This window comes from Melozone crissalis, unplaced genomic scaffold (assembly GCF_028551555.1).
Source record: "Melozone crissalis strain CALT ecotype California unplaced genomic scaffold, PUWL_Pcris_2 ptg000019l_1, whole genome shotgun sequence".
Lineage (NCBI taxonomy): Eukaryota > Metazoa > Chordata > Aves > Passeriformes > Passerellidae > Melozone > Melozone crissalis.
In genome coordinates this window covers 3,570,960-3,857,937 of record NW_026535797.1, presented here as the reverse complement: position 1 = coordinate 3,857,937, position 286,978 = coordinate 3,570,960, and the positions used below count along the sequence as shown (strand labels likewise).

The 286,978-nt window shown below is 53.5% G+C and overlaps 9 protein-coding genes and 14 pseudogenes across 9 annotated transcripts; 21 read left to right on the top strand and 2 right to left on the bottom strand.

Annotated features, from left to right (window-relative positions):
* Positions 1–87,959: 87,959 nt before the first annotated feature.
* LOC128937519 (uncharacterized) lies at positions 87,960–97,991 on the top strand (the record flags this gene model as incomplete). The annotated part of the gene is given in 9 exon segments (XM_054277254.1): positions 87,960–88,123; positions 88,357–88,623; positions 88,830–88,943; positions 89,085–89,277; positions 89,280–89,504; positions 92,913–93,148; positions 93,355–93,468; positions 97,452–97,667; positions 97,874–97,991. Coding segments are annotated over 9 exon segments (1,647 nt in total), but the record flags the coding sequence as incomplete, so codon positions are not given.
* A 1,179-nt stretch (positions 97,992–99,170) lies between these two features.
* On the top strand, positions 99,171–103,079 carry LOC128937518 (PHD finger protein 7-like; annotated as a pseudogene).
* Positions 103,080–103,689: 610 nt separating this feature from the next.
* On the top strand, positions 103,690–122,510 carry LOC128937517 (uncharacterized). Its single transcript, XM_054277252.1, is given in 16 exon segments — positions 103,690–103,731; positions 105,957–106,210; positions 106,444–106,710; positions 106,917–107,030; positions 107,172–107,364; positions 107,367–107,591; positions 110,481–110,734; positions 110,968–111,234; positions 111,441–111,554; positions 111,696–111,888; positions 111,891–112,115; positions 115,516–115,751; positions 115,958–116,071; positions 118,747–118,871; positions 120,478–120,591; positions 122,374–122,510. Coding segments are annotated over 16 exon segments (2,874 nt in total).
* A 1,618-nt stretch (positions 122,511–124,128) lies between these two features.
* LOC128937516 (PHD finger protein 7-like) lies at positions 124,129–125,685 on the top strand (annotated as a pseudogene).
* Positions 125,686–129,157: 3,472 nt separating this feature from the next.
* On the top strand, positions 129,158–136,279 carry LOC128937515 (uncharacterized). Its single transcript, XM_054277251.1, is given in 9 exon segments — positions 129,158–129,312; positions 129,519–129,632; positions 132,309–132,402; positions 133,170–133,333; positions 133,567–133,833; positions 134,040–134,153; positions 134,295–134,487; positions 134,490–134,714; positions 136,175–136,279. Coding segments are annotated over 9 exon segments (1,431 nt in total).
* A 1,393-nt stretch (positions 136,280–137,672) lies between these two features.
* LOC128937513 (uncharacterized) lies at positions 137,673–149,625 on the top strand. The gene is given in 10 exon segments (XM_054277249.1): positions 137,673–137,857; positions 138,091–138,357; positions 138,564–138,677; positions 138,819–139,011; positions 139,014–139,238; positions 142,640–142,875; positions 143,082–143,195; positions 145,875–145,999; positions 147,601–147,714; positions 149,489–149,625. Coding segments are annotated over 10 exon segments (1,710 nt in total).
* Positions 149,626–151,752: 2,127 nt separating this feature from the next.
* On the top strand, positions 151,753–161,269 carry LOC128937511 (uncharacterized). The gene is given in 10 exon segments (XM_054277245.1): positions 151,753–151,907; positions 152,114–152,227; positions 154,241–154,409; positions 155,674–155,927; positions 156,161–156,427; positions 156,634–156,747; positions 156,889–157,081; positions 157,084–157,308; positions 160,710–160,945; positions 161,152–161,269. Coding segments are annotated over 10 exon segments (1,845 nt in total).
* Positions 161,270–168,498: 7,229 nt separating this feature from the next.
* Positions 168,499–189,946, top strand: LOC128937510 (uncharacterized). The gene is given in 27 exon segments (XM_054277244.1): positions 168,499–168,564; positions 169,242–169,495; positions 169,729–169,995; positions 170,202–170,315; positions 170,457–170,649; positions 170,652–170,876; positions 173,570–173,823; positions 174,057–174,323; positions 174,530–174,643; positions 174,785–174,977; positions 174,980–175,204; positions 177,898–178,151; positions 178,385–178,651; positions 178,858–178,971; positions 179,113–179,305; positions 179,308–179,532; positions 182,427–182,680; positions 182,914–183,180; positions 183,387–183,500; positions 183,642–183,834; positions 183,837–184,061; positions 186,952–187,205; positions 187,439–187,705; positions 187,912–188,025; positions 188,167–188,359; positions 188,362–188,586; positions 189,842–189,946. Coding segments are annotated over 27 exon segments (5,436 nt in total).
* Positions 189,947–191,344: 1,398 nt separating this feature from the next.
* LOC128937509 (PHD finger protein 7-like) lies at positions 191,345–194,471 on the top strand (annotated as a pseudogene).
* Positions 194,472–195,867: 1,396 nt separating this feature from the next.
* Positions 195,868–197,441, top strand: LOC128937508 (PHD finger protein 7-like; annotated as a pseudogene).
* Positions 197,442–200,390: 2,949 nt separating this feature from the next.
* LOC128937507 (PHD finger protein 7-like) lies at positions 200,391–201,964 on the top strand (annotated as a pseudogene).
* A 2,944-nt stretch (positions 201,965–204,908) lies between these two features.
* On the top strand, positions 204,909–206,482 carry LOC128937506 (PHD finger protein 7-like; annotated as a pseudogene).
* Positions 206,483–209,427: 2,945 nt separating this feature from the next.
* LOC128937505 (PHD finger protein 7-like) lies at positions 209,428–211,001 on the top strand (annotated as a pseudogene).
* Positions 211,002–213,954: 2,953 nt separating this feature from the next.
* On the top strand, positions 213,955–215,528 carry LOC128937504 (PHD finger protein 7-like; annotated as a pseudogene).
* Positions 215,529–218,477: 2,949 nt separating this feature from the next.
* On the top strand, positions 218,478–220,051 carry LOC128937503 (PHD finger protein 7-like; annotated as a pseudogene).
* A 2,953-nt stretch (positions 220,052–223,004) lies between these two features.
* On the top strand, positions 223,005–224,578 carry LOC128937502 (PHD finger protein 7-like; annotated as a pseudogene).
* Positions 224,579–227,527: 2,949 nt separating this feature from the next.
* Positions 227,528–229,101, top strand: LOC128937501 (PHD finger protein 7-like; annotated as a pseudogene).
* Positions 229,102–231,234: 2,133 nt separating this feature from the next.
* Positions 231,235–233,620, top strand: LOC128937500 (PHD finger protein 7-like; annotated as a pseudogene).
* Positions 233,621–236,565: 2,945 nt separating this feature from the next.
* On the top strand, positions 236,566–238,139 carry LOC128937499 (PHD finger protein 7-like; annotated as a pseudogene).
* Positions 238,140–238,548: 409 nt separating this feature from the next.
* LOC128937498 (PHD finger protein 7-like) lies at positions 238,549–242,086 on the top strand (the record flags this gene model as incomplete). The annotated part of the gene is made up of 6 exons (XM_054277240.1): positions 238,549–238,590; positions 240,618–240,707; positions 240,940–241,064; positions 241,298–241,564; positions 241,771–241,884; positions 242,026–242,086. Coding segments are annotated over exons 1-6 (699 nt in total), but the record flags the coding sequence as incomplete, so codon positions are not given.
* Positions 242,087–244,590: 2,504 nt separating this feature from the next.
* On the top strand, positions 244,591–246,976 carry LOC128937495 (PHD finger protein 7-like; annotated as a pseudogene).
* Positions 246,977–261,247: 14,271 nt separating this feature from the next.
* On the bottom strand, positions 261,248–272,124 carry OAT (ornithine aminotransferase). The gene is made up of 10 exons (XM_054276821.1): positions 272,013–272,124; positions 268,775–269,001; positions 268,057–268,281; positions 267,835–267,930; positions 267,156–267,283; positions 265,767–265,889; positions 264,974–265,102; positions 264,217–264,330; positions 263,296–263,440; positions 261,248–262,120 (listed from the first exon to the last, which is right to left on the bottom strand). Exons 2-10 carry the CDS (start codon positions 268,971–268,973, stop codon positions 261,960–261,962), a joined length of 1,320 nt encoding a protein of 439 aa, XP_054132796.1. The 5' UTR covers positions 268,974–269,001; positions 272,013–272,124; the 3' UTR covers positions 261,248–261,959.
* A 12,075-nt stretch (positions 272,125–284,199) lies between these two features.
* NKX1-2 (NK1 homeobox 2) lies at positions 284,200–285,660 on the bottom strand. The gene is made up of 3 exons (XM_054277235.1): positions 285,610–285,660; positions 285,272–285,509; positions 284,200–284,768 (listed from the first exon to the last, which is right to left on the bottom strand). The coding sequence occupies exons 1-3, from the start codon at positions 285,658–285,660 to the stop codon at positions 284,200–284,202; spliced, it is 858 nt and encodes a 285-aa protein (XP_054133210.1).
* Between the last annotated feature and the right edge of the window lie 1,318 nt (positions 285,661–286,978).

Sequence of the window (286,978 nt, the reverse complement as noted above, 5' to 3'; positions counted from 1 at the left end):
GAGAGCAGAGAAACATTTGAGTAGATTTTGCTGCTGTTAAAGCTGATGGTCAACCCTGTTGATGTTATCCACAGATCCCCATCCCTGGAAGTGTCCAAGACAAGGCTGGATGGAGCTCTGAGCAATCTGGTCCAGTGTCCCTGCTCATGGCAGAGGGTGGAATAAGATGATCTTTAAGTTCCCTTCCATCCCAAGCCATGCTGTGATTTTATCATTTTGTGTTTGGCCCTTTCAAGGTCAGGAATGCAAGTGTAATTTGAGCCACCAGAACATCTGCTGTGGGGTATTTCCAGACCATCCTGGAACAAGCAACACCCAAATCGTGTGAGAAAACTGATCCTCACAGAATCTTCAGGCAAAAATTGCCAATGAGCTTAGCTAAGCATGATAGCTAGAGCTGAGATGAGAGAGCCAGGGCTCTCTGCATCACCTGGCATCCTTCCACTGGAGTAAATGGAGTTCTGCTGATCTGGCTCTGCACCTGGGCACGGCTGCCAACAGACAGGCTGATGTGACATAGCAGTGTTAGAAAGGAGAGGGGAAAAAAAATCTGTTAGATACTATAAAAAATCGTGGGTTTGGTGCTTCTCAACCTTGTAAAATTCATGAGGTAATTCAAAGAGAATCACAGTGTTTATGGGTGACCCAACAGGTCCTTTCCTGGCCAAAGTGCTCAGCCAGGGCATCGCATGTGGAAAGAGCTCTTAGGTGCTCCCTGGTTTCTGGAGGGCAGTTTCTGCTCTATGCTGTTAAAAATTCTCACTTTGGCAACAAGATAGACTGGAGAGTGACACTGTGTGTGGATTGTGCTGCCCCCTCAGAGCAGAGAGAAATGCAGGGGAAAAAAAAAAACAAAACCTTAAATTCCAGTGAACTGAAATTTTCCCACATTCCTCCAGTGTTTTCTGCTGGATTTAGGTTTCAAATGGGGATGAAGCATGGTTAAATTCCAGGTCAATGGACTGGAGTTCATCTGCACCTGGGCATCAGGGCTCAGTGCACGGAATCCTAAAATGATCTGGTATGGAATGGACCTTAAATCTCATCCCATTCCAACCCCTGCCACACCTTCCACTATCCCAGATTGCTCCAAACCCCTTCACCTTGGCCTTGGATACTTCCAGGGGTGATTGTTACAAAGCCAGGAGCTATTCCAGTGGCTTTCAGGCTGGCCTTACCTCTGAGCTTGAAGGCACATTGCTGTCTGAGAATGAGAGCTGGATTTGGGGAGACTGAGCCAAAAAATATCTGTATTTGTCAAAAATCCCTCCTGTCATTTCACTTTAATCCCAGATAGTTTATCATATTTCAATTTTTTTTCTTAATATTTGATAGCAAATCTCATCCCAGACGCCTGTGCCCACATTACCTCTACACCTCATCCCTTAGACTTGATCTTTTCTGCTTGATCACTGCTTTTTCTGGAGTCTGCAGCAAATCAGAGCTGAGTCCTGAGCAGCTCATGCTGGCAGCCTGATGAAATCAAGGAAAAATGCCGCTCTTGTTTATTGAGGAAGCAAAGCTGCTTCCATAAATAAGAAAGAGACACAAAAGAAAAGCAAAGATGAAATAGCACTCTGAGAGAGGTGTTTCAATCATTTTAGAAGGATTTCAGTGCAAAATGGCAGAAATAAAAGACACATTTTATGTTTTTAGTATTCTCAAAACTCTTCAAATCTCACTGGAGAAATGATTATTACGGGCAACCTCAGCTTTAAACTAGGAGCCAGCCTCATTTCTGTGGGTATGGAATTGTTCCCAAAGGAATTATATTTTATAATAGGGGGAAAAAATGCCACACAAATTTCTGGGACAAGAATTGATCTTAGAAGCTGCTCCCAGCTCTCTGTGGCTGTACAGCACCAACTCTCAGCCACCCCTGGGTGACACAGGGCCGTGGTGACACTGTCACTGCCAGGTGACACAGGGCATCACACAAGGTGATGGAGATGCAAGTAACTTTCTCCTGCTCTTCCATGGCTCCCTTTTGTCCCTCCCTTTCTCATCAGCACCTCGACACCTTCCCACCAGCAGCCTGACAGTAAAAGCAGAGCACAAGCAGCTGTTGCAGGCACATCTTTGCTGCAGTGTGCTCAGTGGAGCACAGGAATGCTTTCATGCCTGTCCAAGCTCACTGGTGTTAAAGGAAAGGAAGGGCTGATTTTCAGTACCCAGAGATGCTTGCAAGAAAAATCACATCAGCAGAGCAGTAGGGATGAGAACTCCCAGTTTGCGTGAGCAGAGCCATGCTGGTGCATGTCAGGGATTTGATCTCCTCTCCAGGCTGCAGAAATCACCTCCTTGGCATCCAGATTTCTGGGATGAAATGCATCACAGCTCCTTAGTTAAGAAAGGTTAAATTTCATCAAAAGCATTGTTGGAGGTCTCACTTTAATATCATTTGCAAGTGTTCCAATGAACTCCTCAGCCTTGGGCAAATCGTGCTCATAATCCCATGTCATTGATTAGTTTGAGCAAGCCCCAAATGTCAAACTGTCCCACTCCCTTGGTAATGCAGGCATCTCCTTCCTCTGCTGGCTCTGAAATAACAATGAATGCAGCATCCCTAGCCTTGCCAAATGCACTTTAAGCTCATGCTTTATGTCACAAATAGGCTTTTTGGAAAAGCAGGACTCAATAGCCTGACAAAAATAGTAGAGAATTGCAGCATATCTAGAGACATTTCAGCTTAGTCCCAAAATTTGAATCTAATTTTCCTTTTTGAAGGTTTTGGAATGAGAGTTTTTGCTGAGGCACGGCCTAGCTAGAGAACTGATTGTGAACTTCAGACTAAGGGGGGAAAGAAAAAGAAAGAAACAATTATTAATCTGGCTCTCAAAAGTCAGGGCAACAACATCCACATCCACTGCTGGCATTTCCCATCCTTGAAGGAGAAAAGCTCCTTAATGGCTCTCCAAGGTCTGGGCAAGGAGCCTGGGCTGTGAATGCAGTCTGTGCCCCATTCCTGTGGAGGATCCATCACCCCCAAAGGCACCAGAAACGGCCCCAAAGGCCCAGGGAAGTGAAGGGAATTCCACCACCCCATTTGTGCCATTAGGCAAATGCATCACAGCAGCTCCATCCCCCCTGGCTCCCAAGGGACAGGGCCTTTATTGCTCCTCCAGGCTCCATCCACAGCCATTACTGCAGCAAAATAAAAAGTAATCACATTTACACGGGATTTTCAGCCCTCAGTAAGGAACCTTTCAGTCTTCACCACTTCCTCCCAGTCTGCCATCCCTCCCTGCAGCTCACTGGCACATCCTGCCCTTTGTCTGCAGCCATTCACTGAAAACTTCAAAGAAATCCTTCTGAAAAGCTCCTCCTGCCTCGCTGCTCTCCCAGGGGGGGCACAGGATAGCAGCAATTGGAGTTTCCTTCCTCTGTGCTGTGTTGGTCACCTGGCACCATCAATTTCAGCCTGGAGAAAAGGAGACTCAGGGCTGCCCCCATCACTCTCACAGCTCCTGAAAGGTGCCTGTGCTCAGCTGGGGCTGGGCTCTTTCTGCAGCAGCACTGACACAGCCAGAGCACACAGCCTCAAGGGAAATACAGGTTGGATATTAGGAAAAATAGAGTGATAAAGCTCTGGAATGGCTGCCCAGGGAGGTGGTGGAGTCCCCATCCCTGGGTGTGTTTAACAGAGCCTGGATGTGGCACTGGGGGCCAGGGTTGAGTTGAGGGGTTGGGGCTGGGTTGGACTCGATGATCTTGAAGGTCTCTTCCAACCTGGTCATTCTGTGATTCTGTAAATTCTGTGAATTCCAATCACCACTTTGGGTACCACGATGCTCTGGACCAGTACAACAGCACAGGTGGAGGATTTGTGGCTTCTGCCAGCAGTACAAATAAGGATATTTATGGTTTTGATATTGCAGAAGGATTACAGCAGCTCTGGCGCAATCATGGGCCTTTCTTCAGATGCTGAAAGCATTTACAGACTTCTCCCTCAGAGCAGGGTCATGGATGGCTGTGCATGGTTAGGCTGATGGCTGGGGAAAATCCAATACCTGCTCAAGTCCTCTCTTAGGGAGAGGCGAACAGTCTTGTCTACAAGCTCCGTGCTGTGAGGCACTGTCGGAATCTAAAATGCAAAGAAGGTTAAGCCTGTAAACCAAAGCTTAGAATTAAACACAAGATTTAATCTGAAGCCTTAGTAAAAGCTTCCAAACTTAAGCGCTAAAAGCAAAAATATAAATTTATAATTTAAAACATAAACATGTTAAACTAAATTTAAAAAATTAGAGTTTTAAAGTTTAAAAATTAAAAAATTAAAGTAACTACAAAAATGAAAAAATTAAAATAGAGTACCATAAATTTACATAAATTATATCATATATAATTTATATAAATTATAACAATTAACAAAAAACCACTACAAGTCCATAAAACAAAATATTTTAAAATTAAATTGAAAACCATAAATATCCTTATTAGCAATATTTTATTAATCAAGAACTCCTTAAAATAATCTTATAACTAAAAATCTTATAACCTTCTAAACCATACTATAACAATATAAACCAGATTCATTCTTCCTACCTATACAAAAAGTAAAAAAATAAATCACATCATCTAAAAACTCAAAAATGCCATCTCAAATTCTTTCCAAAATTCCCCACAAATAAATGATCACAGGCACAACTTGGATTTCACCCATGCATTGGTTCCACTCTTTCCATTCTCCCCCTTGTGCAGATCCCCTCATTGGGAGAACCAAACCAAGAGGATTTATAAACCCTAATTCTTAATCGACACTGTAGTGCAACAAACGAGATTTGGGGGCAGTTTAGCAGGTTTAACTGAATTTTTAATGGGATTTCACGGGGTTGGAAATGCTTCCCTCCCCCTCCCCTTTACCTGTGGACCCCCAGCTCCCTGCAGGTCCTGCCCTGTGTGGTCACTGTGTCCCCTGTGTCCCCTGTGTCCCCATGGCAGAGGCTGGGGCTGCTGCTCTGTTCCCTGGCTCTTTTCTCACATGGTGAATAATGCTAATAATGCTAATAATGAAGCTCCTTTTCACCCCAGCCTTGTGGTGTCTCTGACCTTTCCCTGCACTACAGGAACAGCCCTCGTGTTCTCCAGCCCCTGCAGAAGATGGGGCAATAAAATCTTATTTTCTCAGGAAATGGTATCGCTGGTGTATCTTAATGAGAGTGCTGTGGTTTGTTGTTTTACACCAGCTGTGAGGACCCAGATCAAAGAATTAACACAAGATTCAAGATCAGATCTAGCCCTGCAAGCAAGCCATGCAGTCTTTGTCTTTGATATGCAAACAGAGAATCCTTAAATAAATTTGATAGTATCAAGCTAATAATCAGCTTCAAATGCAGATTGAGCAGCCACTAGCTAGCTGGAGACAAACATTTTGATAAAGCATCACTAAAAATACAAATAAATTCCAACTTAAAACTTTGGAATTCATTCAAACGCAGATCAGAAAGCCTCAGCAGTTTTGTGAGTCAGTATTTTGTCTCCAGACATGTTACTTTAGGAAAATGTGGGGGTTAGGGTGAAGCTGATGAGATTATTTTCATATCAGCAACAAACTCTGTTGTTGTAGAACTATCATTATTTGTAAGTAGACAGAGCTCACCTCCATGGGCTTCATCTTAAACAGGGGGAAAGGTTTGAGACAAGTGTGCACAGCTTTCCTTTTTGTAACCCCTTGGCCTTTTGGAGGATACCTACAGAATACCACGAGCCCAGCTGATGTAGATACTTAGAAAAGAGGATTTATTGTAGGGAAAATTAAAATCTAACTCCTGCTCAGTGGCTGCAGTGTGTCAGGAGAAAAAGGAAGTTTCTCTATCAGTGAGTGAACAAAAGCTGCTTTGAGCTCCAAGTTATTTCTGCATTTCCACTTTGGAATATTACCATTGGCCGTGGATGAAAGCAAGATTGCTGGAGTACTCCTCCAAATAACTGATTGCAGCCTGCTGGTGCCAGGGATGCCTCATCCTGCACACCTCCCATCCAGAGCACCAGCAGGGCACAGCTGGAGCAGGGCACAGGGACCCACAGAGCTGTCCCCAAGCGTCCCCATCACCACCCACGAGCAGAGTTTGCACCCCAAAAGTGGGAACCCCCAGAGTTTTAAACCTTCTCCCACTCTGGAGCTTGCAGCCCCTCCAGGCAGAGCAGTTCCCAGAACAGCTGGCAGCTCTGTGGATTTAGGATCTCCTCATTCCAGAGGCGGAGCTGAACCTTCCCCCAGGCTGGTTCCAGCCCAGGGATGTGCCAGGCTCTCCTTGCATTTATTCAGCATCCCAGGAGCTCTGCCCAGCAAGCTGCAGGTACAAGGATTAGTGGATTAAAGAGCAATAGGGGCACCTTAAACCCACTCAAAGCAGGATTTTTTCCAGGGCATTTACAACAAATCAGAAGAGTTTTATATTAAGTCTCGGGAATAAAAGAGGGTTCAGATACTGCAGCCACACAGGCTGGCATGCAGTTGGGGCTGTACTCTATGGAAGTTATTATTTTTAAAGGCACAAACGAGCTTTTACTGTTTCAAAAGGGAGATATGGAGAAGAGGGAGACTGTCACCACGATGCGCCATGAGATTTTTATACACAAAAGCCACCAGAGCTCAGAGGATGATTTACCAGAGATCTGTACCTGCCTCTGTGGCTGCACCCTGCACAAAACAGAGCAGAAAAGGCGAGTTCATCCCAGGCCAGGGGCCACAGAGCACCCAGCAACTCCCCCAGCCCTGGGGTGGGACAGGCTTCAAGGACACACACAGAGGCAAAGGGCTATTTCAGAAAATCACACCCTCTGCAGCCCCCTCCCATCCAGAGCTGCTTTCCCTGGGAAGACTGAGGTATTTCTTTTTAACACAGTATTTCTTTTTAACACAGCTCTTTATTGCATGCAGTACTTAGGAGCCTCAATTGCTCCTTCTGCACAGCTGGAGAGAAAACACACATTGGTTTAGGAATACGTGCTCTGAGTGGCCCAGGAGCAGCAGGCAGAACCCAGAGCTTTGCCACCACTTTGTGTTTAACGAGCTTTAGTAAAAATATCAGTGGCAGGACCGAGGTAGATAATTCATCAAACTCAATCCAGGCAAATATACATTCATCCTCTTAGTGCAATACATTATGGGAGAGGCTGCACACTCCTTTTAATGGCCACATCATCACCAGCCCAGAATTAATGCTCATGCCAGCAGCAATAATTACCCTCCCTTTGATTTCTCTCAGGGATAAGGCCTCAGCAGCACTGAGGCCCTGCAGTCCCTCCTTACAGCACACTTTTCTCAAGCCCAGGAAAAACTGTGATAATCAATATTGATTGATCGCCACGCTCAGTCCCGCTGCTGCTTCTAAATCACAAAAAGCACTTCATCAGATAATGCATCTGTTTAAATTTACCAAAGAAGAGGCAGTTACACATCAGCTTCGGGGGCCTGACATGCAAGAGTGCACTGGCAACTCCTAAAATAGATGGAAATAATTAAATGCCTGGAAAACACAATGCAAACAGGAGTGCTGACACAGGTTTGACATTGCTGGCTGAGCAGCAGGCTGGGGAGCAGGAATTAAACTCCCTTCAAACAGCTGGACTTGTGCCTGCCCCAGCATCCATGGCCCTGAGCCAGCTCCCAGATGTAGGTGGGATGCCTCAGGTTTAGCTTTTCTATGTTTCACATTCTGTGCTGCTTTAGTGTGTGGGGCTGGGTTCACATCAGGGGATGCTGAGCTCTGTGCACAGAGCAGGGAGACAAAACAATTCCTGCTCCAGCTGGGCACCAAGGACAAATGATCCAAATCTCAGCCCAGGAGCACAAACCCCGTGGGCTGGAGAGAGAAAAACAAGCAGGGTGGGACCGCCTGGGCTAAAGCTGGAATGGGACAATGAACTGCAAGGTGCAAATGGAGCAGAACTGATCCCAGGGACAGACCCTGTGCCTGGCCGCGCATTTTGGGGCCATTTTGGTTCATCTTGGGTGCAGCCCTGGCTGGGCTCTGGTGCTGCCCAAGGTGCATCCATGGAGGAGATGCTTTGAATAAATCCCTGCTTTATTCTGTAACTCTGCCCAGCCTCTCTTCTAGGGCATCCTTCACAAGGCATCAGGGCAGAACGTGGTTGGGCTTTGGGAGGAAGAGGCAGCAGATTTGTCTTCTTGAGCTGTTAATTAGCACAGGGGTGATGTGGGTTTCAAATCATTTTCTACCTGAAACATGGCATGAATCTCTCATTCCCCACCTCCCACAGAAGGTCCCTAAACAAATAAACTTCAGGGCTGAGACAAGCCCAGGAGTCTGGATAAATATTTCAGGTGGAACAAGTGGGAGCACACCAGCTCCTGAATCCCACCTGGATTTCAGGCTCACACTCATCTGTTCAATAGTGATAAAGCTCAGCAATAGAAAATTAGATATAAAGCAGAATTTCATAATAGGAAGTAAGGCAAGCACAGGTGGGTGGGACAGGAATTAAGGAGGGCACAACCCATGGTCATGTCTTTGTGGGCATCCAACCTCAGGTGTCAGTGACACCTCAAAAAGAAAATCTAAGTTCCCCAGGCATGCACAAACTTGTAAATGTGTTGCACTTAGAGTAAAATATTTATTTATTTTGATTTCCATTGAAATCTAGCTCCAGAAACCTACCCAACCTTTGAAAATTATGGGAAAGCTGTTCTATACAAACATAGAGGTTGTGTTGTCAGGCTATTTTGAGAAAAAAAAATCCAAAATTATCCCTGAAGGCCATTTTCCAGCAATGTTGCCCTAAAATCTGCCATTCTGTATAATCAGGACGGTGGTCAAGTGTGCTGAAAAGGGGAGTCTAAATTCATAGCACCCATGTGCAATATGGGCTCATCAAAAAGTATTAAATCATTGCACAGAAAAATAGAGTTCCCAACACACATGCAAGGCCAGACTCAAAAAGTATTTTATTAACAAAATCTAAAATAGGTTAAAAGTTAAAAAAAAAATTAAGCCTTCTTATTTTCCCTTGGCTGTTTCCTCTAGATTTGATTGTAACTCTGGAAAGATAAATGGAACTTACTTCATCAGGGAACAAGCATTTTCTGTGGCTCAGCTGGGCTGCATCCATTGATCTTCCCTGAAATCTGTGGAGCCCCTCAGCCCCCAGTCCTGGGAGCTGCACTTTCAAGGGCATAAACTTGACACCACATAAATATGATGTGCTTTCCTTACACTTTTGTAGCTCAGAATTGATTCATTCTCCAGCACAGTTTCGGGGCTGAGTGGAACATAACTCATCTCCAGCTGGCATTTTCTCTGTGAATAACACACCAAGCATCCCTTCACCCAGGGCTGAAGCCTCCATGAAAATAACAACACATCTTTTTCCTGTTAGCACCACCACAGCTCTTCTTCGGATTTGCCCTCAGACTTCTTCCATCCCAAAAATGTAGATTTTACCAATTCCACACCCTTCTTCTTTTCAGTTTTATTTTCACCAGCAATTCTAACCCTAACTCAAGAATGCAGGGGATGGGTAGATATAAGTCTATATAGAATCCTCTAACCTTATGGATTCCAACAAAGAATACCATTTTTGATCATCTAAAACAAAGGTCATCTGATACCAGTCTCTGAAAGAACAGGTAAATCTTTGATAGTTTTTAATAACTGGTTGTACAGTTAAAATCTGAAATAAGAAATTTATTGTTTACCAACTGGTCAGCCTTAAAAAATAATAATAATCACTATTTGCAGCACAAAGCAGGCAAGTCCCATAAACACCACCAAGATGTCAGTAGGATGACACAACATTGCCAAGGAATTTATTCCTTTAACAGCTTTCAAATCCCATCCATGGACTCCAATAACATTCCACAGCAGCACCTCCACACAGAGGGTTTACTGCACCTCCCTGGTCTTCCACATTTGTCAGCATTTCATTGATATTGGAATTTAGCCTTTCCAAAAGCAGTGCCACCTCTTTGGGGAATATACATGCAAGAGTTTCTCAGAGCTCAGGTGTGTCCTGAAGGACGCATCCTGCTGGAAGTTGTTCTTGGATAAGTGTTGGTATTTCTCCACCAAGTGTCTCTATTTCACATTAAACCAGACTTCTAACTCTGGGTTTTAATACGTTGTTTTCAAAGTGATGCTCATCAAAACCTTTTAGATTCAGGTTTCTTATATTCACCATATTCCTAAAGGATCATTATATGTCCACACAGCTCCTGGAATTGCTTTCCTCTGATTCTTGTTTCATTTTCTTAGTTGATATCTTCCAAATCCCCACAAATCCCCCACTCCAGTGTGGGCTACCACATCTGGCAAAATGAATTTGCTGCAGGCTGTACAAGTCCTCCCCACACATAATTTCCAAGATATTTTACTGCCCTGTGTCCTCCCCACACATAATTTCCAGGATGTTTTACTTCCCTGTGTCCTCCCCACACACCTTTTCCAGGATGTTTTATTGCCCTGTGCCAAGTGGGTCCTCACACTGTGACAGAGCTGCTCACACAGAGCTATGGGAATTCCTAGATGAACTCAGTTCTAACAGCTTTTTAAAAATGCTGCATTTTATTTTGTATTACTTATGTGATGGGCAGAAGTTCTTTCTGTTTCAGGAGGGATCCTGGCCCTGAGTGTTCTCCAAGGGGCAGTGGGATAACTGTGATCCCTCATAGACTTCACAAAAGGGACTCTCTAAGAAGTTGTCTGCAACTTCTGTCTTCTTCTCCCATCCCTTTTCCCTCCTACTCCTCCATTTTCTCTGGAATAACTTCATCTTTTACCAAGAAATTTCTCCCTGGTCTTGCAGAGATTTTTAGGGAGGGAGTGCCACCTCAACGAGCCCTGAAGTAAAAGTTGCCTCCTCCACATTTAGGGATGATGGAAACTCTAAACACACTGTCAAACAGCAAAGGTCAGCCTGCTTTTAAAAATGTCATTTTTAATGCTTTAAATGAGGTATGAAATGTACAAGTTCATCTACAGATGCACAATCAAGTCCCTACTCCATAGCTACCTATATTATAAAGGTCAAAGCCTGTAGAATTTTTTTTTCCACAGTTTGGCTTTGCTTCCTCCTAAGGGATCAATAAAGTAACTCATATTTCCTTTCTATTTTAACTGTGTTGTTGAGAGTATCTTCTCCTAGGCAGTGAACTGCTGGCACTACCTTTTTTATTGGCTATAACCTTTAAAAGAATAGATAATTCAAACACCACCTTGAAAACAAGTGGTAGTAAAACGCAACACCAGAAAAACAGCACAGAGTAAAACTTCCAGCAGAGCCTCGTCTATCAAGACTCTTCATGAACTTTCTTTTTCTCTCTCCACACCAGCAAGTACAGAACGAGAACATCCTGTCCCAAACCATGACTGGTTTTGGGATCACCACTGCAGGACCTTGGTGGCACCAGCTCAGTGCACAGTGGGTTAAGCCTTTTTCTGACTTAGAGATGGGATAACTGAGAGGTGCTTTAAAAACTTTTATTCCGTTTTCAGCCTCATGTGAAGGGTGAGACAATACAGATTATATAATCCATGCCATCACAATCAGAAGCTAATTATTTCTTAATTACAATACATGATAAGTGTTTCTTGGCCTATCAGCTTTTGTCACACCATGCTGTAAATGCCTTAAAGCCAATCACCTAAAATTACCCCTCATGGGTCCTACTACAATGCAGCTTTCATAGTTCTATTTCTTCAAAATCTCTAGTGTTATTTGCAAGGCCATTCTTTGAAATTTATTTCTAGTTCTATTTCTCTCTCTACAATCTCTGTCCTATTCCATGACATTTCTAAGTCAGCATTTCTTATCTCAAGGTTTGCATACAAATGCACACTGTGTGAGCCTTCTGTCAGGCTTTGAGAATTCTCTACAAATCCATTCCCCACATTTCCCTCTCTCTCTTGAATGGAAAAACTTCTTTGATGGCCTTGTTCATCATTTGCTGTGCACAGTGAAGTACACAAGGTACTATCACTAACATTGTCACTATAACAATCAATGCATATAAACCTATTTTGTAAAGCTCTTTTAGCTAAGGTGTGAAACTCTATCCTTCAAAAAAGTTGTCTGGAGATCTGGAGAAGCCAAGAGAATCTTGTTGGAGATGATGCAGATCTCTCATCCCCAATTTCAACACAGAGGCTGCTGCAGGAATACCTTTGTGGCATTAATTTTCTCCCCTCCCTAGCTTGACTCCTCTGAGCACAGACATCAAGCAGCCAGAAAGGCAGGGGGAAAGGAGTGTCCCAAAGTACAGCCTGCTGCTGAAGCAGAAATTCACTTTAATCCCATTCCCAAGGATGACTCATGCTCTTCAGCGGTACTTGAAAGTCAAAATTCTCCCCTTTAAAGTCTTCATCTTCCTGCAGCATTAGTCTCAGTTATTTTCCATGTAAACAGGGAAGTTTTAATTACATAATGGGTGCTTCTGCTGTTTTCACAAGAATTCCTTTATTCAGAGGCAATGCTTAAAGGAAGCTGTTCATCTTCAGAGGTCAGCTTGTTGAAAAAGGTGAGTTATTGTTCAGAGCAAGTGAAGGAACGTGGAAGTACATTTTAATTAGGTACTATAATCCATAACTCCAGGAAGTGCTTGTCACACCCCCTTAACCCTGGCCAGATTCAAGATGGGACGAGGTGGTGCTTTATTGGGGTCTTAGAAAAGCCACAGATAAATCCACTCAAGAAAAGGTTTTGCAAATGAAAGGAGGCACAAGGTGCAAATTAATGGACTGTGATGGCCTAAAGAATAACTGAGGAACAGAATAAGAAATAAATCTTCTCTTGGAGTCTGGTGGAGCTGCTTCAGTCCCCTGAGATGACAGTGGACACTGAGAGCCGCCCCAATAGGAAAAAGGCATCAACATTTGTGAAGGACACTAAGTAAGGTAAGCTACCTCTAGAGAAAATCAGTGGGAGCAAGTAGACAACTAAAAAACCTGAAATTTATTGTAGAGTTCAAGGTAACCTCCCTTTATTACACAAATATTTGTTGCATGTTACTGGCTGTTCTGTTGTACAAAAAGAAAAAAAAAACTCATGTTGGCTTTGCTGTAGGCACTTAATGAAACTCCTCAGTGCCTGGCTGCATTAATAACAGAAAAAGGTGTCATACTTTAAAATGAAATCTAATCTAGCCTGACACAGTGGATTGTTTACCTCTGACCTTCCCACAGCCAAAATCCTTTTAAAGATATGAACAGGCTTTGGCTCATTAGGATGAGCAGCAGCAGCCCAGCTTAAGCTGTTTTGCTTGAGAAAGTTGATAAATTATTGTTGTCATGAAAAGTGGAGAAGAGGGAACCTGGGCAGCAGTGCCAGGTGCTGGGGAGGGTGAGTCAAACCTTTCAAGAGAGGGGATCTCCATTATTTCCCACTCCTGGGGGAGAGGATCCTTGGGCACGGTGAATCAAAGTGAGCTGAGATTTTTATCTGGCTGTTCACACCAGGTATTGAGTCCTTCTCTATTTCTGTGGGTCTAGCAAAGCTTTGGGTGCTGAGAATGGCCCCACCTGGCCCTGCTCTGCAGGGGAATGGAGTGGGAATGATCACACAGCTAAAAAAAATGGGAGCATGTGAGGAGTCTGCTCAGCCAAGAAAAGCCTGTTGGGACAGATGTTGGCAAATAGGTAAAAGCAATAGTAAAGAGGAAGGGAATAAATGTTTATGCCTAGAGGAGAAAGAGCAATAAACATAAAGGATGCAGTAAACATAAAGGATACAACAGAAGAGCCAAGTTAAGTATCAAGAAAAGTCCAATAAAAAGAATAGTTAATCACTGGGAAGGAGTTTCTCCCTGAAGATCAGATGAGGGAGCACCAGCTGAGATGTGAGGCTGCTCCTGGTGCTGCACAGGGCTGACCCAGGCTCATGGAACACTTTGGGTGGGAAAGCACCCCCAAAAATATCATTCCAACCCCCCTGAAGTGAGTAGGGACAATGCCTGCTGGCTAATGCAACCCCACAGCAAGGACAGGAACTCTCAAATTGCCATCTTGCCTGGCAACTCCATTTTTGGGACACTCTGCCCTTCACATTGTATTTAAACTCCCTCTCCACGGAGTCTCCCTGCAGAGGGCGAGCTCCCAGCTCTCCAGCTCCTCTCCCTGCACAGCCCATCCCTGATCCATCAGTTCCTCCTGTTCCCTGCACAGCCCATCCCTGATCCATCAGTTCCTCCTGTTCCCTGCACAGCCCATCCCTGATCCATCAGTTCCTCTTGTTCCCTGCACAGCCCACCCCTGATCCATCAGTTCCTCCTGTTCCCTGCCCAGCAGTGCTGGGGTGGGTGAGGGATGCCCCCAGTGTCTCACAGCCTGCCCAGAGCTGCTGCTGGCACCATCCCAGCTGCAGCAAGAGCCAGCTGCTGCCTGGCAGAGGGAGATAACTCCTGTCAGCCCCACTTCCACGCAAAAACACCCTGGCTTTTCTCCTGCAGGCAGGCAGCTGAAGGAATTTCACATCTCTCAGCTGTTGTCTGCCCAGTGATTTCACTGTCCCATCAGCCAGGGGCTCTCTGCTGATCAAAGCCCTAACCCTAAAAACCTGCAGAAGCCCAGGAATTGTGATGCAGCTGAAACCCTGACTGAAGTGGGTGCATTTCATATAGCAAAGCTAAAAAATGTTGGGATTTGAGGCTGCTCGTTGTAGGCAGCCACTAATTACAGGCTCAGGTGGTTTTCCCATCAAGTCTCTGTTAATTCCTACAATTTAAAACAACTTTAAACAATGACAAGCATTAGACTGTTTCAGGAAATAGTTGCTGCCTGGTCATTCTGTAACAAATATAATGCCCTTAATTGTAAAGCTTCAGAAAAGGTGTTTTAAATAGTGTAGGGACTGAGAGAAGACTTAGCACTCACCTCTTTTTGCCTCATGAAAACTAAGGCTATAATAAAAACATGCCACCTTTTTTAATGCTATGGCCCACTTCAGGAAACTTCAAAACCTTGGCTTTGGTCCAGCCTTTTGCTAGGATAGGTTGTGGCTTGTAGCTTCAATCATAAACAGAAGTCTAAAAAGTCTCCCAGCTGTAAAATTGTCTATTCAACACTGCAAGATTTTTCATGGCTAAGTGCCCTGAGTGAATCAAAATGCCAAATAATGCTGATTTGAACTGTGTATGCAGATCATTTTACTCCTCTTGACAGTCCCCAAACGCAAAATAAATAGCTGATGATTTCAGGGTTGTTTATACTCAGAACTTCAGTAAGCAAGATGAAAAAATACATGAGCTCTTTAGAAATCAGAATCACAGAAAGCACCTGCTCCAGAAACATGTAATCAAAGGAGGTAGAGATGCTCCTGGAAGCTTCCCACAGCACTCATGGCTCTGTCCTCATGGCTCTTGTGAGTCATTTTACAAACTTCTTCACCACATTATCCCATTCTCTGCAGGCAAAGTGTTTACTTATGTTAATTAACAACTCAGAGGGGTAAAGTTAAATATCAGCAGAGCTGTCTTCATCTTCCTGGTGGCTGAAGAGTGCTGCAGCCTGTAGACTGGAATGTTATAAATAAAATAAATAAATGTTTTTTCAGTGTGATCCACAGCCTCAGCTTCAATGCAGGTCAGAAAGAAAGGCTGTGTGTAAATCCCCCCTTCTTCTTCCATTGCAGCACCAGAGAAATCTGGAAACTTTTAATTTAGAAAGCAAGTGCTTTTCAAATTTAGAAAGCAAATGCACTTATATGTGGCATGCATTGCTTTTAGAAAAAAAATTGGGTTGTGTTGTGTGATGCTGCTTGTTTGAGAAAATTCATCTCTTGTTTGATGAAAGCTTTAGAACAGTTATTCAGAAAGCAGCTCAAGAAATGAATGTATTTAGTGTTTTTCTGCTGGTTCTGTTTGCATTGAATCAGTGGCTGACTTATAAGGAGCAACCTGGCCCAGGTATGATAATTTAATTTAATTCAGCACTGATGAAGCTTTAAGAGGATGAGAATAATGACACCACTGAGGCCTTTGGGCTGCCTGGATGATTTCCTGCACCACCTCTCCCCATCACAGGTGGCTTTTGCTGCCCACAGGTGTCACCTGTGAGTGAGGCAGAGGGAGAGGGGTCTTTCACTTATGCACCACCAATGGCATCTTTAATCTCCTTATTCCTCCTCAGTGTAGTTGTGAGACTTTCCCACACTGCAGTGAGTTACTTTGGGTGGGTCACCAATAATTCCCATGCACAATTTGGGAATTGCCTTCTGTATCAAGTGCTCAGATTAATCATTAATTTTCATTTGCAGCTGCCTCAACAAGTTCATGACATCACACTTATTATAAACAGCAAATTTCATTTCAATAGGCAGGCTCTGAAAACCAACTTTTCATTGGTATAATTGACAAAACCCTAATGCATTGTCAGCACATCTCCAAAAATTGTATAGAAATGTAGTGTACCGTTTCAGTAATTTGCATTCTAGTGTGAAATGTTTATAATGATAGATGCATGGAACATCTATATTTGCAACAAATAAAAAGCTAAAACTGAGGTGAACTGTAGTGTCCAAATCTGTAAGGGATCTGATCTGAGTTGTGGCTATTGCAGCAGGTTTTTCTATAAGAGAAAACACTTTTCCTACTAATTTCTGGAATATATTAATGGGAATTTATCACCGTCATATTTTCTGGAAAAATCCCTTCGCCAGGATTTCTCTCCTGGAAAGCTGAGAAGCCTGAGAATAAAAGGAAAACAGTATTATCTGATTTGCTTCTCCTGTGTTGTGCTGCTTTGGAATGTAGTTGGGAGATTGTTTATCCAACAGGTGCTTGTTTCATTGGTTTCATGTGAACTGTTTTAACCTAATGACCAATCACAGTCCAACTGTGTCAAGGCTCTGGAGAGGGTCACGAGTTTTCCTTATCATTCTGTAGCCTTTCTCTATTCTTTAGTATAGTTTATTATAGCATTCTTTAATATAATATAATATCATAAAATAATAAATTGGCCTTTTAAGAACATGGAGTCAGATTCACATTTTCTCCTCTGATGGGGGACCCTGAAAATACTACAGGGATTTTCTTTCCTGCTCATAAAATACAACCTCATGTTGTCAGACTTGGCTGCAGCTGATTTTGGTGTGGATTTCCTTACTCCACAGAAATGGTGCAGTTTAATCTCATCTAGACTACAGCTTTTATTTGAAGATTTTTCTTAGAGAGACTCTAAAGCCAGCTCAGTTCACAATTATTACATTGTTCCTTTTAGGACAGGGGTCCAACCAGATGTGCTGTACTCCAGCACAGGGCAGCCCTCCCCAAACCCATTAACTTCCCAATCCTTTTCCATCTGCCAACAAACTGTCTTTGCTTTTCTGCTTTGGTTTCCTGGGATTGTTTGTGTTGTCCAAATGAACGTTCGGATGCCGTTCTTGCCGGTTTTTGCATTAAAATATCAATGGAAATCCCTTTGTCTGCACGTGGCTGATTTCCCAGCACAGCTCTCCTCCAGCCTTTCCCCCAAAGGAGGTGTTTCTTTTCCACCAGCAGCCATAAACGCCAGTGGGATGAGGAGTTCCAGCTCTTTCCATTCACTGCAATAAACCATTTTAGCATCAGTGTGATGGATCTGTTCCATTATCCCCAAGGATAATGGGAAATGTGGAATTCAGGGGAAATAACATTAGACAATTTTGCAAAGTTTTCTCTGTAACATGAGTTCTCTGATGCCATTCCAATTTTTAAATATATTCCAAAGGGAGATTATATGATCTACCAAAACATGAACAATAAGTGAATCTCTTATGGCACAAATCAGGAATACTTTGATCCACTGGGCTCTGCAAGTATTTGCAGATGGTTACATCCTACTATTTGGTTTTAAATAATCATTTCAAAATATAACTTATGAAGTTAATTTCAAGAGTAGGCTGGGGTCTCAAGTTCCAGAGTGATCTAAGGAGAAAATATTTCCTAATGGCAACAGAATTCTTAGTGTGAAAATTGGAAAAAAATAAAAACGAGAGTCCTGCTTTCAGTTAGCTAGTAAGGATTTGAAAATCCATTTTGGGCTTGGCTTCTTTTCCTGAATTTCTAATTTATTTTTTGGTTTTGCATCTTGGGTGTCTTTTTTAGGCTGGCTTTGAATTCCTCATGTGTTTGACAATGATGAGTGTTTGTATCACATTTAGATTGTACAAATCTCCTGCTCCGGGGATTTTCTTGCTTATATCTAGGAGGGAAAACAAACTTTCCCCCACCTTGAGTTTTGTTTTGAGAGGGTGCTGGGAGAGCCAGACACCCCCTTCCCTGCAGAAAAGCCAGAAGAAGAGGCACAAGCTGTGCTGGAGCCCTGATATTTGAGTCTGGGGGTGGTGGAATTGCTCACCAGGACCTCTGAGCCCCTTCCTCACCCTAAACTTTGCAGGGTCACTGGTTCAGCTGCAGGGAGTTTGCAGCTCCAACAGCCCCTGGAGCTTGGAAACACTTGCTCTGAGCTGGGTTCACATTCCCTGTGCCCCTGCCTTGTAATTGTTGAGCCCTGTGAGTTCTTGGCACTCTCCGGAGAGCAAAGCCTCTGTTGGTAATTTTTCAGTGAAGCATTAAAAGATCTGTTTAAAGATCTGTTATAACCCAAGCTGTGTTTGTCCATTTTCACTTTACTGGCCAGCGGTGTGTAATAATACTTCAAGATGAAAGATGATAACTTCACAGACACAAACAAGTCGGAGCAATAAATGCATTAGTCAAGCACTTTGCTGAGGTGCACAAGGGTTTTTTCATGCTAAATCCAATGGAAAAAACTACACAGAGAGGGATCCTCCACTTGAGCTGAACCTATCAAAAGCAAAATATTTCAATGAGAGTAAAACTCTTCAGCATAAGTGGTTTGCTTCACACTGTGAGGGAGGATAAATGATAAAAAAGAGATGTTTGCATTCAAACAGAGGAAATGCAAGGAAATTCTGTGGAATAAAGAGGTCAAAATGACACAAGGTAGAAAAACCACAGCTTTGAAGGCAGCTTTTGGTAGGTTCAGAGAGAGTGGAAGTCATTAAATATACACTGGTAGCATTTAAAAAAGGGAGAAAATATGGGTGTGCAAGAAGTAACAAGGAACAATACAGAATTCGGTAAGGGGGAAGGGCTGGAATGTTTACTGAAAGCTACTAAAGACTCTAAAGAAATAACATGGAAAGTAATGACATGGAATAAAATGTAATTCCACCAGATGATGAGCAATAGGAAGTGTTTCCAACGCGAAAGTGTTGATGAAGGAGACGGTGAGCTTTTCAAGGCAAAGAAAATAATTTGTAGACAATAGACTCAGCCTATGCAAGGAAAAAAAAAATTAAATAAATTCCCTGCTTCAGTGTTCATAAAGGATATGGAACAGATGCCAAGAGCAGATGTACAGTTTCCAAAAGAAAAAAAAAGAGAAACATTGCAGAAAATCATTGCTATAACAGCTGATCGAGAAATAAAACAATCTCAGCAGTGGGGAAGAAAGCCAAAATTAAACAAAGATTCATCTCACTGTTCAGAAGACATCCAGAAAGGAAATATGAGCCTGGGTCACAAATGTTAAAACAGGGAAGCAAGGACAGACTAAAGGGATATTAAATAGGGATATTAAACTCAATGCCCCAGAGCCTCATCTTTCAACTCAGAGAGAATGAGAGGGAATGAGCCTTAACTTGTGGTTTTCTTATAAAGGGCTTGAGGTGTTACGACAATAGAAGCATCCATTTAAAAAGGAAAAAAAAAAAAGGGGGGGGAAATAAAAATTTGTTTTTGTTTATTTCCTCTGAAACATCCATTTTGTGGCTCATAACTTTCTGGATCGTGTCTTCCCTCTACAGCACTAGATGTGGATCAAATACATCATAAAATAATTGGTTTTTTCCATTCTGGCACATTCCAGCCACTGAGTATTATGTTTTCAAGATGAAGAAGGACATTTTTCCCTTGTGTTCCCGTGCTTCACAGGATTTATAACAATAAATATGAGCTGGTAGCTGAGGGGAATTGTGCTTTGCAAAGTGGCTATCACAAAAGTAAAGCATCATGCACTAAAATTAAACTTGGGGTTTGGGCTGGTTTCCAGCGGTGGGATCCAATTACTGGTGATGAAAGGAAGGCAGCAGAGTAAATCAGAACAAAGTTATTCCTGCAGCCAGAAACCAGAGCTGGGCAAAACCTTCTGCACGAGGTGGGACACAGCCTGAACATTTTGAGTTAAGAAGGGAGCTGATGCAAAGGTTCTGGGGAAAACATTTTCCTGTCAGAAACCACTCAAACTAACAGGACTTTGCACTTCAGCTGAAGTTGAGTGGATTGTTTTGAATCTCCCTGGGAAGCAGCCAAAACACTTCAAGAAGTTACAGTAAATTCATCAACTTCTCAAGAGAAAAATAAGGTGCATTGTGATATTTGCAGGGAAGGAAAATGTCAGCACATGAAAGGACTCGTGCAATTATCAAATGTTTTAAATTTATCTTTGAAAAAGAAATCAAAGGTTAAAATAGAGAATGGAGAAAATGTTGTGTCCTAGGTGCCAGGTGACATCTCTGAATACTGTGTGTTACGTGGATGTGAGAGTATGTTTTGGCTGGTGGGGGACATTGAAAATATATTTATCACTGGTTGTTATCATCCTGTTGTAATTTTGCAGTCAGAACAGCACTGGGACCATGTTCTGCAGCCATTCCTATGTAGTATGACCAAAATTACTGGCAGTTTTCTTTGTGTAGATGCATGGCACAGGTGAAACTTCCTGCATTAGTAAGAAATCTGTGAAGAAAGGATCCTCAGGAGGTCTGGGACACTTGCACTGGCTACTGATGTTTTGCCATTTTGAACAAATAATGGAGATATTTTTCCCTGTTTCAGAGGCTGAGAAGTAGAAACCATTTACTGCAGAGGAGTATCCGCCCAGAGAAAGGATAACATCATGGCCACTTCAGTAAACAAGTTTTGAAAGAAAGTTGAGAGGAATAAAAATAAGATTTAAGAGGGAGGGAGAGTTTCATCAAAGTGGGTACTACGTGGGAGGGAGTCGTGTTTGTCTTTTTGCTCAAAGTGCAATAACTCCCTATCATTTCCTGCACTTTATTAATAACTGCTCTTCTGTTTAAAAATATTTTAATCCCTTTCATAGCTGGAATGACTCACCAAGTCTTTTTTCATTGTTAAAGATGATTTCTTCCAGTCTCTCAGCCACCCGAACAGCATCCCCAGGGAATAGCATGGTGCTAAACCAACACTGTGTCTATTTTGTTCCCCCAGATCCATTCTAATTATTCTCATTAAGCTTAACAGACAGCTAAACATCTATGGTTATTAAAAATAGAAGAGTCAGGAAGCAATGCTGTACTCTGAGCTGTAAAAGAAATGTGAATCTGTCAGGAACAAGAGGATTCCTGCTGCATCACATGGAGATGTGCTGCTGTTTTATACCCCAGGAATCACAGTTTTGCCTGCTCTTGCTCTCAGTATTCATGAATAGATAATCTCAGGGAGGCTTTTCCAAGCAAGCTGTGCAGGGAGGCTCATGCTTGACCTTCTACCCTGCCATCCCAGCTGGAGCTGTGCCTCCAGCTCTGGGGTCCCCAGCACAGGAAGGACAGGGACCTGCTGGACAGGGTCCAGAGTGTGGAAACCACCAGGAGATCAGAGGGATGGAGCAGCTCTGCCATGGGGAAAGCTGGGAGAATTGGGTTTGCTCAGCCTGGAAAGGAGAAGCTTCATGGTGACCTAATTGAGGCCTTCCAGTAGCTGAAGGAGCCGACAGCAAAGATGGAGAGAGACTTTGGACAAGGGCCTGGAGTGACAGGACGAGGAAATGGCTTCACACTGACAGAGAATTGGTTTAGATGGGACATTGGGATGGAATTGTTCCTTGGGAGGGTGGGCAGGCCCTGGCACAGGGTGCCCAGAGCAGCTGTGGCTGCCCCTGGATCCCTGGCAGTGCCCAAGGCCAGGCTGGATGGGTTTGGGGCAAGCTGGGACAGTGGAAGGTATCCCTGCCATGGCTGGGGTGGAACCAGCTGATCTTTGAGGCCACTTCCAACCCAAACCATCCCAGGATTCTGTGCTGGATGGAGCCCAGCACGTTTGTTAAAGGAGAGGCCTGGTCCCAGTTCATGTTTTCACCATGGTTAGTTGGTACCCCATTGTTTTGCCCTCCTGTGAGGGTTGGGGAGCTCGAGGAGAGGCCGCAGCTCCTGCCAGAGGACAGGGAGAGCCAAAAGCCTGCAGCCATCAGGGGAAGCTGCTCACAAATGGCACTTCCCAGCCATGGAAAATGTTGCTTTTCCCCAAGCTTTAATTGCTTTATTTTCATTCTCTCTGCTGCCCTGTGTCCCGGCACAGGGCTGTGCTGTCACACGCTGTCACCACACAGAAAGGGACCAGGCCACCATGGCTCCTCCTGCTGTGAGGTCTCCCAGCCCAGCCCAGGGGAAACCTGAGATGTCACCAAGTCCCAAAGGTGGTGTGAGGACACAGCTCTGGCTGCTGGGCTCAGGCAGGGAGGCTGGGTAAGTGTACAGGGTGAGTTTATCATGCTACATCAGACAGAAATGTCTTAATTTAAAAGCAATTCTTTTTGTAGCACATTGAAGTTATTTTCCCACTTGTTGTCAATGTCAGTGCTGTATGCAGAGAAAATTAGGCCTAGGGGATGGTGGCTCACCAGTTTTTTATTTGAAGTCTATGAGAAAGGAAAATGTGGTGGAGCCTCCATTTTTTTGAGATCTGTGTTCCAATGCATCAAGACAATAACTCCCTGAGAGATAGGCTATACTTCAAGTGTGCTTTATGAGCTGAAGACAGAATTATTGACTTGGTTCCTCTAGCCTGTGTTGTGCAGGAGATCAAAGAAGGTGTTTGCAATTGTATTCTAGGAACCTGACCAACACCAGTGTCACAAGTCCAACATAAATAACCAGTGTCTGCCACCCAAGAAGTCACAAAGATGGTAGGAAAAAAAAAAAAAAGTTACACAGAGAAAAAATGGAAATAATAGGAGAAAAAAACCTGACAGCTTTCCAAGTGTGAAATTTGTTTGAGAGTAATTATGTAAGAATACTATGCATAGTTTATTCCATGCCAGATCTCCTGGTGAGTGTATAAACATATTCATGCTGGTAATGTTTCCACTCAGAAGCAAATTACCATTGCACTACTTAGAAATTTGTCAGCAGAGAGGTGAAAAAGGTGGGAATTAAGGTCCTGCAGTAGAGACAGTCCCACTATGAGCAGTGAGCCAAGCTCAGGCACAGCCCTGCAAGAAGTGTTTGAGGAAGATGTTAGCCTCAAATTGCATTTCTAACAGGAAGGAGAAACTGGAGCTACCTGTCTTCCTCTCACCCAGAACCAAAGCACTGGGAAAGCTTCTTCAGGGTATCAAACAATGCTTCAAGTTTGAACATTCCTTCTATTCAAATGTGAACACAATGGACTTTATCTTCACTGGGCTCACTGGGGCCCTCGAATGTCAGATCTGTAACCCTGCAAGGCAGATCCTCATCACTCCCCATTGTTTCCCACCAGATGAAGATCTTCCATAGAGGCTGCTTAAATAGGCCATTCATAAAAATATAAAAACATCTTGTACCAAGACAATAGCCCAACACCATCCCTGGTGAAGTTAGCAGAGTTAGACATGCAAAGAATTTCCCTCTCTCCTCCTGCTCCAGTGCAGAGTCCCAGCCACCACCATCTCTGCCTCATCTCCATTTCCATCACCACTTCATAAAAACTGGGAAGTAAAGATCAAGAGCAAAGGCTTTGGTTACCTGGAGAGCTCTTGTGCTCATGATGCAAATGGATTGTGATAATGGACAGTAAAAGAGAGTCTATTATCTTGTCCTCTCTAAGAGGACTTCTTAGGAGATTTCTTTGATGTTTGCAAATTGGACAAGTTATTGATTTTCCTATTCATGATCCCATTTCTTTTTTTTTTTTTTTTTACCCTGCTTTCCTCTATGCTCTACTTGTCCAGATGGGAAGCAAATGGAGCACCAGGACAGAAATGAGGGGTTATTTAATTTAATCCAAGAGTGGGTTTCAGCACATCAGGCTAAATAATATTTATCTGTGCTCATTTTTCCACCACGTTCATGTGGAATAAGACTCACTTGATGGGATTATTAACACTATTAAACAGTATTAAGCACTATGGTGTTTAACATTAGTATTGAATTTAAAATTTGTATTGCTTGCATGGGAACGTCCATGTGTGCTCAGCCTTCCCTCTTCCACATGTACCACTTGTATTCTGCTTTTTTGAAAAACTGAGGAAAAATTGAATTGTTCAAGGCCTATTTTCAGCCTACATTTGGTCATAGGAGAAGTTTCCTTTGGTCCTTGCTTGAAAAGAATGAAATGTGAGAAATGTAAGAAGGGTGTGGATGTAGCCTACTCTTTTACTCACACATTTCCAGGTTCTTTGCCTCTTTCTTGGACATACAATGTCTCATTTATTTATGCCACATCACTGAGAGCATCGTGGCAGCCCTCAGTGGTGATTTACTGACTGGCTACTTCTTCAGGTCAGTGTCAGCCTTTACACAAAGCAGAAATGTTCCTTCCACCTGATTAGGCACCACTCAGGAGAGCAGTGGGAGGCCAAGGATTCTCTGGTTAAAAAGCTGATTAGCCTTCCTTAAAACAAACTTAAACTGAGCCAGGGGTAAATGATCTAGAAAGTAACAAAGTGCATCTAATTGGAGTAGAAATGGAACAAACTGTGCTCTTCCTTTTTGGCTCCCTTTAATGTTTTAATGACAAGTGATAAGCACCATGTCTGATGTTATTAGAGGGCTTGAGTGGATAAGCCCCTTGTCTTGGGCCAGATGCTCTATCCTTGACACCAACATAAACAAGAATTTTCCCTGGGATGGATCCAAGGAGCAGAGGCCTGTCCTACATTGCAGCAGCCCAAGTTTGAACCTTGAAAAGCCCAGGCTTCTTTTCAGTCCTTCACATTGCAATGAGAACATCTGACCTCTCCGCTTAACCCTAAATTAAATTTGCCTTTGGTTTTTTCTGGGCAGGAGGGTCAATTTGCAAAAACATTTAGAGCTGCTTGGTTCCCACCAGCATAAAGTTCAGGGGAGGTCACCTCACAGCAGTGCCACAGAGCCCAGCCCCGCGCGTCTGCTCCTTGTCACACGTGGAGCTGCACATCAGCTGTGCTGAGGACACAATTCACATGGCTTCTCCTTGGGGCAGCTTCTCATGCTCAAAGGGCACTGAGGCTGAAGGAGGAGGCACAGGAATTCCTGCACAAGTCTCTGGCTGAGTTGAAAAGGAGGCACTGAAATGTGCTGCTGGAATAGGAATGTAGTGAGAACTGTAATATCAGCACTGGGTGCTGGTGAAATTATCCAGTTTTTTAATATCATGATGCAGATTGCTCTGCTGTCCTGTCCTGTACCCTCATATTCTTGTGGGACAGCTTAAAAGAAATAAAGGTGCGGCACCAGAGATGTTTGGAATATGATAAAAATCAGTCTCTCTTTCATCAATATCACTTAACTATGCAACTAGGGACAATTTCCAAGTGGGGGGAAAAAAAGAGGGTAGAAAGTCCTTTCCTGTGTTTAATCCTAAAATTATTTCCTGTAGATGCTGAATATTTTCCTTACAGCCCTGGAGGCGATTCAGTAAGAGCACATTTGACTGTACTTTGAAGTTCATCAAGGCCTGGCTGTCCCCTCACCAAGCACACAGCTGTACAACATCCTACACAAGGCAAGAACGAGGATCTGACTCGGATTTGCATGACTTCTTGGTCCAAACAGGAATCAGGCTGAGCCAGCTCCCTTGCCTTGGTATGTTTTAGGAAGTTGGTTGGGATTCTGTGGGGTTAAGCCAAGACTTTGTCCCTCCTAGTCTGCCCACTCTGAGTGAGAGGTAGCAGTGCCAGTTGTGTTCATAAATGCATTCAGATTTTCAGAAATAAATGCATTCAGAAAGGTGCCAGTTGTGTTCCTAAATGCACTCAGATTTTCAGGCTGAAGGTGTGGGGATAGGCCAATCATTGGTTCTCAGTTTAATTTTGTTTCCAGGGGTGCTGTGACCTCCTGCCCACGGAGGTTTGTGGACTGCGCAGCTGCGCAGGGCTGGGATGTCACCACTGCCAGGCACAGCTGCCAGCATTGCTCACAGGTCAAGCTCCCACAATTATTAGAGTCCAAGAGGGGAAGGAAGAAACCTAAAGCTTGGAAAAAGGCAGAGGAGAAGAAATGTCTGAAGCTTAAATGTTTGTGGCAGTACCTAAACTATGGTGAGAGGTGCTCCTGTCTCTGCAGTCCAGTTCAAAGCCAGGGTTCAACCAAGAGCCAGGCTGCATTCCCAACCCCACCCTCAGCTTCAGCAAGGCCAGACCAATTCTCCCAGCACTTGACAAAGCAGATCTATCCCAGGGAAGAGTTTTTCCAGCATGCTGGGACAAAAATCTGGCAGCGCCTCTGGACAGCTTTAGCGATCAAAACACTCTGGGGCCTCTCATTTGTTGGTAAGATTTTCCTATGATTCCTTGTTTGGTTTTCTTTTTATAGATTTTTGTCTTGCCTGTGAAATGACAAACCCTAAATGTGTTTGCTTTATTTCTGTCCTTTTAAAACTGTTCTTAACAAGGGTAGCAAGGAGATGCAGGAGGATGGAAGAGGCTGGGGAGGCGTCAGCTGCTGGGCCATGTCAGGGATCCAGGGCCTATGGACCACTCTGAAGCGGGGCTCCACCATTCAGGGCACAGGTGAATATTTTTTGGAGGCTGAGGGATGTTGGGGTGCCCCTTTCCTGTTCCTTCCATCCCATTTGATGCTGTCACAGCTCCATTTCACAGTGCAGGGCAGGAATTCCTGCAGAGTTTAGGAGAGCATTGAAAGATTGCTTCACGCCAATCCAGCTCCAAAAAGCAAATTTGTTCAAACAAATCTGAACAATTTGTGAGTGAGTGGTATTTTTATCTCTATGGAAATGCTCAGACCTTCCAGCACAGGCTGTATTTCTGCATTAACTCAAAGAGAATGATCTCATAGCCTTGAATTAAATCACTGGGGATGATGATGGTAAAGCTGGCTTTATATTGATAGTGTCACCTTATTGTCCCTGCTCTGTGTCTCCTCCCCTGTGTCAGCGTGGCAGTGAAAGTCCATTGTGGATGTTCCAGCATCCCTGTCACTTAATGCAACTGTCCCTGGTCTCACAGAATGGATGGCTCCATCCTAAACACATTAACTCCTTCTGAGGAGCCACACAAAGGGGATTTTTATTTTTATTTTTATTTTTATTTTTATTTTTATTTTTATTTTTATTTTTATTTTTATTTTGGATATGCATGCAAATACACAGCTGCCCAACAAGGGGACTCGTGTGCATATCAGGGAGAAAACACAGTCTGAAAAGTCTCTCCCCACACCCAAAGGCCTGCAGAGAGGAAGAGCAGGAGGAACAGCGAGAAACTGATCCCAGCCCTGGGATTGCATCAGGCTAAATAATATTTATCTGTGCTCATTTTTCCACCAGGTTCATGTGGGATAAGACACAGGTGGCTCACTTGATGGGATTACTAACACTATTAAACACTATTAAACTTCTGGAAAGCTCACAGCACTAAACTCTCACTAAAGTTTCTTTTTTATATGTACAAATTTACGACATCAAACAGCAAATTCTTGAAGACAGACTGGAGGCCTGTCCCTAGTATACAGGATGATATCACATTAATTTCTGTGCCTCAGCTCCATTTAATAACACTCAATTTTTCTAACCCGATGGCAAAAGAATTCTTCTAAACCACTAGCAAATTTATTCTATTCTCTCCTAACAAAAATTGAGATGTCCTGATTAAGGGTTTGATGCAAAAGTGAAAGGAGGTAGTGATAATCTTTCCACTGACCTCAATAAGCTTGGATAAAGACCCTGAAATAAAAGTTAATGTGTATCAGGAGAAACAGTGAGCTGGAAGTGAAACAAGATAGATAAATCTATTGCCTGAAACTGCTGCAGGAATAGCATTTGTCTGATGTTTTAGCATGGTTAGATTCTAAAATACATTCTCTATGTGGTTAGAGCAGGCATTTTCCTTAAATGAAAAAAAATGGATACAGTCAGACTTCTCTGTTTGAATGCTGATGGCATTTTTCATTTTTATGCCCTGCTCCAAAGCAGAAAAGCAGGAGATTTTGCTGAAGCGATAAGGGAATTTATACATTCACAACAGATCTGCACTATTATGACTCCAACATGTAATGCTGAGGTAATAAAATTTATGACTGTCTTCCTCAGTGCCTTAATGAGGCATTGCAAGGCTCACTGTATATTTGCAAATGTCTTAACAGATAATGATTTTAAAAAGTACTGGAGTACAGCTGCCAGCACAAATGGTCATAACACCAATTATCTTTGCAGGATTTAGTCATTATGTGGAATCAGAGGCACAGCTGAATCACAGGCCAGTTTTCTCCTCCAGTTTGAGAGGGAGGTGAAGGGAATGTGTTTCTCCAGACCCATCTCCTGTTAGCTTCCCTCTCCACTGCATAATCCTAGCAATTAAACTGAGCCTGCTGATGAGACTTATTATCTTTAATCCGGTTTGTTACGGGGCAGAAGAAGAGGTTTCACTAATCCCTTTTTGGCACTCCTGCTCTTCCAGCTCAGCCCTCCTTGTGACAGGAGCAGGGAGCTCTGGGAGCACCTGGCACAGGCTCCCTGAGGGATGAGGGGCTGATCCTGAACCCACAACCAGCTCAGGGTCGAGTGGCACCAGGGAGAGATGGGGAAGTGAGTGCATTGACAAAATCGGTTGTGGAAATGAATTCCTGGCAGGAAACTCTCCATTTCCACACATCTCTGGGGCTGGAAATGGCAACAGAATGAGTGGGATCTACACTGTTCCCTATCTCCAAGCTCTCCAAACTCCTCCATGGTTTTTGGAGTGAGTCTGTTTGGGGAGGAAATGACAAACCATTAAAACCTTCCATCCCTTCTATTTCACTGTCAAGGCACGGCCAAACCCAGCACCTTGTTTTAGGTTAGGCCAATATATGGTGGTTTGGAGTGTTCCAGAAAGGTGCAGTCGTGGAATGGTTTGGGTAGGAAAGGACCTTAAAGATCACCTAGTTCCATCCCCCTGCCACAGACAGGGATGCCACCCACGAGATCAGCTTGCTCAGGGCCCCAAACATCCTGGCCAACAACTGATGCTAATTTCACTTCCCCTAAATTCTGACTCAAACAATAGGAAGTAGCTACTTCTTTATTTCCCCTCAGAAGAAGGACATGTGTGGCCCATTGACGTCTTGAACCCCACTGTGTGTTTTCAGAGTGAAGGGAGAGCCCTTTTTGTGTCATTTTTCCCTGGTTCCTGTGAACAGGCAGGAGGGGAAGGTATCACACAAAACCTTCCCCAAATACCTTACCCTGTGCCTCTCCACCCTCAGAGGCCTCCAGGAGCAGTCTTTGGTGGAGGATTGGGTCAGCAGCTCCTGGGTTTCACAGCTCAGGCTCCTGGGGTTTGTGAGACACCCAGGGCTGCTCTGACTCAGCTCCCCACCAAGGCCAGGGGTTTACTCATAGGCCGTGATGAGCTCATTAATCCTGAATTTCCACCACGCTGGACTGCAGTTCAGGCAGCTCCCACGGCCTCAGAGTTTATCTGAGCAATTCCTCCTGGCAATGGGGAGATTTCCAGACTCTGATGTGCCCTGCACCCCTCCAGCAGCCCCAGTTTACTGCCCAGCTCTGAAGGACAAACCTTCACCCTGCTTTCTCGTCTGCTCCCACACCTGACTGGCCAGACAAGGCAGAAATCTGTTTATTAATTTAGCTTTCAGGTCAGGCATGAAAGCGAAGGATGTGATGAGCTCACTGGCCTAATGTCCTTAGCTGCTTGGGTTGATTTAAGGTATGTGTTTTGGTAAGGCCCAGAGACCAATTTTTCCTGTCTAATAAAGCAGATAAATGAAAAGGAAACATTTGCCTCAAAAAATATTTTGTGCAAATGCCCATGGTTTTTCTCTCTGAAATAAATGAGATTTTTATTTTTGTCTCATTCACTTGGATGCACTTCATAGGATCATAGAATAGTTTGCGTTGAAAGGGATCTTTAAAGGTTACCCAGTGCCACCCCTGCCATGGGCAGGGACACCTTCCTCTATCCCAGCTGCTCCAAGCCCCATCCAACCTGGCCTTGGACACTTCCAGGGATGGGACAACCACAGAATCTCTTCTATCCAGAGACAGAGCTCCATGTGAGGCTCTAAGCAGTAACAATTTGGTGATTTTCTTTAGCTGGAAAATCCTGAAGAGAAAAAAAAATGATGCTGTAGGTTGCACTTCTCCCCATTCTCATTCCATACAATTTCTTCTTAATCTTAATATTCCATAAACACATCCACCTTAGTATATGGTGCCACTGCAGGATGAAAATTGCCTTGAAATAAGTGCTGTGTAAACCATGGAAGGCAGAGAAATTCCCAATCCAACTATTAAACACGAGAGGAAATGGTGACAAAACATCCTGGCAGCTGCCTGCCCACACCTGAGAGCAAACAACACTTGTGGAAGTGAAGATCCCTCTGAAATTTTGCCCATTTTGGAGCAGCATCCCATGAGCAGGTAGAATGTGAGCATTAATTTGTGGATTGCAACATCCACCGAGGTCAGAGTGAAGACTCAGCTCTTTTATGGACTCATGTTGCTAAGAGCAAGGGTTGCTTTCATTTACCAACCCACAAATCCCATGTGTGGTATTATTTCCCTGTTTTTCAGTGCTAAGAAATGCGTCTATATAAAACCTCTCAGAAATATTGCTCTAAGGATTCTGTAATTCATTGTAACTCCCAGCCCTAATAACTACAAGGTGATTTTTCACAGATTTCTAAAATTGGCAGGCTAATATTTCTTGGATCAGTCAGAAAAAAACATACTGCCCTGTCCTTTGCTTATCCTTTCTTCATCAACAAGTGTAATTACAAAACCATATTTCCCCAGCTCAGGATTTCAGGATTCCCTGTCAGAGCCATTTTCCCATCCTCCAGGAGCCAATCTGAATCCCATTACTCCAGGGGAATGTCAACTGATTCATCTCCCATCCCTGATGGCTTTAACTTCCGTTCCTACCTATCAAATATCTGTCACAGCTGGAATGGATGAAAAGCAGAGATATTCTCACAAACCTAACACTGAAAGATATTCATACTGAGGAGAAAAAAGAGGGATACTGAGGAGAAAAAAAGAGGGATACAGAGGTTTCCATCCTCCCCAGAGAGAGTGGGACAGAGGAATCTCTGAACTCTGGGAAGGGAACAGGGCATCAGCTCCAGAATAAAAAAAAAACCAAAAAAAAAACACCTTCTGCTTATGGAGGGATCTGTCTGGGACCATTTACTGCTGTCATTTAATCAGCTCAGAGGTTTAACCTGCACTGGGAAAGAGCCACCTCTATGGAAGCCATGAGTGTGATGTGGAAGAAAAATGGGATTCCTAAGCCAAGAAGAGGAAGACCCTTTCCACACAAAGGTTATGGATGCTTTTAATTCCAAAGCTCCATGTGCCAGCGCTGCAATAATTGATGCTGGAGCTTGACAAGCTAGATCAATGATTAATGGTGGATTTGCTAGTTTTGAACCAAGAGCTGCAGCAGAAGTTAAATCCATTTGTACCATGTCATAGGAGGGGTGTGCTTTTAAAAAGACAGGCAGAAATTGGCAGGATGCTTTACAAGGAGTCTAGTGGAGAGAATGATTTTCTGCATCCTTTAATAACAGCTTAATTTCATTCAAGGCATGCCACATATTCAGGTTACCACAAGCACAGGGTGGCTTATCTGACAAGTGCTTGTGATGGATCTCCTGTATGTTAAACACTTTCCTTCAGGAAGTGTCAAAAACATGATTGATTTCCTTTTATCCCCGTGCCTTGGGGAGTTCTGTTGCAATTCCATGCACTTTGTCAGAATTAAAACAAAAATCCAGGCAGGCAGGAGTGAGCAAAATGGAATGCAGGCAGTGTGTGTCACAGCTTTTGGTGGGAAAGAGGGGGTGGAATGATTCTCACCTTTGAAAAGATCTTTGCCCCCAGGTGGAGCACCCCTTTGCCTGAATGGTAAATGGTCTCTAATTTCCAACCCTGCTCTCCAAATTGCTGGATGTGAAACCAAGATCAGCCCTGAAATGTTGCTAATCCCAGGTATAAAGCAATCAAGAGTTAATCTCCAAATTCTCACTCAGGGAAATCATCCTGTGCCAGCAGTGGGCTCCTGACTTGTGCACACAGGTCAGGATTTGTCTGATTGTGATGGTTCAGAGCAGAGATGCAGCAGTGATAAATGTGGCAAATGCTTTATGAGGAGCAGCACCGTACTGGGAAGGTGCCAATGGCATGTTCTCCTCAGGGATGGGTTTTGGGAGCCCCCTCTGCCCTCCCTGTGGGGCAGGAAGGTGCCACCATGGCAAGGCATGGCAGCTGTGTTTTAAAGCAATGACACAAAACTGTCCCATCAAGCAGGACACTGTCAGCACTCACATTTTCACCATGTGAACCCCAAGTCAAGATAATCAGAGCACAGATTCTCCTTCCCTGCAAGAATTTCAGCCTGTTGCTGAAATATTTCCAACACAGTGAAAGGTTAATGTATGCATTGCCATGCATGTGATTAACACTTCTCTTGTAGCATATCACCTTTTAAAATTAGCATTGCTTTTGTCCATTTGTGGCAGGAGCTGGCACTTCCCTTCATTTTGTTCATATCTTTAATTTGCAGCGCTGGTTTTCTGTCCTCCACATGTACCTGCAGCCAAACCTCATTTCTGAGGTCTGACTCCTCATTTCTGAGGTTCATTTATGAGCCTGAGCTGATTTCTCAGTCTGTGCCCAGCACTGGAGTGGGGCAGCCTGTGGGCAGGCAAGTGTCACTCTGATTTTTTAAGTTTTTCTAAGCTTTCTGATGTTTACATTCTTGTAACAAACTTTCTCACACACTTTCTGTAAATAACTTGCTGTTCTGCATTATTTTATGGAGGAGGAGAAATTTGATGGACTGTTGGATTGTCCAGTGTCCTTGGAGAGGTGGCACTTTCACCCTTCAATCCACTGTCACTTTTGGAAATCTGTAAATGTTGGAGTCAGAAAATAAACTTCCCTTTTTTCTTCACCTTGAGAGCAGCAGTGTGTGTGCTCGTGTTGTTTTGTGTCCTTAGTGACAGGGAAGGATGGGAAGGATGGGAAGGATGGGAGGGATGGGAAGGATGGGAAGGATGGGAAGGAAGGGAAGGTTGGGAAGGATGGGAAGGATGGGAAGGTTGGGAAGGATGGAAGGATGGAAGGATGGGAAGGATGGGAAGGAAGGGAAGGTTGGGAAGGATGGGAAGGAAGGGAAGGTTGGGAAGGATGGGAAGGTTGGGAAGGATGGGAAGGAAGGGAAGGAAGGGAAGGATGGGAAGGAAGGGAAGGTTGGGAAGGATGGGAAGGATGGGAAGGTTGGGAAGGATGGGAAGGAAGGGAAGGAAGGGAAGGATGGGAAGGAAGGGAAAGAAGGGAAGGATGGGAAGGAAGGGAAGGATGCTCTGCTCCTGTTCCCTCTGCACCCACAGCTCCCAGGGCTCCCTTCAGGCTTCCTGCCAGCCCAGTCCAGCCCATTGTCAAAGCCCTGCATCACCCAGGGACGCTTCAACCTGCCCTGTCATAGTTGAGATGGTCACAATACAAAGCAACACACTCCATTTTCAAAAGGGAGTTTTGAAACCTGTTTTTATTCTAACATGCATGCTTTTTATACATTCTTACAAAACTCATAAGTTTACACTTTACTCATTGGTCAGGAAAGACAAACCAAGAGCTCATTGGAACAGAGTTGCAGGTTTCTCTTATTTATCCTTCTCTCTTTCTTGGTTTCTGTGTCAATGACCTTGGTAGGAAATTCTTTCAGAGATAAACATGGATCCTCTGATTACACATGGATCCTCTGTTTAAACATGGATCCTCTGATCAAACATGGATCCTCTGTTCAAATATGGATCCTCTTACCAAACATGGATCCTCTGATCAAACATGGATCCTCTTATCAAACATGGATCCTCTGATCAAACTTCTCTCTGGCTCTCAGAAGTCACTGTAAAACCTCTTCCACATTTCCCCTCTGTCCCAGCTCCATCTCAGCTCCTCCTGTGACATTTTGACATTTTTGGTTCACCTGCCGAGCTGCTCCTGCTGATGGTGTGTGTCAGTGCTCCCAGGGGATGGCAGCTGATTGCTGTGCTGCAGCTTCAGCTGCTTCTGGAATGATCAAGGCTTTATTAGACCCAGACCAGGAGCTGACTCAGCTCAGGGTTGATTGAAGCGTTCAGCCCATTTAACATCTGAGAGCTCAGTGCTGGAAGTGAAGACACGTTGGGGGTTGGGGGTTTTTTTGTTGGTTTTTTTTTTTTTTAAATTACGTTTTGGGACTGAAAGTGTTTGAGATTATATTTTGTGTTTAGATTTAGATGCTTATTATTTGCATTTATATTATAGTCTTACAGGTTGTAAGTTTTGTAGTATTTTATTTATAAGTTCTAAAATGGTTTTGTATTTATCTCTGTAAGAGATTTTTTGTATTTATCTCTATAGGTTTCTCTCTATAAATATATCTATAATAAATATTTACTTATAAATATATAAAATATATATTAATATTTTATATATCTATAAATATATATTATATGATATATATATTATATATAAAATATTTATGTATCTATATTAAAATAGATCTATATATATCTGTATCTATATTTATGTATCTATTTTATAATATTTTATGTATCTATACATATTTATTCTCTATTATATCTATAATCTCTATTTATCTCTATATTTATCTCTATCTCTACCTACAACAAAATAAACACTCCTCAACATAAAACAACAATCCAAACACCTTAAAAATTTTTTAAAAACTTCTAGAAAAAACAAATCAAAAACTTAAAAAAACCCTCAAAACTCTCCATATAACTCTTCAACAAAACAATTCTACAAAAATAATAACAACAAAACTCACAAAACACCATTCCTCCTCCTGCTGTTCCCATCCCTGCATTATCCTCCACACAGAGTGATGAGTGCCCAGCTATGGGAGTTCTCTCCCTGCAGACAGGATGCATCACTCCCTTCCAAGCCCCTGAGGAGTTTCAAAGTCAAAATATTGGGAGAAAGAGCAAAGAAGAACGTCCTTTTCTATTGTAGTTTTCTAAAATATTTTTCACCATTGTAGAAAACAAACAAACAAAAAAAAAAAAACCCAAAAAAGCCCACAAACAAACAAAAAAACAATGGAGGATAAGGCTTTTAAAAGGCCAAAAGAAACAAACATCAACTGAAGTTCCTTTGCTCCAGTTGTCAGATTTGGAATTTTTAATACTTGTATCATATCCCAAATGCCTCTGGAAACCCAAAGGCCTTCTTGGGGTTTTTGTATTTCATTTCAGCTTGATGAAAAATGAGCAAAAGCCCATGTTTTTGTTTTTCCACCCTAACACAAAAGTTCTCTAAACAAGGAGGAATATCCAGGTCAACAAAGCAGGAACAGGCTGCACCATGGAAAAATAAAACATCAGCTCAGTTTCCAGAGAGGTGAAGAATCAAAGGCCTTGTCCTTGCCAGGAATTCCCGTCTCCCAGAGAAACTCAACAAACTCAAAAAGACCAGCAGAACACTCTCTAAAATGGAGTTTTATTTTTGTTCCCCATGGGAAAAGGGGATTTTACATCTCCTGCCTCTTGCAAAAACCCTACATTTTCCTAACTGAAAGCTGGATAGGTTTTCAGCGTGCCTCAGTGCTTTACAAATCCTTTTGCATTTTAGTCTCCCTGCCATAGGAAGGGCTGAATTTTTGATTTATATTTCACAGGGGTAGGTGATGATACTTTAAGTCATCTTGGAAAGCTGTTAGCGCAAGGAGTCCTGCTGGAACATAATCCTCTGCAAAAACTGCCTCTTCATGAGAGGTATTTGCAGGCTGGCTCCCACCAGCAGGGCTGGGCTGAATCACAGCCACTCATAAAACATCATTGCAAGGTCTGTTCTTTCCCTAAATTGACAATCTTAAGGCAAAAATCCTTCAGCAGGTGTTTTAGCCAGGGACTAAGGATACTTTATCCCACTTGAGCAATCCCACTCCCACTCATAAAAGTCCACATTATCTCAAAAGCAGCCCTCTGGATTTAGTTGTGCTTAGTCAGTAAAGCCCAGCCTATTTATTTTTGTTCTTCTCCTAAAAGTGTTCGATGAATTCAAACACATCATGAAAATTGCACCAAACCAAAAATATTTTTAAAAAATTCCTAATAATAAAGGGTATGTGGAAGGCTTCCAAGGATTCCTTAGGAAAATTCTTTCAAATTCAAGCGCATTTTAAAAAGCATCATTTCATTCCAGGCGCACTGACAAAAAAATGTTAGGAACTAGAGCTGGGAAAAATATTTTGGATTTGGTAAAAGGTGGAAGCTTTTTTTTTTTTACTAGTTCAGTAAGGACCAACTTGTAAAAACCATTTTCATCAACTGCAGAACAACCCTGACTGAATTACAGCACCAAAACCAGGTAAAACAGCACCTTCCTTAGGAATTTACAGTGAAAATGTCAGGCTAGTTCAGCAAACACATTTATTTACGCTCCACATTTTGTTCTAAATTTCAGCAGTGGCCAAGGTGAGCATATTTATCTGAGGAGCTGATTCTGTCACCCTTCCTTGGCTGGCATCTAAGAAATTGCACATAATTACTGGAAAATACAAGGTGGGAAGGAACCTTTCTTCCTTGGATTGAAAGCCTAAATGATGACACGTCCTTAGAGCCTTAGAATCATAAAATAGTTTGGGTTGGGAGGGACCTTAAAGATCATTTTGTTCCAATTCCCTGTTATGGGCAGGGACACCTTCCACCAATCCTGGTAGCTCCAAACACTGCCCAGCCTGGCCTGGTATTTATCACAAAAATTTATGGCTCCAAAAATGTGTTTTCCCCTTCTTTTATCCACTTTGGCTGCCCATGTCCAGATCTAAGTCCTGCTGCATCCCTCTGTAGCTGCCAAACCTCCCAAATGCATCCTCCATTGATTTCCCTCTTTTTTTGCTGGATCCTGTTTTAGCCTTTTTATGAAGCTGGCAGCTGCAATAAAATATGCAAAGTCATGAAACTCCCAGGGCTGCCTTGAGCTCATCCACTTTGGCACAAAGGCCAGCAAAGGGCAGAACCTTCTCCCTGATGGACGTACAGCAAATGCTCGTTTCCAAAGCAGGACAGCCACAAAATGGGCAGAAAATCCCTCCAGGCATCACAGGACATGGCAACTCCTCTTGTAGAGTAAAAAAAGTTGAGAGCAGCAGGATTGTAAAGGACAGGAAGATGCAGGAGGTGGGGAAGCTCCAGCCTTTTTTACATGGTCTGTAAAAATAAATTCATAAATAAAAAATTGTCTCTGGGTGACCTCATTGGCCGTGCTTTCATGTGTAGACAGTGCAAATTGGGAACAACGAGGCACTTCAGCAAATTGGAAAAGTCACTGAAATAGAAAGAAGAGTGATTCTGTTTCAGGCAGAACATTGTTATTTTTGTCAAGTGTTTACCAAAATACAAGTGGAAAAATGATTTTGAAAATCCATCTCTGACATCACTCAAGGCTCAGCGAGGGCAAGGGGATGTGGAGTAGTTTCTGTGTAGATGTGATTTACTCTGTACTAGAGATGGATGCGGACTGTCTGACTTCATCAGCTTAATTAATTATACACTAGCTCGAGTCAGCTTAGGCAATTGCATTTCTAATTGATCAGCAGTCTTACTAGGAGGTGGATGCAAGCCAGATACTTTAAAACATCCCCACTATTCCACTTGCTTCCAAATAGATGTTTTAGCTTTGAATTTGAAGTCAGAGCAGCTCCCAGCAAAGCAACAAGCACCAGTTTCAGTGTGGTGATGCCTTCTGGGCTATTTGAAGTGCAGATGCATTAACAGGATGGAACTCTGCCTCAGCAAAGAGGGGCATCACTCTGAGGTAATTATAGATACACACCTTGAATGTCAGGGACTTGCCATAACAGATCTACACTTGAGAGTGGGGTTTTTGTAAATGACATGGCACTTGGCACATCTCCCACTGCAGCAGGGAACGGGGCTGTCATGCAAACGTCCCCACGGTGCCTTGGAGGATGTGCGGAGCAGCCTGGCTGACACTGTCACGTCCTGCTTCTGGAGATGTGTTAACCAGAACTAAATTTGTTCTGATCCTATCCTGGCTTTGAAGAGCTCTGGGTCAGGAGCTGCTGCCTTATAGTTGTAACATATGGGCTCAGGCAGTGCCAGGCGTCCTCTGTGGGAAACTGGAGAAACGAGCTGTAGTGACACTGCCTGCTAAATGCTGCGAGGAGATCACTGGAATTCATTGCTATTTTCATACCTCTGTGACAGGGGAAACTAATTCAAGGCACTTTGAAATTGCAGCTGATGTGCTCTGAAGGCTGAGACAATATGGGCTGGGAGCAAAGGCCAAGAGCAAAATTCTTTCCGAGGAAGCTGAGCATGTGCTAGATATGCAGGGACCTTCTACAGCAGTGGGAAATGCAACTGCTGCAGAAACTCCCCTTGCACAGGCTCTCTCCTTTCCAGCATCCAGAGGGTTTTGAAGCTTTTCCCAACCTCAGCGTTCTCCTCCCCTCTGCGCTTCAGCTTCTCCAGCCAGCAAGAAAAAGGAAAGATTTAAATATTTTGAAAAAGGACAAAAAGAGAACTGGCAGGAACTAAGGAGATTATCAACTCAGATAGAGAGCAATCCCCTTTAAAACGTCTGTCTTTGATATGCAGCCCTCGAGGTACATTTAGGGCAGCTCCCATTGAAATTGGTGGCAATTAGGCACTTAGGTGCCTCAGCCTTCCCACTCCCCAGCAGTGAACAAAAGCATTTGAGTGCAGCCCCTGCAGGAAGAATTCGTTTGGAAAAGGGAAATGGGTTTACAAGTTGTGAACTCAGACAAGGACATTCGAACAACAAAAACCTGGCCGACTGCTTCGACTTCGTTCAGTCACAAAAGCCAACCACCATTTGGCTGAAACCTTCGGTTTTTCCACTGCAGCTCCTTAAATGAGCTTTTGGAAGGTCAATTTGTAAGAAGCAGATAAAACCAGCTGCCAGTAAGGAAATGCCATCTCATAGTGGAGGAGAAAGGATGTGCTGGGAAGTGAGTGCAGATGCTGGGGCTCTGCAGGACCAAAAAATGTCCCCACCATCAAGCAGGAGCTGAGTGAGGGTGAACATGAAGCTTCTGCAGCAACTCTTCTGTGGGGGAACCCACCCGTGCCAGGGCTGCAAAAAAGCACAACAGAACCAAAAAGTTCATTTCTAACACAAGCTTTTATTAAAGAAACAGCACAGACCACTTCTTGCTGGATGCCATCCTCTACTTCTCCTCCTTTCCCAAAAAATTCACATGGTTTGCGCTCCCTTTTTACTGCACAGCTTCTCCCCCAGACTTTCTTCCTCACCCTAAAGCCTGCTGAGGATGGAGACAGGACTTGCACAAGCAGAGGCTTTTCAAGAAAGTTTAAAGGAAAGTTCTGCATAAATGCTGAGAAGAAAGTGAATATCTGCCTGTGTCTGAAAATGGAAAGAATGGGAAGGAACTGTTCAAGGTGTTTCAGGAGGTTATAAATGAAAACAATGAGATAGATTTCAGAAAGACATGTTAAGGCTGAATATCAAGGGGAATTTTCTGACAGTGGGTGCTTCTAGTGGTTTCTTAAGGAAAAGTGAGGGATGAGTTAACACTGAAGGCATTTCTAATTGATCTAATTGATGAAATGGAGAAGGCACATCAGTCAACACTGCACCACTGGGCAGGAGTGGGCAGAGCCAGTCCTCCTCCACCTCCCCTAAGCCCTTCCTATCAACAATAATGTTACCCTAATGCAGGTCCCCAACCAGCCAGAAACAACCAGGTTTTTGTCACACGAATGCAGAAGCTTGTGGAAATCTCACTGAATGTGTGTGGTCCAAGGTGTCTGCTAATAAAGTTCCTGAATCAGGTCACAGAGCTACTCCTTTTCAGATTTCATTTATATCAGCATCTTTAGCCTCCAGTTACAAAGTACCCTATTACTCAGAAACCAGGGGGTTTTTGCATAAATTCAGCAATAAAATCACTGACCAATTTTCAACTCCAGGAATGGAGGCAGCCACAGCTTCTCTGGGCAACCTGTGCCATTTTCCTTTTAAATGTAGCCCAAGGTAGGAGGAAAAGCAGGAAAATTAAAGTTTCTGCACTTGTCACATGCTTTACACATGAGATTTATGAACTACACCATCTGCACATACACCAGCCCCAACCACATGAGAGCTGGATCCCCTCCAATAATCTGTTCCTGACTTAGCCAGTGACCTTGAAAATCATTAATCTGTGCATTAAAATCGTTATAATATTTTTTTCTTTTAGTATTTCACTATCTGTCCCCTCAAAGTTGTGATGCTGGAAATTAAATAAACTTTGTAACAGATTTGATTCTTCATCAAACAAATCATGTTAAAAGTAATGCCAGGTTCCTGAATTGGGCATGTACCTTCTCATTCAGAATTTGGGCCCTAAACTATGGACTTGAAATCAGATTTTGTCTCAGTCCTGTTAGCAGAAGGGAGAGCAGAGAGATGCAGCTCTACTTTTAGCCTCTGACACTACAGCTGGGACCTCCTATTTGTGATGCACTGTGCTACAGGATTAGATGATAAATAAGGCAGTAAAGCTTTTCTATCCCAGAAAGAGAAGACAGGTGCCCAGAGATGCTTGCAAGCATCCCTGTTCCTTATTTGAATGTTGAAACATCAGTTTCTAAATCAATAGCATTCAGCTTGTTCAGAGAAAACTGGGTGCAAAGGCAGGGCCAGGGCTGTGTGATAAAGTTGTGTCATACTGGCTCTCCAAAAGCCAAAGGCTTTTTTTTCCAAAGCTTCTTACAATTGTTCTGGGTCTTGCATCTAATCCTGAAAGATCCCAGTGATGAAACATATGAATATCAAAGGAGGGATTACATTTACTGTAACTTCAGAGTCTTTTTCCTGCTCCCTCCAGGTGGATTTAGAAATGCTTGTTTAGTTTCCATTCACTATAGGTTTTAATCTCCCCAGAAAACAAGATCATACTTAGAAATTATCCAAATGGCAAAAATATTTCTCCTCCACACTGGTCACCAGTGAAATTCTTGACATAAAAGCTGAAGAGGGAATAAGGGATTTAAGTCATTTTGCATCAACAAAATACAAGTCTGATTAACCATATACTCTCCTTTCCTCCAACAGCTAAAGAAATGTATAAAAATTCCAGTGCTGCCCAGTAAAAGCTGGGTATTGCAATGAGCTGGAATGGCTTGGCTCCACACAGAGAGTTTAATGACTTGGCTAAAGTCAAAGAGCAAATCAAAATTACTCCCAGGACAAGGACATGGACATTCACATCTGTCACTGTGTGCCCTGCCCACAGAGGTGATGGTGGAAAAGCAAATTCCTGCACCACTTCTTTCTAAAAGTGTCCTGAAAACCTCTTCATGTGTCACTGCTTAACACTTGTCCTATTAGTAAATAGGAATGTCAATGAAATGTTAATGTGACATTTTACCACAATCAGGGCATTAATTTAATTATGTAAAGATCCTCATTAATTAGATTCTCTAATTGCTAAGTTTTTTGCTTCCTGCGCCTGAAATTATTTGCAGGATCTTTGTGCAATAGTTTCCATTCCAGTATCTGTGTAAGGCCCCTGGACCTACAATGTTCTCCAAAAACCATTTAATAAAGTGAATTACTTTCACTGACATCCATGATAGTTTGGGGGTTGTCATTTAACCACTTACTTTTCATTTTAAAACCCCACCTCTTAACCAGGTAGCCTGAACTAAGGCTACTCTTTGATTTTACAGAACATCCTTATAAAGAGGATAGCTTGCACGCATGATCCAAAATACATTTGACAACAGTGTTTTTATCTCTTTCTTGCCCTAAACTACCTGCTCTGTCTGCTGGGAAGGTGGAACAGAAAATTTTGCCAGCCTGTTTATGGTAAATTTGTTAAAAACAAGTAGACGCTGGAGGGACTTCCAGGCTTGGTAGAGGACACAAAAACGTGGTTTTGTGCTTCAAATTCAGCAGTGTGGGATGTGTTTGTATACATTAATCACACCTAAAGTCCAGCAACAGAAGCTCCCATTGCCATCAGTGGCAAGGCCATTGTTTGCCTTTCCCAATAAATTCCAGGTGCCCTCTACAGCAGCCAGAAGCACCATCCCAGGATAAAATGTTATTTTTCTTTCACTTAAACAAGTAGATACCCCGGAGGGTGGAGGGCTGCTTTCCTATGTTGTCAGGAAAATTCACTTCCAGCTGATGCTGACAGGGAGCAGAGAACTGTGTGGTGATAAACCATCCATTCTCCTTGCTTTGAGGAGCTCAGCACCACCGAGGGATGAGCTGAGGGAAACTGGGCAGCATTTGGGTTTGGGGCTGGAGGGCTGAGTGTCCAGGGGCAATAGGGCACACAAACCTTCTGATCCATGGCTCCAATGCGCAGATTATCCAGCAGACAGGGAAGGGAACACCAGGAACTGCCAGCCAGAAACTCCTGTGTCTGTCTGTCTGTCCTGTGGGAGCTGAAGATGTCCATCAGCACGCTTGCAGGGAGCACTGGGATGCAGTGGGGACACCAGGATCTGCAGCAGTGGGAGCAAACATCCCTTGCATGAACAGACACAGCCCCACAGGGCAGCAGCTCTGCTCCCACCACCTCCTCCTCATTTGTTTTCCCATTTCATTCTTGTTCTTTCAGGTGGAAATGAGTAACTCCTTCCAAAGGACGCTGCTGGAGAACAGCTTATTTATGTCCCTTGCACAGCTGGCCAGAGCCTGTGCAGGAAACGCAGGTGATTTATCAGAGGCTGTCCACAAGGCTTCCTGCACAGCTCAGGGGCTCTTCCCTTCTTCCATTTCCTCTTCTTTTTCACTCTTCCCTGTTCATGAGGGTTTGCAAATTCCTCTCCAAGGGTTCCAACCATGCTGCTGTAATATTACTGATTCCTGTCATACCTAACAGCATACTCTGCCCCTTTCAATGCAATTTTTCCCTGCATCTCTGTGTTTCCTCACATCTTTCCCAGTTCACAGCCTGCAACCTTCATCAGTCACAACCACAGCTTTGAGCTAAAGGCAGTAGAAAACCACATGAACTGTGTGGTGATGAAATGAATTCAGAACACATCATAAATCTCAAAAAAAGTCCAAAAAGCATCACTCAGCACATTCTGCACATATCCATTGTCACCAGGATCTCACAATCCTGAATTTAAAGGTTTCCTTCTTGAACTGGGTGAGTGTTTTCCATCAGGTAGCACAGATGTATTTGCAGATCCCAAGGGCACTGATGATGATCCCTGATGGCACCTGCAGATGGTTCCTCAACCCATGCCATGGCACAAATCAGGGCACAAATGTCTGAGCTCACATCCAGCAGTCCTTGCCCTCCTCAGCAAAGCTCACCTTTCCCCTCACTCCCTTCTCCACCCACGTGTCCGTCCTCAGCAGCACCCTCCACTTTCTGAAACAAGGCCCACCCTCATTTTGGCATGCCCTTGAGTTGCTAAGAGGCCTGCTTCCAAAATCTCATTTTTCAGGTTCCAACAGTTCCTAGTAGTGTCACATTTCCCAGCACTAGGTGTTATCACAGAATACAGAATCATTTACCTTGGAAAAGATTTTTAAGATCATGAAGTCCAACCATTCCCAGCACTGCCAAGGCCAGCACTGTCCCATGTCCCCAAGGGCCACATCCCCACAGCTTTTAAATCCCTCCAGGGATGGGGATTCACCACTACCCTGTGGGAAGCTGTACCAGGGCTGGACAAACCTTCCTGTGAATCAATTTTAACACTTGTTTAGAAATATCTGATTTCTCTGCAGCCATACACATTTATACAACCCAGGCAGTGCTCTCTATTGTTTACATGTTCCTGGCATCCTAATAAAAAGGATGTTCATGTTTCAGGGGGACTCCTCCTGTCAGAACAATTTCCCCATGCTCTGTAGGGGTTAGGGCTGATCTGGAAGCAACAGGACTCTGATGGTGGAGAGGGAAGTGTCACGTAATTTCAGGAGCACATGGAGTGGAAGCACAATTCAAAATCTTTCTCTTATTAATATTTGATATGTTGTTTTCTTTCATCTGTGCTGGAGAAATCAGAGGAGTTAAAAGAAGCAAAATTATTTCAACCCCCACTTTGCCGTCCTGAGGGACTATAAACACCATTTTTCTTCCTTGATGTACCGAGTGAAGTGCCTGACAGGTACTGCACTAGGGAGCAGAAACACTCTGTGCTTTTCAGGCTGTGACAAAAGAAGGAAAAGCAAACCCAGGCAGGGTGTGCAGCTGGCTGGTGACAGCTCACATGTGAGCCAGGAAACAGCTGCACAGGAATGGGGCAGCGACACTTGGGCTGGTGACACTCAGCTTCAGCCCCAGCTGACTTGTTATGCTGCTCCCACGTGGTTTGGCTTTTGCACTCTCCCTTCTGGAGTTATTTGTTGTTTTTTACCAGCTTATGGCTGAGTAGATCTGTGTGGAACTGCCAAGGACACAGCCACCTTCTCTTTCACTGCTCTGCACCCCTGCCATTCCACACAGGGAAGGATCCAGGGACAAGCCTGGAGTACTCCTGGTGCTTCACATCCCACTCCATGCCCAAACCTCCTGGAACCCTGGATACTGAAAGTTTCTGTGCTGAAAAACACAAAACCCTCAAGAGAACACCACATCTGACCCAAGGCCATGAAGAAGGCTTCCAAAATTAAATACTAGAAAGAAAAAAAAAAACAAAACACATAGCCATCAAGAGAAATACACACAGTCACTCCTCTGCCATTGGAATAAGGAGTTTCTTGGATAGTGAAAGTTTTGGGCTTTCTGTGCTGAAAAACACAAACCCTCAAGAGAAGAATACATCTGACCTGAGGCCATGGAGAAGGCTTCCAAAATTAAATAATAGACAATAAAACCAACACATAGCCATCAAGAGAAATACACACAGTCACTCCTCTGCCACTGGAGTAAGGGGTTTCCACGGAGCAGCACTGGAAACAGGTCCTGCTTGCATTGACATTTCTACAGGACATCTTCCCCTCCTTGGAAAACCTGCTCAAAAACAGGCTACACACATGTAAATCTGCTGCTTGGCCGAAATTGTGAGGAAAGAAAGATGATAGGCCAAGAAACCCTTATAAAATAAACCCTTATAAAATGATAATATATTGTAATTACGAAAGAGTTGGCTTTTGATTGTAATGGTATGAACTGTAACACCTGTATTGTCTCACCCTTCACATCAGATGAAAATGGAATAAAAGTTTTTAAAACACCTCTCAGTTGCTCCACCTCTAGGTCAGAAAAAGGGCATAATTCAACAGCAAACAGAATTTTTGATGGGCTTATCACTGTAAAGTTTGAGCTTTAATTGCATTGGGCAAGTCTTTCAGCTTGTTTTGGCACCAGGGCACAAGGAAGGAGTCTAAGAAACTATGTCAGGTAGTGATGAAATGATAACAAAAGTCTCCAATGACCAGCAATGCAGAATAGTACTTTATTCTTAAGGGGAAAAAATGGAAGCTTTGTGCAAAATCATCAGTTAGGGCTTCGAATCTCACACAAATCTGTGTTCAGTGCTAAAGGGTGGGAAAGCAGCACTCCAGAGATGTGGTGGTGCTGCTGCTCCTCTTGCTGGTTATCACCTCTGCAGCTTTCCTGGCAGGGAACAGCAGAGGGGATGAGCAGAGCTCCAGAGCCTGTGCTGGAGGCATCTCTCAGGATGGGAGAAGCCTCAGAGCCCTGAGCTCCCAGACCTGCCAAGTGCCTCAGTGCTCCCCATAGGAGCCCCCTTTGCAGCACAAACCTGTAATGAATTAGGTGAAAGATGGATTGGTGCAGCTAATGAAACCTCAGCTCTGGAAATCCCAGGGCAGGCCATGGGCTGACTGCTGAATGGTTCAGTCAGATCACAGGGACTGATTCCAGAGCCACAGACAGGCACAGAATACAAGCTTCATTTCTGGCAGCAATTCTGTTAATCCAGGTAAATATTTCATAAAATGAGCAAGAGAGAATGATATTTTCTTAAATGCATTTCTCTCCTTATATGGGGGAAAAAGGATGGAGATTAAAAGGCCACCTACTAATGCTAAAATTTTACTAAGTCTTATTTTGCCTGTGGCAAAAAAACATTCATTCAGGGTGGGAAAGCACAGCAAAAGGAAGGAAATATCCAGTGCAAACAAGACACCAAACACTTCCAATTTAAATGCCCAGCTGGTTTCCGGCCATTTTTGTGGCCACAGATCAACTGCGGAAAAATATCCATGAGAAATCGGTCTCTTCTTCCTTCCTTTTCCCTACCTATGAGTGTGTTCATAACTCTGTGTTTCCAGAAACTGCTGGTGAGTTTCACAGCTGAATAAACTCAGGAGTCCCCTTAAAATGCTCTTCCCTGGGCTCAGAGGACCCCAGCTGCCATGGACATCACAGTCCCAAAGCATTTCCTATCTTTTCCCATCTCCCTTCTCTTCCATGGATCCATCTCTCTTCTAGCCACAAAAAGCCCAGTTTGCTTTGATCACCAAAACCTGGCTGAGAATCATCCAGGGACAAGGACTTGGGCTGGGAGAGTTCATCTTTTTTTGGATTATGTTGGACATGTTTTCTCTTTTCTGCCTCTGGTTCATCATTGTTCATGGGAGGGGAGTGTGTGATCCCTTTGTAGTCTTTAGATAGCCAAAGCTGGACACACAGTAGGCAATCCACCCTGGATTCACTCCCAGCCCACAGCAGGGGCTTTGCAAGCCAGTTTTATCTCAGAAAATAAGGGATTCACGCTTGACCTTCTCATGGCAGACAGAGTTCAAATATGAATCTCTCTGCAGATGAAGATAAAGACTTCCTTTAAACTGCTCTAAAGAACACATCCTCCTGCTAGAATTTTCCCAGTAGGAGCAGGGGACTTGCCAATAGAAAGTCTCCTTGCCAAGCTTCTTGTTCTTTGGTGACTGAAAAAAACAGATTTAACCATTCTCCATTAATTCAGACCAGTAATTAAAACCATGTGACTCAAGTGTGATTACAAAAACAAGGAGAACTATGCTAAGCTTTTATACTTTCTGACAGCAGATTCCTCCACTGAATCATGGGAATGACCATCCTCCTGCAAAGCTGGGAGTTAAATGGGAAGGCTTCAAAACCAGAGACAATGAGCCAACAGGATGGGTTTATTTTGGATGAGCTGTCTCTCAGTCTCTCTCCAGGAACCACCTGGAGTGATGCTGCCCAAGCTCAGGTGGTGCTGCTGGACAGACAGACAAAGGATGTGACCCCCACTGGGCTCAGCTGTCCAGCCTCTAACCCACAGAGGGAACAGAACAACTGAAAATCACCATCTTTTCCTTCAAATGAGTTTTTCTTTTGGGCAGGAAAAGTCTTCAAAGTTTTGTTTTGGCTTCCTCTTTCATTAAAAACAAAAAAAAAAAAAAAATGCAGGCAGATGGGAGCATGTGTGAGAGCATTAAAAGGGCTTTGGAAAACAGACTCTTCCAAACCTCAGACCACCCTTTCTTTAGGAATATATACTTTTTTAAAAGAGTTAATTATAGTTTTAGCTCAGAAAATAAGGGATTCTTGCCTGACCTTCTTGTGGCAGCGAGAGCACATACGTGAAGCTCTCTGAAGATTAAGACAAAGACTCAGTTTACACAGGTGGAGCCCAATGTTCAGCCTCAACCCTGCTGAACTTTCAGTGGCTCTGACACCCCCAGCCTCTCCCTGTAAATGCAAGCCTTGGGTGTCTGCCTGCACACAGGACAGGGAAGTGTGCACACAGGACAGGTGTCTGCCTGCACACAGGGCTCTTCCAGGAAATTCTGTGTTTTCATTCCTCAAAAAAAACCCCAACAACTGCCTTCAGCTGATTTTTGCCCCCTGCACCTTGGGTGCCACCACCCATGGGTGCCACTACCAGTGACAAGCGGCCACGTGCCCAGCCTTGCACTGGGGCTGCCACCTAAGCACCCAAACACATCCCCCTGACCAGGAACGACAAGAACAAACACTGGAGTGTCATTTCCCCTGCACAAAAGCTCCTGTGCCTTCTTCCTTCCCAAAAAAATGGAGCAGCCGTGACTTGTTCAAACACAGCTCTCTTCATATGCAACTGCCTTCTGGATCCTGTGGTGTGGCTTCCCACATGTGCATTTTTTCCATTGTCCTTGGCAGCTAGAGGAGTCAAATGCCAAGTGTGGAAGATATTTTCTATAGCCACAGCATCTGGCTTCCTGGCTGGTTGCTGTGTCAGTCGTGCTGTTGACTGTGGAGCTACCTCTGTTCCTGTTTGGTGTTTGAGTTGCCTCATCCCCATATGCTGTTTTCCTTTCTCACTTTTCAACTGCTTTGAACATTTTTCCAGAAATTAATATTTCCTTGCATAATTTCCACATGGGTTCAAGATAGAGATTTCCCTGGAATGGTTTTTCTCCTCATGTTGGGAAGGTTCTGGAGAAATCCTCCAAGTTCATACATGGTGACATTTATGATATTGCTGAGAGTTTTCCCATGGCTTTTTGACAGATGGTATTTGCTCTAAAAACAACCATATTTTCTGTTTGCTCAGTGCTGCTCTGTACTGGTGGTTGTCTCCTTTGGAAAATGAAAATTATGTGCCCTCCACCCCAAATCACTTTTTATCTAAAACATTTGGAGTGTTGTTTTGTAGGAAATTTATTTATTTGGTTTGTTCTGATTACCAGGGGCTACAACAGGCTGGTCCTCAATGGGAGATAATTTAAAGACAGAGTTTTCATAAAACTGTGGGACACATCCTAGACAGGAGAGATGCATAAAGCTATGGACAGTAAAACTACTTTGTTTCACTGCAGCAACCAAGGATCAATAGGATCAGACTCAGCAATTTTGGTGGGGTTTAGTTGTTAATAAGTTGTATAAAGCCAGATTCTCAGCAGATATAAATCAATATATCTTTATTGAGTCAAATGTAGCAGCCCAACCAGCCCAGAATCCAGCCAACTGCTTTCTCATCTGTTTGAAAAATATGGGAAGAAAATGCTGGGAGTAAAGAAAAGAGGGGGGAAAAGTATTTTGACAACATTGAAGTTCTGCTACCTGATGAGCAGTTCAAAGGCTGCCATTTTTTACCCATAAAGGAAAGTTGTCCTGCTGCTGCTGAGCTCAGCACTGCAGAGGGCACACAGGAAAAGCCAATTCCCCACCTGCTCCTGATTAACATGAACATTTCTGATCCTCTGCTAAAAAAGCAGCTGCACTCATGACACCAGGAGCACTGCCAAGCCAAAATATGCAGTGGAGAGGGGGAAAGATGGGCAGATAGTGACAGGACAAGGGGGAATGGCTTTAAACCAAAGGAGGAGAGATTTAGATAAGATATTGGGAAGAAATTATTCACTGTGAGGGTGGTTAGGCCCTGGCACAGGGTGCCCACAGCAGCTCTGGCTGCCCCATCCCTGAAGTCTCCATGACCTAAAAGAAATCAATAAGCAGCTGTTAGACACCACAGCTCTTCAGCAGATAGGAACAAGCACGTGTTAGCTGAGGACATTAATTAATAAAAATCGCAGTATCTTGTCAATTATGCCCTAAGCCATGTATACTCCACGAATCAGTAGCTTTACAAAGCTGCACAACTCCTCAGCATTGCAATCTTTTCTGGTTTATACTACAAAAGGCGAAATTCTTTTTTACTATTTTTTTCTTAGGTTGTCTTTTTTTTTTTTTTTTACATTATGTGGTTATGGGTTAAAATACCTAGGAAATTAAGGTTTATGCTACAATGTCAATGTTACTTCAACTATAGAGGAGAAGATTGTACAATCTCAGAAGACCATCTGGCAAGAAATTGTTTTTTCAGAGACATAAAAGCCAACAGATAGCACTGTTCATCAGCTTCACACCATCAGAAACCATCGGGTTTATCTTTGTCCAGAGACCATCCGTGTCATCAGTCACATAATTTAGAGTGAGAAATATATAAAGATTGTGTTCAGTGGCAATTACAGTTATAAAGACCAATAGAGAAATCATTTGCTGTGCTGTCAGCTCAGGGATTACAGATTTCATGCGAGGTTTTAGTGACCTTAGGGCATTAGAAGTGATATCCCTCTCAGCACAGCAGATTGAAAAGTATTGATGAGAGAGTCAAGATGAGAGAACAGCAGCTTGCAAAGACATTCCTCTGCCTCTGCCCATTTACTGCTACATTAATCTTCCCCTGATCTATTAAATTCCATTTTCTTGAACATTTATTCTGGGGACATGTAGGAAACAAAGTGAACCTATATCATCACGTCAGCTGGCACCCTAGAAGGACTCCAAAGCCATGAACCCAAAGGGACAGGAAATATGTCACTTGGCAGAGCAGGATATGAGCTTTCCACAAATAAATGAGTGAGATTGAGACTTCCTTTTCCCCCAGTGGCATTGGCATCAAGGCCCTTAACTACAACTGAAAGCATTTTCATTTTGCCAAGTTACAGAAACACACCACAAGCAATGTTATCTTCACAGCAAAAATGATCCTGCACAGCCTGCGTGAGGGGTATATTGACTTTATTGGGGTCAGGAGCCCACCTGCTTGTAGCTACTCTGTGCAATGTTTATTCACATGAAATACTGAGCAAGGCACTCCAAATCAGGTGGACTCCCCATCCCTGGAAGTGTTCCAGGCCAGAACAACCTGAGATTGTGGGAGGTGCCTCTGCCCGTGACAGGGGGTGGAATGAGATGATCTCTAAGGTCCCTTCCAACCCTCTACTCTCTGCAAGGGTGTGCTGCAAAGACCTTCAGACAGAAAGTAAAAGGTACCAAAAAAGTAAGGCAGACCATAAGCAGTGCTTTACAAACACTGAAGGAGTGGTGCCAACAGCTTCTTTCAAAGCTTTCTGGAGGAAAATCCAGGAGGGTGGTGTTCAAGCAGATGCAGAGTGTGGAGTGTGGGTTTACCTGCTCTTGCACTGTAACTCTGATGGAAAGTTAATCCACAGCTTTAGAACTGCATCTTCAATATTAACTTGTGAAGAGACATTAATTCTCGTGAAGAGATTCAGTCTGATTCAGTGGTCATGAGCTTTTACCCCTTAATGCCCCTCCAAATGTGCTGCTCAAGGCAGCGAGTCTCCTGCCTTGCTGAGATGCTGAGCAGTGACCATGGGTGCTCCCAGCAGGACTCAAGGACATTCCTTTCTGCACCTTGGGGAAGACTTTATCATGCCCCTGTCTGGAGGAACAGAAACTCCTCTTCTGCTCCTCATTACAGCCCCCAAATCCGTGTGTGAGCTGTTCAGCCTGCACAGCTGCATTTCAGAGCAGAACCACTTCTTCACCAAGCTGCAGATGAGCTTACGCTCCCTGAGTCACCAGAACTTCTGTGACAAAACATTACCAGAGGGAAAGGTGAAAATAAATACTTGAAAATGAAACAGCCTTTCAGCTCGTTAGATTCTTTGGAATTTCATATTTAACAGAATGAAAATCTTATTTAATCTCTTCTTCAGCAGTGGCCAATGCTCAGAATGGTTCATAACTTTGTTGCTCACAGACCCCACTGAATGCTAAGGGGATGGAAGGAGTGGTAGATTTGGCAATGCTGGGTTAATAGCTGGACTTCATGATTTTTAAAAGCTTCTTCCAGCCTGAATAATTCTAATTCTGTCCCTGCTGAGCTTCACTGGCCATCAGTGGCCCCATCCAACTCTCCAGCTGCACATCTGCAGCCCATTGGAGCAGCATCTTCACTCTGTGGGGCTAAGGGAAAATTGTTCTAATTCAAGCCAATGTCACTGATAAAAGGATGAAGAAAATCCCTTCTGTGTCCATAATCAAACTGGGATGACTTTGAAGGTGCTACAGGTGCAAATGGCAGCAGCCTCAAGCCCTCACCTCTGACTGCAGGTGTGCATGGAAAAGGGTGGATGGACACAGCATTTAGAGAACAAGAGGCGCCTGCACTCAGCTAAAGTACTCAGTTAACCACATTTACCTGGCTGTGCATCCAATTTATTTTTCTCCCTTTGTGCTGCCTGATTTGTATTCCCCAGAAATAGTCACTCCTTAGGATTTAGAAAATAATCTGCATGTTCTGGAGAAAATCACATTTTCTTTTTCATCTCTTTGTCTCCCTTGCTGTCAAAATCTTATTTTATGCCCTCCTCTTGCAATCCATTTTAACAATGGCAGTGGCACAGGTAATATTTCTCTGTGCTTGATGAACTGAGGGACACTTGCTTATATAACTGGGGGACAATGATTATGTCTGAGTCTTTGTGAAAGATTTGAAAGCATAAGGGGAAAATGCTGTATCCCAGCAGCATCTCACTTATCCTCACATAAAGAAAACAGCTCTGCAAACCAAAGTGTCTCATCCATATTCAAAGTTAAAATCAAATAAAACAACACCTCAACAGAGTGAGTCCAGCCTGCCAAGGCTGCCTCACCCAGGATTATCCACTCTCCAAGTGGTGCTGTACTCAATTTTCTTTATTCCAGTTAGGAAAGACAAAAAATGACTTCTCACCAGGGTGATATTGGGTTAATGGATGTCTCAAAGCCCCTGGCTGTGATTCCTCCTGATCTTTCACAACATTTTTGGTGTAACACTCATATCTGTGCCAGAAGCAGTGGGTCTAGCTGATAAAATACAATCCAAAAATGAAATGCAGTCTTTTACAATGTGACATGTACCTCAAAATCATTAAACTAAGCAACAAAAGCACATGGCCTAAATCCATTTTCCATTATTTCCACACATAACTGTGTTTATCCTCAGCAACCAGCCTGTACAATGCACCTAGCAGAAAGAAAAACAGAGAAATGTCCATCATACATCACAAATGGAAGGGAGTTTGTATTTCTACAATTTCGACTTAAAATTCTCTCACTGCAGCATTTCAGCTCACAAAGTTTTCAGCAGATTCCACCACTGGCAGCAGTCATGATGCTGAGGAAGTTCCAGGGAAAGGATATGCATAACCAGCACAATTTTTTCACTATTTACTTCATTTTTCTAAGAGCCTGAGAGAGATTCCAGGTATATTCTTGTGCAGTGAAATTACAGGGCTGGTCCTTGTTAAGGGTAGTGATGGCAGTGGTGAATGAGCACTGATTGTTGTTACCTCTTAGAATTTAAAAGATAGTTATTGCAGATGAATAATGCATGAGCTTGGAATCTCTTCCCCTGAGTTGAGATGCACAGCACAGGAACATTGCTGTGATTGCCTTCAGTGTGCTGCTTTATTGTTCTGAAACACAGCATAATGATCCCCCTTAAAACATCAGTTTATACAACCCACGCCCACCGGGATTGAGGAGGATTTGTAAAAATGAACCTCTCACAGCTCCTGTGCCCCACCAGCACCTCAGACCTCAGTCAGTGCTATCTGTTAGAACCAGGAAACAGAATTGCGGTTTTTAGACAGAAATCATGTTCCTGCATCACCTCAAAGGCTGCTGCATGTCCTCTGCTGGCTTTCCAAAGGCAATGGGTTATTGATCGCTGCTGATCAGGCAAATGTGCCTCCTGATGAATATGCAGACACAACATCAGGAGTGCTCTGAGCATCTCAATGTTTTTACAATATTAGGCTGGGCTCCTCAGCCCAATATTCTGGGCTTTTTTTAAATGGGTCTCTTTGCAATCCCAGTTAAAATGCATTAATTTATACTCCACAAAACATCCAAGAAATCACCTGAAGTTCCTCAAAAATGTCATGGCAGCCCTGAAGCCTTGCTCTGCCCCTGCTCTTCTTGCCAGATCTCTCCTTCAAAGAAGACACAAGTGAGCCTGGATGAAGCCTTATTGCAAGGGATTGGGAAATTCAGCATCCCTCCCTCTTCCTGCATGAAAACCTCTGCTGAACAGACAAAATCCAAGTGTCACCTTATTCCACTCCTAAACTTCTGGTCATGTGAGTGCTTCTCTGGACAGCTCTACCTTCTTTTCTCACTGTTTCTGATTAAGGGACAGGGTTTTCATGGCTCACAGCAGTGGCATTCAGTGATGCTTCAGACTTGTACTTGATTCTTTGGAAAGTGGCTCCTCTTTATATAATGGAGAATATTCTCTGACCTAAAATACTTTTTCCTATGGGGAAGTATCAGGGAGAACTAGGAAGAACTATGGAACTTAAAGCACAGAGTGTTTTCACTGACAGAGCCCTGAGACAGCACTCCAAACATGCTCCCTGCAGCTTGTTCAACACACAGGGAATTTTGGACAAGTAGGATTTCTGTTAGTGTCTCAATTAGGAATAGATGTAAAGTCAGGCAACATTAAAAGCAGTTTCCCAGCCATTTCAGCAAAACAATTTCTTTGTAAGTAAGGTGAATGTTATGTCAAAACAGCTGTGAAAGTGACTTTATTGAGTCACTGGGCAGATATATGTAACTTATCCTTTAATTATTCTGAAACTTTGTAGATTTTGCTAACAAACAACATGTGACAGCAGGATATTTATGGATTCCTACAGATTGCTGTGAAATTACCCTTAGAGAGCTTTGTGGTGTGTGTGTACTGTGGAATTGTTATGTCTTTATTTTGGTACTTTGCAGTCTTAAATCTCTAAGGCATCCCCTCATTCACCACCACGCCTGGCAGGCTCTTTGCATTCATGTCAAGGGAGGCTGTCAGGGAGCAGACACAAATCCTAACACGTGTCTTCCCTGAAAGAATTGACTTTTGCTGTGTTTCTTATTGCTCTTCTCCCTGAAGGGTAGTAGAAGCCTTTTAGATTGAAAACAACATCATTGTGCCATGTGTGGAGAAAGCAGAGCTGGCTTCAAAAGTGACTTCAGTGCAAACTGTGCCTCTGTTTAGGTGACAACAACAGCTTCCTTATAAGCTCTGTGTGCGAGGGACTAGAGATGAGAGTCTGATTTCCACAGCAGTTAAACTGTGCCAGTCATAGTCCAAAACAAGCAGCTCAAAGCAGCAAGGATATCACAGTCACATTTTCTGGAAAAATACCTTTGCCCTGTGTTCTTCTCCTGGGAAGCTGAGAAGCCTCAGAGAAAAAGGAAAACCATATTCTCTCATTTGCTTCTCCTGGGTTTTGCTCATGTGGAATGTGTTTGGAGATTGTTTACCCACAGATGATTGTTTCATTGGTTTCATGTGAATTGTTTTCACTCATTGGCCAATTAGTGCCAAGCTGTGTCAGGACTCTGGAAAGAGTCACAAGTTTTCATTATTATCTTTTTAGTATTCAGTAAGTATCCTTTCTGTATTCTTTAGTATAGTTTAGTTTAGTATTATTAATATAATACAATATCATAAAATAATAAATTAGCCTTCTAAGAACATGGAGTCAGATTCATCATTCTTTCCTTCGTCTGGGAACCCAAAAATACAATACAAGGACAAACCCCCTTGGTTTTGGCAGTGATATTTCGTGGGGGCACGTTCAGAAAGTCATTAAATGGTCTCAGTTCAAGGGACTTTAAAGCTCATCTCATTTCCACCCTCTGCCATGGGCAGGGACACCTTCCATTAGACCAGGTTGCTCCAAGCTTTGTCCAGGTTTTCCTGGGAAGCTCCCAAAGAGAGAGGGTGGCAGGTGAAGCCATCACTGGTTTCTGTGGCTATGCCAGGACCAAATTCCTATCCTTCCCTGGGGCGTTAGGAAAGCTCCATCTCACCACAAGCAGTGATATGAGGGTCTCAAGGACTCTGCAGGTCAACCACAGCTCTGCTGTGGCATTCACATTCTCTGAACATGATCCCTTCACCCAGGATTTTTCTCCTGGGAAGCTGAGAGGCTTCAAAAAAAAGAAAAACAATTCTTATCTCATTTGCTTCTCCTGTGTTGTGCTCATGTGGAATGTGTTTGGGGATTGTTTACCCACAGGTGGGATTCTGCTGTGAGTTGTTTTGACTCTTTGCCAATCAGGGCCAAGCTGTGTCAGGACTCTGGAAAGAGTCGCGAGTTTTCATTATTATCTTTTTAGCATTCTCTAAGTATCCTTTCTGTATTCTTTAGTATAGTATAGTATAGTATAGTATAGTATAGTATAGAATTCTTTAATATAATATAGTATGATAAAGTAATCAATTAGCCTTCTGATAAGATAAAGTCAGATGCATCAATCTCTCCCCTCATCGGGTTGCCTGCATTTACAATACTCTGCTGCTTTTAAAGAAAAGAGCTCTCCAGCATTTCTGCTCCCTGATCTGAGGGGTCATGAGACTGCTGAGCTTTATTTGTATCCGGGTCATTTTGATGTTAAGAGTTTGGAAGAGGCTGCTGTCAGTGCTCCTGGAAAAATGGGAAATATGGGGCCTTGGAGAAAAAGTAGATGGGAAGTTATTTATAAACTTGTGAGAAGATTGCAGTGTGAAAGGTATCATGTTGTTCTTTGATGGTCTGGGAACATACTGAAACTTATTAAAGAAATTTCTGTGACGAATTCTTCAGGAGCTCTTCAAAATGAAACTGTTCTTTGTTGCTGTTATTTACTTAATATTACTTTTTATTCATTTCTTAGTGTCACGGCCTCCAGTGGGAATATTTTCCATTAGAAACTTGGTATTAATTGACTGTGGATATTCTTTAACTGTTCCTAATGAGATACCCATTCACTAAAGCTTTCATGACTATCAAGCATTCAGCTAAGAGAAGAGTCCTGTGAAATGACACCAGCATTATTTAGTCAAAATAATTACTGACACTGCAGGAGAACACTGGAATGTCAGTAATTATTTGGACTAAATAAACCACACTGTGAGGCACAATGTCCTGTAATAATAAAAACATTACTCCTGATAACATGTTATTTGTTGGTCCCCTGATTGTTATCCATGATGTTTCTTTTCCAGTCAAACTAGAGACATACAGCTCCAGCTGTGGGTCAGAAAAAAAATCAGGAAAAAAGAAAGAGGAAAAAATGTCTCACCTGCTTTTTAGCTAGCTGCATGTTTCCTAGAAATCTTAAGGAAATAATTTTGATGCTGTGGTCATTCTCTTTATTTACAATGACCAGGGAAAAGAGACCAGAGGAGGCCATGAAGATTCTCCAAAGGATGAAGCATCTCTGCCACAAGGGCAGACTGGGAAGTGTTCACCTGGAAAAGGATCCAGGGACACCTCAGAGCCCCTTGCAGCACTCAGAGGGGCTCCAAGAGAGCTTCACAGGGGCTTTGGACAAGGGCTCTGAAAACTTATGTCACTGGCCTAAACCTGATCCCATCATCAGGTCACTGGCAGCAAAGATCAAACCAAGCATTTTTTAACATCTAAGTCTCTTCTTGACTGCTCACATTTTTACCTGGCCTCATCACCCATGAGCAACAATTCTGTTCACAACTGATTACACAGCTGTGCCAGCCCTGAGCAGAATGAGAGTGGGTTTTGAAGAGATCAAGCAACAATTGATAGATCAAGACTGGGAATAAATCCTCTTTTATCTAGAAAAACTGTAATGGAAATAATTGGAAAAATGTATTTTATTACTTTCCCAGAGGAGATGATTAGGAAACCTGAAGGCAAAGGCTGCCCTATGGAATGAATGATTTGAATTTTAACTGTAAATGCGGAGGCTCAAATGAAAAACCATTTTAGACAGCAGGAGAGAGTTTGCCCATTTTTTTAAGTGTTTTTATTATTTGTAGTAAATACATTTGCATAATTTGTACATCCAAAGTATCCCAACTGGGACTAATTATGCACTGTGTTAGACAACATACAAACACACAACAGAGCCAACCTCTGATCTGGGAGCCACAATCCAGTGCTCAGTTTCAGCAAACAACACTTGATAAGCCAAAGTGTTCATTCTCCTTTCTCTTTTTGCCCCCATTTATTAAAAAGGGCTCTTAGCCAAACCCTCAGTGGCCCTTTCAGAAGGCAGAAGAACAAGGAAATACTGTGCCCTGGTTAGTGCAGAGGGCTGGGCTTTGCAAATCGAAGCCAAGTCTCCATGCTCTGGAGCAGACTTCATGTGTGACAAGAAGCAGTTCAGCTCCTCTGTGCCTCCAACACCCTATTTGTAAAAGGGTATCAGCACTCTCCACCCTCTTAGGGGCAGGCTGAAAGAGAAGGCATGAACGTTTGCAGAGAAATTCCTAGAAAAATTTAAGATCTAATCTTCTAGGATTTTGTCACCCTGGGACTAGATGGGGTGGTCATTGGGTGCAGTTTTGTTTCCTCATGAAAACAAAACTTTAAAACAAAATTTAGCAGCATAATTTATGTTTTCCAGTACTAAAACTCAGGATTTGCAAGCTTGGATGTGTTTCCCCAGCCAACTTTGCTGTTCATCATAATATCCCTGTTTATAAATGCCTGCTCCTGCCTCACCATTGGGTGCACAGTGCAACTCCACTGCCTTCAACCTGACCCACCCTCATAAAACCTGGGCTGCTGCTCACATCCAACTCAACATCATAAACTGAACCATCAAGAGGAAAGTGCCAGCTGCAAAACTTGTGGAGTTCCAGCTTCTGGGAGGCTGCAGCATTCCATGTTCCAACTGCTTGTTGAGGTCAGGAATGAAAAACAAGCCAATGAGGATTTTTATCAAATGCACCACCAGTTCTCTGGAATGGATTCGTCTTCTTTACCCACAGAGGGCAAAGCCTCACTGAAGGAGCATTTTCACCCCTTTCATGGCCTCCTGTTTTCTGCTTCTTATCTGGGGATACCAATTTCATATCCTGGTTCTGAACAGACCTCCAGCACTGTAAAATGTGTCCTGTACTTCAGAACAGGGAATGGTCGCTGCCCCAAGGCTGCCACAGCTCCAGGAGGGTTTGGACACTGCTCTCAGGCACAGGGTGGGGATTCAAGAGTCCTATTCAAGAATCCTATTCAAGAGTTTATGAATGTAATAAATTAAATTTCTAGTCTGGTTGAAAATACCTACTGGAAAATGAAAGGTTATTTTTTGTGAGGTGCCCCCAAGTCAGGTGTTTTAAGGGAGGACAGAAGCCATGGATGTGCAGTATCACTGCAACATTCACCTCTGCTGTGAGGTGTTAGGGAGGGAGAACCTGCCCCCTGAATTAAGAAGGCCTTAATCACGTGTATCTGAGCTTCTGCTCCCTCCAGGCTCAGCAGGATTTGTGGCTCTGAGGGAAAGCTGACTCCTGGCAGGGCCATGTGCAGGGAGCCTGCTGTGAGAAGCCTCTCCTCTTCCTCAGGCAGGAGATGATCCCAGGGGACATCACCCAGCTCTGCCCACACACAGGCGCTGACACGTGTGGGTGTTGTTTGGGTGCTTTGGGCGCATTTTAGAAGAAGCCAAACAGACTGGACTCCAAGACACTACAGCATCAGAGCACTCAGATAATGCACAGAATGGGTGATAAACTGGGGGTGAGGGTATAAATGCTTTTATTATTAACTGAAATAACAAAAGAACTGGTCTTTTCTTATAGAAAAGCCTCAATACCAGAAACAAAAAGAACTCCTCTCCCTAACAAAAAAAAAAAAATTCTAAAAGTAGTTTACTAACTAAAATTGTAAGTTTTGTTTCTTTACATTATCAGTAAGAAAAAAGTTATAAAGAAGTGTTCTAAAAGTTTTGTTCTAATTTTTATTACTCTTAGTTACTCTTAATAAAATTTTCTTTATACCCTGTAAAGTTTTAAACCTACTTTACTTTTCTCCTAATCCTACCTCACAACAAGTAAATACACAAGAAATTAACCAACACTAGTCCCACTATACTCATTAGTACATTAACCAAAAATCTCAAAATTTACTGAAGATAAACTCTTCCCCAAAGGAACAAAACTCAGCATGGTTCCACAAACCCCCTGGGGAGAAGCTCATGTTCCCAGACACAACAATACAGGCAATGCAATAATCACCACTTTTTAATGATCCTCTTGGTATCTCTCACCTCTGCTCCATGACAGAGGTTTTTCTTCACCCAGATTTGAGTCCTTAAAAGCTCTGTTAACCCTGTTTCCTCACCTGGCAATATATCACCTGTGTTATATACACAGTGCCTCTTGATTTCTTTGGGATTCCTAAAGGAAAACAACAAACTTGAAATTGCAATTAATTTATCATGGACATATTATCTTCAGATTGCTTCACCACTGCCTCAGCAGCATTTGCAGCCCATCTTCAGCGAGGGCAAGGCTGACAGGAGCACATCAATCTCTTTTTTTGCCCTGTGGGTCTGTAAATACCAACTACTCCCAGGCAGCTGGTGAGAAAGGAGTTGCTGTGTTGAGTCAGAACCTGCAAGCCCAGGCACTGAGCAGGAATGTTATAAATGTGTGCCATTACTGAGTTATGTGTGTGTGGCTGAGGGTAGGGTGGGGTACAGCTGGTTACTGGGACTGGGGCTGTTGGATAGCACAGATTGTCTCTTTGGGAAGCAGGATGCAGAGAGAATTTGGCCAAGGCAGCTGCAGCACACAAGGATTCTGAGAGATCCAGGAAGAGCAGTGTTTAGCACCAGGTAGCACTGAGTTCATTTGGTCATTTCTTAAAACACATTTGTAACACCCCACTCCAGATACTGAATTTTTATCATAAGGTTTCCCCCAGGAAAGGAAACCAAGAGACATGAGATCTGGGAAATGATAACAGAGGGTGCAGCCACAGAGCATCCTAGGCCTGAGAGGATGCTGGGCTGAGTAATCTGTATACAAAGAAAAGAGAAAAGGTCATTTTGAGGGAAGATCTGCATGAAGGAAAAATGGTTTACAAGTAGTAGAAATAAATAGTCCTTGCAAAACACTGGAGGTGATACAAACCAGCTGGCATGAGCAGACAGTGGGAAAAAAGGCAGATTTCCCTATAGAGATCCAAGAAACCATCACCCCCTCCCTGCCACCCTATCCCAACCCTGTGATTTACACACACCTCTAGCTCAGGAAAAAAAAAATCTGCTGGGTTTTGTAAGTCTATAATAAAAGGCACATTTTTCCTACACTGAAGAAAAAGGTTTGTTTCAAAGCCTTTAAGCCTTATTATGTTGGGGTAAACTTTCCATAGGACAAGCAATTCTAATCATATTTGGAATAAATTTGGTTTAAAAGAGGGGAAGTTTGGCCTGGGGAATGTGCCAGGCAATGGAATGTGAGTCAGTGTATTGGACTGTTTCTGATGTTCTCTACCTGGCTCAGGAAAACCAACCATGTCCAACAGTTCAGTGCTTAATGACATGTCATCAGATGGCTTCAAACAGAACTTCCTAAGATAACAAAAAGGCCTGGGATATTCCTTCATCTCACGTCTTTCATAAATTTGGAAAAGCAGAAATGGAACATACAGAAATGTGCTCCTTTTGCCCTTGAGAAAGTTGGCACTGCTGAGTCTCAAGGTAGGAAATTCAATGTTCACTCAGAATTTGGGATCTCCCAAGCAGAACTGCGCCATCCCTGCTGTGCCCAGGAAAAAACCTGCCATTAATTCATCTGTAAAAGCAGTCCCTAGATGCTACCCAGACATGGAAAACACGCCCAAAACTAATCCCAGATAAACTCAAGAATGTCTGAGGTGCCTCTGCCAAGGTATTTCAGGGTATAATTAGACAGACCTTTTAGAAATTAAAGGTGATGAAGTTGTAATGAATGAAATTTTCTTTTAAGTGAGGTTTAGAGAATGTAATGGATGAGGCACAGAAAGAGTCAGGGAAGGAAAAACATTCTGGGAAAGTCCAGTTGTCCTGGAGAAAGGATAAATACAGATGAACAGCACAACATTCACTCCAAATTTTCTTACAAAAAAGATTCTTTCTTACATCTTCTTATAAAATTTGCTGTTGCCATTTGCTACACAGCAAAATGTTTTATTTATGCTCTGTATTTCCTAAAGGAAAACATTGGGAATTGCACAGAATGTCATTGGGAGGAATTATGTAATTGGATATAACATGAAGGATCACTGTTCCCATTGCTTTTACCTATGACTAAACTATTTAATCATGCCCATTACATCTGTGAAATGCAGATTTTAAAACAATTCCTGCCAACAACTCCTCAACCTTCACTATGTCTTTTTTTCCAGCCATGTAACCATGTCAGACAGACTCAAAACACATTTTTATTAATCTGTGCAAGAAAAAAACTGGTCGCATCCAAATCTGGGTATGTACTGCCAGAGTTATAAAGGCATGACTGCAAGGTGGCACATAAATCACACCACTGCATGGGAAAGCCCCCACTTTCAGCAGACCAGTAAATAGGTCAGCAGTAGTAAACAGGTCAGGAATTCAGGATTTGAGGGGAAAATGAGATTATATAGCAAAGAAGGAAAGCTTATCCCCATTCCCATGCAAATATTGGATAGTATGTCTTCTTTCCATACTGTGGTGAGTTTTTGTATTATGAAGGGATGGATGATTGTTATTTTTCTTTTATGATTTATAATAATCATTATGAATTTATTTTGTAAATACAGTGTGATTTTTTAAAATCTTTGTGAGAGTGTTTATGGGTGCTATTAGATTTTAATTATTTGGTTGAAATATATCAGAAATTACAGATATTTGAGTTAGTATTAAGTATATTTAATATTAATTGTTTTACTATGATTTGTCAGACTGTAAGTTAGTCGTAGTTATTGTTGATATACTTTATTTAAAGAATATTAGGTGTTGAACTATACTTTTTAAGTGGTACTAAGAAAACCAATATGCAAGAAACACACAGTTCGGATTTCTCTAGTTCCACGTGAAAGAGGAGTGAGGTGAGGAATGGAATAAAGAAGTTGTTTGATGGTTTCTGTGCATGTCTCTCACATCAGGTGTGTATGATGGTATTACCACTTCATGTGAATAAATCTCTTTTCTCACAGAAGCTGTGGCCAGGATATGGGTGCCATCTGGGCATACAGATGCAGCTCCCCCTGCACATCCCAGCTGCCCAAAGAGGGAACAAAGTCACCTCCTTCAGGTCTCCTGGGACTGCTGGGACAATGATACCAAGTTCCACATGTGCAGTCCCATGAGATAAAATCGTATGAAAGCCTAAGTACACAAAAATGAGGGCAAGAGTTGACCTCCAAGAGTATGAAAACTCTTCAAAAGTCTCCAAATTCAGTGTGCCTTAACAAAGTTCTTGATTGATATTAATAAATACAAGATCACTTATCAGAAAACTAACCTTTGGTAGTGACCACCACTGAGACTTGAATTTAATGCTCATCTGCTTCTTATATATTCAAAACACTGTGCTATATTTTAGCATCTCAGTACTAACCTTGTACATTTCCTGTTTGTTTCATAAATACACAAACCTGTTAACTAAGACAAGACACAAACCCTAAATGACTCCAACGCCGTTCCAAGCAATTGTCCAACAGCAAGATCCCCTCCAAGCCTCCTTTTTTTGAGGCTGAGGCCTATATCCCCCTCAGCTGCTCATCATCAAATGTCTGCTCCAGATCCTACACCAGCTCCATTCTATTCTCTGACCATGCAGAAGGACCTCAATGTCTTTCTTACTGTAAGGGGCTCAAAACTAACTCGAGAATTCAAGGTGCTTCAGCAGCCCAAGCAGAGGGGGCTGAGAACAGCCCTGCTCCTGCCGCCCACACCAGTGCTGTACAGGGCCAGCTGCCAATGGCCTCCTTGGCCACACAGGTACGTGCCACCTCACACTGAGGTGCTATCAACCACCACCGCCAGATCCTTTTCCACATATCAGCATTCCAGATGAAATTCCCCACACACACATCATGGCCTGAGACTGCTGTGGGTCGGAGCTGAGTGCCTGACAGGGCAGGACAGACACCAGGACTGGGCAGGTTTTTATGTCCTAGGAGATGAGAATTCTGATGGGACATTGAACACATTCTGGTCTGAAACTTGCTTGGATATCAGACCTCGAAGAGGACATGACAGGAAAAAGACTTGTGGCATGACACATCTTAATCAACACAACAAATCACAAGAAATCCTACAAGTGATGAAAAGGCCACTCTGGCTCACAACCAGCTGCAAAGGAGTTGCAAAAATGAGAGCAGCAGCACAAGGTTGGACTTATGCACCCAGAAGACTTCGTGTCGGCAGTGCGCTGGGATGCGGGGATCAGCTGTCCCACCTGAGTCCCCTGCCAGCAGATGTTGCCACCAGCCTGCTCCCTGGAGAGCTGGGGCTCAGCAGCACGACAGGCCGCACCACCCCTGCTCAACCATGCCTCCCACAGCCCTGGCTCACCCACATTCATTTGGTCACAAATACAAAATTTACTCCCAGCAGAAGTTAATCCCATCCCCTCCAAAGAAGCCACTACTGCAACATCACCACTTGGGATGGGCATGGCACCACCATCGCCCATCACCACACATCAGTGCTGCCCATGTCACAGTGGCCCCAGTGACATCATCACCCAGGCCAAAGGCACAAAACCTGGCTGCATATCAACACCACCCTCAGAGTCGAAGAGAGATTGCGAAGAACGAGCTTGCCTGAGGCTGCTCAGGCACCGGGGTAAGCCAGAGGCTTCTGCTGCCTCTGACACAGCTAAAACGCATCTCTCTCTTCACTCAGGCTTGGAAGACAACAGTCAGGAGGAGAAATGCCAGCAGGGCAGCGCAAGAGACGCTCCGGCCGCTTGCCAACAAACTCTCCTAGATCCAAGAGGGCACGGCCAGAAACTGTCCCCAAGGAAAAAGGTAAGAGCAGAAGCACCCCACAGCTCCCTGGCACTGGCTCAGGGCCTTCTGGGGTAGTCAGTGAGGAGCCAAGAACCAGGCCAGGCCCGGCCCAGGCAGGAGCTCCCACACTGGGTGGGGACCTGGGCACGTGATGGGGCAGCCACGCCTGACCTGCTCTGCCTTTCAGCCAGCAGAGCAAAGACTCTGCAGGGCCCTGGGGCTGATCCTGCATGGACACTTGCCCAGCCCCACAGACCTGCTCATGCCCGGGGCACTTGCTCTGTCTCTGCAGCCTGCATGCTGTGCCACCACACCCAGGACAACGAACTCTGTGGGGACAAGAGAATGAAGTTCAAGCTCTGTGTCCACACCTACTGCCAGGTGAATTCTCTTGAGACTCCCTCCAGCTTTCAGCCCACAAGGGCCCTGCCTCCCTGACCTAACAAGCTCCCGGCCTTCCCTGCCTTGCAGATCCTCGCCACTGGGCTTTACCCACGCGAGGACACTGGACACTTTCTCGTTGGGGACACCAGGCGCATCATCAGGGCAGCAGCCAAGAAGGTGGGCATGACCTGGCAGGAGGAGCAGGCAGCTTTGCACCAGGAGAGGCTTGGCCACCTCCTCCTGCTCCCCAGCAAAGAAGCCCCAGGCCTGGCACTTGCAGGGGCCTCGTGTGCACGTGGCTCTGGGGACTCTAAGCTGGCTCTGCCCACATCCCACTCAGGGTCTGGAGATGCAAACAGACCAAAAAGCTCCAGTCCTGACATTCATGGGGCTGCTGTGCTCTTTCCAGACCTGTTTCATCTGCTGCAAGATGGGGGCCACCATCACCTGCTGCCAGACGGCCTGCGACCGCACCTTCCACCTGCCCTGTGCCCCAGACGGACAATGTGTCACCCAGTACTTCGGGGCCTACAGGTAAGGGCTGCCCACCCTCGCCCTCGGAACCCCTGCATTTCTCTCCAAGCCCTTTACATTCCAGTGAATGCATAAGGCGAGAACCCATGGTTGCCAGCAACGTGCCCCACACAGGGACAGAACCCACACAGGGGCTGGGGCTCCCTCACACCTCCTGAACCCACACTGCCAGCACAGCCCAAGGGCTCTGCACTTCACCCTTCCCTCACCCATCTCCTCCATCCTCCTCACAGGTCCTTCTGCTGGGAGCACCGCCCACAGCAGGCACTGCGGCCACGTCCAAGCCAGGACAACACCTGCACCATCTGCCTGGACACGGTGGAAGACAACATCTCCTACATAACCATGGCGTGTCCCGCGTGCCAAGACGCCCGCTTCCACCGGCACTGCATCCAGAGACTGGCTCTGCACGCTGGCATTGACTTCCGATGCCCACGTTGCCTCAAACAAGAGCCGTTCATGACGGAAATGCTCACCATGGGGATCCGACTCTCTAAGAGGTTGGCTTTTCTCCTCCCAGCTCACAAGGCACCAGGCACAAGCACAGTGCCCGCCTAGGGACTGCCCTGCCAGGCCTGCCCACCCTCTGGCCTGTCCCTCTTGCCCTCAGCTCCAACCAGTCCCTGCAAATGGGACAGGCAAAGGAGCAGTGACTGCGGCCACCTGCCTCATGTGGGCTCAGCTCTTTCCCTTCCTTCTCTGGCAGACCCCCATCATGGCAGAGTGACCCAGACGTCGGACCCTCAGATCAGAGGCACGGCCGCTGCGATGCCACAAGGTGCCTTTGTCCAGGAGGCAGGGAGCACTCGCAGGCACACGGGTAAGCTGCCAAAGCAGCAATGCAGCGATCTGAGGAGGATCTGTATCCCCACAAGCACAGGGATGTAGAATTACGCACAAGGGCTCTGCCAGGCACTCCCTGCCCTGACACTTTGTCCTCACCACCTCCTTGCTCCTCCAGACCCTGGCAACTGCGCCTCTGCAGCTCCTGCGCTGCTGAGGGCATCCACCGACTCTGCTCCTCTTTGGGGAACAGCACCTGCTCCTGGGAGTGCAGCACCTGTGCTGCCACCGACACTGGTAGGCAACAAAGCTTTCAGCACTATGCAATCCACACAGGGACCACAATGGGCCTGGCACCAGGGCCCTCGGCACACAGCTTGGCTCCTGGAAAGGGCGGGATACCACAGCGGCCTCTCCTGCCTGCAGCCTGGGGACTGTCCTGACAACCTTCCTTCTGCCTGCCCCTCTTTGCAGGTTCCACTGGCAAATCAGACCTTGTGGGCCCCAAAACCTCAAGCACAGAACTGCTGACTCTGTCCCAGGACACGGTGCTCCTCAAGAGCAGCTGCTCCATCAGCCCTCAGCAGGCCTTAAAGCAGTGCCACACTGAGGAAGAAATAAAGTCAGGGGCAATGCACAGCCCTCCTGCAGAACCCTGCAGGATCCAGGATGGGCCAGCCCACAGTGCTGACACCTGCAAACCCAGCACTCCCAACCAGGCAGCACCACAGCTCTCCCAGGGCAAGTGCCTGGCCAAGACCACCAGCTCTTCCTCTTGCCCTCGGTGTGCCTTCAAACGTGGCTATCCGAAGAAAGACAGTGCCTCAGCGGTATCATACGGCCCACCCGCAAAACGCCGCAGGATTGACACTGGGCCAGCCCAGAGTGCTGACACCTGCAAACCCAGCACTTCCAGCCAGGTAGCATCACAGCTCTCCCAGGGCAAGTGTTCCGCCAACACCGCCAGCTCTTCCTCTTGCCCTCGGTGTGCCTTCAAACGTGGCTATCCAAAGAAAGACAGTGCCTCAGTGGTGTCATACGGCCCACCAGCAAAACGCCGCAGGATTGACACTGGGCCAGCCCAGAGTGCTGATGAAAGCAGCCCCAGCACTTCCACACAGGCAGCGCTGGGGCTGTCTGAGGGCACTTTGGCTGCCAACAGTCCAGCACCACGGCCACAACGTCCATACAGGCCTCCATGGATCTTCCACGGATCCACGATGGACAACCGCTCCCAGCCTGGGCCCATTCGCATGAGACACGTCTGGCAGCAACAACGGCGGGCAAAAAAACCCTACAGCCGGCCACAAATACACAGCAGCACCAAATGTCAGCCTGCCCACACCCCCATCACCCTCACCCATCAAAGACACATAATCAAATTATATAAATAGATAAAGAAAGAAAGATAGATAGATAGTTTAGATAGATAGATAGATAGATAGATAGATAGACAGATAGGTACACACATACATACATCCATACATTGATAAATAAATACATAGACAGATAGACATACACAAAAAATAAAGTTTTTTTACACTATGAGAACGCATATGTATTTCCCAGTAATTTTCTTCAAACTTCCTTCAAGCTTCTCTCACTCTAACCAACACGGATCTACGTCCCCAGGGTTGACAGCACATTCCTGTGGGAGGAGGGGAAAGGGAAGATGGGGCAGAGGCGCCCTGGGAGGATTCTACCGTATCAACATCAATCACCCCTTGTCCACTCCCTCCCTTCTGGAATATTCCCTCTTCCTCACTCCCCCACCGGACTCTGTAACCACACCACCCTCTCCCCACATCCTCATAGGTGCACCCACCATCACCCAACCTTGTCCTCTCCTCCGAGCCCTCTACCCACTGCTTGATTTGTACCTCGACCCTGCCTACACTTTCCCTTTTATAAACCCCCTGCCATCCCGCTTCGGGCCACCAGCTCACCCCTGACACCGGCTCGCTTCAACTGCACTTGTAGTCCTGATTCCCTCCCTCCTTGGACCCTCGGGCTTCCCCCAAATAAACCCAGTTGCATTTGCCCCAGTGCCTCGGGTCCTCCTTCGCCCTGGTCCCGCCATCCATATCCATCCGCGACTGTGCTCACGGTGGACGGCGAGGAGCCGCTCCTCCGGCACCCACCAAGGAGTGACCTGCCCGCACCCACACAGGAGTTCCCTTGCCGGGGGAACCATCCCGCACCCAGCAGACTTGGTGTCAGCTCTGGCCTCTCCCTGCCATCCGGGGATCTGCTGTCCCACCTGTGTCCCCTGCCAGCAGATGTTGCCACCAGCCTGCTCCCTGGAGAGCTGGGGCTCAGCAGCACGACAGGCCGCACCACCCCTGCTCAACCATGCCTCCCACAGCCCTGGCTCACCCACATTCATTTGGTCACAAATACAAAATTTACTCCCAGCAGAAGTTAATCCCATCCCCTCCAAAGAAGCCACTACTGCAACATCACCACTTGGGATGGGCATGGCACCACCATCGCCCGTCACCACACATCAGTGCTGCCCATGTCACAGTGGCCCCAGTGACATCATCACCCAGGCCAAAGGCACAAAACCTGGCTGCATATCAACACCACCCTCAGAGTCGAAGAGAGATTGCGAAGAACGAGCTTGCCTGAGGCTGCTCAGGCACCGGGGTAAGCCAGAGGCTTCTGCTGCCTCTGACACAGCTAAAACGCATCTCTCTCTTCACTCAGGCTTGGAAGACAACAGTCAGGAGGAGAAATGCCAGCAGGGCAGCGCAAGAGACGCTCCGGCCGCTTGCCAACAAACTCTCCTAGATCCAAGAGGGCACGGCCAGAAACTGTCCCCAAGGAAAAAGGTAAGAGCAGAAGCACCCCACAGCTCCCTGGCACTGGCTCAGGGCCTTCTGGGGTAGTCAGTGAGGAGCCAAGAACCAGGCCAGGCCCGGCCCAGGCAGGAGCTCCCACACTGGGTGGGGACCTGGGCACGTGATGGGGCAGCCACGCCTGACCTGCTCTGCCTTTCAGCCAGCAGAGCAAAGACTCTGCAGGGCCCTGGGGCTGATCCTGCATAGACACTTGCCCAGCCCCACAGACCTGCTCATGCCCGGGGCACTTGCTCTGTCTCTGCAGCCTGCATGCTGTGCCACCACACCCAGGACAACGAACTCTGTGGGGACAAGAGAATGAAGTTCAAGCTCTGTGTCCACACCTACTGCCAGGTGAATTCTCTTGAGACTCCCTCCAGCTTTCAGCCCACAAGGGCCCTGCCTCCCTGACCTAACAAGCTCCCGGCCTTCCCTGCCTTGCAGATCCTCGCCACTGGGCTTTACCCACGCGAGGACACTGGACACTTTCTCGTTGGGGACACCAGGCGCATCATCAGGGCAGCAGCCAAGAAGGTGGGCATGACCTGGCAGGAGGAGCAGGCAGCTTTGCACCAGGAGAGGCTTGGCCACCTCCTCCTGCTCCCCAGCAAAGAAGCCCCAGGCCTGGCACTTGCAGGGGCCTCGTGTGCACGTGGCTCTGGGGACTCTGAGCTGGCTCTGCCCACATCCCACTCAGGGTCTGGAGATGCAAACAGACCAAAAAGCTCCAGTCCTGACATTCATGGGGCTGCTGTGCTCTTTCCAGACCTGTTTCATCTGCTGCAAGATGGGGGCCACCATCACCTGCTGCCAGACGGGCTGCGACCGCACCTTCCACCTGCCCTGTGCCCCAGACGGACAATGTGTCACCCAGTACTTCGGGGCCTACAGGTAAGGGCTGCCCACCCTCGCCCTCGGAACCCCTGCATTTCTCTCCAAGCCCTTTACATTCCAGTGAATGCATAAGGCGAGAACCCATGGTTGCCAGCAACGTGCCCCACACAGGGACACAACACACACAGGGGCTGGGGCTCCCTCACACCTCCTGAACCCACACTGCCAGCACAGCCCAAGGGCTCTGCCCTTCACCCTTCCCTCACCCATCTCCTCCATCCTCCTCACAGGTCCTTCTGCTGGGAGCACCGCCCACAGCAGGCACTGCGGCCACGTCCAAGCCAGGACAACACCTGCACCATCTGCCTGGACACGGTGGAAGACAACATCTCCTACATAACCATGGCGTGTCCCGCCTGCCAAGACGCCCGCTTCCACCGGCACTGCATCCAGAGACTGGCTCTGCACGCTGGCATTGACTTCCGATGCCCGCGTTGCCTCAAACAAGAGCCGTTCATGACCGAAATGCTCACCATGGGGATCCGACTCTCTAAGAGGTTGGCTTTTCTCCTCCCAGCTCACAAGGCACCAGGCACAAGCACAGTGCCCGCCTAGGGACTGCCCTGCCAGGCCTGCCCACCCTCTGGCCTGTCCCTCTTGCCCTCAGCTCCAACCAGTCCCTGCAAATGGGACAGGCAAAGGAGCAGTGACTGCGGCCACCTGCCTCATGTGGGCTCAGCTCTTTCCCTTCCTTCTCTGGCAGACCCCCATCATGGCAGAGTGACCCAGACGTCGGACCCTCAGATCAGAGGCACTGCCGCTGCGATGCCACAAGGTGCCTTTGTCCAGGAGGCAGGGAGCACTCGCAGGCACACGGGTAAGCTGCCAAAGCAGCAATGCAGCGATCTGAGGACGATCTGTATCCCCACAAGCGCAGGGATGTAGAATTACGCACAAGGGCTCTGCCAGGCACTCCCTGCCCTGACACTTTGTCCTCACCACCACCTTGCTCCTTCAGACCCTGGCAACTGTGGCTCTGCAGCTCCTGCGCTGCTGAGGGCATCCACCGACTCTGCTCCTCTTTGGGGAACAGCACCTGCTCCTGGGAGTGCAGCACCTGTGCTGCCACCGACACTGGTAGGCAACAAAGCTTTCAGCACTATGCAATCCACACAGGGACCACAATGGGCCTGGCACCAGGGCCCTCGGCACACAGCTTGGCTCCTGGAAAGGGCGGGATACCACAGCGGCCTCTCCTGCCTGCAGCCTGGGGACTGTCCTGACAACCTTCCTTCTGCCTGCCCCTCTTTGCAGGTTCCACTGGCAAATCAGACCTTGTGGGCCCCAAAACCTCAAGCACAGAACTGCTGACTCTGTCCCAGGACACGGTGCTCCTCAAGAGCAGCTGCTCCATCAGCCCTCAGCAGGCCTTAAAGCAGTGCCACACTGAGGAAGAAATAAAGTCAGGGGCAATGCACAGCCCTCCTGCAGAACCCTGCAGGATCCAGGATGGGCCAGCCCACAGTGCTGACACCTGCAAACCCAGCACTCCCAACCAGGCAGCACCACAGCTCTCCCAGGGCAAGTGCCTGGCCAAGACCACCAGCTCTTCCTCTTGCCCTCGGTGTGCCTTCAAACGTGGCTATCCGAAGAAAGACAGTGCCTCAGCGGTATCATACGGCCCACCCGCAAAACGCCGCAGGATTGACACTGGGCCAGCCCAGAGTGCTGACACCTGCACACCCAGCACTTCCAGCCAGGTAGCATCACAGCTCTCCCAGGGCAAGTGTTCCGCCAACACCGCCAGCTCTTCCTCTTGCCCTCGGTGTGCCTTCAAACGTGGCTATCCGAAGAAAGACAGTGCCTCAGTGGTGTCATACGGCCCACCAGCAAAACGCCGCAGGATTGACACTGGGCCAGCCCAGAGTGCTGATGAAAGCAGCCCCAGCACTTCCACACAGGCAGCGCTGGGGCTGTCTGAGGGCACTTTGGCTGCCAACAGTCCAGCACCACGGCCACAACGTCCATACAGGCCTCCATGGATCTTCCACGGATCCACGATGGACAACCGCTCCCAGCCTGGGCCCATTCGCATGAGACACGTCTGGCAGCAACAACGGCGGGCAAAAAAACCCTACAGCCGGCCACAAATACACAGCAGCACCAAATGTCAGCCTGCCCACACCCCCATCACCCTCACCCATCAAAGACACATAATCAAATTATATAAATAGATAAAGAAAGAAAGATAGATAGATAGTTTAGATAGATAGATAGATAGATAGATAGATAGATAGACAGATAGGTACACACATACATACATCCATACATTGATACATAAATACATAGACAGATAGACATACACAAAAAATAAAGTTTTTTTACACTATGAGAACGCATATGTATTTCCCAGTAATTTTCTTCAAACTTCCTTCAAGCTTCTCTCACTCTAACCAACACGGATCTACGTCCCCAGGGTTGACAGCACATTCCTGTGGGAGGAGGGGAAAGGGAAGATGGGGCAGAGGCGCCCTGGGAGGGTTCTACCGTATTAACATCAATCACCCCTTGTCCACTCCCTCCCTTCTGGAATATTCCCTCTTCCTCACTCCCCCACCGGACTCTGTAACCACACCACCCTCTCCCCACATCCTCATAGGTGCACCCACCATCACCCAACCTTGTCCTCTCCTCCGAGCCCTCTACCCACTGCTTGATTTGTACCTCGACCCTGCCTACACTTTCCCCTTTATAAACCCCCTGCCATCCCGCTTCGGGCCACCAGCTCACCCCTGACACCAGCTCGCTTCAACTGCACTTGTAGTCCTGATTCCCTCCCTCCTTGGACCCTCGGGCTTCCCCCAAATAAACCCAGTTGCATTTGCCCCAGTGCCTCGGGTCCTCCTTCGCCCTGGTCGCGCCATCCATATCCATCCGCGACTGTGCTCACGGTGGACGGCGAGGAGCCGCTCCTCCGGCACCCACCAAGGAGTGACCTGCCCGCACCCACACAGGAGTTCCCTTGCCGGGGGAACCATCCCGCACCCAGCAGACTTGGTGTCAGCTCTGGCCTCTCCCTGCCATCCGGGGATCTGCTGTCCCACCTGTGTCCCCTGCCAGCAGATGTTGCCACCAGCCTGCTCCCTGGAGAGCTGGGGCTCAGCAGCACGACAGGCCGCACCACCCCTGCTCAACCATGCCTCCCACAGCCCTGGCTCACCCACATTCATTTGGTCACAAATACAAAATTTACTCCCAGCAGAAGTTAATCCCATCCCCTCCAAAGAAGCCACTACTGCAACATCACCACTTGGGATGGGCATGGCACCACCATCGCCCATCACCACACATCAGTGCTGCCCATGTCACAGTGGCCCCAGTGACATCATCACCCAGGCCAAAGGCACAAAACCTGGCTGCATATCAACACCACCCTCAGAGTCGAAGAGAGATTGCGAAGAACGAGCTTGCCTGAGGCTGCTCAGGCACCGGGGTAAGCCAGAGGCTTCTGCTGCCTCGGACACAGCTAAAACGCATCTCTCTCTTCACTCAGGCTTGGAAGACAACAGTCAGGAGGAGAAATGCCAGCAGGGCAGCGCAAGAGACGCTCCGGCCGCTTGCCAACAAACTCTCCTAGATCCAAGAGGGCACGGCCAGAAACTGTCCCCAAGGAAAAAGGTAAGAGCAGAAGCACCCCACAGCTCCCTGGCACTGGCTCAGGGCCTTCTGGGGTAGTCAGTGAGGAGCCAAGAACCAGGCCAGGCCCGGCCCAGGCAGGAGCTCCCACACTGGGTGGGGACCTGGGCACGTGATGGGGCAGCCACGCCTGACCTGCTCTGCCTTTCAGCCAGCAGAGCAAAGACTCTGCAGGGCCCTGGGGCTGATCCTGCATAGACACTTGCCCAGCCCCACAGACCTGCTCATGCCCGGGGCACTTGCTCTGTCTCTGCAGCCTGCATGCTGTGCCACCACACCCAGGACAACGAACTCTGTGGGGACAAGAGAATGAAGTTCAAGCTCTGTGTCCACACCTACTGCCAGGTGAATTCTCTTGAGACTCCCTCCAGCTTTCAGCCCACAAGGGCCCTGCCTCCCTGACCTAACAAGCTCCCGGCCTTCCCTGCCTTGCAGATCCTCGCCACTGGGCTTTACCCACGCGAGGACACTGGACACTTTCTCGTTGGGGACACCAGGCGCATCATCAGGGCAGCAGCCAAGAAGGTGGGCATGACCTGGCAGGAGGAGCAGGCAGCTTTGCACCAGGAGAGGCTTGGCCACCTCCTCCTGCTCCCCAGCAAAGAAGCCCCAGGCCTGGCACTTGCAGGGGCCTCGTGTGCACGTGGCTCTGGGGACTCTGAGCTGGCTCTGCCCACATCCCACTCAGGGTCTGGAGATGCAAACAGACCAAAAAGCTCCAGTCCTGACATTCATGGGGCTGCTGTGCTCTTTCCAGACCTGTTTCATCTGCTGCAAGATGGGGGCCACCATCACCTGCTGCCAGACGGCCTGCGACCGCACCTTCCACCTGCCCTGTGCCCCAGACGGACAATGTGTCACCCAGTACTTCGGGGCCTACAAGTAAGGGCTGCCCACCCTCGCCCTCGGAACCCCTGCATTTCTCTCCAAGCCCTTTACATTCCAGTGAATGCATAAGGCGAGAACCCATGGTTGCCAGCAACGTGCCCCACACAGGGACACAACACACACAGGGGCTGGGGCTCCCTCACACCTCCTGAACCCACACTGCCAGCACAGCCCAAGGGCTCTGCCCTTCACCCTTCCCTCACCCATCTCCTCCATCCTCCTCACAGGTCCTTCTGCTGGGAGCACCGCCCACAGCAGGCACTGCGGCCACGTCCAAGCCAGGACAACACCTGCACCATCTGCCTGGACACGGTGGAAGACAACATCTCCTACATAACCATGGCGTGTCCCGCCTGCCAAGACGCCCGCTTCCACCGGCACTGCATCCAGAGACTGGCTCTGCACGCTGGCATTGACTTCCGATGCCCGCGTTGCCTCAAACAAGAGCCGTTCATGACGGAAATGCTCACCATGGGGATCCGACTCTCTAAGAGGTTGGCTTTTCTCCTCCCAGCTCACAAGGCACCAGGCACAAGCACAGTGCCCGCCTAGGGACTGCCCTGCCAGGCCTGCCCACCCTCTGGCCTGTCCCTCTTGCCCTCAGCTCCAACCAGTCCCTGCAAATGGGACAGGCAAAGGAGCAGTGACTGCGGCCACCTGCCTCATGTGGGCTCAGCTCTTTCCCTTCCTTCTCTGGCAGACCCCCATCATGGCAGAGTGACCCAGACGTCGGACCCTCAGATCAGAGGCACTGCCGCTGCGATGCCACAAGGTGCCTTTGTCCAGGAGGCAGGGAGCACTCGCAGGCACACGGGTAAGCTGCCAAAGCAGCAATGCAGCGATCTGAGGACGATCTGTATCCCCACAAGCGCAGGGATGTAGAATTACGCACAAGGGCTCTGCCAGGCACTCCCTGCCCTGACACTTTGTCCTCACCACCTCCTTCCTCCTCCAGACCCTGGCAACTGCGGCTCTGCAGCTCCTGCGCTGCTGAGGGCATCCACCGACTCTGCTCCTCTTTGGGGAACAGCACCTGCTCCTGGGAGTGCAGCACCTGTGCTGCCACCGACACTGGTAGGCAACAAAGCTTTCAGCACTATGCAATCCACACAGGGACCACAATGGGCCTGGCACCAGGGCCCTCGGCACACAGCTTGGCTCCTGGAAAGGGCGGGATACCACAGCGGCCTCTCCTGCCTGCAGCCTGGGGACTGTCCTGACAACCTTCCTTCTGCCTGCCCCTCTTTGCAGGTTCCACTGGCAAATCAGACCTTGTGGGCCCCAAAACCTCAAGCACAGAACTGCTGACTCTGTCCCAGGACACGGTGCTCCTCAAGAGCAGCTGCTCCATCAGCCCTCAGCAGGCCTTAAAGCAGTGCCACACTGAGGAAGAAATAAAGTCAGGGGCAATGCACAGCCCTCCTGCAGAACCCTGCAGGATCCAGGATGGGCCAGCCCACAGTGCTGACACCTGCAAACCCAGCACTCCCAACCAGGCAGCACCACAGCTCTCCCAGGGCAAGTGCCTGGCCAAGACCACCAGCTCTTCCTCTTGCCCTCGGTGTGCCTTCAAACGTGGCTATCCGAAGAAAGACAGTGCCTCAGCGGTATCATACGGCCCACCCGCAAAACGCCGCAGGATTGACACTGGGCCAGCCCAGAGTGCTGACACCTGCACACCCAGCACTTCCAGCCAGGTAGCATCACAGCTCTCCCAGGGCAAGTGTTCCGCCAACACCGCCAGCTCTTCCTCTTGCCCTCGGTGTGCCTTCAAACGTGGCTATCCGAAGAAAGACAGTGCCTCAGTGGTGTCATACGGCCCACCAGCAAAACGCCGCAGGATTGACACTGGGCCAGCCCAGAGTGCTGATGAAAGCAGCCCCAGCACTTCCACACAGGCAGCGCTGGGGCTGTCTGAGGGCACTTTGGCTGCCAACAGTCCAGCACCACGGCCACAACGTCCATACAGGCCTCCATGGATCTTCCACGGATCCACGATGGACAACCGCTCCCAGCCTGGGCCCATTCGCATGAGACACGTCTGGCAGCAACAACGGCGGGCAAAAAAACCCTACAGCCGGCCACAAATACACAGCAGCACCAAATGTCAGCCTGCCCACACCCCCATCACCCTCACCCATCAAAGACACATAATCAAATTATATAAATAGATAAAGAAAGAAAGATAGATAGATAGTTTAGATAGATAGATAGATAGATAGATAGATAGATAGATAGACAGATAGGTACACACATACATACATCCATACATTGATACATAAATACATAGACAGATAGACATACACAAAAAATAAAGTTTTTTTACACTATGAGAACGCATATGTATTTCCCAGTAATTTTCTTCAAACTTCCTTCAAGCTTCTCTCACTCTAACCAACACGGATCTACGTCCCCAGGGTTGACAGCACATTCCTGTGGGAGGAGGGGAAAGGGAAGATGGGGCAGAGGCGCCCTGGGAGGGTTCTACCGTATTAACATCAATCACCCCTTGTCCACTCCCTCCCTTCTGGAATATTCCCTCTTCCTCACTCCCCCACCGGACTCTGTAACCACACCACCCTCTCCCCACATCCTCATAGGTGCACCCACCATCACCCAACCTTGTCCTCTCCTCCGAGCCCTCTACCCACTGCTTGATTTGTACCTCGACCCTGCCTACACTTTCCCCTTTATAAACCCCCTGCCATCCCGCTTCGGGCCACCAGCTCACCCCTGACACCAGCTCGCTTCAACTGCACTTGTAGTCCTGATTCCCTCCCTCCTTGGACCCTCGGGCTTCCCCCAAATAAACCCAGTTGCATTTGCCCCAGTGCCTCGGGTCCTCCTTCGCCCTGGTCGCGCCATCCATATCCATCCGCGACTGTGCTCACGGTGGACGGCGAGGAGCCGCTCCTCCGGCACCCACCAAGGAGTGACCTGCCCGCACCCACACAGGAGTTCCCTTGCCGGGGGAACCATCCCGCACCCAGCAGACTTGGTGTCAGCTCTGGCCTCTCCCTGCCATCCGGGGATCTGCTGTCCCACCTGTGTCCCCTGCCAGCAGATGTTGCCACCAGCCTGCTCCCTGGAGAGCTGGGGCTCAGCAGCACGACAGGCCGCACCACCCCTGCTCAACCATGCCTCCCACAGCCCTGGCTCACCCACATTCATTTGGTCACAAATACAAAATTTACTCCCAGCAGAAGTTAATCCCATCCCCTCCAAAGAAGCCACTACTGCAACATCACCACTTGGGATGGGCATGGCACCACCATCGCCCATCACCACACATCAGTGCTGCCCATGTCACAGTGGCCCCAGTGACATCATCACCCAGGCCAAAGGCACAAAACCTGGCTGCATATCAACACCACCCTCAGAGTCGAAGAGAGATTGCGAAGAACGAGCTTGCCTGAGGCTGCTCAGGCACCGGGGTAAGCCAGAGGCTTCTGCTGCCTCGGACACAGCTAAAACGCATCTCTCTCTTCACTCAGGCTTGGAAGACAACAGTCAGGAGGAGAAATGCCAGCAGGGCAGCGCAAGAGACGCTCCGGCCGCTTGCCAACAAACTCTCCTAGATCCAAGAGGGCACGGCCAGAAACTGTCCCCAAGGAAAAAGGTAAGAGCAGAAGCACCCCACAGCTCCCTGGCACTGGCTCAGGGCCTTCTGGGGTAGTCAGTGAGGAGCCAAGAACCAGGCCAGGCCCGGCCCAGGCAGGAGCTCCCACACTGGGTGGGGACCTGGGCACGTGATGGGGCAGCCACGCCTGACCTGCTCTGCCTTTCAGCCAGCAGAGCAAAGACTCTGCAGGGCCCTGGGGCTGATCCTGCATAGACACTTGCCCAGCCCCACAGACCTGCTCATGCCCGGGGCACTTGCTCTGTCTCTGCAGCCTGCATGCTGTGCCACCACACCCAGGACAACGAACTCTGTGGGGACAAGAGAATGAAGTTCAAGCTCTGTGTCCACACCTACTGCCAGGTGAATTCTCTTGAGACTCCCTCCAGCTTTCAGCCCACAAGGGCCCTGCCTCCCTGACCTAACAAGCTCCCGGCCTTCCCTGCCTTGCAGATCCTCGCCACTGGGCTTTACCCACGCGAGGACACTGGACACTTTCTCGTTGGGGACACCAGGCGCATCATCAGGGCAGCAGCCAAGAAGGTGGGCATGACCTGGCAGGAGGAGCAGGCAGCTTTGCACCAGGAGAGGCTTGGCCACCTCCTCCTGCTCCCCAGCAAAGAAGCCCCAGGCCTGGCACTTGCAGGGGCCTCGTGTGCACGTGGCTCTGGGGACTCTGAGCTGGCTCTGCCCACATCCCACTCAGGGTCTGGAGATGCAAACAGACCAAAAAGCTCCAGTCCTGACATTCATGGGGCTGCTGTGCTCTTTCCAGACCTGTTTCATCTGCTGCAAGATGGGGGCCACCATCACCTGCTGCCAGACGGGCTGCGACCGCACCTTCCACCTGCCCTGTGCCCCAGACGGACAATGTGTCACCCAGTACTTCGGGGCCTACAGGTAAGGGCTGCCCACCCTCGCCCTCGGAACCCCTGCATTTCTCTCCAAGCCCTTTACATTCCAGTGAATGCATAAGGCGAGAACCCATGGTTGCCAGCAACGTGCCCCACACAGGGACACAACACACACAGGGGCTGGGGCTCCCTCACACCTCCTGAACCCACACTGCCAGCACAGCCCAAGGGCTCTGCCCTTCACCCTTCCCTCACCCATCTCCTCCATCCTCCTCACAGGTCCTTCTGCTGGGAGCACCGCCCACAGCAGGCACTGCGGCCACGTCCAAGCCAGGACAACACCTGCACCATCTGCCTGGACACGGTGGAAGACAACATCTCCTACATAACCATGGCGTGTCCCGCCTGCCAAGACGCCCGCTTCCACCGGCACTGCATCCAGAGACTGGCTCTGCACGCTGGCATTGACTTCCGATGCCCGCGTTGCCTCAAACAAGAGCCGTTCATGACGGAAATGCTCACCATGGGGATACGACTCTCTAAGAGGTTGGCTTTTCTCCTCCCAGCTCACAAGGCACCAGGCACAAGCACAGTGCCCGCCTAGGGACTGCCCTGCCAGGCCTGCCCACCCTCTGGCCTGTCCCTCTTGCCCTCAGCTCCAACCAGTCCCTGCAAATGGGACAGGCAAAGGAGCAGTGACTGCGGCCACCTGCCTCATGTGGGCTCAGCTCTTTCCCTTCCTTCTCTGGCAGACCCCCATCATGGCAGAGTGACCCAGACGTCGGACCCTCAGATCAGAGGCACTGCCGCTGCGATGCCACAAGGTGCCTTTGTCCAGGAGGCAGGGAGCACTCGCAGGCACACGGGTAAGCTGCCAAAGCAGCAATGCAGCGATCTGAGGACGATCTGTATCCCCACAAGCGCAGGGATGTAGAATTACGCACAAGGGCTCTGCCAGGCACTCCCTGCCCTGACACTTTGTCCTCACCACCACCTTGCTCCTTCAGACCCTGGCAACTGTGGCTCTGCAGCTCCTGCGCTGCTGAGGGCATCCACCGACTCTGCTCCTCTTTGGGGAACAGCACCTGCTCCTGGGAGTGCAGCACCTGTGCTGCCACCGACACTGGTAGGCAACAAAGCTTTCAGCACTATGCAATCCACACAGGGACCACAATGGGCCTGGCACCAGGGCCCTCGGCACACAGCTTGGCTCCTGGAAAGGGCGGGATACCACAGCGGCCTCTCCTGCCTGCAGCCTGGGGACTGTCCTGACAACCTTCCTTCTGCCTGCCCCTCTTTGCAGGTTCCACTGGCAAATCAGACCTTGTGGGCCCCAAAACCTCAAGCACAGAACTGCTGACTCTGTCCCAGGACACGGTGCTCCTCAAGAGCAGCTGCTCCATCAGCCCTCAGCAGGCCTTAAAGCAGTGCCACACTGAGGAAGAAATAAAGTCAGGGGCAATGCACAGCCCTCCTGCAGAACCCTGCAGGATCCAGGATGGGCCAGCCCACAGTGCTGACACCTGCAAACCCAGCACTCCCAACCAGGCAGCACCACAGCTCTCCCAGGGCAAGTGCCTGGCCAAGACCACCAGCTCTTCCTCTTGCCCTCGGTGTGCCTTCAAACGTGGCTATCCGAAGAAAGACAGTGCCTCAGCGGTATCATACGGCCCACCCGCAAAACGCCGCAGGATTGACACTGGGCCAGCCCAGAGTGCTGACACCTGCACACCCAGCACTTCCAGCCAGGTAGCATCACAGCTCTCCCAGGGCAAGTGTTCCGCCAACACCGCCAGCTCTTCCTCTTGCCCTCGGTGTGCCTTCAAACGTGGCTATCCGAAGAAAGACAGTGCCTCAGTGGTGTCATACGGCCCACCAGCAAAACGCCGCAGGATTGACACTGGGCCAGCCCAGAGTGCTGATGAAAGCAGCCCCAGCACTTCCACACAGGCAGCGCTGGGGCTGTCTGAGGGCACTTTGGCTGCCAACAGTCCAGCACCACGGCCACAACGTCCATACAGGCCTCCATGGATCTTCCACGGATCCACGATGGACAACCGCTCCCAGCCTGGGCCCATTCGCATGAGACACGTCTGGCAGCAACAACGGCGGGCAAAAAAACCCTACAGCCGGCCACAAATACACAGCAGCACCAAATGTCAGCCTGCCCACACCCCCATCACCCTCACCCATCAAAGACACATAATCAAATTATATAAATAGATAAAGAAAGAAAGATAGATAGATAGTTTAGATAGATAGATAGATAGATAGATAGATAGATAGATAGACAGATAGGTACACACATACATACATCCATACATTGATACATAAATACATAGACAGATAGACATACACAAAAAATAAAGTTTTTTTACACTATGAGAACGCATATGTATTTCCCAGTAATTTTCTTCAAACTTCCTTCAAGCTTCTCTCACTCTAACCAACACGGATCTACGTCCCCAGGGTTGACAGCACATTCCTGTGGGAGGAGGGGAAAGGGAAGATGGGGCAGAGGCGCCCTGGGAGGGTTCTACCGTATTAACATCAATCACCCCTTGTCCACTCCCTCCCTTCTGGAATATTCCCTCTTCCTCACTCCCCCACCGGACTCTGTAACCACACCACCCTCTCCCCACATCCTCATAGGTGCACCCACCATCACCCAACCTTGTCCTCTCCTCCGAGCCCTCTACCCACTGCTTGATTTGTACCTCGACCCTGCCTACACTTTCCCCTTTATAAACCCCCTGCCATCCCGCTTCGGGCCACCAGCTCACCCCTGACACCAGCTCGCTTCAACTGCACTTGTAGTCCTGATTCCCTCCCTCCTTGGACCCTCGGGCTTCCCCCAAATAAACCCAGTTGCATTTGCCCCAGTGCCTCGGGTCCTCCTTCGCCCTGGTCGCGCCATCCATATCCATCCGCGACTGTGCTCACGGTGGACGGCGAGGAGCCGCTCCTCCGGCACCCACCAAGGAGTGACCTGCCCGCACCCACACAGGAGTTCCCTTGCCGGGGGAACCATCCCGCACCCAGCAGACTTGGTGTCAGCTCTGGCCTCTCCCTGCCATCCGGGGATCTGCTGTCCCACCTGTGTCCCCTGCCAGCAGATGTTGCCACCAGCCTGCTCCCTGGAGAGCTGGGGCTCAGCAGCACGACAGGCCGCACCACCCCTGCTCAACCATGCCTCCCACAGCCCTGGCTCACCCACATTCATTTGGTCACAAATACAAAATTTACTCCCAGCAGAAGTTAATCCCATCCCCTCCAAAGAAGCCACTACTGCAACATCACCACTTGGGATGGGCATGGCACCACCATCGCCCATCACCACACATCAGTGCTGCCCATGTCACAGTGGCCCCAGTGACATCATCACCCAGGCCAAAGGCACAAAACCTGGCTGCATATCAACACCACCCTCAGAGTCGAAGAGAGATTGCGAAGAACGAGCTTGCCTGAGGCTGCTCAGGCACCGGGGTAAGCCAGAGGCTTCTGCTGCCTCGGACACAGCTAAAACGCATCTCTCTCTTCACTCAGGCTTGGAAGACAACAGTCAGGAGGAGAAATGCCAGCAGGGCAGCGCAAGAGACGCTCCGGCCGCTTGCCAACAAACTCTCCTAGATCCAAGAGGGCACGGCCAGAAACTGTCCCCAAGGAAAAAGGTAAGAGCAGAAGCACCCCACAGCTCCCTGGCACTGGCTCAGGGCCTTCTGGGGTAGTCAGTGAGGAGCCAAGAACCAGGCCAGGCCCGGCCCAGGCAGGAGCTCCCACACTGGGTGGGGACCTGGGCACGTGATGGGGCAGCCACGCCTGACCTGCTCTGCCTTTCAGCCAGCAGAGCAAAGACTCTGCAGGGCCCTGGGGCTGATCCTGCATAGACACTTGCCCAGCCCCACAGACCTGCTCATGCCCGGGGCACTTGCTCTGTCTCTGCAGCCTGCATGCTGTGCCACCACACCCAGGACAACGAACTCTGTGGGGACAAGAGAATGAAGTTCAAGCTCTGTGTCCACACCTACTGCCAGGTGAATTCTCTTGAGACTCCCTCCAGCTTTCAGCCCACAAGGGCCCTGCCTCCCTGACCTAACAAGCTCCCGGCCTTCCCTGCCTTGCAGATCCTCGCCACTGGGCTTTACCCACGCGAGGACACTGGACACTTTCTCGTTGGGGACACCAGGCGCATCATCAGGGCAGCAGCCAAGAAGGTGGGCATGACCTGGCAGGAGGAGCAGGCAGCTTTGCACCAGGAGAGGCTTGGCCACCTCCTCCTGCTCCCCAGCAAAGAAGCCCCAGGCCTGGCACTTGCAGGGGCCTCGTGTGCACGTGGCTCTGGGGACTCTGAGCTGGCTCTGCCCACATCCCACTCAGGGTCTGGAGATGCAAACAGACCAAAAAGCTCCAGTCCTGACATTCATGGGGCTGCTGTGCTCTTTCCAGACCTGTTTCATCTGCTGCAAGATGGGGGCCACCATCACCTGCTGCCAGACGGGCTGCGACCGCACCTTCCACCTGCCCTGTGCCCCAGACGGACAATGTGTCACCCAGTACTTCGGGGCCTACAGGTAAGGGCTGCCCACCCTCGCCCTCGGAACCCCTGCATTTCTCTCCAAGCCCTTTACATTCCAGTGAATGCATAAGGCGAGAACCCATGGTTGCCAGCAACGTGCCCCACACAGGGACACAACACACACAGGGGCTGGGGCTCCCTCACACCTCCTGAACCCACACTGCCAGCACAGCCCAAGGGCTCTGCCCTTCACCCTTCCCTCACCCATCTCCTCCATCCTCCTCACAGGTCCTTCTGCTGGGAGCACCGCCCACAGCAGGCACTGCGGCCACGTCCAAGCCAGGACAACACCTGCACCATCTGCCTGGACACGGTGGAAGACAACATCTCCTACATAACCATGGCGTGTCCCGCCTGCCAAGACGCCCGCTTCCACCGGCACTGCATCCAGAGACTGGCTCTGCACGCTGGCATTGACTTCCGATGCCCGCGTTGCCTCAAACAAGAGCCGTTCATGACGGAAATGCTCACCATGGGGATCCGACTCTCTAAGAGGTTGGCTTTTCTCCTCCCAGCTCACAAGGCACCAGGCACAAGCACAGTGCCCGCCTAGGGACTGCCCTGCCAGGCCTGCCCACCCTCTGGCCTGTCCCTCTTGCCCTCAGCTCCAACCAGTCCCTGCAAATGGGACAGGCAAAGGAGCAGTGACTGCGGCCACCTGCCTCATGTGGGCTCAGCTCTTTCCCTTCCTTCTCTGGCAGACCCCCATCATGGCAGAGTGACCCAGACGTCGGACCCTCAGATCAGAGGCACTGCCGCTGCGATGCCACAAGGTGCCTTTGTCCAGGAGGCAGGGAGCACTCGCAGGCACACGGGTAAGCTGCCAAAGCAGCAATGCAGCGATCTGAGGACGATCTGTATCCCCACAAGCGCAGGGATGTAGAATTACGCACAAGGGCTCTGCCAGGCACTCCCTGCCCTGACACTTTGTCCTCACCACCACCTTGCTCCTTCAGACCCTGGCAACTGTGGCTCTGCAGCTCCTGCGCTGCTGAGGGCATCCACCGACTCTGCTCCTCTTTGGGGAACAGCACCTGCTCCTGGGAGTGCAGCACCTGTGCTGCCACCGACACTGGTAGGCAACAAAGCTTTCAGCACTATGCAATCCACACAGGGACCACAATGGGCCTGGCACCAGGGCCCTCGGCACACAGCTTGGCTCCTGGAAAGGGCGGGATACCACAGCGGCCTCTCCTGCCTGCAGCCTGGGGACTGTCCTGACAACCTTCCTTCTGCCTGCCCCTCTTTGCAGGTTCCACTGGCAAATCAGACCTTGTGGGCCCCAAAACCTCAAGCACAGAACTGCTGACTCTGTCCCAGGACACGGTGCTCCTCAAGAGCAGCTGCTCCATCAGCCCTCAGCAGGCCTTAAAGCAGTGCCACACTGAGGAAGAAATAAAGTCAGGGGCAATGCACAGCCCTCCTGCAGAACCCTGCAGGATCCAGGATGGGCCAGCCCACAGTGCTGACACCTGCAAACCCAGCACTCCCAACCAGGCAGCACCACAGCTCTCCCAGGGCAAGTGCCTGGCCAAGACCACCAGCTCTTCCTCTTGCCCTCGGTGTGCCTTCAAACGTGGCTATCCGAAGAAAGACAGTGCCTCAGCGGTATCATACGGCCCACCCGCAAAACGCCGCAGGATTGACACTGGGCCAGCCCAGAGTGCTGACACCTGCACACCCAGCACTTCCAGCCAGGTAGCATCACAGCTCTCCCAGGGCAAGTGTTCCGCCAACACCGCCAGCTCTTCCTCTTGCCCTCGGTGTGCCTTCAAACGTGGCTATCCGAAGAAAGACAGTGCCTCAGTGGTGTCATACGGCCCACCAGCAAAACGCCGCAGGATTGACACTGGGCCAGCCCAGAGTGCTGATGAAAGCAGCCCCAGCACTTCCACACAGGCAGCGCTGGGGCTGTCTGAGGGCACTTTGGCTGCCAACAGTCCAGCACCACGGCCACAACGTCCATACAGGCCTCCATGGATCTTCCACGGATCCACGATGGACAACCGCTCCCAGCCTGGGCCCATTCGCATGAGACACGTCTGGCAGCAACAACGGCGGGCAAAAAAACCCTACAGCCGGCCACAATTACACAGCAGCACCAAATGTCAGCCTGCCCACACCCCCATCACCCTCACCCATCAAAGACACATAATCAAATTATATAAATAGATAAAGAAAGAAAGATAGATAGATAGTTTAGATAGATAGATAGATAGATAGATAGATAGATAGATAGATAGACAGATAGGTACACACATACATACATCCATACATTGATACATAAATACATAGACAGATAGACATACACAAAAAATAAAGTTTTTTTACACTATGAGAACGCATATGTATTTCCCAGTAATTTTCTTCAAACTTCCTTCAAGCTTCTCTCACTCTAACCAACACGGATCTACGTCCCCAGGGTTGACAGCACATTCCTGTGGGAGGAGGGGAAAGGGAAGATGGGGCAGAGGCGCCCTGGGAGGGTTCTACCGTATTAACATCAATCACCCCTTGTCCACTCCCTCCCTTCTGGAATATTCCCTCTTCCTCACTCCCCCACCGGACTCTGTAACCACACCACCCTCTCCCCACATCCTCATAGGTGCACCCACCATCACCCAACCTTGTCCTCTCCTCCGAGCCCTCTACCCACTGCTTGATTTGTACCTCGACCCTGCCTACACTTTCCCCTTTATAAACCCCCTGCCATCCCGCTTCGGGCCACCAGCTCACCCCTGACACCAGCTCGCTTCAACTGCACTTGTAGTCCTGATTCCCTCCCTCCTTGGACCCTCGGGCTTCCCCCAAATAAACCCAGTTGCATTTGCCCCAGTGCCTCGGGTCCTCCTTCGCCCTGGTCGCGCCATCCATATCCATCCGCGACTGTGCTCACGGTGGACGGCGAGGAGCCGCTCCTCCGGCACCCACCAAGGAGTGACCTGCCCGCACCCACACAGGAGTTCCCTTGCCGGGGGAACCATCCCGCACCCAGCAGACTTGGTGTCAGCTCTGGCCTCTCCCTGCCATCCGGGGATCTGCTGTCCCACCTGTGTCCCCTGCCAGCAGATGTTGCCACCAGCCTGCTCCCTGGAGAGCTGGGGCTCAGCAGCACGACAGGCCGCACCACCCCTGCTCAACCATGCCTCCCACAGCCCTGGCTCACCCACATTCATTTGGTCACAAATACAAAATTTACTCCCAGCAGAAGTTAATCCCATCCCCTCCAAAGAAGCCACTACTGCAACATCACCACTTGGGATGGGCATGGCACCACCATCGCCCATCACCACACATCAGTGCTGCCCATGTCACAGTGGCCCCAGTGACATCATCACCCAGGCCAAAGGCACAAAACCTGGCTGCATATCAACACCACCCTCAGAGTCGAAGAGAGATTGCGAAGAACGAGCTTGCCTGAGGCTGCTCAGGCACCGGGGTAAGCCAGAGGCTTCTGCTGCCTCGGACACAGCTAAAACGCATCTCTCTCTTCACTCAGGCTTGGAAGACAACAGTCAGGAGGAGAAATGCCAGCAGGGCAGCGCAAGAGACGCTCCGGCCGCTTGCCAACAAACTCTCCTAGATCCAAGAGGGCACGGCCAGAAACTGTCCCCAAGGAAAAAGGTAAGAGCAGAAGCACCCCACAGCTCCCTGGCACTGGCTCAGGGCCTTCTGGGGTAGTCAGTGAGGAGCCAAGAACCAGGCCAGGCCCGGCCCAGGCAGGAGCTCCCACACTGGGTGGGGACCTGGGCACGTGATGGGGCAGCCACGCCTGACCTGCTCTGCCTTTCAGCCAGCAGAGCAAAGACTCTGCAGGGCCCTGGGGCTGATCCTGCATAGACACTTGCCCAGCCCCACAGACCTGCTCATGCCCGGGGCACTTGCTCTGTCTCTGCAGCCTGCATGCTGTGCCACCACACCCAGGACAACGAACTCTGTGGGGACAAGAGAATGAAGTTCAAGCTCTGTGTCCACACCTACTGCCAGGTGAATTCTCTTGAGACTCCCTCCAGCTTTCAGCCCACAAGGGCCCTGCCTCCCTGACCTAACAAGCTCCCGGCCTTCCCTGCCTTGCAGATCCTCGCCACTGGGCTTTACCCACGCGAGGACACTGGACACTTTCTCGTTGGGGACACCAGGCGCATCATCAGGGCAGCAGCCAAGAAGGTGGGCATGACCTGGCAGGAGGAGCAGGCAGCTTTGCACCAGGAGAGGCTTGGCCACCTCCTCCTGCTCCCCAGCAAAGAAGCCCCAGGCCTGGCACTTGCAGGGGCCTCGTGCGCACGTGGCTCTGGGGACTCTGAGCTGGCTCTGCCCACATCCCACTCAGGGTCTGGAGATGCAAACAGACCAAAAAGCTCCAGTCCTGACATTCATGGGGCTGCTGTGCTCTTTCCAGACCTGTTTCATCTGCTGCAAGATGGGGGCCACCATCACCTGCTGCCAGACGGCCTGCGACCGCACCTTCCACCTGCCCTGTGCCCCAGACGGACAATGTGTCACCCAGTACTTCGGGGCCTACAGGTAAGGGCTGCCCACCCTCGCCCTCGGAACCCCTGCATTTCTCTCCAAGCCCTTTACATTCCAGTGAATGCATAAGGCGAGAACCCATGGTTGCCAGCAACGTGCCCCACACAGGGACAGAACCCACACAGGGGCTGGGGCTCCCTCACACCTCCTGAACCCACACTGCCAGCACAGCCCAAGGGCTCTGCACTTCACCCTTCCCTCACCCATCTCCTCCATCCTCCTCACAGGTCCTTCTGCTGGGAGCACCGCCCACAGCAGGCACTGCGGCCACGTCCAAGCCAGGACAACACCTGCACCATCTGCCTGGACACGGTGGAAGACAACATCTCCTACATAACCATGGCGTGTCCCGCGTGCCAAGACGCCCGCTTCCACCGGCACTGCATCCAGAGACTGGCTCTGCACGCTGGCATTGACTTCCGATGCCCGCGTTGCCTCAAACAAGAGCCGTTCATGACGGAAATGCTCACCATGGGGATCCGACTCTCTAAGAGGTTGGCTTTTCTCCTCCCAGCTCACAAGGCACCAGGCACAAGCACAGTGCCCGCCTAGGGACTGCCCTGCCAGGCCTGCCCACCCTCTGGCCTGTCCCTCTTGCCCTCAGCTCCAACCAGTCCCTGCAAATGGGACAGGCAAAGGAGCAGTGACTGCGGCCACCTGCCTCATGTGGGCTCAGCTCTTTCCCTTCCTTCTCTGGCAGACCCCCATCATGGCAGAGTGACCCAGACGTCGGACCCTCAGATCAGAGGCACGGCCGCTGCGATGCCACAAGGTGCCTTTGTCCAGGAGGCAGGGAGCACTCGCAGGCACACGGGTAAGCTGCCAAAGCAGCAATGCAGCGATCTGAGGAGGATCTGTATCCCCACAAGCACAGGGATGTAGAATTACGCACAAGGGCTCTGCCAGGCACTCCCTGCCCTGACACTTTGTCCTCACCACCTCCTTGCTCCTCCAGACCCTGGCAACTGCGCCTCTGCAGCTCCTGCGCTGCTGAGGGCATCCACCGACTCTGCTCCTCTTTGGGGAACAGCACCTGCTCCTGGGAGTGCAGCACCTGTGCTGCCACCGACACTGGTAGGCAACAAAGCTTTCAGCACTATGCAATCCACACAGGGACCACAATGGGCCTGGCACCAGGGCCCTCGGCACACAGCTTGGCTCCTGGAAAGGGCGGGATACCACAGCGGCCTCTCCTGCCTGCAGCCTGCGGACTGTCCTGACAACCTTCCTTCTGCCTGCCCCTCTTTGCAGGTTCCACTGGCAAATCAGACCTTGTGGGCCCCAAAACCTCAAGCACAGAACTGCTGACTCTGTCCCAGGACACGGTGCTCCTCAAGAGCAGCTGCTCCATCAGCCCTCAGCAGGCCTTAAAGCAGTGCCACACTGAGGAAGAAATAAAGTCAGGGGCAATGCACAGCCCTCCTGCAGAACCCTGCAGGATCCAGGATGGGCCAGCCCACAGTGCTGACACCTGCAAACCCAGCACTCCCAACCAGGCAGCACCACAGCTCTCCCAGGGCAAGTGCCTGGCCAAGACCACCAGCTCTTCCTCTTGCCCTCGGTGTGCCTTCAAACGTGGCTATCCGAAGAAAGACAGTGCCTCAGCGGTATCATACGGCCCACCCGCAAAACGCCGCAGGATTGACACTGGGCCAGCCCAGAGTGCTGACACCTGCAAACCCAGCACTTCCAGCCAGGTAGCATCACAGCTCTCCCAGGGCAAGTGTTCCGCCAACACCGCCAGCTCTTCCTCTTGCCCTCGGTGTGCCTTCAAACGTGGCTATCCAAAGAAAGACAGTGCCTCAGTGGTGTCATACGGCCCACCAGCAAAACGCCGCAGGATTGACACTGGGCCAGCCCAGAGTGCTGATGAAAGCAGCCCCAGCACTTCCACACAGGCAGCGCTGGGGCTGTCTGAGGGCACTTTGGCTGCCAACAGTCCAGCACCACGGCCACAACGTCCATACAGGCCTCCATGGATCTTCCACGGATCCACGATGGACAACCGCTCCCAGCCTGGGCCCATTCGCATGAGACACGTCTGGCAGCAACAACGGCGGGCAAAAAAACCCTACAGCCGGCCACAAATACACAGCAGCACCAAATGTCAGCCTGCCCACACCCCCATCACCCTCACCCATCAAAGACACATAATCAAATTATATAAATAGATAAAGAAAGAAAGATAGATAGATAGTTTAGATAGATAGATAGATAGATAGATAGATAGATAGATAGACAGATAGGTACACACATACATACATCCATACATTGATACATAAATACATAGACAGATAGACATACACAAAAAATAAAGTTTTTTTACACTATGAGAACGCATATGTATTTCCCAGTAATTTTCTTCAAACTTCCTTCAAGCTTCTCTCACTCTAACCAACACGGATCTACGTCCCCAGGGTTGACAGCACATTCCTGTGGGAGGAGGGGAAAGGGAAGATGGGGCAGAGGCGCCCTGGGAGGGTTCTACCGTATTAACATCAATCACCCCTTGTCCACTCCCTCCCTTCTGGAATATTCCCTCTTCCTCACTCCCCCACCGGACTCTGTAACCACACCACCCTCTCCCCACATCCTCATAGGTGCACCCACCATCACCCAACCTTGTCCTCTCCTCCGAGCCCTCTACCCACTGCTTGATTTGTACCTCGACCCTGCCTACACTTTCCCCTTTATAAACCCCCTGCCATCCCGCTTCGGGCCACCAGCTCACCCCTGACACCAGCTCGCTTCAACTGCACTTGTAGTCCTGATTCCCTCCCTCCTTGGACCCTCGGGCTTCCCCCAAATAAACCCAGTTGCATTTGCCCCAGTGCCTCGGGTCCTCCTTCGCCCTGGTCGCGCCATCCATATCCATCCGCGACTGTGCTCACGGTGGACGGCGAGGAGCCGCTCCTCCGGCACCCACCAAGGAGTGACCTGCCCGCACCCACACAGGAGTTCCCTTGCCGGGGGAACCATCCCGCACCCAGCAGACTTGGTGTCAGCTCTGGCCTCTCCCTGCCATCCGGGGATCTGCTGTCCCACCTGTGTCCCCTGCCAGCAGATGTTGCCACCAGCCTGCTCCCTGGAGAGCTGGGGCTCAGCAGCACGACAGGCCGCACCACCCCTGCTCAACCATGCCTCCCACAGCCCTGGCTCACCCACATTCATTTGGTCACAAATACAAAATTTACTCCCAGCAGAAGTTAATCCCATCCCCTCCAAAGAAGCCACTACTGCAACATCACCACTTGGGATGGGCATGGCACCACCATCGCCCATCACCACACATCAGTGCTGCCCATGTCACAGTGGCCCCAGTGACATCATCACCCAGGCCAAAGGCACAAAACCTGGCTGCATATCAACACCACCCTCAGAGTCGAAGAGAGATTGCGAAGAACGAGCTTGCCTGAGGCTGCTCAGGCACCGGGGTAAGCCAGAGGCTTCTGCTGCCTCGGACACAGCTAAAACGCATCTCTCTCTTCACTCAGGCTTGGAAGACAACAGTCAGGAGGAGAAATGCCAGCAGGGCAGCGCAAGAGACGCTCCGGCCGCTTGCCAACAAACTCTCCTAGATCCAAGAGGGCACGGCCAGAAACTGTCCCCAAGGAAAAAGGTAAGAGCAGAAGCACCCCACAGCTCCCTGGCACTGGCTCAGGGCCTTCTGGGGTAGTCAGTGAGGAGCCAAGAACCAGGCCAGGCCCGGCCCAGGCAGGAGCTCCCACACTGGGTGGGGACCTGGGCACGTGATGGGGCAGCCACGCCTGACCTGCTCTGCCTTTCAGCCAGCAGAGCAAAGACTCTGCAGGGCCCTGGGGCTGATCCTGCATAGACACTTGCCCAGCCCCACAGACCTGCTCATGCCCGGGGCACTTGCTCTGTCTCTGCAGCCTGCATGCTGTGCCACCACACCCAGGACAACGAACTCTGTGGGGACAAGAGAATGAAGTTCAAGCTCTGTGTCCACACCTACTGCCAGGTGAATTCTCTTGAGACTCCCTCCAGCTTTCAGCCCACAAGGGCCCTGCCTCCCTGACCTAACAAGCTCCCGGCCTTCCCTGCCTTGCAGATCCTCGCCACTGGGCTTTACCCACGCGAGGACACTGGACACTTTCTCGTTGGGGACACCAGGCGCATCATCAGGGCAGCAGCCAAGAAGGTGGGCATGACCTGGCAGGAGGAGCAGGCAGCTTTGCACCAGGAGAGGCTTGGCCACCTCCTCCTGCTCCCCAGCAAAGAAGCCCCAGGCCTGGCACTTGCAGGGGCCTCGTGCGCACGTGGCTCTGGGGACTCTGAGCTGGCTCTGCCCACATCCCACTCAGGGTCTGGAGATGCAAACAGACCAAAAAGCTCCAGTCCTGACATTCATGGGGCTGCTGTGCTCTTTCCAGACCTGTTTCATCTGCTGCAAGATGGGGGCCACCATCACCTGCTGCCAGACGGGCTGCGACCGCACCTTCCACCTGCCCTGTGCCCCAGACGGACAATGTGTCACCCAGTACTTCGGGGCCTACAGGTAAGGGCTGCCCACCCTCGCCCTCGGAACCCCTGCATTTCTCTCCAAGCCCTTTACATTCCAGTGAATGCATAAGGCGAGAACCCATGGTTGCCAGCAACGTGCCCCACACAGGGACAGAACCCACACAGGGGCTGGGGCTCCCTCACACCTCCTGAACCCACACTGCCAGCACAGCCCAAGGGCTCTGCACTTCACCCTTCCCTCACCCATCTCCTCCATCCTCCTCACAGGTCCTTCTGCTGGGAGCACCGCCCACAGCAGGCACTGCGGCCACGTCCAAGCCAGGACAACACCTGCACCATCTGCCTGGACACGGTGGAAGACAACATCTCCTACATAACCATGGCGTGTCCCGCGTGCCAAGACGCCCGCTTCCACCGGCACTGCATCCAGAGACTGGCTCTGCACGCTGGCATTGACTTCCGATGCCCGCGTTGCCTCAAACAAGAGCCGTTCATGACGGAAATGCTCACCATGGGGATCCGACTCTCTAAGAGGTTGGCTTTTCTCCTCCCAGCTCACAAGGCACCAGGCACAAGCACAGTGCCCGCCTAGGGACTGCCCTGCCAGGCCTGCCCACCCTCTGGCCTGTCCCTCTTGCCCTCAGCTCCAACCAGTCCCTGCAAATGGGACAGGCAAAGGAGCAGTGACTGCGGCCACCTGCCTCATGTGGGCTCAGCTCTTTCCCTTCCTTCTCTGGCAGACCCCCATCATGGCAGAGTGACCCAGACGTCGGACCCTCAGATCAGAGGCACGGCCGCTGCGATGCCACAAGGTGCCTTTGTCCAGGAGGCAGGGAGCACTCGCAGGCACACGGGTAAGCTGCCAAAGCAGCAATGCAGCGATCTGAGGAGGATCTGTATCCCCACAAGCACAGGGATGTAGAATTACGCACAAGGGCTCTGCCAGGCACTCCCTGCCCTGACACTTTGTCCTCACCACCTCCTTGCTCCTCCAGACCCTGGCAACTGCGCCTCTGCAGCTCCTGCGCTGCTGAGGGCATCCACCGACTCTGCTCCTCTTTGGGGAACAGCACCTGCTCCTGGGAGTGCAGCACCTGTGCTGCCACCGACACTGGTAGGCAACAAAGCTTTCAGCACTATGCAATCCACACAGGGACCACAATGGGCCTGGCACCAGGGCCCTCGGCACACAGCTTGGCTCCTGGAAAGGGCGGGATACCACAGCGGCCTCTCCTGCCTGCAGCCTGGGGACTGTCCTGACAACCTTCCTTCTGCCTGCCCCTCTTTGCAGGTTCCACTGGCAAATCAGACCTTGTGGGCCCCAAAACCTCAAGCACAGAACTGCTGACTCTGTCCCAGGACACGGTGCTCCTCAAGAGCAGCTGCTCCATCAGCCCTCAGCAGGCCTTAAAGCAGTGCCACACTGAGGAAGAAATAAAGTCAGGGGCAATGCACAGCCCTCCTGCAGAACCCTGCAGGATCCAGGATGGGCCAGCCCACAGTGCTGACACCTGCAAACCCAGCACTCCCAACCAGGCAGCACCACAGCTCTCCCAGGGCAAGTGCCTGGCCAAGACCACCAGCTCTTCCTCTTGCCCTCGGTGTGCCTTCAAACGTGGCTATCCGAAGAAAGACAGTGCCTCAGCGGTATCATACGGCCCACCCGCAAAACGCCGCAGGATTGACACTGGGCCAGCCCAGAGTGCTGACACCTGCAAACCCAGCACTTCCAGCCAGGTAGCATCACAGCTCTCCCAGGGCAAGTGTTCCGCCAACACCGCCAGCTCTTCCTCTTGCCCTCGGTGTGCCTTCAAACGTGGCTATCCAAAGAAAGACAGTGCCTCAGTGGTGTCATACGGCCCACCAGCAAAACGCCGCAGGATTGACACTGGGCCAGCCCAGAGTGCTGATGAAAGCAGCCCCAGCACTTCCACACAGGCAGCGCTGGGGCTGTCTGAGGGCACTTTGGCTGCCAACAGTCCAGCACCACGGCCACAACGTCCATACAGGCCTCCATGGATCTTCCACGGATCCACGATGGACAACCGCTCCCAGCCTGGGCCCATTCGCATGAGACACGTCTGGCAGCAACAACGGCGGGCAAAAAAACCCTACAGCCGGCCACAAATACACAGCAGCACCAAATGTCAGCCTGCCCACACCCCCATCACCCTCACCCATCAAAGACACATAATCAAATTATATAAATAGATAAAGAAAGAAATATAGGTAGATAGTTTAAATAGATAGATAGATAGATAGATAGATAGATAGATAGACAGATAGGTACACACATACATACATCCATACATTGATACATAAATACATAGACAGATAGACATACACAAAAAATAAAGTTTTTTTACACTATGAGAACGCATATGTATTTCCCAGTAATTTTCTTCAAACTTCCTTCAAGCTTCTCTCACTCTAACCAACACGGATCTACGTCCCCAGGGTTGACAGCACATTCCTGTGGGAGGAGGGGAAAGGGAAGATGGGGCAGAGGCGCCCTGGGAGGATTCTACCGTATCAACATCAATCACCTCTTGTCCACTCCCTCCCTTCTGGAATATTCCCTCTTCCTCACTCCCCCACCGGACTCTGTAACCACACCACCCTCTCCCCACATCCTCATAGGTGCACCCACCATCACCCAACCTTGTCCTCTCCTCCGAGCCCTCTACCCACTGCTTGATTTGTACCTCGACCCTGCCTACACTTTCCCCTTTATAAACCCCCTGCCATCCCGCTTCGGGCCACCAGCTCACCCCTGACACCGGCTCGCTTCAACTGCACTTGTAGTCCTGATTCCCTCCCTCCTTGGACCCTCGGGCTTCCCCCAAATAAACCCAGTTGCATTTGCCCCAGTGCCTCGGGTCCTCCTTCGCCCTGGTCCCGCCATCCATATCCATCCGCGACTGTGCTCACGGTGGACGGCGAGGAGCCGCTCCTCCGGCACCCACCAAGGAGTGACCTGCCCGCACCCACACAGGAGTTCCCTTGCCGGGGGAACCATCCCGCACCCAGCAGACTTGGTGTCAGCTCTGGCCTCTCCCTGCCATCCGGGGATCTGCTGTCCCACCTGTGTCCCCTGCCAGCAGATGTTGCCACCAGCCTGCTCCCTGGAGAGCTGGGGCTCAGCAGCACGACAGGCCGCACCACCCCTGCTCAACCATGCCTCCCACAGCCCTGGCTCACCCACATTCATTTGGTCACAAATACAAAATTTACTCCCAGCAGAAGTTAATCCCATCCCCTCCAAAGAAGCCACTACTGCAACATCACCACTTGGGATGGGCATGGCACCACCATCGCCCATCACCACACATCAGTGCTGCCCATGTCACAGTGGCCCCAGTGACATCATCACCCAGGCCAAAGGCACAAAACCTGGCTGCATATCAACACCACCCTCAGAGTCGAAGAGAGATTGCGAAGAACGAGCTTGCCTGAGGCTGCTCAGGCACCGGGGTAAGCCAGAGGCTTCTGCTGCCTCGGACACAGCTAAAACACATCTCTCTCTTCACTCAGGCTTGGAAGACAACAGTCAGGAGGAGAAATGCCAGCAGGGCAGCGCAAGAGACGCTCCGGCCGCTTGCCAACAAACTCTCCTAGATCCAAGAGGGCACGGCCAGAAACTGTCCCCAAGGAAAAAGGTAAGAGCAGAAGCACCCCACAGCTCCCTGGCACTGGCTCAGGGCCTTCTGGGGTAGTCAGTGAGGAGCCAAGAACCAGGCCCGGCCCAGGCAAGAGCTCCCACACTGGGTGGGGACCTGGGCACGTGATGGGGCAGCCACGCCTGACCTGCTCTGCCTTTCAGCCAGCAGAGCAAAGACTCTGCAGGGCCCTGGGGCTGATCCTGCATGGACACTTGCCCAGCCCCACAGACCTGCTCATGCCCGGGGCACTTGCTCTGTCTCTGCAGCCTGCATGCTGTGCCACCACACCCAGGACAACGAACTCTGTGGGGACAAGAGAATGAAGTTCAAGCTCTGTGTCCACACCTACTGCCAGGTGAATTCTCTTGAGACTCCCTCCAGCTTTCAGCCCACAAGGGCCCTGCCTCCCTGACCTAACAAGCTCCCGGCCTTCCCTGCCTTGCAGATCCTCGCCACTGGGCTTTACCCACGCGAGGACACTGGACACTTTCTCGTTGGGGACACCAGGCGCATCATCAGGGCAGCAGCCAAGAAGGTGGGCATGACCTGGCAGGAGGAGCAGGCAGCTTTGCACCAGGAGAGGCTTGGCCACCTCCTCCTGCTCCCAGCAAAGAAGCCCCAGGCCTGGCACTTGCAGGGGCCTCGTGCGCACGTGGCTCTGGGGACTCTGAGCTGGCTCTGCCCACATCCCACTCACTGTCTGGAGATGCAAACAGACCAAAAAGCTCCAGTCCTGACATTCATGGGGCTGCTGTGCTCTTTCCAGAGCTGTTTCATCTGCTGCAAGATGGGGGCCACCATCACCTGCTGCCAGACGGGCTGCGACCGCACCTTCCACCTGTCCTGTGCCCCAGACGGACAATGTGTCACCCAGTACTTCGGGGCCTACAGGTAAGGGCTGCCCACCCTCACCCTCGGAACCCCTGCATTTCTCTCCAAGCCCTTTACATTCCAGTGAATGCATAAGGCGAGAACCCATGGTTGCCAGCAACGTGCCCCACACAGGGACAGAACCCACACAGGGGCTGGGGCTCCCTCACACCTCCTGAACCCACACTGCCAGCACAGCCCAAGGGCTCTGCCCTTCACCCTTCCCTCACCCATCTCCTCCATCTTCCTCACAGGTCCTTCTGCTGGGAGCACTGCCCACAGCAGGCACTGCGGCCACGTCCAAGCCAGGACAACACCTGCACCATCTGCCTGGACACGGTGGAAGACAACATCTCCTACATAACCATGGCGTGTCCCGCGTGCCAAGACGCCCGCTTCCACCGGCACTGCATCCAGAGACTGGCTCTGCACGCTGGCATTGACTTCCGATGCCCGCGTTGCCTCAAACAAGAGCCGTTCATGACAGAAATGCTCACCATGGGGATCCGACTCTCTAAGAGGTTGGCTTTTCTCCTCCCAGCTCACAAGGCACCAGGCACAAGCACAGTGCCCGCCTAGGGACTGCCCTGCCAGGCCTGCCCACCCTCTGGCCTGTCCCTCTTGCCCTCAGCTCCAACCAGTCCCTGCAAATGGGACAGGCAAAGGAGCAGTGACTGCGGCCACCTGCCTCATGTGGGCTCAGCTCTTTCCCTCCCTTCTCTGGCAGACCCCCATCATGGCAGAGTGACCCAGACGTCGGACCCTCAGATCAGAGGCACGGCCGCTGCGATGCCACAAGGTGCCTTTGTCCAGGAGGCAGGGAGCACTCGCAGGCACACGGGTAAGCTGCCAAAGCAGCAATGCAGCGATCTGAGGAGGATCTGTATCCCCACAAGCACAGGGATGTAGAATTACGCACAAGGGCTCTGCCAGGCACTCCCTGCCCTGACACTTTGTCCTCACCACCTCCTTGCTCCTCCAGACCCTGGCAACTGCGCCTCTGCAGCTCCTGCGCTGCTGAGGGCATCCACCGACTCTGCTCCTCTTTGGGGAACAGCACCTGCTCCTGGGAGTGCAGCACCTGTGCTGCCACCGACACTGGTAGGCAACAAAGCTTTCAGCACTATGCAATCCACACAGGGACCACAATGGGCCTGGCACCAGGGCCCTCGGCACACAGCTTGGCTCCTGGAAAGGGCGGGATACCACAGCGGCCTCTCCTGCCTGCCGCCTGGGGACTGTCCTGACAACCTTCCTTCTGCCTGCCCCTCTTTGCAGGTTCCACTGGCAAATCAGACCTTGTGGGCCCCAAAACCTCAAGCACAGAACTGCTGACTCTGTCCCAGGACACGGTGCTCCTCAAGAGCAGCTGCTCCATCAGCCCTCAGCAGGCCTTCAAGCAGTGCCACACTGAGGAAGAAATACAGTCAGGGGCAATGCACAGCCCTCCTGCAGAACCCTGCAGGATCCAGGATGGGCCAGCCCACAGTGCTGACACCTGCACACCCAGCACTCCCAACCAGGCAGCACCACAGCTCTCCCAGGGCAAGTGCCTGGCCAAGACCACCAGCTCTTCCTCTTGCCCTCGGTGTGCCTTCAAACGTGGCTATCCGAAGAAAGACAGTGCCTCAGCGGTATCATACGGCCCACCCGCAAAACGCCGCAGGATTGACACTGGGCCAGCCCACAGTGCTGACACCTGCAAGCCCAGCACTTCCAGCCAGGTAGCATCACAGCTCTCCCAGGGCAAGTGTTCCACCAACACCGCCAGCTCTTCCTCTTGCCCTCGGTGTGCCTTCAAACGTGGCTATCCGAAGAAAGACAGTGCCTCAGTGGTGTCATACGGCCCACCAGCAAAACGCCGCAGGATTGACACTGGGCCAGCCCAGAGTGCTGATGAAAGCAGCCCCAGCACTTCCACACAGGCAGCGCTGGGGCTGTCTGAGGGCACTTTGGCTGCCAACAGTCCAGCACCACGGCCACAACGTCCATACAGGCCTCCATGGATCTTCCACGGATCCACGATGGACAACCGCTCCCAGCCTGGGCCCATTCGCATGAGACACGTCTGGCAGCAACAACGGCGGGCAAAAAAACCCTACAGCCGGCCACAAATACACAGCAGCACCAAATGTCAGCCTGCCCACACCCCCATCACCCTCACCCATCAAAGACACATAATCAAATAATATAAATAGATAAAGAAAGAAAGATAGATAGGTAGTTTAGATAGATAGATAGATAGATAGATAGATAGATAGATAGACAGATAGGTACACACATACATACATCCATACATTGATACATAAATACATAGACAGATAGACATACACAAAAAATAAAGTTTTTTTACACTATGAGAACGCATATGTATTTCCCAGTAATTTTCTTCAAACTTCCTTCAAGCTTCTCTCACTCTAACGAACACGGATCTACGTCCCCAGGGTTGACAGCACATTCCTGTGGGAGGAGGGGAAAGGGAAGATGGGGCAGAGGCGCCCTGGGAGGATTCTACCGTATCAACATCAATCACCTCTTGTCCACTCCCTCCCTTCTGGAATATTCCCTCTTCCTCACTCCCCCACCGGACTCTGTAACCACACCACCCTCTCCCCACATCCTCATAGGTGCACCCACCATCACCCAACCTTGTCCTCTCCTCCGAGCCCTCTACCCACTGCTTGATTTGTACCTCGACCCTGCCTACACTTTCCCCTTTATAAACCCCCTGCCATCCCGCTTCGGGCCACCAGCTCACCCCTGACACCGGCTCGCTTCAACTGCACTTGTAGTCCTGATTCCCTCCCTCCTTGGACCCTCGGGTTTCCCCCAAATAAACCCAGTTGCATTTGCCCCAGTGCCTCGGGTCCTCCTTCGCCCTGGTCGCGCCATCCATATCCATCCGCGACTGTGCTCACGGTGGACGGCGAGGAGCCGCTCCTCCGGCACCCACCAAGGAGTGACCTGCCCGCACCCACACAGGAGTTCCCTTGCCGGGGGAACCATCCCGCACCCAGCAGACTTGGTGTCAGCTCTGGCCTCTCCCAGCCATCCGGGGATCAGCTGTCCCACCTGTGTCCCCTGCCAGCAGATGTTGCCACCAGCCTGCTCCCTGGAGAGCTGGGGCTCAGCAGCACGACAGGCCGCACCACCCCTGCTCAACCATGCCTCCCACAGCCCTGGCTCACCCACATTCATTTGGTCACAAATACAAAATTTACTCCCAGCAGAAGTTAATCCCATCCCCTCCAAAGAAGCCACTACTGCAACATCACCACTTGGGATGGGCATGGCACCACCATCGCCCATCACCACACATCAGTGCTGCCCATGTCACAGTGGCCCCAGTGACATCATCACCCAGGCCAAAGGCACAAAACCTGGCTGCATATCAACACCACCCTCAGAGTCGAAGAGAGATTGCGAAGAACGAGCTTGCCTGAGGCTGCTCAGGCACCGGGGTAAGCCAGAGGCTTCTGCTGCCTCTGACACAGCTAAAACGCATCTCTCTCTTCACTCAGGCTTGGAAGACAACAGTCAGGAGGAGAAATGCCAGCAGGGCAGCGCAAGAGACGCTCCGGCCGCTTGCCAACAAACTCTCCTAGATCCAAGAGGGCACGGCCAGAAACTGTCCCCAAGGAAAAAGGTAAGAGCAGAAGCACCCCACAGCTCCCTGGCACTGGCTCAGGGCCTTCTGGGGTAGTCAGTGAGGAGCCAAGAACCAGGCCCGGCCCAGGCAAGAGCTCCCACACTGGGTGGGGACCTGGGCACGTGATGGGGCAGCCACGCCTGACCTGCTCTGCCTTTCAGCCAGCAGAGCAAAGACTCTGCAGGGCCCTGGGGCTGATCCTGCATGGACACTTGCCCAGCCCCACAGACCTGCTCATGCCCGGGGCACTTGCTCTGTCTCTGCAGCCTGCATGCTGTGCCACCACACCCAGGACAACGAACTCTGTGGGGACAAGAGAATGAAGTTCAAGCTCTGTGTCCACACCTACTGCCAGGTGAATTCTCTTGAGACTCCCTCCAGCTTTCAGCCCACAAGGGCCCTGCCTCCCTGACCTAACAAGCTCCCGGCCTTCCCTGCCTTGCAGATCCTCGCCACTGGACTTTACCCACGCGAGGACACTGGACACTTTCTCGTTGGGGACACCAGGCGCATCATCAGGGCAGCAGCCAAGAAGGTGGGCATGACCTGGCAGGAGGAGCAGGCAGCTTTGCACCAGGAGAGGCTTGGCCACCTCCTCCTGCTCCCAGCAAAGAAGCCCCAGGCCTGGCACTTGCAGGGGCCTCGTGTGCACGTGGCTCTGGGGACTCTGAGCTGGCTCTGCCCACATCCCACTCACTGTCTGGAGATGCAAACAGACCAAAAAGCTCCAGTCCTGACATTCATGGGGCTGCTGTGCTCTTTCCAGAGCTGTTTCATCTGCTGCAAGATGGGGGCCACCATCACCTGCTGCCAGACGGCCTGCGACCGCACCTTCCACCTGCCCTGTGCCCCAGACGGACAATGTGTCACCCAGTACTTCGGGGCCTACAGGTAAGGGCTGCCCACCCTCACCCTCGGAACCCCTGCATTTCTCTCCAAGCCCTTTACATTCCAGTGAATGCATAAGGCGAGAACCCATGGTTGCCAGCAACGTGCCCCACACAGGGACAGAACCCACACAGGGGCTGGGGCTCCCTCACACCTCCTGAACCCACACTGCCAGCACAGCCCAAGGGCTCTGCCCTTCACCCTTCCCTCACCCATCTCCTCCATCCTCCTCACAGGTCCTTCTGCTGGGAGCACCGCCCACAGCAGGCACTGCGGCCACGTCCAAGCCAGGACAACACCTGCACCATCTGCCTGGACACGGTGGAAGACAACATCTCCTACATAACCATGGCGTGTCCCGCGTGCCAAGACGCCCGCTTCCACCGGCACTGCATCCAGAGACTGGCTCTGCACGCTGGCATTGACTTCCGATGCCCGCGTTGCCTCAAACAAGAGCCGTTCATGACGGAAATGCTCACCATGGGGATCCGACTCTCTAAGAGGTTGGCTTTTCTCCTCCCAGCTCACAAGGCACCAGGCACAAGCACAGTGCCCGCCTAGGGACTGCCCTGCCAGGCCTGCCCACCCTCTGGCCTGTCCCTCTTGCCCTCAGCTCCAACCAGTCCCTGCAAATGGGACAGGCAAAGGAGCAGTGACTGCGGCCACCTGCCTCATGTGGGCTCAGCTCTTTCCCTCCCTTCTCTGGCAGACCCCCATCATGGCAGAGTGACCCAGACGTCGGACCCTCAGATCAGAGGCACGGCCGCTGCGATGCCACAAGGTGCCTTTGTCCAGGAGGCAGGGAGCACTCGCAGGCACACGGGTAAGCTGCCAAAGCAGCAATGCAGCGATCTGAGGAGGATCTGTATCCCCACAAGCACAGGGATGTAGAATTACGCACAAGGGCTCTGCCAGGCACTCCCTGCCCTGACACTTTGTCCTCACCACCTCCTTGCTCCTCCAGACCCTGGCAACTGCGCCTCTGCAGCTCCTGCGCTGCTGAGGGCATCCACCGACTCTGCTCCTCTTTGGGGAACAGCACCTGCTCCTGGGAGTGCAGCACCTGTGCTGCCACCGACACTGGTAGGCAACAAAGCTTTCAGCACTATGCAATCCACACAGGGACCACAATGGGCCTGGCACCAGGGCCCTCGGCACACAGCTTGGCTCCTGGAAAGGGCGGGATACCACAGCGGCCTCTCCTGCCTGCCGCCTGGGGACTGTCCTGACAACCTTCCTTCTGCCTGCCCCTCTTTGCAGGTTCCACTGGCAAATCAGACCTTGTGGGCCCCAAAACCTCAAGCACAGAACTGCTGACTCTGTCCCAGGACACGGTGCTCCTCAAGAGCAGCTGCTCCATCAGCCCTCAGCAGGCCTTCAAGCAGTGCCACACTGAGGAAGAAATACAGTCAGGGGCAATGCACAGCCCTCCTGCAGAACCCTGCAGGATCCAGGATGGGCCAGCCCACAGTGCTGACACCTGCACACCCAGCACTCCCAACCAGGCAGCACCACAGCTCTCCCAGGGCAAGTGCCTGGCCAAGACCACCAGCTCTTCCTCTTGCCCTCGGTGTGCCTTCAAACGTGGCTATCCGAAGAAAGACAGTGCCTCAGCGGTATCATACGGCCCACCCGCAAAACGCCGCAGGATTGACACTGGGCCAGCCCAGAGTGCTGACACCTGCAAGCCCAGCACTTCCAGCCAGGTAGCATCACAGCTCTCCCAGGGCAAGTGTTCCACCAACACCGCCAGCTCTTCCTCTTGCCCTCGGTGTGCCTTCAAACGTGGCTATCCGAAGAAAGACAGTGCCTCAGTGGTGTCATACGGCCCACCAGCAAAACGCCGCAGGATTGACACTGGGCCAGCCCAGAGTGCTGATGAAAGCAGCCCCAGCACTTCCACACAGGCAGCGCTGGGGCTGTCTGAGGGCACTTTGGCTGCCAACAGTCCAGCACCACGGCCACAACGTCCATACAGGCCTCCATGGATCTTCCACGGATCCACGATGGACAACCGCTCCCAGCCTGGGCCCATTCGCATGAGACACGTCTGGCAGCAACAACGGCGGGCAAAAAAACCCTACAGCCGGCCACAAATACACAGCAGCACCAAATGTCAGCCTGCCCACACCCCCATCACCCTCACCCATCAAAGACACATAATCAAATAATATAAATAGATAAAGAAAGAAAGATAGATAGGTAGTTTAGATAGATAGATAGATAGATAGATAGATAGATAGATAGACAGATAGGTACACACATACATACATCCATACATTGATACATAAATACATAGACAGATAGACATACACAAAAAATAAAGTTTTTTTACACTATGAGAACGCATATGTATTTCCCAGTAATTTTCTTCAAACTTCCTTCAAGCTTCTCTCACTCTAACGAACACGGATCTACGTCCCCAGGGTTGACAGCACATTCCTGTGGGAGGAGGGGAAAGGGAAGATGGGGCAGAGGCGCCCTGGGAGGATTCTACCGTATCAACATCAATCACCTCTTGTCCACTCCCTCCCTTCTGGAATATTCCCTCTTCCTCACTCCCCCACCGGACTCTGTAACCACACCACCCTCTCCCCACATCCTCATAGGTGCACCCACCATCACCCAACCTTGTCCTCTCCTCCGAGCCCTCTACCCACTGCTTGATTTGTACCTCGACCCTGCCTACACTTTCCCCTTTATAAACCCCCTGCCATCCCGCTTCGGCCCACCAGCTCACCCCTGACACCGGCTCGCTTCAACTGCACTTGTAGTCCTGATTCCCTCCCTCCTTGGACCCTCGGGTTTCCCCCAAATAAACCCAGTTGCATTTGCCCCAGTGCCTCGGGTCCTCCTTCGCCCTGGTCGCGCCATCCATATCCATCCGCGACTGTGCTCACGGTGGACGGCGAGGAGCCGCTCCTCCGGCACCCACCAAGGAGTGACCTGCCCGCACCCACACAGGAGTTCCCTTGCCGGGGGAACCATCCCGCACCCAGCAGACTTGGTGTCAGCTCTGGCCTCTCCCTGCCATCCGGGGATCTGCTGTCCCACCTGTGTCCCCTGCCAGCAGATGTTGCCACCAGCCTGCTCCCTGGAGAGCTGGGGCTCAGCAGCACGACAGGCCGCACCACCCCTGCTCAACCATGCCTCCCACAGCCCTGGCTCACCCACATTCATTTGGTCACAAATACAAAATTTACTCCCAGCAGAAGTTAATCCCATCCCCTCCAAAGAAGCCACTACTGCAACATCACCACTTGGGATGGGCATGGCACCACCATCGCCCATCACCACACATCAGTGCTGCCCATGTCACAGTGGCCCCAGTGACATCATCACCCAGGCCAAAGGCACAAAACCTGGCTGCATATCAACACCACCCTCAGAGTCGAAGAGAGATTGCGAAGAACGAGCTTGCCTGAGGCTGCTCAGGCACCGGGGTAAGCCAGAGGCTTCTGCTGCCTCTGACACAGCTAAAACGCATCTCTCTCTTCACTCAGGCTTGGAAGACAACAGTCAGGAGGAGAAATGCCAGCAGGGCAGCGCAAGAGACGCTCCGGCCGCTTGCCAACAAACTCTCCTAGATCCAAGAGGGCACGGCCAGAAACTGTCCCCAAGGAAAAAGGTAAGAGCAGAAGCACCCCACAGCTCCCTGGCACTGGCTCAGGGCCTTCTGGGGTAGTCAGTGAGGAGCCAAGAACCAGGCCAGGCCCGGCCCAGGCAAGAGCTCCCACACTGGGTGGGGACCTGGGCACGTGATGGGGCAGCCACGCCTGACCTGCTCTGCCTTTCAGCCAGCAGAGCAAAGACTCTGCAGGGCCCTGGGGCTGATCCTGCATGGACACTTGCCCAGCCCCACAGACCTGCTCATGCCCGGGGCACTTGCTCTGTCTCTGCAGCCTGCATGCTGTGCCACCACACCCAGGACAACGAACTCTGTGGGGACAAGAGAATGAAGTTCAAGCTCTGTGTCCACACCTACTGCCAGGTGAATTCTCTTGAGACTCCCTCCAGCTTTCAGCCCACAAGGGCCCTGCCTCCCTGACCTAACAAGCTCCCGGCCTTCCCTGCCTTGCAGATCCTCGCCACTGGACTTTACCCACGCGAGGACACTGGACACTTTCTCGTTGGGGACACCAGGCGCATCATCAGGGCAGCAGCCAAGAAGGTGGGCATGACCTGGCAGGAGGAGCAGGCAGCTTTGCACCAGGAGAGGCTTGGCCACCTCCTCCTGCTCCCAGCAAAGAAGCCCCAGGCCTGGCACTTGCAGGGGCCTCGTGTGCACGTGGCTCTGGGGACTCTGAGCTGGCTCTGCCCACATCCCACTCACTGTCTGGAGATGCAAACAGACCAAAAAGCTCCAGTCCTGACATTCATGGGGCTGCTGTGCTCTTTCCAGAGCTGTTTCATCTGCTGCAAGATGGGGGCCACCATCACCTGCTGCCAGACGGCCTGCGACCGCACCTTCCACCTGCCCTGTGCCCCAGACGGACAATGTGTCACCCAGTACTTCGGGGCCTACAGGTAAGGGCTGCCCACCCTCACCCTCGGAACCCCTGCATTTCTCTCCAAGCCCTTTACATTCCAGTGAATGCATAAGGCGAGAACCCATGGTTGCCAGCAACGTGCCCCACACAGGGACAGAACCCACACAGGGGCTGGGGCTCCCTCACACCTCCTGAACCCACACTGCCAGCACAGCCCAAGGGCTCTGCCCTTCACCCTTCCCTCACCCATCTCCTCCATCCTCCTCACAGGTCCTTCTGCTGGGAGCACCGCCCACAGCAGGCACTGCGGCCACGTCCAAGCCAGGACAACACCTGCACCATCTGCCTGGACACGGTGGAAGACAACATCTCCTACATAACCATGGCGTGTCCCGCGTGCCAAGACGCCCGCTTCCACCGGCACTGCATCCAGAGACTGGCTCTGCATGCTGGCATTGACTTCCGATGCCCGCGTTGCCTCAAACAAGAGCCGTTCATGACAGAAATGCTCACCATGGGGATCCGACTCTCTAAGAGGTTGGCTTTTCTCCTCCCAGCTCACAAGGCACCAGGCACAAGCACAGTGCCCGCCTAGGGACTGCCCTGCCAGGCCTGCCCACCCTCTGGCCTGTCCCTCTTGCCCTCAGCTCCAACCAGTCCCTGCAAATGGGACAGGCAAAGGAGCAGTGACTGCGGCCACCTGCCTCATGTGGGCTCAGCTCTTTCCCTTCCTTCTCTGGCAGACCCCCATCATGGCAGAGTGACCCAGACGTCGGACCCTCAGATCAGAGGCACGGCCGCTGCGATGCCACAATGTGCCTTTGTCCGGGAGGCAGGGAGCACTCGCAGGCACACGGGTAAGCTGCCAAAGCAGCAATGCAGCGATCTGAGGAGGATCTGTATCCCCACAAGCACAGGGATGTAGAATTACGCACAAGGGCTCTGCCAGGCACTCCCTGCCCTGACACTTTGTCCTCACCACCTCCTTGCTCCTCCAGACCCTGGCAACTGCGGCTCTGCAGCTCCTGCGCTGCTGAGGGCATCCACCGACTCTGCTCCTCTTTGGGGAACAGCACCTGCTCCTGGGAGTGCAGCACCTGTGCTGCCACCGACACTGGTAGGCAACAAAGCTTTCAGCACTATGCAATCCACACAGGGACCACAATGGGCCTGGCACCAGGGCCCTCGGCACACAGCTTGGCTCCTGGAAAGGGCGGGATACCACAGCGGCCTCTCCTGCCTGCAGCCTGGGGACTGTCCTGACAACCTTCCTTCTGCCTGCCCCTCTTTGCAGGTTCCACTGGCAAATCAGACCTTGTGGGCCCCAAAACCTCAAGCACAGAACTGCTGACTCTGTCCCAGGACACGGTGCTCCTCAAGAGCAGCTGCTCCATCAGCCCTCAGCAGGCCTTCAAGCAGTGCCACACTGAGGAAGAAATAAAGTCAGGGGCAATGCACAGCCCTCCTGCAGAACCCTGCAGGATCCAGGATGGGCCAGCCCACAGTGCTGACACCTGCACACCCAGCACTCCCAACCAGGCAGCACCACAGCTCTCCCAGGGCAAGTGCCTGGCCAAGACCACCAGCTCTTCCTCTTGCCCTCGGTGTGCCTTCAAACGTGGCTATCCGAAGAAAGACAGTGCCTCAGCGGTATCATACGGCCCACCCGCAAAACGCCGCAGGATTGACACTGGGCCAGCCCAGAGTGCTGACACCTGCAAGCCCAGCACTTCCAGCCAGGTAGCATCACAGCTCTCCCAGGGCAAGTGTTCCACCAACACCGCCAGCTCTTCCTCTTGCCCTCGGTGTGCCTTCAAACGTGGCTATCCGAAGAAAGACAGTGCCTCAGTGGTGTCATACGGCCCACCAGCAAAACGCCGCAGGATTGACACTGGGCCAGCCCAGAGTGCTGATGAAAGCAGCCCCAGCACTTCCACACAGGCAGCGCTGGGGCTGTCTGAGGGCACTTTGGCTGCCAACAGTCCAGCACCACGGCCACAACGTCCATACAGGCCTCCATGGATCTTCCACGGATCCACGATGGACAACCGCTCCCAGCCTGGGCCCATTCGCATGAGACACGTCTGGCAGCAACAACGGCGGGCAAAAAAACCCTACAGCCGGCCACAAATACACAGCAGCACCAAATGTCAGCCTGCCCACACCCCCATCACCCTCACCCATCAAAGACACATAATCAAATAATATAAATAGATAAAGAAAGAAAGATAGATAGGTAGTTTAGATAGATAGATAGATAGATAGATAGATAGATAGATAGACAGATAGGTACACACATACATACATCCATACATTGATACATAAATACATAGACAGATAGACATACACAAAAAATAAAGTTTTTTTACACTATGAGAACGCATATGTATTTCCCAGTAATTTTCTTCAAACTTCCTTCAAGCTTCTCTCACTCTAACGAACACGGATCTACGTCCCCAGGGTTGACAGCACATTCCTGTGGGAGGAGGGGAAAGGGAAGATGGGGCAGAGGCGCCCTGGGAGGATTCTACCGTATCAACATCAATCACCTCTTGTCCACTCCCTCCCTTCTGGAATATTCCCTCTTCCTCACTCCCCCACCGGACTCTGTAACCACACCACCCTCTCCCCACATCCTCATAGGTGCACCCACCATCACCCAACCTTGTCCTCTCCTCCGAGCCCTCTACCCACTGCTTGATTTGTACCTCGACCCTGCCTACACTTTCCCCTTTATAAACCCCCTGCCATCCCGCTTCGGCCCACCAGCTCACCCCTGACACCGGCTCGCTTCAACTGCACTTGTAGTCCTGATTCCCTCCCTCCTTGGACCCTCGGGTTTCCCCCAAATAAACCCAGTTGCATTTGCCCCAGTGCCTCGGGTCCTCCTTCGCCCTGGTCGCGCCATCCATATCCATCCGCGACTGTGCTCACGGTGGACGGCGAGGAGCCGCTCCTCCGGCACCCACCAAGGAGTGACCTGCCCGCACCCACACAGGAGTTCCCTTGCCGGGGGAACCATCCCGCACCCAGCAGACTTGGTGTCAGCTCTGGCCTCTCCCTGCCATCCGGGGATCTGCTGTCCCACCTGTGTCCCCTGCCAGCAGATGTTGCCACCAGCCTGCTCCCTGGAGAGCTGGGGCTCAGCAGCACGACAGGCCGCACCACCCCTGCTCAACCATGCCTCCCACAGCCCTGGCTCACCCACATTCATTTGGTCACAAATACAAAATTTACTCCCAGCAGAAGTTAATCCCATCCCCTCCAAAGAAGCCACTACTGCAACATCACCACTTGGGATGGGCATGGCACCACCATCGCCCATCACCACACATCAGTGCTGCCCATGTCACAGTGGCCCCAGTGACATCATCACCCAGGCCAAAGGCACAAAACCTGGCTGCATATCAACACCACCCTCAGAGTCGAAGAGAGATTGCGAAGAACGAGCTTGCCTGAGGCTGCTCAGGCACCGGGGTAAGCCAGAGGCTTCTGCTGCCTCTGACACAGCTAAAACGCATCTCTCTCTTCACTCAGGCTTGGAAGACAACAGTCAGGAGGAGAAATGCCAGCAGGGCAGCGCAAGAGACGCTCCGGCCGCTTGCCAACAAACTCTCCTAGATCCAAGAGGGCACGGCCAGAAACTGTCCCCAAGGAAAAAGGTAAGAGCAGAAGCACCCCACAGCTCCCTGGCACTGGCTCAGGGCCTTCTGGGGTAGTCAGTGAGGAGCCAAGAACCAGGCCAGGCCCGGCCCAGGCAAGAGCTCCCACACTGGGTGGGGACCTGGGCACGTGATGGGGCAGCCACGCCTGACCTGCTCTGCCTTTCAGCCAGCAGAGCAAAGACTCTGCAGGGCCCTGGGGCTGATCCTGCATGGACACTTGCCCAGCCCCACAGACCTGCTCATGCCCGGGGCACTTGCTCTGTCTCTGCAGCCTGCATGCTGTGCCACCACACCCAGGACAACGAACTCTGTGGGGACAAGAGAATGAAGTTCAAGCTCTGTGTCCACACCTACTGCCAGGTGAATTCTCTTGAGACTCCCTCCAGCTTTCAGCCCACAAGGGCCCTGCCTCCCTGACCTAACAAGCTCCCGGCCTTCCCTGCCTTGCAGATCCTCGCCACTGGACTTTACCCACGCGAGGACACTGGACACTTTCTCGTTGGGGACACCAGGCGCATCATCAGGGCAGCAGCCAAGAAGGTGGGCATGACCTGGCAGGAGGAGCAGGCAGCTTTGCACCAGGAGAGGCTTGGCCACCTCCTCCTGCTCCCAGCAAAGAAGCCCCAGGCCTGGCACTTGCAGGGGCCTCGTGTGCACGTGGCTCTGGGGACTCTGAGCTGGCTCTGCCCACATCCCACTCACTGTCTGGAGATGCAAACAGACCAAAAAGCTCCAGTCCTGACATTCATGGGGCTGCTGTGCTCTTTCCAGAGCTGTTTCATCTGCTGCAAGATGGGGGCCACCATCACCTGCTGCCAGACGGCCTGCGACCGCACCTTCCACCTGCCCTGTGCCCCAGACGGACAATGTGTCACCCAGTACTTCGGGGCCTACAGGTAAGGGCTGCCCACCCTCACCCTCGGAACCCCTGCATTTCTCTCCAAGCCCTTTACATTCCAGTGAATGCATAAGGCGAGAACCCATGGTTGCCAGCAACGTGCCCCACACAGGGACAGAACCCACACAGGGGCTGGGGCTCCCTCACACCTCCTGAACCCACACTGCCAGCACAGCCCAAGGGCTCTGCCCTTCACCCTTCCCTCACCCATCTCCTCCATCCTCCTCACAGGTCCTTCTGCTGGGAGCACCGCCCACAGCAGGCACTGCGGCCACGTCCAAGCCAGGACAACACCTGCACCATCTGCCTGGACACGGTGGAAGACAACATCTCCTACATAACCATGGCGTGTCCCGCGTGCCAAGACGCCCGCTTCCACCGGCACTGCATCCAGAGACTGGCTCTGCATGCTGGCATTGACTTCCGATGCCCGCGTTGCCTCAAACAAGAGCCGTTCATGACAGAAATGCTCACCATGGGGATCCGACTCTCTAAGAGGTTGGCTTTTCTCCTCCCAGCTCACAAGGCACCAGGCACAAGCACAGTGCCCGCCTAGGGACTGCCCTGCCAGGCCTGCCCACCCTCTGGCCTGTCCCTCTTGCCCTCAGCTCCAACCAGTCCCTGCAAATGGGACAGGCAAAGGAGCAGTGACTGCGGCCACCTGCCTCATGTGGGCTCAGCTCTTTCCCTTCCTTCTCTGGCAGACCCCCATCATGGCAGAGTGACCCAGACGTCGGACCCTCAGATCAGAGGCACGGCCGCTGCGATGCCACAATGTGCCTTTGTCCGGGAGGCAGGGAGCACTCGCAGGCACACGGGTAAGCTGCCAAAGCAGCAATGCAGCGATCTGAGGAGGATCTGTATCCCCACAAGCACAGGGATGTAGAATTACGCACAAGGGCTCTGCCAGGCACTCCCTGCCCTGACACTTTGTCCTCACCACCTCCTTGCTCCTCCAGACCCTGGCAACTGCGGCTCTGCAGCTCCTGCGCTGCTGAGGGCATCCACCGACTCTGCTCCTCTTTGGGGAACAGCACCTGCTCCTGGGAGTGCAGCACCTGTGCTGCCACCGACACTGGTAGGCAACAAAGCTTTCAGCACTATGCAATCCACACAGGGACCACAATGGGCCTGGCACCAGGGCCCTCGGCACACAGCTTGGCTCCTGGAAAGGGCGGGATACCACAGCGGCCTCTCCTGCCTGCAGCCTGGGGACTGTCCTGACAACCTTCCTTCTGCCTGCCCCTCTTTGCAGGTTCCACTGGCAAATCAGACCTTGTGGGCCCCAAAACCTCAAGCACAGAACTGCTGACTCTGTCCCAGGACACGGTGCTCCTCAAGAGCAGCTGCTCCATCAGCCCTCAGCAGGCCTTCAAGCAGTGCCACACTGAGGAAGAAATAAAGTCAGGGGCAATGCACAGCCCTCCTGCAGAACCCTGCAGGATCCAGGATGGGCCAGCCCACAGTGCTGACACCTGCACACCCAGCACTCCCAACCAGGCAGCACCACAGCTCTCCCAGGGCAAGTGCCTGGCCAAGACCACCAGCTCTTCCTCTTGCCCTCGGTGTGCCTTCAAACGTGGCTATCCGAAGAAAGACAGTGCCTCAGCGGTATCATACGGCCCACCCGCAAAACGCCGCAGGATTGACACTGGGCCAGCCCAGAGTGCTGACACCTGCAAGCCCAGCACTTCCAGCCAGGTAGCATCACAGCTCTCCCAGGGCAAGTGTTCCACCAACACCGCCAGCTCTTCCTCTTGCCCTCGGTGTGCCTTCAAACGTGGCTATCCGAAGAAAGACAGTGCCTCAGTGGTGTCATACGGCCCACCAGCAAAACGCCGCAGGATTGACACTGGGCCAGCCCAGAGTGCTGATGAAAGCAGCCCCAGCACTTCCACACAGGCAGCGCTGGGGCTGTCTGAGGGCACTTTGGCTGCCAACAGTCCAGCACCACGGCCACAACGTCCATACAGGCCTCCATGGATCTTCCACGGATCCACGATGGACAACCGCTCCCAGCCTGGGCCCATTCGCATGAGACACGTCTGGCAGCAACAACGGCGGGCAAAAAAACCCTACAGCCGGCCACAAATACACAGCAGCACCAAATGTCAGCCTGCCCACACCCCCATCACCCTCACCCATCAAAGACACATAATCAAATAATATAAATAGATAAAGAAAGAAAGATAGATAGGTAGTTTAGATAGATAGATAGATAGATAGATAGATAGATAGATAGACAGATAGGTACACACATACATACATCCATACATTGATACATAAATACATAGACAGATAGACATACACAAAAAATAAAGTTTTTTTACACTATGAGAACGCATATGTATTTCCCAGTAATTTTCTTCAAACTTCCTTCAAGCTTCTCTCACTCTAACGAACACGGATCTACGTCCCCAGGGTTGACAGCACATTCCTGTGGGAGGAGGGGAAAGGGAAGATGGGGCAGAGGCGCCCTGGGAGGATTCTACCGTATCAACATCAATCACCTCTTGTCCACTCCCTCCCTTCTGGAATATTCCCTCTTCCTCACTCCTCCACCGGACTCTGTAACCACACCACCCTCTCCCCACATCCTCATAGGTGCACCCACCATCACCCAACCTTGTCCTCTCCTCCGAGCCCTCTACCCACTGCTTGATTTGTACCTCGACCCTGCCTACACTTTCCCCTTTATAAACCCCCTGCCATCCCGCTTCGGGCCACCAGCTCACCCCTGACACCGGCTCGCTTCAACTGCACTTGTAGTCCTGATTCCCTCCCTCCTTGGACCCTCGGGCTTCCCCCAAATAAACCCAGTTGCATTTGCCCCAGTGCCTCGGGTCCTCCTTCGCCCTGGTCCCGCCATCCATATCCATCTGCGACTGTGCTCACGGTGGACGGCGAGGAGCCGCTCCTCCGGCACCCACCAAGGAGTGACCTGCCCGCACCCACGCAGGAGTTCCCTTGCCGGGGGAACCATCCCGCACCCAGCAGACTTGGTGTCAGCTCTGGCCTCTCCCAGCCATCCGGGGATCTGCTGTCCCACCTGTGTCCCCTGCCAGCAGATGTTGCCACCAGCCTGCTCCCTGGAGAGCTGGGGCTCAGCAGCACGACAGGCCGCACCACCCCTGCTCAACCATGCCTCCCACAGCCCTGGCTCACCCACATTCATTTGGTCACAAATACAAAATTTACTCCCAGCAGAAGTTAATCCCATCCCCTCCAAAGAAGCCACTACTGCAACATCACCACTTGGGATGGGCATGGCACCACCATCGCCCATCACCACACATCAGTGCTGCCCATGTCACAGTGGCCCCAGTGACATCATCACCAGGCCAAAGGCAAAAAACCTGGCTGCATATCAACACCACCCTCAGAGTCGAAGAGAGATTGCGAAGAACGAGCTTGCCTGAGGCTGCTCAGGCACCGGGGTAAGCCAGAGGCTTCTGCTGCCTCTGACACAGCTAAAACGCATCTCTCTCTTCACTCAGGCTTGGAAGACAACAGTCAGGAGGAGAAATGCCAGCAGGGCAGCGCAAGAGACGCTCCGGCCGCTTGCCAACAAACTCTCCTAGATCCAAGAGGGCACGGCCAGAAACTGTCCCCAAGGAAAAAGGTAAGAGCAGAAGCACCCCACAGCTCCCTGGCACTGGCTCAGGGCCTTCTGGGGTAGTCAGTGAGGAGCCAAGAACCAGGCCCGGCCCAGGCAAGAGCTCCCACACTGGGTGGGGACCTGGGCACGTGATGGGGCAGCCACGCCTGACCTGCTCTGCCTTTCAGCCAGCAGAGCAAAGACTCTGCAGGGCCCTGGGGCTGATCCTGCATGGACACTTGCCCAGCCCCACAGACCTGCTCATGCCCGGGGCACTTGCTCTGTCTCTGCAGCCTGCATGCTGTGCCACCACACCCAGGACAACGAACTCTGTGGGGACAAGAGAATGAAGTTCAAGCTCTGTGTCCACACCTACTGCCAGGTGAATTCTCTTGAGACTCCCTCCAGCTTTCAGCCCACAAGGGCCCTGCCTCCCTGACCTAACAAGCTCCCGCCTTCCCTGCCTTGCAGATCCTCGCCACTGGGCTTTACCCACGCGAGGACACTGGACACTTTCTCGTTGGGGACACCAGGCGCATCATCAGGGCAGCAGCCAAGAAGGTGGGCATGACCTGGCAGGAGGAGCAGGCAGCTTTGCACCAGGAGAGGCTTGGCCACCTCCTCCTGCTCCCAGCAAAGAAGCCCCAGGCCTGGCACTTGCAGGGGCCTCGTGCGCACGTGGCTCTGGGGACTCTGAGCTGGCTCTGCCCACATCCCACTCACTGTCTGGAGATGCAAACAGACCAAAAAGCTCCAGTCCTGACATTCATGGGGCTGCTGTGCTCTTTCCAGACCTGTTTCATCTGCTGCAAGATGGGGGCCACCATCACCTGCTGCCAGACGGGCTGCGACCGCACCTTCCACCTGCCCTGTGCCCCAGACGGACAATGTGTCACCCAGTACTTCGGGGCCTACAGGTAAGGGCTGCCCACCCTCACCCTCGGAACCCCTGCATTTCTCTCCAAGCCCTTTACATTCCAGTGAATGCATAAGGCGAGAACCCATGGTTGCCAGCAACGTGCCCCACACAGGGACAGAACCCACACAGGGGCTGGGGCTCCCTCACACCTCCTGAACCCACACTGCTAGCACAGCCCAAGGGCTCTGCCCTTCACCCTTCCCTCACCCATCTCCTCCATCCTCCTCACAGGTCCTTCTGCTGGGAGCACCGCCCACAGCAGGCACTGCGGCCACGTCCAAGCCAGGACAACACCTGCACCATCTGCCTGGACACGGTGGAAGACAACATCTCCTACATAACCATGGCGTGTCCCGCGTGCCAAGACGCCCGCTTCCACCGGCACTGCATCCAGAGACTGGCTCTGCACGCTGGCATTGACTTCCGATGCCCGCGTTGCCTCAAACAAGAGCCGTTCATGACGGAAATGCTCACCATGGGGATCCGACTCTCTAAGAGGTTGGCTTTTCTCCTCCCAGCTCACAAGGCACCAGGCACAAGCACAGTGCCCGCCTAGGGACTGCCCTGCCAGGCCTGCCCACCCTCTGGCCTGTCCCTCTTGCCCTCAGCTCCAACCAGTCCCTGCAAATGGGACAGGCAAAGGAGCAGTGACTGCGGCCACCTGCCTCATGTGGGCTCAGCTCTTTCCCTTCCTTCTCTGGCAGACCCCCATCATGGCAGAGTGACCCAGAGGTCGGACCCTCAGATCAGAGGCACGGCCGCTGCGATGCCACAAGGTGCCTTTGTCCAGGAGGCAGGGAGCACTCGCAGGCACACGGGTAAGCTGCCAAAGCAGCAATGCAGCGATCTGAGGAGGATCTGTATCCCCACAAGCACAGGGATGTAGAATTACGCACAAGGGCTCTGCCAGGCACTCCCTGCCCTGACACTTTGTCCTCACCACCTCCTTGCTCCTCCAGACCCTGGCAACTGCGCCTCTGCAGCTCCTGCGCTGCTGAGGGCATCCACCGACTCTGCTCCTCTTTGGGGAACAGCACCTGCTCCTGGGAGTGCAGCACCTGTGCTGCCACCGACACTGGTAGGCAACAAAGCTTTCAGCACTATGCAATCCACACAGGGACCACAATGGGCCTGGCACCAGGGCCCTCGGCACACAGCTTGGCTCCTGGAAAGGGCGGGATACCACAGCGGCCTCTCCTGCCTGCAGCCTGGGGACTGTCCTGACAACCTTCCTTCTGCCTGCCCCTCTTTGCAGGTTCCACTGGCAAATCAGACCTTGTGGGCCCCAAAACCTCAAGCACAGAACTGCTGACTCTGTCCCAGGACACGGTGCTCCTCAAGAGCAGCTGCTCCATCAGCCCTCAGCAGGCCTTCAAGCAGTGCCACACTGAGGAAGAAATACAGTCAGGGGCAATGCACAGCCCTCCTGCAGAACCCTGCAGGATCCAGGATGGGCCAGCCCACAGTGCTGACACCTGCACACCCAGCACTCCCAACCAGGCAGCACCACAGCTCTCCCAGGGCAAGTGCCTGGCCAAGACCACCAGCTCTTCCTCTTGCCCTCGGTGTGCCTTCAAACGTGGCTATCCGAAGAAAGACAGTGCCTCAGCGGTATCATACGGCCCACCCGCAAAACGCCGCAGGATTGACACTGGGCCAGCCCACAGTGCTGACACCTGCAAGCCCAGCACTTCCAGCCAGGTAGCATCACAGCTCTCCCAGGGCAAGTGTTCCACCAACACCGCCAGCTCTTCCTCTTGCCCTCGGTGTGCCTTCAAACGTGGCTATCCGAAGAAAGACAGTGCCTCAGTGGTGTCATACGGCCCACCAGCAAAACGCCGCAGGATTGACACTGGGCCAGCCCAGAGTGCTGATGAAAGCAGCCCCAGCACTTCCACACAGGCAGCGCTGGGGCTGTCTGAGGGCACTTTGGCTGCCAACAGTCCAGCACCACGGCCACAACGTCCATACAGGCCTCCATGGATCTTCCACGGATCCACGATGGACAACCGCTCCCAGCCTGGGCCCATTCGCATGAGACACGTCTGGCAGCAACAACGGCGGGCAAAAAAACCCTACAGCCGGCCACAAATACACAGCAGCACCAAATGTCAGCCTGCCCACACCCCCATCACCCTCACCCATCAAAGACACATAATCAAATAATATAAATAGATAAAGAAAGAAAGATAGATAGGTAGTTTAGATAGATAGATAGATAGATAGATAGATAGATAGACAGATAGGTACACACATACATACATCCATACATTGATACATAAATACATAGACAGATAGACATACACAAAAAATAAAGTTTTTTTACACTATGAGAACGCATATGTATTTCCCAGTAATTTTCTTCAAACTTCCTTCAAGCTTCTCTCACTCTAACGAACACGGATCTACGTCCCCAGGGTTGACAGCACATTCCTGTGGGAGGAGGGGAAAGGGAAGATGGGGCAGAGGCGCCCTGGGAGGATTCTACCGTATCAACATCAATCACCTCTTGTCCACTCCCTCCCTTCTGGAATATTCCCTCTTCCTCACTCCCCCACCGGACTCTGTAACCACACCACCCTCTCCCCACATCCTCATAGGTGCACCCACCATCACCCAACCTTGTCCTCTCCTCCGAGCCCTCTACCCACTGCTTGATTTGTACCTCGACCCTGCCTACACTTTCCCCTTTATAAACCCCCTGCCATCCCGCTTTGGGCCACCAGCTCACCCCTGACACCGGCTCGCTTCAACTGCACTTGTAGTCCTGATTCCCTCCCTCCTTGGACCCTCGGGCTTCCCCCAAATAAACCCAGTTGCATTTGCCCCAGTGCCTCGGGTCCTCCTTCGCCCTGGTCCCGCCATCCATATCCATCCGCGACTGTGCTCACGGTGGACGGCGAGGAGCCGCTCCTCCGGCACCCACCAAGGAGTGACCTGCCCGCACCCACGCAGGAGTTCCCTTGCCGGGGGAACCATCCCGCACCCAGCAGACTTGGTGTCAGCTCTGGCCTCTCCCTGCCATCCGGGGATCTGCTGTCCCACCTGTGTCCCCTGCCAGCAGATGTTGCCACCAGCCTGCTCCCTGGAGAGCTGGGGCTCAGCAGCACGACAGGCCGCACCACCCCTGCTCAACCATGCCTCCCACAGCCCTGGCTCACCCACATTCATTTGGTCACAAATACAAAATTTACTCCCAGCAGAAGTTAATCCCATCCCCTCCAAAGAAGCCACTACTGCAACATCACCACTTGGGATGGGCATGGCACCACCATCGCCCATCACCACACATCAGTGCTGCCCATGTCACAGTGGCCCCAGTGACATCATCACCAGGCCAAAGGCACAAAACCTGGCTGCATATCAACACCACCCTCAGAGTCGAAGAGAGATTGCGAAGAACGAGCTTGCCTGAGGCTGCTCAGGCACCGGGGTAAGCCAGAGGCTTCTGCTGCCTCTGACACAGCTAAAACGCATCTCTCTCTTCACTCAGGCTTGGAAGACAACAGTCAGGAGGAGAAATGCCAGCAGGGCAGCGCAAGAGACGCTCCGGCCGCTTGCCAACAAACTCTCCTAGATCCAAGAGGGCACGGCCAGAAACTGTCCCCAAGGAAAAAGGTAAGAGCAGAAGCACCCCACAGCTCCCTGGCACTGGCTCAGGGCCTTCTGGGGTAGTCAGTGAGGAGCCAAGAACCAGGCCAGGCCCGGCCCAGGCAAGAGCTCCCACACTGGGTGGGGACCTGGGCACGTGATGGGGCAGCCACGCCTGACCTGCTCTGCCTTTCAGCCAGCAGAGCAAAGACTCTGCAGGGCCCTGGGGCTGATCCTGCATGGACACTTGCCCAGCCCCACAGACCTGCTCATGCCCGGGGCACTTGCTCTGTCTCTGCAGCCTGCATGCTGTGCCACCACACCCAGGACAACGAACTCTGTGGGGACAAGAGAATGAAGTTCAAGCTCTGTGTCCACACCTACTGCCAGGTGAATTCTCTTGAGACTCCCTCCAGCTTTCAGCCCACAAGGGCCCTGCCTCCCTGACCTAACAAGCTCTCGGCCTTCCCTGCCTTGCAGATCCTCGCCACTGGGCTTTACCCACGCGAGGACACTGGACACTTTCTCGTTGGGGACACCAGGCGCATCATCAGGGCAGCAGCCAAGAAGGTGGGCATGACCTGGCAGGAGGAGCAGGCAGCTTTGCACCAGGAGAGGCTTGGCCACCTCCTCCTGCTCCCCAGCAAAGAAGCCCCAGGCCTGGCACTTGCAGGGGCCTCGTGTGCACGTGGCTCTGGGGACTCTGAGCTGGCTCTGCCCACATCCCACTCACTGTCTGGAGATGCAAACAGACCAAAAAGCTCCAGTCCTGACATTCATGGGGCTGCTGTGCTCTTTCCAGACCTGTTTCATCTGCTGCAAGATGGGGGCCACCATCACCTGCTGCCAGACGGGCTGCGACCGCACCTTCCACCTGCCCTGTGCCCCAGACGGACAATGTGTCACCCAGTACTTCGGGGCCTACAGGTAAGGGCTGCCCACCCTCACCCTCGGAACCCCTGCATTTCTCTCCAAGCCCTTTACATTCCAGTGAATGCATAAGGCGAGAACCCATGGTTGCCAGCAACGTGCCCCACACAGGGACAGAACCCACACAGGGGCTGGGGCTCCCTCACACCTCCTGAACCCACACTGCCAGCACAGCCCAAGGGCTCTGCCCTTCACCCTTCCCTCACCCATCTCCTCCATCCTCCTCACAGGTCCTTCTGCTGGGAGCACCGCCCACAGCAGGCACTGCGGCCACGTCCAAGCCAGGACAACACCTGCACCATCTGCCTGGACACGGTGGAAGACAACATCTCCTACATAACCATGGCGTGTCCCGCGTGCCAAGACGCCCGCTTCCACCGGCACTGCATCCAGAGACTGGCTCTGCACGCTGGCATTGACTTCCGATGCCCGCGTTGCCTCAAACAAGAGCCGTTCATGACGGAAATGCTCACCATGGGGATACGACTCTCTAAGAGGTTGGCTTTTCTCCTCCCAGCTCACAAGGCACCAGGCACAAGCACAGTGCCCGCCTAGGGACTGCCCTGCCAGGCCTGCCCACCCTCTGGCCTGTCCCTCTTGCCCTCAGCTCCAACCAGTCCCTGCAAATGGGACAGGCAAAGGAGCAGTGACTGCGGCCACCTGCCTCATGTGGGCTCAGCTCTTTCCCTTCCTTCTCTGGCAGACCCCCATCATGGCAGAGTGACCCAGACGTCGGACCCTCAGATCAGAGGCACGGCCGCTGCGATGCCACAAGGTGCCTTTGTCCAGGAGGCAGGGAGCACTCGCAGGCACACGGGTAAGCTGCCAAAGCAGCAATGCAGCGATCTGAGGAGGATCTGTATCCCCACAAGCACAGGGATGTAGAATTACGCACAAGGGCTCTGCCAGGCACTCCCTGCCCTGACACTTTGTCCTCACCACCTCCTTCCTCCTCCAGACCCTGGCAACTGCGGCTCTGCAGCTCCTGCGCTGCTGAGGGCATCCACCGACTCTGCTCCTCTTTGGGGAACAGCACCTGCTCCTGGGAGTGCAGCACCTGTGCTGCCACCGACACTGGTAGGCAACAAAGCTTTCAGCACTATGCAATCCACACAGGGACCACAATGGGCCTGGCACCAGGGCCCTCGGCACACAGCTTGGCTCCTGGAAAGGGCGGGATACCACAGCGGCCTCTCCTGCCTGCAGCCTGGGGACTGTCCTGACAACCTTCCTTCTGCCTGCCCCTCTTTGCAGGTTCCACTGGCAAATCAGACCTTGTGGGCCCCAAAACCTCAAGCACAGAACTGCTGACTCTGTCCCAGGACACGGTGCTCCTCAAGAGCAGCTGCTCCATCAGCCCTCAGCAGGCCTTCAAGCAGTGCCACACTGAGGAAGAAATAAAGTCAGGGGCAATGCACAGCCCTCCTGCAGAACCCTGCAGGATCCAGGATGGGCCAGCCCACAGTGCTGACACCTGCAAACCCAGCACTCCCAACCAGGCAGCACCACAGCTCTCCCAGGGCAAGTGCCTGGCCAAGACCACCAGCTCTTCCTCTTGCCCTCGGTGTGCCTTCAAACGTGGCTATCCGAAGAAAGACAGTGCCTCAGCGGTATCATACGGCCCACCCGCAAAACGCCGCAGGATTGACACTGGGCCAGCCCACAGTGCTGACACCTGCAAGCCCAGCACTTCCAGCCAGGTAGCATCACAGCTCTCCCAGGGCAAGTGTTCCGCCAACACCGCCAGCTCTTCCTCTTGCCCTCGGTGTGCCTTCAAACGTGGCTATCCAAAGAAAGACAGTGCCTCAGTGGTGTCATACGGCCCACCAGCAAAACGCCGCAGGATTGACACTGGGCCAGCCCAGAGTGCTGATGAAAGCAGCCCCAGCACTTCCACACAGGCAGCGCTGGGGCTGTCTGAGGGCACTTTGGCTGCCAACAGTCCAGCACCACGGCCACAACGTCCATACAGGCCTCCATGGATCTTCCACGGATCCACGATGGACAACCGCTCCCAGCCTGGGCCCATTCGCATGAGACACGTCTGGCAGCAACAACGGCGGGCAAAAAAACCCTACAGCCGGCCACAAATACACAGCAGCACCAAATGTCAGCCTGCCCACACCCCCATCACCCTCACCCATCAAAGACACATAATCAAATAATATAAATAGATAAAGAAAGAAAGATAGATAGGTAGTTTAGATAGATAGATAGATAGATAGATAGATAGATAGATAGACAGATAGGTACACACATACATCCATACATTGATACATAAATACATAGACAGATAGACATACACAAAAAATAAAGTTTTTTTACACTATGAGAACGCATATGTATTTCCCAGTAATTTTCTTCAAACTTCCTTCAAGCTTCTCTCACTCTAACGAACACGGATCTACATCCCCAGGGTTGACAGCACATTCCTGTGGGAGGAGGGGAAAGGGAAGATGGGGCAGAGGCGCCCTGGGAGGATTCTACCGTATCAACATCAATCACCTCTTGTCCACTCCCTCCCTTCTGGAATATTCCCTCTTCCTCACTCCCCCACCGGACTCTGTAAGCACACCACCCTCTCCCCACATCCTCATAGGTGCACCCACCATCACCCAACCTTGTCCTCTCCTCCAAGCCCTCTACCCACTGCTTGATTTGTACCTCGACCCTGCCTACACTTTCCCCTTTATAAACCCCCTGCCATCCCGCTTCGGCCCACCAGCTCACCCCTGACACCGGCTCGCTTCAACTGCACTTGTAGTCCTGATTCCCTCCCTCCTTGGACCCTCGGGTTTCCCCCAAATAAACCCAGTTGCATTTGCCCCAGTGCCTCGGGTCCTCCTTCGCCCTGGTCGCGCCATCCATATCCATCCGCGACTGTGCTCACGGTGGACGGCGAGGAGCCGCTCCTCCGGCACCCACCAAGGAGTGACCTGCCCGCACCCACACAGGAGTTCCCTTGCCGGGGGAACCATCCCGCACCCAGCAGACTTGGTGTCAGCTCTGGCCTCTCCCTGCCATCCGGGGATCTGCTGTCCCACCTGTGTCCCCTGCCAGCAGATGTTGCCACCAGCCTGCTCCCTGGAGAGCTGGGGCTCAGCAGCACGACAGGCCGCACCACCCCTGCTCAACCATGCCTCCCACAGCCCTGGCTCACCCACATTCATTTGGTCACAAATACAAAATTTACTCCCAGCAGAAGTTAATCCCATCCCCTCCAAAGAAGCCACTACTGCAACATCACCACTTGGGATGGGCATGGCACCACCATCGCCCATCACCACACATCAGTGCTGCCCATGTCACAGTGGCCCCAGTGACATCATCACCCAGGCCAAAGGCACAAAACCTGGCTGCATATCAACACCACCCTCAGAGTCGAAGAGAGATTGCGAAGAACGAGCTTGCCTGAGGCTGCTCAGGCACCGGGGTAAGCCAGAGGCTTCTGCTGCCTCTGACACAGCTAAAACGCATCTCTCTCTTCACTCAGGCTTGGAAGACAGCAGTCAGGAGGAGAAATGCCAGCAGGGCAGCGCAAGAGACGCTCCGGCCGCTTGCCAACAAACTCTCCTAGATCCAAGAGGGCACGGCCAGAAACTGTCCCCAAGGAAAAAGGTAAGAGCAGAAGCACCCCACAGCTCCCTGGCACTGGCTCAGGGCCTTCTGGGGTAGTCAGTGAGGAGCCAAGAACCAGGCCAGGCCCGGCCCAGGCAGGAGCTCCCACACTGGGTGGGGACCTGGGCACGTGATGGGGCAGCCACGCCTGACCTGCTCTGCCTTTCAGCCAGCAGAGCAAAGACTCTGCAGGGCCCTGGGGCTGATCCTGCATGGACACTTGCCCAGCCCCACAGACCTGCTCATGCCCGGGGCACTTGCTCTGTCTCTGCAGCCTGCATGCTGTGCCACCACACCCAGGACAACGAACTCTGTGGGGACAAGAGAATGAAGTTCAAGCTCTGTGTCCACACCTACTGCCAGGTGAATTCTCTTGAGACTCCCTCCAGCTTTCAGCCCACAAGGGCCCTGCCTCCCTGACCTAACAAGCTCCCGGCCTTCCCTGCCTTGCAGATCCTCGCCACTGGGCTTTACCCACGCGAGGACACTGGACACTTTCTCGTTGGGGACACCAGGCGCATCATCAGGGCAGCAGCCAAGAAGGTGGGCATGACCTGGCAGGAGGAGCAGGCAGCTTTGCACCAGGAGAGGCTTGGCCACCTCCTCCTGCTCCCCAGCAAAGAAGCCCCAGGCCTGGCACTTGCAGGGGCCTCGTGCGCACGTGGCTCTGGGGACTCTGAGCTGGCTCTGCCCACATCCCACTCACTGTCTGGAGATGCAAACAGACCAAAAAGCTCCAGTCCTGACATTCATGGGGCTGCTGTGCTCTTTCCAGACCTGTTTCATCTGCTGCAAGATGGGGGCCACCATCACCTGCTGCCAGACGGCCTGCGACCGCACCTTCCACCTGCCCTGTGCCCCAGACGGACAATGTGTCACCCAGTACTTCGGGGCCTACAGGTAAGGGCTGCCCACCCTCACCCTCGGAACCCCTGCATTTCTCTCCAAGCCCTTTACATTCCAGTGAATGCATAAGGCGAGAACCCATGGTTGCCAGCAACGTGCCCCACACAGGGACAGAACCCACACAGGGGCTGGGGCTCCCTCACACCTCCTGAACCCACACTGCCAGCACAGCCCAAGGGCTCTGCCCTTCACCCTTCCCTCACCCATCTCCTCCATCCTCCTCACAGGTCCTTCTGCTGGGAGCACCGCCCACAGCAGGCACTGCGGCCACGTCCAAGCCAGGACAACACCTGCACCATCTGCCTGGACACGGTGGAAGACAACATCTCCTACATAACCATGGCGTGTCCCGCGTGCCAAGACGCCCGCTTCCACCGGCACTGCATCCAGAGACTGGCTCTGCACGCTGGCATTGACTTCCGATGCCCGCGTTGCCTCAAACAAGAGCCGTTCATGACGGAAATGCTCACCATGGGGATCCGACTCTCTAAGAGGTTGGCTTTTCTCCTCCCAGCTCACAAGGCACCAGGCACAAGCACAGTGCCCGCCTAGGGACTGCCCTGCCAGGCCTGCCCACCCTCTGGCCTGTCCCTCTTGCCCTCAGCTCCAACCAGTCCCTGCAAATGGGACAGGCAAAGGAGCAGTGACTGCGGCCACCTGCCTCATGTGGGCTCAGCTCTTTCCCTTCCTTCTCTGGCAGACCCCCATCATGGCAGAGTGACCCAGACGTCGGACCCTCAGATCAGAGGCACGGCCGCTGCGATGCCACAACGTGCCTTTGTCCAGGAGGCAGGGAGCACTCGCAGGCACACGGGTAAGCTGCCAAAGCAGCAATGCAGCGATCTGAGGAGGATCTGTATCCCCACAAGCACAGGGATGTAGAATTACGCACAAGGGCTCTGCCAGGCACTCCCTGCCCTGACACTTTGTCCTCACCACCTCCTTGCTCCTCCAGACCCTGGCAACTGCGCCTCTGCAGCTCCTGCGCTGCTGAGGGCATCCACCGACTCTGCTCCTCTTTGGGGAACAGCACCTGCTCCTGGGAGTGCAGCACCTGTGCTGCCACCGACACTGGTAGGCAACAAAGCTTTCAGCACTATGCAATCCACACAGGGACCACAATGGGCCTGGCACCAGGGCCCTCGGCACACAGCTTGGCTCCTGGAAAGGGCGGGATACCACAGCGGCCTCTCCTGCCTGCAGCCTGCGGACTGTCCTGACAACCTTCCTTCTGCCTGCCCCTCTTTGCAGGTTCCACTGGCAAATCAGACCTTGTGGGCCCCAAAACCTCAAGCACAGAACTGCTGACTCTGTCCCAGGACACGGTGCTCCTCAAGAGCAGCTGCTCCATCAGCCCTCAGCAGGCCTTCAAGCAGTGCCACACTGAGGAAGAAATACAGTCAGGGGCAATGCACAGCCCTCCTGCAGAACCCTGCAGGATCCAGGATGGGCCAGCCCACAGTGCTGACACCTGCACACCCAGCACTCCCAACCAGGCAGCACCACAGCTCTCCCAGGGCAAGTGCCTGGCCAAGACCACCAGCTCTTCCTCTTGCCCTCGGTGTGCCTTCAAACGTGGCTATCCGAAGAAAGACAGTGCCTCAGCGGTATCATACGGCCCACCCGCAAAACGCCGCAGGATTGACACTGGGCCAGCCCACAGTGCTGACACCTGCAAGCCCAGCACTTCCAGCCAGGTAGCATCACAGCTCTCCCAGGGCAAGTGTTCCACCAACACCGCCAGCTCTTCCTCTTGCCCTCGGTGTGCCTTCAAACGTGGCTATCCGAAGAAAGACAGTGCCTCAGTGGTGTCATACGGCCCACCAGCAAAACGCCGCAGGATTGACACTGGGCCAGCCCAGAGTGCTGATGAAAGCAGCCCCAGCACTTCCACACAGGCAGCGCTGGGGCTGTCTGAGGGCACTTTGGCTGCCAACAGTCCAGCACCACGGCCACAACGTCCATACAGGCCTCCATGGATCTTCCACGGATCCACGATGGACAACCGCTCCCAGCCTGGGCCCATTCGCATGAGACACGTCTGGCAGCAACAACGGCGGGCAAAAAAACCCTACAGCCGGCCACAAATACACAGCAGCACCAAATGTCAGCCTGCCCACACCCCCATCACCCTCACCCATCAAAGACACATAATCAAATAATATAAATAGATAAAGAAAGAAAGATAGATAGGTAGTTTAGATAGATAGATAGATAGATAGATAGATAGATAGACAGATAGGTACACACATACATACATCCATACATTGATACATAAATACATAGACAGATAGACATACACAAAAAATAAAGTTTTTTTACACTATGAGAACGCATATGTATTTCCCAGTAATTTTCTTCAAACTTCCTTCAAGCTTCTCTCACTCTAACGAACACGGATCTACGTCCCCAGGGTTGACAGCACATTCCTGTGGGAGGAGGGGAAAGGGAAGATGGGGCAGAGGCGCCCTGGGAGGATTCTACCGTATCCACATCAATCACCTCTTGTCCACTCCCTCCCTTCTGGAATATTCCCTCTTCCTCACTCCCCCACCGGACTCTGTAACCACACCACCCTCTCCCCACATCCTCATAGGTGCACCCACCATCACCCAACCTTGTCCTCTCCTCCGAGCCCTCTACCCACTGCTTGATTTGTACCTCGACCCTGCCTACACTTTCCCCTTTATAAACCCCCTGCCATCCCGCTTTGGGCCACCAGCTCACCCCTGACACCGGCTCGCTTCAACTGCACTTGTAGTCCTGATTCCCTCCCTCCTTGGACCCTCGGGCTTCCCCCAAATAAACCCAGTTGCATTTGCCCCAGTGCCTCGGGTCCTCCTTCGCCCTGGTCCCGCCATCCATATCCATCCGCGACTGTGCTCACGGTGGACGGCGAGGAGCCGCTCCTCCGGCACCCACCAAGGAGTGACCTGCCCGCACCCACGCAGGAGTTCCCTTGCCGGGGGAACCATCCCGCACCCAGCAGACTTGGTGTCAGCTCTGGCCTCTCCCTGCCATCCGGGGATCTGCTGTCCCACCTGTGTCCCCTGCCAGCAGATGTTGCCACCAGCCTGCTCCCTGGAGAGCTGGGGCTCAGCAGCACGACAGGCCGCACCACCCCTGCTCAACCATGCCTCCCACAGCCCTGGCTCACCCACATTCATTTGGTCACAAATACAAAATTTACTCCCAGCAGAAGTTAATCCCATCCCCTCCAAAGAAGCCACTACTGCAACATCACCACTTGGGATGGGCATGGCACCACCATCGCCCATCACCACACATCAGTGCTGCCCATGTCACAGTGGCCCCAGTGACATCATCACCAGGCCAAAGGCACAAAACCTGGCTGCATATCAACACCACCCTCAGAGTCGAAGAGAGATTGCGAAGAACGAGCTTGCCTGAGGCTGCTCAGGCACCGGGGTAAGCCAGAGGCTTCTGCTGCCTCTGACACAGCTAAAACGCATCTCTCTCTTCACTCAGGCTTGGAAGACAACAGTCAGGAGGAGAAATGCCAGCAGGGCAGCGCAAGAGACGCTCCGGCCGCTTGCCAACAAACTCTCCTAGATCCAAGAGGGCACGGCCAGAAACTGTCCCCAAGGAAAAAGGTAAGAGCAGAAGCACCCCACAGCTCCCTGGCACTGGCTCAGGGCCTTCTGGGGTAGTCAGTGAGGAGCCAAGAACCAGGCCAGGCCCGGCCCAGGCAAGAGCTCCCACACTGGGTGGGGACCTGGGCACGTGATGGGGCAGCCACGCCTGACCTGCTCTGCCTTTCAGCCAGCAGAGCAAAGACTCTGCAGGGCCCTGGGGCTGATCCTGCATGGACACTTGCCCAGCCCCACAGACCTGCTCATGCCCGGGGCACTTGCTCTGTCTCTGCAGCCTGCATGCTGTGCCACCACACCCAGGACAACGAACTCTGTGGGGACAAGAGAATGAAGTTCAAGCTCTGTGTCCACACCTACTGCCAGGTGAATTCTCTTGAGACTCCCTCCAGCTTTCAGCCCACAAGGGCCCTGCCTCCCTGACCTAACAAGCTCTCGGCCTTCCCTGCCTTGCAGATCCTCGCCACTGGGCTTTACCCACGCGAGGACACTGGACACTTTCTCGTTGGGGACACCAGGCGCATCATCAGGGCAGCAGCCAAGAAGGTGGGCATGACCTGGCAGGAGGAGCAGGCAGCTTTGCACCAGGAGAGGCTTGGCCACCTCCTCCTGCTCCCCAGCAAAGAAGCCCCAGGCCTGGCACTTGCAGGGGCCTCGTGTGCACGTGGCTCTGGGGACTCTGAGCTGGCTCTGCCCACATCCCACTCACTGTCTGGAGATGCAAACAGACCAAAAAGCTCCAGTCCTGACATTCATGGGGCTGCTGTGCTCTTTCCAGACCTGTTTCATCTGCTGCAAGATGGGGGCCACCATCACCTGCTGCCAGACGGGCTGCGACCGCACCTTCCACCTGCCCTGTGCCCCAGACGGACAATGTGTCACCCAGTACTTCGGGGCCTACAGGTAAGGGCTGCCCACCCTCACCCTCGGAACCCCTGCATTTCTCTCCAAGCCCTTTACATTCCAGTGAATGCATAAGGCGAGAACCCATGGTTGCCAGCAACGTGCCCCACACAGGGACAGAACCCACACAGGGGCTGGGGCTCCCTCACACCTCCTGAACCCACACTGCCAGCACAGCCCAAGGGCTCTGCCCTTCACCCTTCCCTCACCCATCTCCTCCATCCTCCTCACAGGTCCTTCTGCTGGGAGCACCGCCCACAGCAGGCACTGCGGCCACGTCCAAGCCAGGACAACACCTGCACCATCTGCCTGGACACGGTGGAAGACAACATCTCCTACATAACCATGGCGTGTCCCGCGTGCCAAGACGCCCGCTTCCACCGGCACTGCATCCAGAGACTGGCTCTGCACGCTGGCATTGACTTCCGATGCCCGCGTTGCCTCAAACAAGAGCCGTTCATGACGGAAATGCTCACCATGGGGATACGACTCTCTAAGAGGTTGGCTTTTCTCCTCCCAGCTCACAAGGCACCAGGCACAAGCACAGTGCCCGCCTAGGGACTGCCCTGCCAGGCCTGCCCACCCTCTGGCCTGTCCCTCTTGCCCTCAGCTCCAACCAGTCCCTGCAAATGGGACAGGCAAAGGAGCAGTGACTGCGGCCACCTGCCTCATGTGGGCTCAGCTCTTTCCCTTCCTTCTCTGGCAGACCCCCATCATGGCAGAGTGACCCAGACGTCGGACCCTCAGATCAGAGGCACGGCCGCTGCGATGCCACAAGGTGCCTTTGTCCAGGAGGCAGGGAGCACTCGCAGGCACACGGGTAAGCTGCCAAAGCAGCAATGCAGCGATCTGAGGAGGATCTGTATCCCCACAAGCACAGGGATGTAGAATTACGCACAAGGGCTCTGCCAGGCACTCCCTGCCCTGACACTTTGTCCTCACCACCTCCTTCCTCCTCCAGACCCTGGCAACTGCGGCTCTGCAGCTCCTGCGCTGCTGAGGGCATCCACCGACTCTGCTCCTCTTTGGGGAACAGCACCTGCTCCTGGGAGTGCAGCACCTGTGCTGCCACCGACACTGGTAGGCAACAAAGCTTTCAGCACTATGCAATCCACACAGGGACCACAATGGGCCTGGCACCAGGGCCCTCGGCACACAGCTTGGCTCCTGGAAAGGGCGGGATACCACAGCGGCCTCTCCTGCCTGCAGCCTGGGGACTGTCCTGACAACCTTCCTTCTGCCTGCCCCTCTTTGCAGGTTCCACTGGCAAATCAGACCTTGTGGGCCCCAAAACCTCAAGCACAGAACTGCTGACTCTGTCCCAGGACACGGTGCTCCTCAAGAGCAGCTGCTCCATCAGCCCTCAGCAGGCCTTCAAGCAGTGCCACACTGAGGAAGAAATAAAGTCAGGGGCAATGCACAGCCCTCCTGCAGAACCCTGCAGGATCCAGGATGGGCCAGCCCACAGTGCTGACACCTGCAAACCCAGCACTCCCAACCAGGCAGCACCACAGCTCTCCCAGGGCAAGTGCCTGGCCAAGACCACCAGCTCTTCCTCTTGCCCTCGGTGTGCCTTCAAACGTGGCTATCCGAAGAAAGACAGTGCCTCAGCGGTATCATACGGCCCACCCGCAAAACGCCGCAGGATTGACACTGGGCCAGCCCACAGTGCTGACACCTGCAAGCCCAGCACTTCCAGCCAGGTAGCATCACAGCTCTCCCAGGGCAAGTGTTCCGCCAACACCGCCAGCTCTTCCTCTTGCCCTCGGTGTGCCTTCAAACGTGGCTATCCAAAGAAAGACAGTGCCTCAGTGGTGTCATACGGCCCACCAGCAAAACGCCGCAGGATTGACACTGGGCCAGCCCAGAGTGCTGATGAAAGCAGCCCCAGCACTTCCACACAGGCAGCGCTGGGGCTGTCTGAGGGCACTTTGGCTGCCAACAGTCCAGCACCACGGCCACAACGTCCATACAGGCCTCCATGGATCTTCCACGGATCCACGATGGACAACCGCTCCCAGCCTGGGCCCATTCGCATGAGACACGTCTGGCAGCAACAACGGCGGGCAAAAAAACCCTACAGCCGGCCACAAATACACAGCAGCACCAAATGTCAGCCTGCCCACACCCCCATCACCCTCACCCATCAAAGACACATAATCAAATAATATAAATAGATAAAGAAAGAAAGATAGATAGGTAGTTTAGATAGATAGATAGATAGATAGATAGATAGATAGATAGACAGATAGGTACACACATACATCCATACATTGATACATAAATACATAGACAGATAGACATACACAAAAAATAAAGTTTTTTTACACTATGAGAACGCATATGTATTTCCCAGTAATTTTCTTCAAACTTCCTTCAAGCTTCTCTCACTCTAACGAACACGGATCTACATCCCCAGGGTTGACAGCACATTCCTGTGGGAGGAGGGGAAAGGGAAGATGGGGCAGAGGCGCCCTGGGAGGATTCTACCGTATCAACATCAATCACCTCTTGTCCACTCCCTCCCTTCTGGAATATTCCCTCTTCCTCACTCCCCCACCGGACTCTGTAAGCACACCACCCTCTCCCCACATCCTCATAGGTGCACCCACCATCACCCAACCTTGTCCTCTCCTCCAAGCCCTCTACCCACTGCTTGATTTGTACCTCGACCCTGCCTACACTTTCCCCTTTATAAACCCCCTGCCATCCCGCTTCGGCCCACCAGCTCACCCCTGACACCGGCTCGCTTCAACTGCACTTGTAGTCCTGATTCCCTCCCTCCTTGGACCCTCGGGTTTCCCCCAAATAAACCCAGTTGCATTTGCCCCAGTGCCTCGGGTCCTCCTTCGCCCTGGTCGCGCCATCCATATCCATCCGCGACTGTGCTCACGGTGGACGGCGAGGAGCCGCTCCTCCGGCACCCACCAAGGAGTGACCTGCCCGCACCCACACAGGAGTTCCCTTGCCGGGGGAACCATCCCGCACCCAGCAGACTTGGTGTCAGCTCTGGCCTCTCCCTGCCATCCGGGGATCTGCTGTCCCACCTGTGTCCCCTGCCAGCAGATGTTGCCACCAGCCTGCTCCCTGGAGAGCTGGGGCTCAGCAGCACGACAGGCCGCACCACCCCTGCTCAACCATGCCTCCCACAGCCCTGGCTCACCCACATTCATTTGGTCACAAATACAAAATTTACTCCCAGCAGAAGTTAATCCCATCCCCTCCAAAGAAGCCACTACTGCAACATCACCACTTGGGATGGGCATGGCACCACCATCGCCCATCACCACACATCAGTGCTGCCCATGTCACAGTGGCCCCAGTGACATCATCACCCAGGCCAAAGGCACAAAACCTGGCTGCATATCAACACCACCCTCAGAGTCGAAGAGAGATTGCGAAGAACGAGCTTGCCTGAGGCTGCTCAGGCACCGGGGTAAGCCAGAGGCTTCTGCTGCCTCTGACACAGCTAAAACGCATCTCTCTCTTCACTCAGGCTTGGAAGACAGCAGTCAGGAGGAGAAATGCCAGCAGGGCAGCGCAAGAGACGCTCCGGCCGCTTGCCAACAAACTCTCCTAGATCCAAGAGGGCACGGCCAGAAACTGTCCCCAAGGAAAAAGGTAAGAGCAGAAGCACCCCACAGCTCCCTGGCACTGGCTCAGGGCCTTCTGGGGTAGTCAGTGAGGAGCCAAGAACCAGGCCAGGCCCGGCCCAGGCAGGAGCTCCCACACTGGGTGGGGACCTGGGCACGTGATGGGGCAGCCACGCCTGACCTGCTCTGCCTTTCAGCCAGCAGAGCAAAGACTCTGCAGGGCCCTGGGGCTGATCCTGCATGGACACTTGCCCAGCCCCACAGACCTGCTCATGCCCGGGGCACTTGCTCTGTCTCTGCAGCCTGCATGCTGTGCCACCACACCCAGGACAACGAACTCTGTGGGGACAAGAGAATGAAGTTCAAGCTCTGTGTCCACACCTACTGCCAGGTGAATTCTCTTGAGACTCCCTCCAGCTTTCAGCCCACAAGGGCCCTGCCTCCCTGACCTAACAAGCTCCCGGCCTTCCCTGCCTTGCAGATCCTCGCCACTGGGCTTTACCCACGCGAGGACACTGGACACTTTCTCGTTGGGGACACCAGGCGCATCATCAGGGCAGCAGCCAAGAAGGTGGGCATGACCTGGCAGGAGGAGCAGGCAGCTTTGCACCAGGAGAGGCTTGGCCACCTCCTCCTGCTCCCCAGCAAAGAAGCCCCAGGCCTGGCACTTGCAGGGGCCTCGTGCGCACGTGGCTCTGGGGACTCTGAGCTGGCTCTGCCCACATCCCACTCACTGTCTGGAGATGCAAACAGACCAAAAAGCTCCAGTCCTGACATTCATGGGGCTGCTGTGCTCTTTCCAGACCTGTTTCATCTGCTGCAAGATGGGGGCCACCATCACCTGCTGCCAGACGGCCTGCGACCGCACCTTCCACCTGCCCTGTGCCCCAGACGGACAATGTGTCACCCAGTACTTCGGGGCCTACAGGTAAGGGCTGCCCACCCTCACCCTCGGAACCCCTGCATTTCTCTCCAAGCCCTTTACATTCCAGTGAATGCATAAGGCGAGAACCCATGGTTGCCAGCAACGTGCCCCACACAGGGACAGAACCCACACAGGGGCTGGGGCTCCCTCACACCTCCTGAACCCACACTGCCAGCACAGCCCAAGGGCTCTGCCCTTCACCCTTCCCTCACCCATCTCCTCCATCCTCCTCACAGGTCCTTCTGCTGGGAGCACCGCCCACAGCAGGCACTGCGGCCACGTCCAAGCCAGGACAACACCTGCACCATCTGCCTGGACACGGTGGAAGACAACATCTCCTACATAACCATGGCGTGTCCCGCGTGCCAAGACGCCCGCTTCCACCGGCACTGCATCCAGAGACTGGCTCTGCACGCTGGCATTGACTTCCGATGCCCGCGTTGCCTCAAACAAGAGCCGTTCATGACGGAAATGCTCACCATGGGGATCCGACTCTCTAAGAGGTTGGCTTTTCTCCTCCCAGCTCACAAGGCACCAGGCACAAGCACAGTGCCCGCCTAGGGACTGCCCTGCCAGGCCTGCCCACCCTCTGGCCTGTCCCTCTTGCCCTCAGCTCCAACCAGTCCCTGCAAATGGGACAGGCAAAGGAGCAGTGACTGCGGCCACCTGCCTCATGTGGGCTCAGCTCTTTCCCTTCCTTCTCTGGCAGACCCCCATCATGGCAGAGTGACCCAGACGTCGGACCCTCAGATCAGAGGCACGGCCGCTGCGATGCCACAACGTGCCTTTGTCCAGGAGGCAGGGAGCACTCGCAGGCACACGGGTAAGCTGCCAAAGCAGCAATGCAGCGATCTGAGGAGGATCTGTATCCCCACAAGCACAGGGATGTAGAATTACGCACAAGGGCTCTGCCAGGCACTCCCTGCCCTGACACTTTGTCCTCACCACCTCCTTGCTCCTCCAGACCCTGGCAACTGCGCCTCTGCAGCTCCTGCGCTGCTGAGGGCATCCACCGACTCTGCTCCTCTTTGGGGAACAGCACCTGCTCCTGGGAGTGCAGCACCTGTGCTGCCACCGACACTGGTAGGCAACAAAGCTTTCAGCACTATGCAATCCACACAGGGACCACAATGGGCCTGGCACCAGGGCCCTCGGCACACAGCTTGGCTCCTGGAAAGGGCGGGATACCACAGCGGCCTCTCCTGCCTGCAGCCTGCGGACTGTCCTGACAACCTTCCTTCTGCCTGCCCCTCTTTGCAGGTTCCACTGGCAAATCAGACCTTGTGGGCCCCAAAACCTCAAGCACAGAACTGCTGACTCTGTCCCAGGACACGGTGCTCCTCAAGAGCAGCTGCTCCATCAGCCCTCAGCAGGCCTTCAAGCAGTGCCACACTGAGGAAGAAATAAAGTCAGGGGCAATGCACAGCCCTCCTGCAGAACCCTGCAGGATCCAGGATGGGCCAGCCCACAGTGCTGACACCTGCAAACCCAGCACTCCCAACCAGGCAGCACCACAGCTCTCCCAGGGCAAGTGCCTGGCCAAGACCACCAGCTCTTCCTCTTGCCCTCGGTGTGCCTTCAAACGTGGCTATCCGAAGAAAGACAGTGCCTCAGCGGTATCATACGGCCCACCCGCAAAACGCCGCAGGATTGACACTGGGCCAGCCCAGAGTGCTGACACCTGCAAGCCCAGCACTTCCAGCCAGGTAGCATCACAGCTCTCCCAGGGCAAGTGTTCCACCAACACCGCCAGCTCTTCCTCTTGCCCTCGGTGTGCCTTCAAACGTGGCTATCCGAAGAAAGACAGTGCCTCAGTGGTGTCATACGGCCCACCAGCAAAACGCCGCAGGATTGACACTGGGCCAGCCCAGAGTGCTGATGAAAGCAGCCCCAGCACTTCCACACAGGCAGCGCTGGGGCTGTCTGAGGGCACTTTGGCTGCCAACAGTCCAGCACCACGGCCACAACGTCCATACAGGCCTCCATGGATCTTCCACGGATCCACGATGGACAACCGCTCCCAGCCTGGGCCCATTCGCATGAGACACGTCTGGCAGCAACAACGGCGGGCAAAAAAACCCTACAGCCGGCCACAATTACACAGCAGCACCAAATGTCAGCCTGCCCACACCCCCATCACCCTCACCCATCAAAGACACATAATCAAATAATATAAATAGATAAAGAAAGAAAGATAGATAGGTAGTTTAGATAGATAGATAGATAGATAGATAGATAGATAGATAGATAGACAGATAGGTACACACATACATACATCCATACATTGATACATAAATACATAGACAGATAGACATACACAAAAAATAAAGTTTTTTTACACTATGAGAACGCATATGTATTTCCCAGTAATTTTCTTCAAACTTCCTTCAAGCTTCTCTCACTCTAACGAACACGGATCTACGTCCCCAGGGTTGACAGCACATTCCTGTGGGAGGAGGGGAAAGGGAAGATGGGGCAGAGGCGCCCTGGGAGGATTCTACCGTATCAACATCAATCACCTCTTGTCCACTCCCTCCCTTCTGGAATATTCCCTCTTCCTCACTCCCCCACCGGACTCTGTAACCACACCACCCTCTCCCCACATCCTCATAGGTGCACCCACCATCACCCAACCTTGTCCTCTCCTCCGAGCCCTCTACCCACTGCTTGATTTGTACCTCGACCCTGCCTACACTTTCCCCTTTATAAACCCCCTGCCATCCCGCTTCGGGCCACCAGCTCACCCCTGACACCGGCTCGCTTCAACTGCACTTGTAGTCCTGATTCCCTCCCTCCTTGGACCCTCGGGCTTCCCCCAAATAAACCCAGTTGCATTTGCCCCAGTGCCTCGGGTCCTCCTTCGCCCTGGTCGCGCCATCCATATCCATCCGCGACTGTGCTCACGGTGGACGGCGAGGAGCCGCTCCTCCGGCACCCACCAAGGAGTGACCTGCCCGCACCCACGCAGGAGTTCCCTTGCCGGGGGAACCATCCCGCACCCAGCAGACTTGGTGTCAGCTCTGGCCTCTCCCAGCCATCCGGGGATCAGCTGTCCCACCTGTGTCCCCTGCCAGCAGATGTTGCCACCAGCCTGCTCCCTGGAGAGCTGGGGCTCAGCAGCACGACAGGCCGCACCACCCCTGCTCAACCATGCCTCCCACAGCCCTGGCTCACCCACATTCATTTGGTCACAAATACAAAATTTACTCCCAGCAGAAGTTAATCCCATCCCCTCCAAAGAAGCCACTACTGCAACATCACCACTTGGGATGGGCATGGCACCACCATCGCCCATCACCACACATCAGTGCTGCCCATGTCACAGTGGCCCCAGTGACATCATCACCCAGGCCAAAGGCACAAAACCTGGCTGCATATCAACACCACCCTCAGAGTCGAAGAGAGATTGCGAAGAACGAGCTTGCCTGAGGCTGCTCAGGCACCGGGGTAAGCCAGAGGCTTCTGCTGCCTCTGACACAGCTAAAACGCATCTCTCTCTTCACTCAGGCTTGGAAGACAACAGTCAGGAGGAGAAATGCCAGCAGGGCAGCGCAAGAGACGCTCCGGCCGCTTGCCAACAAACTCTCCTAGATCCAAGAGGGCACGGCCAGAAACTGTCCCCAAGGAAAAAGGTAAGAGCAGAAGCACCCCACAGCTCCCTGGCACTGGCTCAGGGCCTTCTGGGGTAGTCAGTGAGGAGCCAAGAACCAGGCCCGGCCCAGGCAAGAGCTCCCACACTGGGTGGGGACCTGGGCATGTGATGGGGCAGCCACGCCTGACCTGCTCTGCCTTTCAGCCAGCAGAGCAAAGACTCTGCAGGGCCCTGGGGCTGATCCTGCATGGACACTTGCCCAGCCCCACAGACCTGCTCATGCCCGGGGCACTTGCTCTGTCTCTGCAGCCTGCATGCTGTGCCACCACACCCAGGACAACGAACTCTGTGGGGACAAGAGAATGAAGTTCAAGCTCTGTGTCCACACCTACTGCCAGGTGAATTCTCTTGAGACTCCCTCCAGCTTTCAGCCCACAAGGGCCCTGCCTCCCTGACCTAACAAGCTCCCGGCCTTCCCTGCCTTGCAGATCCTCGCCACTGGACTTTACCCACGCGAGGACACTGGACACTTTCTCGTTGGGGACACCAGGCGCATCATCAGGGCAGCAGCCAAGAAGGTGGGCATGACCTGGCAGGAGGAGCAGGCAGCTTTGCACCAGGAGAGGCTTGGCCACCTCCTCCTGCTCCCCAGCAAAGAAGCCCCAGGCCTGGCTCTTGCAGGGGCCTCGTGCGCACGTGGCTCTGGGGACTCTGACCTGGCTCTGCCCACATCCCACTCACTGTCTGGAGATGCAAACAGACCAAAAAGCTCCAGTCCTGACATTCATGGGGCTGCTGTGCTCTTTCCAGAGCTGTTTCATCTGCTGCAAGATGGGGGCCACCATCACCTGCTGCCAGACGGCCTGCGACCGCACCTTCCACCTGCCCTGTGCCCCAGACGGACAATGTGTCACCCAGTACTTCGGGGCCTACAGGTAAGGGCTGCCCACCCTCACCCTCGGAACCCCTGCATTTCTCTCCAAGCCCTTTACATTCCAGTGAATGCATAAGGCGAGAACCCATGGTTGCCAGCAACGTGCCCCACACAGGGACAGAACCCACACAGGGGCTGGGGCTCCCTCACACCTCCTGAACCCACACTGCCAGCACAGCCCAAGGGCTCTGCCCTTCACCCTTCCCTCACCCATCTCCTCCATCCTCCTCACAGGTCCTTCTGCTGGGAGCACCGCCCACAGCAGGCACTGCGGCCACGTCCAAGCCAGGACAACACCTGCACCATCTGCCTGGACACGGTGGAAGACAACATCTCCTACATAACCATGGCATGTCCCGCGTGCCAAGACGCCCGCTTCCACCGGCACTGCATCCAGAGACTGGCTCTGCACGCTGGCATTGACTTCCGATGCCCGCGTTGCCTCAAACAAGAGCCGTTCATGACGGAAATGCTCACCATGGGGATCCGACTCTCTAAGAGGTTGGCTTTTCTCCTCCCAGCTCACAAGGCACCAGGCACAAGCACAGTGCCCGCCTAGGGACTGCCCTGCCAGGCCTGCCCACCCTCTGGCCTGTCCCTCTTGCCCTCAGCTCCAACCAGTCCCTGCAAATGGGACAGGCAAAGGAGCAGTGACTGCGGCCACCTGCCTCATGTGGGCTCAGCTCTTTCCCTTCCTTCTCTGGCAGACCCCCATCATGGCAGAGTGACCCAGACGTCGGACCCTCAGATCAGAGGCACGGCCGCTGCGATGCCACAACGTGCCTTTGTCCAGGAGGCAGGGAGCACTCGCAGGCACACGGGTAAGCTGCCAAAGCAGCAATGCAGCGATCTGAGGAGGATCTGTATCCCCACAAGCACAGGGATGTAGAATTACGCACAAGGGCTCTGCCAGGCACTCCCTGCCCTGACACTTTGTCCTCACCACCTCCTTGCTCCTCCAGACCCTGGCAACTGCGGCTCTGCAGCTCCTGCGCTGCTGAGGGCATCCACCGACTCTGCTCCTCTTTGGGGAACAGCACCTGCTCCTGGGAGTGCAGCACCTGTGCTGCCACCGACACTGGTAGGCAACAAAGCTTTCAGCACTATGCAATCCACACAGGGACCACAATGGGCCTGGCACCAGGGCCCTCGGCACACAGCTTGGCTCCTGGAAAGGGCGGGATACCACAGCGGCCTCTCCTGCCTGCAGCCTGGGGACTGTCCTGACAACCTTCCTTCTGCCTGCCCCTCTTTGCAGGTTCCACTGGCAAATCAGACCTTGTGGGCCCCAAAACCTCAAGCACAGAACTGCTGACTCTGTCCCAGGACACGGTGCTCCTCAAGAGCAGCTGCTCCATCAGCCCTCAGCAGGCCTTCAAGCAGTGCCACACTGAGGAAGAAATAAAGTCAGGGGCAATGCACAGCCCTCCTGCAGAACCCTGCAGGATCCAGGATGGGCCAGCCCACAGTGCTGACACCTGCAAACCCAGCACTCCCAACCAGGCAGCACCACAGCTCTCCCAGGGCAAGTGCCTGGCCAAGACCACCAGCTCTTCCTCTTGCCCTCGGTGTGCCTTCAAACGTGGCTATCCGAAGAAAGACAGTGCCTCAGCGGTATCATACGGCCCACCCGCAAAACGCCGCAGGATTGACACTGGGCCAGCCCACAGTGCTGACACCTGCAAGCCCAGCACTTCCAGCCAGGTAGCATCACAGCTCTCCCAGGGCAAGTGTTCCACCAACACCGCCAGCTCTTCCTCTTGCCCTCGGTGTGCCTTCAAACGTGGCTATCCGAAGAAAGACAGTGCCTCAGTGGTGTCATACGGCCCACCAGCAAAACGGCGCAGGATTGACACTGGGCCAGCCCAGAGTGCTGATGAAAGCAGCCCCAGCACTTCCACACAGGCAGCGCTGGGGCTGTCTGAGGGCACTTTGGCTGCCAACAGTCCAGCACCACGGCCACAACGTCCATACAGGCCTCCATGGATCTTCCACGGATCCACGATGGACAACCGCTCCCAGCCTGGGCCCATTCGCATGAGACACGTCTGGCAGCAACAACGGCGGGCAAAAAAACCCTACAGCCGGCCACAAATACACAGCAGCACCAAATGTCAGCCTGCCCACACCCCCATCACCCTCACCCATCAAAGACACATAATCAAATAATATAAATAGATAAAGAAAGAAAGATAGATAGGTAGTTTAGATAGATAGATAGATAGATAGATAGATAGATAGATAGACAGATAGGTACACACATACATACATCCATACATTGATACATAAATACATAGACAGATAGACATACACAAAAAATAAAGTTTTTTTACACTATGAGAACGCATATGTATTTCCCAGTAATTTTCTTCAAACTTCCTTCAAGCTTCTCTCACTCTAACGAACACGGATCTACGTCCCCAGGGTTGACAGCACATTCCTGTGGGAGGAGGGGAAAGGGAAGATGGGGCAGAGGCGCCCTGGGAGGATTCTACCGTATCAACATCAATCACCTCTTGTCCACTCCCTCCCTTCTGGAATATTCCCTCTTCCTCACTCCTCCACCGGACTCTGTAAGCACACCACCCTCTCCCCACATCCTCATAGGTGCACCCACCATCACCCAACCTTGTCCTCTCCTCCGAGCCCTCTACCCACTGCTTGATTTGTACCTCGACCCTGCCTACACTTTCCCCTTTATAAACCCCCTGCCATCCCGCTTCGGGCCACCAGCTCACCCCTGACACCGGCTCGCTTCAACTGCACTTGTAGTCCTGATTCCCTCCCTCCTTGGACCCTCGGGCTTCCCCCAAATAAACCCAGTTGCATTTGCCCCAGTGCCTCGGGTCCTCCTTCGCCCTGGTCGCGCCATCCATATCCATCCGCGACTGTGCTCACGGTGGACGGCGAGGAGCCGCTCCTCCGGCACCCACCAAGGAGTGACCTGCCCGCACCCACACAGGAGTTCCCTTGCCGGGGGAACCATCCCGCACCCAGCAGACTTGGTGTCAGCTCTGGCCTCTCCCTGCCATCCGGGGATCTGCTGTCCCACCTGTGTCCCCTGCCAGCAGATGTTGCCACCAGCCTGCTCCCTGGAGAGCTGGGGCTCAGCAGCACGACAGGCCGCACCACCCCTGCTCAACCATGCCTCCCACAGCCCTGGCTCACCCACATTCATTTGGTCACAAATACAAAATTTACTCCCAGCAGAAGTTAATCCCATCCCCTCCAAAGAAGCCACTACTGCAACATCACCACTTGGGATGGGCATGGCACCACCATCGCCCATCACCACACATCAGTGCTGCCCATGTCACAGTGGCCCCAGTGACATCATCACCAGGCCAAAGGCACAAAACCTGGCTGCATATCAACACCACCCTCAGAGTCGAAGAGAGATTGCGAAGAACGAGCTTGCCTGAGGCTGCTCAGGCACCGGGGTAAGCCAGAGGCTTCTGCTGCCTCTGACACAGCTAAAACGCATCTCTCTCTTCACTCAGGCTTGGAAGACAACAGTCAGGAGGAGAAATGCCAGCAGGGCAGCGCAAGAGACGCTCCGGCCGCTTGCCAACAAACTCTCCTAGATCCAAGAGGGCACGGCCAGAAACTGTCCCCAAGGAAAAAGGTAAGAGCAGAAGCACCCCACAGCTCCCTGGCACTGGCTCAGGGCCTTCTGGGGTAGTCAGTGAGGAGCCAAGAACCAGGCCAGGCCCAGGCAAGAGCTCCCACACTGGGTGGGGACCTGGGCACGTGATGGGGCAGCCACGCCTGACCTGCTCTGCCTTTCAGCCAGCAGAGCAAAGACTCTGCAGGGCCCTGGGGCTGATCCTGCATGGACACTTGCCCAGCCCCACAGACCTGCTCATGCCCGGGGCACTTGCTCTGTCTCTGCAGCCTGCATGCTGTGCCACCACACCCAGGACAACGAACTCTGTGGGGACAAGAGAATGAAGTTCAAGCTCTGTGTCCACACCTACTGCCAGGTGAATTCTCTTGAGACTCCCTCCAGCTTTCAGCCCACAAGGGCCCTGCCTCCCTGACCTAACAAGCTCCCGGCCTTCCCTGCCTTGCAGATCCTCGCCACTGGGCTTTACCCACGCGAGGACACTGGACACTTTCTCGTTGGGGACACCAGGCGCATCATCAGGGCAGCAGCCAAGAAGGTGGGCATGACCTGGCAGGAGGAGCAGGCAGCTTTGCACCAGGAGAGGCTTGGCCACCTCCTCCTGCTCCCAGCAAAGAAGCCCCAGGCCTGGCACTTGCAGGGGCCTCGTGCGCACGTGGCTCTGGGGACTCTGAGCTGGCTCTGCCCACATCCCACTCACTGTCTGGAGATGCAAACAGACCAAAAAGCTCCAGTCCTGACATTCATGGGGCTGCTGTGCTCTTTCCAGACCTGTTTCATCTGCTGCAAGATGGGGGCCACCATCACCTGCTGCCAGACGGGCTGCGACCGCACCTTCCACCTGCCCTGTGCCCCAGACGGACAATGTGTCACCCAGTACTTCGGGGCCTACAGGTAAGGGCTGCCCACCCTCACCCTCGGAACCCCTGCATTTCTCTCCAAGCCCTTTACATTCCAGTGAATGCATAAGGCGAGAACCCATGGTTGCCAGCAACGTGCCCCACACAGGGACAGAACCCACACAGGGGCTGGGGCTCCCTCACACCTCCTGAACCCACACTGCCAGCACAGCCCAAGGGCTCTGCCCTTCACCCTTCCCTCACCCATCTCCTCCATCCTCCTCACAGGTCCTTCTGCTGGGAGCACCGCCCACAGCAGGCACTGCGGCCACGTCCAAGCCAGGACAACACCTGCACCATCTGCCTGGACACGGTGGAAGACAACATCTCCTACATAACCATGGCGTGTCCCGCGTGCCAAGATGCCCGCTTCCACCGGCACTGCATCCAGAGACTGGCTCTGCACGCTGGCATTGACTTCCGATGCCCGCGTTGCCTCAAACAAGAGCCGTTCATGACGGAAATGCTCACCATGGGGATCCGACTCTCTAAGAGGTTGGCTTTTCTCCTCCCAGCTCACAAGGCACCAGGCACAAGCACAGTGCCCGCCTAGGGACTGCCCTGCCAGGCCTGCCCACCCTCTGGCCTGTCCCTCTTGCCCTCAGCTCCAACCAGTCCCTGCAAATGGGACAGGCAAAGGAGCAGTGACTGCGGCCACCTGCCTCATGTGGGCTCAGCTCTTTCCCTCCCTTCTCTGGCAGACCCCCATCATGGCAGAGTGACCCAGACGTCGGACCCTCAGATCAGAGGCACGGCCGCTGCGATGCCACAAGGTGCCTTTGTCCAGGAGGCAGGGAGCACTCGCAGGCACACGGGTAAGCTGCCAAAGCAGCAATGCAGCGATCTGAGGAGGATCTGTATCCCCACAAGCACAGGGATGTAGAATTACGCACAAGGGCTCTGCCAGGCACTCCCTGCCCTGACACTTTGTCCTCACCACCTCCTTGCTCCTCCAGACCCTGGCAACTGCGCCTCTGCAGCTCCTGCGCTGCTGAGGGCATCCACCGACTCTGCTCCTCTTTGGGGAACAGCACCTGCTCCTGGGAGTGCAGCACCTGTGCTGCCACCGACACTGGTAGGCAACAAAGCTTTCAGCACTATGCAATCCACACAGGGACCACAATGGGCCTGGCACCAGGGCCCTCGGCACACAGCTTGGCTCCTGGAAAGGGCGGGATACCACAGCGGCCTCTCCTGCCTGCAGCCTGCGGACTGTCCTGACAACCTTCCTTCTGCCTGCCCCTCTTTGCAGGTTCCACTGGCAAATCAGACCTTGTGGGCCCCAAAACCTCAAGCACAGAACTGCTGACTCTGTCCCAGGACACGGTGCTCCTCAAGAGCAGCTGCTCCATCAGCCCTCAGCAGGCCTTCAAGCAGTGCCACACTGAGGAAGAAATAAAGTCAGGGGCAATGCACAGCCCTCCTGCAGAACCCTGCAGGATCCAGGATGGGCCAGCCCACAGTGCTGACACCTGCAAACCCAGCACTCCCAACCAGGCAGCACCACAGCTCTCCCAGGGCAAGTGCCTGGCCAAGACCACCAGCTCTTCCTCTTGCCCTCGGTGTGCCTTCAAACGTGGCTATCCAAAGAAAGACAGTGCCTCAGCGGTATCATACGGCCCACCCGCAAAACGCCGCAGGATTGACACTGGGCCAGCCCAGAGTGCTGACAACTGCAAGCCCAGCACTTCCAGCCAGGTAGCATCACAGCTCTCCCAGGGCAAGTGTTCCGCCAACACCGCCAGCTCTTCCTCTTGCCCTCGGTGTGCCTTCAAACGTGGCTATCCGAAGAAAGACAGTGCCTCAGTGGTGTCATACGGCCCACCAGCAAAACGCCGCAGGATTGACACTGGGCCAGCCCAGAGTGCTGATGAAAGCAGCCCCAGCACTTCCACACAGGCAGCGCTGGGGCTGTCTGAGGGCACTTTGGCTGCCAACAGTCCAGCACCACGGCCACAACGTCCATACAGGCCTCCATGGATCTTCCACGGATCCACGATGGACAACCGCTCCCAGCCTGGGCCCATTCGCATGAGACACGTCTGGCAGCAACAACGGCGGGCAAAAAAACCCTACAGCCGGCCACAAATACACAGCAGCACCAAATGTCAGCCTGCCCACACCCCCATCACCCTCACCCATCAAAGACACATAATCAAATAATATAAATAGATAAAGAAAGAAAGATAGATAGGTAGTTTAGATAGATAGATAGATAGATAGATAGATAGATAGATAGACAGATAGGTACACACATACATACATCCATACATTGATACATAAATACATAGACAGATAGACATACACAAAAAATAAAGTTTTTTTACACTATGAGAACGCATATGTATTTCCCAGTAATTTTCTTCAAACTTCCTTCAAGCTTCTCTCACTCTAACGAACACGGATCTACGTCCCCAGGGTTGACAGCACATTCCTGTGGGAGGAGGGGAAAGGGAAGATGGGGCAGAGGCGCCCTGGGAGGATTCTACCGTATCCACATCAATCACCTCTTGTCCACTCCCTCCCTTCTGGAATATTCCCTCTTCCTCACTCCCCCACCGGACTCTGTAACCACACCACCCTCTCCCCACATCCTCATAGGTGCACCCACCATCACCCAACCTTGTCCTCTCCTCCGAGCCCTCTACCCACTGCTTGATTTGTACCTCGACCCTGCCTACACTTTCCCCTTTATAAACCCCCTGCCATCCCGCTTCGGGCCACCAGCTCACCCCTGACACCGGCTCGCTTCAACTGCACTTGTAGTCCTGATTCCCTCCCTCCTTGGACCCTCGGGCTTCCCCCAAATAAACCCAGTTGCATTTGCCCCAGTGCCTCGGGTCCTCCTTCGCCCTGGTCGCGCCATCCATATCCATCCGCGACTGTGCTCGCGGTGGACGGCGAGGAGCCGCTCCTCCGGCACCCACCAAGGAGTGACCTGCCCGCACCCACGCAGGAGTTCCCTTGCCGGGGGAACCATCCCGCACCCAGCAGACTTGGTGTCAGCTCTGGCCTCTCCCTGCCATCCGGGGATCTGCTGTCCCACCTGTGTCCCCTGCCAGCAGATGTTGCCACCAGCCTGCTCCCTGGAGAGCTGGGGCTCAGCAGCACGACAGGCCGCACCACCCCTGCTCAACCATGCCTCCCACAGCCCTGGCTCACCCACATTCATTTGGTCACAAATACAAAATTTACTCCCAGCAGAAGTTAATCCCATCCCCTCCAAAGAAGCCACTACTGCAACATCACCACTTGGGATGGGCATGGCACCACCATCGCCCATCACCACACATCAGTGCTGCCCATGTCACAGTGGCCCCAGTGACATCATCACCAGGCCAAAGGCACAAAACCTGGCTGCATATCAACACCACCCTCAGAGTCGAAGAGAGATTGCGAAGAACGAGCTTGCCTGAGGCTGCTCAGGCACCGGGGTAAGCCAGAGGCTTCTGCTGCCTCTGACACAGCTAAAACGCATCTCTCTCTTCACTCAGGCTTGGAAGACAACAGTCAGGAGGAGAAATGCCAGCAGGGCAGCGCAAGAGACGCTCCGGCCGCTTGCCAACAAACTCTCCTAGATCCAAGAGGGCACGGCCAGAAACTGTCCCCAAGGAAAAAGGTAAGAGCAGAAGCACCCCACAGCTCCCTGGCACTGGCTCAGGGCCTTCTGGGGTAGTCAGTGAGGAGCCAAGAACCAGGCCCGGCCCAGGCAAGAGCTCCCACACTGGGTGGGGACCTGGGCACGTGATGGGGCAGCCACGCCTGACCTGCTCTGCCTTTCAGCCAGCAGAGCAAAGACTCTGCAGGGCCCTGGGGCTGATCCTGCATGGACACTTGCCCAGCCCCACAGACCTGCTCATGCCCGGGGCACTTGCTCTGTCTCTGCAGCCTGCATGCTGTGCCACCACACCCAGGACAACGAACTCTGTGGGGACAAGAGAATGAAGTTCAAGCTCTGTGTCCACACCTACTGCCAGGTGAATTCTCTTGAGACTCCCTCCAGCTTTCAGCCCACAAGGGCCCTGCCTCCCTGACCTAACAAGCTCTCGGCCTTCCCTGCCTTGCAGATCCTCGCCACTGGGCTTTACCCACGCGAGGACACTGGACACTTTCTCGTTGGGGACACCAGGCGCATCATCAGGGCAGCAGCCAAGAAGGTGGGCATGACCTGGCAGGAGGAGCAGGCAGCTTTGCACCAGGAGAGGCTTGGCCACCTCCTCCTGCTCCCCAGCAAAGAAGCCCCAGGCCTGGCACTTGCAGGGGCCTCGTGTGCACGTGGCTCTGGGGACTCTGAGCTGGCTCTGCCCACATCCCACTCACTGTCTGGAGATGCAAACAGACCAAAAAGCTCCAGTCCTGACATTCATGGGGCTGCTGTGCTCTTTCCAGACCTGTTTCATCTGCTGCAAGATGGGGGCCACCATCACCTGCTGCCAGACGGGCTGCGACCGCACCTTCCACCTGCCCTGTGCCCCAGACGGACAATGTGTCACCCAGTACTTCGGGGCCTACAGGTAAGGGCTGCCCACCCTCACCCTCGGAACCCCTGCATTTCTCTCCAAGCCCTTTACATTCCAGTGAATGCATAAGGCGAGAACCCATGGTTGCCAGCAACGTGCCCCACACAGGGACAGAACCCACACAGGGGCTGGGGCTCCCTCACACCTCCTGAACCCACACTGCCAGCACAGCCCAAGGGCTCTGCCCTTCACCCTTCCCTCACCCATCTCCTCCATCCTCCTCACAGGTCCTTCTGCTGGGAGCACCGCCCACAGCAGGCACTGCGGCCACGTCCAAGCCAGGACAACACCTGCACCATCTGCCTGGACACGGTGGAAGACAACATCTCCTACATAACCATGGCGTGTCCCGCGTGCCAAGACGCCCGCTTCCACCGGCACTGCATCCAGAGACTGGCTCTGCACGCTGGCATTGACTTCCGATGCCCGCGTTGCCTCAAACAAGAGCCGTTCATGACGGAAATGCTCACCATGGGGATACGACTCTCTAAGAGGTTGGCTTTTCTCCTCCCAGCTCACAAGGCACCAGGCACAAGCACAGTGCCCGCCTAGGGACTGCCCTGCCAGGCCTGCCCACCCTCTGGCCTGTCCCTCTTGCCCTCAGCTCCAACCAGTCCCTGCAAATGGGACAGGCAAAGGAGCAGTGACTGCGGCCACCTGCCTCATGTGGGCTCAGCTCTTTCCCTTCCTTCTCTGGCAGACCCCCATCATGGCAGAGTGACCCAGAGGTCGGACCCTCAGATCAGAGGCACGGCCGCTGCGATGCCACAAGGTGCCTTTGTCCAGGAGGCAGGGAGCACTCACAGGCACACGGGTAAGCTGCCAAAGCAGCAATGCAGCGATCTGAGGAGGATCTGTATCCCCACAAGCACAGGGATGTAGAATTACGCACAAGGGCTCTGCCAGGCACTCCCTGCCCTGACACTTTGTCCTCACCACCTCCTTCCTCCTCCAGACCCTGGCAACTGCGGCTCTGCAGCTCCTGCGCTGCTGAGGGCATCCACCGACTCTGCTCCTCTTTGGGGAACAGCACCTGCTCCTGGGAGTGCAGCACCTGTGCTGCCACCGACACTGGTAGGCAACAAAGCTTTCAGCACTATGCAATCCACACAGGGACCACAATGGGCCTGGCACCAGGGCCCTCGGCACACAGCTTGGCTCCTGGAAAGGGCGGGATACCACAGCGGCCTCTCCTGCCTGCAGCCTGGGGACTGTCCTGACAACCTTCCTTCTGCCTGCCCCTCTTTGCAGGTTCCACTGGCAAATCAGACCTTGTGGGCCCCAAAACCTCAAGCACAGAACTGCTGACTCTGTCCCAGGACACGGTGCTCCTCAAGAGCAGCTGCTCCATCAGCCCTCAGCAGGCCTTCAAGCAGTGCCACACTGAGGAAGAAATAAAGTCAGGGGCAATGCACAGCCCTCCTGCAGAACCCTGCAGGATCCAGGATGGGCCAGCCCACAGTGCTGACACCTGCAAACCCAGCACTCCCAACCAGGCAGCACCACAGCTCTACCAGGGCAAGTGCCTGGCCAAGACCACCAGCTCTTCCTCTTGCCCTCGGTGTGCCTTCAAACGTGGCTATCCGAAGAAAGACAGTGCCTCAGCGGTATCATACGGCCCACCCGCAAAACGCCGCAGGATTGACACTGGGCCAGCCCACAGTGCTGACACCTGCAAGCCCAGCACTTCCAGCCAGGTAGCATCACAGCTCTCCCAGGGCAAGTGTTCCGCCAACACCGCCAGCTCTTCCTCTTGCCCTCGGTGTGCCTTCAAACGTGGCTATCCAAAGAAAGACAGTGCCTCAGTGGTGTCATACGGCCCACCAGCAAAACGCCGCAGGATTGACACTGGGCCAGCCCAGAGTGCTGATGAAAGCAGCCCCAGCACTTCCACACAGGCAGCGCTGGGGCTGTCTGAGGGCACTTTGGCTGCCAACAGTCCAGCACCACGGCCACAACGTCCATACAGGCCTCCATGGATCTTCCACGGATCCACGATGGACAACCGCTCCCAGCCTGGGCCCATTCGCATGAGACACGTCTGGCAGCAACAACGGCGGGCAAAAAAACCCTACAGCCGGCCACAATTACACAGCAGCACCAAATGTCAGCCTGCCCACACCCCCATCACCCTCACCCATCAAAGACACATAATCAAATAATATAAATAGATAAAGAAAGAAAGATAGATAGGTAGTTTAGATAGATAGATAGATAGATAGATAGATAGACAGATAGGTACACACATACATCCATACATTGATACATAAATACATAGACAGATAGACATACACAAAAAATAAAGTTTTTTTACACTATGAGAACGCATATGTATTTCCCAGTAATTTTCTTCAAACTTCCTTCAAGCTTCTCTCACTCTAACGAACACGGATCTACATCCCCAGGGTTGACAGCACATTCCTGTGGGAGGAGGGGAAAGGGAAGATGGGGCAGAGGCGCCCTGGGAGGATTCTACCGTATCAACATCAATCACCTCTTGTCCACTCCCTCCCTTCTGGAATATTCCCTCTTCCTCACTCCCCCACCGGACTCTGTAAGCACACCACCCTCTCCCCACATCCTCATAGGTGCACCCACCATCACCCAACCTTGTCCTCTCCTCCAAGCCCTCTACCCACTGCTTGATTTGTACCTCGACCCTGCCTACACTTTCCCCTTTATAAACCCCCTGCCATCCCGCTTCGGCCCACCAGCTCACCCCTGACACCGGCTCGCTTCAACTGCACTTGTAGTCCTGATTCCCTCCCTCCTTGGACCCTCGGGTTTCCCCCAAATAAACCCAGTTGCATTTGCCCCAGTGCCTCGGGTCCTCCTTCGCCCTGGTCCCGCCATCCATATCCATCCGCGACTGTGCTCACGGTGGACGGCGAGGAGCCGCTCCTCCGGCACCCACCAAGGAGTGACCTGCCCGCACCCACACAGGAGTTCCCTTGCCGGGGGAACCATCCCGCACCCAGCAGACTTGGTGTCAGCTCTGGCCTCTCCCTGCCATCCGGGGATCTGCTGTCCCACCTGTGTCCCCTGCCAGCAGATGTTGCCACCAGCCTGCTCCCTGGAGAGCTGGGGCTCAGCAGCACGACAGGCCGCACCACCCCTGCTCAACCATGCCTCCCACAGCCCTGGCTCACCCACATTCATTTGGTCACAAATACAAAATTTACTCCCAGCAGAAGTTAATCCCATCCCCTCCAAAGAAGCCACTACTGCAACATCACCACTTGGGATGGGCATGGCACCACCATCGCCCATCACCACACATCAGTGCTGCCCATGTCACAGTGGCCCCAGTGACATCATCACCCAGGCCAAAGGCACAAAACCTGGCTGCATATCAACACCACCCTCAGAGTCGAAGAGAGATTGCGAAGAACGAGCTTGCCTGAGGCTGCTCAGGCACCGGGGTAAGCCAGAGGCTTCTGCTGCCTCTGACACAGCTAAAACGCATCTCTCTCTTCACTCAGGCTTGGAAGACAGCAGTCAGGAGGAGAAATGCCAGCAGGGCAGCGCAAGAGACGCTCCGGCCGCTTGCCAACAAACTCTCCTAGATCCAAGAGGGCACGGCCAGAAACTGTCCCCAAGGAAAAAGGTAAGAGCAGAAGCACCCCACAGCTCCCTGGCACTGGCTCAGGGCCTTCTGGGGTAGTCAGTGAGGAGCCAAGAACCAGGCCAGGCCCGGCCCAGGCAGGAGCTCCCACACTGGGTGGGGACCTGGGCACGTGATGGGGCAGCCACGCCTGACCTGCTCTGCCTTTCAGCCAGCAGAGCAAAGACTCTGCAGGGCCCTGGGGCTGATCCTGCATGGACACTTGCCCAGCCCCACAGACCTGCTCATGCCCGGGGCACTTGCTCTGTCTCTGCAGCCTGCATGCTGTGCCACCACACCCAGGACAACGAACTCTGTGGGGACAAGAGAATGAAGTTCAAGCTCTGTGTCCACACCTACTGCCAGGTGAATTCTCTTGAGACTCCCTCCAGCTTTCAGCCCACAAGGGCCCTGCCTCCCTGACCTAACAAGCTCCCGGCCTTCCCTGCCTTGCAGATCCTCGCCACTGGGCTTTACCCACGCGAGAACACTGGACACTTTCTCGTTGGGGACACCAGGCGCATCATCAGGGCAGCAGCCAAGAAGGTGGGCATGACCTGGCAGGAGGAGCAGGCAGCTTTGCACCAGGAGAGGCTTGGCCACCTCCTCCTGCTCCCCAGCAAAGAAGCCCCAGGCCTGGCACTTGCAGGGGCCTCGTGCGCACGTGGCTCTGGGGACTCTGAGCTGGCTCTGCCCACATCCCACTCACTGTCTGGAGATGCAAACAGACCAAAAAGCTCCAGTCCTGACATTCATGGGGCTGCTGTGCTCTTTCCAGACCTGTTTCATCTGCTGCAAGATGGGGGCCACCATCACCTGCTGCCAGACGGGCTGCGACCGCACCTTCCACCTGCCCTGTGCCCCAGACGGACAATGTGTCACCCAGTACTTCGGGGCCTACAGGTAAGGGCTGCCCACCCTCACCCTCGGAACCCCTGCATTTCTCTCCAAGCCCTTTACATTCCAGTGAATGCATAAGGCGAGAACCCATGGTTGCCAGCAACGTGCCCCACACAGGGACAGAACCCACACAGGGGCTGGGGCTCCCTCACACCTCCTGAACCCACACTGCCAGCACAGCCCAAGGGCTCTGCCCTTCACCCTTCCCTCACCCATCTCCTCCATCCTCCTCACAGGTCCTTCTGCTGGGAGCACCGCCCACAGCAGGCACTGCGGCCACGTCCAAGCCAGGACAACACCTGCACCATCTGCCTGGACACGGTGGAAGACAACATCTCCTACATAACCATGGCGTGTCCCGCGTGCCAAGACGCCCGCTTCCACCGGCACTGCATCCAGAGACTGGCTCTGCACGCTGGCATTGACTTCCGATGCCCGCGTTGCCTCAAACAAGAGCCGTTCATGACGGAAATGCTCACCATGGGGATCCGACTCTCTAAGAGGTTGGCTTTTCTCCTCCCAGCTCACAAGGCACCAGGCACAAGCACAGTGCCCGCCTAGGGACTGCCCTGCCAGGCCTGCCCACCCTCTGGCCTGTCCCTCTTGCCCTCAGCTCCAACCAGTCCCTGCAAATGGGACAGGCAAAGGAGCAGTGACTGCGGCCACCTGCCTCATGTGGGCTCAGCTCTTTCCCTTCCTTCTCTGGCAGACCCCCATCATGGCAGAGTGACCCAGACGTCGGACCCTCAGATCAGAGGCACGGCCGCTGCGATGCCACAACGTGCCTTTGTCCAGGAGGCAGGGAGCACTCGCAGGCACACGGGTAAGCTGCCAAAGCAGCAATGCAGCGATCTGAGGAGGATCTGTATCCCCACAAGCACAGGGATGTAGAATTACGCACAAGGGCTCTGCCAGGCACTCCCTGCCCTGACACTTTGTCCTCACCACCTCCTTGCTCCTCCAGACCCTGGCAACTGCGGCTCTGCAGCTCCTGCGCTGCTGAGGGCATCCACCGACTCTGCTCCTCTTTGGGGAACAGCACCTGCTCCTGGGAGTGCAGCACCTGTGCTGCCACCGACACTGGTAGGCAACAAAGCTTTCAGCACTATGCAATCCACACAGGGACCACAATGGGCCTGGCACCAGGGCCCTCGGCACACAGCTTGGCTCCTGGAAAGGGCGGGATACCACAGCGGCCTCTCCTGCCTGCCGCCTGGGGACTGTCCTGACAACCTTCCTTCTGCCTGCCCCTCTTTGCAGGTTCCACTGGCAAATCAGACCTTGTGGGCCCCAAAACCTCAAGCACAGAACTGCTGACTCTGTCCCAGGACACGGTGCTCCTCAAGAGCAGCTGCTCCATCAGCCCTCAGCAGGCCTTAAAGCAGTGCCACACTGAGGAAGAAATACAGTCAGGGGCAATGCACAGCCCTCCTGCAGAACCCTGCAGGATCCAGGATGGGCCAGCCCACAGTGCTGACACCTGCAAACCCAGCACTCCCAACCAGGCAGCACCACAGCTCTCCCAGGGCAAGTGCCTGGCCAAGACCACCAGCTCTTCCTCTTGCCCTCGGTGTGCCTTCAAACGTGGCTATCCGAAGAAAGACAGTGCCTCAGCGGTATCATACGGCCCACCCGCAAAACGCCGCAGGATTGACACTGGGCCAGCCCACAGTGCTGACACCTGCAAGCCCAGCACTTCCAGCCAGGTAGCATCACAGCTCTCCCAGGGCAAGTGTTCCACCAACACCGCCAGCTCTTCCTCTTGCCCTCGGTGTGCCTTCAAACGTGGCTATCCGAAGAAAGACAGTGCCTCAGTGGTGTCATACGGCCCACCAGCAAAACGCCGCAGGATTGACACTGGGCCAGCCCAGAGTGCTGATGAAAGCAGCCCCAGCACTTCCACACAGGCAGCGCTGGGGCTGTCTGAGGGCACTTTGGCTGCCAACAGTCCAGCACCACGGCCACAACGTCCATACAGGCCTCCATGGATCTTCCACGGATCCACGATGGACAACCGCTCCCAGCCTGGGCCCATTCGCATGAGACACGTCTGGCAGCAACAACGGCGGGCAAAAAAACCCTACAGCCGGCCACAAATACACAGCAGCACCAAATGTCAGCCTGCCCACACCCCCATCACCCTCACCCATCAAAGACACATAATCAAATAATATAAATAGATAAAGAAAGAAAGATAGATAGGTAGTTTAGATAGATAGATAGATAGATAGATAGATAGATAGACAGATAGGTACACACATACATACATCCATACATTGATACATAAATACATAGACAGATAGACATACACAAAAAATAAAGTTTTTTTACACTATGAGAACGCATATGTATTTCCCAGTAATTTTCTTCAAACTTCCTTCAAGCTTCTCTCACTCTAACGAACACGGATCTACGTCCCCAGGGTTGACAGCACATTCCTGTGGGAGGAGGGGAAAGGGAAGATGGGGCAGAGGCGCCCTGGGAGGATTCTACCGTATCAACATCAATCACCTCTTGTCCACTCCCTCCCTTCTGGAATATTCCCTCTTCCTCACTCCCCCACCGGACTCTGTAACCACACCACCCTCTCCCCACATCCTCATAGGTGCACCCACCATCACCCAACCTTGTCCTCTCCTCCGAGCCCTCTACCCACTGCTTGATTTGTACCTCGACCCTGCCTACACTTTCCCCTTTATAAACCCCCTGCCATCCCGCTTCGGGCCACCAGCTCACCCCTGACACCGGCTCGCTTCAACTGCACTTGTAGTCCTGATTCCCTCCCTCCTTGGACCCTCGGGCTTCCCCCAAATAAACCCAGTTGCATTTGCCCCAGTGCCTCGGGTCCTCCTTCGCCCTGGTCGCGCCATCCATATCCATCCGCGACTGTGCTCACGGTGGACGGCGAGGAGCCGCTCCTCCGGCACCCACCAAGGAGTGACCTGCCCGCACCCACGCAGGAGTTCCCTTGCCGGGGGAACCATCCCGCACCCAGCAGACTTGGTGTCAGCTCTGGCCTCTCCCAGCCATCCGGGGATCAGCTGTCCCACCTGTGTCCCCTGCCAGCAGATGTTGCCACCAGCCTGCTCCCTGGAGAGCTGGGGCTCAGCAGCACGACAGGCCGCACCACCCCTGCTCAACCATGCCTCCCACAGCCCTGGCTCACCCACATTCATTTGGTCACAAATACAAAATTTACTCCCAGCAGAAGTTAATCCCATCCCCTCCAAAGAAGCCACTACTGCAACATCACCACTTGGGATGGGCATGGCACCACCATCGCCCATCACCACACATCAGTGCTGCCCATGTCACAGTGGCCCCAGTGACATCATCACCCAGGCCAAAGGCACAAAACCTGGCTGCATATCAACACCACCCTCAGAGTCGAAGAGAGATTGCGAAGAACGAGCTTGCCTGAGGCTGCTCAGGCACCGGGGTAAGCCAGAGGCTTCTGCTGCCTCTGACACAGCTAAAACGCATCTCTCTCTTCACTCAGGCTTGGAAGACAACAGTCAGGAGGAGAAATGCCAGCAGGGCAGCGCAAGAGACGCTCCGGCCGCTTGCCAACAAACTCTCCTAGATCCAAGAGGGCACGGCCAGAAACTGTCCCCAAGGAAAAAGGTAAGAGCAGAAGCACCCCACAGCTCCCTGGCACTGGCTCAGGGCCTTCTGGGGTAGTCAGTGAGGAGCCAAGAACCAGGCCAGGCCCGGCCCAGGCAAGAGCTCCCACACTGGGTGGGGACCTGGGCATGTGATGGGGCAGCCACGCCTGACCTGCTCTGCCTTTCAGCCAGCAGAGCAAAGACTCTGCAGGGCCCTGGGGCTGATCCTGCATGGACACTTGCCCAGCCCCACAGACCTGCTCATGCCCGGGGCACTTGCTCTGTCTCTGCAGCCTGCATGCTGTGCCACCACACCCAGGACAACGAACTCTGTGGGGACAAGAGAATGAAGTTCAAGCTCTGTGTCCACACCTACTGCCAGGTGAATTCTCTTGAGACTCCCTCCAGCTTTCAGCCCACAAGGGCCCTGCCTCCCTGACCTAACAAGCTCCCGGCCTTCCCTGCCTTGCAGATCCTCGCCACTGGACTTTACCCACGCGAGGACACTGGACACTTTCTCGTTGGGGACACCAGGCGCATCATCAGGGCAGCAGCCAAGAAGGTGGGCATGACCTGGCAGGAGGAGCAGGCAGCTTTGCACCAGGAGAGGCTTGGCCACCTCCTCCTGCTCCCAGCAAAGAAGCCCCAGGCCTGGCACTTGCAGGGGCCTCGTGTGCACGTGGCTCTGGGGACTCTGAGCTGGCTCTGCCCACATCCCACTCACTGTCTGGAGATGCAAACAGACCAAAAAGCTCCAGTCCTGACATTCATGGGGCTGCTGTGCTCTTTCCAGAGCTGTTTCATCTGCTGCAAGATGGGGGCCACCATCACCTGCTGCCAGACGGCCTGCGACCGCACCTTCCACCTGCCCTGTGCCCCAGACGGACAATGTGTCACCCAGTACTTCGGGGCCTACAGGTAAGGGCTGCCCACCCTCACCCTCGGAACCCCTGCATTTCTCTCCAAGCCCTTTACATTCCAGTGAATGCATAAGGCGAGAACCCATGGTTGCCAGCAACGTGCCCCACACAGGGACAGAACCCACACAGGGGCTGGGGCTCCCTCACACCTCCTGAACCCACACTGCCAGCACAGCCCAAGGGCTCTGCCCTTCACCCTTCCCTCACCCATCTCCTCCATCCTCCTCACAGGTCCTTCTGCTGGGAGCACCGCCCACAGCAGGCACTGCGGCCACGTCCAAGCCAGGACAACACCTGCACCATCTGCCTGGACACGGTGGAAGACAACATCTCCTACATAACCATGGCATGTCCCGCGTGCCAAGACGCCCGCTTCCACCGGCACTGCATCCAGAGACTGGCTCTGCACGCTGGCATTGACTTCCGATGCCCGCGTTGCCTCAAACAAGAGCCGTTCATGACGGAAATGCTCACCATGGGGATCCGACTCTCTAAGAGGTTGGCTTTTCTCCTCCCAGCTCACAAGGCACCAGGCACAAGCACAGTGCCCGCCTAGGGACTGCCCTGCCAGGCCTGCCCACCCTCTGGCCTGTCCCTCTTGCCCTCAGCTCCAACCAGTCCCTGCAAATGGGACAGGCAAAGGAGCAGTGACTGCGGCCACCTGCCTCATGTGGGCTCAGCTCTTTCCCTTCCTTCTCTGGCAGACCCCCATCATGGCAGAGTGACCCAGACGTCGGACCCTCAGATCAGAGGCACGGCCGCTGCGATGCCACAACGTGCCTTTGTCCAGGAGGCAGGGAGCACTCGCAGGCACACGGGTAAGCTGCCAAAGCAGCAATGCAGCGATCTGAGGAGGATCTGTATCCCCACAAGCACAGGGATGTAGAATTACGCACAAGGGCTCTGCCAGGCACTCCCTGCCCTGACACTTTGTCCTCACCACCTCCTTGCTCCTCCAGACCCTGGCAACTGCGCCTCTGCAGCTCCTGCGCTGCTGAGGGCATCCACCGACTCTGCTCCTCTTTGGGGAACAGCACCTGCTCCTGGGAGTGCAGCACCTGTGCTGCCACCGACACTGGTAGGCAACAAAGCTTTCAGCACTATGCAATCCACACAGGGACCACAATGGGCCTGGCACCAGGGCCCTCGGCACACAGCTTGGCTCCTGGAAAGGGCGGGATACCACAGCGGCCTCTCCTGCCTGCAGCCTGGGGACTGTCCTGACAACCTTCCTTCTGCCTGCCCCTCTTTGCAGGTTCCACTGGCAAATCAGACCTTGTGGGCCCCAAAACCTCAAGCACAGAACTGCTGACTCTGTCCCAGGACACGGTGCTCCTCAAGAGCAGCTGCTCCATCAGCCCTCAGCAGGCCTTCAAGCAGTGCCACACTGAGGAAGAAATAAAGTCAGGGGCAATGCACAGCCCTCCTGCAGAACCCTGCAGGATCCAGGATGGGCCAGCCCACAGTGCTGACACCTGCAAACCCAGCACTCCCAACCAGGCAGCACCACAGCTCTCCCAGGGCAAGTGCCTGGCCAAGACCACCAGCTCTTCCTCTTGCCCTCGGTGTGCCTTCAAACGTGGCTATCCGAAGAAAGACAGTGCCTCAGCGGTATCATACGGCCCACCCGCAAAACGCCGCAGGATTGACACTGGGCCAGCCCACAGTGCTGACACCTGCAAGCCCAGCACTTCCAGCCAGGTAGCATCACAGCTCTCCCAGGGCAAGTGTTCCACCAACACCGCCAGCTCTTCCTCTTGCCCTCGGTGTGCCTTCAAACGTGGCTATCCGAAGAAAGACAGTGCCTCAGTGGTGTCATACGGCCCACCAGCAAAACGGCGCAGGATTGACACTGGGCCAGCCCAGAGTGCTGATGAAAGCAGCCCCAGCACTTCCACACAGGCAGCGCTGGGGCTGTCTGAGGGCACTTTGGCTGCCAACAGTCCAGCACCACGGCCACAACGTCCATACAGGCCTCCATGGATCTTCCACGGATCCACGATGGACAACCGCTCCCAGCCTGGGCCCATTCGCATGAGACACGTCTGGCAGCAACAACGGCGGGCAAAAAAACCCTACAGCCGGCCACAAATACACAGCAGCACCAAATGTCAGCCTGCCCACACCCCCATCACCCTCACCCATCAAAGACACATAATCAAATAATATAAATAGATAAAGAAAGAAAGATAGATAGGTAGTTTAGATAGATAGATAGATAGATAGATAGATAGATAGATAGACAGATAGGTACACACATACATACATCCATACATTGATACATAAATACATAGACAGATAGACATACACAAAAAATAAAGTTTTTTTACACTATGAGAACGCATATGTATTTCCCAGTAATTTTCTTCAAACTTCCTTCAAGCTTCTCTCACTCTAACGAACACGGATCTACGTCCCCAGGGTTGACAGCACATTCCTGTGGGAGGAGGGGAAAGGGAAGATGGGGCAGAGGCGCCCTGGGAGGATTCTACCGTATCAACATCAATCACCTCTTGTCCACTCCCTCCCTTCTGGAATATTCCCTCTTCCTCACTCCTCCACCGGACTCTGTAACCACACCACCCTCTCCCCACATCCTCATAGGTGCACCCACCATCACCCAACCTTGTCCTCTCCTCCGAGCCCTCTCCCCACTGCTTGATTTGTACCTCGACCCTGCCTACACTTTCCCCTTTATAAACCCCCTGCCATCCCGCTTCGGGCCACCAGCTCACCCCTGACACCGGCTCGCTTCAACTGCACTTGTAGTCCTGATTCCCTCCCTCCTTGGACCCTCGGGTTTCCCCCAAATAAACCCAGTTGCATTTGCCCCAGTGCCTCGGGTCCTCCTTCGCCCTGGTCGCGCCATCCATATCCATCCGCGACTGTGCTCACGGTGGACGGCGAGGAGCCGCTCCTCCGGCACCCACCAAGGAGTGACCTGCCCGCACCCACACAGGAGTTCCCTTGCCGGGGGAACCATCCCGCACCCAGCAGACTTGGTGTCAGCTCTGGCCTCTCCCTGCCATCCGGGGATCTGCTGTCCCACCTGTGTCCCCTGCCAGCAGATGTTGCCACCAGCCTGCTCCCTGGAGAGCTGGGGCTCAGCAGCACGACAGGCCGCACCACCCCTGCTCAACCATGCCTCCCACAGCCCTGGCTCACCCACATTCATTTGGTCACAAATACAAAATTTACTCCCAGCAGAAGTTAATCCCATCCCCTCCAAAGAAGCCACTACTGCAACATCACCACTTGGGATGGGCATGGCACCACCATCGCCCATCACCACACATCAGTGCTGCCCATGTCACAGTGGCCCCAGTGACATCATCACCAGGCCAAAGGCACAAAACCTGGCTGCATATCAACACCACCCTCAGAGTCGAAGAGAGATTGCGAAGAACGAGCTTGCCTGAGGCTGCTCAGGCACCGGGGTAAGCCAGAGGCTTCTGCTGCCTCTGACACAGCTAAAACGCATCTCTCTCTTCACTCAGGCTTGGAAGACAACAGTCAGGAGGAGAAATGCCAGCAGGGCAGCGCAAGAGACGCTCCGGCCGCTTGCCAACAAACTCTCCTAGATCCAAGAGGGCACGGCCAGAAACTGTCCCCAAGGAAAAAGGTAAGAGCAGAAGCACCCCACAGCTCCCTGGCACTGGCTCAGGGCCTTCTGGGGTAGTCAGTGAGGAGCCAAGAACCAGGCCCGGCCCAGGCAAGAGCTCCCACACTGGGTGGGGACCTGGGCACGTGATGGGGCAGCCACGCCTGACCTGCTCTGCCTTTCAGCCAGCAGAGCAAAGACTCTGCAGGGCCCTGGGGCTGATCCTGCATGGACACTTGCCCAGCCCCACAGACCTGCTCATGCCCGGGGCACTTGCTCTGTCTCTGCAGCCTGCATGCTGTGCCACCACACCCAGGACAACGAACTCTGTGGGGACAAGAGAATGAAGTTCAAGCTCTGTGTCCACACCTACTGCCAGGTGAATTCTCTTGAGACTCCCTCCAGCTTTCAGCCCACAAGGGCCCTGCCTCCCTGACCTAACAAGCTCCCGGCCTTCCCTGCCTTGCAGATCCTCGCCACTGGGCTTTACCCACGCGAGGACACTGGACACTTTCTCGTTGGGGACACCAGGCGCATCATCAGGGCAGCAGCCAAGAAGGTGGGCATGACCTGGCAGGAGGAGCAGGCAGCTTTGCACCAGGAGAGGCTTGGCCACCTCCTCCTGCTCCCAGCAAAGAAGCCCCAGGCCTGGCACTTGCAGGGGCCTCGTGCGCACGTGGCTCTGGGGACTCTGAGCTGGCTCTGCCCACATCCCACTCACTGTCTGGAGATGCAAACAGACCAAAAAGCTCCAGTCCTGACATTCATGGGGCTGCTGTGCTCTTTCCAGACCTGTTTCATCTGCTGCAAGATGGGGGCCACCATCACCTGCTGCCAGACGGGCTGCGACCGCACCTTCCACCTGCCCTGTGCCCCAGACGGACAATGTGTCACCCAGTACTTCGGGGCCTACAGGTAAGGGCTGCCCACCCTCACCCTCGGAACCCCTGCATTTCTCTCCAAGCCCTTTACATTCCAGTGAATGCATAAGGCGAGAACCCATGGTTGCCAGCAACGTGCCCCACACAGGGACAGAACCCACACAGGGGCTGGGGCTCCCTCACACCTCCTGAACCCACACTGCCAGCACAGCCCAAGGGCTCTGCCCTTCACCCTTCCCTCACCCATCTCCTCCATCCTCCTCACAGGTCCTTCTGCTGGGAGCACCGCCCACAGCAGGCACTGCGGCCACGTCCAAGCCAGGACAACACCTGCACCATCTGCCTGGACACGGTGGAAGACAACATCTCCTACATAACCATGGCGTGTCCCGCGTGCCAAGACGCCCGCTTCCACCGGCACTGCATCCAGAGACTGGCTCTGCACGCTGGCATTGACTTCCGATGCCCGCGTTGCCTCAAACAAGAGCCGTTCATGACGGAAATGCTCACCATGGGGATCCGACTCTCTAAGAGGTTGGCTTTTCTCCTCCCAGCTCACAAGGCACCAGGCACAAGCACAGTGCCCGCCTAGGGACTGCCCTGCCAGGCCTGCCCACCCTCTGGCCTGTCCCTCTTGCCCTCAGCTCCAACCAGTCCCTGCAAATGGGACAGGCAAAGGAGCAGTGACTGCGGCCACCTGCCTCATGTGGGCTCAGCTCTTTCCCTCCCTTCTCTGGCAGACCCCCATCATGGCAGAGTGACCCAGACGTCGGACCCTCAGATCAGAGGCACGGCCGCTGCGATGCCACAAGGTGCCTTTGTCCAGGAGGCAGGGAGCACTCGCAGGCACACGGGTAAGCTGCCAAAGCAGCAATGCAGCGATCTGAGGAGGATCTGTATCCCCACAAGCACAGGGATGTAGAATTACGCACAAGGGCTCTGCCAGGCACTCCCTGCCCTGACACTTTGTCCTCACCACCTCCTTGCTCCTCCAGACCCTGGCAACTGCGCCTCTGCAGCTCCTGCGCTGCTGAGGGCATCCACCGACTCTGCTCCTCTTTGGGGAACAGCACCTGCTCCTGGGAGTGCAGCACCTGTGCTGCCACCGACACTGGTAGGCAACAAAGCTTTCAGCACTATGCAATCCACACAGGGACCACAATGGGCCTGGCACCAGGGCCCTCGGCACACAGCTTGGCTCCTGGAAAGGGCGGGATACCACAGCGGCCTCTCCTGCCTGCAGCCTGGGGACTGTCCTGACAACCTTCCTTCTGCCTGCCCCTCTTTGCAGGTTCCACTGGCAAATCAGACCTTGTGGGCCCCAAAACCTCAAGCACAGAACTGCTGACTCTGTCCCAGGACACGGTGCTCCTCAAGAGCAGCTGCTCCATCAGCCCTCAGCAGGCCTTCAAGCAGTGCCACACTGAGGAAGAAATAAAGTCAGGGGCAATGCACAGCCCTCCTGCAGAACCCTGCAGGATCCAGGATGGGCCAGCCCACAGTGCTGACACCTGCAAACCCAGCACTCCCAACCAGGCAGCACCACAGCTCTCCCAGGGCAAGTGCCTGGCCAAGACCACCAGCTCTTCCTCTTGCCCTCGGTGTGCCTTCAAACGTGGCTATCCGAAGAAAGACAGTGCCTCAGCGGTATCATACGGCCCACCCGCAAAACGCCGCAGGATTGACACTGGGCCAGCCCAGAGTGCTGACAACTGCAAGCCCAGCACTTCCAGCCAGGTAGCATCACAGCTCTCCCAGGGCAAGTGTTCCACCAACACCGCCAGCTCTTCCTCTTGCCCTCGGTGTGCCTTCAAACGTGGCTATCCGAAGAAAGACAGTGCCTCAGTGGTGTCATACGGCCCACCAGCAAAACGCCGCAGGATTGACACTGGGCCAGCCCAGAGTGCTGATGAAAGCAGCCCCAGCACTTCCACACAGGCAGCGCTGGGGCTGTCTGAGGGCACTTTGGCTGCCAACAGTCCAGCACCACGGCCACAACGTCCATACAGGCCTCCATGGATCTTCCACGGATCCACGATGGACAACCGCTCCCAGCCTGGGCCCATTCGCATGAGACACGTCTGGCAGCAACAACGGCGGGCAAAAAAACCCTACAGCCGGCCACAAATACACAGCAGCACCAAATGTCAGCCTGCCCACACCCCCATCACCCTCACCCATCAAAGACACATAATCAAATAATATAAATAGATAAAGAAAGAAAGATAGATAGGTAGTTTAGATAGATAGATAGATAGATAGATAGATAGATAGATAGATAGATAGACAGATAGGTACACACATACATACATCCATACATTGATACATAAATACATAGACAGATAGACATACACAAAAAATAAAGTTTTTTTACACTATGAGAACGCATATGTATTTCCCAGTAATTTTCTTCAAACTTCCTTCAAGCTTCTCTCACTCTAACGAACACGGATCTACGTCCCCAGGGTTGACAGCACATTCCTGTGGGAGGAGGGGAAAGGGAAGATGGGGCAGAGGCGCCCTGGGAGGATTCTACCGTATCCACATCAATCACCTCTTGTCCACTCCCTCCCTTCTGGAATATTCCCTCTTCCTCACTCCTCCACCGGACTCTGTAACCACACCACCCTCTCCCCACATCCTCATAGGTGCACCCACCATCACCCAACCTTGTCCTCTCCTCCGAGCCCTCTAACCACTGCTTGATTTGTACCTCGACCCTGCCTACACTTTCCCCTTTATAAACCCCCTGCCATCCCGCTTCGGCCCACCAGCTCACCCCTGACACCGGCTCGCTTCAACTGCACTTGTAGTCCTGATTCCCTCCCTCCTTGGACCCTCGGGCTTCCCCCAAATAAACCCAGTTGCATTTGCCCCAGTGCCTCGGGTCCTCCTTCGCCCTGGTCCCGCCATCCATATCCATCCGCGACTGTGCTCACGGTGGACGGCGAGGAGCCGCTCCTCCGGCACCCACCAAGGAGTGACCTGCCCGCACCCACGCAGGAGTTCCCTTGCCGGGGGAACCATCCCGCACCCAGCAGACTTGGTGTCAGCTCTGGCCTCTCCCAGCCATCCGGGGATCTGCTGTCCCACCTGTGTCCCCTGCCAGCAGATGTTGCCACCAGCCTGCTCCCTGGAGAGCTGGGGCTCAGCAGCACGACAGGCCGCACCACCCCTGCTCAACCATGCCTCCCACAGCCCTGGCTCACCCACATTCATTTGGTCACAAATACAAAATTTACTCCCAGCAGAAGTTAATCCCATCCCCTCCAAAGAAGCCACTACTGCAACATCACCACTTGGGATGGGCATGGCACCACCATCGCCCATCACCACACATCAGTGCTGCCCATGTCACAGTGGCCCCAGTGACATCATCACCAGGCCAAAGGCAAAAAACCTGGCTGCATATCAACACCACCCTCAGAGTCGAAGAGAGATTGCGAAGAACGAGCTTGCCTGAGGCTGCTCAGGCACCGGGGTAAGCCAGAGGCTTCTGCTGCCTCTGACACAGCTAAAACGCATCTCTCTCTTCACTCAGGCTTGGAAGACAACAGTCAGGAGGAGAAATGCCAGCAGGGCAGCGCAAGAGACGCTCCGGCCGCTTGCCAACAAACTCTCCTAGATCCAAGAGGGCACGGCCAGAAACTGTCCCCAAGGAAAAAGGTAAGAGCAGAAGCACCCCACAGCTCCCTGGCACTGGCTCAGGGCCTTCTGGGGTAGTCAGTGAGGAGCCAAGAACCAGGCCCGGCCCAGGCAAGAGCTCCCACACTGGGTGGGGACCTGGGCACGTGATGGGGCAGCCACGCCTGACCTGCTCTGCCTTTCAGCCAGCAGAGCAAAGACTCTGCAGGGCCCTGGGGCTGATCCTGCATGGACACTTGCCCAGCCCCACAGACCTGCTCATGCCCGGGGCACTTGCTCTGTCTCTGCAGCCTGCATGCTGTGCCACCACACCCAGGACAACGAACTCTGTGGGGACAAGAGAATGAAGTTCAAGCTCTGTGTCCACACCTACTGCCAGGTGAATTCTCTTGAGACTCCCTCCAGCTTTCAGCCCACAAGGGCCCTGCCTCCCTGACCTAACAAGCTCCCGGCCTTCCCTGCCTTGCAGATCCTCGCCACTGGGCTTTACCCACGCGAGGACACTGGACACTTTCTCGTTGGGGACACCAGGCGCATCATCAGGGCAGCAGCCAAGAAGGTGGGCATGACCTGGCAGGAGGAGCAGGCAGCTTTGCACCAGGAGAGGCTTGGCCACCTCCTCCTGCTCCCAGCAAAGAAGCCCCAGGCCTGGCACTTGCAGGGGCCTCGTGCGCACGTGGCTCTGGGGACTCTGAGCTGGCTCTGCCCACATCCCACTCACTGTCTGGAGATGCAAACAGACCAAAAAGCTCCAGTCCTGACATTCATGGGGCTGCTGTGCTCTTTCCAGACCTGTTTCATCTGCTGCAAGATGGGGGCCACCATCACCTGCTGCCAGACGGGCTGCGACCGCACCTTCCACCTGCCCTGTGCCCCAGACGGACAATGTGTCACCCAGTACTTCGGGGCCTACAGGTAAGGGCTGCCCACCCTCACCCTCGGAACCCCTGCATTTCTCTCCAAGCCCTTTACATTCCAGTGAATGCATAAGGCGAGAACCCATGGTTGCCAGCAACGTGCCCCACACAGGGACAGAACCCACACAGGGGCTGGGGCTCCCTCACACCTCCTGAACCCACACTGCCAGCACAGCCCAAGGGCTCTGCCCTTCACCCTTCCCTCACCCATCTCCTCCATCCTCCTCACAGGTCCTTCTGCTGGGAGCACCGCCCACAGCAGGCACTGCGGCCACGTCCAAGCCAGGACAACACCTGCACCATCTGCCTGGACACGGTGGAAGACAACATCTCCTACATAACCATGGCGTGTCCCGCGTGCCAAGACGCCCGCTTCCACCGGCACTGCATCCAGAGACTGGCTCTGCACGCTGGCATTGACTTCCGATGCCCGCGTTGCCTCAAACAAGAGCCGTTCATGACGGAAATGCTCACCATGGGGATCCGACTCTCTAAGAGGTTGGCTTTTCTCCTCCCAGCTCACAAGGCACCAGGCACAAGCACAGTGCCCGCCTAGGGACTGCCCTGCCAGGCCTGCCCACCCTCTGGCCTGTCCCTCTTGCCCTCAGCTCCAACCAGTCCCTGCAAATGGGACAGGCAAAGGAGCAGTGACTGCGGCCACCTGCCTCATGTGGGCTCAGCTCTTTCCCTTCCTTCTCTGGCAGACCCCCATCATGGCAGAGTGACCCAGACGTCGGACCCTCAGATCAGAGGCACGGCCGCTGCGATGCCACAACGTGCCTTTGTCCAGGAGGCAGGGAGCACTCGCAGGCACACGGGTAAGCTGCCAAAGCAGCAATGCAGCGATCTGAGGAGGATCTGTATCCCCACAAGCACAGGGATGTAGAATTACGCACAAGGGCTCTGCCAGGCACTCCCTGCCCTGACACTTTGTCCTCACCACCTCCTTGCTCCTCCAGACCCTGGCAACTGCGCCTCTGCAGCTCCTGCGCTGCTGAGGGCATCCACCGACTCTGCTCCTCTTTGGGGAACAGCACCTGCTCCTGGGAGTGCAGCACCTGTGCTGCCACCGACACTGGTAGGCAACAAAGCTTTCAGCACTATGCAATCCACACAGGGACCACAATGGGCCTGGCACCAGGGCCCTCGGCACACAGCTTGGCTCCTGGAAAGGGCGGGATACCACAGCGGCCTCTCCTGCCTGCAGCCTGGGGACTGTCCTGACAACCTTCCTTCTGCCTGCCCCTCTTTGCAGGTTCCACTGGCAAATCAGACCTTGTGGGCCCCAAAACCTCAAGCACAGAACTGCTGACTCTGTCCCAGGACACGGTGCTCCTCAAGAGCAGCTGCTCCATCAGCCCTCAGCAGGCCTTCAAGCAGTGCCACACTGAGGAAGAAATAAAGTCAGGGGCAATGCACAGCCCTCCTGCAGAACCCTGCAGGATCCAGGATGGGCCAGCCCACAGTGCTGACACCTGCAAACCCAGCACTCCCAACCAGGCAGCACCACAGCTCTCCCAGGGCAAGTGCCTGGCCAAGACCACCAGCTCTTCCTCTTGCCCTCGGTGTGCCTTCAAACGTGGCTATCCGAAGAAAGACAGTGCCTCAGCGGTATCATACGGCCCACCCGCAAAACGCCGCAGGATTGACACTGGGCCAGCCCACAGTGCTGACACCTGCAAGCCCAGCACTTCCAGCCAGGTAGCATCACAGCTCTCCCAGGGCAAGTGTTCCACCAACACCGCCAGCTCTTCCTCTTGCCCTCGGTGTGCCTTCAAACGTGGCTATCCGAAGAAAGACAGTGCCTCAGTGGTGTCATACGGCCCACCAGCAAAACGCCGCAGGATTGACACTGGGCCAGCCCAGAGTGCTGATGAAAGCAGCCCCAGCACTTCCACACAGGCAGCGCTGGGGCTGTCTGAGGGCACTTTGGCTGCCAACAGTCCAGCACCACGGCCACAACGTCCATACAGGCCTCCATGGATCTTCCACGGATCCACGATGGACAACCGCTCCCAGCCTGGGCCCATTCGCATGAGACACGTCTGGCAGCAACAACGGCGGGCAAAAAAACCCTACAGCCGGCCACAATTACACAGCAGCACCAAATGTCAGCCTGCCCACACCCCCATCACCCTCACCCATCAAAGACACATAATCAAATAATATAAATAGATAAAGAAAGAAAGATAGATAGGTAGTTTAGATAGATAGATAGATAGATAGATAGATAGATAGATAGACAGATAGGTACACACATACATACATCCATACATTGATACATAAATACATAGACAGATAGACATACACAAAAAATAAAGTTTTTTTACACTATGAGAACGCATATGTATTTCCCAGTAATTTTCTTCAAACTTCCTTCAAGCTTCTCTCACTCTAACGAACACGGATCTACGTCCCCAGGGTTGACAGCACATTCCTGTGGGAGGAGGGGAAAGGGAAGATGGGGCAGAGGCGCCCTGGGAGGATTCTACCGTATCCACATCAATCACCTCTTGTCCACTCCCTCCCTTCTGGAATATTCCCTCTTCCTCACTCCCCCACCGGACTCTGTAACCACACCACCCTCTCCCCACATCCTCATAGGTGCACCCACCATCACCCAACCTTGTCCTCTCCTCCGAGCCCTCTACCCACTGCTTGATTTGTACCTCGACCCTGCCTACACTTTCCCCTTTATAAACCCCCTGCCATCCCGCTTCGGGCCACCAGCTCACCCCTGACACCGGCTCGCTTCAACTGCACTTGTAGTCCTGATTCCCTCCCTCCTTGGACCCTCGGGCTTCCCCCAAATAAACCCAGTTGCATTTGCCCCAGTGCCTCGGGTCCTCCTTCGCCCTGGTCCCGCCATCCATATCCATCCGCGACTGTGCTCACGGTGGACGGCGAGGAGCCGCTCCTCCGGCACCCACCAAGGAGTGACCTGCCCGCACCCACGCAGGAGTTCCCTTGCCGGGGGAACCATCCCGCACCCAGCAGACTTGGTGTCAGCTCTGGCCTCTCCCAGCCATCCGGGGATCTGCTGTCCCACCTGTGTCCCCTGCCAGCAGATGTTGCCACCAGCCTGCTCCCTGGAGAGCTGGGGCTCAGCAGCACGACAGGCCGCACCACCCCTGCTCAACCATGCCTCCCACAGCCCTGGCTCACCCACATTCATTTGGTCACAAATACAAAATTTACTCCCAGCAGAAGTTAATCCCATCCCCTCCAAAGAAGCCACTACTGCAACATCACCACTTGGGATGGGCATGGCACCACCATCGCCCATCACCACACATCAGTGCTGCCCATGTCACAGTGGCCCCAGTGACATCATCACCAGGCCAAAGGCAAAAAACCTGGCTGCATATCAACACCACCCTCAGAGTCGAAGAGAGATTGCGAAGAACGAGCTTGCCTGAGGCTGCTCAGGCACCGGGGTAAGCCAGAGGCTTCTGCTGCCTCTGACACAGCTAAAACGCATCTCTCTCTTCACTCAGGCTTGGAAGACAACAGTCAGGAGGAGAAATGCCAGCAGGGCAGCGCAAGAGACGCTCCGGCCGCTTGCCAACAAACTCTCCTAGATCCAAGAGGGCACGGCCAGAAACTGTCCCCAAGGAAAAAGGTAAGAGCAGAAGCACCCCACAGCTCCCTGGCACTGGCTCAGGGCCTTCTGGGGTAGTCAGTGAGGAGCCAAGAACCAGGCCAGGCCCGGCCCAGGCAGGAGCTCCCACACTGGGTGGGGACCTGGGCACGTGATGGGGCAGCCACGCCTGACCTGCTCTGCCCTTCAGCCAGCAGAGCAAAGACTCTGCAGGGCCCTGGGGCTGATCCTGCATGGACACTTGCCCAGCCCCACAGACCTGCTCATGCCCGGGGCACTTGCTCTGTCTCTGCAGCCTGCATGCTGTGCCACCACACCCAGGACAACGAACTCTGTGGGGACAAGAGAATGAAGTTCAAGCTCTGTGTCCACACCTACTGCCAGGTGAATTCTCTTGAGACTCCCTCCAGCTTTCAGCCCACAAGGGCCCTGCCTCCCTGACCTAACAAGCTCCCGGCCTTCCCTGCCTTGCAGATCCTCGCCACTGGGCTTTACCCACGCGAGGACACTGGACACTTTCTCGTTGGGGACACCAGGCGCATCATCAGGGCAGCAGCCAAGAAGGTGGGCATGACCTGGCAGGAGGAGCAGGCAGCTTTGCACCAGGAGAGGCTTGGCCACCTCCTCCTGCTCCCCAGCAAAGAAGCCCCAGGCCTGGCACTTGCAGGGGCCTCGTGTGCACGTGGCTCTGGGGACTCTGAGCTGGCTCTGCCCACATCCCACTCACTGTCTGGAGATGCAAACAGACCAAAAAGCTCCAGTCCTGACATTCATGGGGCTGCTGTGCTCTTTCCAGAGCTGTTTCATCTGCTGCAAGATGGGGGCCACCATCACCTGCTGCCAGACGGCCTGCGACCGCACCTTCCACCTGCCCTGTGCCCCAGACGGACAATGTGTCACCCAGTACTTCGGGGCCTACAGGTAAGGGCTGCCCACCCTCACCCTCGGAACCCCTGCATTTCTCTCCAAGCCCTTTACATTCCAGTGAATGCATAAGGCGAGAACCCATGGTTGCCAGCAACGTGCCCCACACAGGGACAGAACCCACACAGGGGCTGGGGCTCCCTCACACCTCCTGAACCCACACTGCCAGCACAGCCCAAGGGCTCTGCCCTTCACCCTTCCCTCACCCATCTCCTCCATCCTCCTCACAGGTCCTTCTGCTGGGAGCACCGCCCACAGCAGGCACTGCGGCCACGTCCAAGCCAGGACAACACCTGCACCATCTGCCTGGACACGGTGGAAGACAACATCTCCTACATAACCATGGCGTGTCCCGCGTGCCAAGACGCCCGCTTCCACCGGCACTGCATCCAGAGACTGGCTCTGCACGCTGGCATTGACTTCCGATGCCCGCGTTGCCTCAAACAAGAGCCGTTCATGACGGAAATGCTCACCATGGGGATCCGACTCTCTAAGAGGTTGGCTTTTCTCCTCCCAGCTCACAAGGCACCAGGCACAAGCACAGTGCCCGCCTAGGGACTGCCCTGCCAGGCCTGCCCACCCTCTGGCCTGTCCCTCTTGCCCTCAGCTCCAACCAGTCCCTGCAAATGGGACAGGCAAAGGAGCAGTGACTGCGGCCACCTGCCTCATGTGGGCTCAGCTCTTTCCCTTCCTTCTCTGGCAGACCCCCATCATGGCAGAGTGACCCAGACGTCGGACCCTCAGATCAGAGGCACGGCCGCTGCGATGCCACAAGGTGCCTTTGTCCAGGAGGCAGGGAGCACTCGCAGGCACACGGGTAAGCTGCCAAAGCAGCAATGCAGCGATCTGAGGAGGATCTGTATCCCCACAAGCACAGGGATGTAGAATTACGCACAAGGGCTCTGCCAGGCACTCCCTGCCCTGACACTTTGTCCTCACTACCTCCTTGCTCCTCCAGACCTTGGCAACTGCGCCTCTGCAGCTCCTGCGCTGCTGAGGGCATCCACCGACTCTGCTCCTCTTTGGGGAACAGCACCTGCTCCTGGGAGTGCAGCACCTGTGCTGCCACCGACACTGGTAGGCAACAAAGCTTTCAGCACTATGCAATCCACACAGGGACCACAATGGGCCTGGCACCAGGGCCCTCGGCACACAGCTTGGCTCCTGGAAAGGGCGGGATACCACAGCGGCCTCTCCTGCCTGCAGCCTGGGGACTGTCCTGACAACCTTCCTTCTGCCTGCCCCTCTTTGCAGGTTCCACTGGCAAATCAGACCTTGTGGGCCCCAAAACCTCAAGCACAGAACTGCTGACTCTGTCCCAGGACACGGTGCTCCTCAAGAGCAGCTGCTCCATCAGCCCTCAGCAGGCCTTCAAGCAGTGCCACACTGAGGAAGAAATAAAGTCAGGGGCAATGCACAGCCCTCCTGCAGAACCCTGCAGGATCCAGGATGGGCCAGCCCACAGTGCTGACACCTGCAAACCCAGCACTCCCAACCAGGCAGCACCACAGCTCTCCCAGGGCAAGTGCCTGGCCAAGACCACCAGCTCTTCCTCTTGCCCTCGGTGTGCCTTCAAACGTGGCTATCCAAAGAAAGACAGTGCCTCAGTGGTGTCATACGGCCCACCAGCAAAACGCCGCAGGATTGACACTGGGCCAGCCCAGAGTGCTGATGAAAGCAGCCCCAGCACTTCCACACAGGCAGCGCTGGGGCTGTCTGAGGGCACTTTGGCTGCCAACAGTCCAGCACCACGGCCACAACGTCCATACAGGCCTCCATGGATCTTCCACGGATCCACGATGGACAACCGCTCCCAGCCTGGGCCCATTCGCATGAGACACGTCTGGCAGCAACAACGGCGGGCAAAAAAACCCTACAGCCGGCCACAAATACACAGCAGCACCAAATGTCAGCCTGCCCACACCCCCATCACCCTCACCCATCAAAGACACATAATCAAATAATATAAATAGATAAAGAAAGAAAGATAGATAGGTAGTTTAGATAGATAGATAGATAGATAGATAGATAGATAGATAGATAGACAGATAGGTACACACATACATACATCCATACATTGATACATAAATACATAGACAGATAGACATACACAAAAAATAAAGTTTTTTTACACTATGAGAACGCATATGTATTTCCCAGTGATTTTCTTCAAACTTCCTTCAAGCTTCTCTCACTCTAACGAACACGGATCTACGTCCCCAGGGTTGACAGCACATTCCTGTGGGAGGAGGGGAAAGGGAAGATGGGGCAGAGGCGCCCTGGGAGGATTCTACCGTATCAACATCAATCACCTCTTGTCCACTCCCTCCCTTCTGGAATATTCCCTCTTCCTCACTCCCCCACCGGACTCTGTAAGCACACCACCCTCTCCCCACATCCTCATAGGTGCACCCACCATCACCCAACCTTGTCCTCTCCTCCGAGCCCTCTACCCACTGCTTGATTTGTACCTCGACCCTGCCTACACTTTCCCCTTTATAAACCCCCTGCCATCCCGCTTCGGCCCACCAGCTCACCCCTGACACCAGCTCGCTTCAACTGCACTTGTAGTCCTGATTCCCTCCCTCCTTGGACCCTCGGGCTTCCCCCAAATAAACCCAGTTGGATTTGCCCCAGTGCCTCGGGTCCTCCTTCGCCCTGGTCGCGCCATCCATATCCATCCGCGACTGTGCTCGCGGTGGACGGCGAGGAGCCGCTCCTCCGGCACCCACCAAGGAGTGACCTGCCCGCACCCACACAGGAGTTCCCTTGCCGGGGGAACCATCCCGCACCCAGCAGACTTGGTGTCAGCTCTGGCCTCTCCCTGCCATCCGGGGATCTGCTGTCCCACCTGAGTCCCCTGCCAGCAGATGTTGCCACCAGCCTGCTCCCTGGAGAGCTGGGGCTCAGCAGCACGACAGGCCGCACCACCCCTGCTCAACCATGCCTCCCACAGCCCTGGCTCACCCACATTCATTTGGTCACAAATACAAAATTTACTCCCAGCAGAAGTTAATCCCATCCCCTCCAAAGAAGCCACTACTGCAACATCACCACTTGGGATGGGCATGGCACCACCATCGCCCATCACCACACATCAGTGCTGCCCATGTCACAGTGGCCCCAGTGACATCATCACCCAGGCCAAAGGCACAAAACCTGGCTGCATATCAACACCACCCTCAGAGTCGAAGAGAGATTGCGAAGAACGAGCTTGCCTGAGGCTGCTCAGGCACCGGGGTAAGCCAGAGGCTTCTGCTGCCTCTGACACAGCTAAAACGCATCTCTCTCTTCACTCAGGCTTGGAAGACAACAGTCAGGAGGAGAAATGCCAGCAGGGCAGCGCAAGAGACGCTCCGGCCGCTTGCCAACAAACTCTCCTAGATCCAAGAGGGCACGGCCAGAAACTGTCCCCAAGGAAAAAGGTAAGAGCAGAAGCACCCCACAGCTCCCTGGCACTGGCTCAGGGCCTTCTGGGGTAGTCAGTGAGGAGCCAAGAACCAGGCCAGGCCCGGCCCAGGCAGGAGCTCCCACACTGGGTGGGGACCTGGGCACGTGATGGGGCAGCCACGCCTGACCTGCTCTGCCCTTCAGCCAGCAGAGCAAAGACTCTGCAGGGCCCTGGGGCTGATCCTGCATGGACACTTGCCCAGCCCCACAGACCTGCTCATGCCCGGGGCACTTGCTCTGTCTCTGCAGCCTGCATGCTGTGCCACCACACCCAGGACAACGAACTCTGTGGGGACAAGAGAATGAAGTTCAAGCTCTGTGTCCACACCTACTGCCAGGTGAATTCTCTTGAGACTCCCTCCAGCTTTCAGCCCACAAGGGCCCTGCCTCCCTGACCTAACAAGCTCCCGGCCTTCCCTGCCTTGCAGATCCTCGCCACTGGGCTTTACCCACGCGAGGACACTGGACACTTTCTCGTTGGGGACACCAGGCGCATCATCAGGGCAGCAGCCAAGAAGGTGGGCATGACCTGGCAGGAGGAGCAGGCAGCTTTGCACCAGGAGAGGCTTGGCCACCTCCTCCTGCTCCCCAGCAAAGAAGCCCCAGGCCTGGCACTTGCAGGGGCCTCGTGTGCACGTGGCTCTGGGGACTCTGAGCTGGCTCTGCCCACATCCCACTCACTGTCTGGAGATGCAAACAGACCAAAAAGCTCCAGTCCTGACATTCATGGGGCTGCTGTGCTCTTTCCAGAGCTGTTTCATCTGCTGCAAGATGGGGGCCACCATCACCTGCTGCCAGACGGCCTGCGACCGCACCTTCCACCTGCCCTGTGCCCCAGACGGACAATGTGTCACCCAGTACTTCGGGGCCTACAGGTAAGGGCTGCCCACCCTCACCCTCGGAACCCCTGCATTTCTCTCCAAGCCCTTTACATTCCAGTGAATGCATAAGGCGAGAACCCATGGTTGCCAGCAACGTGCCCCACACAGGGACAGAACCCACACAGGGGCTGGGGCTCCCTCACACCTCCTGAACCCACACTGCCAGCACAGCCCAAGGGCTCTGCCCTTCACCCTTCCCTCACCCATCTCCTCCATCCTCCTCACAGGTCCTTCTGCTGGGAGCACCGCCCACAGCAGGCACTGCGGCCACGTCCAAGCCAGGACAACACCTGCACCATCTGCCTGGACACGGTGGAAGACAACATCTCCTACATAACCATGGCGTGTCCCGCGTGCCAAGACGCCCGCTTCCACCGGCACTGCATCCAGAGACTGGCTCTGCACGCTGGCATTGACTTCCGATGCCCGCGTTGCCTCAAACAAGAGCCGTTCATGACGGAAATGCTCACCATGGGGATCCGACTCTCTAAGAGGTTGGCTTTTCTCCTCCCAGCTCACAAGGCACCAGGCACAAGCACAGTGCCCGCCTAGGGACTGCCCTGCCAGGCCTGCCCACCCTCTGGCCTGTCCCTCTTGCCCTCAGCTCCAACCAGTCCCTGCAAATGGGACAGGCAAAGGAGCAGTGACTGCGGCCACCTGCCTCATGTGGGCTCAGCTCTTTCCCTTCCTTCTCTGGCAGACCCCCATCATGGCAGAGTGACCCAGACGTCGGACCCTCAGATCAGAGGCACGGCCGCTGCGATGCCACAAGGTGCCTTTGTCCAGGAGGCAGGGAGCACTCGCAGGCACACGGGTAAGCTGCCAAAGCAGCAATGCAGCGATCTGAGGAGGATCTGTATCCCCACAAGCACAGGGATGTAGAATTACGCACAAGGGCTCTGCCAGGCACTCCCTGCCCTGACACTTTGTCCTCACTACCTCCTTGCTCCTCCAGACCTTGGCAACTGCGCCTCTGCAGCTCCTGCGCTGCTGAGGGCATCCACCGACTCTGCTCCTCTTTGGGGAACAGCACCTGCTCCTGGGAGTGCAGCACCTGTGCTGCCACCGACACTGGTAGGCAACAAAGCTTTCAGCACTATGCAATCCACACAGGGACCACAATGGGCCTGGCACCAGGGCCCTCGGCACACAGCTTGGCTCCTGGAAAGGGCGGGATACCACAGCGGCCTCTCCTGCCTGCAGCCTGGGGACTGTCCTGACAACCTTCCTTCTGCCTGCCCCTCTTTGCAGGTTCCACTGGCAAATCAGACCTTGTGGGCCCCAAAACCTCAAGCACAGAACTGCTGACTCTGTCCCAGGACACGGTGCTCCTCAAGAGCAGCTGCTCCATCAGCCCTCAGCAGGCCTTCAAGCAGTGCCACACTGAGGAAGAAATAAAGTCAGGGGCAATGCACAGCCCTCCTGCAGAACCCTGCAGGATCCAGGATGGGCCAGCCCACAGTGCTGACACCTGCAAACCCAGCACTCCCAACCAGGCAGCACCACAGCTCTCCCAGGGCAAGTGCCTGGCCAAGACCACCAGCTCTTCCTCTTGCCCTCGGTGTGCCTTCAAACGTGGCTATCCAAAGAAAGACAGTGCCTCAGTGGTGTCATACGGCCCACCAGCAAAACGCCGCAGGATTGACACTGGGCCAGCCCAGAGTGCTGATGAAAGCAGCCCCAGCACTTCCACACAGGCAGCGCTGGGGCTGTCTGAGGGCACTTTGGCTGCCAACAGTCCAGCACCACGGCCACAACGTCCATACAGGCCTCCATGGATCTTCCACGGATCCACGATGGACAACCGCTCCCAGCCTGGGCCCATTCGCATGAGACACGTCTGGCAGCAACAACGGCGGGCAAAAAAACCCTACAGCCGGCCACAAATACACAGCAGCACCAAATGTCAGCCTGCCCACACCCCCATCACCCTCACCCATCAAAGACACATAATCAAATAATATAAATAGATAAAGAAAGAAAGATAGATAGGTAGTTTAGATAGATAGATAGATAGATAGATAGATAGATAGATAGATAGACAGATAGGTACACACATACATACATCCATACATTGATACATAAATACATAGACAGATAGACATACACAAAAAATAAAGTTTTTTTACACTATGAGAACGCATATGTATTTCCCAGTGATTTTCTTCAAACTTCCTTCAAGCTTCTCTCACTCTAACGAACACGGATCTACGTCCCCAGGGTTGACAGCACATTCCTGTGGGAGGAGGGGAAAGGGAAGATGGGGCAGAGGCGCCCTGGGAGGATTCTACCGTATCAACATCAATCACCTCTTGTCCACTCCCTCCCTTCTGGAATATTCCCTCTTCCTCACTCCCCCACCGGACTCTGTAAGCACACCACCCTCTCCCCACATCCTCATAGGTGCACCCACCATCACCCAACCTTGTCCTCTCCTCCGAGCCCTCTACCCACTGCTTGATTTGTACCTCGACCCTGCCTACACTTTCCCCTTTATAAACCCCCTGCCATCCCGCTTCGGCCCACCAGCTCACCCCTGACACCAGCTCGCTTCAACTGCACTTGTAGTCCTGATTCCCTCCCTCCTTGGACCCTCGGGCTTCCCCCAAATAAACCCAGTTGGATTTGCCCCAGTGCCTCGGGTCCTCCTTCGCCCTGGTCGCGCCATCCATATCCATCCGCGACTGTGCTCGCGGTGGACGGCGAGGAGCCGCTCCTCCGGCACCCACCAAGGAGTGACCTGCCCGCACCCACACAGGAGTTCCCTTGCCGGGGGAACCATCCCGCACCCAGCAGACTTGGTGTCAGCTCTGGCCTCTCCCTGCCATCCGGGGATCTGCTGTCCCACCTGAGTCCCCTGCCAGCAGATGTTGCCACCAGCCTGCTCCCTGGAGAGCTGGGGCTCAGCAGCACGACAGGCCGCACCACCCCTGCTCAACCATGCCTCCCACAGCCCTGGCTCACCCACATTCATTTGGTCACAAATACAAAATTTACTCCCAGCAGAAGTTAATCCCATCCCCTCCAAAGAAGCCACTACTGCAACATCACCACTTGGGATGGGCATGGCACCACCATCGCCCATCACCACACATCAGTGCTGCCCATGTCACAGTGGCCCCAGTGACATCATCACCCAGGCCAAAGGCACAAAACCTGGCTGCATATCAACACCACCCTCAGAGTCGAAGAGAGATTGCGAAGAACGAGCTTGCCTGAGGCTGCTCAGGCACCGGGGTAAGCCAGAGGCTTCTGCTGCCTCTGACACAGCTAAAACGCATCTCTCTCTTCACTCAGGCTTGGAAGACAACAGTCAGGAGGAGAAATGCCAGCAGGGCAGCGCAAGAGACGCTCCGGCCGCTTGCCAACAAACTCTCCTAGATCCAAGAGGGCACGGCCAGAAACTGTCCCCAAGGAAAAAGGTAAGAGCAGAAGCACCCCACAGCTCCCTGGCACTGGCTCAGGGCCTTCTGGGGTAGTCAGTGAGGAGCCAAGAACCAGGCCAGGCCCGGCCCAGGCAGGAGCTCCCACACTGGGTGGGGACCTGGGCACGTGATGGGGCAGCCACGCCTGACCTGCTCTGCCCTTCAGCCAGCAGAGCAAAGACTCTGCAGGGCCCTGGGGCTGATCCTGCATGGACACTTGCCCAGCCCCACAGACCTGCTCATGCCCGGGGCACTTGCTCTGTCTCTGCAGCCTGCATGCTGTGCCACCACACCCAGGACAACGAACTCTGTGGGGACAAGAGAATGAAGTTCAAGCTCTGTGTCCACACCTACTGCCAGGTGAATTCTCTTGAGACTCCCTCCAGCTTTCAGCCCACAAGGGCCCTGCCTCCCTGACCTAACAAGCTCCCGGCCTTCCCTGCCTTGCAGATCCTCGCCACTGGGCTTTACCCACGCGAGGACACTGGACACTTTCTCGTTGGGGACACCAGGCGCATCATCAGGGCAGCAGCCAAGAAGGTGGGCATGACCTGGCAGGAGGAGCAGGCAGCTTTGCACCAGGAGAGGCTTGGCCACCTCCTCCTGCTCCCCAGCAAAGAAGCCCCAGGCCTGGCACTTGCAGGGGCCTCGTGTGCACGTGGCTCTGGGGACTCTGAGCTGGCTCTGCCCACATCCCACTCACTGTCTGGAGATGCAAACAGACCAAAAAGCTCCAGTCCTGACATTCATGGGGCTGCTGTGCTCTTTCCAGAGCTGTTTCATCTGCTGCAAGATGGGGGCCACCATCACCTGCTGCCAGACGGCCTGCGACCGCACCTTCCACCTGCCCTGTGCCCCAGACGGACAATGTGTCACCCAGTACTTCGGGGCCTACAGGTAAGGGCTGCCCACCCTCACCCTCGGAACCCCTGCATTTCTCTCCAAGCCCTTTACATTCCAGTGAATGCATAAGGCGAGAACCCATGGTTGCCAGCAACGTGCCCCACACAGGGACAGAACCCACACAGGGGCTGGGGCTCCCTCACACCTCCTGAACCCACACTGCCAGCACAGCCCAAGGGCTCTGCCCTTCACCCTTCCCTCACCCATCTCCTCCATCCTCCTCACAGGTCCTTCTGCTGGGAGCACCGCCCACAGCAGGCACTGCGGCCACGTCCAAGCCAGGACAACACCTGCACCATCTGCCTGGACACGGTGGAAGACAACATCTCCTACATAACCATGGCGTGTCCCGCGTGCCAAGACGCCCGCTTCCACCGGCACTGCATCCAGAGACTGGCTCTGCACGCTGGCATTGACTTCCGATGCCCGCGTTGCCTCAAACAAGAGCCGTTCATGACGGAAATGCTCACCATGGGGATCCGACTCTCTAAGAGGTTGGCTTTTCTCCTCCCAGCTCACAAGGCACCAGGCACAAGCACAGTGCCCGCCTAGGGACTGCCCTGCCAGGCCTGCCCACCCTCTGGCCTGTCCCTCTTGCCCTCAGCTCCAACCAGTCCCTGCAAATGGGACAGGCAAAGGAGCAGTGACTGCGGCCACCTGCCTCATGTGGGCTCAGCTCTTTCCCTTCCTTCTCTGGCAGACCCCCATCATGGCAGAGTGACCCAGACGTCGGACCCTCAGATCAGAGGCACGGCCGCTGCGATGCCACAAGGTGCCTTTGTCCAGGAGGCAGGGAGCACTCGCAGGCACACGGGTAAGCTGCCAAAGCAGCAATGCAGCGATCTGAGGAGGATCTGTATCCCCACAAGCACAGGGATGTAGAATTACGCACAAGGGCTCTGCCAGGCACTCCCTGCCCTGACACTTTGTCCTCACCACCTCCTTGCTCCTCCAGACCCTGGCAACTGCGGCTCTGCAGCTCCTGCGCTGCTGAGGGCATCCACCGACTCTGCTCCTCTTTGGGGAACAGCACCTGCTCCTGGGAGTGCAGCACCTGTGCTGCCACCGACACTGGTAGGCAACAAAGCTTTCAGCACTATGCAATCCACACAGGGACCACAATGGGCCTGGCACCAGGGCCCTCGGCACACAGCTTGGCTCCTGGAAAGGGCGGGATACCACAGCGGCCTCTCCTGCCTGCAGCCTGGGGACTGTCCTGACAACCTTCCTTCTGCCTGCCCCTCTTTGCAGGTTCCACTGGCAAATCAGACCTTGTGGGCCCCAAAACCTCAAGCACAGAACTGCTGACTCTGTCCCAGGACACGGTGCTCCTCAAGAGCAGCTGCTCCATCAGCCCTCAGCAGGCCTTCAAGCAGTGCCACACTGAGGAAGAAATAAAGTCAGGGGCAATGCACAGCCCTCCTGCAGAACCCTGCAGGATCCAGGATGGGCCAGCCCACAGTGCTGACACCTGCAAACCCAGCACTCCCAACCAGGCAGCACCACAGCTCTCCCAGGGCAAGTGCCTGGCCAAGACCACCAGCTCTTCCTCTTGCCCTCGGTGTGCCTTCAAACGTGGCTATCCGAAGAAAGACAGTGCCTCAGCGGTATCATACGGCCCACCCGCAAAACGCCGCAGGATTGACACTGGGCCAGCCCACAGTGCTGACACCTGCAAGCCCAGCACTTCCAGCCAGGTAGCATCACAGCTCTCCCAGGGCAAGTGTTCCGCCAACACCGCCAGCTCTTCCTCTTGCCCTCGGTGTGCCTTCAAACGTGGCTATCCAAAGAAAGACAGTGCCTCAGTGGTGTCATACGGCCCACCAGCAAAACGCCGCAGGATTGACACTGGGCCAGCCCAGAGTGCTGATGAAAGCAGCCCCAGCACTTCCACACAGGCAGCGCTGGGGCTGTCTGAGGGCACTTTGGCTGCCAACAGTCCAGCACCACGGCCACAACGTCCATACAGGCCTCCATGGATCTTCCACGGATCCACGATGGACAACCGCTCCCAGCCTGGGCCCATTCGCATGAGACACGTCTGGCAGCAACAACGGCGGGCAAAAAAACCCTACAGCCGGCCACAAATACACAGCAGCACCAAATGTCAGCCTGCCCACACCCCCATCACCCTCACCCATCAAAGACACATAATCAAATAATATAAATAGATAAAGAAAGAAAGATAGATAGGTAGTTTAGATAGATAGATAGATAGATAGATAGATAGATAGATAGATAGACAGATAGGTACACACATACATACATCCATACATTGATACATAAATACATAGACAGATAGACATACACAAAAAATAAAGTTTTTTTACACTATGAGAACGCATATGTATTTCCCAGTGATTTTCTTCAAACTTCCTTCAAGCTTCTCTCACTCTAACGAACACGGATCTACGTCCCCAGGGTTGACAGCACATTCCTGTGGGAGGAGGGGAAAGGGAAGATGGGGCAGAGGCGCCCTGGGAGGATTCTACCGTATCAACATCAATCACCTCTTGTCCACTCCCTCCCTTCTGGAATATTCCCTCTTCCTCACTCCCCCACCGGACTCTGTAAGCACACCACCCTCTCCCCACATCCTCATAGGTGCACCCACCATCACCCAACCTTGTCCTCTCCTCCGAGCCCTCTACCCACTGCTTGATTTGTACCTCGACCCTGCCTACACTTTCCCCTTTATAAACCCCCTGCCATCCCGCTTCGGCCCACCAGCTCACCCCTGACACCAGCTCGCTTCAACTGCACTTGTAGTCCTGATTCCCTCCCTCCTTGGACCCTCGGGCTTCCCCCAAATAAACCCAGTTGCATTTGCCCCAGTGCCTCGGGTCCTCCTTCGCCCTGGTCCCGCCATCCATATCCATCCGCGACTGTGCTCACGGTGGACGGCGAGGAGCCGCTCCTCCGGCACCCACCAAGGAGTGACCTGCCCGCACCCACACAGGAGTTCCCTTGCCGGGGGAACCATCCCGCACCCAGCAGACTTGGTGTCAGCTCTGGCCTCTCCCTGCCATCCGGGGATCTGCTGTCCCACCTGAGTCCCCTGCCAGCAGATGTTGCCACCAGCCTGCTCCCTGGAGAGCTGGGGCTCAGCAGCACGACAGGCCGCACCACCCCTGCTCAACCATGCCTCCCACAGCCCTGGCTCACCCACATTCATTTGGTCACAAATACAAAATTTACTCCCAGCAGAAGTTAATCCCATCCCCTCCAAAGAAGCCACTACTGCAACATCACCACTTGGGATGGGCATGGCACCACCATCGCCCATCACCACACATCAGTGCTGCCCATGTCACAGTGGCCCCAGTGACATCATCACCCAGGCCAAAGGCACAAAACCTGGCTGCATATCAACACCACCCTCAGAGTCGAAGAGAGATTGCGAAGAACGAGCTTGCCTGAGGCTGCTCAGGCACCGGGGTAAGCCAGAGGCTTCTGCTGCCTCTGACACAGCTAAAACGCATCTCTCTCTTCACTCAGGCTTGGAAGACAACAGTCAGGAGGAGAAATGCCAGCAGGGCAGCGCAAGAGACGCTCCGGCCGCTTGCCAACAAACTCTCCTAGATCCAAGAGGGCACGGCCAGAAACTGTCCCCAAGGAAAAAGGTAAGAGCAGAAGCACCCCACAGCTCCCTGGCACTGGCTCAGGGCCTTCTGGGGTAGTCAGTGAGGAGCCAAGAACCAGGCCAGGCCCGGCCCAGGCAGGAGCTCCCACACTGGGTGGGGACCTGGGCACGTGATGGGGCAGCCACGCCTGACCTGCTCTGCCCTTCAGCCAGCAGAGCAAAGACTCTGCAGGGCCCTGGGGCTGATCCTGCATGGACACTTGCCCAGCCCCACAGACCTGCTCATGCCCGGGGCACTTGCTCTGTCTCTGCAGCCTGCATGCTGTGCCACCACACCCAGGACAACGAACTCTGTGGGGACAAGAGAATGAAGTTCAAGCTCTGTGTCCACACCTACTGCCAGGTGAATTCTCTTGAGACTCCCTCCAGCTTTCAGCCCACAAGGGCCCTGCCTCCCTGACCTAACAAGCTCCCGGCCTTCCCTGCCTTGCAGATCCTCGCCACTGGGCTTTACCCACGCGAGGACACTGGACACTTTCTCGTTGGGGACACCAGGCGCATCATCAGGGCAGCAGCCAAGAAGGTGGGCATGACCTGGCAGGAGGAGCAGGCAGCTTTGCACCAGGAGAGGCTTGGCCACCTCCTCCTGCTCCCCAGCAAAGAAGCCCCAGGCCTGGCACTTGCAGGGGCCTCGTGTGCACGTGGCTCTGGGGACTCTGAGCTGGCTCTGCCCACATCCCACTCACTGTCTGGAGATGCAAACAGACCAAAAAGCTCCAGTCCTGACATTCATGGGGCTGCTGTGCTCTTTCCAGAGCTGTTTCATCTGCTGCAAGATGGGGGCCACCATCACCTGCTGCCAGACGGCCTGCGACCGCACCTTCCACCTGCCCTGTGCCCCAGACGGACAATGTGTCACCCAGTACTTCGGGGCCTACAGGTAAGGGCTGCCCACCCTCACCCTCGGAACCCCTGCATTTCTCTCCAAGCCCTTTACATTCCAGTGAATGCATAAGGCGAGAACCCATGGTTGCCAGCAACGTGCCCCACACAGGGACAGAACCCACACAGGGGCTGGGGCTCCCTCACACCTCCTGAACCCACACTGCCAGCACAGCCCAAGGGCTCTGCCCTTCACCCTTCCCTCACCCATCTCCTCCATCCTCCTCACAGGTCCTTCTGCTGGGAGCACCGCCCACAGCAGGCACTGCGGCCACGTCCAAGCCAGGACAACACCTGCACCATCTGCCTGGACACGGTGGAAGACAACATCTCCTACATAACCATGGCGTGTCCCGCGTGCCAAGACGCCCGCTTCCACCGGCACTGCATCCAGAGACTGGCTCTGCACGCTGGCATTGACTTCCGATGCCCGCGTTGCCTCAAACAAGAGCCGTTCATGACGGAAATGCTCACCATGGGGATCCGACTCTCTAAGAGGTTGGCTTTTCTCCTCCCAGCTCACAAGGCACCAGGCACAAGCACAGTGCCCGCCTAGGGACTGCCCTGCCAGGCCTGCCCACCCTCTGGCCTGTCCCTCTTGCCCTCAGCTCCAACCAGTCCCTGCAAATGGGACAGGCAAAGGAGCAGTGACTGCGGCCACCTGCCTCATGTGGGCTCAGCTCTTTCCCTTCCTTCTCTGGCAGACCCCCATCATGGCAGAGTGACCCAGACGTCGGACCCTCAGATCAGAGGCACGGCCGCTGCGATGCCACAAGGTGCCTTTGTCCAGGAGGCAGGGAGCACTCGCAGGCACACGGGTAAGCTGCCAAAGCAGCAATGCAGCGATCTGAGGAGGATCTGTATCCCCACAAGCACAGGGATGTAGAATTACGCACAAGGGCTCTGCCAGGCACTCCCTGCCCTGACACTTTGTCCTCACCACCTCCTTGCTCCTCCAGACCTTGGCAACTGCGCCTCTGCAGCTCCTGCGCTGCTGAGGGCATCCACCGACTCTGCTCCTCTTTGGGGAACAGCACCTGCTCCTGGGAGTGCAGCACCTGTGCTGCCACCGACACTGGTAGGCAACAAAGCTTTCAGCACTATGCAATCCACACAGGGACCACAATGGGCCTGGCACCAGGGCCCTCGGCACACAGCTTGGCTCCTGGAAAGGGCGGGATACCACAGCGGCCTCTCCTGCCTGCAGCCTGGGGACTGTCCTGACAACCTTCCTTCTGCCTGCCCCTCTTTGCAGGTTCCACTGGCAAATCAGACCTTGTGGGCCCCAAAACCTCAAGCACAGAACTGCTGACTCTGTCCCAGGACACGGTGCTCCTCAAGAGCAGCTGCTCCATCAGCCCTCAGCAGGCCTTCAAGCAGTGCCACACTGAGGAAGAAATAAAGTCAGGGGCAATGCACAGCCCTCCTGCAGAACCCTGCAGGATCCAGGATGGGCCAGCCCACAGTGCTGACACCTGCACACCCAGCACTCCCAACCAGGCAGCACCACAGCTCTCCCAGGGCAAGTGCCTGGCCAAGACCACCAGCTCTTCCTCTTGCCCTCGGTGTGCCTTCAAACGTGGCTATCCGAAGAAAGACAGTGCCTCAGCGGTATCATACGGCCCACCCGCAAAACGCCGCAGGATTGACACTGGGCCAGCCCACAGTGCTGACACCTGCAAGCCCAGCACTTCCAGCCAGGTAGCATCACAGCTCTCCCAGGGCAAGTGTTCCGCCAACACCGCCAGCTCTTCCTCTTGCCCTCGGTGTGCCTTCAAACGTGGCTATCCAAAGAAAGACAGTGCCTCAGTGGTGTCATACGGCCCACCAGCAAAACGCCGCAGGATTGACACTGGGCCAGCCCAGAGTGCTGATGAAAGCAGCCCCAGCACTTCCACACAGGCAGCGCTGGGGCTGTCTGAGGGCACTTTGGCTGCCAACAGTCCAGCACCACGGCCACAACGTCCATACAGGCCTCCATGGATCTTCCACGGATCCACGATGGACAACCGCTCCCAGCCTGGGCCCATTCGCATGAGACACGTCTGGCAGCAACAACGGCGGACAAAAAAACCCTACAGCCGGCCACAAATACACAGCAGCACCAAATGTCAGCCTGCCCACACCCCCATCACCCTCACCCATCAAAGACACATAATCAAATAATATAAATAGATAAAGAAAGAAAGATAGATAGGTAGTTTAGATAGATAGATAGATAGATAGATAGATAGATAGATAGACAGATAGGTACACACATACATACATCCATACATTGATACATAAATACATAGACAGATAGACATACACAAAAAATAAAGTTTTTTTACACTATGAGAACGCATATGTATTTCCCAGTGATTTTCTTCAAACTTCCTTCAAGCTTCTCTCACTCTAACGAACACGGATCTACGTCCCCAGGGTTGACAGCACATTCCTGTGGGAGGAGGGGAAAGGGAAGATGGGGCAGAGGCGCCCTGGGAGGATTCTACCGTATCAACATCAATCACCTCTTGTCCACTCCCTCCCTTCTGGAATATTCCCTCTTCCTCACTCCCCCACCGGACTCTGTAAGCACACCACCCTCTCCCCACATCCTCATAGGTGCACCCACCATCACCCAACCTTGTCCTCTCCTCCGAGCCCTCTACCCACTGCTTGATTTGTACCTCGACCCTGCCTACACTTTCCCCTTTATAAACCCCCTGCCATCCCGCTTCGGCCCACCAGCTCACCCCTGACACCAGCTCGCTTCAACTGCACTTGTAGTCCTGATTCCCTCCCTCCTTGGACCCTCGGGCTTCCCCCAAATAAACCCAGTTGCATTTGCCCCAGTGCCTCGGGTCCTCCTTCGCCCTGGTCGCGCCATCCATATCCATCCGCGACTGTGCTCACGGTGGACGGCGAGGAGCCGCTCCTCCGGCACCCACCAAGGAGTGACCTGCCCGCACCCACACAGGAGTTCCCTTGCCGGGGGAACCATCCCGCACCCAGCAGACTTGGTGTCAGCTCTGGCCTCTCCCTGCCATCCGGGGATCTGCTGTCCCACCTGAGTCCCCTGCCAGCAGATGTTGCCACCAGCCTGCTCCCTGGAGAGCTGGGGCTCAGCAGCACGACAGGCCGCACCACCCCTGCTCAACCATGCCTCCCACAGCCCTGGCTCACCCACATTCATTTGGTCACAAATACAAAATTTACTCCCAGCAGAAGTTAATCCCATCCCCTCCAAAGAAGCCACTACTGCAACATCACCACTTGGGATGGGCATGGCACCACCATCGCCCATCACCACACATCAGTGCTGCCCATGTCACAGTGGCCCCAGTGACATCATCACCCAGGCCAAAGGCACAAAACCTGGCTGCATATCAACACCACCCTCAGAGTCGAAGAGAGATTGCGAAGAACGAGCTTGCCTGAGGCTGCTCAGGCACCGGGGTAAGCCAGAGGCTTCTGCTGCCTCTGACACAGCTAAAACGCATCTCTCTCTTCACTCAGGCTTGGAAGACAACAGTCAGGAGGAGAAATGCCAGCAGGGCAGCGCAAGAGACGCTCCGGCCGCTTGCCAACAAACTCTCCTAGATCCAAGAGGGCACGGCCAGAAACTGTCCCCAAGGAAAAAGGTAAGAGCAGAAGCACCCCACAGCTCCCTGGCACTGGCTCAGGGCCTTCTGGGGTAGTCAGTGAGGAGCCAAGAACCAGGCCAGGCCCGGCCCAGGCAGGAGCTCCCACACTGGGTGGGGACCTGGGCACGTGATGGGGCAGCCACGCCTGACCTGCTCTGCCCTTCAGCCAGCAGAGCAAAGACTCTGCAGGGCCCTGGGGCTGATCCTGCATGGACACTTGCCCAGCCCCACAGACCTGCTCATGCCCGGGGCACTTGCTCTGTCTCTGCAGCCTGCATGCTGTGCCACCACACCCAGGACAACGAACTCTGTGGGGACAAGAGAATGAAGTTCAAGCTCTGTGTCCACACCTACTGCCAGGTGAATTCTCTTGAGACTCCCTCCAGCTTTCAGCCCACAAGGGCCCTGCCTCCCTGACCTAACAAGCTCCCGGCCTTCCCTGCCTTGCAGATCCTCGCCACTGGGCTTTACCCACGCGAGGACACTGGACACTTTCTCGTTGGGGACACCAGGCGCATCATCAGGGCAGCAGCCAAGAAGGTGGGCATGACCTGGCAGGAGGAGCAGGCAGCTTTGCACCAGGAGAGGCTTGGCCACCTCCTCCTGCTCCCCAGCAAAGAAGCCCCAGGCCTGGCACTTGCAGGGGCCTCGTGTGCACGTGGCTCTGGGGACTCTGAGCTGGCTCTGCCCACATCCCACTCACTGTCTGGAGATGCAAACAGACCAAAAAGCTCCAGTCCTGACATTCATGGGGCTGCTGTGCTCTTTCCAGAGCTGTTTCATCTGCTGCAAGATGGGGGCCACCATCACCTGCTGCCAGACGGCCTGCGACCGCACCTTCCACCTGCCCTGTGCCCCAGACGGACAATGTGTCACCCAGTACTTCGGGGCCTACAGGTAAGGGCTGCCCACCCTCACCCTCGGAACCCCTGCATTTCTCTCCAAGCCCTTTACATTCCAGTGAATGCATAAGGCGAGAACCCATGGTTGCCAGCAACGTGCCCCACACAGGGACAGAACCCACACAGGGGCTGGGGCTCCCTCACACCTCCTGAACCCACACTGCCAGCACAGCCCAAGGGCTCTGCCCTTCACCCTTCCCTCACCCATCTCCTCCATCCTCCTCACAGGTCCTTCTGCTGGGAGCACCGCCCACAGCAGGCACTGCGGCCACGTCCAAGCCAGGACAACACCTGCACCATCTGCCTGGACACGGTGGAAGACAACATCTCCTACATAACCATGGCGTGTCCCGCGTGCCAAGACGCCCGCTTCCACCGGCACTGCATCCAGAGACTGGCTCTGCACGCTGGCATTGACTTCCGATGCCCGCGTTGCCTCAAACAAGAGCCGTTCATGACGGAAATGCTCACCATGGGGATCCGACTCTCTAAGAGGTTGGCTTTTCTCCTCCCAGCTCACAAGGCACCAGGCACAAGCACAGTGCCCGCCTAGGGACTGCCCTGCCAGGCCTGCCCACCCTCTGGCCTGTCCCTCTTGCCCTCAGCTCCAACCAGTCCCTGCAAATGGGACAGGCAAAGGAGCAGTGACTGCGGCCACCTGCCTCATGTGGGCTCAGCTCTTTCCCTTCCTTCTCTGGCAGACCCCCATCATGGCAGAGTGACCCAGACGTCGGACCCTCAGATCAGAGGCACGGCCGCTGCGATGCCACAACGTGCCTTTGTCCAGGAGGCAGGGAGCACTCGCAGGCACACGGGTAAGCTGCCAAAGCAGCAATGCAGCGATCTGAGGAGGATCTGTATCCCCACAAGCACAGGGATGTAGAATTACGCACAAGGGCTCTGCCAGGCACTCCCTGCCCTGACACTTTGTCCTCACCACCTCCTTGCTCCTCCAGACCCTGGCAACTGCGGCTCTGCAGCTCCTGCGCTGCTGAGGGCATCCACCGACTCTGCTCCTCTTTGGGGAACAGCACCTGCTCCTGGGAGTGCAGCACCTGTGCTGCCACCGACACTGGTAGGCAACAAAGCTTTCAGCACTATGCAATCCACACAGGGACCACAATGGGCCTGGCACCAGGGCCCTCGGCACACAGCTTGGCTCCTGGAAAGGGCGGGATACCACAGCGGCCTCTCCTGCCTGCAGCCTGGGGACTGTCCTGACAACCTTCCTTCTGCCTGCCCCTCTTTGCAGGTTCCACTGGCAAATCAGACCTTGTGGGCCCCAAAACCTCAAGCACAGAACTGCTGACTCTGTCCCAGGACACGGTGCTCCTCAAGAGCAGCTGCTCCATCAGCCCTCAGCAGGCCTTCAAGCAGTGCCACACTGAGGAAGAAATAAAGTCAGGGGCAATGCACAGCCCTCCTGCAGAACCCTGCAGGATCCAGGATGGGCCAGCCCACAGTGCTGACACCTGCAAACCCAGCACTCCCAACCAGGCAGCACCACAGCTCTCCCAGGGCAAGTGTTCCACCAACACCGCCAGCTCTTCCTCTTGCCCTCGGTGTGCCTTCAAACGTGGCTATCCGAAGAAAGACAGTGCCTCAGTGGTGTCATACGGCCCACCAGCAAAACGCCGCAGGATTGACACTGGGCCAGCCCAGAGTGCTGATGAAAGCAGCCCCAGCACTTCCACACAGGCAGCGCTGGGGCTGTCTGAGGGCACTTTGGCTGCCAACAGTCCAGCACCACGGCCACAACGTCCATACAGGCCTCCATGGATCTTCCACGGATCCACGATGGACAACCGCTCCCAGCCTGGGCCCATTCGCATGAGACACGTCTGGCAGCAACAACGGCGGGCAAAAAAACCCTACAGCCGGCCACAAATACACAGCAGCACCAAATGTCAGCCTGCCCACACCCCCATCACCCTCACCCATCAAAGACACATAATCAAATAATATAAATAGATAAAGAAAGAAAGATAGATAGGTAGTTTAGATAGATAGATAGATAGATAGATAGATAGATAGATAGACAGATAGGTACACACATACATACATCCATACATTGATACATAAATACATAGACAGATAGACATACACAAAAAATAAAGTTTTTTTACACTATGAGAACGCATATGTATTTCCCAGTGATTTTCTTCAAACTTCCTTCAAGCTTCTCTCACTCTAACGAACACGGATCTACGTCCCCAGGGTTGACAGCACATTCCTGTGGGAGGAGGGGAAAGGGAAGATGGGGCAGAGGCGCCCTGGGAGGATTCTACCGTATCAACATCAATCACCTCTTGTCCACTCCCTCCCTTCTGGAATATTCCCTCTTCCTCACTCCCCCACCGGACTCTGTAAGCACACCACCCTCTCCCCACATCCTCATAGGTGCACCCACCATCACCCAACCTTGTCCTCTCCTCCGAGCCCTCTACCCACTGCTTGATTTGTACCTCGACCCTGCCTACACTTTCCCCTTTATAAACCCCCTGCCATCCCGCTTCGGCCCACCAGCTCACCCCTGACACCGGCTCGCTTCAACTGCACTTGTAGTCCTGATTCCCTCCCTCCTTGGACCCTCGGGTTTCCCCCAAATAAACCCAGTTGGATTTGCCCCAGTGCCTCGGGTCCTCCTTCGCCCTGGTCCCGCCATCCATATCCATCCGCGACTGTGCTCACGGTGGACGGCGAGGAGCCGCTCCTCCGGCACCCACCAAGGAGTGACCTGCCCGCACCCACACAGGAGTTCCCTTGCCGGGGGAACCATCCCGCACCCAGCAGACTTGGTGTCAGCTCTGGCCTCTCCCTGCCATCCGGGGATCTGCTGTCCCACCTGTGTCCCCTGCCAGCAGATGTTGCCACCAGCCTGCTCCCTGGAGAGCTGGGGCTCAGCAGCACGACAGGCCGCACCACCCCTGCTCAACCATGCCTCCCACAGCCCTGGCTCACCCACATTCATTTGGTCACAAATACAAAATTTACTCCCAGCAGAAGTTAATCCCATCCCCTCCAAAGAAGCCACTACTGCAACATCACCACTTGGGATGGGCATGGCACCACCATCGCCCATCACCACACATCAGTGCTGCCCATGTCACAGTGGCCCCAGTGACATCATCACCCAGGCCAAAGGCACAAAACCTGGCTGCATATCAACACCACCCTCAGAGTCGAAGAGAGATTGCGAAGAACGAGCTTGCCTGAGGCTGCTCAGGCACCGGGGTAAGCCAGAGGCTTCTGCTGCCTCTGACACAGCTAAAACGCATCTCTCTCTTCACTCAGGCTTGGAAGACAACAGTCAGGAGGAGAAATGCCAGCAGGGCAGCGCAAGAGACGCTCCGGCCGCTTGCCAACAAACTCTCCTAGATCCAAGAGGGCACGGCCAGAAACTGTCCCCAAGGAAAAAGGTAAGAGCAGAAGCACCCCACAGCTCCCTGGCACTGGCTCAGGGCCTTCTGGGGTAGTCAGTGAGGAGCCAAGAACCAGGCCAGGCCCGGCCCAGGCAGGAGCTCCCACACTGGGTGGGGACCTGGGCACGTGATGGGGCAGCCACGCCTGACCTGCTCTGCCTTTCAGCCAGCAGAGCAAAGACTCTGCAGGGCCCTGGGGCTGATCCTGCATGGACACTTGCCCAGCCCCACAGACCTGCTCATGCCCGGGGCACTTGCTCTGTCTCTGCAGCCTGCATGCTGTGCCACCACACCCAGGACAACGAACTCTGTGGGGACAAGAGAATGAAGTTCAAGCTCTGTGTCCACACCTACTGCCAGGTGAATTCTCTTGAGACTCCCTCCAGCTTTCAGCCCACAAGGGCCCTGCCTCCCTGACCTAACAAGCTCCCGGCCTTCCCTGCCTTGCAGATCCTCGCCACTGGGCTTTACCCACGCGAGGACACTGGACACTTTCTCGTTGGGGACACCAGGCGCATCATCAGGGCAGCAGCCAAGAAGGTGGGCATGACCTGGCAGGAGGAGCAGGCAGCTTTGCACCAGGAGAGGCTTGGCCACCTCCTCCTGCTCCCCAGCAAAGAAGCCCCAGGCCTGGCACTTGCAGGGGCCTCGTGCGCACGTGGCTCTGGGGACTCTGACCTGGCTCTGCCCACATCCCACTCACTGTCTGGAGATGCAAACAGACCAAAAAGCTCCAGTCCTGACATTCATGGGGCTGCTGTGCTCTTTCCAGAGCTGTTTCATCTGCTGCAAGATGGGGGCCACCATCACCTGCTGCCAGACGGGCTGCGACCGCACCTTCCACCTGCCCTGTGCCCCAGACGGACAATGTGTCACCCAGTACTTCGGGGCCTACAGGTAAGGGCTGCCCACCCTCGCCCTCGGAACCCCTGCATTTCTCTCCAAGCCCTTTACATTCCAGTGAATGCATAAGGCGAGAACCCATGGTTGCCAGCAACGTGCCCCACACAGGGACAGAACCCATACAGGGGCTGGGGCTCCCTCACACCTCCTGAACCCACACTGCCAGCACAGCCCAAGGGCTCTGCCCTTCACCCTTCCCTCACCCATCTCCTCCATCCTCCTCACAGGTCCTTCTGCTGGGAGCACCGCCCACAGCAGGCACTGCGGCCACGTCCAAGCCAGGACAACACCTGCACCATCTGCCTGGACACGGTGGAAGACAACATCTCCTACATAACCATGGCGTGTCCCGCGTGCCAAGACGCCCGCTTCCACCGGCACTGCATCCAGAGACTGGCTCTGCACGCTGGCATTGACTTCCGATGCCCGCGTTGCCTCAAACAAGAGCCGTTCATGACGGAAATGCTCACCATGGGGATCCGACTCTCTAAGAGGTTGGCTTTTCTCCTCCCAGCTCACAAGGCACCAGGCACAAGCACAGTGCCCGCCTAGGGACTGCCCTGCCAGGCCTGCCCACCCTCTGGCCTGTCCCTCTTGCCCTCAGCTCCAACCAGTCCCTGCAAATGGGACAGGCAAAGGAGCAGTGACTGCGGCCACCTGCCTCATGTGGGCTCAGCTCTTTCCCTTCCTTCTCTGGCAGACCCCCATCATGGCAGAGTGACCCAGACGTCGGACCCTCAGATCAGAGGCACGGCCGCTGCGATGCCACAACGTGCCTTTGTCCAGGAGGCAGGGAGCACTCGCAGGCACACGGGTAAGCTGCCAAAGCAGCAATGCAGCGATCTGAGGAGGATCTGTATCCCCACAAGCACAGGGATGTAGAATTACGCACAAGGGCTCTGCCAGGCACTCCCTGCCCTGACACTTTCTCCTCACCACCTCCTTGCTCCTCCAGACCCTGGCAACTGCGGCTCTGCAGCTCCTGCGCTGCTGAGGGCATCCACCGACTCTGCTCCTCTTTGGGGAACAGCACCTGCTCCTGGGAGTGCAGCACCTGTGCTGCCACCGACACTGGTAGGCAACAAAGCTTTCAGCACTATGCAATCCACACAGGGACCACAATGGGCCTGGCACCAGGGCCCTCGGCACACAGCTTGGCTCCTGGAAAGGGCGGGATACCACAGCGGCCTCTCCTGCCTGCCGCCTGGGGACTGTCCTGACAACCTTCCTTCTGCCTGCCCCTCTTTGCAGGTTCCACTGGCAAATCAGACCTTGTGGGCCCCAAAACCTCAAGCACAGAACTGCTGACTCTGTCCCAGGACACGGTGCTCCTCAAGAGCAGCTGCTCCATCAGCCCTCAGCAGGCCTTAAAGCAGTGCCACACTGAGGAAGAAATAAAGTCAGGGGCAATGCACAGCCCTCCTGCAGAACCCTGCAGGATCCAGGATGGGCCAGCCCACAGTGCTGACACCTGCAAACCCAGCACTCCCAACCAGGCAGCACCACAGCTCTCCCAGGGCAAGTGCCTGGCCAAGACCACCAGCTCTTCCTCTTGCCCTCGGTGTGCCTTCAAACGTGGCTATCCGAAGAAAGACAGTGCCTCAGCGGTATCATACGGCCCACCCGCAAAACGCCGCAGGATTGACACTGGGCCAGCCCACAGTGCTGACACCTGCAAGCCCAGCACTTCCAGCCAGGTAGCATCACAGCTCTCCCAGGGCAAGTGTTCCGCCAACACCGCCAGCTCTTCCTCTTGCCCTCGGTGTGCCTTCAAACGTGGCTATCCAAAGAAAGACAGTGCCTCAGTGGTGTCATACGGCCCACCAGCAAAACGGCGCAGGATTGACACTGGGCCAGCCCAGAGTGCTGATGAAAGCAGCCCCAGCACTTCCACACAGGCAGCGCTGGGGCTGTCTGAGGGCACTTTGGCTGCCAACAGTCCAGCACCACGGCCACAACGTCCATACAGGCCTCCATGGATCTTCCACGGATCCACGATGGACATCCGCTCCCAGCCTGGGCCCATTCGCATGAGACACGTCTGGCAGCAACAACGGCGGGCAAAAAAACCCTACAGCCGGCCACAATTACACAGCAGCACCAAATGTCAGCCTGCCCACACCCCCATCACCCTCACCCATCAAAGACACATAATCAAATAATATAAATAGATAAAGAAAGAAAGATAGATAGATAGTTTAGATAGATAGATAGATAGATAGATAGATAGATAGATAGACAGATAGGTCCATACATACATACATCCATACATTGATACATAAATACATAGACGGATAGACATACACAAAAAATAAAGTTTTTTTACACTATGAGAACGCATATGTATTTCCCAGTAATTTTCTTCAAACTTCCTTCAAGCTTCTCTCACTCTAACGAACACAGATCTACGTCCCCAGGGTTGACAGCACATTCCTGTGGGAGGAGGGGAAAGGGAAGATGGGGCAGAGGCGCCCTGGGAGGATTCTACCGTATCAACATCAATCACCTCTTGTCCACTCCCTCCCTTCTGGAATATTCCCTCTTCCTCACTCCCCCACCGGACTCTGTAAGCACACCACCCTCTCCCCACATCCTCATAGGTGCACCCACCATCACCCAACCTTGTCCTCTCCTCCGAGCCCTCTACCCACTGCTTGATTTGTACCTCGACCCTGCCTACACTTTCCCCTTTATAAACCCCCTGCCATCCCGCTTCGGCCCACCAGCTCACCCCTGACACCAGCTCGCTTCAACTGCACTTGTAGTCCTGATTCCCTCCCTCCTTGGACCCTCGGGCTTCCCCCAAATAAACCCAGTTGCATTTGCCCCAGTGCCTCGGGTCCTCCTTCGCCCTGGTCCCGCCATCCATATCCATCCGCGACTGTGCTCACGGTGGACGGCGAGGAGCCGCTCCTCCAGCACCCACCAAGGAGTGACCTGCCCGCACCCACACAGGAGTTCCCTTGCCGGGGGAACCATCCCGCACCCAGCAGACTTGGTGTCAGCTCTGGCCTCTCCCTGCCATCCGGGGATCTGCTGTCCCACCTGTGTCCCCTGCCAGCAGATGTTGCCACCAGCCTGCTCCCTGGAGAGCTGGGGCTCAGCAGCACGACAGGCCGCACCACCCCTGCTCAACCATGCCTCCCACAGCCCTGGCTCACCCACATTCATTTGGTCACAAATACAAAATTTACTCCCAGCAGAAGTTAATCCCATCCCTTCCAAAGAAGCCACTACTGCAACATCACCACTTGGGATGGGCACGGCACCACCATCGCCCATCACCACACATCAGTGCTGCCCATGTCACAGTGGCCCAGTGACATCATCACCCTGGCCTAAGCCACAAATAACGCCTGCACATCAACACCACCCTCAGAGTCGAGGAGAGGTCGTGGAGAAGGAGCTTGCCTGAGGCTGCTCAGGCACCAGGGTAAGTCAGAGGCTTCTGCTGCCTCTGACACAGCTCACACACATCTCTCCCCTGACTTAGGAGTAGTGCAGCGTGTGAAGAGGAGAAATGCCAGCAGGCCAGCGCAAGAGACGCTCCGGCCGCTCACCATCAACCTCCTCAGGATCCAAGAGGGCACGGCCAGAAACTCTCCCCAAGGAAAAAGGTAAGAGCAGAAGCCTCCCTCCCCACAGCTCCCTGGCACTGGCACAGGGCGTTGCAAGGAAGTCAGTGAGGAGCCAAGAACCAGGCCAGGCCCAGGCAGGAGCTCCCACACTGGGCTGAGCTCTGGGCACTTGCTGGGGCAGCCACGCCTGACCTGCTCTGCCCTTCAGCCAGCAGAGCAAAGACTCTGCAGGGCCCTGGGGCTGATCCTGCATGGACACTTGCCCAGCCCCACAGACCTGCTCATGCCCGGGGCACTTGCTCTGTCTCTGCAGCCTGCATGCTGTGCCACCACACCCAGGACAACGAACTCTGTGGGGACAAGAGAATGAAGTTCAAGCTCTGTGTCCACACCTACTGCCAGGTGAATTCTCTTGAGACTCCCTCCAGCTTTCAGCCCACAAGGGCCCTGCCTCCCTGACCTAACAAGCTCTCGGCCTTCCCTGCCTTGCAGATCCTCGCCACTGGGCTTTACCCACGCGAGGACACTGGACACTTTCTCGTTGGGGACACCAGGCGCATCATCAGGGCAGCAGCCAAGAAGGTGGGCATGACCTGGCAGGAGGAGCAGGCAGCTTTGCACCAGGAGAGGCTTGGCCACCTCCTCCTGCTCCCCAGCAAAGAAGCCCCAGGCCTGGCTCTTGCAGGGGCCTCGTGCGCACGTGGCTCTGGGGACTCTGACCTGGCTCTGCCCACATCCCACTCACTGTCTGGAGATGCAAACAGACCAAAAAGCTCCAGTCCTGACATTCATGGGGCTGCTGTGCTCTTTCCAGACCTGTTTCATCTGCTGCAAGATGGGGGCCACCATCACCTGCTGCCAGACGGGCTGCGACCGCACCTTCCACCTGCCCTGTGCCCCAGACGGACAATGTGTCACCCAGTACTTCGGGGCCTACAGGTAAGGGCTGCCCACCCTCACCCTCAGAACCCCTGCATTTCTCTCCAAGCCCTTTACATTTGATTGAAAGCAAAAGGCGGGAACCCATGGTTGCCAGCAACATGCCACACACAGGGACAGAACCCACACAGGGGCTGGGGCTCCCTCACACCTCCTGAACCCACACTGCCAGCACAGCCCAAGGGCTCTGCACTTCACCCTTCCCTCACCCATCTCCTCCATCTTCCTCACAGGTCCTTCTGCTGGGAGCACCGCCCACAGCAGGCACTGCGGCCACGTTCAAGCCAGGACAACACCTGCACCATCTGCCTGGACACGGTGGAAGACAACATCTCCTACATAACCATGGCGTGTCCCGCGTGCCAAGACGCCCGCTTCCACCGGCACTGCATCCAGAGACTGGCTCTGCACGCTGGCATTGACTTCCGATGCCCGCGTTGCCTCAAACAAGAGCCGTTCATGACGGAAATGCTCACCATGGGGATCCGACTCTCTAAGAGGTTGGCTTTTCTCCTCCCAGCTCACAAGGCACCAGGCACAAGCACAGTGCCCGCCTAGGGACTGCCCTGCCGGGCCTGCCCACCCTCTGGCCTGTCCCTCTTGCCCTCAGCTCCAACCAGTCCCTGCAAATGGGACAGGCAAAGGAGCAGTGACTGCGGCCACCTGCCTCATGTGGGCTCAGCTCTTTCCCTCCCTTCTCTGGCAGACCCCCATCATGGCAGAGTGACCCAGAGGTCGGACCCTCAGATCAGAGGCACGGCCGCTGCGATGCCACAAGGTGCCTTTGTCCAGGAGGCAGGGAGCACTCGCAGGCACACGGGTAAGCTGCCAAAGCAGCAATGCAGCGATCTGAGGGGGATCTGGCTCCCCACAAGCACAGGGATGTAGAATTACGCACAAGGGCTCTGCCAGGCACTCCCTGCCCTGACACTTTGTCCTCACCACCTCCTTCCTCCTCCAGACCCTGGCAACTGCGCCTCTGCAGCTCCTGTGCTGCTGAGGGCATCCACCGACTCTGCTCCTCTTTGGGGAACAGCACCTGCTCCTGGGAGTGCAGCACCTGTGCTGCCACCAACACTGGTAGGCAACAAAGCTTTCAGCACTATGCAATCCACACAGGGACTACAACGGGCCTGGCACCAGGGCCTTTGTCACACGGCTTGGCTCCTGGAAAGGGCGGGATACCACAGCGGCCTCTCCTGCCTGCAGCCTGGGGACTGTCCTTACAACCTTGCTGCTGCCCCTCTTTGCAGGTTCCACTGGCAAATCAGACCTTGTGGGCCCCAAAACCTCAAGCACAGAACTGCTGACTCTGTCCCAGGACACGGTGCTCCTCAAGAGCAGCTGCTCCATCAGCCCTCAGCAGGCCTTAAAGCAGTGCCACACTGAGGAAGAAATACAGTCAGGGGCAACGCACAGCCCTCCTGCAGAAGCCTGCAGGATCCAGGATGGGCCAGCCCACAGTGCTGACACCTGCACACCCAGCACTCCCAACCAGGCAGCACCACAGCTCTACCAGGGCAAGTGCCTGGCCAAGACCACCGGCTCTTCCTCTTGCCCTCGGTGTGCCTTCAAACGTGGCTATCCGAAGAAAGACAGTGCCTCAGTGGTGTCATACGGCCCACCCGCAAAACGCCGCAGGATTGACACTGGGCCAGCCCAGAGTGCTGACACCTGCACACCCAGCACTTCCAGCCAGGTAGCATCACAGCTCTCCCAGGGCAAGTGCCTGGCCAAGACCACCAGCTCTTCCTCTTGCCCTCGGTGTGCCTTCAAACGTGGCTATCCAAAGAAAGACAGTGCCTCAGTGGTGTCATACGGCCCACCAGCAAAACGCCGCAGGATTGACACTGGGCCAGCCCAGAGTGCTGATGAAAGCAGCCCCAGCACTTCCACACAGGCAGCGCTGGGGCTGTCTGAGGGCACTTTGGCTGCCAACAGTCCAGCACCACGGCCACAACGTCCATACAGGCCTCCATGGATCTTCCACGGATCCACGATGGACAACCGCTCCCAGCCTGGGCCCATTCGCATGAGACACGTCTGGCAGCAACAACGGCGGGCAAAAAAACCCTACAGCCGGCCACAATTACACAGCAGCACCAAATGTCAGCCTGCCCACACCCCCATCACCCTCACCCATCAAAGACACATAATCAAATAATATAAATAGATAAAGAAAGAAAGATAGATAGATAGTTTAGATAGATAGATAGATAGATAGATAGATAGATAGATAGATAGACAGATAGGTCCATACATACATACATCCATACATTGATACATAAATACATAGACGGATAGACATACACAAAAAATAAAGTTTTTTTACACTATGAGAACGCATATGTATTTCCCAGTAATTTTCTTCAAACTTCCTTCAAGCTTCTCTCACTCTAACCAACACGGATCTACGTCCCCAGGGTTGACAGCACATTCCTGTGGGAGGAGGGGAAAGGGAAGATGGGGCAGAGGCGCCCTGGGAGGATTCTACCGTATCAACATCAATCACCTCTTGTCCACTCCCTCCCTTCTGGAATATTCCCTCTTCCTCACTCCCCCACCGGACTCTGTAAGCACACCACCCTCTCCCCACATCCTCATAGGTGCACCCACCATCACCCAACCTTGTCCTCTCCTCCGAGCCCTCTACCCACTGCTTGATTTGTACCTCGACCCTGCCTACACTTTCCCCTTTATAAACCCCCTGCCATCCCGCTTCGGCCCACCAGCTCACCCCTGACACCAGCTCGCTTCAACTGCACTTGTAGTCCTGATTCCCTCCCTCCTTGGACCCTCGGGCTTCCCCCAAATAAACCCAGTTGCATTTGCCCCAGTGCCTCGGGTCCTCCTTCGCCCTGGTCCCGCCATCCATATCCATCCGCGACTGTGCTCACGGTGGACGGCGAGGAGCCGCTCCTCCAGCACCCACCAAGGAGTGACCTGCCCGCACCCACACAGGAGTTCCCTTGCCGGGGGAACCATCCCGCACCCAGCAGACTTGGTGTCAGCTCTGGCCTCTCCCTGCCATCCGGGGATCTGCTGTCCCACCTGTGTCCCCTGCCAGCAGATGTTGCCACCAGCCTGCTCCCTGGAGAGCTGGGGCTCAGCAGCACGACAGGCCGCACCACCCCTGCTCAACCATGCCTCCCACAGCCCTGGCTCACCCACATTCATTTGGTCACAAATACAAAATTTACTCCCAGCAGAAGTTAATCCCATCCCTTCCAAAGAAGCCACTACTGCAACATCACCACTTGGGATGGGCACGGCACCACCATCGCCCATCACCACACATCAGTGCTGCCCATGTCACAGTGGCCCAGTGACATCATCACCCTGGCCTAAGCCACAAATAACGCCTGCACATCAACACCACCCTCAGAGTCGAGGAGAGGTCGTGGAGAAGGAGCTTGCCTGAGGCTGCTCAGGCACCAGGGTAAGTCAGAGGCTTCTGCTGCCTCTGACACAGCTCACACACATCTCTCCCCTGACTTAGGAGTAGTGCAGCGTGTGAAGAGGAGAAATGCCAGCAGGCCAGCGCAAGAGACGCTCCGGCCGCTCACCATCAACCTCCTCAGGATCCAAGAGGGCACGGCCAGAAACTCTCCCCAAGGAAAAAGGTAAGAGCAGAAGCCTCCCTCCCCACAGCTCCCTGGCATTGGCACAGGGCGTTGCAAGGAAGTCAGTGAGGAGCCAAGAACCAGGCCAGGCCCAGGCAGGAGCTCCCACACTGGGCTGAGCTCTGGGCACTTGCTGGGGCAGCCACGCCTGACCTGCTCTGCCCTTCAGCCAGCAGAGCAAAGACTCTGCAGGGCCCTGGGGCTGATCCTGCATGGACACTTGCCCAGCCCCACAGACCTGCTCATGCCCGGGGCACTTGCTCTGTCTCTGCAGCCTGCATGCTGTGCCACCACACCCAGGACAACGAACTCTGTGGGGACAAGAGAATGAAGTTCAAGCTCTGTGTCCACACCTACTGCCAGGTGAATTCTCTTGAGACTCCCTCCAGCTTTCAGCCCACAAGGGCCCTGCCTCCCTGACCTAACAAGCTCTCGGCCTTCCCTGCCTTGCAGATCCTCGCCACTGGGCTTTACCCACGCGAGGACACTGGACACTTTCTCGCTGGGGACACCAGGCGCATCATCAGGGCAGCAGCCAAGAAGGTGGGCATGACCTGGACGGAGGAGCAGGCAGCTTTGCACCAGGAGAGGCTTGGCCACCTCCTCCTGCTCCCCAGCAAAGAAGCCCCAGGCCTGGCTCTTGCAGGGGCCTCGTGCGCACGTGGCTCTGGGGACTCTGACCTGGCTCTGCCCACATCCCACTCACTGTCTGGAGATGCAAACAGACCAAAAAGCTCCAGTCCTGACATTCATGGGGCTGCTGTGCTCTTTCCAGACCTGTTTCATCTGCTGCAAGATGGGGGCCACCATCACCTGCTGCCAGACGGGCTGCGACCGCACCTTCCACCTGCCCTGTGCCCCAGACGGACAATGTGTCACCCAGTACTTCGGGGCCTACAGGTAAGGGCTGCCCACCCTCACCCTCAGAACCCCTGCATTTCTCTCCAAGCCCTTTACATTTGATTGAAAGCAAAAGGCGGGAACCCATGGTTGCCAGCAACATGCCACACACAGGGACAGAACCCACACAGGGGCTGGGGCTCCCTCACACCTCCTGAACCCACACTGCCAGCACAGCCCAAGGGCTCTGCACTTCACCCTTCCCTCACCCATCTCCTCCATCTTCCTCACAGGTCCTTCTGCTGGGAGCACCGCCCACAGCAGGCACTGCGGCCACGTTCAAGCCAGGACAACACCTGCACCATCTGCCTGGACACGGTGGAAGACAACATCTCCTACATAACCATGGCGTGTCCCGCGTGCCAAGACGCCCGCTTCCACCGGCACTGCATCCAGAGACTGGCTCTGCACGCTGGCATTGACTTCCGATGCCCGCGTTGCCTCAAACAAGAGCCGTTCATGACGGAAATGCTCACCATGGGGATCCGACTCTCTAAGAGGTTGGCTTTTCTCCTCCCAGCTCACAAGGCACCAGGCACAAGCACAGTGCCCGCCTAGGGACTGCCCTGCCAGGCCTACCCACCCTCTGGCCTGTCCCTCTTGCCCTCAGCTCCAACCAGTCCCTGCAAATGGGACAGGCAAAGGAGCAGTGACTGCGGCCACCTGCCTGATGTGGGCTCAGCTCTTTCCCTCCCTTCTCTGGCAGACCCCCATCATGGCAGAGTGACCCAGACGTCGGACCCTCAGATCAGAGGCACGGCCGCTGCGATGCCACAACGTGCCTTTGTCCAGGAGGCAGGGAGCACTCGCAGGCACACGGGTAAGCTGCCAAAGCAGCAATGCAGCGATCTGAGGGGGATCTGGCTCCCCACAAGCACAGGGATGTAGAATTACGCACAAGGGCTCTGCCAGGCACTCCCTGCCCTGACACTTTCTCCTCACCACCTCCTTGCTCCTCCAGACCCTGGCAACTGCGCCTCTGCAGCTCCTGTGCTGCTGAGGGCATCCACCGACTCTGCTCCTCTTTGGGGAACAGCACCTGCTCCTGGGAGTGCAGCACCTGTGCTGCCACCAACACTGGTAGGCAACAAAGCTTTCAGCACTATGCAATCCACACAGGGACTACAACGGGCCTAGCACCAGGGCCTTTGTCACACGGCTTGGCTCCTGGAAAGGGCGGGATACCACAGCGGCCTCTCCTGCCTGCAGCCTGGGGACTGTCCTTACAACCTTGCTGCTGCCCCTCTTTGCAGGTTCCACTGGCAAATCAGACCTTGTGGGCCCCAAAACCTCAAGCACAGAACTGCTGACTCTGTCCCAGGACACGGTGCTCACCAAGAGCAGCTGCTCCATCAGCCCTCAGCAGGCCTTAAAGCAGTGCCACACTGAGGAAGAAATACAGTCAGGGGCAACGCACAGCCCTCCTGCAGAAGCCTGCAGGATCCAGGATGGGCCAGCCCACAGTGCTGACACCTGCACACCCAGCACTCCCAACCAGGCAGCACCACAGCTCTACCAGGGCAAGTGCCTGGCCAAGACCACCGGCTCTTCCTCTTGCCCTCGGTGTGCCTTCAAACGTGGCTATCCGAAGAAAGACAGTGCCTCAGTGGTGTCATACGGCCCACCAGCAAAACGCCGCAGGATTGACACTGGGCCAGCCCAGAGTGCTGACACCTGCACACCCAGCACTTCCAGCCAGGTAGCATCACAGCTCTCCCAGGGCAAGTGCCTGGCCAAGACCACCAGCTCTTCCTCTTGCCCTCGGTGTGCCTTCAAACGTGGCTATCCAAAGAAAGACAGTGCCTCAGTGGTGTCATACGGCCCACCAGCAAAACGCCGCAGGATTGACACTGGGCCAGCCCAGAGTGCTGATGAAAGCAGCCCCAGCACTTCCACACAGGCAGCGCTGGGGCTGTCTGAGGGCACTTTGGCTGCCAACAGTCCAGCACCACGGCCACAACGTCCATACAGGCCTCCATGGATCTTCCACGGATCCACGATGGACATCCGCTCCCAGCCTGGGCCGATTCGCATGAGACACGTCTGGCAGCAACAACGGCGGGCAAAAAAACCCTACAGCCGGCCACAATTACACAGCAGCACCAAATGTCAGCCTGCCCACACCCCCATCACCCTCACCCATCAAAGACACATAATCAAATAATATAAATAGATAAAGAAAGAAAGATAGATAGATAGTTTAGATAGATAGATAGATAGATAGATAGATAGATAGATAGATAGACAGATAGGTCCATACATACATACATCCATACATTGATACATAAATACATAGACGGATAGACATACACAAAAAATAAAGTTTTTTTACACTATGAGAACGCATATGTATTTCCCAGTAATTTTCTTCAAACTTCCTTCAAGCTTCTCTCACTCTAACGAACACAGATCTACGTCCCCAGGGTTGACAGCACATTCCTGTGGGAGGAGGGGAAAGGGAAGATGGGGCAGAGGCGCCCTGGGAGGATTCTACCGTATCAACATCAATCACCTCTTGTCCACTCCCTCCCTTCTGGAATATTCCCTCTTCCTCACTCCCCCACCGGACTCTGTAACCACACCACCCTCTCCCCACATCCTCATAGGTGCACCCACCATCACCCAACCTTGTCCTCTCCTCCGAGCCCTCTACCCACTGCTTGATTTGTACCTCGACCCTGCCTACACTTTCCCCTTTATAAACCCCCTGCCATCCCGCTTCGGCCCACCAGCTCACCCCTGACACCAGCTCGCTTCAACTGCACTTGTAGTCCTGATTCCCTCCCTCCTTGGACCCTCGGGCTTCCCCCAAATAAACCCAGTTGCATTTGCCCCAGTGCCTCGGGTCCTCCTTCGCCCTGGTCCCGCCATCCATATCCATCCGCGACTGTGCTCACGGTGGACGGCGAGGAGCCGCTCCTCCGGCACCCACCAAGGAGTGACCTGCCCGCACCCACACAGGAGTTCCCTTGCCGGGGGAACCATCCCGCACCCAGCAGACTTGGTGTCAGCTCTGGCCTCTCCCTGCCATCCGGGGATCTGCTGTCCCACCTGTGTCCCCTGCCAGCAGATGTTGCCACCAGCCTGCTCCCTGGAGAGCTGGGGCTCAGCAGCACGACAGGCCGCACCACCCCTGCTCAACCATGCCTCCCACAGCCCTGGCTCACCCACATTCATTTGGTCACAAATACAAAATTTACTCCCAGCAGAAGTTAATCCCATCCCTTCCAAAGAAGCCACTACTGCAACATCACCACTTGGGATGGGCACGGCACCACCATCGCCCATCACCACACATCAGTGCTGCCCATGTCACAGTGGCCCAGTGACATCATCACCCTGGCCTAAGCCACAAATAACGCCTGCACATCAACACCACCCTCAGAGTCGAGGAGAGGTCGTGGAGAAGGAGCTTGCCTGAGGCTGCTCAGGCACCAGGGTAAGTCAGAGGCTTCTGCTGCCTCTGACACAGCTCACACACATCTCTCCCCTGACTTAGGAGTAGTGCAGCGTGTGAAGAGGAGAAATGCCAGCAGGCCAGCGCAAGAGACGCTCCGGCCGCTCACCATCAACCTCCTCAGGATCCAAGAGGGCACGGCCAGAAACTCTCCCCAAGGAAAAAGGTAAGAGCAGAAGCACCCCACAGCTCCCTGGCACTGGCACAGGGCGTTGCAAGGAAGTCAGTGAGGAGCCAAGAACCAGGCCAGGCCCAGGCAGGAGCTCCCACACTGGGCTGAGCTCTGGGCACTTGCTGGGGCAGCCACGCCTGACCTGCTCTGCCCTTCAGCCAGCAGAGCAAAGACTCTGCAGGGCCCTGGGGCTGATCCTGCATGGACACTTGCCCAGCCCCACAGACCTGCTCATGCCCGGGGCACTTGCTCTGTCTCTGCAGCCTGCATGCTGTGCCACCACACCCAGGACAACGAACTCTGTGGGGACAAGAGAATGAAGTTCAAGCTCTGTGTCCACACCTACTGCCAGGTGAATTCTCTTGAGACTCCCTCCAGCTTTCAGCCCACAAGGGCCCTGCCTCCCTGACCTAACAAGCTCTCGGCCTTCCCTGCCTTGCAGATCCTCGCCACTGGGCTTTACCCACGCGAGGACACTGGACACTTTCTCGCTGGGGACACCAGGCGCATCATCAGGGCAGCAGCCAAGAAGGTGGGCATGACCTGGCAGGAGGAGCAGGCAGCTTTGCACCAGGAGAGGCTTGGCCACCTCCTCCTGCTCCCCAGCAAAGAAGCCCCAGGCCTGGCTCTTGCAGGGGCCTCGTGCGCACGTGGCTCTGGGGACTCTGACCTGGCTCTGCCCACATCCCACTCACTGTCTGGAGATGCAAACAGACCAAAAAGCTCCAGTCCTGACATTCATGGGGCTGCTGTGCTCTTTCCAGACCTGTTTCATCTGCTGCAAGATGGGGGCCACCATCACCTGCTGCCAGACGGGCTGCGACCGCACCTTCCACCTGCCCTGTGCCCCAGACGGACAATGTGTCACCCAGTACTTCGGGGCCTACAGGTAAGGGCTGCCCACCCTCACCCTCAGAACCCCTGCATTTCTCTCCAAGCCCTTTACATTTGATTGAAAGCAAAAGGCGGGAACCCATGGTTGCCAGCAACATGCCACACACAGGGACAGAACCCACACAGGGGCTGGGGCTCCCTCACACCTCCTGAACCCACACTGCCAGCACAGCCCAAGGGCTCTGCACTTCACCCTTCCCTCACCCATCTCCTCCATCTTCCTCACAGGTCCTTCTGCTGGGAGCACCGCCCACAGCAGGCACTGCGGCCACGTTCAAGCCAGGACAACACCTGCACCATCTGCCTGGACACGGTGGAAGACAACATCTCCTACATAACCATGGCGTGTCCCGCGTGCCAAGACGCCCGCTTCCACCGGCACTGCATCCAGAGACTGGCTCTGCACGCTGGCATTGACTTCCGATGCCCGCGTTGCCTCAAACAAGAGCCGTTCATGACGGAAATGCTCACCATGGGGATCCGACTCTCTAAGAGGTTGGCTTTTCTCCTCCCAGCTCACAAGGCACCAGGCACAAGCACAGTGCCCGCCTAGGGACTGCCCTGCCAGGCCTACCCACCCTCTGGCCTGTCCCTCTTGCCCTCAGCTCCAACCAGTCCCTGCAAATGGGACAGGCAAAGGAGCAGTGACTGCGGCCACCTGCCTGATGTGGGCTCAGCTCTTTCCCTCCCTTCTCTGGCAGACCCCCATCATGGCAGAGTGACCCAGAGGTCGGACCCTCAGATCAGAGGCACGGCCGCTGCGATGCCACAAGGTGCCTTTGTCCAGGAGGCAGGGAGCACTCGCAGGCACACGGGTAAGCTGCCAAAGCAGCAATGCAGCGATCTGAGGGGGATCTGGCTCCCCACAAGCACAGGGATGTAGAATTACGCACAAGGGCTCTGCCAGGCACTCCCTGCCCTGACACTTTGTCCTCACCACCTCCTTCCTCCTCCAGACCCTGGCAACTGCGGCTCTGCAGCTCCTGTGCTGCTGAGGGCATCCACCGACTCTGCTCCTCTTTGGGGAACAGCACCTGCTCCTGGGAGTGCAGCACCTGTGCTGCCACCAACACTGGTAGGCAACAAAACTTTCAGCACTATGCAATCCACACAGGGACTACAACGGGCCTAGCACCAGGGCCTTTGTCACACGGCTTGGCTCCTGGAAAGGGCGGGATACCACAGCGGCCTCTCCTGCCTGCAGCCTGGGGACTGTCCTTACAACCTTGCTGCTGCCCCTCTTTGCAGGTTCCACTGGCAAATCAGACCTTGTGGGCCCCAAAACCTCAAGCACAGAACTGCTGACTCTGTCCCAGGACACGGTGCTCACCAAGAGCAGCTGCTCCATCAGCCCTCAGCAGGCCTTAAAGCAGTGCCACACTGAGGAAGAAATACAGTCAGGGGCAACGCACAGCCCTCCTGCAGAAGCCTGCAGGATCCAGGATGGGCCAGCCCACAGTGCTGACACCTGCACACCCAGCACTCCCAACCAGGCAGCACCACAGCTCTACCAGGGCAAGTGCCTGGCCAAGACCACCGGCTCTTCCTCTTGCCCTCGGTGTGCCTTCAAACGTGGCTATCCGAAGAAAGACAGTGCCTCAGTGGTGTCATACGGCCCACCCGCAAAACGCCGCAGGATTGACACTGGGCCAGCCCAGAGTGCTGACACCTGCAAGCCCAGCACTTCCAGCCAGGTAGCATCACAGCTCTCCCAGGGCAAGTGCCTGGCCAAGACCACCAGCTCTTCCTCTTGCCCTCGGTGTGCCTTCAAACGTGGCTATCCAAAGAAAGACAGTGCCTCAGTGGTGTCATACGGCCCACCAGCAAAACGCCGCAGGATTGACACTGGGCCAGCCCAGAGTGCTGATGAAAGCAGCCCCAGCACTTCCACACAGGCAGCGCTGGGGCTGTCTGAGGGCACTTTGGCTGCCAACAGTCCAGCACCACGGCCACAACGTCCATACAGGCCTCCATGGATCTTCCACGGATCCACGATGGACATCCGCTCCCAGCCTGGGCCGATTCGCATGAGACACGTCTGGCAGCAACAACGGCGGGCAAAAAAACCCTACAGCCGGCCACAATTACACAGCAGCACCAAATGTCAGCCTGCCCACACCCCCATCACCCTCACCCATCAAAGACACATAATCAAATAATATAAATAGATAAAGAAAGAAAGATAGATAGATAGTTTAGATAGATAGATAGATAGATAGATAGATAGATAGATAGACAGATAGGTCCATACATACATACATCCATACATTGATACATAAATACATAGACGGATAGACATACACAAAAAATAAAGTTTTTTTACACTATGAGAACGCATATGTATTTCCCAGTAATTTTCTTCAAACTTCCTTCAAGCTTCTCTCACTCTAACGAACACAGATCTACGTCCCCAGGGTTGACAGCACATTCCTGTGGGAGGAGGGGAAAGGGAAGATGGGGCAGAGGCGCCCTGGGAGGATTCTACCGTATCAACATCAATCACCTCTTGTCCACTCCCTCCCTTCTGGAATATTCCCTCTTCCTCACTCCCCCACCGGACTCTGTAAGCACACCACCCTCTCCCCACATCCTCATAGGTGCACCCACCATCACCCAACCTTGTCCTCTCCTCCGAGCCCTCTACCCACTGCTTGATTTGTACCTCGACCCTGCCTACACTTTCCCCTTTATAAACCCCCTGCCATCCCGCTTCGGCCCACCAGCTCACCCCTGACACCGGCTCGCTTCAACTGCACTTGTAGTCCTGATTCCCTCCCTCCTTGGACCCTCGGGCTTCCCCCAAATAAACCCAGTTGGATTTGCCCCAGTGCCTCGGGTCCTCCTTCGCCCTGGTCCCGCCATCCATATCCATCCGCGACTGTGCTCACGGTGGACGGCGAGGAGCCGCTCCTCCGGCACCCACCAAGGAGTGACCTGCCCGCACCCACACAGGAGTTCCCTTGCCGGGGGAACCATCCCGCACCCAGCAGACTTGGTGTCAGCTCTGGCCTCTCCCTGCCATCCGGGAATCTGCTGTCCCACCTGTGTCCCCTGCCAGCAGATGTTGCCACCAGCCTGCTCCCTGGAGAGCTGGGGCTCAGCAGCACGACAGGCCGCACCACCCCTGCTCAACCATGCCTCCCACAGCCCTGGCTCACCCACATTCATTTGGTCACAAATACAAAATTTACTCCCAGCAGAAGTTAATCCCATCCCTTCCAAAGAAGCCACTACTGCAACATCACCACTTGGGATGGGCACGGCACCACCATCGCCCATCACCACACATCAGTGCTGCCCATGTCACAGTGGCCCAGTGACATCATCACCCTGGCCTAAGCCACAAATAACGCCTGCACATCAACACCACCCTCAGAGTCGAGGAGAGGTCGTGGAGAAGGAGCTTGCCTGAGGCTGCTCAGGCACCAGGGTAAGTCAGAGGCTTCTGCTGCCTCTGACACAGCTCACACACATCTCTCCCCTGACTTAGGAGTAGTGCAGCGTGTGAAGAGGAGAAATGCCAGCAGGCCAGCGCAAGAGACGCTCCGGCCGCTCACCATCAACCTCCTCAGGATCCAAGAGGGCACGGCCAGAAACTCTCCCCAAGGAAAAAGGTAAGAGCAGAAGCCTCCCTCCCCACAGCTCCCTGGCACTGGCACAGGGCGTTGCAAGGAAGTCAGTGAGGAGCCAAGAACCAGGCCAGGCCCAGGCAGGAGCTCCCACACTGGGCTGAGCTCTGGGCACTTGCTGGGGCAGCCACGCCTGACCTGCTCTGCCCTTCAGCCAGCAGAGCAAAGACTCTGCAGGGCCCTGGGGCTGATCCTGCATGGACACTTGCCCAGCCCCACAGACCTGCTCATGCCCGGGGCACTTGCTCTGTCTCTGCAGCCTGCATGCTGTGCCACCACACCCAGGACAACGAACTCTGTGGGGACAAGAGAATGAAGTTCAAGCTCTGTGTCCACACCTACTGCCAGGTGAATTCTCTTGAGACTCCCTCCAGCTTTCAGCCCACAAGGGCCCTGCCTCCCTGACCTAACAAGCTCTCGGCCTTCCCTGCCTTGCAGATCCTCGCCACTGGGCTTTACCCACGCGAGGACACTGGACACTTTCTCGCTGGGGACACCAGGCGCATCATCAGGGCAGCAGCCAAGAAGGTGGGCATGACCTGGCAGGAGGAGCAGGCAGCTTTGCACCAGGAGAGGCTTGGCCACCTCCTCCTGCTCCCCAGCAAAGAAGCCCCAGGCCTGACTCTTGCAGGGGCCTCGTGCGCACGTGGCTCTGGGGACTCTGACCTGGCTCTGCCCACATCCCACTCACTGTCTGGAGATGCAAACAGACCAAAAAGCTCCAGTCCTGACATTCATGGGGCTGCTGTGCTCTTTCCAGACCTGTTTCATCTGCTGCAAGATGGGGGCCACCATCACCTGCTGCCAGACGGGCTGCGACCGCACCTTCCACCTGCCCTGTGCCCCAGACGGACAATGTGTCACCCAGTACTTCGGGGCCTACAGGTAAGGGCTGCCCACCCTCACCCTCAGAACCCCTGCATTTCTCTCCAAGCCCTTTACATTTGATTGAAAGCAAAAGGCGGGAACCCATGGTTGCCAGCAACATGCCACACACAGGGACAGAACCCACACAGGGGCTGGGGCTCCCTCACACCTCCTGAACCCACACTGCCAGCACAGCCCAAGGGCTCTGCACTTCACCCTTCCCTCACCCATCTCCTCCATCTTCCTCACAGGTCCTTCTGCTGGGAGCACCGCCCACAGCAGGCACTGCGGCCACGTTCAAGCCAGGACAACACCTGCACCATCTGCCTGGACACGGTGGAAGACAACATCTCCTACATAACCATGGCGTGTCCCGCGTGCCAAGACGCCCGCTTCCACCGGCACTGCATCCAGAGACTGGCTCTGCACGCTGGCATTGACTTCCGATGCCCGCGTTGCCTCAAACAAGAGCCGTTCATGACGGAAATGCTCACCATGGGGATCCGACTCTCTAAGAGGTTGGCTTTTCTCCTCCCAGCTCACAAGGCACCAGGCACAAGCACAGTGCCCGCCTAGGGACTGCCCTGCCGGGCCTGCCCACCCTCTGGCCTGTCCCTCTTGCCCTCAGCTCCAACCAGTCCCTGCAAATGGGACAGGCAAAGGAGCAGTGACTGCGGCCACCTGCCTGATGTGGGCTCAGCTCTTTCCCTCCCTTCTCTGGCAGACCCCCATCATGGCAGAGTGACCCAGAGGTCGGACCCTCAGATCAGAGGCACGGCCGCTGCGATGCCACAACGTGCCTTTGTCCAGGAGGCAGGGAGCACTCGCAGGCACACGGGTAAGCTGCCAAAGCAGCAATGCAGCGATCTGAGGGGGATCTGGCTCCCCACAAGCACAGGGATGTAGAATTACGCACAAGGGCTCTGCCAGGCACTCCCTGCCCTGACACTTTCTCCTCACCACCTCCTTGCTCCTCCAGACCCTGGCAACTGCGCCTCTGCAGCTCCTGTGCTGCTGAGGGCATCCACCGACTCTGCTCCTCTTTGGGGAACAGCACCTGCTCCTGGGAGTGCAGCACCTGTGCTGCCACCAACACTGGTAGGCAACAAAGCTTTCAGCACTATGCAATCCACACAGGGACTACAACGGGCCTAGCACCAGGGCCTTTGTCACACGGCTTGGCTCCTGGAAAGGGCGGGATACCACAGCGGCCTCTCCTGCCTGCAGCCTGGGGACTGTCCTTACAACCTTGCTGCTGCCCCTCTTTGCAGGTTCCACTGGCAAATCAGACCTTGTGGGCCCCAAAACCTCAAGCACAGAACTGCTGACTCTGTCCCAGGACACGGTGCTCACCAAGAGCAGCTGCTCCATCAGCCCTCAGCAGGCCTTAAAGCAGTGCCACACTGAGGAAGAAATACAGTCAGGGGCAACGCACAGCCCTCCTGCAGAAGCCTGCAGGATCCAGGATGGGCCAGCCCACAGTGCTGACACCTGCACACCCAGCACTCCCAACCAGGCAGCACCACAGCTCTACCAGGGCAAGTGCCTGGCCAAGACCACCGGCTCTTCCTCTTGCCCTCGGTGTGCCTTCAAACGTGGCTATCCGAAGAAAGACAGTGCCTCAGTGGTGTCATACGGCCCACCAGCAAAACGCCGCAGGATTGACACTGGGCCAGCCCAGAGTGCTGACACCTGCACACCCAGCACTTCCAGCCAGGTAGCATCACAGCTCTCCCAGGGCAAGTGCCTGGCCAAGACCACCAGCTCTTCCTCTTGCCCTCGGTGTGCCTTCAAACGTGGCTATCCAAAGAAAGACAGTGCCTCAGTGGTGTCATACGGCCCACCAGCAAAACGCCGCAGGATTGACACTGGGCCAGCCCAGAGTGCTGATGAAAGCAGCCCCAGCACTTCCACACAGGCAGCGCTGGGGCTGTCTGAGGGCACTTTGGCTGCCAACAGTCCAGCACCACGGCCACAACGTCCATACAGGCCTCCATGGATCTTCCACGGATCCACGATGGACATCCGCTCCCAGCCTGGGCCGATTCGCATGAGACACGTCTGGCAGCAACAACGGCGGGCAAAAAAACCCTACAGCCGGCCACAATTACACAGCAGCACCAAATGTCAGCCTGCCCACACCCCCATCACCCTCACCCATCAAAGACACATAATCAAATAATATAAATAGATAAAGAAAGAAAGATAGATAGATAGTTTAGATAGATAGATAGATAGATAGATAGATAGATAGATAGATAGATAGACAGATAGGTCCATACATACATACATCCATACATTGATACATAAATACATAGACGGATAGACATACACAAAAAATAAAGTTTTTTTACACTATGAGAACGCATATGTATTTCCCAGTAATTTTCTTCAAACTTCCTTCAAGCTTCTCTCACTCTAACGAACACAGATCTACGTCCCCAGGGTTGACAGCACATTCCTGTGGGAGGAGGGGAAAGGGAAGATGGGGCAGAGGCGCCCTGGGAGGATTCTACCGTATCAACATCAATCACCTCTTGTCCACTCCCTCCCTTCTGGAATATTCCCTCTTCCTCACTCCCCCACCGGACTCTGTAACCACACCACCCTCTCCCCACATCCTCATAGGTGCACCCACCATCACCCAACCTTGTCCTCTCCTCCGAGCCCTCTACCCACTGCTTGATTTGTACCTCGACCCTGCCTACACTTTCCCCTTTATAAACCCCCTGCCATCCCGCTTCGGCCCACCAGCTCACCCCTGACACCAGCTCGCTTCAACTGCACTTGTAGTCCTGATTCCCTCCCTCCTTGGACCCTCGGGCTTCCCCCAAATAAACCCAGTTGCATTTGCCCCAGTGCCTCGGGTCCTCCTTCGCCCTGGTCCCGCCATCCATATCCATCCGCGACTGTGCTCACGGTGGACGGCGAGGAGCCGCTCCTCCAGCACCCACCAAGGAGTGACCTGCCCGCACCCACACAGGAGTTCCCTTGCCGGGGGAACCATCCCGCACCCAGCAGACTTGGTGTCAGCTCTGGCCTCTCCCTGCCATCCGGGGATCTGCTGTCCCACCTGTGTCCCCTGCCAGCAGATGTTGCCACCAGCCTGCTCCCTGGAGAGCTGGGGCTCAGCAGCACGACAGGCCGCACCACCCCTGCTCAACCATGCCTCCCACAGCCCTGGCTCACCCACATTCATTTGGTCACAAATACAAAATTTACTCCCAGCAGAAGTTAATCCCATCCCTTCCAAAGAAGCCACTACTGCAACATCACCACTTGGGATGGGCACGGCACCACCATCGCCCATCACCACACATCAGTGCTGCCCATGTCACAGTGGCCCAGTGACATCATCACCCTGGCCTAAGCCACAAATAACGCCTGCACATCAACACCACCCTCAGAGTCGAGGAGAGGTCGTGGAGAAGGAGCTTGCCTGAGGCTGCTCAGGCACCAGGGTAAGTCAGAGGCTTCTGCTGCCTCTGACACAGCTCACACACATCTCTCCCCTGACTTAGGAGTAGTGCAGCGTGTGAAGAGGAGAAATGCCAGCAGGCCAGCGCAAGAGACGCTCCGGCCGCTCACCATCAACCTCCTCAGGATCCAAGAGGGCACGGCCAGAAACTCTCCCCAAGGAAAAAGGTAAGAGCAGAAGCCTCCCTCCCCACAGCTCCCTGGCACTGGCACAGGGCATTGCAAGGAAGTCAGTGAGGAGCCAAGAACCAGGCCAGGCCCAGGCAGGAGCTCCCACACTGGGCTGAGCTCTGGGCACTTGCTGGGGCAGCCACGCCTGACCTGCTCTGCCCTTCAGCCAGCAGAGCAAAGACTCTGCAGGGCCCTGGGGCTGATCCTGCATGGACACTTGCCCAGCCCCACAGACCTGCTCATGCCCGGGGCACTTGCTCTGTCTCTGCAGCCTGCATGCTGTGCCACCACACCCAGGACAACGAACTCTGTGGGGACAAGAGAATGAAGTTCAAGCTCTGTGTCCACACCTACTGCCAGGTGAATTCTCTTGAGACTCCCTCCAGCTTTCAGCCCACAAGGGCCCTGCCTCCCTGACCTAACAAGCTCTCGGCCTTCCCTGCCTTGCAGATCCTCGCCACTGGGCTTTACCCACGCGAGGACACTGGACACTTTCTCGCTGGGGACACCAGGCGCATCATCAGGGCAGCAGCCAAGAAGGTGGGCATGACCTGGCAGGAGGAGCAGGCAGCTTTGCACCAGGAGAGGCTTGGCCACCTCCTCCTGCTCCCCAGCAAAGAAGCCCCAGGCCTGACTCTTGCAGGGGCCTCGTGCGCACGTGGCTCTGGGGACTCTGACCTGGCTCTGCCCACATCCCACTCACTGTCTGGAGATGCAAACAGACCAAAAAGCTCCAGTCCTGACATTCATGGGGCTGCTGTGCTCTTTCCAGACCTGTTTCATCTGCTGCAAGATGGGGGCCACCATCACCTGCTGCCAGACGGGCTGCGACCGCACCTTCCACCTGCCCTGTGCCCCAGACGGACAATGTGTCACCCAGTACTTCGGGGCCTACAGGTAAGGGCTGCCCACCCTCACCCTCAGAACCCCTGCATTTCTCTCCAAGCCCTTTACATTTGATTGAAAGCAAAAGGCGGGAACCCATGGTTGCCAGCAACATGCCACACACAGGGACAGAACCCACACAGGGGCTGGGGCTCCCTCACACCTCCTGAACCCACACTGCCAGCACAGCCCAAGGGCTCTGCACTTCACCCTTCCCTCACCCATCTCCTCCATCTTCCTCACAGGTCCTTCTGCTGGGAGCACCGCCCACAGCAGGCACTGCGGCCACGTTCAAGCCAGGACAACACCTGCACCATCTGCCTGGACACGGTGGAAGACAACATCTCCTACATAACCATGGCGTGTCCCGCGTGCCAAGACGCCCGCTTCCACCGGCACTGCATCCAGAGACTGGCTCTGCACGCTGGCATTGACTTCCGATGCCCGCGTTGCCTCAAACAAGAGCCGTTCATGACGGAAATGCTCACCATGGGGATCCGACTCTCTAAGAGGTTGGCTTTTCTCCTCCCAGCTCACAAGGCACCAGGCACAAGCACAGTGCCCGCCTAGGGACTGCCCTGCCGGGCCTGCCCACCCTCTGGCCTGTCCCTCTTGCCCTCAGCTCCAACCAGTCCCTGCAAATGGGACAGGCAAAGGAGCAGTGACTGCGGCCACCTGCCTGATGTGGGCTCAGCTCTTTCCCTCCCTTCTCTGGCAGACCCCCATCATGGCAGAGTGACCCAGAGGTCGGACCCTCAGATCAGAGGCACGGCCGCTGCGATGCCACAACGTGCCTTTGTCCAGGAGGCAGGGAGCACTCGCAGGCACACGGGTAAGCTGCCAAAGCAGCAATGCAGCGATCTGAGGGGGATCTGGCTCCCCACAAGCACAGGGATGTAGAATTACGCACAAGGGCTCTGCCAGGCACTCCCTGCCCTGACACTTTCTCCTCACCACCTCCTTGCTCCTCCAGACCCTGGCAACTGCGCCTCTGCAGCTCCTGTGCTGCTGAGGGCATCCACCGACTCTGCTCCTCTTTGGGGAACAGCACCTGCTCCTGGGAGTGCAGCACCTGTGCTGCCACCAACACTGGTAGGCAACAAAGCTTTCAGCACTATGCAATCCACACAGGGACTACAACGGGCCTAGCACCAGGGCCTTTGTCACACGGCTTGGCTCCTGGAAAGGGCGGGATACCACAGCGGCCTCTCCTGCCTGCAGCCTGGGGACTGTCCTTACAACCTTGCTGCTGCCCCTCTTTGCAGGTTCCACTGGCAAATCAGACCTTGTGGGCCCCAAAACCTCAAGCACAGAACTGCTGACTCTGTCCCAGGACACGGTGCTCACCAAGAGCAGCTGCTCCATCAGCCCTCAGCAGGCCTTAAAGCAGTGCCACACTGAGGAAGAAATACAGTCAGGGGCAACGCACAGCCCTCCTGCAGAAGCCTGCAGGATCCAGGATGGGCCAGCCCACAGTGCTGACACCTGCACACCCAGCACTCCCAACCAGGCAGCACCACAGCTCTACCAGGGCAAGTGCCTGGCCAAGACCACCGGCTCTTCCTCTTGCCCTCGGTGTGCCTTCAAACGTGGCTATCCGAAGAAAGACAGTGCCTCAGTGGTGTCATACGGCCCACCAGCAAAACGCCGCAGGATTGACACTGGGCCAGCCCAGAGTGCTGACACCTGCACACCCAGCACTTCCAGCCAGGTAGCATCACAGCTCTCCCAGGGCAAGTGCCTGGCCAAGACCACCAGCTCTTCCTCTTGCCCTCGGTGTGCCTTCAAACGTGGCTATCCAAAGAAAGACAGTGCCTCAGTGGTGTCATACGGCCCACCAGCAAAACGCCGCAGGATTGACACTGGGCCAGCCCAGAGTGCTGATGAAAGCAGCCCCAGCACTTCCACACAGGCAGCGCTGGGGCTGTCTGAGGGCACTTTGGCTGCCAACAGTCCAGCACCACGGCCACAACGTCCATACAGGCCTCCATGGATCTTCCACGGATCCACGATGGACATCCGCTCCCAGCCTGGGCCGATTCGCATGAGACACGTCTGGCAGCAACAACGGCGGGCAAAAAAACCCTACAGCCGGCCACAATTACACAGCAGCACCAAATGTCAGCCTGCCCACACCCCCATCACCCTCACCCATCAAAGACACATAATCAAATAATATAAATAGATAAAGAAAGAAAGATAGATAGATAGTTTAGATAGATAGATAGATAGATAGATAGATAGATAGATAGATAGACAGATAGGTCCATACATACATACATCCATACATTGATACATAAATACATAGACGGATAGACATACACAAAAAATAAAGTTTTTTTACACTATGAGAACGCATATGTATTTCCCAGTAATTTTCTTCAAACTTCCTTCAAGCTTCTCTCACTCTAACGAACACAGATCTACGTCCCCAGGGTTGACAGCACATTCCTGTGGGAGGAGGGGAAAGGGAAGATGGGGCAGAGGCGCCCTGGGAGGATTCTACCGTATCAACATCAATCACCTCTTGTCCACTCCCTCCCTTCTGGAATATTCCCTCTTCCTCACTCCCCCACCGGACTCTGTAAGCACACCACCCTCTCCCCACATCCTCATAGGTGCACCCACCATCACCCAACCTTGTCCTCTCCTCCGAGCCCTCTACCCACTGCTTGATTTGTACCTCGACCCTGCCTACACTTTCCCCTTTATAAACCCCCTGCCATCCCGCTTCGGCCCACCAGCTCACCCCTGACACCAGCTCGCTTCAACTGCACTTGTAGTCCTGATTCCCTCCCTCCTTGGACCCTCGGGCTTCCCCCAAATAAACCCAGTTGCATTTGCCCCAGTGCCTCGGGTCCTCCTTCGCCCTGGTCCCGCCATCCATATCCATCCGCGACTGTGCTCACGGTGGACGGCGAGGAGCCGCTCCTCCAGCACCCACCAAGGAGTGACCTGCCCGCACCCACACAGGAGTTCCCTTGCCGGGGGAACCATCCCGCACCCAGCAGACTTGGTGTCAGCTCTGGCCTCTCCCTGCCATCCGGGGATCTGCTGTCCCACCTGTGTCCCCTGCCAGCAGATGTTGCCACCAGCCTGCTCCCTGGAGAGCTGGGGCTCAGCAGCACGACAGGCCGCACCACCCCTGCTCAACCATGCCTCCCACAGCCCTGGCTCACCCACATTCATTTGGTCACAAATACAAAATTTACTCCCAGCAGAAGTTAATCCCATCCCTTCCAAAGAAGCCACTACTGCAACATCACCACTTGGGATGGGCACGGCACCACCATCGCCCATCACCACACATCAGTGCTGCCCATGTCACAGTGGCCCAGTGACATCATCACCCTGGCCTAAGCCACAAATAACGCCTGCACATCAACACCACCCTCAGAGTCGAGGAGAGGTCGTGGAGAAGGAGCTTGCCTGAGGCTGCTCAGGCACCAGGGTAAGTCAGAGGCTTCTGCTGCCTCTGACACAGCTCACACACATCTCTCCCCTGACTTAGGAGTAGTGCAGCGTGTGAAGAGGAGAAATGCCAGCAGGCCAGCGCAAGAGACGCTCCGGCCGCTCACCATCAACCTCCTCAGGATCCAAGAGGGCACGGCCAGAAACTCTCCCCAAGGAAAAAGGTAAGAGCAGAAGCCTCCCTCCCCACAGCTCCCTGGCACTGGCACAGGGCATTGCAAGGAAGTCAGTGAGGAGCCAAGAACCAGGCCAGGCCCAGGCAGGAGCTCCCACACTGGGCTGAGCTCTGGGCACTTGCTGGGGCAGCCACGCCTGACCTGCTCTGCCCTTCAGCCAGCAGAGCAAAGACTCTGCAGGGCCCTGGGGCTGATCCTGCATGGACACTTGCCCAGCCCCACAGACCTGCTCATGCCCGGGGCACTTGCTCTGTCTCTGCAGCCTGCATGCTGTGCCACCACACCCAGGACAACGAACTCTGTGGGGACAAGAGAATGAAGTTCAAGCTCTGTGTCCACACCTACTGCCAGGTGAATTCTCTTGAGACTCCCTCCAGCTTTCAGCCCACAAGGGCCCTGCCTCCCTGACCTAACAAGCTCTCGGCCTTCCCTGCCTTGCAGATCCTCGCCACTGGGCTTTACCCACGCGAGGACACTGGACACTTTCTCGTTGGGGACACCAGGCGCATCATCAGGGCAGCAGCCAAGAAGGTGGGCATGACCTGGCAGGAGGAGCAGGCAGCTTTGCACCAGGAGAGGCTTGGCCACCTCCTCCTGCTCCCCAGCAAAGAAGCCCCAGGCCTGGCTCTTGCAGGGGCCTCGTGCGCACGTGGCTCTGGGGACTCTGACCTGGCTCTGCCCACATCCCACTCACTGTCTGGAGATGCAAACAGACCAAAAAGCTCCAGTCCTGACATTCATGGGGCTGCTGTGCTCTTTCCAGACCTGTTTCATCTGCTGCAAGATGGGGGCCACCATCACCTGCTGCCAGACGGGCTGCGACCGCACCTTCCACCTGCCCTGTGCCCCAGACGGACAATGTGTCACCCAGTACTTCGGGGCCTACAGGTAAGGGCTGCCCACCCTCACCCTCAGAACCCCTGCATTTCTCTCCAAGCCCTTTACATTTGATTGAAAGCAAAAGGCGGGAACCCATGGTTGCCAGCAACATGCCACACACAGGGACAGAACCCACACAGGGGCTGGGGCTCCCTCACACCTCCTGAACCCACACTGCCAGCACAGCCCAAGGGCTCTGCACTTCACCCTTCCCTCACCCATCTCCTCCATCTTCCTCACAGGTCCTTCTGCTGGGAGCACCGCCCACAGCAGGCACTGCGGCCACGTTCAAGCCAGGACAACACCTGCACCATCTGCCTGGACACGGTGGAAGACAACATCTCCTACATAACCATGGCGTGTCCCGCGTGCCAAGACGCCCGCTTCCACCGGCACTGCATCCAGAGACTGGCTCTGCACGCTGGCATTGACTTCCGATGCCCGCGTTGCCTCAAACAAGAGCCGTTCATGACGGAAATGCTCACCATGGGGATCCGACTCTCTAAGAGGTTGGCTTTTCTCCTCCCAGCTCACAAGGCACCAGGCACAAGCACAGTGCCCGCCTAGGGACTGCCCTGCCGGGCCTGCCCACCCTCTGGCCTGTCCCTCTTGCCCTCAGCTCCAACCAGTCCCTGCAAATGGGACAGGCAAAGGAGCAGTGACTGCGGCCACCTGCCTGATGTGGGCTCAGCTCTTTCCCTCCCTTCTCTGGCAGACCCCCATCATGGCAGAGTGACCCAGAGGTCGGACCCTCAGATCAGAGGCACGGCCGCTGCGATGCCACAACGTGCCTTTGTCCAGGAGGCAGGGAGCACTCGCAGGCACACGGGTAAGCTGCCAAAGCAGCAATGCAGCGATCTGAGGGGGATCTGGCTCCCCACAAGCACAGGGATGTAGAATTACGCACAAGGGCTCTGCCAGGCACTCCCTGCCCTGACACTTTCTCCTCACCACCTCCTTGCTCCTCCAGACCCTGGCAACTGCGCCTCTGCAGCTCCTGTGCTGCTGAGGGCATCCACCGACTCTGCTCCTCTTTGGGGAACAGCACCTGCTCCTGGGAGTGCAGCACCTGTGCTGCCACCAACACTGGTAGGCAACAAAGCTTTCAGCACTATGCAATCCACACAGGGACTACAACGGGCCTAGCACCAGGGCCTTTGTCACACGGCTTGGCTCCTGGAAAGGGCGGGATACCACAGCGGCCTCTCCTGCCTGCAGCCTGGGGACTGTCCTTACAACCTTGCTGCTGCCCCTCTTTGCAGGTTCCACTGGCAAATCAGACCTTGTGGGCCCCAAAACCTCAAGCACAGAACTGCTGACTCTGTCCCAGGACACGGTGCTCACCAAGAGCAGCTGCTCCATCAGCCCTCAGCAGGCCTTAAAGCAGTGCCACACTGAGGAAGAAATACAGTCAGGGGCAACGCACAGCCCTCCTGCAGAAGCCTGCAGGATCCAGGATGGGCCAGCCCACAGTGCTGACACCTGCACACCCAGCACTCCCAACCAGGCAGCACCACAGCTCTACCAGGGCAAGTGCCTGGCCAAGACCACCGGCTCTTCCTCTTGCCCTCGGTGTGCCTTCAAACGTGGCTATCCGAAGAAAGACAGTGCCTCAGTGGTGTCATACGGCCCACCAGCAAAACGCCGCAGGATTGACACTGGGCCAGCCCAGAGTGCTGACACCTGCACACCCAGCACTTCCAGCCAGGTAGCATCACAGCTCTCCCAGGGCAAGTGCCTGGCCAAGACCACCAGCTCTTCCTCTTGCCCTCGGTGTGCCTTCAAACGTGGCTATCCAAAGAAAGACAGTGCCTCAGTGGTGTCATACGGCCCACCAGCAAAACGCCGCAGGATTGACACTGGGCCAGCCCAGAGTGCTGATGAAAGCAGCCCCAGCACTTCCACACAGGCAGCGCTGGGGCTGTCTGAGGGCACTTTGGCTGCCAACAGTCCAGCACCACGGCCACAACGTCCATACAGGCCTCCATGGATCTTCCACGGATCCACGATGGACATCCGCTCCCAGCCTGGGCCGATTCGCATGAGACACGTCTGGCAGCAACAACGGCGGGCAAAAAAACCCTACAGCCGGCCACAATTACACAGCAGCACCAAATGTCAGCCTGCCCACACCCCCATCACCCTCACCCATCAAAGACACATAATCAAATAATATAAATAGATAAAGAAAGAAAGATAGATAGATAGTTTAGATAGATAGATAGATAGATAGATAGATAGATAGATAGATAGATAGACAGATAGGTCCATACATACATACATCCATACATTGATACATAAATACATAGACGGATAGACATACACAAAAAATAAAGTTTTTTTACACTATGAGAACGCATATGTATTTCCCAGTAATTTTCTTCAAACTTCCTTCAAGCTTCTCTCACTCTAACGAACACAGATCTACGTCCCCAGGGTTGACAGCACATTCCTGTGGGAGGAGGGGAAAGGGAAGATGGGGCAGAGGCGCCCTGGGAGGATTCTACCGTATCAACATCAATCACCTCTTGTCCACTCCCTCCCTTCTGGAATATTCCCTCTTCCTCACTCCCCCACCGGACTCTGTAACCACACCACCCTCTCCCCACATCCTCATAGGTGCACCCACCATCACCCAACCTTGTCCTCTCCTCCGAGCCCTCTACCCACTGCTTGATTTGTACCTCGACCCTGCCTACACTTTCCCCTTTATAAACCCCCTGCCATCCCGCTTCGGCCCACCAGCTCACCCCTGACACCAGCTCGCTTCAACTGCACTTGTAGTCCTGATTCCCTCCCTCCTTGGACCCTCGGGCTTCCCCCAAATAAACCCAGTTGCATTTGCCCCAGTGCCTCGGGTCCTCCTTCGCCCTGGTCCCGCCATCCATATCCATCCGCGACTGTGCTCACGGTGGACGGCGAGGAGCCGCTCCTCCAGCACCCACCAAGGAGTGACCTGCCCGCACCCACACAGGAGTTCCCTTGCCGGGGGAACCATCCCGCACCCAGCAGACTTGGTGTCAGCTCTGGCCTCTCCCTGCCATCCGGGGATCTGCTGTCCCACCTGTGTCCCCTGCCAGCAGATGTTGCCACCAGCCTGCTCCCTGGAGAGCTGGGGCTCAGCAGCACGACAGGCCGCACCACCCCTGCTCAACCATGCCTCCCACAGCCCTGGCTCACCCACATTCATTTGGTCACAAATACAAAATTTACTCCCAGCAGAAGTTAATCCCATCCCTTCCAAAGAAGCCACTACTGCAACATCACCACTTGGGATGGGCACGGCACCACCATCGCCCATCACCACACATCAGTGCTGCCCATGTCACAGTGGCCCAGTGACATCATCACCCTGGCCTAAGCCACAAATAACGCCTGCACATCAACACCACCCTCAGAGTCGAGGAGAGGTCGTGGAGAAGGAGCTTGCCTGAGGCTGCTCAGGCACCAGGGTAAGTCAGAGGCTTCTGCTGCCTCTGACACAGCTCACACACATCTCTCCCCTGACTTAGGAGTAGTGCAGCGTGTGAAGAGGAGAAATGCCAGCAGGCCAGCGCAAGAGACGCTCCGGCCGCTCACCATCAACCTCCTCAGGATCCAAGAGGGCACGGCCAGAAACTCTCCCCAAGGAAAAAGGTAAGAGCAGAAGCCTCCCTCCCCACAGCTCCCTGGCACTGGCACAGGGCATTGCAAGGAAGTCAGTGAGGAGCCAAGAACCAGGCCAGGCCCAGGCAGGAGCTCCCACACTGGGCTGAGCTCTGGGCACTTGCTGGGGCAGCCACGCCTGACCTGCTCTGCCCTTCAGCCAGCAGAGCAAAGACTCTGCAGGGCCCTGGGGCTGATCCTGCATGGACACTTGCCCAGCCCCACAGACCTGCTCATGCCCGGGGCACTTGCTCTGTCTCTGCAGCCTGCATGCTGTGCCACCACACCCAGGACAACGAACTCTGTGGGGACAAGAGAATGAAGTTCAAGCTCTGTGTCCACACCTACTGCCAGGTGAATTCTCTTGAGACTCCCTCCAGCTTTCAGCCCACAAGGGCCCTGCCTCCCTGACCTAACAAGCTCTCGGCCTTCCCTGCCTTGCAGATCCTCGCCACTGGGCTTTACCCACGCGAGGACACTGGACACTTTCTCGTTGGGGACACCAGGCGCATCATCAGGGCAGCAGCCAAGAAGGTGGGCATGACCTGGCAGGAGGAGCAGGCAGCTTTGCACCAGGAGAGGCTTGGCCACCTCCTCCTGCTCCCCAGCAAAGAAGCCCCAGGCCTGGCTCTTGCAGGGGCCTCGTGCGCACGTGGCTCTGGGGACTCTGACCTGGCTCTGCCCACATCCCACTCACTGTCTGGAGATGCAAACAGACCAAAAAGCTCCAGTCCTGACATTCATGGGGCTGCTGTGCTCTTTCCAGACCTGTTTCATCTGCTGCAAGATGGGGGCCACCATCACCTGCTGCCAGACGGGCTGCGACCGCACCTTCCACCTGCCCTGTGCCCCAGACGGACAATGTGTCACCCAGTACTTCGGGGCCTACAGGTAAGGGCTGCCCACCCTCACCCTCAGAACCCCTGCATTTCTCTCCAAGCCCTTTACATTTGATTGAAAGCAAAAGGCGGGAACCCATGGTTGCCAGCAACATGCCACACACAGGGACAGAACCCACACAGGGGCTGGGGCTCCCTCACACCTCCTGAACCCACACTGCCAGCACAGCCCAAGGGCTCTGCACTTCACCCTTCCCTCACCCATCTCCTCCATCTTCCTCACAGGTCCTTCTGCTGGGAGCACCGCCCACAGCAGGCACTGCGGCCACGTTCAAGCCAGGACAACACCTGCACCATCTGCCTGGACACGGTGGAAGACAACATCTCCTACATAACCATGGCGTGTCCCGCGTGCCAAGACGCCCGCTTCCACCGGCACTGCATCCAGAGACTGGCTCTGCACGCTGGCATTGACTTCCGATGCCCGCGTTGCCTCAAACAAGAGCCGTTCATGACGGAAATGCTCACCATGGGGATCCGACTCTCTAAGAGGTTGGCTTTTCTCCTCCCAGCTCACAAGGCACCAGGCACAAGCACAGTGCCCGCCTAGGGACTGCCCTGCCGGGCCTGCCCACCCTCTGGCCTGTCCCTCTTGCCCTCAGCTCCAACCAGTCCCTGCAAATGGGACAGGCAAAGGAGCAGTGACTGCGGCCACCTGCCTGATGTGGGCTCAGCTCTTTCCCTCCCTTCTCTGGCAGACCCCCATCATGGCAGAGTGACCCAGAGGTCGGACCCTCAGATCAGAGGCACGGCCGCTGCGATGCCACAACGTGCCTTTGTCCAGGAGGCAGGGAGCACTCGCAGGCACACGGGTAAGCTGCCAAAGCAGCAATGCAGCGATCTGAGGGGGATCTGGCTCCCCACAAGCACAGGGATGTAGAATTACGCACAAGGGCTCTGCCAGGCACTCCCTGCCCTGACACTTTCTCCTCACCACCTCCTTGCTCCTCCAGACCCTGGCAACTGCGCCTCTGCAGCTCCTGTGCTGCTGAGGGCATCCACCGACTCTGCTCCTCTTTGGGGAACAGCACCTGCTCCTGGGAGTGCAGCACCTGTGCTGCCACCAACACTGGTAGGCAACAAAGCTTTCAGCACTATGCAATCCACACAGGGACTACAACGGGCCTAGCACCAGGGCCTTTGTCACACGGCTTGGCTCCTGGAAAGGGCGGGATACCACAGCGGCCTCTCCTGCCTGCAGCCTGGGGACTGTCCTTACAACCTTGCTGCTGCCCCTCTTTGCAGGTTCCACTGGCAAATCAGACCTTGTGGGCCCCAAAACCTCAAGCACAGAACTGCTGACTCTGTCCCAGGACACGGTGCTCACCAAGAGCAGCTGCTCCATCAGCCCTCAGCAGGCCTTAAAGCAGTGCCACACTGAGGAAGAAATACAGTCAGGGGCAACGCACAGCCCTCCTGCAGAAGCCTGCAGGATCCAGGATGGGCCAGCCCACAGTGCTGACACCTGCACACCCAGCACTCCCAACCAGGCAGCACCACAGCTCTACCAGGGCAAGTGCCTGGCCAAGACCACCGGCTCTTCCTCTTGCCCTCGGTGTGCCTTCAAACGTGGCTATCCGAAGAAAGACAGTGCCTCAGTGGTGTCATACGGCCCACCAGCAAAACGCCGCAGGATTGACACTGGGCCAGCCCAGAGTGCTGACACCTGCACACCCAGCACTTCCAGCCAGGTAGCATCACAGCTCTCCCAGGGCAAGTGCCTGGCCAAGACCACCAGCTCTTCCTCTTGCCCTCGGTGTGCCTTCAAACGTGGCTATCCAAAGAAAGACAGTGCCTCAGTGGTGTCATACGGCCCACCAGCAAAACGCCGCAGGATTGACACTGGGCCAGCCCAGAGTGCTGATGAAAGCAGCCCCAGCACTTCCACACAGGCAGCGCTGGGGCTGTCTGAGGGCACTTTGGCTGCCAACAGTCCAGCACCACGGCCACAACGTCCATACAGGCCTCCATGGATCTTCCACGGATCCACGATGGACATCCGCTCCCAGCCTGGGCCGATTCGCATGAGACACGTCTGGCAGCAACAACGGCGGGCAAAAAAACCCTACAGCCGGCCACAATTACACAGCAGCACCAAATGTCAGCCTGCCCACACCCCCATCACCCTCACCCATCAAAGACACATAATCAAATAATATAAATAGATAAAGAAAGAAAGATAGATAGATAGTTTAGATAGATAGATAGATAGATAGATAGATAGATAGATAGATAGACAGATAGGTCCATACATACATACATCCATACATTGATACATAAATACATAGACGGATAGACATACACAAAAAATAAAGTTTTTTTACACTATGAGAACGCATATGTATTTCCCAGTAATTTTCTTCAAACTTCCTTCAAGCTTCTCTCACTCTAACGAACACAGATCTACGTCCCCAGGGTTGACAGCACATTCCTGTGGGAGGAGGGGAAAGGGAAGATGGGGCAGAGGCGCCCTGGGAGGATTCTACCGTATCAACATCAATCACCTCTTGTCCACTCCCTCCCTTCTGGAATATTCCCTCTTCCTCACTCCCCCACCGGACTCTGTAAGCACACCACCCTCTCCCCACATCCTCATAGGTGCACCCACCATCACCCAACCTTGTCCTCTCCTCCGAGCCCTCTACCCACTGCTTGATTTGTACCTCGACCCTGCCTACACTTTCCCCTTTATAAACCCCCTGCCATCCCGCTTCGGCCCACCAGCTCACCCCTGACACCAGCTCGCTTCAACTGCACTTGTAGTCCTGATTCCCTCCCTCCTTGGACCCTCGGGCTTCCCCCAAATAAACCCAGTTGCATTTGCCCCAGTGCCTCGGGTCCTCCTTCGCCCTGGTCCCGCCATCCATATCCATCCGCGACTGTGCTCACGGTGGACGGCGAGGAGCCGCTCCTCCAGCACCCACCAAGGAGTGACCTGCCCGCACCCACACAGGAGTTCCCTTGCCGGGGGAACCATCCCGCACCCAGCAGACTTGGTGTCAGCTCTGGCCTCTCCCTGCCATCCGGGGATCTGCTGTCCCACCTGTGTCCCCTGCCAGCAGATGTTGCCACCAGCCTGCTCCCTGGAGAGCTGGGGCTCAGCAGCACGACAGGCCGCACCACCCCTGCTCAACCATGCCTCCCACAGCCCTGGCTCACCCACATTCATTTGGTCACAAATACAAAATTTACTCCCAGCAGAAGTTAATCCCATCCCTTCCAAAGAAGCCACTACTGCAACATCACCACTTGGGATGGGCACGGCACCACCATCGCCCATCACCACACATCAGTGCTGCCCATGTCACAGTGGCCCAGTGACATCATCACCCTGGCCTAAGCCACAAATAACGCCTGCACATCAACACCACCCTCAGAGTCGAGGAGAGGTCGTGGAGAAGGAGCTTGCCTGAGGCTGCTCAGGCACCAGGGTAAGTCAGAGGCTTCTGCTGCCTCTGACACAGCTCACACACATCTCTCCCCTGACTTAGGAGTAGTGCAGCGTGTGAAGAGGAGAAATGCCAGCAGGCCAGCGCAAGAGACGCTCCGGCCGCTCACCATCAACCTCCTCAGGATCCAAGAGGGCACGGCCAGAAACTCTCCCCAAGGAAAAAGGTAAGAGCAGAAGCCTCCCTCCCCACAGCTCCCTGGCACTGGCACAGGGCATTGCAAGGAAGTCAGTGAGGAGCCAAGAACCAGGCCAGGCCCAGGCAGGAGCTCCCACACTGGGCTGAGCTCTGGGCACTTGCTGGGGCAGCCACGCCTGACCTGCTCTGCCCTTCAGCCAGCAGAGCAAAGACTCTGCAGGGCCCTGGGGCTGATCCTGCATGGACACTTGCCCAGCCCCACAGACCTGCTCATGCCCGGGGCACTTGCTCTGTCTCTGCAGCCTGCATGCTGTGCCACCACACCCAGGACAACGAACTCTGTGGGGACAAGAGAATGAAGTTCAAGCTCTGTGTCCACACCTACTGCCAGGTGAATTCTCTTGAGACTCCCTCCAGCTTTCAGCCCACAAGGGCCCTGCCTCCCTGACCTAACAAGCTCTCGGCCTTCCCTGCCTTGCAGATCCTCGCCACTGGGCTTTACCCACGCGAGGACACTGGACACTTTCTCGTTGGGGACACCAGGCGCATCATCAGGGCAGCAGCCAAGAAGGTGGGCATGACCTGGCAGGAGGAGCAGGCAGCTTTGCACCAGGAGAGGCTTGGCCACCTCCTCCTGCTCCCCAGCAAAGAAGCCCCAGGCCTGGCTCTTGCAGGGGCCTCGTGCGCACGTGGCTCTGGGGACTCTGACCTGGCTCTGCCCACATTCCACTCACTGTCTGGAGATGCAAACAGACCAAAAAGCTCCAGTCCTGACATTCATGGGGCTGCTGTGCTCTTTCCAGACCTGTTTCATCTGCTGCAAGATGGGGGCCACCATCACCTGCTGCCAGACGGGCTGCGACCGCACCTTCCACCTGCCCTGTGCCCCAGACGGACAATGTGTCACCCAGTACTTCGGGGCCTACAGGTAAGGGCTGCCCACCCTCACCCTCAGAACCCCTGCATTTCTCTCCAAGCCCTTTACATTTGATTGAAAGCAAAAGGCGGGAACCCATGGTTGCCAGCAACATGCCACACACAGGGACAGAACCCACACAGGGGCTGGGGCTCCCTCACACCTCCTGAACCCACACTGCCAGCACAGCCCAAGGGCTCTGCACTTCACCCTTCCCTCACCCATCTCCTCCATCTTCCTCACAGGTCCTTCTGCTGGGAGCACCGCCCACAGCAGGCACTGCGGCCACGTTCAAGCCAGGACAACACCTGCACCATCTGCCTGGACACGGTGGAAGACAACATCTCCTACATAACCATGGCGTGTCCCGCGTGCCAAGACGCCCGCTTCCACCGGCACTGCATCCAGAGACTGGCTCTGCACGCTGGCATTGACTTCCGATGCCCGCGTTGCCTCAAACAAGAGCCGTTCATGACGGAAATGCTCACCATGGGGATCCGACTCTCTAAGAGGTTGGCTTTTCTCCTCCCAGCTCACAAGGCACCAGGCACAAGCACAGTGCCCGCCTAGGGACTGCCCTGCCGGGCCTGCCCACCCTCTGGCCTGTCCCTCTTGCCCTCAGCTCCAACCAGTCCCTGCAAATGGGACAGGCAAAGGAGCAGTGACTGCGGCCACCTGCCTGATGTGGGCTCAGCTCTTTCCCTCCCTTCTCTGGCAGACCCCCATCATGGCAGAGTGACCCAGAGGTCGGACCCTCAGATCAGAGGCACGGCCGCTGCGATGCCACAACGTGCCTTTGTCCAGGAGGCAGGGAGCACTCGCAGGCACACGGGTAAGCTGCCAAAGCAGCAATGCAGCGATCTGAGGGGGATCTGGCTCCCCACAAGCACAGGGATGTAGAATTACGCACAAGGGCTCTGCCAGGCACTCCCTGCCCTGACACTTTCTCCTCACCACCTCCTTGCTCCTCCAGACCCTGGCAACTGCGCCTCTGCAGCTCCTGTGCTGCTGAGGGCATCCACCGACTCTGCTCCTCTTTGGGGAACAGCACCTGCTCCTGGGAGTGCAGCACCTGTGCTGCCACCAACACTGGTAGGCAACAAAGCTTTCAGCACTATGCAATCCACACAGGGACTACAACGGGCCTAGCACCAGGGCCTTTGTCACACGGCTTGGCTCCTGGAAAGGGCGGGATACCACAGCGGCCTCTCCTGCCTGCAGCCTGGGGACTGTCCTTACAACCTTGCTGCTGCCCCTCTTTGCAGGTTCCACTGGCAAATCAGACCTTGTGGGCCCCAAAACCTCAAGCACAGAACTGCTGACTCTGTCCCAGGACACGGTGCTCACCAAGAGCAGCTGCTCCATCAGCCCTCAGCAGGCCTTAAAGCAGTGCCACACTGAGGAAGAAATACAGTCAGGGGCAACGCACAGCCCTCCTGCAGAAGCCTGCAGGATCCAGGATGGGCCAGCCCACAGTGCTGACACCTGCACACCCAGCACTCCCAACCAGGCAGCACCACAGCTCTACCAGGGCAAGTGCCTGGCCAAGACCACCGGCTCTTCCTCTTGCCCTCGGTGTGCCTTCAAACGTGGCTATCCGAAGAAAGACAGTGCCTCAGTGGTGTCATACGGCCCACCAGCAAAACGCCGCAGGATTGACACTGGGCCAGCCCAGAGTGCTGACACCTGCACACCCAGCACTTCCAGCCAGGTAGCATCACAGCTCTCCCAGGGCAAGTGCCTGGCCAAGACCACCAGCTCTTCCTCTTGCCCTCGGTGTGCCTTCAAACGTGGCTATCCAAAGAAAGACAGTGCCTCAGTGGTGTCATACGGCCCACCAGCAAAACGCCGCAGGATTGACACTGGGCCAGCCCAGAGTGCTGATGAAAGCAGCCCCAGCACTTCCACACAGGCAGCGCTGGGGCTGTCTGAGGGCACTTTGGCTGCCAACAGTCCAGCACCACGGCCACAACGTCCATACAGGCCTCCATGGATCTTCCACGGATCCACGATGGACATCCGCTCCCAGCCTGGGCCGATTCGCATGAGACACGTCTGGCAGCAACAACGGCGGGCAAAAAAACCCTACAGCCGGCCACAATTACACAGCAGCACCAAATGTCAGCCTGCCCACACCCCCATCACCCTCACCCATCAAAGACACATAATCAAATAATATAAATAGATAAAGAAAGAAAGATAGATAGATAGTTTAGATAGATAGATAGATAGATAGATAGATAGATAGATAGACAGATAGGTCCATACATACATACATCCATACATTGATACATAAATACATAGACGGATAGACATACACAAAAAATAAAGTTTTTTTACACTATGAGAACGCATATGTATTTCCCAGTAATTTTCTTCAAACTTCCTTCAAGCTTCTCTCACTCTAACGAACACAGATCTACGTCCCCAGGGTTGACAGCACATTCCTGTGGGAGGAGGGGAAAGGGAAGATGGGGCAGAGGCGCCCTGGGAGGATTCTACCGTATCAACATCAATCACCTCTTGTCCACTCCCTCCCTTCTGGAATATTCCCTCTTCCTCACTCCCCCACCGGACTCTGTAACCACACCACCCTCTCCCCACATCCTCATAGGTGCACCCACCATCACCCAACCTTGTCCTCTCCTCCGAGCCCTCTACCCACTGCTTGATTTGTACCTCGACCCTGCCTACACTTTCCCCTTTATAAACCCCCTGCCATCCCGCTTCGGCCCACCAGCTCACCCCTGACACCAGCTCGCTTCAACTGCACTTGTAGTCCTGATTCCCTCCCTCCTTGGACCCTCGGGCTTCCCCCAAATAAACCCAGTTGGATTTGCCCCAGTGCCTCGGGTCCTCCTTCGCCCTGGTCCCGCCATCCATATCCATCCGCGACTGTGCTCACGGTGGACGGCGAGGAGCCGCTCCTCCGGCACCCACCAAGGAGTGACCTGCCCGCACCCACACAGGAGTTCCCTTGCCGGGGGAACCATCCCGCACCCAGCAGACTTGGTGTCAGCTCTGGCCTCTCCCTGCCATCCGGGGATCTGCTGTCCCACCTGTGTCCCCTGCCAGCAGATGTTGCCACCAGCCTGCTCCCTGGAGAGCTGGGGCTCAGCAGCACGACAGGCCGCACCACCCCTGCTCAACCATGCCTCCCACAGCCCTGGCTCACCCACATTCATTTGGTCACAAATACAAAATTTACTCCCAGCAGAAGTTAATCCCATCCCTTCCAAAGAAGCCACTACTGCAACATCACCACTTGGGATGGGCACGGCACCACCATCGCCCATCACCACACATCAGTGCTGCCCATGTCACAGTGGCCCAGTGACATCATCACCCTGGCCTAAGCCACAAATAACGCCTGCACATCAACACCACCCTCAGAGTCGAGGAGAGGTCGTGGAGAAGGAGCTTGCCTGAGGCTGCTCAGGCACCAGGGTAAGTCAGAGGCTTCTGCTGCCTCTGACACAGCTCACACACATCTCTCCCCTGACTTAGGAGTAGTGCAGCGTGTGAAGAGGAGAAATGCCAGCAGGCCAGCGCAAGAGACGCTCCGGCCGCTCACCATCAACCTCCTCAGGATCCAAGAGGGCACGGCCAGAAACTCTCCCCAAGGAAAAAGGTAAGAGCAGAAGCCTCCCTCCCCACAGCTCCCTGGCACTGGCACAGGGCGTTGCAAGGAAGTCAGTGAGGAGCCAAGAACCAGGCCAGGCCCAGGCAGGAGCTCCCACACTGGGCTGAGCTCTGGGCACTTGCTGGGGCAGCCACGCCTGACCTGCTCTGCCCTTCAGCCAGCAGAGCAAAGACTCTGCAGGGCCCTGGGGCTGATCCTGCATGGACACTTGCCCAGCCCCACAGACCTGCTCATGCCCGGGGCACTTGCTCTGTCTCTGCAGCCTGCATGCTGTGCCACCACACCCAGGACAACGAACTCTGTGGGGACAAGAGAATGAAGTTCAAGCTCTGTGTCCACACCTACTGCCAGGTGAATTCTCTTGAGACTCCCTCCAGCTTTCAACCCACAAGGGCCCTGCCTCCCTGACCTAACAAGCTCTCGGCCTTCCCTGCCTTGCAGATCCTCGCCACTGGGCTTTACCCACGCGAGGACACTGGACACTTTCTCGCTGGGGACACCAGGCGCATCATCAGGGCAGCAGCCAAGAAGGTGGGCATGACCTGGCAGGAGGAGCAGGCAGCTTTGCACCAGGAGAGGCTTGGCCACCTCCTCCTGCTCCCCAGCAAAGAAGCCCCAGGCCTGGCTCTTGCAGGGGCCTCGTGCGCACGTGGCTCTGGGGACTCTGACCTGGCTCTGCCCACATCCCACTCACTGTCTGGAGATGCAAACAGACCAAAAAGCTCCAGTCCTGACATTCATGGGGCTGCTGTGCTCTTTCCAGACCTGTTTCATCTGCTGCAAGATGGGGGCCACCATCACCTGCTGCCAGACGGGCTGCGACCGCACCTTCCACCTGCCCTGTGCCCCAGACGGACAATGTGTCACCCAGTACTTCGGGGCCTACAGGTAAGGGCTGCCCACCCTCACCCTCAGAACCCCTGCATTTCTCTCCAAGCCCTTTACATTTGATTGAAAGCAAAAGGCGGGAACCCATGGTTGCCAGCAACATGCCACACACAGGGACAGAACCCACACAGGGGCTGGGGCTCCCTCACACCTCCTGAACCCACACTGCCAGCACAGCCCAAGGGCTCTGCACTTCACCCTTCCCTCACCCATCTCCTCCATCTTCCTCACAGGTCCTTCTGCTGGGAGCACCGCCCACAGCAGGCACTGCGGCCACGTTCAAGCCAGGACAACACCTGCACCATCTGCCTGGACACGGTGGAAGACAACATCTCCTACATAACCATGGCGTGTCCCGCGTGCCAAGACGCCCGCTTCCACCGGCACTGCATCCAGAGACTGGCTCTGCACGCTGGCATTGACTTCCGATGCCCGCGTTGCCTCAAACAAGAGCCGTTCATGACGGAAATGCTCACCATGGGGATCCGACTCTCTAAGAGGTTGGCTTTTCTCCTCCCAGCTCACAAGGCACCAGGCACAAGCACAGTGCCCGCCTAGGGACTGCCCTGCCGGGCCTGCCCACCCTCTGGCCTGTCCCTCTTGCCCTCAGCTCCAACCAGTCCCTGCAAATGGGACAGGCAAAGGAGCAGTGACTGCGGCCACCTGCCTGATGTGGGCTCAGCTCTTTCCCTCCCTTCTCTGGCAGACCCCCATCATGGCAGAGTGACCCAGAGGTCGGACCCTCAGATCAGAGGCACGGCCGCTGCGATGCCACAACGTGCCTTTGTCCAGGAGGCAGGGAGCACTCGCAGGCACACGGGTAAGCTGCCAAAGCAGCAATGCAGCGATCTGAGGGGGATCTGGCTCCCCACAAGCACAGGGATGTAGAATTACGCACAAGGGCTCTGCCAGGCACTCCCTGCCCTGACACTTTCTCCTCACCACCTCCTTGCTCCTCCAGACCCTGGCAACTGCGCCTCTGCAGCTCCTGTGCTGCTGAGGGCATCCACCGACTCTGCTCCTCTTTGGGGAACAGCACCTGCTCCTGGGAGTGCAGCACCTGTGCTGCCACCAACACTGGTAGGCAACAAAGCTTTCAGCACTATGCAATCCACACAGGGACTACAACGGGCCTAGCACCAGGGCCTTTGTCACACGGCTTGGCTCCTGGAAAGGGCGGGATACCACAGCGGCCTCTCCTGCCTGCAGCCTGGGGACTGTCCTTACAACCTTGCTGCTGCCCCTCTTTGCAGGTTCCACTGGCAAATCAGACCTTGTGGGCCCCAAAACCTCAAGCACAGAACTGCTGACTCTGTCCCAGGACACGGTGCTCACCAAGAGCAGCTGCTCCATCAGCCCTCAGCAGGCCTTAAAGCAGTGCCACACTGAGGAAGAAATACAGTCAGGGGCAACGCACAGCCCTCCTGCAGAAGCCTGCAGGATCCAGGATGGGCCAGCCCACAGTGCTGACACCTGCACACCCAGCACTCCCAACCAGGCAGCACCACAGCTCTACCAGGGCAAGTGCCTGGCCAAGACCACCGGCTCTTCCTCTTGCCCTCGGTGTGCCTTCAAACGTGGCTATCCGAAGAAAGACAGTGCCTCAGTGGTGTCATACGGCCCACCAGCAAAACGCCGCAGGATTGACACTGGGCCAGCCCAGAGTGCTGACACCTGCACACCCAGCACTTCCAGCCAGGTAGCATCACAGCTCTCCCAGGGCAAGTGCCTGGCCAAGACCACCAGCTCTTCCTCTTGCCCTCGGTGTGCCTTCAAACGTGGCTATCCAAAGAAAGACAGTGCCTCAGTGGTGTCATACGGCCCACCAGCAAAACGCCGCAGGATTGACACTGGGCCAGCCCAGAGTGCTGATGAAAGCAGCCCCAGCACTTCCACACAGGCAGCGCTGGGGCTGTCTGAGGGCACTTTGGCTGCCAACAGTCCAGCACCACGGCCACAACGTCCATACAGGCCTCCATGGATCTTCCACGGATCCACGATGGACATCCGCTCCCAGCCTGGGCCGATTCGCATGAGACACGTCTGGCAGCAACAACGGCGGGCAAAAAAACCCTACAGCCGGCCACAATTACACAGCAGCACCAAATGTCAGCCTGCCCACACCCCCATCACCCTCACCCATCAAAGACACATAATCAAATAATATAAATAGATAAAGAAAGAAAGATAGATAGATAGTTTAGATAGATAGATAGATAGATAGATAGATAGATAGATAGACAGATAGGTCCATACATACATACATCCATACATTGACACATAAATACATAGACGGATAGACATACACAAAAAATAAAGTTTTTTTACACTATGAGAACGCATATGTATTTCCCAGTAATTTTCTTCAAACTTCCTTCAAGCTTCTCTCACTCTAACGAACACAGATCTACGTCCCCAGGGTTGACAGCACATTCCTGTGGGAGGAGGGGAAAGGGAAGATGGGGCAGAGGCGCCCTGGGAGGATTCTACCGTATCAACATCAATCACCTCTTGTCCACTCCCTCCCTTCTGGAATATTCCCTCTTCCTCACTCCCCCACCGGACTCTGTAAGCACACCACCCTCTCCCCACATCCTCATAGGTGCACCCACCATCACCCAACCTTGTCCTCTCCTCCGAGCCCTCTACCCACTGCTTGATTTGTACCTCGACCCTGCCTACACTTTCCCCTTTATAAACCCCCTGCCATCCCGCTTCGGCCCACCAGCTCACCCCTGACACCAGCTCGCTTCAACTGCACTTGTAGTCCTGATTCCCTCCCTCCTTGGACCCTCGGGCTTCCCCCAAATAAACCCAGTTGCATTTGCCCCAGTGCCTCGGGTCCTCCTTCGCCCTGGTCCCGCCATCCATATCCATCCGCGACTGTGCTCACGGTGGACGGCGAGGAGCCGCTCCTCCGGCACCCACCAAGGAGTGACCTGCCCGCACCCACACAGGAGTTCCCTTGCTGGGGGAACCATCCCGCACCCAGCAGACTTGGTGTCAGCTCTGGCCTCTCCCTGCCATCCGGGGATCTGCTGTCCCACCTGTGTCCCCTGCCAGCAGATGTTGCCACCAGCCTGCTCCCTGGAGAGCTGGGGCTCAGCAGCACGACAGGCCGCACCACCCCTGCTCAACCATGCCTCCCACAGCCCTGGCTCACCCACATTCATTTGGTCACAAATACAAAATTTACTCCCAGCAGAAGTTAATCCCATCCCTTCCAAAGAAGCCACTACTGCAACATCACCACTTGGGATGGGCACGGCACCACCATCGCCCATCACCACACATCAGTGCTGCCCATGTCACAGTGGCCCAGTGACATCATCACCCTGGCCTAAGCCACAAATAACGCCTGCACATCAACACCACCCTCAGAGTCGAGGAGAGGTCGTGGAGAAGGAGCTTGCCTGAGGCTGCTCAGGCACCAGGGTAAGTCAGAGGCTTCTGCTGCCTCTGACACAGCTCACACACATCTCTCCCCTGACTTAGGAGTAGTGCAGCGTGTGAAGAGGAGAAATGCCAGCAGGCCAGCGCAAGAGACGCTCCGGCCGCTCACCATCAACCTCCTCAGGATCCAAGAGGGCACGGCCAGAAACTCTCCCCAAGGAAAAAGGTAAGAGCAGAAGCCTCCCTCCCCACAGCTCCCTGGCACTGGCACAGGGCGTTGCAAGGAAGTCAGTGAGGAGCCAAGAACCAGGCCAGGCCCAGGCAGGAGCTCCCACACTGGGCTGAGCTCTGGGCACTTGCTGGGGCAGCCACGCCTGACCTGCTCTGCCCTTCAGCCAGCAGAGCAAAGACTCTGCAGGGCCCTGGGGCTGATCCTGCATGGACACTTGCCCAGCCCCACAGACCTGCTCATGCCCGGGGCACTTGCTCTGTCTCTGCAGCCTGCATGCTGTGCCACCACACCCAGGACAACGAACTCTGTGGGGACAAGAGAATGAAGTTCAAGCTCTGTGTCCACACCTACTGCCAGGTGAATTCTCTTGAGACTCCCTCCAGCTTTCAGCCCACAAGGGCCCTGCCTCCCTGACCTAACAAGCTCTCGGCCTTCCCTGCCTTGCAGATCCTCGCCACTGGGCTTTACCCACGCGAGGACACTGGACACTTTCTCGCTGGGGACACCAGGCGCATCATCAGGGCAGCAGCCAAGAAGGTGGGCATGACCTGGCAGGAGGAGCAGGCAGCTTTGCACCAGGAGAGGCTTGGCCACCTCCTCCTGCTCCCCAGCAAAGAAGCCCCAGGCCTGGCTCTTGCAGGGGCCTCGTGCGCACGTGGCTCTGGGGACTCTGACCTGGCTCTGCCCACATCCCACTCACTGTCTGGAGATGCAAACAGACCAAAAAGCTCCAGTCCTGACATTCATGGGGCTGCTGTGCTCTTTCCAGACCTGTTTCATCTGCTGCAAGATGGGGGCCACCATCACCTGCTGCCAGACGGGCTGCGACCGCACCTTCCACCTGCCCTGTGCCCCAGACGGACAATGTGTCACCCAGTACTTCGGGGCCTACAGGTAAGGGCTGCCCACCCTCACCCTCAGAACCCCTGCATTTCTCTCCAAGCCCTTTACATTTGATTGAAAGCAAAAGGCGGGAACCCATGGTTGCCAGCAACATGCCACACACAGGGACAGAACCCACACAGGGGCTGGGGCTCCCTCACACCTCCTGAACCCACACTGCCAGCACAGCCCAAGGGCTCTGCACTTCACCCTTCCCTCACCCATCTCCTCCATCTTCCTCACAGGTCCTTCTGCTGGGAGCACCGCCCACAGCAGGCACTGCGGCCACGTTCAAGCCAGGACAACACCTGCACCATCTGCCTGGACACGGTGGAAGACAACATCTCCTACATAACCATGGCGTGTCCCGCGTGCCAAGACGCCCGCTTCCACCGGCACTGCATCCAGAGACTGGCTCTGCACGCTGGCATTGACTTCCGATGCCCGCGTTGCCTCAAACAAGAGCCGTTCATGACGGAAATGCTCACCATGGGGATCCGACTCTCTAAGAGGTTGGCTTTTCTCCTCCCAGCTCACAAGGCACCAGGCACAAGCACAGTGCCCGCCTAGGGACTGCCCTGCCGGGCCTGCCCACCCTCTGGCCTGTCCCTCTTGCCCTCAGCTCCAACCAGTCCCTGCAAATGGGACAGGCAAAGGAGCAGTGACTGCGGCCACCTGCCTGATGTGGGCTCAGCTCTTTCCCTCCCTTCTCTGGTAGACCCCCATCATGGCAGAGTGACCCAGAGGTCGGACCCTCAGATCAGAGGCACGGCCGCTGCGATGCCACAACGTGCCTTTGTCCAGGAGGCAGGGAGCACTCGCAGGCACACGGGTAAGCTGCCAAAGCAGCAATGCAGCGATCTGAGGGGGATCTGGCTCCCCACAAGCACAGGGATGTAGAATTACGCACAAGGGCTCTGCCAGGCACTCCCTGCCCTGACACTTTCTCCTCACCACCTCCTTGCTCCTCCAGACCCTGACAACTGCGCCTCTGCAGCTCCTGTGCTGCTGAGGGCATCCACCGACTCTGCTCCTCTTTGGGGAACAGCACCTGCTCCTGGGAGTGCAGCACCTGTGCTGCCACCAACACTGGTAGGCAACAAAGCTTTCAGCACTATGCAATCCACACAGGGACTACAACGGGCCTAGCACCAGGGCCTTTGTCACACGGCTTGGCTCCTGGAAAGGGCGGGATACCACAGCGGCCTCTCCTGCCTGCAGCCTGGGGACTGTCCTTACAACCTTGCTGCTGCCCCTCTTTGCAGGTTCCACTGGCAAATCAGACCTTGTGGGCCCCAAAACCTCAAGCACAGAACTGCTGACTCTGTCCCAGGACACGGTGCTCACCAAGAGCAGCTGCTCCATCAGCCCTCAGCAGGCCTTAAAGCAGTGCCACACTGAGGAAGAAATACAGTCAGGGGCAACGCACAGCCCTCCTGCAGAAGCCTGCAGGATCCAGGATGGGCCAGCCCACAGTGCTGACACCTGCACACCCAGCACTCCCAACCAGGCAGCACCACAGCTCTACCAGGGCAAGTGCCTGGCCAAGACCACCGGCTCTTCCTCTTGCCCTCGGTGTGCCTTCAAACGTGGCTATCCGAAGAAAGACAGTGCCTCAGTGGTGTCATACGGCCCACCAGCAAAACGCCGCAGGATTGACACTGGGCCAGCCCAGAGTGCTGATGAAAGCAGCCCCAGCACTTCCACACAGGCAGCGCTGGGGCTGTCTGAGGGCACTTTGGCTGCCAACAGTCCAGCACCACGGCCACAACGTCCATACAGGCCTCCATGGATCTTCCACGGATCCACGATGGACAACCGCTCCCAGCCTGGGCCCATTCGCATGAGACACGTCTGGCAGCAACAACGGCGGGCAAAAAAACCCTACAGCCGGCCACAATTACACAGCAGCACCAAATGTCAGCCTGCCCACACCCCCATCACCCTCACCCATCAAAGACACATAATCAAATAATATAAATAGATAAAGAAAGAAAGATAGATAGATAGTTTAGATAGATAGATAGATAGATAGATAGATAGATAGACAGATAGGTCCATACATACATACATCCATACATTGACACATAAATACATAGACGGATAGACATACACAAAAAATAAAGTTTTTTTACACTATGAGAACGCATATGTATTTCCCAGTAATTTTCTTCAAACTTCCTTCAAGCTTCTCTCACTCTAACGAACACAGATCTACGTCCCCAGGGTTGACAGCACATTCCTGTGGGAGGAGGGGAAAGGGAAGATGGGGCAGAGGCGCCCTGGGAGGATTCTACCGTATCAACATCAATCACCTCTTGTCCACTCCCTCCCTTCTGGAATATTCCCTCTTCCTCACTCCCCCACCGGACTCTGTAACCACACCACCCTCTCCCCACATCCTCATAGGTGCACCCACCATCACCCAACCTTGTCCTCTCCTCCGAGCCCTCTACCCACTGCTTGATTTGTACCTCGACCCTGCCTACACTTTCCCCTTTATAAACCCCCTGCCATCCCGCTTCGGCCCACCAGCTCACCCCTGACACCAGCTCGCTTCAACTGCACTTGTAGTCCTGATTCCCTCCCTCCTTGGACCCTCGGGCTTCCCCCAAATAAACCCAGTTGCATTTGCCCCAGTGCCTCGGGTCCTCCTTCGCCCTGGTCCCGCCATCCATATCCATCCGCGACTGTGCTCACGGTGGACGGCGAGGAGCCGCTCCTCCAGCACCCACCAAGGAGTGACATGCCCGCACCCACACAGGAGTTCCCTTGCTGGGGGAACCATCCCGCACCCAGCAGACTTGGTGTCAGCTCTGGCCTCTCCCTGCCATCCGGGGATCTGCTGTCCCACCTGTGTCCCCTGCCAGCAGATGTTGCCACCAGCCTGCTCCCTGGAGAGCTGGGGCTCAGCAGCACGACAGGCCGCACCACCCCTGCTCAACCATGCCTCCCACAGCCCTGGCTCACCCACATTCATTTGGTCACAAATACAAAATTTACTCCCAGCAGAAGTTAATCCCATCCCTTCCAAAGAAGCCACTACTGCAACATCACCACTTGGGATGGGCACGGCACCACCATCGCCCATCACCACACATCAGTGCTGCCCATGTCACAGTGGCCCAGTGACATCATCACCCTGGCCTAAGCCACAAATAACGCCTGCACATCAACACCACCCTCAGAGTCGAGGAGAGGTCGTGGAGAAGGAGCTTGCCTGAGGCTGCTCAGGCACCAGGGTAAGTCAGAGGCTTCTGCTGCCTCTGACACAGCTCACACACATCTCTCCCCTGACTTAGGAGTAGTGCAGCGTGTGAAGAGGAGAAATGCCAGCAGGCCAGCGCAAGAGACGCTCCGGCCGCTCACCATCAACCTCCTCAGGATCCAAGAGGGCACGGCCAGAAACTCTCCCCAAGGAAAAAGGTAAGAGCAGAAGCCTCCCTCCCCACAGCTCCCTGGCACTGGCACAGGGCGTTGCAAGGAAGTCAGTGAGGAGCCAAGAACCAGGCCAGGCCCAGGCAGGAGCTCCCACACTGGGCTGAGCTCTGGGCACTTGCTGGGGCAGCCACGCCTGACCTGCTCTGCCCTTCAGCCAGCAGAGCAAAGACTCTGCAGGGCCCTGGGGCTGATCCTGCATGGACACTTGCCCAGCCCCACAGACCTGCTCATGCCCGGGGCACTTGCTCTGTCTCTGCAGCCTGCATGCTGTGCCACCACACCCAGGACAACGAACTCTGTGGGGACAAGAGAATGAAGTTCAAGCTCTGTGTCCACACCTACTGCCAGGTGAATTCTCTTGAGACTCCCTCCAGCTTTCAGCCCACAAGGGCCCTGCCTCCCTGACCTAACAAGCTCTCGGCCTTCCCTGCCTTGCAGATCCTCGCCACTGGGCTTTACCCACGCGAGGACACTGGACACTTTCTCGCTGGGGACACCAGGCGCATCATCAGGGCAGCAGCCAAGAAGGTGGGCATGACCTGGCAGGAGGAGCAGGCAGCTTTGCACCAGGAGAGGCTTGGCCACCTCCTCCTGCTCCCCAGCAAAGAAGCCCCAGGCCTGGCTCTTGCAGGGGCCTCGTGCGCACGTGGCTCTGGGGACTCTGACCTGGCTCTGCCCACATCCCACTCACTGTCTGGAGATGCAAACAGACCAAAAAGCTCCAGTCCTGACATTCATGGGGCTGCTGTGCTCTTTCCAGACCTGTTTCATCTGCTGCAAGATGGGGGCCACCATCACTTGCTGCCAGACGGGCTGCGACCGCACCTTCCACCTGCCCTGTGCCCCAGACGGACAATGTGTCACCCAGTACTTCGGGGCCTACAGGTAAGGGCTGCCCACCCTCACCCTCGGAACCCCTGCATTTCTCTCCAAGCCCTTTACATTCCAGTGAATGCATAAGGCGAGAACCCATGGTTGCCAGCAACGTGCCACACACAGGGACAGAACCCACACAGGGGCTGGGGCTCCCTCACACCTCCTGAAACCACACTGCCAGCACAGCCCAAGGGCTCTGCACTTCACCCTTCCCTCACCCATCTCCTCCATCTTCCTCACAGGTCCTTCTGCTGGGAGCACCGCCCACAGCAGGCACTGCGGCCACATTCAAGCCAGGACAACACCTGCACCATCTGCCTGGACACGGTGGAAGACAACATCTCCTACATAACCATGGCGTGTCCCGCGTGCCAAGACGCCCGCTTCCACCGGCACTGCATCCAGAGACTGGCTCTGCACGCTGGCATTGACTTCCGATGCCCGCGTTGCCTCAAACAAGAGCCGTTCATGACGGAAATGCTCACCATGGGGATCCGACTCTCTAAGAGGTTGGCTTTTCTCCTCCCAGCTCACAAGGCACCAGGCACAAGCACAGTGCCCGCCTAGGGACTGCCCTGCCGGGCCTACCCACCCTCTGCCCTGTCCCTCTTGCCCTCAGCTCCAACCAGTCCCTGCAAATGGGACAGGCAAAGGAGCAGTGACTGCGGCCACCTGCCTGATGTGGGCTCAGCTCTTTCCCTCCCTTCTCTGGCAGACCCCCATCATGGCAGAGTGACCCAGAGGTCGGACCCTCAGATCAGAGGCACGGCCGCTGCGATGCCACAACGTGCCTTTGTCCAGGAGGCAGGGAGCACTCGCAGGCACACGGGTAAGCTGCCAAAGCAGCAATGCAGCGATCTGAGGGGGATCTGGCTCCCCACAAGCACAGGGATGTAGAATTACGCACAAGGGCTCTGCCAGGCACTCCCTGCCCTGACACTTTCTCCTCACCACCTCCTTGCTCCTCCAGACCCTGGCAACTGCGGCTCTGCAGCTCCTGTGCTGCTGAGGGCATCCACCGACTCTGCTCCTCTTTGGGGAACAGCACCTGCTCCTGGGAGTGCAGCACCTGTGCTGCCACCAACACTGGTAGGCAACAAAGCTTTCAGCACTATGCAATCCACACAGGGACTACAACGGGCCTGGCACCAGGGCCCTCGGCACACAGCTTGGCTCCTGGAAAGGGCGGGATACCACAGCGGCCTCTCCTGCCTGCAGCCTGGGGACTGTCCTTACAACCTTGCTGCTGCCCCTCTTTGCAGGTTCCACTGGCAAATCAGACCTTGTGGGCCCCAAAACCTCAAGCACAGAACTGCTGACTCTGTCCCAGGACACGGTGCTCACCAAAAGCAGCTGCTCCATCAGCCCTCAGCAGGCCTTAAAGCAGTGCCACACTGAGGAAGAAATACAGTCAGGGGCAATGCACAGCCCTCCTGCAGAAGCCTGCAGGATCCAGGATGGGCCAGCCCACAGTGCTGACACCTGCACACCCAGCACTCCCAACCAGGCAGCACCACAGCTCTACCAGGGCAAGTGCCTGGCCAAGACCACCGGCTCTTCCTCTTGCCCTCGGTGTGCCTTCAAACGTGGCTATCCGAAGAAAGACAGTGCCTCAGTGGTGTCATACGGCCCACCAGCAAAACGCCGCAGGATTGACACTGGGCCAGCCCAGAGTGCTGACACCTGCACACCCAGCACTTCCAGCCAGGTAGCATCACAGCTCTCCCAGGGCAAGTGCCTGGCCAAGACCACCAGCTCTTCCTCTTGCCCTCGGTGTGCCTTCAAACGTGGCTATCCAAAGAAAGACAGTGCCTCAGTGGTGTCATACGGCCCACCAGCAAAACGCCGCAGGATTGACACTGGGCCAGCCCAGAGTGCTGATGAAAGCAGCCCCAGCACTTCCACACAGGCAGCGCTGGGGCTGTCTGAGGGCACTTTGGCTGCCAACAGTCCAGCACCACGGCCACAACGTCCATACAGGCCTCCATGGATCTTCCACGGATCCACGATGGACAACCGCTCCCAGCCTGGGCCCATTCGCATGAGACACGTCTGGCAGCAACAACGGCGGGCAAAAAAACCCTACAGCCGGCCACAATTACACAGCAGCACCAAATGTCAGCCTGCCCACACCCCCATCACCCTCACCCATCAAAGACACATAATCAAATAATATAAATAGATAAAGAAAGAAAGATAGATAGATAGTTTAGATAGATAGATAGATAGATAGATAGATAGATAGATAGATAGACAGATAGGTCCATACATACATACATCCATACATTGATACATAAATACATAGACGGATAGACATACACAAAAAATAAAGTTTTTTTACACTATGAGAACGCATATGTATTTCCCAGTAATTTTCTTCAAACTTCCTTCAAGCTTCTCTCACTCTAACGAACACAGATCTACGTCCCCAGGGTTGACAGCACATTCCTGTGGGAGGAGGGGAAAGGGAAGATGGGGCAGAGGCGCCCTGGGAGGATTCTACCGTATCAACATCAATCACCTCTTGTCCACTCCCTCCCTTCTGGAATATTCCCTCTTCCTCACTCCCCCACCGGACTCTGTAAGCACACCACCCTCTCCCCACATCCTCATAGGTGCACCCACCATCACCCAACCTTGTCCTCTCCTCCGAGCCCTCTACCCACTGCTTGATTTGTACCTCGACCCTGCCTACACTTTCCCCTTTATAAACCCCCTGCCATCCCGCTTCGGCCCACCAGCTCACCCCTGACACCAGCTCGCTTCAACTGCACTTGTAGTCCTGATTCCCTCCCTCCTTGGACCCTCGGGCTTCCCCCAAATAAACCCAGTTGCATTTGCCCCAGTGCCTCGGGTCCTCCTTCGCCCTGGTCCCGCCATCCATATCCATCCGCGACTGTGCTCACGGTGGACGGCGAGGAGCCGCTCCTCCAGCACCCACCAAGGAGTGACCTGCCCGCACCCACACAGGAGTTCCCTTGCCGGGGGAACCATCCCGCACCCAGCAGACTTGGTGTCAGCTCTGGCCTCTCCCTGCCATCCGGGGATCTGCTGTCCCACCTGTGTCCCCTGCCAGCAGATGTTGCCACCAGCCTGCTCCCTGGAGAGCTGGGGCTCAGCAGCACGACAGGCCGCACCACCCCTGCTCAACCATGCCTCCCACAGCCCTGGCTCACCCACATTCATTTGGTCACAAATACAAAATTTACTCCCAGCAGAAGTTAATCCCATCCCTTCCAAAGAAGCCACTACTGCAACATCACCACTTGGGATGGGCACGGCACCACCATCGCCCATCACCACACATCAGTGCTGCCCATGTCACAGTGGCCCAGTGACATCATCACCCTGGCCTAAGCCACAAATAACGCCTGCACATCAACACCACCCTCAGAGTCGAGGAGAGGTCGTGGAGAAGGAGCTTGCCTGAGGCTGCTCAGGCACCAGGGTAAGTCAGAGGCTTCTGCTGCCTCTGACACAGCTCACACACATCTCTCCCCTGACTTAGGAGTAGTGCAGCGTGTGAAGAGGAGAAATGCCAGCAGGCCAGCGCAAGAGACGCTCCGGCCGCTCACCATCAACCTCCTCAGGATCCAAGAGGGCACGGCCAGAAACTCTCCCCAAGGAAAAAGGTAAGAGCAGAAGCCTCCCTCCCCACAGCTCCCTGGCACTGGCACAGGGCGTTGCAAGGAAGTCAGTGAGGAGCCAAGAACCAGGCCAGGCCCAGGCAGGAGCTCCCACACTGGGCTGAGCTCTGGGCACTTGCTGGGGCAGCCACGCCTGACCTGCTCTGCCCTTCAGCCAGCAGAGCAAAGACTCTGCAGGGCCCTGGGGCTGATCCTGCATGGACACTTGCCCAGCCCCACAGACCTGCTCATGCCCGGGGCACTTGCTCTGTCTCTGCAGCCTGCATGCTGTGCCACCACACCCAGGACAACGAACTCTGTGGGGACAAGAGAATGAAGTTCAAGCTCTGTGTCCACACCTACTGCCAGGTGAATTCTCTTGAGACTCCCTCAAGCTTTCAACCCACAAGGGCCCTGCCTCCCTGACCTAACAAGCTCTCGGCCTTCCCTGCCTTGCAGATCCTCGCCACTGGGCTTTACCCACGCGAGGACACTGGACACTTTCTCGTTGGGGACACCAGGCGCATCATCAGGGCAGCAGCCAAGAAGGTGGGCATGACCTGGCAGGAGGAGCAGGCAGCTTTGCACCAGGAGAGGCTTGGCCACCTCCTCCTGCTCCCCAGCAAAGAAGCCCCAGGCCTGGCTCTTGCAGGGGCCTCGTGCGCACGTGGCTCTGGGGACTCTGACCTGGCTCTGCCCACATCCCACTCAGTGTCTGGAGATGCAAACAGACCAAAAAGCTCCATTCCTGACATTCATGGGGCTGCTGTGCTCTTTCCAGAGCTGTTTCATCTGCTGCAAGATGGGGGCCACCATCACCTGCTGCCAGACGGGCTGCGACCGCACCTTCCACCTGCCCTGTGCCCCAGACGGACAATGTGTCACCCAGTACTTCGGGGCCTACAGGTAAGGGCTGCCCACCCTCACCCTCAGAACCCCTGCATTTCTCTCCAAGCCCTTTGCATTTGATTGAAAGCAAAAGGCGGGAACCCATGGTTGCCAGCAACATGCCACACACAGGGACAGAACCCACACAGGGGCTGGGGCTCCCTCACACCTCCTGAAACCACACTGCCAGCACATCCCAAGGGCTCTGCACTTCACCCTTCCCTCACCCATCTCCTCCATCTTCCTCACAGGTCCTTCTGCTGGGAGCACCGCCCACAGCAGGCACTGCGGCCACGTCCAAGCCAGGACAACACCTGCACCATCTGCCTGGACACGGTGGAAGACAACATCTCCTACATAACCATGGCGTGTCCCGCGTGCCAAGACGCCCGCTTCCACCGGCACTGCATCCAGAGACTGGCTCTGCACGCTGGCATTGACTTCCGATGCCCGCGTTGCCTCAAACAAGAGCCGTTCATGACGGAAATGCTCACCATGGGGATCCGACTCTCTAAGAGGTTGGCTTTTCTCCTCCCAGCTCACAAGGCACCAGGCACAAGCACAGTGCCCGCCTAGGGACTGCCCTGCCAGGCCTGCCCACCCTCTGGCCTGTCCCTCTTGCCCTCAGCTCCAACCAGTCCCTGCAAATGGGACAGGCAAAGGAGCAGTGACTGCGGCCACCTGCCTCATGTGGGCTCAGCTCTTTCCCTCCCTTCTCTGGCAGACCCCCATCATGGCAGAGTGACCCAGACGTCGGACCCTCAGATCAGAGGCACGGCCGCTGCGATGCCACAACGTGCCTTTGTCCAGGAGGCAGGGAGCACTCGCAGGCACACGGGTAAGCTGCCAAAGCAGCAATGCAGCGATCTGAGGGGGATCTGGCTCCCCACAAGCACAGGGATGTAGAATTACGCACAAGGGCTCTGCCAGGCACTCCCTGCCCTGACACTTTCTCCTCACCACCTCCTTGCTCCTCCAGACCCTGGCAACTGCGGCTCTGCAGCTCCTGTGCTGCTGAGGGCATCCACCGACTCTGCTCCTCTTTGGGGAACAGCACCTGCTCCTGGGAGTGCAGCACCTGTGCTGCCACCAACACTGGTAGGCAACAAAGCTTTCAGCACTATGCAATCCACACAGGGACTACAACGGGCCTGGCACCAGGGCCCTCGGCACACAGCTTGGCTCCTGGAAAGGGCGGGATACCACAGCGGCCTCTCCTGCCTGCAGCCTGGGGACTGTCCTTACAACCTTGCTGCTGCCCCTCTTTGCAGGTTCCACTGGCAAATCAGACCTTGTGGGCCCCAAAACCTCAAGCACAGAACTGCTGACTCTGTCCCAGGACACGGTGCTCACCAAAAGCAGCTGCTCCATCAGCCCTCAGCAGGCCTTAAAGCAGTGCCACACTGAGGAAGAAATACAGTCAGGGGCAATGCACAGCCCTCCTGCAGAAGCCTGCAGGATCCAGGATGGGCCAGCCCACAGTGCTGACACCTGCACACCCAGCACTCCCAACCAGGCAGCACCACAGCTCTACCAGGGCAAGTGCCTGGCCAAGACCACCGGCTCTTCCTCTTGCCCTCGGTGTGCCTTCAAACGTGGCTATCCGAAGAAAGACAGTGCCTCAGTGGTGTCATACGGCCCACCAGCAAAACGCCGCAGGATTGACACTGGGCCAGCCCAGAGTGCTGACACCTGCACACCCAGCACTTCCAGCCAGGTAGCATCACAGCTCTCCCAGGGCAAGTGCCTGGCCAAGACCACCAGCTCTTCCTCTTGCCCTCGGTGTGCCTTCAAACGTGGCTATCCAAAGAAAGACAGTGCCTCAGTGGTGTCATACGGCCCACCAGCAAAACGCCGCAGGATTGACACTGGGCCAGCCCAGAGTGCTGATGAAAGCAGCCCCAGCACTTCCACACAGGCAGCGCTGGGGCTGTCTGAGGGCACTTTGGCTGCCAACAGTCCAGCACCACGGCCACAACGTCCATACAGGCCTCCATGGATCTTCCACGGATCCACGATGGACAACCGCTCCCAGCCTGGGCCCATTCGCATGAGACACGTCTGGCAGCAACAACGGCGGGCAAAAAAACCCTACAGCCGGCCACAATTACACAGCAGCACCAAATGTCAGCCTGCCCACACCCCCATCACCCTCACCCATCAAAGACACATAATCAAATAATATAAATAGATAAAGAAAGAAAGATAGATAGATAGTTTAGATAGATAGATAGATAGATAGATAGATAGATAGATAGACAGATAGGTCCATACATACATACATCCATACATTGATACATAAATACATAGACGGATAGACATACACAAAAAATAAAGTTTTTTTACACTATGAGAACGCATATGTATTTCCCAGTAATTTTCTTCAAACTTCCTTCAAGCTTCTCTCACTCTAACGAACACAGATCTACGTCCCCAGGGTTGACAGCACATTCCTGTGGGAGGAGGGGAAAGGGAAGATGGGGCAGAGGCGCCCTGGGAGGATTCTACCGTATCAACATCAATCACCTCTTGTCCACTCCCTCCCTTCTGGAATATTCCCTCTTCCTCACTCCCCCACCGGACTCTGTAAGCACACCACCCTCTCCCCACATCCTCATAGGTGCACCCACCATCACCCAACCTTGTCCTCTCCTCCGAGCCCTCTACCCACTGCTTGATTTGTACCTCGACCCTGCCTACACTTTCCCCTTTATAAACCCCCTGCCATCCCGCTTCGGCCCACCAGCTCACCCCTGACACCAGCTCGCTTCAACTGCACTTGTAGTCCTGATTCCCTCCCTCCTTGGACCCTCGGGCTTCCCCCAAATAAACCCAGTTGCATTTGCCCCAGTGCCTCGGGTCCTCCTTCGCCCTGGTCCCGCCATCCATATCCATCCGCGACTGTGCTCACGGTGGACGGCGAGGAGCCGCTCCTCCAGCACCCACCAAGGAGTGACCTGCCCGCACCCACACAGGAGTTCCCTTGCCGGGGGAACCATCCCGCACCCAGCAGACTTGGTGTCAGCTCTGGCCTCTCCCTGCCATCCGGGGATCTGCTGTCCCACCTGTGTCCCCTGCCAGCAGATGTTGCCACCAGCCTGCTCCCTGGAGAGCTGGGGCTCAGCAGCACGACAGGCCGCACCACCCCTGCTCAACCATGCCTCCCACAGCCCTGGCTCACCCACATTCATTTGGTCACAAATACAAAATTTACTCCCAGCAGAAGTTAATCCCATCCCTTCCAAAGAAGCCACTACTGCAACATCACCACTTGGGATGGGCACGGCACCACCATCGCCCATCACCACACATCAGTGCTGCCCATGTCACAGTGGCCCAGTGACATCATCACCCTGGCCTAAGCCACAAATAACGCCTGCACATCAACACCACCCTCAGAGTCGAGGAGAGGTCGTGGAGAAGGAGCTTGCCTGAGGCTGCTCAGGCACCAGGGTAAGTCAGAGGCTTCTGCTGCCTCTGACACAGCTCACACACATCTCTCCCCTGACTTAGGAGTAGTGCAGCGTGTGAAGAGGAGAAATGCCAGCAGGCCAGCGCAAGAGACGCTCCGGCCGCTCACCATCAACCTCCTCAGGATCCAAGAGGGCACGGCCAGAAACTCTCCCCAAGGAAAAAGGTAAGAGCAGAAGCCTCCCTCCCCACAGCTCCCTGGCACTGGCACAGGGCGTTGCAAGGAAGTCAGTGAGGAGCCAAGAACCAGGCCAGGCCCAGGCAGGAGCTCCCACACTGGGCTGAGCTCTGGGCACTTGCTGGGGCAGCCACGCCTGACCTGCTCTGCCCTTCAGCCAGCAGAGCAAAGACTCTGCAGGGCCCTGGGGCTGATCCTGCATGGACACTTGCCCAGCCCCACAGACCTGCTCATGCCCGGGGCACTTGCTCTGTCTCTGCAGCCTGCATGCTGTGCCACCACACCCAGGACAACGAACTCTGTGGGGACAAGAGAATGAAGTTCAAGCTCTGTGTCCACACCTACTGCCAGGTGAATTCTCTTGAGACTCCCTCCAGCTTTCAACCCACAAGGGCCCTGCCTCCCTGACCTAACAAGCTCTCGGCCTTCCCTGCCTTGCAGATCCTCGCCACTGGGCTTTACCCACGCGAGGACACTGGACACTTTCTCGTTGGGGACACCAGGCGCATCATCAGGGCAGCAGCCAAGAAGGTGGGCATGACCTGGCAGGAGGAGCAGGCAGCTTTGCACCAGGAGAGGCTTGGCCACCTCCTCCTGCTCCCCAGCAAAGAAGCCCCAGGCCTGGCTCTTGCAGGGGCCTCGTGCGCACGTGGCTCTGGGGACTCTGACCTGGCTCTGCCCACATCCCACTCAGTGTCTGGAGATGCAAACAGACCAAAAAGCTCCATTCCTGACATTCATGGGGCTGCTGTGCTCTTTCCAGAGCTGTTTCATCTGCTGCAAGATGGGGGCCACCATCACCTGCTGCCAGACGGGCTGCGACCGCACCTTCCACCTGCCCTGTGCCCCAGACGGACAATGTGTCACCCAGTACTTCGGGGCCTACAGGTAAGGGCTGCCCACCCTCACCCTCAGAACCCCTGCATTTCTCTCCAAGCCCTTTGCATTTGATTGAAAGCAAAAGGCGGGAACCCATGGTTGCCAGCAACATGCCACACACAGGGACAGAACCCACACAGGGGCTGGGGCTCCCTCACACCTCCTGAAACCACACTGCCAGCACATCCCAAGGGCTCTGCACTTCACCCTTCCCTCACCCATCTCCTCCATCTTCCTCACAGGTCCTTCTGCTGGGAGCACCGCCCACAGCAGGCACTGCGGCCACGTCCAAGCCAGGACAACACCTGCACCATCTGCCTGGACACGGTGGAAGACAACATCTCCTACATAACCATGGCGTGTCCCGCGTGCCAAGACGCCCGCTTCCACCGGCACTGCATCCAGAGACTGGCTCTGCACGCTGGCATTGACTTCCGATGCCCGCGTTGCCTCAAACAAGAGCCGTTCATGACGGAAATGCTCACCATGGGGATCCGACTCTCTAAGAGGTTGGCTTTTCTCCTCCCAGCTCACAAGGCACCAGGCACAAGCACAGTGCCCGCCTAGGGACTGCCCTGCCAGGCCTGCCCACCCTCTGGCCTGTCCCTCTTGCCCTCAGCTCCAACCAGTCCCTGCAAATGGGACAGGCAAAGGAGCAGTGACTGCGGCCACCTGCCTCATGTGGGCTCAGCTCTTTCCCTCCCTTCTCTGGCAGACCCCCATCATGGCAGAGTGACCCAGACGTCGGACCCTCAGATCAGAGGCACGGCCGCTGCGATGCCACAATGTGCCTTTGTCCAGGAGGCAGGGAGCACTCGCAGGCACACGGGTAAGCTGCCAAAGCAGCAATGCAGCGATCTGAGGGGGATCTGGCTCCCCACAAGCACAGGGATGTAGAATTACGCACAAGGGCTCTGCCAGGCACTCCCTGCCCTGACACTTTTTCCTCACCACCTCCTTGCTCCTCCAGACCCTGGCAACTGCGCCTCTGCAGCTCCTGTGCTGCTGAGGGCATCCATCGACTCTGCTCCTCTTTGGGGAACAGCACCTGCTCCTGGGAGTGCAGCACCTGTGCTGCCACCAACACTGGTAGGCAACAAAGCTTTCAGCACTATGCAATCCACACAGGGACTACAACGGGCCTAGCACCAGGGCCTTTGTCACACGGCTTGGCTCCTGGAAAGGGCGGGATACCACAGCGGCCTCTCCTGCCTGCAGCCTGGGGACTGTCCTGACAACCTTCCTTCTGCCTGCCCCTCTTTGCAGGTTCCACTGGCAAATCAGACCTTGTGGGCCCCAAAACCTCAAGCACAGAACTGCTGACTCTGTCCCAGGACACGGTGCTCCTCAAGAGCAGCTGCTCCATCAGCCCTCAGCAGGCCTTAAAGCAGTGCCACACTGAGGAAGAAATACAGTCAGGGGCAACGCACAGCCCTCCTGCAGAAGCCTGCAGGATCCAGGATGGGCCAGCCCACAGTGCTGACACCTGCACACCCAGCACTCCCAACCAGGCAGCACCACAGCTCTACCAGGGCAAGTGCCTGGCCAAGACCACCAGCTCTTCCTCTTGCCCTCGGTGTGCCTTCAAACGTGGCTATCCGAAGAAAGACAGTGCCTCAGCGGTATCATACGGCCCACCAGCAAAACGCCGCAGGATTGACACTGGGCCAGCCCAGAGTGCTGATGAAAGCAGCCCCAGCACTTCCACACAGGCAGCGCTGGGGCTGTCTGAGGGCACTTTGGCTGCCAACAGTCCAGCACCACGGCCACAACGTCCATACAGGCCTCCATGGATCTTCCACGGATCCACGATGGACATCCGCTCCCAGCCTGGGCCGATTCGCATGAGACACATCTGGCAGCAACAACGGCGGGCAAAAAAACCCTACAGCCGGCCACAGATACACAGCAGCACCAAATGTCAGCCTGACCACACCCCCATCACCCTTGCCCATTTGGACCCATAATCATAGACATAGATCGATAAATACATACATATCTATAGATATCTAGATAGATAGATATATAGAAATAGATGAGATAGATACATAGATGATAGATAAATACATAGATACACAGAGATGTATACACAAGAAATGAAGTTTTTTTAAACTAGAATCTACATGCCTTTTCCAGTAATTTTCTTTAGACTTTCTCCCAGCTTCCCTTAATAACCAACACAGATCTACGACCCCAGAGTAGGCAGCACATTTTCCGTGTATAGCTGCCCTTCACATCCGCCCAGCACCATGGCCATGCTGTTCAGGGCTTGCTGGCCCTGAGAAGCTGCTCTCAGTGGCCCTGCAGTTCAGTGTTCTGCTCCTCAGGTGTGTTCACACCCCTGAGCCCAGCTGCCCCTCAGCCTCTGCCTTGCCAGCAAGCCCTGACCAGGCTCCAGCACCCGGCATGTCTCACGGACCAGCAGCACCACAGCCACTTTTTATATGAAAAAAAATAATATACTAGAACTGTACTAAAGCAAGATTAAGGAGACATCAGGGAGGCCAGCAAAGAATGAGCAACAAAAACCTGTGGCTGACCAGAGTCTGACCCAGCTGAACTAGGATTGGTCATTAAGTAAAAACAATTCACTGCTGGGTAAACAATTCTCCAAATCACATTCCAGAGCAACAAAACACAGAGGAGCTGAGGCTTTTCATATTCCCAGGAGAAAAAATCCTGGCAAAGGGATTTTTCAGAAAATAAACAATGTGTTACCCAGTACTTCAGGGCCTACAGGTAAGGACTGCCAACCCTCACCTTGGAGCCCCTGTGTTTGTCTCCAAGTCCATTCCCACCCCAGTGAACACTCAAGGGAGGTGCCCATGGTTGCCAGTAACCTGCCACACACAGGGACAGAACTCACACAGGGGTTGGAGCTCCCTCACAGCTCCTGCACCCACACAGCCAGCACAGCCACACCATTGTTTTCTAGCTGTTCAGTAACTAAGGTACCTCAAAGCTTTCTTCCATTTCAATCTTGCTTATAGTTTCCATATTCTCAAAATCTTTTGCCAGGCAATCATATTTATAAGGCTTTCCTTTTTCATCTTCCCCAATGAGCCCTTTTCTTTTAATTGTCTTGCTATTGGTGTAGCATGTGACCACCCACCAGTCTGCTAAACAACAGCATAAACAGAGGAACTAGATTAAACCAAACCATTCCTTCTCACACCCATGTTGTGTTTATTACAAAGTGGTGACTTTCAGCTCAGAAAAAGCCACCCCCGTCCAGGTCTGAGGACCCTGCATTCGTTCCCGGGCCTCCCACTCCCCATGAGGAGCCTGACAGCACAAGCAGCCCTCCCTGCCAAGGGTGAAGTGCATCCAGGTTGCCTCATGACAAACTGTACCTCACATCTGTGGACATAAATAGAGGTACCAATCCTCAGACCTGTTACATGACCCCAGTTCATCTCCCCAAGGCCACAAAGAGAAAGGTCATCCAAAATTATTTTCTTTCAGTAGCTCCTTCACTAGCAAGAAGCAGCTGTGCTTGGAGAGGCCACTCTGTTGTCACCTGATGTGTGTAATGATGTAGGTATGGTCTGCTCTGAATCCAATGGCTGCACAGGAACACCCACCCCACTTGGATTTAATCTTGTTTTCATTTTTGTGCTTTCCAAAGCTAACTTCAGAGCTGGGAGCTCAAACCCGAGCTCTTCAGCTGAGATTGCACTGCATGCAAATGCCAGTCCCTTTCTTACACTGCCTTTACGCTTGATGTGAAGCAATTATTCCTGTAGATCAGAGAGAAGAATCAAGGACTGTATCAGCAAGTCCACAGCTGGGTTTGTACAGCAACTGCCTGGCATTTACTGCAGTCCAGACAGTACAACACGTCCCAGTTACATGACTCTGGTCCATACACACACAGAGTCTCCTCTGGAAGAAGCCAGCCTCGTACAGGGGCACAAACGCACTCATTTTCCCTGTCCTCTTTGACTTTTCCCTTACAACATTCTGCTACGTAGAAGTTTCCAACCCTTTATGTGCATGGGGTATCAGGGTCTACCCCATGAAGAATTGCTTAGAGGTCAGAGGAGGAATCAGGGTCCTGTCATGGCAGGCACGGGGCACCTCTAAAGGAAGGGACACTCTTAGTGTTAGGTTGGACATGACATACACACGTGATCAGAGTTTAAGAAGATAAAGTTTTTTATTCTTTGTGTTCTCCAGCCAGCTTATATACCCTTAACACAGCCTAACCTTAAGTCATTAACTATACCACAATAACTTATCATACTGGTGCAAAACAATCAGCGCCAATATAATTGGCTAAAGTTTAACAGAAATTTAGTAAACCACGTATACACATCTACTTATGCATGTACTCTAGCTTACATAAATTTTCATGTATTGTTTCTAATATGTTTCCATGCTGACAGCTTTGCCTTCCTCCTTGCTATAGATACACTCAAAAATCATCAATTATCACTCCTTCTATTAACTCAGCTTTGCTTGCAAGCCAGCTGTGAAACCCCTCCACAGCATACTTATAGTATAGGTGGCCTTTGACTCCTAGTGAAATATCTGTATTATACTTGAATATCAGCATATATACTTTGTCCTGGTAAATTCCGGTTGTTCTTGATGGGCTGCAGCTGTGGCTGGTGAAGATAACTGGAATAAAAGAGGGTGGGTTGGCCAGTCAGGGAGAGCCTTGAAGGAGCCCTGGCTAAAAAGGAACAATGCACAGAAGAAGGGAGTCTGAGCTGTGAAGATCTGCAGCCCTAAGAAAACACTGAGAAGGTATGGGACTCTAGAAATATAATAACAGCACACACTGGTGTCTCAAGAACTTCTAGTTTATCACATGTGATGGCAGAACAAATGCAGGTGAATTATCCTTGTTCTGCAGAAGGGGAAGGTGCTGGGCTCAGCAGCAGAGCAGTGGCATCTGTCCTGCATGGAGCTGGGTGACTGTCTACAAATCACTGCAGCTCCTCAAGCAGCAGCTCCCCAGGAGTGACATGGGACTGGCTCACCACTCCCTTCCTGGAGCAGCTGAAAAAATGAAAATGGCTCTGTGAAACTGAGCATTGACTGGTTAACACTACTCCTCTTCTCAGGCCAAACTGAGCAGCCCAAACTCACTATCTACAGGTTTTTTGTCTGAAAACCAAGTGGGAACAAGTGCCCCTCCAGTGGCTTCCTAACGCATCCCACCAGAGCCTGCGCTGGCTCTTAGAACTCCAGGGCTGTGCCCGCAGTGGGGAACTACCTTGGTATGGGATTTACAGAGGCACAACCTTTAGAGTCACTTGCTCTGCAGGGCCAGACACCGTCCACAACAGGGACCAGACAGAGAAGGAAAGCAGAGATTCTCCATCTTCGGAGTTCCACACGAAAGGGCTCACTCCAACAGACAACAACAAAATGAAACCTCAACCCCCAACTCCCTTGTCCAACAGGTTTTATAGAGCTACAAGTCAGGGGGTGGATACAAACAGCAAACCAATAGGGAACCCTCAGGGGAGGAGTGAGGGGATTCCATCAAGTGTCTGGGGCCTATTGGGGTAGGAGGGTGGGGAGGATGCCTCACATGGGCCAATGGGGCCTCCAGGAACAGGGGAACTCCAAAGGGGTGTTGCAGTCAGGGATTGGCCCGAGGTGAGAGTGGCAGGGAAGGTTCTGGAACAAAAGGGGCTTGGTTGCCTTGACAGGCAGGGGGAGAGCTGGAACAAGGGGGTGGGGAATTGCATGAGGGACAGCTCTGAGGGAGGGTAAAATACAGGAGTAAACTGCCTCAGGGAGAACATGGGGGTACAGCAGAACAAACTTAACAAGGCTTTAATAAAATGAATTCGAATCACAACAGCTTCCTGACCCTGCAAACAATATTACCCCAAATAAAGGATACTTCTCAAACCACCTGCTCCAACAAGGCTTCCCACACACAAAATGTACAGTTACACATCTATGACGCAATACAACTCGAAATGTTCTGCTAAATCTAAGTCCTGACCAAAGTTTGTGTATTAAACATACTGAAATACATGTAAAAGTGTGGATTTTTTTTCCCCTGAGTCTCTATGGTTGCTGCTGCTGACACCTGTGATGACAAAGCTGGCTTGTCCCTTTGGGACTCGCCTTACCCTCATCATTCAAAAAGAGGAGTTTTTATCCTCAGAGAAGGCAGGAGCTGCCACAGCACTGGTGGCAGAAGGTGTGGAGCACAGGATAATCACTGAAGCCTTCATGGGCTTTGTGATTTCTTCAGCTTTCCTACCTCCATCAGGGTGGAAATTAATGTTTGTGTTCTACTAACACATTATTCAGAAATGCTTTCAAAAGACCAAGTAATTCGTATTTAATGATTTCTGACTGTTAAGGATAAAAGATTCAAAACTACTAAGGAATACTGGAAAATAGATCCTCTTGTCCCAACACCAGTGCATGTAGGGAAGCACTCCTGGGGATCTTCTCTTTTAATGGTCTTAGGATGACTTCTGAAGGAAAATTATTTTTAAACTCCCACCACATCCATGTGAGTCCAAGTCCTTCAGCACAGCCCTCCCTGCCAAATACTTCACTGACCAGGCATTGGCCATCTTGCCAACAAGAGCCAGATGGAATGTGCACCACTATCATTCCTCCCAGGACAGCCAATTTGAGCCAATTATTCCTTCCACAAAACTAGGCTCTAGCACAGCTCATCTGAGACAGGGCAGCCTGGTATTCCTGCTGGAAATACCTATGGCAGACAGGGAACTCAGTGTTTAGAGGGTAATTACTCCCTTTTCTCATTTCACAGCTCTTCCAAATGACTGTATTAATTTGAGGATTAGGTATCCCATGTGTCAGACCCGGAGAAGGTCTGGGAGTTCATCCAAGGTCCAGGCCTTTGTTTGGATTGCACATTGTGCCAAGGGTCACTACTCTTGAGGGGCTTTCTCTGCAGCCTAAATCGTAGCAGATTATTAGGATTGTATACAGGAACGAGTAGGAGTTGCTTTCTACCAGTATTTTGGACTAGAGCCGATAGCAGCCTGGGGATTTTCCAGACAGCACCATCTCTGCTCGGATTTCTCCAAGCAAGCCCGAGTAGAGGGACAGAAAGCTTTGAGGGCAACAACAGCTGAAGAAGATTCCTGATGGTCACCTCTTACATGCAGCACGGTATATTCACCATGCTGGGCTGCCTCAAGAATGAAATCCAAAGCTCAACAACTTCAACTGGAAATTAAAAACCAAGGAGCATTCCAAACTGTGGCCTAAGTCAGCTGGTCTTCCTTGAGCCATGAGCAATCAGACTGCTGTAACTCCGTCTGTTTGACAGGCAAAGCTGAAAGGTTGGACTTGATGATCTTAGAGGTCTTTTACAACCTTAATAATTCCATGAAATCTTACCACTTCCAAGCATTTGGTGAGCCTCAGGACCCCTTACAAGTGATCCTCAACACAGAAGCTTCATGAGCTTTCCCCCAGGGTATTACAAGGGGATTTTAATCCAGTAATGTTTTTTCCCTTGCTTTTCCTGCTGAGAGAACGTTCAGCAAAACACCTCTTTTCACTGCAAAAATGCAGCAACTCCAACTAGTTAAGGATGGAAACATGACAGGGAGGTCTAGGGAAAGCAGTTCACAAGTTTTAAGATCTACTTAAAATTTTGTCTCAAATCTCCACCTTCTCATTTCTCGACTTCAGTGATGTGAGAAGGAAAGCCTCTTTTTTCCTCTCTCAGCTGTCCCCACATCCCTATCAGTCGGAATTTGCCACACTGGAGGTACAGGAACTCTTCTAACAATCCCTTCACTCAAGATCAGCCACAGGAGCACACAGCACAAGTTATGCACTGAGAGAGCACCCAGAGCCAGACCGAAGCTTGTGTCACACCTTGGTGTTGATAAAGCACAAAAGCAAGCCCCCAGGAGTTCCCAAATTCCAAAAACTCTCCACCCAGCAGTACACTCTTAGTTTAAAGCAAAGCTTCTGGCTCCACCTGCTGCTGGAAGGGTGGAAAAGATGAAGAAGCAGCTGCAGACAAACAAAACAAAACAAAAATTAAAAAGAACAAAGAAATAACTAAGACCTGCCTTTCTACTTAGCTCATCCTCCCAACATTGTTGTTAGAAGACAAAACAGACATTGTTTCATCATGGAAAATTCTAACAGGTTCAAGATGTGAAGCTCTTTACCCGGTCATGACCACCAGGCTCTTGGGTCCTATTAAAAATTACCAAAATAGATTACTTAACTTTAGTAAATACTGCCAGATGACACAAATTCATGGGGTTTGTAGCTGAAAAGAGCCCAGGTCAAGGACAATGTCATAAGCATGATTCGTAAGATTGCCAACAGGAAGGAGGAAAAAGAAAGAAGGAAACCCTGCATTGTATGTTTTCCCTCTCCCCTGTTCAGTGTGTGGCACTTGCCTCTCAGTGTTTCATAGTCCCCTTAAATCTTGGTTTACATTTACCCACAGCGTAATTTTTTCTTTTTATGCCAATATATATATTTAACGATTTTATGCCAAAACCCACATGCTTTTCCCTTGCCAAAGCGCACAGGTGCCAGCACAATTGAGCATTATTTCCACAAACAAAGCTCCCAGTGAAGCCAAGGGCTGCCCTGGGTGCCTCAGGAATGCTGGCTTGGCTCTGGGGTGCTTGGATTACCTCGCGTGTTTGCCCAGCACTGAAGGCAGGGTCACTATTCATTTAGAAAAGCATTTCATATACCTGATTTAAAGAAACATCACAAGCTACTTCACAAAAATATGTGCAAGTGATATGATGGAGACAGATTAGGCCTTTTCAGCCAAATTCTTACAGCAACATTTTGCAGATACATATTTGTGCCTTTAAAAAGTTTTATTGCTGTGCAGCTCTTGCTAAAGAAAACTAAACTCTCTGCATAGGCAATACAGAGCTCTTTCAAGTGCCATTTTAAAAATAAATTTCAATTACAGCAGAAAAAAAGTAATGCCATTTCCACACTTGCATCTCTACCTAATGCAAACTTAAAAAAAAATACACTAGGAAGGTTCAGAAAGGGAATTCTCTGAGATTGCACTTCTCAATTTTCAACTACCTTACAATGCAAAAATCAAACTCATTTCATGAAACATACATTTTTCTCTGCACATTCCAGAGTGTGTATTACAGTAATTTGTAAATTATTTTCAGTTTTGCCTCTTTCAAGTTAAAATTTGCTCAACACCAGCCTTTGGCTGAGCTACCTCCACTTGAGCAATCAGTGGAACAAGTTCAAACCCCAGAGCACTGATTTCTGGCACTCAGCGGGTAAAGGCACTTTAGTTGTCTACATTTTTTTGGGAATAAAAGCCCTGAAGAAATTTTCTAAGGCTAATTAAGATCCCAGACAACAAAAGCACAGGCAGGTTTTACAAGCACATTAGTTATACAAGCTGCAGAATTTGAGTTTGAGAGGTTCAGGCGGTGTCACTGAGAACTGGCCAAATCCCAGTTTAGGATTGCCAGAAGGCACAAAAACCACTTTCCATGATACAGCAAACCCCCAAAACAGACACATCATGCCAAAAGCTTTCTGATAGCCTATCATTTTATCACTTTGCACAGAAAAAGGAGCTTTGACATTTCCTTTGACCATCCAGCTCCACCTCCTAACTCACAAACTTCTGCCAATGTGGTTTTTGTTATTCCTGGAGTGGAAGGTTAGCTGGTGACAGGCTTATTTCCTTGGAAGAAATGTCCAGTATGTCTTCACTTCTGAAAAAATACATGTAATTTTGTACTTGTTCTGGCATTGAACTGTAATAAACCAAACCATCAAAACCCTCTGTCTGCTCTAGCTCTGGTTCCAGACACACACCCTGGACCTTGATTACTTAAGAGAGCCAAAGAGCTCTCAGGTTAAAAGAGAAAACTCAATTACCCCATCATTAAACAAGGGCAATTTAGGATGACTTGTCTTGGGAATTCTCATAAGCTTGCAAAAAAATTGGACTCATGAAGCAACTAAAAGACAAATTAAGATCTCAGAGATTCAACAATGGTGTGCTGGAGAAAAAGAAAAAATTCTCAAGTTCTGAAAAGTCTCGGCCTATTAAAACTGCAACCAGAAAGTGGGTTGGGTAAAATCTGAGCTCAAATTGATCATCAGCAGACAGAGAAATATTCTCAGAGAATACAAATTAGTAAAGCATGTTACAGAGCTTCACATGCAATTCTTGTTTATTACACAAATAAAAAAACCAAGGGGGAAGAGCTTGAAAGCTGTTCTTCAAAACAGTTTAAACAACAAAAAAAAATCCTCCACAATAGTGGGCATGAACTACAGGACAGCACCCAAATCATGTGAACTGGACTGGCTCTTCCCAGCTTTAGTGAGGGACTGGGGGAGCAGGGAACTGCAGAACAGCAAGTGCTCTGGAAAATGGCACCTCTGGAGGAAAAAAATAAAAGAGAATTTTAACCAGAAAAGGGGTAAGAACTGAAATAAGAACAACCACAAACTTTAGGTACATGGATGGCTGTTGCACAGAAGGAAAATATAATGCTCTGTGGCCTGAGGGGCACAATGTCAGCATGACACACTCATGGCAGGAATATTGCTGAGAGTGAGGACAGGGAAGCACCAAAACACAGACTGGAACCTTCCACCCTGCAGCCCCTTCTGGCAATTAGGCAAACAGTGCCTGAGCTGGGGCAGGAACAAGTCTGAGCATATCCTTCATCCTTGCCAGCCTTGTAACTCTAAAAAAAGTCAACTTTTGTGCTGCCAGGAGTTTTGGAACTTTACCTGTTGGGGCTCTGAAAGGTCTCCAGCAAGTGCTGTTTACCCCGTGGGTTCTCTCAGGTATCTCCCTCCTTGCCCATAAGCCCAGTGTTCAAAAACATCAAACTTCCTCACTCACACCTCCCTGCATTTTTTATCTTATTCCTAACATGTTACTTTACCCACAGCTGCCACATCACCCAAGGCAAGGAAGGGAGAATGTTCTGGCACCCCACTGGGTCACTGCCATGAACTAAGGTGCCTTCCAAATCCCAGAGCGTGTGACTGTATTTAACCCCTATGCTCAGCAAAGGGAACATTTTGCACGGTGTGATTAATTGGGGTTTAGTTCAACTAAAACCAGCTAAGAAAAATTTAAAATTCCAAGTTTCTATGAGGTTTTGTCTGTTTGAAGACTCAGAGTATTTTCATTGCACGTCAACCTATTTTTTTAATGCAAAATGTGCTTTAATATAAACATCCAGATGATAGAAAGTTTTGTAACAGTAAAAACAGATCTAAATGTTCAGATTTATTTTACAAGATTGCAAAGCCAAACACTGAGGCCAGGCTTGAAAACAGCATCTCTTGTCATACAATCAAAATATTGTACACACAGAACACAGCTCGATGCTTCTCAAGTCCACCAGCATAACACCCAGTTTGTCAAACCTTCAGCATTAGAAATTTTTTTCAAGCTGCACATGAAAAACAGAAATTCACCCACAATGATAAGTGCTTCCATCCTACAGACATCTTGCTGAGAGGCAAAAATTGCCAAATGCCATGTTTTGGAGAGTGATATGAGAGTGCAAGGCAACCTAAAATATATATATATCTATATCACACTTTAAACTTTGGGCAAGACTTATAACAATTAAGCAGATTTCTATAGGTATCTCCCTCAAATATTCCAACTTAGTTGTTCAGTACATGCAGAACTTTATTTCCAAGTGTTTCAAGACTGGAAATTCTTTAAAATCATTCTGTATTTTCTACAGAGCCATTATAACTTAAAGATCCAGCTATGTTTTAATAGTCAAGTCCTCTTAGATAAAAAGGAATGAGAGATGCTTGCTTCAAGAGCAGGCCTTCATCACACACATGTGAACACACCCCGTTGGGCCCGTCAGCAGCCAGGCTGTAAGGGCCATGCTCTCAGAAGGACAGGATGGTTTTGTGGATGATTTCGATGGACTCTCGGATCTCGTCCTCCTTGATGACGAGGGGCGGGGCCAGGCGGATGATGTCGCCGTGCGTGGGCTTGGCCAGCAGCCCGTTGTCGCGGAGCCGCAGACACACCTTCCAGGCGTCGTAGTCTGCAACGGGAGGGAGGGAGAACATCAGCAGGACTGTCGTGGGAAGGGGACCAGGACACCAGATGGTTCATCACAGGTCCAATTTATTAAAGAAAGTATCAAACACTTATACAGCAAATAATAAGCTTATGAATATTCTGTAAGCCAAGCAATCTATTGGTTAAACTATACCATGAACTCTTCCTCATTCCTTAGGGGTTACATCTCTTTTTTCTCATATCTCTTTCACTATTTGTTATCCTACTACAGCTAGGCCCAAGGACACGCTATCTCACAGGTGCAGGATTTGGAATTAGCCACGGCTTTGTATTTTTCCAGTCTCTAGTCACCTAAATTTCCCAACACAGGACATTGAGGACATTCCCAGCACAGCAGAGCAGGTGCCACACCTGCAGCACCTGGTGCTGTGTGCCAGCGGGCAGAGGGGTGATCACAAAGGAGAGGTCACTCTCTGGAATCTGCACAGCGACACTGCTGCAGAGCTGTCCTTTGCCTCAGCACACACAGTTCTGCTCCTTCACAGCTCACTGCTTGTCTGGCACTCAGACTTTAAAGTAAATTTTAAAAGGGGAAGCACGTGAGGAGGAGGTAAGGGAACATGTGGACAGGACTTCAGATAAGGTTATGTTTATGTAATCTGAGTTTCAGTGCATCATTGTGGAAAATGACACCACTTCCTGCAGCACTGTATCCTTTCATCAAGTACCTTGATATTCAGATTTCTGCTATAATTCAATATTATTCTGATATAATTTCTTCTCCATCATTAATTTTTTTCTACTTTATACCCTCCTGTATTCATTGTACACTTCTAACTCTTCTGAAAACACCTAATCCCAGCCCATGCTCCCATAATCTGGCAGGAACTGGTGTTCTAGCTGTAGACAGTGTTTTCCCAAAGAGGAGAGATAAAGTCATTTGTTGGGAGGCAGATTCACCATCAGGTTTGAACATTATCAAATCGTAAGAGTTCAATTAATTTAAAAACAACTGTTCTTAATTAAAACCCCTATTTTTAACAGCACACAGTAATTTAAATTAATTTTCAGTGGTAATACAGTACTGTAGCCATGTTCTGAACACAAACATCATGTCTACATGCATCCCCTACCTACAATTAAAGTTGAAAAGTACTTCTCCATGCTGTGTTTGTGCAGTTGGTTTTATTTCCTCACCTTTGGTTTCCCGAATTACGATTGCATTCAAGAGCCCTTTTCCTCTTACAGCAGTCACAATATTAGATGGAGTCTTCATGAGCTCACTTCTTAGCAGATTACCCATTATTTCTGCATTTTTTGCCAGATTTTCTTCTTCAATTACCTAAAGAGAAGTCAGATCTACAGTCAGCTGAAGGGCAGTGCATTTGTTTTGTTTACCATGGGGCAGGATGGATAATGACACTGAACCTGCTGATTCACAAAGGCTGTTGCAGCCACAGTGTCCCTGCACAGGCTGCAAGTCCCAGCAGGTTGGTACTGAGCCTTTACTCATTCATGCCTACAAGAAACAGTAATGTCTTTGAAATTTTATTCTAAATAAACTGCTCTTTGTTTGCTGTTATTTGCAAGTAAACAGCAAACCTCTGAAGGCACTGAATCTCTCCAAGTATGAGTCCTGGGTAGTGATGAGGTTTTTTGTGTGACCTGCATCAATGCAGTCAATTTAGCAATTACCAAATAATGGAATTGCACCTTCTGGATGTGACATTGTAGTTTCCATTTGAGATCCATACCTGTTCTCGAGCTCACAGAGCAACAGCTTCTGCTGATATAGTAAAATAGGCCAATTTCAAAATGCCTTCATGAAATTAATGAAGGTATTTGGCCAAATTTACATCATTGCCTTGAAACTTCCTCTAGATGGATTTTATTTTGACATTTAAGACATTAAGATCATAAGAACACAGGAAGTGGGCCACATTTCCAATAAAAAAATTGAAATTTGTTTTATGATCTACAGATAACCACTACCAATTTTCCATACTTATTTAAAGCTAGATTTCTACTGATAGCATAAAAAATAATCCCATTTATTTAAGCAAAGATCATGAGGCCCTTTTTAATTTGGATTCCAGAGCTCTCTCCCCACACACAAACCTCCAGTGCTGCCATTGCCACACGGCAGGCCAATGGATTTCCTCCATATGTGGATCCGTGTTCACCAGGTTTAATGGTCAGCATGACTTCATCATCACACAGCACTGCTGACACCTAAAATGGGAAGGACAGCAAATTCACATACTTACAACAGGAAACTTTAATATATCTAAAGCAAACCTTCCCTCAGAGCTCAGGAAGTTTTCAGCCTATGGTGATAAATTTCATTTACATTCCCAGCAGATCTGACAATCCCATAATTAATCCCTTAAATGCACTTAGCTATAGTGGTAACACGACTTTCAATCCCAGTGAGGGGAATTTCTCCAAACTGAATATTATTTCAAGAGTTTAAGCTTCAATACTTGGTTTAACAACTCAGAAATCCTGTCAGTTGGCCAACATAGTTCAAGGCATTGTAATTTCCAGCCTAATCAGCAGGAATTTAAGCCACTCCAAGAGGATAAAATCAGCCATGCAGGCATGCCAGACAAATGAAATAATGCCAGTTGTTCAGCTATAAAGGTAGTATTTGGTATTCCATTATTTTATTTTGTCTCTCTCAAGCTGGACTGTCTGGTCATAAATCATAGTTAGTCTTGCAAACAACAATTTCCAAGTACAACAAACATCAGATTTATTGTTCTTCCAACTGGCAGATTTTCAGTGTTGATGACTAAGAAAAAAAAAGATTATTCAACAAATGTTTGGGTAATTTTATGTTACTTTAAATTATTGGTATTTCTTTAGTACTCACAGGGTATAAGCCACCAGAAAGGGCCTTTCCAAGAAGAATTATATCAGGTCTCACATTTTCATGGTCAACAGCCAGCATTTTCCCTGTTCTGGCTAAACCAGTCTGTATTTCATCAGCAATAAACAGAACCTGTAAAGAGAAGAAAAATCCAAACAGAACAGGGAATTACTTTCACTGTCATTCCTAACCCAATCCTAATACAATTTTTTGAGGTATCACAGCAATAATGAAGACAACTTTATTAATAATATGTCAATGTCTTTCTTTGAAAATATGAAAATAATTATGACTAGCACTTACAAATTAGGAATCTGAATTCTACTGGAACAGAGAGACCACTGATTTTTAAATCAGAGATCACTGATAACCATTTTTCTCAGTGTTTCATTCAGTGACCCATTATTGTAACTGATTCTTGGTTGCAGTTATATATGTCAGCAACAAAGGTCTTGGATAGCCATGGTAATTGGAAACTTATATTGTGGAAAAGAAATTAGAAGTTAAGTGAATCTAAAATAAATCCTGTTGAAGAATATTAACTAGAAACTTAAATCAGTGACAATAGTAAGAAATAGTGAATAACGTGCACTGCTAAGAAGTACTTTTTAGTGAGATATTACCAGGAAACACAAAAGGTATGCTTGCATTGTTCCACTGAAAGAAGAGGGAATTATTAAATTGCATATAAAGTTGTACACCTTGCATAGAAGGGTGACCTTACAAGTTACACCAGTAAACACAGTATATAGTGTTAAGTGTTGAATGTTTAATGCTACAGTGAATTCTCTCTCACATTGTGCTTTGTGCAGAGGTCCCTCACTCCTGTGAGATAGCCTTTGTCAGGAACGATCACACCTGCTTCCCCTTGAATTGGCTCCACCATGAAAGCTGCCACGTTGGGGTCTTGAAGGGCCCGCTGCAACATGGGGCACAGGGAGAGGAGACAAAAAGAAAAAGCTTTTACTCAGCTCAAATACAGAAAATACATGTAACAGAACCTGATTCTAGCCCTGGTGTTCTTCCTCAAAGGATGAAAACAGCATTGCTGTCAGGCAGCTCTCTCTGAGTGCCACTTCAGTTCCAGTGCTGTGTCACTGTTGGCAGTGTGAAATCAGCTGCTGTGCTGCCTTGGGAAGTACAAACCTTGCAAACTGCAAACCCAGCTTTAAACTGCAAAGCACTTTATCAGATGAGTTCATAAATCACCTCAGAAATACCCTCAGTTTCATATTGCCCCATACAATACAAACAATTGCTCAACTCTCCCCTTAAACAAAAAAACAGAATTGAGCCCCTCCAGACAATTTTACCTTAAAGCAAAGTCCACAGGTACATTCTGCACTATCAAGTTCAAAAAGGTTTAGAAGTCCACGAGGCACAAGAGATCTAATGATTCCCAGCATGAATTCAGTACAGCTTTTCTCAGCTTTGCCCCATGAGCAGAGTGAATCCAGCTCTAATGAAGGCATTAAATACTTGCAGGCCTCTCACCATGGGCAGCCTGCTGTAGGTTCAGAGCTGAACAAGCCTTTCCACAGCCCACTGAGAGACCTTTGTGTCCCCTAAGCCAAGTCCAAGGAGAAAAGCAGCTCTGTCCTATAATCCCTCAATCTCCAAAGCCCATTCACTTGTATGGAGCAGCCCCAACAGGTACAGAGGTTTTTACTCACAGAAATTGTACCCCTCCCCAGGTGCTTGACAGGATTAACCTCAGAAAACACAGGGAAATACTGGGAATCACTGGCATTTCAGGAGCTTGTGGAACAGCAGCCTGGCATGGTTTTAAGGATGTAAAACTGGAAATGAATATTTGCAACTGCAGTGAATTCTAGTGATAGAATCACAGGATGGTTTGGGTGGGAAGGGACCTTAAAGCTCATCCCATCCCACTTCTTGCCATGGGCAGGGACATTTCCACTAGACCAGGTGGCTGGGAAATTAAACAGATCATGTAGTTTTTCTTTCAAATCCTAAAGCCTAACTGAAAATCAAACCCAAAGCAGAATTTACCCACATTTCCTATCCATAATTATAACAAGCACGCTCCTTTTATACATCTACTTACAGATATCTTAATGTCAAAGCACATGTTTCAAAGTACAAACTTCTGATCTTCCTGGCTATTTACCAAAGAGAAATTGTAAAATGATTCCATATAAAAGAACAAAAAATTGTCAAATACCTCAAGAGCTGGCAGATCATTGTATGGGATCAGTTCAAATCCTGGCATGAAGGGCCCAAAGCCATCATAGCTGGATGGGTCAGTAGAACTGGAGATGGCAGACATTGTCCTGCCCCAGAAGTTGCCAGCTGGAGAAAAAAAAAGTGGGGAAATTGTTACAAAACTGACCAAGAGCCAGAACACTTTAAAGGACATCACACTTTCCACGGTTATCTAACAAGATATTAGGATCCCCTTCCTAATGGTTAGCATTTTGTATTGATGGCATAAATACACCCTGTTGCTACATCAAAAACCAAAAGAAAATTATACTCTAAGACCTGACAAGTTTACACAATAATTTCCTTAAGTTTTGTTAGTAGTGTGGAAAATTGAAAATAACTCTGATAATGCCAGTTTCTGGAAGACCTGGAAAATACAGGACAAAAGCCCTGGTGAGTGAAGCCAAGAGGGCAGTTTAACCCTATTGAGCAATCTGTGAGAGGTGTGGCACAAATCTGAGGAGTTAACCCACAAAAAAGTTATGCAGGAACTCAGGAATAAAAAGTACTGCACTTTAAGTGATTAAAAGAGCATGGAGGACTGGATGTTCTTTCTTTCCCTGTGACTTCAGGCTGCCTCCCAGTAACCCAGTGTCCAGATCCTCAAGTCCTCAACTCATACCACACACTTAACATACCTGCAAAAATGATTTTAGCTTTGTATTTTGGAATTCCTTTCACAGTGTAGGCCCATTTCCGCGCCAGTTTGCAGGCAGTTTCTCCAGCTTCCACTCCTAAAACACAAAGCAGCACCATTATCACTCTTGCACATGAAACACGCCATCAGTGCAGCAGAAAATGTTACACAACCAGTGAATCTCAGAGACAAGAACTAAAATGGAAACAAAGTATTTCTTTACCTGTGTTCATTGGAAGAACTTTGTTGTAATTAAACATTTTGGTGACCAGCTCCTCATATTCCCCAAGGACATCATTGTAGAATGCTCTGGATGTCAGGGTCAGTTTTTCAGACTGGGATTTCAGAGCATCCACAATCTTTGGGTGACAGTGGCCTTGGTTGACTGCACTGTAAGCACTCAGAAAGTCAAAATACTTCCTGCCTTCAACATCCCACACATAAACACCTGGGAAAACAAACCTGTGGTCAGCGCACAAAATAAAAAGACACAGGACCAAAAAAGCTCCTCATACATGATTAAAGAGCAAATTTAAATTAAGTGATAATATATGAACAGCCCACAAGGACTTAGATAGGGTACCAATGCACCTTTTCCTGCTCACATTAACATTAAACCTCTCCACACAAGGTAACAGAAGAAATTAAGTTGCATTAAAAATTACTTGCTGGGTTATTCTGGAAATTATCAATCCTTTAAAACGTTTTAGAGACAGCACAATTTTTTCAGGTGCCCTTATGCATAATAATGCAGCTCTCTAATCAACAATCTGATGATTTTATTTCATCAATGATTTCAATTTCACCCAAAAAGAACCCAACAAAGATTCAGAAATCAGTCAGGTCAAAATCAGTCTGGTCAAAATCATTCTGCCATGTTCTCATTCACCTCCACAGACCCACAACACCTTCAACCTCCAGGAAAAACCTAAACAAAATACCTTTTCCTCTTTCCAGAGCAACAGGCAGTGGGTGATAGTTGTGAGCACCATATTTGGCCTCACGTTCAAAGATTAAATCTGAGGAGAGAGGCCTCTGGAGGGTTTTTTTGGGAGCCACTGAGGTAGCAGAGCTCAGGGAGGAATGGAAACCCCGGCAGAGAACAGCGAGGGGCTGGCAGCGGGTGAGCTTGGAAAGCATGATGGGCTTCAGGAATTCCGATACAGGCCTGGAGGGGAAAAAAATAAAGAAAGTTAATAATTAGCAGTAAGAAGTCTTCAGAAGAAATGTCTGAACGATTGAAGTGGTTTTACTGCCAGGATTACAGGTTCCTCAACTATTTTGCAATTCAGCCAAGAAAGCTTATATGAAGTATAAATTAACGTGGGATTAACATCAAACAAGTCATTTTTTCTATTCTCTACACTTACAGAAACAGAAAGAAAACTGTGTGTGTGACTCAGCAAGCCTGTGAAGTAGTTACATCATTTTTCCTGTAAGTGTTCCTTTTTCACTTCCCCTTAAATTCTGATTTACTAACATAAACTACAGCAAGAAAGTTAAGTTCATCAAATTTCTTGTTCTATTGAAATGCCCAATTTCTGATTTTCATCAGACAAATCATGTCACAAACTTCCACAATATTGGCTGTCCCTGGAAGTGTCCATGGCCAGGTTGGATGGGGATATGGAAGGTGTCCCTTGCCCATGGCACTGGATGAGCTTTAAGGTCTCTTCCAACCCAAACCATTCTGGGATTCTATGATCAAAAAATAGATGTAAAGTAATAATATGTCAGATATTAATGATCATTAGAGCACTCTGTATTTTCCCAGCAATTTCCCCTGAATACATAACCTTGTATTTTCAGCATTTAGGGATGGGGAAATCCTAACCTGTGGGTAGGATTTCATCAGGAAAATGCACTTTGATTTCTTCTCTGTGCCTGCTCCTCAATCACTATAAAGATACTTCCAGAGAAGAGGATGTGAGCTGGCACTTGAAAAGCTGTTTGAGGAAGCTCTTCCCACAGCAGGGAACAGCAGAGAGCCAAGAGTCCCCAAAGCTCAGGATTCTGGTCTCACAGAACATCCCACTGACAAACTGGCAAAAGGTTTAACCCCAGAGCAGGATCACAGATCACAACAAGTGCTCTGCTTATCAAATGCAGCCTCCCTGTGACACTGCAGGGTGAAGAGCTGGACACTGCTGCCCCCCCTAACAGCAGCAAAACCTCCCCTAAATACCAACACCAGGATGCAAGGATGGCTTACACAAGGGTGCTGTTATTTCAGGCTGCTTGGAGAAGACAGAAGTAGTAAGTCATGGATTTATCCCTAATTTATTTTGGAAAAAATCCACCCCCTGAATGTGCTGCCTTGAACAGAGAGGCATTTCTTTCAGCAGACTCCCCAGGTATTACATTTCTGCTCCTCACTTCTAACCAAAGCCAAAAGACTTTTCTCCATCTCCTAAAACCCAAGTGTTGAGGAAGAGTCAGCATTCTCCATTCCAGCAAGAGGTGAATCCTACACAACTCTGGGCATGTCTCCAGCTGTTAAAGATTAGCCCTTTGTGTTAATACTTTTCAAGATTATTATTCAAGGATTTCTCAAACAAAAAGGACAAATACTTCTCTGTGCAAGAAAAAATTTTGATGACTCAAAACTTCAACCTGATCAACCCCTAAAATGATCTGTGACATCCTGGCCCCTGGAACACCTCCATGGCAGAGTAGCTAATCCTATCACAAGCTTCTAGATTTTGGAGATTTTCCAGACATTCCTGAAATGAAAGGTACAAAGAAGTTAAACTCTTATCTGCCCTGTATCAGAGGTACCTCTCTGCATGAAGGATCACAGATCCTCAGTTTGAGGTTCTTGCTTTACTTCTTGCATATTAGAAAATATTCATCAGATTTTTTTTAAAGGGCTTTTTCCTCCATGAAGGGAATTGCCCTGCACACTGTGCTAGTGAGGCCACAGCACTTTAGCCAAGTGGGGAAGATTACATGGAGAAGAGCTGAGTAAAGCTGAGAATTACAGATGAATCTGGAGTTAAAAGGAGAGGGGAAATTTGGGGTTGATGATCAGCAGGACAAGGTGAACAGAAATTTCAGGAAAGAAGGGGGGCATAATAAGGAGAAAAACCCAAGCAAATAAAATGAAATAAAATCAAACTCATTACTAAGAGTGAGGAATATGATCATGCACTGGAGCAGGCAGTACAGGAATCAGAAACCAGAATTACACCAACTGGAAAAGGTCTTGCATCAGAACAGAAAACCACTCAAAACACAGCTGTAAAACACTCGAACAGCTTTGCTCAGCTATTGAGCAAGATTATCCAGACAGGAGCCTGCAGACTGCACAGGTAAATTGAATGGTTATATGAACCTGACAATGAAAAACACCCCAAGGTAACTGGGGGGTGTTGTCAAGCACATGAAAACACTCAGGTTCATGTTGACAGAGCAGAGAGGAATTGGTGTCATGCTGCAGCTGAGACAAAGCAGTGAACCCTCGAGGGGACAAGCAGGGGGACATCAGTGCGGACATGCCAAGCTGCCTGTGCAGACCAGCACCACAGCAGGAACTGCTCAGGACCTGGGCTGGCAGACAAGAACTGCAGAGTCACTGAGGCTGGAAAAGACCTCTGAGATCACCGAGTCCAACCTGTACCCAATCCCCACCTTGTCCCCAGGCCAGAGCCCTGAGTGCCACATCCAGCCCTTCCTTGGACACCTCCAGGGATGGGCACTCCAAACCTCCCTGGGCAGCCCCCGCCAATGTCAAATCACCCTATCAGGGAAGAATTTCCTCCTGATGTCCAACCTGAACCTCCTCTGGCACAGCTTGAGCCCATTTCCTCTCATCCTGTCATTGTCACCTGGCAGAAGAGCCCGATTCCTGCCTGGCTTTTCAGGGAGTTATAGAAAGGATAGAGTCCCCTCTGAGCCTTCTTTTCTCCAGCAAACCGAATTTAAAAAAAAATAATAAAGAAAAGCAATAAACCCAGCGGTGAAATACCAGATCCCGCTGGCCACGGTCACAGACAGTGCAGAGGCAGGGATGTGGCATCGCGAAGCGGGGCTGGCTCAGGCACTGTCACCTCCCCCGCTCCCCGCGCAGTGACAGCGCTCCCGGGGCCTTGCCGACGGGCCGGCTGCGGCGGGACAGAACCGGGGCACGGTGGCCCGGAGAGAGGCAGAGATGGCCCCCGAGGGCCGGACGGGCCGTACCTGGTGCTGCTGGAGGTGCCGGAGCTGCTGCCGGTGCCGGAGCTGCTGCCGGTGCCGGGGCCCGTGAATAAGAGGCGGATGCGGCCGCGGGCCACTGTCACCGATCCTCGCCCCACCCCTCCCACCTGACGTCACTAAAATTGCGCCCGCGATTGGCTAACGGAGCTGATTGGCAGCCACCGCCCCCGCGCTGCGGCACCTCCCATTGGCGCGGGGGCTCCCCATTGGCGGGCGCGCGCGATCCAGCGCCCCGCCCATCCCCGGTCCTCAGGGGCGGTGCCCCCGGCCCTCGCACCGGCACCCCCGGCCCTCTGAGCGAGGGCTGCGTTCCCCCTTCCCTCACCGCCTTCCCCTATCCTTCATACCGGCACCCAGGCCCTCTGAGCGAGGGCTCCGCTCCCCATTCCGTCACCGCCTTCCTCCATCCCTCACACCGGCACCCTCGTCCCTCAGGCTGGCGGCTCGTCTCCTCTCTGCCGAACTAGCCTTGGGAGCAATCTTTGTAGCCACGGAACCCCACACACGGAACCCGTCCACCCCCGCACCCTCCCGCCGCTGTCACCGCTCATCTGCACTTGTGCCCTCGAGGAAGTTACTGTAGAAAAGGGCGAGCACTGACAAAAAATTTAGAGGAATCGGGAAAATATTCCTGGGAATAGGAAGTGTGTGGGATGGTGGTGGTACCTCCGCTGGTGGCTGCAGGTTCCCCAGGGATGTGATGACAAGTGCTCTGTGTGTGTGCTCAACTCTGAGCTTTCTCTTCCCAATATATGAACATGAGCTTTTCCCCAATCTTTTAATATATGGCTAACAGAAAATAATTCAGAATAACAGCCAGGGATTCACAGAGGTTGCTAAGGAATTGCTCATGGAGCTCCTGTGCCAGGTGTTTTTGCCTGCACGCACCAATCTCCTCCCCAGTCTGTCACGGTCCGTCCATTGTCCCCATGCCCTGCCCTTCTCCTCACAGAAGGGCATTGATGGAACCCTGAACTTCAGGCTCTGCTGCCTTGGGAGAGAGGGAGGGAATGTGGGGACAGTGAGGTCCAGGAGGGCCCGGTGTGCTCTGAGCCAAGCTTTGAGCCGGGACCAGCAGGTGAGCAGGACAGGCTGCAACGAGCCAGCGCAACCCTGACCTTTCCCCGGGCTAAATTACACCTGGAGAGCATTTTGTAACCAGAAGATCTGGGCATTTAAGGGGAACTGTGAGGTGTGCTTCATAAATACATTCTGGTTTTATAAAAAAAAAAAATCATAGACTGGTTTGGGTTGGAAAGGACCTTAAAATTCAGCCAGTTCCATCTGCAGCCATGGGCAGGGACACCTTCCACTATCCCAGGGTGCTCCAAACCCTGTCCAACCTGGCCTTGGACACTTCCAGGGATCCAGGGGCAGCCACAGCTGCTCTGGGCACCCTGTGCCAAGGCTTCAACACCCTCACAGGGAACAATTCCTTCCCAATATCCCATCTAACCCTGCCCTCTGGCAGTGAGAAGCCATTCCCTGTGTCCTGTCCCTCCATTCCCTTGTCCCAAGAACCTCTCCAGCTCACTGAGAGCTCCTTTAGGCCCTGGTAGGAGCTCTGAGGTCTCCTTGGATCTTTCTCTTCTCCCGGCTGAATAATTCAAATTCTCTCAACCTTTACTCATAGGTTTTCCATCCTGCTGTGCCCTCCTCTGGGCCTGCTCCAGCAATCCAGGTGGGATCTCACAAGAGCAGAGTACAGAAGAAAACAAACAATATTTCACTTTTTATCATATCCACCTCATTAGGAAGAGCAACAAAGAAACAACCCCCCAGGAAAAAAAAAAGGCAAACCAAAAACCCCCTTATTCTTAGCAGTGGTAACTTCTTAGTGCCTCTTGCTCTTTGTTCATAAATCGCCCTGACAAATTTATCAATGCTGGAAAACAATTTATTTCTTCCACAAAGAAAGCACAATATCCTAGTTGACACACAGAGAATTTGCATAGCTTCCCCTCACTAAAGCAAGCAATTTGAAAATATTCCTGAACCTTGTCATATCTTCTAAGCAAATTGCTCAAACCTTGGATGTCAGGGAGCAGCACTGCTTATGCCTTTGGAGAACAACGCCCTCGGAGGAAATTTTCCCAATGTGCAGTCAGCCTGATGCAGCGAGGGCTGGGAGGAGAGCAGATGATAAACACACAGAAAGTAAGGCTCAATTTGCTAATATGTTTGTGTCTCCTACTAGCCCAATTCTGCCAGCAAACAGTGCCCTGCATCTGCTGCCAAAGATGAGTTCATAAAGCACCAAAAGGTTGTGCCTTAGGTGCTAAATTGCAAAATACATTTCAGAGTCATGACTGCTGAATGAATACACAGTTGTATTGTGACCAGTTCTTTAAGTCCAGAGGCAGTTATTGTCTAGGAGCTATTGAAACCCTTTATTTCTAGTTGAAGTTATGACTTTTGGTGAAAAGCCTAACATTTTAAGGCTGAAAATAAGCAATGACCTCTCTGCTTTGAGTATTACACATTGTCCCAGTTCATTCTGCCTGTCTACTACACTGGTGAGATCCCACCTGGAGTTCTGCATCCAGCTTTAGGGTCCCCAGCATGGGAAAGACAAGAACCTGCTGGAACAAGTCCAGAGGATGTCACCAAGTTGATCAGAGGGATGGAGCAGCTCTGCTGTGGGGAAAGGTTGAGAGAATTGGGATTGCTCAGCCTGGAGAAGTTTTGGGGTGACCTGACTGAGGCCTTCCTTCAGCTCCTGAAGGGAGCTGACAAGAAAGATGGAGAGAGACTTTGGACAAGGGCCTGGAGTGGCTTCCTAGTGCCAGAGAGTCGCTCTAGACTGGATATTAGGAAAAAATTCCTCCCTATGAGTGTGGTGAGGCCCTGGGACAGGGTGCCCAGAGCAGCTGTGGCTGCCCCTGGATCCCTGGCAGTGCCCAAGGCCAGGCTGGACAGGGCTTGGAGCACCTGGGATGGTGGAAGGTGTCCCTGCCCATGGCAGGGGAGTTTGGAACTGGGTGATCTTTAATGTCCCTTCCAACTGAAACCATGACTCTACAATCTCTGGTGTGAGGGAAAAAATCACATAATTTTATTTGTTGCTTCCTCATGTTTCTTAAATAGCCTTATAGGACATGGTCCAGGATTTGCAATCCATGAGATCAATGGGATTTTCCCAGGTAAGAAATGCTGGTTTAAGGTTGGATTGTTTTTTACTTTGACATTTCATTAGCATGGCATTTCATTAACATAGATCTGTTTTCTCAGGTGATGCTAATGATGCCTTCTACCTATTTAGCCACAAAAATAACATGCTGGGAGCTACATCCCTTTCATCTTTCAGAGACTCAACTCAAGAGCTGCCTTTTACCTGCCTTTAAATGCTCTTATTCTTAAGCTCACCTCCAAATTGATTTAGATTCCTCCAACCATGTTCTTTTTACAATAACCAGAAAAATATAGAAAGAACAAAACTTGTCCAAAGGATTAAGTAGCACCCATCACATAAGGGAAATGCACATCTGGAAATGTAAAGAATGCAAACTAAAGACAACAAGATCAATTGAAGTGCTGAATCTTGGGCTCAGCTCTGCCTCATGGGGCTGGAGGCAAACTGCCCCAAGAGGTGAATTCAGAAGCCAGACATGCAGGAAAACAGCAGATTCCTGTCTGGAAGGTGGAGATTCAAAAACAAGCAAATAAGCAAACAAGCAAACCTCAAGCAAGAAAAGGCTTGCTTGCTTTTGGATTCTGTAACATCTGAAATAAGAAATAAAGACATAATGTGGAATGCACAGATACTATATGTAAATGTGGGGTTTTTAGCTGATATGAACTGTTTCTGAGATTTAAAAATTATAAATATGAAATAACTCTCAAACTGGAATGTGGTTAATCAAGACCTGAGAGAAAGTGCTTTCAAAGCTCTGTTTAATTTAAACCTGATCAGTTTTATGTAGGATCAGTGTCATGGTTCACTTTCTTTCCTCCTTTGTTTTTGGTATTTATTATCAAGGCACAGAATATATCCACTTTTCTTCTTTAAACACTATCAAACTGGAATTCTAAACCATTCACATTGTGCACAGTAGCAGCTACTACTGTAGATCTTGGAGGAATTGCTCTCAGCTAGATGAGGTATTTTATGTGAATAAAAAAGGGAAAGCAGAAGCTTAATGTGTACTATTTAGTTACCTGTAGATACCTAAAAGACTACACATGACAGTAACCAAAATATGGAAAAGAGAATCCATGAAATGTTCACATTTTACAGTAATTTGCCCTGCAGAAAAGAGGAAAACTCTGACCTACTTGAAGAAAGAGGGTTATTATATTCATTCTGCTAATCCAGAAAATACAATTTGACATGTAAGTAAACCATAAAGTTACAAGAAGGAACAAGTTAAGTCATGCCAGTTGTTAGGAGTAATTCCACAGCCCTGTCTCTGGCAGAAATGCTCACTGAAGTTGTTGGGAATTAGGCATGTGAGGAGACTGAGGAATAGCATCCCCCTTATTGTGGTTGTTTAGGGGCAGAGTAAATAACAGGGAATTGTGTGTTGGTTTGGCTGCACAGGCTCAGCGTGTGTCAGGGATTCACATGCTGCCCGTGGGAGCAGCTCAAGCACTGGGGCCAAGGCAGGACTGCAGGACCCTCACTGAAGTTTAAACTGTCTTAGGAACACTGCAGAAAACATCCAGCATTCCCCAAGAGCTGATGTTTTGCCCCTTGGCACCAGTGTTCAGTTCCTCAGTGGCATGGGACAGTTCCTCACCTCTGAGCTCAGGCTGGATATGGAGTTCACCAAGCCAGGAGTTCAAGGTGCAAGTTCATCATTACATAAAAGCAGCACGAGGACAGTTCCACCTCTCTTCCCACCCGTAACAAAGCCACAAGGACAGGTTTTACCCTTTCTCCTTCTGTTGAAACTCTGCTGCCACTCAGCAAAAATGAAAAATATGCAGTTTTCCTGAGCCAAAGGCAGGTTTGAAGGCAAACCTCACAGTTGACATTGCTGGGGAACTCAACCTGCAATCCCAGTTGACAGTGGAGGATATCAAGCTACTGGAAAGTGACCAAAGGAAGCTACAAAGATGGTGAAGGGTCTGGAGGGGAACCCATACAAGTGGCAGCTGAGTTCACTTGGTTTGTTCAGTCTGGAGAAGAAAGGACTGAGGGGAGACCTCATAGCACCCTGCAGGTTCCTCACGATGGGCAGAGCAGAAGTGATCCCTGCTCTCTGGGATGGGAGTGAGGGACTGGCTGGGCTGTGTCAGGGGAAGTTTGCTCTTCAGGAGAAGGTTCCTCCCCCAGAGGGTGGCTGGGCCCTGAACAGGCCCCAGGACAGTGGGCAGAGCCCCAGCCTGACAGAGCTCCAGGAGTGTTTGGACAATGCTCTGAGGCACAGGGTGGGATTATTGGATTGTCTATAGTGCCTTATATAGAAAAATGGCTTTCCATGGCCCATGATTGTGTTATTCTGCGTGTTTACTGATAGTAGAACTCTACATTAAGACATATCTTGTAGGACAAGAAAGCTTTGCCTTTCCTGCAGCGCAGCTAGAATATTTCACAGTGCAGTGTGTCAGAACAGGGCAGCAACAAATTGTAATGCATGCAAAGCAAATCTGCCTCTCTAGTCCACTTAGACATTTCTCTTTTAGTTCATATCTTTCAAGATATTTTGGCAAAGCATAGCACAGCCCCCTCAGAATAATGCTGTTTTATTGGATGGGTGTTTGTTAACCCAGCATAAAGCACCACAAAAAACCCTTAGAGCTGATATTCCTTTTGAAATATAAACCTTGAGCTACAGCTCATACTTATCCTCCCTGATTTGTATGTTGGCTAATTTTACAAAGATTTCCATGATACTCTGTTAGATGACAGCATGGATAACTGAATTACAGAAACAAAGGAATTTAAATTGCTGTCTTCTCCCAGGCAGTGTTCCCCATGTTTGAACTTACACTGTCATTTTCCTCTGCAGCTCAGCAATTCCTACATCCAGAGCCTTCCACAAATGAGGTGAGATGTTTTATTTCTGTGTGGAACCTAAAGGTGATATATAAGCTCTTTCATTTCTTGGACTTGTAATTAACTTAATGAGCCTTTCTACACACATTTCTGATGAGCATCACATTCTTTGGATATCATACTAGCAAAAAGACAAATTGGAGAGAGCTTGGGAAAAACATTATTTTTTTTGCTTTCCCAAGACAGATTAAAAGAGCTTTATAAATGGCATTTTGTAGCATAAAACTCACAAATGTTAAAATAAAGTCCAAGGAAAATTGGAATGAGAGTTGGTTTAAATTTCAGGTTTCCGAGTGCCTTGGATGTGACTTTGCTCCTTCCTTGAATGAGTGTATTTTGATTTGGATCCTGAGGACCTTCCTAACTCACAATCTTCATTCTTGGATTTCATCAGGACAATGATTTCTAGAAAACTCCTTTACATGCTCTCCTGACTTTGAAAATCTGACCCAGATGGCAGCTCTGAGAGCACACAGAAAACAAACATAAATACTTCTAACTGGGTAATAAGGATAAATACCTTGTCAATTTGGTTAATCTCAGGACCGAGCACTGAACATCTGGATATGCTTTATCTCAGGAGCTGGGAAACTTCTCAGAATTGCAGAGTGACACATTCCCACCAGCCCTGCTGTTGCAGAGTGTGACATTGCTGCCACCAGGATTGCCAGCCTTGCTAAATGGTGAGCACTCAGCTCTGACCTCAGGGCTGCTGTGGTCACACACTGGGCAGGTTACATAATGCACCAGGTCAGGTTTAACTGGGCATCACTGAGGTGAGAGATCAGCAGGGTGACCGATTGCATCACCTGTCACTCGTCATTGCCCCAGACCTCCTGCACTTCCCCAGGCAGGACTTCAAACAATCCCTAGATTTTTCTAGAATATTAGATAATTGAGAAAGGTAAAGGTTTTCTTGATACATCTTAAGACAAAGGAAGTTGCTTTCAATCTGTTGTTTCAAGACAATTTCTTTCATCATAATTGTTTTCAAAAATCACACACCTTGAGATATGGAAGCATGGAAAGCATAGAAAAGGAAGGAATCTTCAGAAAGACCTTGACAGAAATTGTCTACTCTTCAACTATCAAGTGCCTGTTCCTTAGAAGGGACAAATAAACTGGTAAAGAATTTAATTCATTCTTTTCTCTCTGTAGCTTGTCTATGAGAGCTCCCTGCCCATGACAGGGGTGTTGGAACTAGATGGTCTTTAAGATCCTTTCACACCCAAACTGTTCTAGGACTCATCAGTTGCTCTTCTGGAGCAATTCCAGTGAAATGCAGCAAATCCTGAATTCAGCAATGCTTGTGCTTTGCAGGGTAATTCCATGGAAGGGACTGGGTGATAAGGGAACCTGTCAGTCCAATTGGTACCCACAAACACCACGAGAGGCATCAGATGTTGGGACATCATCACAGAACTGCCCTCACCTGACAGGACAAGGTTTCAACTGACCTGATGCTGAGTTTGTTGTGTCAGGTTCCTAAAGACCCACAGATAAAAAACCTGACAGCTCTGAAGGTTCCCATTTTGCAAAGGTGATGTAATTTCATATATTATCTCTTATTTAAAATTAATGTTTACAGTGTTCTTCTTTAAACTGTAATAAATCAGCATGTGTGGAAAGGAGAAAAATCTTTTATTTGTATTGATCTTGTACATAGATCTGGTATTACTCAAAGTGTTTTCAATCTGTCAGAGGCTGCTCAGTGGAAAAGCACAGGTCTTGAATACTGCTAAAATCCCTCTGCAGTGTTGCAGCCTGCCTAAGCCCCATGGAATGCCACATTTCTAATTACATTTTTCCTGTGGCATTACAAAGAACACAGGAAAAGCAATAATCAGCTGGAGAAAGAAGCCAGTTTGGGAACTCTTCAATGTTTGAAGGGGAAAGTCTAAGAGAAATGGAGTTTAATATCAGTGCTACAGTAGAAAGCAGTGGTAGTGTTGCTACAGGCTGCATGAATCATGGACACCACAGAAGAGCTCCTGTGAACAACATGGTAAAGATGCCAGCTAAGAGGATAAAGCAAACTTGTAACAAGCAGCTCATAAATTAGTTGTACACATCATTATCTTCCCAGAAACTTTTTCTGAGTGCACTACCAGAAATGGAGCCCACAACATGAGTTTGCCATGACAACAAAGCGCTGTAAAGATCAGGGTGACTTCAGCTGATACAGGGTCATACCGGAAAACAAAAATGGTTCAGGCCTAGTGATGCAAGAACATAATTATCAATTTTTCTTCAGCAGGATCTCACCCACCAAATATTTTGCTAGACATCTCGTCTGCCTGTGAGTTGTAAAGCTGCTGAAAATCAGACTTTGCTCCCATTCCTGAGAGGTGTTTGGGAGCACAGCCACACTTCTCATGCGTTCCTGAGTCACCAGAGAACGCTGCCAGCACCTCTCAACCTCTGCTGCCTCCAGCAGGTGAGACTCGCATGCTCCACGGTGACCACAAAAAACAGTGATCACATCTCTCCTGAAGGAGCTTCTCTTTGCCAGAAACAGGGAGAGTAGGAAACCTCTGAGCTCTCTCTGCTCCTTGTCTTGGGTCATCTCTGGCTCTCTCATGGTCCTACTTGATCTCAGTGAGGAAAAATCCGCAGGTGGAAAACAGGAGTCTGTTCTCACCTCAAGAGCCTGTGTGTAGGCAGCACAAATCTTTTTACACATGTTCTAATAATAATAATGAGAGAGAACAAGAGAGAGATTGCCAGGAAGGAAATAGGCTTTAGTTTAATTTTCCAGTCATGTATTACACAACAAATCCCATTGATTTCATTCAAGAAAAATGCTTGGTCAATGACATGCCAATAAATATATTTTATCTTTTGTTTCCCCATTTATTTAATTTTTCATTGTATTCTTCCAACTTTGCAAACTCAACTGCATGAATTGTTGTGGATATTTTTTCCTAAGTACAGTTCTGAAATTCTGGTTAGATTGACATTTCTAACATTTCCCTAACTGTGATGTCACAGTGTGCCTCCTGTACTTGTTTCATTATCAGGTTAAATGAAGTCTGTTTCCAAAGTGATTTTGTGGTTCTTGGACTCAGAATTGGCAGTAGTTTGGGCAGTCTGACCCCCAGCTGCTGCTGCCTGCTCACTGCAGACACTGTCAGGTGCTGAATCACAGAACTGTTTGGGTTGGAAGGGATCTTAAAGATCACCAAGTTCCAACACCCCACCATGGGCAGAGATGCCACCCACTAGATCAGGTTGCCCAGGAATGAGAGAGGCTCCTAACTTTCCTGTTCTCTCTGGAGCATTTGAATTCAAAGCTCTTTTAATTTAATATAGATGCATTTTTGCTTTTTACACTTAGGACTTACTCGTGATTCCTTTTAACATCTATATTCAGCTGTGAGTAGAGTCAGTTTCTGTCTGTGCCTGAAAATATTGCACAAATCTTTATTCAGAATTGTTAGAGATAATGGATACTCAGTGGGGCATTTCTAGAAGTGTTACCAGTGCAAATGGCCTCATCTGGGCAAGGCAAAGTTTGACTGCAATTGCTGTTCCCAGGACTGCTTGGAATAAGTGCCCAGCCATGACATCCCTAACGAGAATCATCCACCCAAGCACCTCCACTCAACAAAGCAGTGAAGGAAGGCTCTGTCCAAAGGGATTGGAAGAATTCAGCCAGGAGAACTTTGGTGGCCTGGGGTCAGAGCCACAAATCTGCATTCCCACTGACGTGCATCCCCCTTCCAGTGCCATGCAGAGGTGCAAGTCATGCAAAGTGGGGACCATGACTGCTACATTCTCTGGAAATAACTGTGAAACATCTTTTGGGAATCTGGGCTAGAAGTGACTAAACAGAGTGATAAGGAAAAAGAAAGGCTAGAGCGTCTTGCATAGGAATCAATATTTCCTCTAAAGTGAATACAGTTTTGGCAAAGGGTAAAATTGCTGGCAAAGCAGAGCCTTGAAAGGTTTATGAACAGCAAAAAAACACATCTTGAAGGAAGAGACAATTTGTACTATTTATTTTGACTTGTAACATTCCCTGCTTTTTTGCTGTGATTTACATTTCTCAAGGAGAAGAAGTAACCATATGACCATAGCAGGGCACAAGCCTGTCTTGTACCAGGGATGTGGGGACACTGTGGGTAACCAGCCCTGTCATGCTCTGGGAACCTCTTAGAGTGACAGCAAGGTGACATCAAGACCTGTTTTTTGCATGGACAGTGATGACAATCACAAGTAGGAGGCCATGAATAGTCAAGAGGATTTAGGTCTAGTTAGTCCCAGCCTGAGGCAGAGAAGATGGACTAGGCCAGCCTGCAGGAATGCCTTTCCCACCCTGCAGGACTTGAACTTTTAACTGCCATGGGTGGCCAGAAGTGGACACACAGTTTGTCAGCAGTGGTGGCACCTGATGGCTCAGGCATTTGGGACTGCTGATTGCCTGGTCAGAAAGGCAGGCAGCTCTGGATGCTCCCCAAGCAGCTGAAATGCCCCTGTCTTTTGTAACTCTAATTTAAATTAGGGCTTAAAAGTTACTTTAATTAACCTCCAAGTAAAGGCATTCACACAGCAGCCATGACTTCCAAGCCCGTGACCCGAGGTGAATTTTGTGTTCTGTTAACAGCTCTGCAAAGCACCGAGGAGACACTGGGTACCTCCTCTGTGGAACCTCAGGTCCTTTCAGCTGGCCCAAGCTTAGGCTTGTGGCTCTCACACCCTTGATCCCTGCAAAGCTGGCAGTCAGGAGGGTGACTTTGGCAAGAGAGGGCTGTCCCACCACCCATCTCCTCACAGCCACCCGGAGGAGATGGGGTATCACCCTCAGTCACTGACATGCAACACAGGGACCATCAAGAGCCCCACCAGGTGGGCAAATAGTCCACAAAGCAGACAGTGCCTCATCCCAGTAAAATTAAAAACAATTAAACAGGGAACAATTTAAAAACCCTTTTTATTTAGACCAACACAAGAGCTAGATAGGATTTATTAGCTAAGTGTTTTGGTTGGAAAGCCAGTGTGTACTTTAAAGCATTGTCAGAGACAGAGAGGATACAGTCTGGAATACTGTGTTGTAATAATTTGTAAAACTGCATGAGACAGATTTTTTTAAACCAATTACTTCCCATCCATTCAGGGACAGATGAGCCCCCAGCTAAAATTCCTTTTCATTCTGATGCTTGTAACGATGAAGATGAAATGTGATTTTCCTTCTAACAAATGCTCCAAAAAGCAAAACCAGAAAAAGCATGTGTTTCTCTGTTATGGAAAGTAGGTCTCTCAGCATGCTGGAAATTCTGTGTTTTACTTACTTTCTACCACAAATGCCCCATTTTTAAAGAAATGAATAATGTAATAATTTTCTCTGATTTATGTTTTCATTTCTGCCTCATTTGGCACTAATGCTGTGTTATTACAAGAACTGGTCTCTGCAAAAAGAATGATCTTTAGATTTCTTATCCAAAACCTGTGAAGTCATTGGGACTGAACTGAACTGCAGAGGAAGGCAGAGAAGCCATGGACATGAGCAGCAGTTGAACACTTTCCCACTGACCAGGCAGATTTTTCCTTCTTGTCTCCCAATGACACAGAGCTGCATTTTCCTGCACCTTCCCAAGCTCTCCTCCAGGTAGGGTGTCAAGAACGTGACTGGCAGTTTTGAGGAACGATAACGAAACGTGGGTCAAACAGGGCTCAGCAGAGTCCCACGAGCACAGTCAGGGCCTGGGGACGTCTTCACTGCCGAGCATCCCTGGGATTCGACACGGCCGCCTGCACCCTCATCAGCATCGGGATCGCAGCGCTGCTAACGAGTGCCACAGCTCCCGAGCCCCCGAGGCTTCAGACGTGTGCTGGCAAGCCGAACAGCAGCGAGAAGCCTCTTAACAATGAACTTGGAGAAGAATCTGCAGGGAATTAGTGTCAGGCATGTGTAAAGAGGGTTACTTTTCCCATCTCCAACACCTATAATTACATCTCAAAGGTGCTAATAAAATCCAGTGGTTACAGTGGGGTTTTTTTTCTTCTCTGTGTGTCAAAGTTAAGCGTGCTGCCGCGGCGCCTAGGAAAAATCAACTTTCTTACACTTCAAATGGCCACGCAAGCAGCAGAAGTGATGACGGTGTTCCCCGCTGGGTCAGAAGGGCTGAGGTGCGCTCCAGGCTCCCGGGGCTGCCCCGCGCTGCCGCCTCAGAGGTGCGGGGCGTAGAAGGGGCCGAGGTACGCGGGGCCCAGGAAGGGGGCGAAGGGGCCGGCGCCCAGCGGGAAGGGGGCGGCCGGCGGCACCAGCACGTTGGCGGCGGCGTAGGAAGGGAAAGTCTGGAAGGGCAGAGCGGCGGGGCCCGGCGGGCTGGGGCTGCCGCCGCTCGCCGCCGCCGCGGGGGATGCTGCGGGGGCCGCCCCGTCGGCGCCCGGGTGCTGCTTCTTCCACTTGGTGCGGCGGTTCTGGAACCAGATCTTCACCTGCGTCTCGGTGAGGCTGAGGGACAGCGCCAGGCTGAGGCGCTCGCACACCGACAGGTACCGCGTGGCTCGGAACTTGTTCTCCAGGGCCACCAGCTGCTCGTAGGTGAAGGCGGTGCGCGCCCGCCGCGGCTTCCCGCAGCCCGGCTCTGCCCGCCGCCGCCGGGCGCTGCGCGGCGATCCCGGCTCCTCCGGCCCGGGCGGGCTCGCGGTGCCGCTCCCGTCCCCGCTCGGCTCCTCCTCGTCGCGCTCCTGCCCCGCGTCCTCGGCGCCGCTCTCCGCCGGGGCGCGCGCATCTAAGTGAGACCGCGGGGATCGTCAGAGGACAGCGCACCCTCCTGCCGTTCCCCCTCCGAACCCCGCGCTTCTGCTCCCACATCCCTCCCTCCCCCCAGCATAAGGGCAATCGCTAAAAACAAAATAAAGGGGAGAAAAATTCCGCCCGTCGTGCGGACCCCCGCTGTGCCACCGCATCCGCGGTGGGGAGGGGGGAGCCGTCGATATGGATTTCTTACCAATTAAAAAAGAAGTTATTAAAGTCCCCTTCTGAAGCGAAATAAATCCCCTCCCCGCCTCCCCATCCCTGCGCTAATGGAGTTTCAGATTTGCGAGGGCCAGATCGATAGATGTCATCTATTAAAGGTAAGTTTTAATCGAACAATATTAGGATCAGGCCGGGGGAAGGAGGTTTGAAGTGGGCACCTGCAAGCTGCGGGGAGGAGATAGGCGGGAGTCGGTAATAGGATATCGATCACCGGGAGCTAAGGCATCCTCCGGTGGGGACGGGCTGAGCAATTACCCAGCCGGCCGTCCCGCGGGCCGGGGCATCCGAGCGCTGCCGCCTCGGGGAACGGAGCGCCCGGGGCCGCCCTTGCTGAGGGACAGAACCCCGTGCGGTGCCTCGGTAAGAGCCGCGGCCCGTCCGGCGCCGGGGTGTGGCGGCGGCGCGCCCTGATGTGCGCCCTCCTGCTCCGGCCGCAGAGGATGCTCCCCACGCCGGGAGCCGGGCAGGGCGCGCGGATATCCAGAACTTCTCCCTTTGCATTATCGAGACTTAAAATGCAGCTCCAGCCCCCCTTCCCTCGCTCCTGCGGGACCCCGCGCGGGGAGCGCGTCCCCGTGTGCCGGCGCCTCCACCTGCGCGCCCCGCCAGCGCCGGCCGGAGAAACGCGAGCGCGTTCCTACCATGTGCCTCTAGTTTATTCCTCCCGCTGCCGGCAGCAGCAGCGTCCTCTCCTACTTCAACTCTTCCCAAACTTTTATCCCGCTCTCCCGAGCGGGAGGCGCTGCCCCAGCTCCCCGAAGCCGGTTCGCGTCTTCTGCTGAATTTCTGGGGATCCAGGATGTCTAAGATGGAGAAGGAGATTTTATGATGGATGGGGGCCGCCTTGGCCCCGCGGTCCGGGCATTCCGGCATCCCACCCCACCCTCCGCGCTGCCCGGAGACCTGCTGGCTCCCAGCGCGGAGCCGGCGGAGCGCGGGGCCGGCCTGGGCCGCTCTGGAGCCGCACGCTGGGCGCTGGCGGCGCGGAGTGAGCGCCGGGGAGGAGGGTCGGCCGGGGAGGCGGAGGGGCCGGCGGCGGGGTGGGGGCAGAGGAGGGGGCAGCGCAGCCATTGGCACGCCGCCCCCGCGCCCCCTCCCCGCCGCGCTGCCTCCGCCGGGGCGCAGCGGGCGCCTCCCTCCAGCGCAGCCTCTCGGCGTCGGGGCTTTCCCGTTACCTGCCCCGTGCAGAGGGGGCGGCCGGGAGCCCCTGGCACCGGAGGAGGGATGCGGCTGCACCGGCAGCCCGACGGCAGCTAGTGTCCCCTGGGGTCCCGAGAGCCACCGGCTGCACCTGTCCCCTCCTGTCCCCTCGCTCTCCGCTAAGCCACCTGCAGCTCTCCCGGTCAGTGCGGGTCCAGCGGGGTGAGACTCGTGTTCAGAGGGACCCAGAGAGGAGGGATGGCTCCTGTATCCCTCTCCTGCACTGGGCAGGATCCAAGCTCCAAGTGCTTCCTGTGCCAGCAGCCGCTGTTTGGGATGTGAAGCTGCTGCCTGGTCCTCAGGGAGAAAGGAGCAGCTTTTCGTTTGGGAGCAGCTTGGGATCAGTGTAGTTCAGACTCTGGGCCACTCCTGCAACTCTCCCACTGTTCCCAGTTAGTAGCCAGGGGAAACTGAGGCCTCCCTGTGCTGGAGGAGCTCCTACCCACTGAGCAACCCCCTAACCAACCCTCCTTCTCTTGGGGGAAAACACTTTGTTGCCTGTTCACTCTATAACTGGGGCAGGGGAGGTGACAGCAGGCCAAGCCTCCCCACTCTGCACCAGCCCTGGGACCACTCCTAGCCAGTCCTGCTTATTGAAAACACACTTGCAGTGTATTTCTGCACACCTGTATCTGTTCAGGGGGAGGCTTTTCCCTCTCCTTGGCATTTCAGCATTTGTTGGTGCCACAAATCATCAGATAGGTTGGGGAAAGGCACCCTTCAGCCAGGGAAGGCAGCCCTCAGTAGGAATCTGCTGCTCCA

What these genes read in the sequence shown, in the direction of transcription:
- OAT (XM_054276821.1), bottom strand. Translation starts at nt 268,973, where the DNA reads ATGCTTTCCAAGCTCACCCGCTGCCAGCCCCTCGCTGTTCTCTGCCGG. An exon ending in AGCTAAAATCATTTTTGCAG is followed by an intron (nt 267,284 to 267,834) that starts GTATGTTAAGTG and finishes TTTTTTCTCCAG; the next exon opens with CTGGCAACTTCTGGGGCAGG. An exon ending in ACCTCTGCACAAAGCACAAT is followed by an intron (nt 265,103 to 265,766) that starts GTGAGAGAGAAT and finishes TTCTCTTTACAG; the next exon opens with GTTCTGTTTATTGCTGATGA.
- NKX1-2 (XM_054277235.1), bottom strand. Translation starts at nt 285,660, where the DNA reads ATGGTAGGAACGCGCTCGCGTTTCTCCGGCCGGCGCTGGCGGGGCGCG. An exon ending in GGCGCTGGCGGGGCGCGCAG is followed by an intron (nt 285,510 to 285,609) that starts GTGGAGGCGCCG and finishes GATAATGCAAAG; the next exon opens with GGAGAAGTTCTGGATATCCG. An exon ending in CCCGCGGGACGGCCGGCTGG is followed by an intron (nt 284,769 to 285,271) that starts GTAATTGCTCAG and finishes GGTCTCACTTAG; the next exon opens with ATGCGCGCGCCCCGGCGGAG.